At 50.3% G+C, this 224,595-nt stretch overlaps 5 protein-coding genes across 11 annotated transcripts; 4 read left to right on the plus strand and 1 right to left on the minus strand.

Moving 5' to 3' along the window:
* Positions 1-16,305: 16,305 nt before the first annotated feature.
* On the minus strand, positions 16,306-36,024 carry PIPOX (pipecolic acid and sarcosine oxidase). Of its 2 annotated transcripts, XM_056127998.1 has the most exons (8): positions 35,874-36,024; positions 30,860-31,008; positions 21,904-22,117; positions 20,839-21,021; positions 19,450-19,596; positions 18,818-18,976; positions 18,162-18,237; positions 16,306-17,454 (listed from the first exon to the last, which is right to left on the minus strand). In XM_056127998.1, exons 1-8 carry the CDS (start codon positions 35,985-35,987, stop codon positions 17,324-17,326), a joined length of 1,173 nt encoding a protein of 390 aa, XP_055983973.1. In that variant the 5' UTR covers positions 35,988-36,024; the 3' UTR covers positions 16,306-17,323. The 2 variants fall into 2 exon arrangements, with proteins under 2 accessions (XP_055983973.1, XP_055983974.1); XM_056127999.1 differs by lacking the exon at positions 18,818-18,976.
* A 44,333-nt stretch (positions 36,025-80,357) lies between these two features.
* Positions 80,358-128,855, plus strand: SEZ6 (seizure related 6 homolog). 5 transcript variants are annotated; one of them, XM_056127986.1, is made up of 17 exons: positions 80,359-80,601; positions 102,621-103,277; positions 103,658-103,791; positions 115,091-115,286; positions 120,429-120,614; positions 122,998-123,166; positions 123,282-123,448; positions 124,030-124,224; positions 124,433-124,571; positions 124,700-124,896; positions 125,811-126,005; positions 126,357-126,548; positions 126,649-126,846; positions 127,110-127,148; positions 127,387-127,504; positions 127,587-127,689; positions 127,802-128,855. In XM_056127986.1, exons 1-17 carry the CDS (start codon positions 80,547-80,549, stop codon positions 127,880-127,882), a joined length of 3,021 nt encoding a protein of 1,006 aa, XP_055983961.1. In that variant the 5' UTR covers positions 80,359-80,546; the 3' UTR covers positions 127,883-128,855. The 5 variants fall into 5 exon arrangements, with proteins under 5 accessions (XP_055983962.1, XP_055983966.1, XP_055983961.1 ...); XM_056127988.1 differs by having other exon boundaries at positions 127,850-128,855; XM_056127990.1 differs by having other exon boundaries at positions 127,866-128,855.
* Positions 128,856-133,146: 4,291 nt separating this feature from the next.
* On the plus strand, positions 133,147-186,663 carry PHF12 (PHD finger protein 12). Its single transcript, XM_056127992.1, has 15 exons — positions 133,147-133,792; positions 134,440-134,621; positions 157,109-157,181; positions 160,723-161,116; positions 163,652-163,772; positions 168,266-168,398; positions 171,598-171,762; positions 175,713-175,871; positions 176,481-177,276; positions 178,484-178,609; positions 180,443-180,586; positions 183,166-183,264; positions 184,292-184,374; positions 184,897-185,035; positions 185,369-186,663. The coding sequence occupies exons 1-15, from the start codon at positions 133,727-133,729 to the stop codon at positions 185,701-185,703; spliced, it is 3,015 nt and encodes a 1,004-aa protein (XP_055983967.1). The 5' UTR covers positions 133,147-133,726; the 3' UTR covers positions 185,704-186,663.
* Positions 186,664-189,061: 2,398 nt separating this feature from the next.
* Positions 189,062-198,233, plus strand: DHRS13 (dehydrogenase/reductase 13). Its single transcript, XM_056128000.1, has 5 exons — positions 189,062-189,311; positions 189,406-189,524; positions 190,299-190,422; positions 190,590-190,901; positions 197,530-198,233. Exons 1-5 carry the CDS (start codon positions 189,185-189,187, stop codon positions 197,967-197,969), a joined length of 1,122 nt encoding a protein of 373 aa, XP_055983975.1. The 5' UTR covers positions 189,062-189,184; the 3' UTR covers positions 197,970-198,233.
* A 335-nt stretch (positions 198,234-198,568) lies between these two features.
* Positions 198,569-220,101, plus strand: FLOT2 (flotillin 2). 2 transcript variants are annotated; one of them, XM_056127996.1, is made up of 11 exons: positions 198,569-198,728; positions 208,037-208,118; positions 212,859-212,949; positions 213,938-214,061; positions 216,455-216,573; positions 216,667-216,780; positions 216,881-217,000; positions 217,092-217,306; positions 217,804-217,987; positions 218,783-218,932; positions 219,031-220,101. In XM_056127996.1, the coding sequence occupies exons 1-11, from the start codon at positions 198,680-198,682 to the stop codon at positions 219,067-219,069; spliced, it is 1,287 nt and encodes a 428-aa protein (XP_055983971.1). In that variant the 5' UTR covers positions 198,569-198,679; the 3' UTR covers positions 219,070-220,101. The 2 variants fall into 2 exon arrangements, with proteins under 2 accessions (XP_055983971.1, XP_055983972.1); XM_056127997.1 differs by lacking the exons at positions 198,569-198,728; positions 208,037-208,118 and adding an exon at positions 210,582-210,664 and having other exon boundaries at positions 219,031-219,680.
* The last annotated feature ends 4,494 nt before the right edge of the window (positions 220,102-224,595 follow it).

Raw genomic sequence — 224,595 nt, forward strand, 5'->3', positions numbered from 1 at the left:
TACCACTGAACCATATCCAAGTCCTAAGATGACTTTCTGATCAAAACTTGGGAGTTTCGAGGGGCCAGAGCTATAGTAAAACTGGTACTCTTGGGCATTTGCCTTACACACAGCCAGTTCAGGTTCAATCCCTGGCATCCCATATGGTCCCCTGAGCATTTCCAGGAGTAATTCCTGAGTGCAGAGCCAGGAGCAACCCCTGAACATCACCGGGTGTTACTCAACAAGAAGAAAAACAAAAACAACTTGGGAGTTTTGGGTGAGAGAGATAGCTCAAAGGACTGGGCACATACTTTACACAGGAGAGGCCCATGTTCAATCCCTGGCCCATGTTGTCCCCTGAGTTCACCAGGAGCAGTCCCTGAGCACCAAGCTGGGAATAACTCCAAAGCACCACTGGATGTAACCTAGCCCTCTTCCCCAAAACAGCTTGGCCTTTTAATCAGACTCTCCCTAGATGCCCTCTTTCCTCAGTCATAGGGCAACTTGCAGAAACTATCCTTCTGGGTCTTGCTCCAGTGGTGGCTGGATCCCTCTGGAGCCCTGAGAGGCTGCTTAAATAGAAAAAAGAGCAAGAAACTGAGGGACCCCCACCGCCTCTAGTGTGAGCACTTAGAACCCCTTGTCCAGGGAAGTCTTTGCACCTCCCAGCTTTGAGCAGGCAGAAAGGGGCTATCGGCCAGCCCTGGTGCTCCAGTGATGATGCCACCTAGAAAGTCAAGAAGTTGGAGACCAGAGTGATAGTACAGTGGGTAGGGTGTTTGCCCTGCACATGACCAACCCAGGTTCTGTCCCCAGCATCCCATATGGTCCCCCAAGCACTGCCAGGAATAATTTCTGAGTGCAGAGCCAGGAGTAACCCCTGAGCATCACTGGTTGTGACCCAAATAACAAAAACAAAAGAAATTCAAGAAGGGAGGGAAGAAAGTGCAAGATGAAGCCATGTTGAATGGAGGGTACTGGCCTCTGGGGGAATCAAAAGGGAATTGTAGTGAAAGAGAAGTTATTATTATGGTTTCTGGGCCACACCTAGCCATGCTCAGGGCTTCTGGTTCTGCACTCGGGTCACTCCCGGTGGGACTCAGGGAATTTTATGGGTGTTAAGGATTGTCCTCTCTGCTGTACTATCACTCCAGCCCCAGAGAAATTACTTTTTATTTTTATTTATTATTTTTTTTCTTTTTGGGTCACACCCGGCGATGCACAGGGGTTACTCCTGGCTCTGCACTCAGGAATTACTCCTGGTGGTGCTCAGGGAACCATATGGGATGCTGGGAATCAAACCCGGGTCGGCCGCGTGCAAGGCAAACGCCCTACCCACTGTGCTATCTCTCCAGCCCTGAGAAGTTACTTTTTAAAACTTTATTTTAATTTTTAGTTTTGGGGGGGGCCAGATTCAGAAGTGCTCAAGAGCTGTTCCTGCTTGTTGCTTGGGGGACCTTGTGGTACCCAGGATAGAAACTGGATTTCCTGCATAAAAGCCTTCACTCAGTCTATTGAGCCGTCTCTCTAATCCCAACTACTGAATCCACACTCAGTTATTAATCCTATCATTAACCCCTGCTCTCAAATATCTTGGTGCATTTTCTGTGCCCCAACCCCCACGCCTCAGCCCTGATCTAAGTGATTCAGACCGTGTCACCTGCAGATGAATTCCTGATTCTGTTCACATGAACTCTAGCTTCTGGTTAACTAGAAAGTTCAAAATCAACCTCCATAGCCTGGCAGAAAGAATGAGCAGAGTCCAAATAAAAGTTCAAAGTTCTTGATTTCTTTATCCACTCAACTTTTATTCTTTTATCCTTTCGTTTGACTCGAATGTTCCTTGAAGAGGATGAAGGTGCTGGAACCGAGGTCCCAATTGGGTTCGAACTGTGGTGATGGTAAAAGAATTTACCAGGAGAGTGAGATGGCCAGGGTGAGAGCAAAGTGAGTTTGTTGAGAGCTGACTGGTCCCACAGACACAGCGGAGGCCGAGAGAGAGAGAGAGAGAGAGAGAGAGAGAGAGAGAGAGAGAGAGAGAGAGAGAGAGACAGACAGATCTGCTTAGTCCAATTACAGGAAGTCTTTTATTGCGTTTGTGTCTGGGCTCTCTAAGCTTTCTGCGGAGTTAATTCTGGGCGGTGGGTGAGTAGGGGTGTGTGTAGCCAGTTCTAGGATTGAGCAACAGCACTGAGTGACAGGAGGGCCTCTAGACTCTCCTGGGCACAGCTGATGATGTGAGCAGGGATGGTCTCAGCCTTTCATTCAGGCATAGGGGACTCAAACTAGGCATCTCAGAGGACTTTCACTAGACCACTCCTGCCTTCTATGATCTGGGCTCCATGCTAGGGGCTGGGGCTGAATGAGGTTCCCTTTCCTGTAAAGGAAATGTTCCAGTGGAGAAGTTAGATACACCGGCTGTGGATTACTGATGTGGGTAAGGAGAGAGGAGTAAATCATAATGCTTTTCCTGCAGGATCTAACTGGTGAGCTAGGGCTAAGAGAGGCCCAGTGGGAATAATTACCCCAAATGTATCAGGACAAAGCTCCTGTGAGTCTACTAGGGAGGAAGACACTGGGGGACGGGGGGGAGTGTTGGACTGGGAAGGGGTTCTGAAAGAAACTAGTGTTTGGAGCTGGGCCTTGTCAGTTCTTCCATAGGTCAGTCTTGTTGGGACAGGCATGTGGGGAAGAAAGAAGAGTTGAAACAAAGGCCTTGAGGCAGAGAAGATGGTGATAGGGAGCTCTCTGGGCTATCTGGAGAAGCCAGAATTCACCGTATTCTTCAAGCTACAGCAACCCCCCAACCAAACTGGGGAAAACCCTATACCGACTGCCCTGGAGATTCCAGAGGCTCACGTTGCCATCGGTTCTCACTGCTCTTCATTCGGGGTGTGCCTTCAGAGCTCTGTAAACTGCCCTCACCTAGACATCCCTCCCGGAAGCTCTGCTCCCTAAGACAGAGGTGATTCCTGAAAAACAGGCAGCAGATCTGTCCTTGTACCTGGCTTGAAACTGCCTCTCTAGATCCTCCTTGCTATTTCCAACCCTCAGGATTGTTTTGACTCTGGATAGGCAGCATGGGAAAGGATCAAGCTTTGCAGGGCTCCCTGGAGTGTCCCGTCTGTGCCCAGAGATGAAGAGGGCACACAGTGACTCCTCAACTGTGTTTTGTCCCTGTGTCCTCTTGGCAGAAGATCCCAGTGTCCCTCCTCCTCCTCCTCCTCCTCGGGCCCCACCCCCTTGCCTGGTGGCACAGACACTTAACGATTTGCTCCTTAATTGTCCCCCAGCTAGGCTGTGCAGATGCCGCTCTTTAATCTCTCCTGATAAATGAATCGCGCTGCTCCTTTAATCATATGTTCATATCCAAGCCAATTTGAATCAATTTGGCAGGGAGCGTGTTGCAAGAGATGCCATAACTGCAGCTTCTCCCCCCAGGGCCCGGAACCAACCGTCTGTTGTCCGCACCCTCAGCAGAGAGCCTGGGAGGCCCAGGCAAAGCCTCACTCTTCCGTGAATGGTGGGGACTTTTCAAAGTCAATCAATCATTCATTCCTAGCCTCCAAGCAGTCCCTGGTGGGACCTGAGAAAGATGGATTTCAGAAGGCCTCAGAAGTGGGAGGCAGAGGGGTGAGTCCACCCTCTCTTTAGTCATTGAATAAAGGGCCCCATTATCGTCCCCCTGAGAAAGTGCTGCCTTAAATCTAGCCCTAATCCTTTCTGTTCCCTTTTCATTTCCTCTGAGAGGGATCTCTGGGAAGCTGGAACACTTTATCACCTTTTACATAGCAACACATTGCACACCAGCCCATGGTAATTTGTCCTTGCCTGCTCCCACTCCTGGCTGCCACCCCAACTCTTTCATCTTTCCCCAGAAAATGTTCTTTTATAACCCTCCACCCTGGTGAGCAGTCCCAGGATATGCTTGGGAATGTACCTAATTTTGCCTTCATTCACAGGGAGATATGCCCTAGTCAAAAAAACAAAACAAAACACACACAACAAAACAAAACAAAAAAACTAGCAAACATTGACAAATAAAATCTGCCCAACAGGGTTGGAAAGATAGTACAGCAGGAAGGCATTTGCCTTGTACACAGCTGGCCTGGATTTGGTGGTCCCTGGCACAACATAAGGGTCCAAGCACCTCAGTAGTGTTCCCTCAGCACAGAGCCAGGAGCACTGCCCAGTGTGGGGCCCCCACCAAAAAAAATCTAAATGGCACCTCTGGGGGCTGATGCTGGAATGCTGGCTTAGCCTTTTAAACCTCAGTTTTCCCATCTGTAAGATAAGGTGACAAGAACATTTTGGTTTCTAACTTGGGGTGATCTTCCTTACTGCTGTAGAACCTGCCACCGTTTCCTGGGTGATGGGGGCTGACAAGTGCGGCCACTAGATCTCCACACAGGGGTGGGATGGCTTTCCTTTGTGAGTGACCCCTCTCCTGCTCTGCCAGGCCCCCTAGCTTGCCTTAACTTATAGGTAGTCTCTTGCTCCGCCCCTAACTGATGGGTCACCACGCCCCTTTAAAGGGCACTGTTAGGAGTTTTGAATTCTTCCATATTGTCCTTTAAGGATTACAGAGCCATGAGGACCAGACTCTCCCAAATACTGTTTTCTGCCCTATTGAGGGCTCTCCTGAGGTTTTTTTGTTTTGTTTTGTTTTGTTTTAATTGAATTACTGTGGGATACACAGTTACAAAGTTACTCATAATTGGATTTCTGTCATACAATGTTTCAACACCCATCTCTTTACCAGTGTACATTTCCCACCACCATTGTCCTCAGTATCCTTCCTGCCAACCCCCACAGAATGGCAAACACTTTTCTTCTCTTTTCTCTCTTTCTCTCTCTTGTTTTTCTCTTTCTCTCTGTCTCTGTCTCTCTTTCATTTTGGCATCGTGATTTGTAATATTGTTACTAAAAGGTTACCATGTATCCTTTCACCTCTCCATGCTCAGTTCTTTCCCAGAGCAATCATTTCCAATTACCACTATCATCATGGTCATAGTGGTTCTTGGGAGTCTTTGTAGGATCTGAGGCTGATGCACCATCTGACACTAAGAAGACCTATTTCCCCATGTTGGTGGTGATCTATGGATTGATGAGGCTGGTAAACAACATATAAAGTCAATAATCATTCTCAGGTGGTGGTGCACCTGTTGGCCACTTAGCAAGTCCCCAGTGTGTATGCACTTCGCCTAATAATCTCATTCAACCTGGCCCAGTACTCTCCCAAGTGTCCTGGGGACTGAGGCTCAGGGAAGTGAAGCCTTGTCCTTGTAGGGTACTTAGCTTTGTTCCAGCAACTGGACAGGTGTCTCTGTGATCTTGTGAGAGGATGAGGGAGGGAAGCAGAGAATAGCCGTTTTTATCTCACATGGCTCGATGCCTGCTAGCCACTGAGGCTGCCCTAAGGAAGGAAATGCTTCTTGGCAATTGGAGAAGAAAATGTCTACCCTGCTGGCATTCTTCACCCCCATTTTTAGAGCCCCCCCGTCTGATTTTACACTTGTGCTTCAAGCACACTGTGCCAGCCATGTGAGTCACAGTTCCTGGGATCCCGCCTCAAAGCTATATTCACCTCAGTCTAATTTCATTATGGCACAGCAGGACCATCTAGATCACTTGAGATTTGATCTGGGAGGAGTGATTTCCAGAGCTGTAGCCATTTTGGAGTTAACAAGGGTGCTAGATTTGCTTAGAAAGAATTTACAGAGAAATTGAGTCTTCTGTAGTGTAAACCCCCGTAATGGGTCATATACATGAGGGAGATTCCAGAAAGGATGTGTGCTTTGCGATTGAAGTCAGTGACATAGATCTCCCAGAGGAATACTTAAATGTGCAGATAGAATTTGCTTTAGATATCAAAAGGGAGCTATGACAGTTTTGCCAAAAAAAGGAGAGAGAAAAAAACCTCATAGAGGATATTAAGTTTTGACACCATCCAGACAAATTATATTTGAGGTGGCTTAAGAGTCAAAGAGTTTCCACATTTTAATAAATTTTTATATGTTTTGTGCCACATCTGTGATCTGACTAGATTAGGAAAAGAAGCAAATGGATTTATGGAAGAGAAGACGCTAGGGAATTTGAAAGTGAGAATAAAATAAAATTTAAAAAAAAAAGGAGTTTAAAAAAAAATCATGGTTGAGGAAAGATCCAGCCAATAGCTTCAGAAACATTAGGCCTTTGAAAGACATGTTAGTGACAAGGAACCAGGCTAGAATAAAACTGACGTGAAATAGGCTCCAAAGCTCACATTTAATCCTGGGGCCTGGCATCCATCACGGGCTGGCACCCTGGCTTCAGGGCTGCTCTGGCTCCCATGGGACTATTGCCTCTGGCTAGCAAGGGATGCAGAACCCAAGCAAGTGGCACTGCTCTGGGAATTTCCACATGAGCAATTGTGCAGGCCTCCTGGCCTAGCTCTGAGAGTCCTGGAGCTCATCTGTAAGGGCCGCTCTCTGGCAAACCACACATTAAACCACTGGGCAGATTTTATGGTGGATAAATAGATTTTGCTCCCAGGAACTGGGAGAACCAACTAGAAAGTAAGGCAGTCGAACGGAGAGATAGTACAGCGGGCTAGGTGCTTGCCTTGTGCATGGTTGACCTGGGTTTGATCTTCAGCACCCCAAGCATCATGAGGGGTGATCCCTGAGCAAAGAGCCAGCAATAAATGCTGAGGACTTCTGGGTGTGGATCCCAAACAAACAGACAACAACAAAAAAGAAAAACATAAATGCTGAGGTGGGCTGGAGCAATAGTACAGCAGGTAGGGCGTTTGCCTTGCATGAAGCGGACCCAAGTTCAATCCCTGGCATCCCATATGGTCCCCCAAGCACTGCCAGGAGTAATTCTTGAGTGCAGAGCCAGGAGTAACCCCTGAGCATCGCTGGATGTGACCCAAAAAGCAAAAAAGAAAAAAGAAGAAACTCTGGGGTTCTGCATGCAAAGCATTAACCTTGTTAATGGATCCTTAACTACATGTGAGAACAGAGAAACATTTAAAAGTTTATAGGGGGTTGGAGCAATAGCACAGCGGGTAGGGCATTTGCCTTGCATGCGGCCGACCCAGGTTCAAATCCCAGCATCCCATATGGTCCCCTGAGCACCGCCAGGAGTAATTCCTGAGTGCAGAGCCAGGAGTAACCCCTGAGCATCGCCGGGAGTGACCCAAAAAGCAAAAAAAAAAAAGTTTATAAGGAATCTGTTCCTGTTAGAAATTGTTTTATAATCAGATGGGCTGGACACATAATGAGATTTGGAGATGACCGCTGGACTTGAGCCATTACCAACTGGATTCCACGGGACATCAAAAGATTGCGTGGCCGCCCACCTACAAGATGGTCAGACTTCTTTGTCAAGACCCTGAATGATTGGTTTGAGGCTCTTCATGTTCCTAGAACGAGCAGACACCATTGGGCTACACTAGCACATGAGAGGGACGAATGGAGATGTTACTGGTGCCCGCTCGAGCAAATTGATGAGTAATGAGATGTCAAGTGACCAAGTGATGGAGTTACAGGTGACAATATCTGTGCTAACATAAAGTTTTCAAACAATTTTTTTAAGTCAATGCAGGAACTGGAGAGATAGTACAATTGTTAAAGTGCTTGCCTTGCATGCAGCTTAACTCAGGTTCAAATCCCAGCACCCCATATGGTCCCCTGAGCTACGCCGGGAGTAAGAGTGATCCCGGAGTGTAGAGCCAGAATAAGCCCTGAGCACTGCTGGGTGTGGCCCAAAATCTAAAAAAAAAAAAAAAAAAATTACTCAACACAGATACGCGACTGTGCCAAAAACCAAAGGCAGCCCCCAAGTCATCTTATTAGTGTGATTCCAAGAGAAGCTTCTTTTTGGACATTTCATATATAGAAATAGCAGTCGTGGGGGGAAGCCGTGTGGTTGCACTGCTTGGGGTCCGCTTAGGTCCCTTGCTCAGGGAAAGCCATTCTTAAAGCTGCAGGCGTCTCTTGGCAGGGCTGAGAATGGAAGCTGGGAGAGGAACAGATGGAAGGGTGGAACTTGAAGACGGTATTTAGGGAATGGGGAGGGGAGGGAACATCTAGGCAGCCTTCTCCTGCAGGCTTAAGCCAGGTAACTGGACTTTTTAAAGGTATAGGTGAGGGTGAAGTGCAGAAGGTCACTGAGGTCACCTGCTTATGATCAGATTTTTTTTTCCTCAAGCTCTGTAATCATGGACATGGCTTGCTGGCCAGACTTCTTGCCAGGTTGATGGATTTGTGCGGTTCATACTTGGCTTCCTCAAAGGTTTTGACCCTTAAGGAAAAGTCTTGGCACTATTTCTAAGAATCGAATGATCAGTGAGCTTCTCCAAAAATGAGGCAAAAGCCTCATTTGGAGAGGAAAGCCTAGGACTTTTGAAATCACGGGTCTAGGAGGAATAAGTCTCTGGGGCTGGGGGTGATCGTCGTCTCCCTCCCCACCCCCATTCCTTGCTCCCCAGTCGAAATCAACTACAAATCTCAGCTTGTTGGGAACAGATGGCCTTGGCTGACGAATAAGCCACCGCAGGCTGCTCCACCTGTTCTCGGGCTGGAATAATCAGCTCGAGACAAACATCGGCGCTGAAATAACTCATGGCAGCGGGTGATGCGCAGACACAGATTCCAAAACTCTCTTCAACAGCCCCCCAAACCCCGCCCCACCCCAGCCCCTAGAGGGGAAGGTAATGGGGCAGAGAAGACAAATTGAGTCAGTCACAGAGCTGAGGAGGACCTGATGGTGCTGGGGGCCAGGGGGAAGGTGGGGAACCATTCACCTCCGTGGGCAGGAAGTTCTTTCTCAGAAGCACGTCCACATGCTCTCCAGAGCATGGACGGCGCAGGCAGGGATGAGGGCACCCAACATGGAAGGGACAGTAGAGGAGTGAGTGGACCGTCATTTGCATGTGTACTTAAAGTGGTGGAATGTAGAGACACCCCAGATCTCAGCCACTCACACAGTTTCTCCAGCAGGCCTCGGGGGGTGCTGGGTGCCCCTACTTCTGGCAGAATCTCATCCACTCACTCCCTGATGGAGACAGCTCAGTTGATGTCCCCTGGCAGAGACTCGGAGAGTGATTACCCAGGAAAGCAGTGGTGGTGGCTGAACTGGGGGTGTGGGCTGAGATGGGTACGGCTCCTGGGGAGCTCGTCAGGAGAGGACAGCGGCTAAGAACGAGACTGAGGGCTGGCTCTGGGTGCCCCTGGGCTAAGCATTCTGCCTGCTACACAGCGTGGGGACTCTGCACCCCTCAGAGATAGTGCTATCCAGGAGAAGACACCCCTACATACATACTCTAACTCCCCTCACACACAACTTCCAGATGTTTGTCTCAGCGGCCTCAGCACCATCACCTGATGGCCCAGGGGTTCCCTTAGCTCCTGCAAGCAAGTCCTTGAAGGTAGAGGTGCCCACAGAGGTGCCTCGTGCTTCCTGCCCTGGAAAGTTCCCACCTTGTGGGTCTTACCCTGGTTGTCTTACCCTGGTTGCATACTGGAAATGTTCTAGGAGCTGGTTTGGCTTGGCTTTATCTACAGCAAGTAAAAAAGAGAGAATATAAAGAATTTCTCCATCCATCAAGTAGCTTCAACAATGATCAACAGAGTGCTTCCTCTCCAGCCCGCCCACTTCCAATTCTCCTTCCTGGATTTTCTTGAAGCAGACCTCAGATACCTTATCACTTCATTACGAAATACTTTAGTGGCAGGAATGCGGCTCAGCGGTAGAGCTATGCCAGGTGCTGCAAAAAAAAAACAAAAACAAAACAAAAAGCCAGGAGATGCTCCAAGGACTGGAGCACATGCTTGTTATGTGGGAATCCTGGTTTGTCGTGGACACCATATGGTACTCTGAGCACAAAGCAGAAAGTAGCCCTGGAACACTGCCCCACCCCACTTTAATCACTATGTTTTGTTTGTTAGTTTTAGAGCCACACCCAGCACCACTCAGAGCTTACTCCTGGCTCTGGGCTCAGGAATCACACCTGGCAGTCTCAGAGGACCATATTGCATGCCAGGGATTGAGCCCAGGGGGCTACGTGCAAGGCAAAGGCCTACCCACTGTACTATGGCTCCGGCCCCTATAATCACAGTATCTTACGATACCTAGAAAAACTGATCCTGTCAAATTTCTAATATAAAATGTCACCTATATGAGAATACATATATAACATGTATATATTATGCATGTATATAATATGTATATAATATATGTATATTGTATGGATATAATATGTATATATTATGCACATGTAATATAGATATAGATACCTATAGATAGATATCTTCTCAGATATCTATTCAGTTTGTTCAAATCAGAATCCAAACAACTTTAAGAAGCTTTTTCACAAACACAAGGCCTTCTCCCTCGGGAATTCTGATTTAATTGTTCTTGGATGAGGCCCAAGCATTTGATTTTTTAAAGCTCCCTGGGTGGTTTTAATACCACCAGGGTTAAGAAATTAGCTCTAACTTTTCCACTACCAGTTTCTTGTCAACTCTGCTTGTCCGGGCTAGTCCATCTCTCTCCTGCCAGTGGATGGGCAGTGGCACCCACATCCGGCTCCCCGATCCACAAAGGGGGTTCCAGCCCTCTGTGGCAGGGAGCAGTCTTGTCCTACAAATTCCCATCCCTCCTGCCTTCCCCCTCTTCCTCTCTCTTTCCCCTGATATACTTGGTGCTTGTTCTTAGTCTTAAAAGTCTGAAGAGAGGTGTTTTTTTTTTTAATTTTCATGAAAATGTAAAATTTCTGCATGGGTTGGGGGAAGCCAGAATCCCTCTGAGGGTTGTAATCATTTGCTCCAAAGACTGTGCTGAGCTCAATCAGGGGCCTTCAGGGTTGAGGGGTATTCAAGGAAAGCAACAGGTAGAAGGAAAACTGGGGTTTGGATGAAGACTGGAACCCAGCGCATTTGGGAAGCATTCCAGTTTCCTTGAGTCCCAGGAGCATTTGGGAGGATGCTGCCGGTCCCTGGCTCACAGCCTCCCACTCGCTTCCCAGAGCTGCTGCTTCTCTCCCTCTGCAGCCCTCCTCTCCGCCCGCCTTTTGGATTTCTTCCTCCCTCCCGTGTGCCCCACTCCATGCCTCACTGAATGTTGGTGAAACAAATCTAGTCAAAAATAATGAGCAATCAACTACCCTGATGCTTGGGGCAGGCTGGGCAGGGGATGGGGGGAAGGGGTAGAGAGCTGAATCATTTATAAAGCTTAATAAAGATGCAGATGAGCATGCTGACTTGGAGCCCCAGCGCTGGGCTTATTCATTATTCAAAGTTATGTAAATGCCACGGGTCCTGAGTGTTAGAATCCTGCCCCTGTCCCTGTGGCTTTTCCCAGCCTGGCAGATCTGCCAGAGGGTGCCTCCCCACCCCCCAACCCCCACTGATTACAGTAGCTCTGCCCAGATACCCACCTCAGACCCTCCCTCCAGGGGACTGAAGCTCCTAGATCTCCCCTAAAACTGGAAGTCTTCCCAAGGTTTGTGGGGAGGTCCCCCCCAGCCTTCAAATGAGCCTACACAGCTCAAGAGATGGGCTTCTTCTGTTGTTGTTTTTTAAAGATTTTCAATAAAAGAGTACCAAAAGAGTGTTTATATACATGTCTTAATATCTCACAAATCTACTTATAGGGATGGATTTCCTGAGGTCTGGCGGAAATCCCTCTGGCTGTGCTGGTGGAAATAGAATATTCGAACATCAAGTTTTCTTTAATCACTCTTTGGAAAAACTCACATGTCACTTTCCTGCTCCAGATGAACTACTCATCGCCTTCAGTTACCTTCCTCTTTTGAGGGGTGGGAAGGATTGGGCTTCAGCTTGCAGTGCTCAGAGACTACTTTTGGTCCTGTGCTCAACGGTCATCGTTGGCGGTGCTCAGGGGACCATGTGTGATGAAATCCAGGCCGGGTGCACGCACAAAGCATTTGTTCTAGCTCGTTCTGAACCATCTCTCCAGCACTCCGTACGCTTTTCTGCCCCTTAGCAAGCCGAGCAGGGTTTCCCTAGTACCTGCATCTCTTTCCTTCTTTCCCTCCTCTTCCATATCATGACGCCTGATTTGGATCCCACCCTCACCCTGGCCTTTGTTCCCTTCCCCTGAGTTTCATTTCATGCTTCTTTCTTTTTCTTCATCACTGTCTAAATTTTCTGTTTGCTGCAGCGGAGAGATGAAGAATTGGGTCAGAGGCGCAGCGCCATTGATCGCCTCCACTTTCCCTTCTTTTCTGGACAGGCTCTCTCCTCCTCCCCACCCCCAACCTATTTTTAGCCTGCCTCTGTTTTCCTGCTTCTGGTTGGCAAGCTCAAGTCCTCTTTCTCTTTGCGGCCCTTATCTCTCCCCCACAGCCGGTGCAGATCCTGGCGGCCCTGCCAGAGATCTCCTCGTGCCTAGTTTATTCTGATTTTCTCCCATCTTGAAGATATGGATGGAGGGTCGGCCTGAACGGGGCTGCCAGGCCACCTCGGGCAGGTGGGAAGCAGGAGAGAAAGCTGAGGAGTTTGTCCAAAAGAGATCCTTCCCTGCTCCTGAAACTGTCCTCCATGTCAGAGCCCCCCACCCCAGTGAATTCTCCACCCTCTCACCCAAAGAAACCATCCCAGCCTCTCCTCTCCCCGCTTTCTCCTGTCCCCAGAAACACATGCTCAGTTCTTGGCCATTCTAGATGTTTCCTCTGACACTGGGGGGTGTGGGGCATTCTTAGAGTGCTGTGCCTACCTTCTTGGCCTGCACATTACCAAGCTCTCTTTTGGAGGGTGGGGGTACACAGGGGATATTCCTGGCTTTGTGCTCAGGAGTGTCCCCTGGGGTGCTCAGGAAACCGAGAGTGGTGCCCAGAACTCAAACCAAGGTCAGTGCATGCAGACAAGTGCTTCATCTCCATACTATCTTCCTGCCCATTCCTCCCCTTCCCCCCTCCCCCAATCTCAGGGGACCATGCATGTGGTACCAGGGATCTAACCTGGGCCTCCTACATGTAACAAGAGAGATGGGTCCTGCCATTCTTCTCTTCACTCTCCCGGATCTCACGTGTCCCCCTACCCCCAACACACACCTCAGCCTCCCCCACCCCTTCCTTGTACTATTTCTGGAATAAACGGACTCACTGGAAAGGGTCTTTGCCAACACGCAGAGGTCTTCTCACCACCCCCGCTGGTCCTTCCTTGGCCTCCCCTAAACATCAGTGTCCCCCTTCAGCTGTCACTGGCTCACTGAATGGGCTGGTCCTTAGGGAGGGGAGCTGTACTGACTGGAAGAGAAGGCGGCACTGAGAGAAGAGGCAGGCTTCACGTCCATCCCTCCACACCCCCTTCTGTGTCTCCATATAATCACAGGATTCTTTCTCCTACCACTTTCCCCATTTCCTTACCTCACCCCCAATACAGAAGCCTCCTCCCCTGTTAGCCCTACCCTGACGACCATCTAAAGGGGACTCCCTAGATTAAGTCATGCAATTTTCTGCCACATGAGTGGATCTGGAGAGTATCATGTCGAATAAAGTTAGAAGGAGAGAGACAGACACGGAATGATCTCTCTCATATGTGGGATATAAAGAAACTTTGAGGGAATAATGAAGCCCAAACAGCAATAGAAATGAAAAGCAGACGAAGTGTTCTTCAGTAGGAAGCTTGACACTAGATTGGAGGGTGGTGGCGGGGAGCGGGGTGGGGGGCCAGTGCAGGTGATACATTAGGGAAGGGAACACTAGGAAAATTGCAGAGAGTAAAAGTGCCTGTTCCGGAGGCAGCTGGGAGCCAGAAGGGATGCTGAGGACACTAGTAGAGGGAAGTGACATCGGTGAATAGATTGGTGTAAGAATATTGTATGCCTGAAACTTAATAACAAATAACTTTGTAACTCTGTAATTCACAGTGATTAAAAAAATAATAAAGGGCATCTCCCTGGTATTTTCTAGCTTCCCCACGCATCTGTTTTTTTCCCCAGATTGCCGCTCACTTTGTAACTTACTCATTTGTAAGTACTGCTCACCTGTTGTCTCACTGGACTGTAAATGCCACAGGAGTAGAGCAGAGATTTTGTCTTTTGTTTGCAAATATACCCACGATACCAAAGAGACTGGTACTTAGCAGAGGTTCAACAGCATATTGAATAACTGAATGAGCAGGTAATCTGCAGGGGGTGGTGGTGCTCAGGGATCACTGAGTGCTCTGTTCAGGGATCATTCCAGGTGGTGCTGGGCAGACTATGTATGATGCGGGGGATTGATTCAGGGTTAGCCACATGCAAAGCCAGCACTTTATCCCTGCTCTATCTCTTCAGCTCCTAAGCAAGTGACCTCTATTTTTTTCCTTTTGGCTTTTGAGTCACACCCAGCAGTTCTCAAAGATCACTCCTGGTGGGCTCAGAAAACCACTGGGAGTTATCTCTCCAGCCTCTCTTACTTGATTCTTATATATCATTGTAGAAGTGTTCCCCCCACCCCTCCCAGGCTACACTCAGCAATACTTAGGGTTGATTCCTGAGTCTGTGCTCAGGAATCGTTCCCTGTGGGCTTGGGGGACCATATGGGATGCCGGGGATCAAACCGGTTAGTTGCATGCAAAATAAGCACTCTGATAGCTCTCTAGCCCTATCATTATAGAGTTGATCAATATTATTAGTCCCTTTTGCCCCTCTCTGTGGTAAAACACACTATTTGAATCTTTTTTTTTTTAATTTTCTAGTATTGAGGATCAAACACTGGTTTCTTCTTCCCAAACCTAAACCCGTGCCCATTCATCACTAACTCCCCTGGCCTGGAGCAGGCTCAGTGCCTCAAGCTCCTGCCATACAAGTGTGAGGCTGTGACCCAATCCCCAGATTCCTGCAGTCCCCGCACCATGAATGACTCCACTGCATCACAGCCAGGCCAACAGAGGCACCCTTGGCCATAGAGCACCATAACTGAAAAGATGCCCCAATGCTGAGAGCATGATCACAGCCCCATGGAGAGCACATGTGAACACCACAGTGACCCCTGGGAGTCACTCCAAACTGAATGTATGTGAATATGACTGAGGGGCAGACCCACGGTGAGCACTATGGGGCGTGTGGGCACCAAAATCAAGCAGTATGTGACACCTGATCTTTGCAACACCCACATTAACAGAAGGATAGGAAAAGGCAAAACTGGTTTAGGGATTTTTTTTGGGGGGGAGGAGGGAGCTACTCAGTGCTCAGGCTTCTGATTCAGTGCTCAGAGATCACTCCTGGTGGGGCTCAGAGGACCATATGAAGTGCCAGGGATCGAACCCAGGCCTGCCATGCGCAAGATAAGCACCTTACCCATTGTACTATGGCTGTGGACCCAGGAAAACTGCTTTTGGATGAGTGAAATAAACTCCCTAGTTCCCTGCCCGCAGCCACCATTCTACCTCCTTCCTGTACAAACATAACATCATTATGTGCCTCCCGTAAGTGGAATTTGGCTTATTTCAGGTGACAGAATAACTACAAGGCTCACCCAGGTTGGGTTATTTCCCCCATTTTACAGAGTTGAGGTTCAGGGAGCCAGTGGAAAATTCCCCCCAAAGCTGGCTTGGCCTGGGGGGATGGGTGGGGTGGAGTGAGCTTGGCTTGTTATGATAATTCCCTGGAGTCAGTGTTAGCTCCTCTCTAGGGCAGTTGAAGAGTAATTTCCTCTGTGTTGGATTTCCTCTGGGAACATTCCCACTCTTTTCCCATTCCTCACTCTTCTCAGCCCAGTGGCTTCTCCTAGCATCCCTCCCCATTGTACCTCCCAGTCTAGGTTTTTCTCCCCCCAGACCACTTTCTCTCCTGTCTTCTCACACCACACTACCCACTCTCAACACCCTCCTGAGTGGGTCCCCTGTGCACCCACACTCCTCGCCCCCCTAACCCCCACCCCCAGGGCACTTGTGAGCCGGTTCCCTTCCAAAGCAATTAGTGCAAGGAGGCCAGCCGCCTCGGTGCTAATGCCGTTTCATTAAGTGAGAGCAATCCTAATGATAATAAAATGGCACATTTAACATTCAAACATTGAGCGGGGTTTCTAAGCGAGTGTGTCTCTCGCTTTCTTTCTGGTATAACAGCTCCATCTTCATAAGGACCTGACAATACACCTTAATGAGAGACAGGGGAGCTGAGTATCTTTACAGAACCAGAGAAGGGAGGCGACGCAGATGAGAAACCCTGAGAAAGAAGTTGAGGGCAGGAAGGGGATCCAGATCCCCAGAATTCTCAGGGTAATGGGTTCTGGGAAACTGATTAAGACACTTGAGTCTGTGAAAAAACAAGGTCACATGGAAAATAAAACTCACCACAGACTTTAATGCCATCTTGCTATTTCTCTGTTTATTGCTCATTTATCCCCTTCCCCTTGTTATTGTGTGGTGGTGGTGGTGAGTCTGGTTCATGACCTCCTGCCTGAAGGCCAGGTGTTTTCCTGCTGAGCTTCATTCATTCATTCATTCATTCATTACTTGTTATTCCTCAACAAACACATTTTGTGTAAGATCAGCCAGATATGATGGGAATTGTAATAGAAGGTGGGTCTCATTGTAAGACCAGGAGACTCTAAGGTTAGACTATCCCTCACTCTCCCCTGCATGGTCAAAACTGTTCCAGCTTATCAAATGTCCCCCTTAAAAGAAGTCTGTGTTTTCCACTTCTCTTTGTGGTTGCCATTCACCAAGGGGGTACAGACTTGGTTTTAGAACTGAGGGTTAGATGGGCCAAGCCAAGAATGGCACCCGACAGAACTAAGGAGATCCTGGCTTCAAGCATACAAGGCAGGTACTCTACCCTGAGCCACAGCCCTGCCCCAGAGACCACTCAGATCACTGCTCTGGTCTCCTGGCCACTCCTTATGCCCCTTCTTATTAAGAGATTCACCTCAGGGTCAGGGAGATAGTTCAAAGGACTAGACTGCATGTTTTGCACACAGGGGCTCCCAGTCTGATGCTCTGATAGCAAATCCCAAGCACTAAGCTGGAACTGCTGATGTGATCCCCACCACATATACACAGAGAGAGGAGAGGAGAGGAGAGGAGAGAGGAGAGAGAGAGAGAGAGAGAGAGAGAGAGAGAGAGAGAGAGAGAGAGAGAGAGAGAGAGAAGGAGCTTCATCGCCATCTCTAAGGGCTTCATTACTCTATGATTATGGAATATCTGATAGACCTTCTGAAAGCAAAGTGTGGGACCGAGGAGCTGACAAGGGAGGGAAGAGAGATTCAATCATTCCTATTTGCAGGGAGCTCGGGAGAAGCAGAAAGAGCGTGTTGTCACTCTGCTTCATCTGAGACTCTCTCTCCACTTCTTTCCTCTGCGATTCCTTCTCAGCTCAGGGGCACAGAAGAGGCTGCTGCCCAGGATCAAAGGCTGGCTCTTCCCAGGCTAGGGAAGCGGCTGATTCGAAAAGGTGTCAAGTCATAGGAAGGCGTTAGTTTCATGCTTAATTCATACAGGATCTTCCCCACCACAGGGGACAGCTTGAATCCGTGCCCTGGGAAAGGAAGCAGACGATCAGGCATGCTCAGAGAAGGGATGGGCTCTCTGGGCTCCCCTCAGGACCCACAGAGAGTGGGGCTTCCTCTCCTCTCAGTAGCATCCCCAAACCTGGACATTGCCTTACAGCAACACCCTTCTCAGATTGCTCCTCCCTGCCCCCTGACACATACAGCAGCTGCACTTTGACACCCCTCCCCTCCTGCCTGGCCAGTTAAAAGTGTGACAAACCACCTTTGCTTGGCATTAAAGTGAGTCAGCTTTTTTTTTTGGGGGGGGGGAGGCCTGCTGAGGGTAACAGCCAGCAGTGCTTAGGATTTACTACTGGCTCTGTGCTCAGGAGTCACCCTGGTGGTGCTTGGGATCAAGCTTGGTTCAAATTTGGGAGACCATGCATGGTGCAGGGGATGGAATCAGGGTTGATTAAATGCAAGGCAAGCAATCTTCTCCTGCACTTTGGTCAGCATTTTGTTGTTCTTTTGTTCAGTTTGGGGGGGGGTCACACTTGGCGTTACTCAGGGCTTACTCCTGACTCTGTACCGAGGGATCACTCCTGGTAGGGCTCAGGGCAACATAAGGGATGCTGTGGATCAAACTCAGGTGAGTTGCATGCAGAGCAAGATTCCTATCCTCTGCACTCTCTCTAGCCCCAAGAGACATGACTGATCAGCTTCCAGAGACACAGCTCCCCTTCCTCATGCTCACCAGAGAATCCAGCACCAATGATAATGTTGTCGTACTTTGGGTGTCGGTCAAGAACAAAATGCTCATCAGGAGTGTTCTAGAAAGAAATAGTCACAACAATGTCTCCTGAAGATAGAGTGGGGAAGGAGCACTTCAGGCCCAGAAGGGAGGGGATAGGGCTGCATTTGTTCACAAGAAGAAGGGGAACAGGGCATAGGAATGAGGTCTGTGTGCCAGTGTGCTCCTTTGGGCAATGCCAGGCTTTCTTCTCTCTCTGTCCATCTGCCTCTTCCCCCACAGAGCTATGAACACAGTAGGTGCTCAGCTAATGCATGTAAACTATCTTCAGCTGCCTCCGGCCCTGGTGACATCTGTCTCTTCTCCTCTTTCTCCCGAAGGCCTGCTCAACTAAAACATCTTGCCAAAAAATCTTTTAGAGCTCTTCTGGGAAACATCGTGAAGGACTGCCAGGCATAAGCCTAGTTTCTTAATGAAAAGGAATATGAATAACCGCTCCAGGCGCCTCTCGGGGAGCAGTAAGCTGTCTGCCTGTGTGAGCTTGTTTGTATCAAGGCACATTCCATGCCAGAGGGTCAACTAGACGAGAGACCCAAGCTGGGCATGCCTGGTCCCTTCCCCAGGGTCCAGAGCTCTGCGGCACCGGGACCAGCCCCTACCGTGTACATGCAGCGTTCTACAATGGCAGGTTCCGACTCAAGGTCTGGTAAGTGTTTGCTGACAAAGTCGCGCAGGATCTGGACATCCGGGATGTCAGAGGGGCACTCCGGGCAGTCCCGCTCCTCTGGATCCGCCTTGTTGCCGTGGTGATAGCAGACCTGGCTTCCAATCAGAGCAGAGTCAGCTGCTAGGGCCAGCCCAGGGGAAGCTTTGGGTTTTTTTTTTTTATTTGGGGACCACTCCTGACTCTGTGCTCAGGGCTCAGACCTGGTGCGTTTGGGGGACTATATGCCTGGGATCAAAATGAGGTCAGCTGTGCCACCTGACCTGGGTACTATCTCTCCAACTCTCTGCCCCTCACCCAGGGCAAGCCCATCATTTCCCAGCCTGTCCTAGTTTCCACAGAGACTAGACAAGGTTACCTAGAATGGTGCGTGGACCCCTGCAAGTCCTATTTGCAAAGGAAGGATTCCCTTCGCTGGAGGCTCTGGGGGTGCATGTAGCCCCTGGTGCTGTTGGTTCCTGCAGGTACCCACAAGCTCTAAGGGAGTCTGTTGGGGAACATGAGCGCAGCTGCCCCATATCCACATGGCTTCCTTCCCACTCACTTTCTCGAGGCCTTTATACTCACCTTCATCATCCCTGGGTACTCTCGAGAGGGCAGCCCATACACGTGGTGGGGACCCAGGCTGCGTTCCAGGCTCAGGAAGCACGGAAAGGCTGCACCATAGCTCCCAGGAACTTTCTCTCGCCAGTAACATACATTGATCCGCAGTGTCTGGGCAGGGAGAGGGAGTGGGAGTGAAGGGAGAAATTCTTGGAACTCTAAGGACATGTAGAACATCTTCTGGGATCTGTGACCCTTTAATATAAGCCTGGTTGGCTGCTGATCTCATCACCCTTGCTTTACCCATTCCCAGGTCATTTACATGCCATATTTTCTTGCATACACAAAAATCAATCTGCCTCACTCCCCCTTTTTTTGTGGAAAGGGGAGTTTTGGGACCCCACCTGGTGGTACCTGGGGCTCCCTCCTGGCTCAGTGCTTGGGAGTTTCTCCTGGCAGTACTTTGGAGCTATGTGGTGCTGGGGAGCAAACCCAGGCCTCCTGCATGCAAAGTATTACTCAACCTATCGAGCTAAATCTCTGGCCCTTCACCTTCCCTTCCTTCTTTTTTTGCTTCTTCCCTTCCTTCCTTCCTTCCTTCCTTCCTTCCTTCCTTCCTTCCTTCCTTCCTTCCATCCGTCCTCCCTTCCCTTCCCTTCCCCTTCCTTCCTTCCTTCCTTCCTTCCTTCCTTCTTTCTTTCTTTCTTTCTTTCTTTCTTTCTTTCTTTCTTTCTATCGCACTCAGCAGTGCACAGGGTTACTCCTGGCTCTGCATTTAGGAATCTCTCCTCGTGTTGTATCCCTAGCAGCTGGGGATTGAACTGAGGTTGGCCACTTGCAAGACAAGTGCCTTACCCGCTGTATGATCTCTCTGATCCTTCATTGTCCTTCTATATATATCTTCTCTTATAACTGTTCTCAGCCCTTCTCTCTCCAGGAGTTAACATTACATATATGCTTACTAGGGCTGGAGCGATAGCAATAGCACAGTGGGTAGGGCGTTTACCTTGCACGCAGCCAACATGGCCAACCCAAGTTCAATTCTTCCATCCCTCTTGGAGAGCCCAGCAAGCTACCGAGATTATCTCGCCCACATGGCAAAGCCTGGCAACCTTCCCGTGACGTATTCAATATGCCAAACACAGTAACAAGTCTCACAATGTTACTGGGTCCGCTCGAGCAAATCGATGAACAATGGGAGAACAGTGACAGTGACATGCTTACTAAAACCCAGGCTATCTCGTATAAGTACCCTATAATTTAATTCTCCACTAGTCCTATATTTCATTTTACAGAGTATAAAGCAGAGGCTCACTGAGACGAACTAATTTGCCCCAGATCACCCAAAAGCAAACAGCAGATTCAGGATCCAAATGGGCTCCAAGGCTTCTCTTAATACCCACTGCCACTCACCTGGAGAGGCAGCTCAGCTCCCAGGGGCCGGAGGAGCCTGTTGGTCCAAGGGCCTGCAGTGATGATCAAGCTCTTGCCTTGGTAGCTCCCAGAAGGTGTTGTCACTGTGACTGGTTGTCCTGGTTTGATCTCCAGCACCTTCTCTCCATCACGCACTATCCCTCCTAGCTGTTGAATTGCATTCTGAAGGGAAAGAGGCGGAGAATGGTGAATTTGTTCTATATGAGATTCATCCTGGTGGACAAAGTCATTCACTTAATGCAGAAAAGAGAGCACAGAATCATAAAATTGGGACTGGGGTGATAGTACAGCGGATAGGGAGTTTGCCTTGCACACGGCCAACCCATTTCAATCTCCTGCTTCCCAGATGGTCCCCTGAGCACCTCTAGGAATAATTCCTGAATGCAGCACAAAAAACAAACAAACAAACAAACAAAAAACTTGAGCACTGTTGTGTGTGGTCCAAAATGAAAAAAAAAGAAAAGAAAGAGGGGCTAGAGCAATAGTGGGTAGAGTATTTGCCGTGATGCAGCTGACCCGGGTTTGATTCCCGGCATCCTATATGGTTCCCCGAATACCGCCAGGAGTAACTCCTGAGTGCGTGAGCCAGGAGTAACCTCTGTACATCACAGGGTGTGACCCAAAAAGCAAAAACTAAATAAAAAAGAAATAAAGAAATTATAAAACTGCCCTGCCCTAGAGCTGGAGCGCTAGCACAGCGGGTAGGGCGTTTGCCTTGCAAGTGGCCAACATGGCCGACCCAAGTTCGATTCCTCCGCCCCTCTCAGAGAGCCTGGCAAGCTACCGAGAGTATCTCGCCTGCACAGCAAAGCCTGGCAAGCTACCTGTGACGTATTTGATATGCCAAACACACTAACAATTGTCACAATGGAGACATTACTGGGCCTGCTCAAGCAAATCGATGAACAACGGGAGGACAGTGACAGTGCCCTGTCCTGCAGGTTAACAGCAAAGCAGATGGGACAAAGGCTCTTACATGGGGTGGAGAGGAGAGAGGGCTGATGGGACAGGAGCTGCACTGCCCCTAAGGTTGCACAGTATCACCTGGAGGGCTCTGAGTGCCTTGTCAGCATAGAGGATCCCTCCAGACTCATCCAAGAGGCCCGTCTCTCCACTTGCTGGCCGCATGTTGGGAAAATGCTGCTTCAGCTCTTCAGGTTGGAGCCACTGGTGCTCCACCCCGTGCCTAGCCAGAGTAGCCTTGATGGTCTTCAACTCTGGATTCTCCTTCATTCCCAGCAGCAGGAACCCCGTCTGCCTGTGAATAAGAAACAACACACCTGGGTGAAGGGGCAAGGGAGCATTAGTACTTTGGCTGTTTGCTCTCACTCATCAACACCGCTGGTCCAGGCAGAGAAAGGAGAGTCTGGGCCTCAGCTTCATGCGCACAGGATAGGCTTTGGGACTAGAGAGATGGTGCAGCAGGTGAGGTGCTTGTCTTGCACGCAGCCCACCTGGGTTCAATCCTTGCCACTGTATATGGTGTCCAGAGCCCTGTCAAGAGTGATCCCTGAGCACAGAGCAAGGTGTCAACCCTGAGAGCACTGCAGTATGGTTCCCCCAAACAATAACAACAACAGCCGCAACTCCCCCACCCCCAGCATGCATTGCATATAGGAGGCCCAGATTAGATCCTGGATATTGAATGGTTCCCTAAGCACTGTCAAGAGTGACCCTGAACAGAGTTGAGTTGAGAGTAGCTCCCAAGCATTGCCAAGTGTGGCCCCAAAATTCAAAATAATAACAATAATAATACAGAAAAAACCAAGACAAAAGAATGAAAGAAGGGCTGGAGCGATAGCACAGCAGGAAGGGAGTTTTCCTTGCATTCGACCAACCCAGGTTCAATTTCCAGCATCCCATATGGTCCCCCAAGCACCACCAGGAGTAATTCCTGAGTGCATGAGCCAGGAGTAACCCCTGTGCATTGCCGAGTGTGACACAAAAAGGAAAAAAAAAAGAATGAAAGAAGGGAGGGAGAAAGGGAGGAAGGATTCAACAGGGGTGGTCACTTGCTCACTGGAGTCTGTTCCAAGACCCTTGGCTTTCCATGTGGATTGCCTGATCCCTCCATCCTCTCTCCTCAGGACTCAGCCTGTCCTGGAGATTCTAATCACGTTTATCCCCATTCCCAGAAGGGTGTCCAGTAAGACTTCTTCCCTGGTGCTTACTCAGGTCTCCTGAGCACATTCATAATTTTGATTTCCCTGTGCTTTTATGTTTTTGTGTTTGACTCTTAGCGGGCAGTGCTGGGGGACCCATGTGGTGCTGGGGATGGAGCCCTGACCTCCTGCTGCACAGGTGCACTCAGCCCAATTGACGATTTTGAGTTCTTTAATCTTCATCCCTCTCCCCCACTGGAGCTGCTTCTACCCAGCCCCTCCCTTTTGCCTTTTAATAAATGCACTCCTGCTTCCAGCCTGGCTCTCTCCATCACCTCTCAGAGGTAGCCCCTTTGGGAAAGGGTCTAAGCTGGGAGCTGGAGAGTCATCACCTGGCTCTGTCTGCTCCACCCCCACCCCCCTGAGTGTCCCACCTTCCTCCTAACATGTCTCTTGGACTCTCAGTGGTTCCACACCTTAGGGGGTACTGCCCCCCACCCCACCCAGGGGCATGTGGATAGGTCATGCCTCATTTTTCAGTTGTCACCATGTGAACTGCCACTGTTACCCAGTGACAGGCGCTAGGGATCCCAAGAGCCCATACCAAGGCGGGCAGAAAGCAGGGAGGGAGTGGGGTGTCTCTCCGGCCCCCAACAGTGAATTCGGCATGCTAAGCTTTTGTTTCTCCCTGGACTGACTCTGCTTCTGATTCCCTCCGGAACGAAAGCTGTTTCTCTTTCACGCCTTCTGTCTCAGTGGCACAAGAGACCAGAGCTGGTGTCTTACAGCAACGGATCGAAACAATGAAAGAGTCACTGTGGCCCTGGGGGCCGGTCCTGTGGTCCCTTCTTTATGTCAGGCGCCCGGTGACCAGCGTCAGTCTGGTACATCCCCCAGGTACTGCATATAAAGCTCGTAATAGCCCATAATGGAGTCTCATGGATATTACATGCTTCCAAATCCCACATTATCTGGTCGGAGGGATTAAAGAGAAGATTGGGAGGGGGCAGGGACACGGCGGGCCCTAGGGCCGGTGTCAGTACACAGAGCCGCGCAGCGCGCCGAATCCATTCGCCACGGCCCCCGCCTACCCGGCGTTTCGCCCGCAGCGGGCGCGGGGCGGCTCCAGCGCTTAGGAGCTCAGCCTGAGCCAAGGGGCCGCGGATGCCTCAGTAGTCAAGCAGCATCTTTCCTGGGCCCCTAAAGAACTTCAGCTTGGTTTTCGGGTCATGAAAAGTTGCCTAGCAAACGTCTTGGTCACTGATGAGGTTTGGCTGGGTAGAATTCTGGGCAACTCTTGGCTTAATCCCCCCCTCAGCAGGGATGATACCAGATCCCTGGCCCTAAAATTTCAGAGCAACATATTTTCTCCCCTTGCCTGTGAAACATCAGCCTTGGTCTAATAGAGTCTGGAATTTCATTACTTGTTGTTTTTCTTTTGTCCTTCCCTGCCTCCTTCCCACCATCCCTGTCTCTCTCTCTCTCCTTCCTTCCTTCCTTCCTTCCTTCCTTCCTTCCTTCCTTCCTTCCTTCCTTCCTCCCTCCCTCCCTCCCTCCCTCCCTCCCTCCCTCCCTCCCTTTCTCCCTTCTGCCCTCCCTCCTTCCTTCCTTCTTTCCAACACTTCTTACAGGAAAGGGCCATTCACAGGGAAAGTGAACTCAGACCAAGACAACAGGCAAATCTGCGGAATTATGAAATGCTGAGTGATGTTCTAATTCCCATGCTGTCCCGTGGTGGATGAAGCGGGAGCTCCCCATCCCGAGGAGTAATCAGTGCCTTGATGCCGGTGAATGTAATTGTGCCGATTGTAATCATTTTGCTCCAGCTCTCTGCCCCTGTGGCATTTATTTCTTAGCCCAGATATTGATCTAACAGTGGGAAATTTTCCATCTGAATTTGTGATGCTGGACCCTCCCTTGGTCCGAAGATGCGTACGGGAAATTCTCATTTTCCGTGGATCACAGCTGAGCTATTTGGCCTGAGGGAAACCGTCACTGCTGGAGAAATGCCTTGGATTGGAGAGAGATTTTTGACCATTATGAGCAAATCGGAAATAAATGTAAAACACTGCCTGGAAATGCAAAGGCCTGTCATTATGGGAGATAGGTGAGAGGCTCCTGTGGGAAATGCTTAGAGAATTGGAAATCAGTCAATCAAAACCAGGATCGGAGAATGGGCCTTTCCCCCCCAGAATGAAGATAGATGACTTCCATGGGCAGATTGAAAATCATTTAAGTGCTTATTTTCTTAATGGCTTTTCCTAGATCCCAATAAACAGCCTGTTCATTCTGCATCAATTTTGCACCCCTGTGCTCAGAGCCTCCTCTCCTCTTTTTCTTCTGCTGAGACCTCGACTAGAAAGTTTGAGGAGAAGGGCGAGAAGAGATAGGCCTACCCTAGGAGTAGGGAAATTACCAGGTTATGACCAGTCTGGGCTGTTACCTGGACTAGGGAACCCTGGAAACAGCTCCCAACCCCCAGAAAGTCATCAGCTGAGAGCAGAACATTTGGTAGGAACAGACCTTCCTCCTGCCCCTGGCTGTATCCAGCATCGAGGCCAGTGGAAGATTTCTTCCGTGAGCCTTGTTGACATCTCTGTGGCCTGAATAAAGCCTCAGACATGATGGAGGGAGCTGGTGATCTGGGATTTCTACCAGTTACCACAACAGGAGGGCTGGAACGATAGCACAGCGGGCAAGGCATTTGCTTTGCATGTGGCCCACATGGCCGACATAGCCGACCCTGGTTTCGATTCCTCCATCCCTCTCGGAGAGCCTGGCAAGCTACCGAGAGTAACTCACCCGCATGGCAAAGGTGAGATGCCTTGCTTGGCAAGCCCCCCCCCCCCCCGTGACATATTTAATATGCTAAAAACAGTAACAATACGTCTCACAATTTGTTGTGAGACGTTACTGGTGCCCACTCGAGCAAATCGATGAACAACGGGAGGACAGTGCTACGGTGCAGTGCTACCACAACAGGACCGGGGGCAGGAAGGAGTGGGGAGGCTCGTGACGAGAAGACAGCACCAGTGCCCTCAGCCCAGGTTCTGGGTTTCTTTCCTTTTCCTGGGTTAGAAACGCCAGGCAGTCTTCTTTCAGAGTCACCTTGGGGAAGGGACATGAATTGGGATTTGGCAATGGCTGCGGTCTTTGTTGGGTTTGGAGGCGCGCTCGCGTTTCATCTTCCGCTCAGTGGGCCGAGGTGGAATTGGTTAACAAAGACTGCTCCAGGGAGGGGATGTGGCTGACAAGCCAGACACTTCACAGGCACGGGAAGCAGCAGCTGCGGAGGGGGCCACCAGGTTCTGCCAGCAGCTGTACTGCCTACGGCTGTGATCTTGTCTGATATTGTCAGCTAAGCAGGGGCAGCCGGGGTCAGGAGCTAGATAGTAGGATTCAAAGGGAGAAGGCGGGGCAGGGGACACACGGGCCACAGAGCTGGGATTTGCTGTTGGTATCAGCGTCCTGACTGTACGCATCACACAAGATTCAGACCTTGTGATCTGACACATGTGTCATTGCCTGTTCCCAAAATATATGCAAATATTCTGAGCCCACTGTGTTTAGTATGCCACTGTCACAGGAAGAGGCAGAACCGAATAAAGAGTTGGACAGTCCTCTTCACTACCGATTCCTAAAGGTTTGTGCATTGAAAAAATAAAATAAAAATCAAACAGCATTGAGGAAATGCTCTTGTATCTATCATTTAGATGAGGATATTGTGCTGGTTCTTGCAGAAGAACCTTAGAGAATAAGAATCACAAAGATGATGAATCCTGGAGAAAATCAGAATTAGTTGCTGAAGCTAAAGGAACGGGAATGGACAGTATTTGTTCTCATGTCACTACTAAGTAAAAGAATGAAGTAAATTGGTGTGCTTGAGTCCGTTAGATTATCCCTTAAAAAGGAATTGTTTGTAATAATATAATAACACCTAACATTCTACAGAACTTTAGGGGTTTTTCAAAGCACATTCTCTTTTATTTTGGGGGGTTTGGGGTCACACATGGTAGTACTTGGGGGGACCATGTGATGCAGGAAATAGAAATGAGATTGGCCGCATACAAGGCAAGCATCCTAAACCCTGTACAATCACTTGAGTCAAAAAGGTTTTTGTCTTTTTTTGTTTGTTTTGGGGCCATACCCAGTAGTGCTTGGGGCTTAGTTATTCCTGGCTCTGTGCTCAGTAATCACTCCTAGCGATGCTCAAGGGAACCCACTGTGCTTTCTCTCTGCCCCCCCATGAGTGGTCTTTTAAGAAGGTCTCTCTGCTATTTGTCCTCTTCAAATGCAGATTAGCCATCCTTTGGTCTGGGAGAATTTAAGTATGGACTTACTTGGAGACAGGGGAATGGTCCAGGAATAAACTAGTTTATTAACCTTTGAAACCAAATATTGAAACATGGACCTTAGGTCTACACCTGTTATTTTGCTTATTTGGTTTTTATGTTTTTGTTTCTGGGCACACCCAGCAGTGCTCAGGGCGTACTTCTCACTCTCCACTCAGGGACCATTCCTGGAAGTGCTCAGGGGATTACATGGGGTGACAGAATGGCCATGTGCAAGGCAAGCAAGCATCTTATATATAAATTTTGTTGTTTTTTCATTCTCTACCTCTGTCTCTTTCTGTCTCTCTTTCTCTCTGGGGAGGGGGTGCACTCAGTGGGTGGTGCTCAGGGCTAACTCCTGGTTCTGTGCACAAGGATAACTCCTGGGATCATGCCAGGGATTGAATCCAGGATGGCTGTGTGCAAGGCAAGCACCTTACCAGCTGTGCTATCTTGCTGACCCTTTGTTTGTTTGTTTGTTTGTTTGTTTGTTTTTTGAGCCACACCTGGCAGTACTCAGGGATCATATCTAGGTTTGTGCCCAGGGATCACTGCTGGTGGTGCCTGGTGGTGCTTGGGGACAATATGTGGTACTGGAATTAAAATCAGGGCTGCTATTGCAGCTGCATTCTGGGCAAGTGCATTAACCTTTATACTATCTCTCCTGCCTTGTTTATTCTTTTAAATTTTAAACCGTTGACAAAAAGTAAAGAAAGGTTACTATTTTAAGCATGATAATTTTATGAAATTTCAGCACCCATAAATAAACTTTTATTGGAACACAGCCATGCTCATTTGTTTACATATTATCTATGCCTGCTTTCACACTACAGTGGCAGGGCTGAATAATTGGCAGAGTTGTATAGTTGCAACAGAGACCATATGGCCTGCAAAGCCTAAAATACTTACTATGTGCCCATTTACAGAAAAGGTTTGCCAACTTTAGGTCTAATCTAAAAGTATATGGGGAGGGTTGGGGTTGTAACTCAGTGGTAGAATACTTGCTTGCCTTGCTTCTTATGTGAGGACCTGTGGTTTGATTTCCAAAACCATGATGGAAGCAAGGAAGGAAGGAAGGAAGGAAGGAAGGAAGGAAGGAAGGAAGGAAGGAAGGAAGGAAGGAAGAAATGAAGGGAGGGAGAAGAAATTGAAAAGCCAGGAGATGGCTCAGTGGTTAGTGTCCACCTTGCAAGCTTGAAGTCACAAATTTAATCCCTGGTATTACCCACACACACAGATGACATCCTGGAAGCTCTGCAGTCTGGGATCCCAGAACCACAATTTCTAGGTCCACTGCAGCCAGTTGTGTGGAAGCCTCGCAACTAAATAATGTGACTCATGGAAAGCACCATAACTCCAAAATGATGCTTGAGCATTTGAGCCAAGTGCAGCCCCTCAGAGCATTAGAAGAATAAGTGGACCGGAGAGATTATACAGTGGGTAAGTCACTTGCCTTGCACACAGTCAACCTGGGTTCAATCCCTAGCAACACCACAAGTGACCCCTGAGTAGGGAGTCAGGAGCAAGCTCTGAGCATCTCCAGGTGTGGCCCAATGCCCCCAGCCCCCAAATAACAATAAGAATGAGAAAAAATAAGGATGAGGATGATTCTACCAGGTACTGTTCCATACCTGGCACATGCTTATGCTCACAACAGCCGCACAAAGCAGATATTATCAGTCCTACTCTATAGATGAGAAAACTGAGTCTTCTGGAAGTGAGATGGCTTGTTTGTGATCTCACCACTATGCATATCTGAGCTGAGAGGTGGCTCAGGCCTGGCTGGTGTGGGAGTCTTCAATCCCTGTCCTTTAGCAAAGAGGAGCATTGTGAGGGCAAAAGACCACCGATAATGTGGAGTCTTCTTCCCCGCTCTGGATCCCTGTGAGGCCCCTCTGGGTCCCTTCATCCTCCTACCATTCTCACTTCATTGATGGGTTGAGTCATGGCCTAGGTCTAGCTGCCCTTCTCAGAAAGAAGCAAGGCCCTGTGACAAGGATCTTGTTTGGTCACAACAAACCGCTGAGAAAACGTGAGGCCCAGAACCAGGCAGAACTTTCCCAAGCTCATAGAGGTAAGAATCAGGACAGAGACTCTGTTAGCATAGTTTGGTGGTTGGTTGTTTGGTTTGGGGTTTTATTGTTGTTTTGTTTGGGTTCTGGTATCGAGCCACACCCAGAGATGCTCAAGAGTTACTCCTGGTGGTGCTCAGAGGGCCACATGGGATGCTGAAGATCAAACCCAGTTTAGCTGCATGCAAGGTAAGCACCCTACCTACTATACTATTTCTTTTGCTCCTGGTTTGTGTTTTTTTGTTTGTTTGTTTGTTTTTTTGCTTTTTGGGTCACACCCAGCAATGCACAGGGGTTACTCCTGGCTCTTCACTCAGGAATTACTCCTGGCGGTGCTCGGGGGACCATACGGGGTGCTGGGAATCGAACCCGGCTCAGCCACGTGCAAGGCAAACACCATACCCGCTGTGCTATCGCTCCAGCCCCCTGGTTTGTGTTTCAAGTGATGCCAGGGATTGAACTCTGGGCCTCGCACATACAAGACAAGTGCTCTAGCAGAACAGAGAGCCTATCTCTGTTCTGAAGTCAAGCCTATCTGACTTCAGAATCACCTTCCTGTTTAAAAATTCCAGAAAATCTCCTAACAGTCCTTAGTTATCTCCTGGGAAGAAGCAGACAGACCTCCAAGGCCTTAGCAGCACAAGACACTCAGCAGTATTCACAGATGGCTGACAGAGAGAGGTCCCTTTGCCAGTCATCCCCCAGTCCCCTCAGCAAGACACACTCCTTTATTTGGGTGCTGGGTGCATTAGCAGCCTCTGGAATAAATCTCTAATTAGCTGCCCTAGCTGTATTTGCATAATGGATTTCACTTTGTTCTTAAGTTAATGGTGTTTTTGCAACAGAACAGTAACCTCTTAGTTCCTGGCCATTAAAATAACTGCCACCCTGTAGGCAGAGCTGGGGGGTTGTGAGAAGTTCAGTTAGGAACCACTGAGAGAGGGGTGGGTAGCTGGAGCAGAGGGTTAAAGTTCTCCAGGCATCTGTGCCTTCTTCCCCAGGAGTGTTTGAAGGGTGAAGGGTCTGATCCTCAAGACAGGAGTTGCAAGGGTTAGAGAGAGCCTCAAGGTGAACTGAAAAATAGCTGCAGGTTTATTCTGCCAGAGCAAACAATGTGACTGGAGGAGCATCCCGAAGGGAGGAGGGAATAACTGGTTTTACAAGGTCACTCTGGGATGAGGATAAGATACTTTTAAGGTTAAGATGCTAGTGGTAACACAGCAGGTAGGGCGTTTGTCTTGCACGCGGCCAACTGGGTTCGATTCCCAGCATCCTATATAGTCCCCAAGCACCCCCAAGCCCAGGAACTCAGGCTGGTGCTTACCAACCAGACCTGCAGGGCTTCCATGAGAGTGCAGCACAACCCTGGCTTGACATTTCCTTGGGTCCTTTGTCCCCTTCTCCCCTGTCTTCATGCCACCACCATCTCATGCTCTGAAAACACCTCCAGCTGCTGAGAGCCCCTGAGTGCATAAACTGCCCCCCACCCCCTCACCTGTGTAGCTGGGTCCCGGTCTCGTGCTCCAGCTGGGCCCACATCTTGTAGCACTCGTCCATCATGTTGGTGTAAAAGTCTTCAGGGTACGCCCTGCGGATGATCCGGCTCTGCCCATGAGAGCTGCCTCGGGAGTGCGGTAGGAAAAACTGAAAGGGAAAGTAAGAGACAACTGAGGCTGTTTCCCCGGCTGGGATCCCCTTTAAAAGTCATCTCAGGGGCCGGTGCAATAGTACAGGGGGTAGAGCATTTGCCTTGCACGCAGCCGACCCGAGTTCAAGCACCGGCATTCCGTATTGTTCCCCAAGCACCTCCAGGAGTAATTCCTGAGTGCAGAGCCAGGAGTAACCCCTGAGCATAGCTGGGTGTAACCCAAAAGGCAAAAAAAAAAAAAGCCATCTCAGTGGGTGCTAGAGTTATGTTACAGCAAGTAGCATGCTTGCCCTGTAGACAGCTGATCTGGGGTTTGATCCCCAACTTCACATATGGTCTCAGAGATTCGCCAGGTGTAATCCCGGAGTGCAGATCCAAGAGTAAGCCCAGAGCACTGCCAGGTGTAGCCCAAAAACAAACTATATATATATATATATATATATATCATAAAAATCATCTCAGAGCAGAGAGATTGTGCAAAGGCTAAGATCGGGGCGATAGTAAGGTGCTGACCAATCCCCAGTGCTGTATATGGTCCTTTGAGCACCAAGCATGACCCCTGAGTACAGAGCTAGAAATAGCCCCCTGGACACCAGTGGGTGTGTCCCCCCAAAAGAAATTTCCCCATAAATAAATAAAAATCATCTCAGGACCAGAGATATTTCAATGAGAACATGTGTTTTACATGCAGAAGGCCTGTATTTGTTTTTGTTTCAGAGCGGTGCTTAGGGCTTACTGCTGGCTCTGTGCTCAGAAATTAGTCATGGTGGGGCTTGGGGGACCAAATGGAGTGCTGGCGATTGAACCTGGGTCGGCTGCCTGCAAGGCAAATGCCCTACCCACTGTACTATTGTTTTGGCCCCCAAGAAGGCTATGTTTGATCTGCGGAACTGCATGAGGTGTAGCTCTTCCCTGAGAACTACTAGTCATGTCCCCAAACCATAGAAAGTGAAAATAAAGAAAATTAAAAATCATCTTTCCACCAAGGGCTGGAGCAATAGCACAGCGGGTAGGGCGTTCGCCTTACACGCGGCCAACATGGCCGACCCGAGTTCGATTCCTCCGCCCCTCTCGGAGAGCCCGGCAAGCTACCAAGAGTATTCGATATGCCAAACACAGTAACAACAAAGTCTCCAATGGAGACGTTACTGGGCCCGCTCGAGCAAATCGACGATCAACGGGAGGGCCTTTACCTTTACCTTTACCATCTTTCCACCAGGAGCCATTTGTTCTTCAAATATTTCCATTCAAACTGTCTCTCCCTTTTTGCCCGATTACTGATTAAACTATCAGGACAGTTCTTTAGGAACATGAACTCAGTCTTCCTTTTTGCTAACAACTTTCCCATTCCTTATTGATTCTCCAAAAGTCAGCCTACTGCAATTTCACCCCACCCGTAGAAAAGCAGAATTAGGAAAAAAATCTTAGATGGGGCCAGAGAGATAGAACAGCAGCTAAGACACCTGCCTTCCCTGAATTTGATTCTTAGAACCACATGTAGCTTCCTAGGTACTACCAACAGTGATCCTAGAGTGCAGAGCCAGGAGTAAGCCCTGAGCACAGCTGATTGTGGCCCCAAAACCAAAAGATAGGGAGAAAGAGGGGGAAGGGAGGGGAGGGAGGGAGGGAAAGAGAAAGGAAGGAAGGAGGAAGGAAGGAAGGAAGGAAGGAAGGAAGGAAGGAAGGAAGGAAGGGAGGGAGGAAGAATTTTCTAGATCCCTCTAGTCTAGTCTTCTCATTTTATGGACAAGGAAATTGATGCTGACTATTTTTTCTGTGGTTTCAGACCATTCAGGACAAACGGGAGCCCTTAGGACTTAGCAAAAGATGAAGAGTTTCCTCCAAGTTTGGACCAGGACTTTCTCGAGCTTTGAGAAAACTGATAGAGAATGAAAATGGCTTCTAACCAATCTAGCCCATGAGCAAGAAGACTAATACAAAACTAGCCTCCAGGGTTGCAGACAGAAGGGTAGAACACGCAGATGGACGTGTCCTCAGAAGAATCTGTAACTAGCTGAGGTCCACCCACAGGGCAAGGGCTCACTGAGACCTGCACTGTATGAGGTCACCTTTCCAGGAAGAAAAAATCAGACCTAAATTTTATTTTTTGTATTTCTTAAAAGGAGGATGCTATTATCTGGAGTGGGGCAGAAAACAAAAACAAAAACAAAATCAAAACAGAAACAGACGTTCCAGAATGTGCTGGGAAGAATCCTGCCTCAGAGCCTGGCAAATCAGCCTTGACATGGGAGCAATATGATATTTTTAAGCAATGTAATTAAGATCACCCTAGGCAGGTGCCAGGGAGATGGGTCAAAGGTTGAAGTGCTGGTATCACTGTGGCACCCCAGATAGAGCGGGCAGTCTCCCCACCTACTCCAGATGGAATCCTGGTGACCAAGAGCTTCCACAAGCAAGGCCCAGGCATGCTGGTTCAGGACTAAATCTCCAGGTCACACGGTGGCAGAGGACCTGGGCTGTCCCTTCCCGGGTCCCTGCCCACCCAGAAGACTGGCTGTCACGCCCACTATTTGCCTGCAGGCGCCATCTTAAGGAACCAACAGCCCTGGCCCAGAGACTCCCAACTGAATCCCAAAATGGATTAGTGCCATACAGAGATGTCTCTGGAACCCAACCATTTGCAATCTAGAAATTTACATTTACAATCACAGCCACACGAGTTCTCATGATATTGAAAACGAGCAATGGAAAATAAATTATCTAGCGTCTCCCCTGGCAGGTAGGCTTGAATGGTGGTAGGGAAATTTGAGCGAAACTTAATGCCCCAAATTAGAGAGTATTGGGGAAATTGTCTGCCAAGAAGGCAGGGATGTGAGGACTGGGATGAGTGTATTTGTGTTGGGGGGAGGGGGCATACTGGGGACATCGGTGGTGGAAAATGTGCTCTGGTGGAGGGATGGGTGTTCCATCATTGTACGGCTGAATCTCAAACATGAAAGCTTTATAGCTCTATCTCACAGTGATACAATAAATAAAAAGCAATGTGGAGTTCATGCCCAATTCAATCAGCTTAATCAATGGCCAATAGCTGAACAAATAGCAGTATTCCTACATTATTAAAAAAAAAAAAAGGTTGGAGTGCTGCTCTGCATGCAGGAGCCCCTGGTTTGATGCCCAGAGTTACATGACATGCTCCCCTGAGCTCCACTGCAAGTGGCCCTCTGAGCCAGAGGTGAGTGTGACCTCCAAACCAGAAACAAGAAAGATTACCCATCCGGAGCTGATTCCTTTTCGTGAGCCAAACCAACCTATTCTGGTCCAGAAGAGACCTGGGTAGCAAGAAGGAAGAAAAGGGCCTTGGATGCTGCTTTGTTAAGATTAGGTCATGGCAGTAGAAACAGGGGCCAGGAAGGGAAGGGCAGTTGGGACAGAGAAGGGACCACCATGACAGTGATAGTTGGAAACGATCACTCTGGAGAAGAACTGAGTATTGAAAGGAGGTAACCCTTTCAGTAACAGTATCGCAAACCACAGTGCCTAAAAGGAAAATGAGAGAGAGAGAGAGAGAGAGAGAGAGAGAGAGAGAGAGAGAGAGAGAGAGAGGAGAAAAATGTTAAAGAGGCTAGGTGAAGGGAACAGGAGGGAACTACAGACATTGGAGACCGGAAATGTTACACTGATGAAGGGACCACAGGTGTTGAAACATTGTATGACTGAAACTCAATCATGAAAAACTTTGTAACTGTGTATCTCAGGTGATTCAATTAAAAAAATTTACACGCGGCCAACATGGCCGACCCGAGTTCGATTCCTCCGCCCCTCTCGGAGAGCCCGGCAAGCTACCGAGAGTATTCGATATGCCAGACACAGTAACAACAAAAGTCTCCAATGGAGACGTTACTGGGCCCGCTCGAGCAAATCGACGATCAACGGGAGGGCCTTTACCTTTACCTTTACCTTTTTTTAATTTTAAAAAAGGAATAGGTCATTGGAGCTGGAGAGATAGGCCAGTGGGTAGGGCGCTTGCCTTGCACACAGCTGACCAGGGTTTGATTCCCCCGCATCCCATATGGTTTTTTGTGCAGTGCCAGGAGTAATTCGTGAGTACAGAGCCAGGAGTAGTATCTGAGCACTGCTGGGTGTGACCCCAAAAGCAAAACAAACAAAGAACAACAACAACAATAAAAGGATTGATCATGGAGACTGAAGAGATAGTACAGTGGGTAGGGCACTTGTCTTGCACTTGGTCAACCTGGGTTCAATCCCCAGCACCCCATATGGTTCCCTGAGCTCCTCAAGGAATGATCCCTGAACGCAGAGCCAGGAGCAAACTTTGAACACTGCAGGGTGTGGCTCAGAGGCAGCCTGGGGGACATCGGTGGAGGGAAGTGGACACTGGTGAAGAGATTGGTATTGAAGCACTATATGCCTGAAACTCAATCATAAAAAAAACTTTGTAAATCATGGTACCTCAATGGAAAAAAAAAAGAAGAAGAAGAGGCTAAGAATGAGGCTGGAGAGCTAGTATAGTCTGCAAGGCACTTGCTTTGCACAGGACAGACAGAGCCGGGTTTGATCCCCGCCAATGTATATGGTGCCCTGAGCACCGCCAGAAGTGATCCATAAGCACCACCAGGTATAGTTCAAGAACCAAAACAAAACAGGAATAGGTCAAGGAAGCAGCAAAGGGAGAAAATGTACCTAGAAACCTAACAAGGGTGTTATGGGAAGGAGAACTTGCTTTGCATTGTCACGGAACACACCGGCAGCCAAGCTCCAAACTGTACAGAATTTGATAATTCTGGTTCTTTGGCCTTTACCCGACAGCCTTCCGGCTCGAGAAACCCCTCTGTAGGGGAGGGGATGGGGACAGTCCCTGGGCTCAGAGGGGACACAGTACCTGCTCCAGCAAGAGGACCTTCTTCTTGTGTTTGGCCAGGTGGTATGCAGTGAAGCAGCCCTGGATGCCAGCCCCGATCACAACGGCATCATAGAGATGGTGCTGTGCTGCCATGGTGCCCTACGTTACCCGCAGCCGCCGAGCCCGCATAGAAGACAAACAATGGCAGGCTCCGGGCTGGAGGGGAGGAGCAAGGCAAAGTCCAGCATGGCCAGTTCCCCACAATCCCCTGGAGCCATGACCTCTACCCTGAGGTTCCCTCCCTGGAGCCTTGCTTCAGGTTCTGCTCCCGCCTCTTCCTCCTCGCCTGCAGAGCAGAGCTAGGGAATCTGATCAGGAGGTTTCACCCAGCTCAGCTGCCAGCCTCACCCTTGCATCCCTCTAGCTTTCTATTCTTGGCTCAATTATTGTCATGCAAATGGCCTCCTTCCTATGCCACCTTCCTGTCTCATTATGATCTTTGTCTTGGGACTTCGGCCCAGGAATTTCAATGCTTCCCAGACCAAGCTGGGCACCAGGAATACTGCCTCCCCCTGCTGGCTTCCCGCTCCAGCCTGATTTTCTTCTTCGGAGACTCAGGAGGGCTGAGCTAAGAACTTGGCACCGGGCCCAGGGTAAGGCCCACTTCCCTGGTGTGTGGTGAGGTCAGGGGGTAAACAGAGGGGCCAATTAAGAGATCAGTTTCGTGATTATGAAATGATTCTCAGCATGTTTTGCTTTTCTCTCTTTTTTTTTTTCAAAAAAAAAGGAGAAAAAAAGATCCTGAATAAATGGAGAGGGAAGAGAAGGAGCCTTCGGGGGCACAGCCAGGGGACCCCAGGCTGGCATGGAGGCACAAATACTCCAGGTACTCGGTCCTCTTACATGCATTCAGGATGAATCTGTGATTTGCAGGACCTGGGCTTTTTTTTTTTCAATTTGAGGGGTACTTTTTTAAGAAAGGGAAGAGAAAAATTATGAGTACAAAATTATGTGCCAGGACTGGGAGAAGGTGGTGCAATTAAGGGTTCCCGCAGCTGACGTTTCATTAGCTTCGCAGTGAATTTGCCTGTGCAGGCATCACCTCATTTAATCCTCAGATCCTGAGGAGTAAGGATTTTTTTATTCCACCTTGAACATATTAAAGATGCTCCCTTTTGGGCCAGAGTGATAGTACAGTGGGTAGAGCATTTGCCTTGCATGAAATGAACTTGGGTTTGATCCCTGGCAACCCACGTGGTCCCCAGAGCACTGCCAGGAGTAATTCCTGAGTGCAGAGCCAGGAATAACCCCTGAGCATCGCTGAGTGTGGCCCTAAAACAAACAAAATGTGCTCCTTCTTTGTCATTCCTTTATCTCAGGTTCTGTGGCTGGCTGAACCTCACAGGGTACTCGGACATCTAACAGGTTAGACAGCCAGAGAGAGAGCACCAGGGTTAAGGTACTTACCTTGCACAAAATTAACCCCAGTTATATCCCCAGCACCACGTAGGGTCTGCCAAGTACCACCAGGGATGATCCCTGAGCCAGGAGTAATGGAGCCCATTGTTTTGGAACCAGAGGAAGCTACCCATCACCTTCCCCCAGCAAGGCCCCGCAGCCAGCCTTCCACTCCCAGGAAAACGGGCCCACGGAGGGCTGCCAGAGGATTGGCTTTTTTCCCTTCTGGAAAAAAAGAAAATCATTTAAGAATTCAGAAATCATTCCAACCCCTCCCGGCCCTCAGCCACTTGGGACAAGATGACATCTGCTTCCCATAGGATGACTCCCCTAGAGTGAAAAATGACAAACGTAATGCAGAAAAATGTACTGCTTGAGTATGTAAAGGCTTGGTATAAATATCGAAGGTCAGCCCCTGGATTTCTCTTGATAAGATGTCAGAGGAGATGAACAGTTTACACACAAGGAAGAACAGGCCATAAGTCCTTGCACGGGAGCCTGCCCAGACTCGCTAGCAATGAAAACAACGGGAATTAAATAACTGCAAGGTGCGATTATGTGCCCATTAAATAAGCAAAAATAAATTAAAATGCTTTTAAAAGCCTTACATTGTCAGTGCTCTGGGGCCGAGAGAAGAGCAGGGAACAACTGAGATTGTCCTCACTTTCCAGAGAGTGCTGGGCCGTGAACAAGAAGAGCAAAAATGTTCAAACCGTCAGACCTAGAAATTCGACTTGGGTAACGATACCCCCGGGGAAATAGCTAAGACAATAAAAAGTCATTTAAAGGAAGACATAGCTATACTTTAATTTTTTATTTATTTTTATTTTATTTTTTTGGCATTGGGGTACTTGGGAGTGCTCAGGCCTTACTCCTGGCTCTGCATTCAGGGATCATTCCTGGTGGGCTTTGGGGACTATATGGGATGCCAGGGATCAAACCTGGATCAACCAGGAGTGAAGCAAATACCCTACCTACTGTACTCTTGTTCCAGCCCAAACATTACAATATAAAAAAAATAAAAGGCGGGCTGGAGCAATAGCACAGCAGGTAGGGCATTTGCCTTGCACGTGGCTGACCCGGGTTCAATTCCCAGCATCCCATATGGCTCTCCAAAAACTTCCAGGAGTAATTCTTGAGTGCATGAGCCAGGAGTAACCCCTCTGCATCGCTGGGTGTGACCCAAAAGGCCTCTCTCCGAAAAAAAAATCAAAGGGTTCTGGAGTAATAGTATAGTGGGTAGAAGACTTGGCCTGCAGAGCCGACCCAGAGTTCTGTCCCTGGCACCAAATATGGTTTCCTAAAGTGATCCCTGAGCACAGAATCAAGAGTAAACCCTGAGAGCCACAAGGTGTGACCCCCAAAGTAAAATAATAATAATAATTTTTTTTTCCCCTCCCGTTGATCATCGATTTGCTCGAGCGGGCCCAGTCTCCATTGGAGACTTTGTTGTTACTGTGTTTGGCATATCGAATACGTCACGGGGAGCTTGCCAGGCTCTGCCGAATAATAATAATAATAATAATAATAATAATAATAATAATAATAATTGGACACAGCCCCTTCACAGGGACTCACTGAACAAATTAGCAGGTTGATACAATGAAAAACTAGGTAGAGATTCAAAGGGAGGCGAGAGGACCATTGGTTGAACAGTAAAGTGAATCGGAGCTAATTCTGGAAAGGGGGGCGGAACACAAAACTCACCCGTCTCACCCGTGAGTTATGTCCGTGCACACGTTAGAGAAGAACTAAAGAGAATTTGGCCAGGTAATTGAGCTTAACGCTCATTAGTTTCCACATTCTATAAAAATTGCACTTCATTCACCATTTATAAAAGAAGGAGAAATCCCCCGGGGAAGCAGATGGCTCAGATCTCACTAGCCACCAGCTCCTGGGCCCAGGGAAGTTCTGTCTTTGTTCTAATCTCCATTGCTCCAGCTGCCCCCGACATTTCTTATTGTTCGTCCCCCAGGGAAGCTACAAAGCAGGGCTGCAATCCCCCCCTCTCCTTTGTTTAATATAATGTCCCTTTCGGAATAAAATGTCAATTCGTTTCTCCATCCCTACTTCACAAGCGGCCCTGGGTTTCTGGACTCAAGCATTCTGCTGCTTATGAAGAATTTCAAACGGCTCCTCCGAAAATGAACACGTTGACCACAGCCAACCTGGAAATGAAAAGCAAATCAACTTCTGAGGGCTTCTCCTCTTCTCAGGTTTGCCCATCCTTGGGGCTGTCCTGACAGGGACAGGCAGAGAGAAGTGATCCCCTCAAATCCCATTTTAACTCCATTCTGGAAGGGAAGACTATTAAACGGAAAGCCTGCCTGCGACTCCGCGCCACTGGTGTGTGTCAGCAATAGCGGCTGTGTCCTGGGGCAAAGCCACCGAGGATGTGAGACTGCCGTGCTCCTCTGATGGCTTGATTGACACTTTGCAGACGAGGGTGGAGGGTGGGAGAGCAGAGCCAGGGAAGCAGCAAACGGTACAGCTCAGAAATAATTGAGGACCCGGGTTGGCGAGAGAGAGAGAGAGAGAGAGAGAGAGAGAGAGAGAGAGAGAGAGAGAGAGAGAGAGAGAGAAGAAGAAGAAGAAGAAGAAACCTTAGAGTTGCTTAGCCAGAGAGGCTACTGGCCACACCCACACCCTTCCTGTCCCTCCCCCCGCCCCCAGAACCTGGAGCAAAGAAACAGACAGACCTACCAGGATGATGACTCTCCAGCCAGATGCCAGGGGTATGTGGGCACACCCTCATCCCCAGTGTGCAGAGGACGTGCCCTGAGAAAATAGAAAAAAAAGAGCTGCAGGGCTGTATCCACTAGTTTCCATCTATGAGAAGAGTCACTAGGTTTCATCTCCTTTTCCATCCAGCTCCCTTTGCCCCCCACCCCAGTAGCTTTCTCACCCAGATTCTTGCATTAATCTTACGACTTGTCGGCCCCCCATGACCCCTTCATCCATCCATCCTTGCCCCTCTTTATTCTATGCCATCTGTCTTCTCTCTGCCTAGCACATCTGACCAGGTCACTCCCCTGCTGAAAATTCTTTCAGAGCTGCCCATTTCCCATTAGAATAAATTGCAACTCCTTAGCTTGGCACACAAGGCAGTCCCTGTCCTGGGCTCTGCCTGCTCCTGCAGCTCCACTACCCTGTCCCTTCTCACTTGTGCTCTTCAGATTCTGACAACTCTGAGCTGAGAGGGGTTCCAGCATTTGCTGCAATGATTGCCAATTGCCAGAAACCCCGAGCAGGTTGGGAAGTGCGCTCTCCCATCCTAGTTTGCTGCTGACTACCAGGCAGTGATAACAATGAGCCTAGGGCCGGAGAGAGATGGCTCACTGGGCTGGAACACAGGAATTCAATCTTGGCATAGCATGGTCCCCCAAGCACGGCCAAGAGAGCAACACCCCTCCCCCTGCCCAGGATAGAGTCAGGAATAGCCCCTGAGCACCTGTAAGCCCCACCTTTTGTCAAAAAAAAAGAAAAAAGTCCTATCATCACTTTTATTACAGTATTGAGATCATTGTTCTATCTCATTAGTTGTTGTTAATCTCTTATTATGCCTAATTTATAAATTAGGAAAAGTTTTCATAAGAACGCATAGGACAGAACATAGTACATGAAGGATTTGATATCATCCCCAGTTTCAGGATCCACAGGGATGTGCCCCCACAGAGAAGGTGGGAACTACTATAGCTATAGTAGTCTACAGTATTTACACATTTTATTTCCTATGCTTGGTTTCCAAATGAGTCCTGGCTGCCATATTTTCCTAATGACTTGTAGAATCCTATGGCATCAGAAGGCATTTGATGTGGACAAGGCATCGTTCATACAGTGAAATCAGAGATCAGACTTGGGTGGCCATGCAACTGACCTGAGTTTTTCTTGATACCCCATGTGGTCCACCAGCTCCACTGATCCCTGAGTGTAGTAAATCCTGACAACTGCCCGATGTGGCCCTAAACCAAAATAAAACAAAACAAAACAAGAAGTCTTCCTTTCTCTGGAGAGACTTGCATTCATGCCTTTCCCAGGCTTCCTACTTTCCTCTCTCAGGCTATTCTAAAACAGAGAACTATGGAGAGAAACGAGAATGGGGGAAAGAAGAATTACAATCGCTTTTACACAACTAGGACTGGCTTGACAAATGACAAATTGCAACCACAATTGAGCAGCATGTAAGAGAATCACTTGAAGGATTCAGTTCCCAGAATTCTCCAGATCTCTGGTGGCTCTGGGCTTCCCCTCCTCTGCCTCTGCTTGCTGACCTCCCTACAGCTCCGGGTTAAGGAGTGAGAGATGGGAGCTCAGGCCCTCTCCACACTCAGAGGCTGGCTCTCCTGAGCTGTATTCTCGAAGGACTCACCTCTTTCTCTGTCTTCTCAATGCTTCTTATTCTTCAGTTCCCTTTCCTGGTTCTGCCTCAGGCTCCTCTTTTTCACTTTGAGGTCAAGAAAGATTCTCTTTCTTAGTGGCTTGAAGGACGGCCTTTGTGCGTAGATGGCAGGATTACTGGCCTGGCTCAGGGAGAGGCCTCTAGGAAGAACCTCCAGGAGAACCAGTAACTTCAGGCACCAAATCTGCAAGGCTCTGCTTCTTGGTGGGAAGCTGGGTGCTCTTTCCCCTAATTCAGTACTTTGTACATTTGTTTAGTTTTGTTTTGGGGGGTGGTTTTCTTTGTTTTTTTTGCTTGGTTTTGGGGGTCACAAAAACACTTAAATCACTCCTGACGGTGTTGGGGGACCAGAGGGGATACCAGGGATCGAGGGATCACATCTAGGTGGACCACATGCAAGGTAACCACCCTATCTGCTGTTCTATCTCTCCAGTCCCAGGCCCCTACATAATTTCTTATTCTCTGCATGCATTTTTTTTTGGGGGGGGAGGAGGCCACACCCAGCAGTGCTTACTTCTGGCTCTGCACTCTTGGATCACTCTTGATGGACTCAGGGAACCACATGGGGTACCAGGGATCAAACCCAGGTCAGTCATGTGCAAGAAAAGTACCCTACTCTCTATACTATCTCTCTGACCCTGTGTTTTCATTTTTTGAAAGGACCACCCCCTGTGGAGCTCAGGGAGTCTGGGGCCATTCCTAGAGAGGCCCATTGGAGGTCAGGGGCCAATAGGACCACAGCTGGCAGTGCTTGGGAGTGATGCTCAGGGGGTCATGTGGCTTCAGAAATTGAATTCAGGGCCTCCCACATGTTACCATTTGAACTCTCTCCCCAGCACAGTCTGGTTGCTTTATAGTCAAGTCAGATTCCAATATCAGGTCTTAGCTGTTTTCCATTTGTCTCATTTCTATAATTCTCATTCATAGAGCCTTCTTTTCTTCTAAGCGTGGCTATTTTTAACCCTGTTCTGCTAACTGCACTTGACCGAAGAACATGCAGGAACAGTGTGAGTTTGAAGGGGCCTCCCTCTGGAGACGGCTGTGCTTATTTAAGTCAAGCCCCAGCGGCCTCACTGGTCCTGAGCTACCTAAACTGAAGCCGAGGTTCAGGCCCCCTGCCTGGATCACACAGTAATGAAACTGCCTGGGATAGCCCGTGGGGCCTCAGCATGTGGAGAGGGGGATCTAGGGTTCCCAGTGCACTGCCAAGAGCAACCCCTAAGCACAAAGCTGGGTGTTGCCCCTGGCACTGCTGAGAGTCACTGCAAAACAGACAAAGCATAAAAAGATACAGAGAAATAACTCAACGGAGTGAGGATATGCTTTGGTGATAGGGGACAGGCTCCATATCGACCCACAGAGTCCCCCCACACACCGAGAAGGAAGGCGGCCATGAGCCCTGCTACAGGTGACCTCAAATCCAACAGGAAGATTTTTCTTTTTTTGTTTCATTTTGGGGATCATACTCGGTGGTGTTCCTGGCTCTGTGTTCAGGGGTCACTCCATATGTGGGATGGGTTGAGCCAGGGTTGGTCAGCAGTGTGCAAGGAAAGCACTTTACTCAATATACCATCCTTCTGGCCTCAGGATCTTTCTATTAGACCTGCCATCATATGTGGATACTGACCTTGGGGGTTTTTTTCTTAATTTTTTTTTTACAGTATTGCTAAAGGTATCTGTCCCATCTCTCCCTGTGACCTTGGGCTTCTTGTCCCCCTTCCTTCTGGTGATGAGAAGGAAAGGTCAGACTAGGACTAACAAAAGTTCTTTCAAGGAAAGGTGATTTTGGGGTTGGAGTGATAACACAGTGGTTAGGGTGTTTGCCTTGCACGCGGCTGACCCAGGTTCGATTCCCAGCATTCCATATGATCCCACGAGCACTGCCAGGAGTAATTCCTGAGTGCAGAGTGAGGAGTAAGCCCTGAGCATCACCAGGTGTGACCCAAAAAGAAAAAAAAATTTAAAAAATGGTGATTTCTAGCCTCTGATTTTTGTCCACATTGACCTATTTTTTCATTTCATTTCATTTCATCATCCTGTTATTTGTCGATTGCCTCGAGCAGGCCCCAGTAACGTCTCTTTCATCCTAGCCCTGAGATTATATTCAAGACTCTTTAGGAGAATGAGACCCATCATTGTTACTGGTATTTGGCATATTTGGTACGCCACGGGGAGTTTGCCAGACTCTGCCCTGTGGGCAGGCTACATTCGATAGCCTGCAAGTTTGTCCAAAGTAGGAATGAGATAATAAGATGTCATAAAAAGATGTTTTGATAAGGTTCCGGGAGCTGGATTTTATAGCCTCTGAGTCTTGGCCTTTGATGGGATTACACGGCGCCAGGGGGCCAGGTGGTGGGTGTGACCCCCGCCTACTGGAATTTGGAGGATCTGGGTGGAGGATGCTCGACTCCAATCCGAGTAGGCTTGGAGATCTCGGCCCCGGAACCCACGTGGCTTTGTCCCTCTGCCAGTACCTTCATGTGTGCGGAGAGTGGTCTCAGCATGCTGGTGGCTGGTCCTGGAGGTCTTCGGCTGTCGGAGCCCTAGTCGGGGCGGGGAGGAAAGCTCAACCTGCTCCCCTCCAAGGGGCTCCGGCGAGGAACAGCCAGGCGCGGGGCAGAAGACGGCACTGGTCTCATTGACCTATTATTTCTTCATTATTGGAAATTTTTAAGACATTTTCGATTTGTTTGCTTTGTTTTATGTTTTAGGGTCACATCTGGCAATGCTCAGGGCCCGCACCAGGCTTGATGCTTGGGAGTTACACATAGCAGTGCTTGGGGCTCACAGATAACTCCTAGCAGTATTTGGGGGGACCCTATGCAGTGATGAGGATCAAATCCACATCAGCTTCAGACAAAACAAATGCTCTACCCGAGCACTGTACTGTCTTTCCCACCTTTATTTTTGCTATTTTCTCTAACACTGAGTTGTTTTTACTGAAATAATTGGCCCAAATAACTCAGCGTACCATTACTTTGGTAGCTATCAGATAAGTAGCACTCAAAAAACATTAGGTCTCCAGTACATTTATCCATTTACAGCCTCCACAAACTGATAAAAATGGCAGTTATTGGGGCCAGACAGATACTACAGTGGGTAAGGTGCTTGCCTTGCACACAGTTGACTTGGGTTCTAGTCCCCAGTCCAGCGTATGATTGATCCCCTCCAGGAGTGAGTCCTGAACAGAGCAGAAATAAATCCTAAACACAGCTGGGTGTGGTGTCAAGCCCCCCTCCTCCCAAAAATAAAAAACCTCAAGAAATGGTCATTGTCAACAAGGATCACCACCCCCTCAGAGAGCAACAAGAGTGGAAATCTCATGGGTCTTGAATGCAGTTGAGCGGGGTTTGGTCCTCAGCACCAAATAGAGTTCTTTGAGCCTCATCCAGGAGTAAGCCCTGAGCATAGCAAGGTGTGGCCCCAAAGTAAAAACAAAACAGAAATTTAAAAAAATGATTCAAGTAGTGCTTTTGCTTACAAGACCCTGGCCTCAGTCCCAGACACCACATGAGCATTGCTGGTAGTGGTCCTGGAAGGCCCCTGAATACCACTTGTATATGGCTCCCACACCTAATAAAATTAATTAAATTTAAAAGATGAAAGGGGGCTAGAGGGATAGTACAGTGGGGAGGGCATTTGCACACGGCCAACTGGGTTTAATCCCCATCATCCCATATGGTCCCCTGAGCACCGCCAGGAGTGGTTCTTTAGTGCGGAGCCACTAAGGAATAACCCTTGAACAATGGCAGGCATGGCCCCAAAAGAAAACAAAACAAAACAATAGAAAAGGGGGCCAAAGAGATAGTATACCAGGGATAAGGTACTTGCCTTACATGTAGCAAATCAATTGCTGCCACCGCGTATGGTCCTCTTAAGCACTGCCAGGATTTTTTCTGAGCACAGAGCCAGTAAAGGTCCCTGGATACTGTTGGATGTGCCCCACTCCCCAAAAAAGATAAAAGGGAGAGATAGTACCAGGGTTCAGATCTTTGCTTTGCATTTCACAGGTCCTGGTTTGTTCCCTGGCACCACATATGGTCCCCCAAGCATCCTCAGGGGTCACTCCTAAGTACAGAGCCAGAAATAGGTCCTGAGCACTGCTGGCTGTGGTTCAGCACACACACACCCTCAACAGAAAGGAGAGAATTTTGCCTTTTTGGAATCACTGTTCTTTTGTTTTTGTTTTTGGGCCATACGCAGGGTTTACTCCTGACTCTGCACTCAGGGTCACTGCTGATAGAGTTCAAGGGCCATACGAGGTGCTGAGGATTGAACCCAGATCCAGGTGTGCAAGACAAGGGTCCTACCCACTGTGTGATCTCTGACCCCCCCACAGTGTTCTTTTTAAGAGGAGGACTGTGAGGTTATGGCATTTGCCTTGTACTCAGCTGATCCCAGTTTAGTCCTAGGGGGACCTTATGTAGTGTCAGGGTTTGAAAAGTCGTCAGCTGCACATAAGTCAAATGCCTTAACTCCTGTATATCTCACTGGTCCCAGAGGACTATTTTACTAAGAAGCTACACAGATGGAAAGTGCAGGCTGTGACCCCCCAAGGTTAATTGCCTTTGTGGAGCTTGGGTATGGTTTACTACGGAGATTTTGTTTTATTTACTGCAGGGGGGGTGGGGGGAGTTGTTTGAGTCACACCTGTTGGTGCTCAGGGGCTGGTCCTGGCTCAGTGCTCAGGGGTGGCTCCTGACAGTGCTCAGGGAACTATATGGTCCTGAGGATGGACTCCAGGCCTCCTGAATATAAAACATGCACTCAGTCCTTTGAGCATTCTGGCCCAAGCTTTTATTTGAATGAATGGCATGTGCAATTGCCCACCAGAACAATAGAAAGTTAGGTTCCTCTGTTCATCTTCCCTCAGTCCAACATCTAACCTCTTTAAACAAATACTTACAGAAAAATCAGTTTTCTCTTTATAAGGGTAGCAAGAAACTGGCAACAAAAGTTGCCTCTGGGGAATGAAACTGGGTGGAATCTTGTTATACCAAGGAAAGGGCTTTGAAGAAAAATGCTATGTAGATCACTGCTGTCTTGATGGGGCTCACGGATGGGCTCTGGGCATCACATCACCCTGTTTGCACCTAAGCTCCCAATCAGAGCTGCGGCTTCACCTGGGTAGATGGAAATTCAGAGGCCAATAAGCAGGTGAGAGGGGGCCTGCAGCAGCTGGAAACCTGGAGGATGGAACTGCAGCACCCTACCAGGTCTCCTCTCACTGGCAGGGTCCTTCTGAGCTGTGAAAGGATCAGCATGGAGTACACAGAAGCTGGTATGAGCCGAGGGCTATGGCTTCCTGCCTGGTCCTTGGTGACTTATCTCTCCTTCCCTCGCCTCCTTTCTTCTTTTTTCTTCTCTTTTGCCCATCTCTTCTCTTCTCTTCTTCCTCTCTCCCTCTTGTACCTGTCCACCTTTATCCTGTTTGTTTTTGTTTTGGGGTCACACCCAGTAATGCTCTAGGGTTACCCCTGGCTCTGCACTCAGGAATCACTCCTGGCATTGCTTGGGGAAATATATGGGGCACTGGGGATCCAGCCTGGGTCCACCACGTGCAAGACAAATGCCCTAAACTGCTCTACCATTGCTCCAGCCCCTGGACCTTGTATTCTTTACTTGATATTTAGAGGGACTGAAGAACAGGCTCTGGAAAGACATTGGGGAAAGTCCAGCTGTGTTTGGAATGAGCTACTAGTGCTCCTTGCCCAGAATTAAATTAGCAAAGGAGAAAATTCAGGTTTCTGAAATGGACTGCAGGAGGTCTTCCTGGAGCCAGTCCAAAAAGCTCTCTGGACACTCGGGGATCGGACAGTCCTGGTCTCATCACTGCTCTCTAACAGGCCTCCTCCCAGGCAGCATCATAAGCTTATTCTAGGCCTCCAGCTATTCGCCTTAGAGGTAGCACTGTAGCACTGCCCTCCCATTGTTCATCGATTTGCTTAAGCGGGCACTAGTAACGTCTCCATTGTGAGACTTGTTGTTATTGTTTTTGGCATATCAAATATGCCACAGGGAGCTTGCCAGGCTCTGCTGTGTGGGCGGGATACTCTCAGTAGCTTGCCAGTTCTTCGAAAGGGATGAAAGAATCGAACCCAGGTCGACTGAGTACAAGGCAAAAGCCCTACCCGCTGTGCTATTGCTCCAGCCTGAGAGGTACTTCATGCAATCTCACAAGTGCCCAGGAAAGTGAGAGGGGTGGGTGGGGAAACTGACAGCAAGTGGTAAAGCCAACAGGAGTTCTCCTTCCAGAGAATCCTGGGTCCCAGGTTCTGCGTTTTTGGAGAGAGAAAGGATGAGAATGAAATTCAGTTCAAGTTGCAGATAACAGCATTCTCCACCCCCTGCTCCTGCAAAGAAAGGAGGGGAGGTGAGCACCCCCATGAGAAGAAATTCTAACACTGCCCCCGGGGACCTTTGGAAATGCTGTTTGATTGATTCCAGTCCCTCCTGGTATTCTGCGCCCCATTTATAAACGTCAGCGCCTGAGATGCCGTTCCCGCTGCCCTGGCAGCTGCCGTTCGATGCTGTCACACACAGAGGGGTCAGAGAAAGTGTTTCCCCGCCCCATGATTGATAGAGATCTGCGAATAAAAGAGAAAGAAAAGCCCCCTGGAGCCCTGATGGAAGAGAGTGGGGAACTTCCTGGGGAGAAAGAGAATAATCTAGAAAAGGTTGATATTAATAGAGCAGAGTGTGTGTGTGTGTGTGTGTGTGTGTGTGTGTGTGTGTGTGTGTGTATAAGAAATAGTTTTGTTTGGTTGTTTTTTTGTCCTGGCTGTGCTCTGGACTTACTTCTGGCTCTGTGCTCAGGAGTCACCCCTAGCAGTGCTCAGAGAACTATATGAGATGGCAAGGATTGTACCCAGGTCAGCGGCATGCCAGGCAAGTGTCATATCTGCTGTACTGTCTTTCCAGCCCAGAGGACTAGTTTTGTTCTGTTTTGCCTTGGTTAGGTTTTGGACCCCTCCTGGTGGTGCTTAGGGATTACTCCTGGCTCAATGCTCTGGAGTCACTCCTGGAGGCATTGGAGGGATCATGTGATGCCAGAGATCATATTTAGGGCTCCTGCCAGCAAAGCACATAGTCAGTTCATTGTGCTGTTTCCCCCACACCAGGACCAGCTTTTTATAACCTGTGGAAAACAAATAGCTTCTGCACGTATAAGGAGAAAAACGATAGTTAAAAAAAAAATCTGTAGAATTCATTTCAGGGACTCCAGGCTTACTCCTGGCTCTGTGCTCAGAGATCACTATTGGTGGTACTCTGGAGGCTTATGTGGCAAGGGGGCATTGATCCCAGGTCAGATAAAGTAAGTGCCCTACCCACTGTACTGTCTCTCTGCCCCAATTTATTTTCTTTAAAATTGTCCCTTGAGGTGGTTGGTTAAAAAGGGGAGCATAGCCAGAGCATTGCCCTGGCTTGATTCCCAGCTCTGTATGGTTCCTCGGGTACTGCCAGAATGAACATTGAGCTGGGGGTAGCCCTGAGCACTATGAGTGTGACCCCAAAAATCAAGGAAAGAAAGAGTTGCCCCTTGAGAAGTTCTATAATATATTCTCTCATTGTGTGACCTAAGGTACCTTGGAGGGCACATTGTGAAATATCTGGGGGCCAATTTAAAGCCTAGGCAATAAGATGCCTTGTTACTGGATAGGGGAAACTTTATTTTCCTTAATTGATTTATCCTACCTGTTTCCCGGTCACTTTTAGCCCTTTCCAAACACTGAGTTCCCTGCCCAGCTGCATTCTCAGAGCGGTTTGGAATAGCCCATGGAGGACAAAATTGCTCAATGAGGAGGCATAATTACCAGCAAAAGAGAAACACACACAAAAAGGAGAATTGTAAAATTAATGTGCTGAGAACTTGGGTGGGCTTTCTCCTCACTTTCCCTAAGTGTATAGAAATGTTTCTGCTTTTAAAGAGTAAACAAAATGTGATATATTCAAGGCCAGAGAAATAGTATGACAGGGAAGGGCTTCCCTCACACACTGCTGACCTGGGTTCAACCCACAGCACCATGTGTGGTTCCCTGAGCTCCACCAGGAGTGACTCCCTGAGCACAGAGCCAGGAGTAAGCCCTGAGTGCCACCAAAAGCAAACAATAATAACGAGAGTGATATATTCATACAAAGAAATATTACTCAACCTTTCTAAAAGGAAGGAATTTCATTTGGGTGGTGGGGGGAATACTTGGTAATGCTGTTTACTCCTGGATCTATGGAATCATTCCTCAGGAATCATTCCTAGTGGGGTTCAGGAGACATATGGTGTTAGAGATCAAACTCAGGTTGACCACATGCAAAGCAAGCACCCTATCCACTGTGCTATTCTTCAGCCCCATAAAAGGAAGGAAGATCTGCTATGCTATAAACGGATAAATCTTAAAGACATTGGACTATCTGAAGCAAGGCAGTTACCAAAAAGGCAAATCCTACAAGATAACACTTCTCTGAGGTTTTAAGAGCAGCCAAAGTCATTAATAGGGACAAGAGAGACAGTGAGAAATAGTGCAGAGAGTAAGGCACTTGCTTTCCATGTTGGGTAGCTGGGTTCATTCCCAGAACTGAACTGCCACGGATCACTCCTGCACACAAAGTTGGGAATAGCCCCTGAGCACCTCTGGGTGTGACCCCAAACCAAACATACACACACACACATACACACACACACACTAACACTCACAGACCAAAAGTAGAATTGGCGTGTCAAGTAGCTAGGGATGGGGAAGGAATTGGAGAGCGATTGTTTAGTGGCTACTGAGTTCAGTTTTGTAAGATGATAAAGTTAGCAATGAAGGTACTCCAATATGAATGTATCTAATAACACTTAGCTCCATACTGAAATATGATTTAAAAGGTATTTTTCTGGGTTGGAATAATAGTACAGCCAGGTAAGGCACTTACCTTGCATGCAACCAAGTTGGGTTCGATTCTTAGCATCCCATATCGTTTTCCAAGTCACACCAGGAGTGATCCTTGTGTGCAGAGCCAGGAGTAAGCCTTGAGTACAACCAGGCATGGTCCCAAAATAGCAACAGAAAGATAAATTTCATGCTATATGAATTTTACCACCATTAAAAACAAAAATTGTGGCTAGCAAACTCAAGTCTACTCTAAAAACATAAAGACTTGACATCACTTGACTTATGCAGAAGAATGTGCCACAGGGGAATGGGGAGATAGCTCACATGCCTAGCATGTGTAAAGCCCTGAGTTTAATCCCTGCCTCTTCTTGCACCGTTCCCCATGCACTGCCAGGTATAACCTGGGTGGTTCCTACCCCTGGCCGTGGTTCTATTAAAAAAAAAAAAAGGAATTGTGTGAGATCAGGGAAACTCAATGGTCCTTCTCTGGCAGAGAGAGAGAGAGAGAGAGAGAGAGAGAGAGAGAGAGAGAGGGAGAATATACTATGGAGTGAGCCAAGATCCAAAAAAGAAAGGCCCAATTATTCTTTGCTCTGAAGCAGAACCTGGAGTTTGGGGTCAGCAGTGCACCCACCCTCTCTAAAACACTCCAGGGAGTGGCCACTTCTCAAGTCTTCTGTCCTCACATCTCCAATAACATTGTGCCATATTGTTGCTCCCACACTTGGAACGTTCCACAGCACTGCCTAATGTGGCCAGCAGGGCTGGCCAGCCCCTTTGGCATGTGGATGAGGCGACAGCAAGTCACAACTCTGCTGGCCAGGAGGCTGCTGAGGTGGCTTTTTAATCCTCCAGTCGTGCCATCCTAGTGATTGCTTTTATTAGGAAATGTAATGAAAAAGACTATATGAAGACCCTGCCAGAAAAAAAAAAAAGCTAATAAGATTTTGCACCAAGTGTGGCGAGAAAAGAAAGGGGGAAAAAGCACATTAGGAGTCAGATAATGAGATAAATGAAAGACCGCGGGGAAGATCATTTTTGCAGACTTGCTGGATGGTTGTAAAATTTTTAATTTGCTGAATTCTCTTTTTTTGTTGTCTCGTGTGCTCCCCAGCTCTCTTTCACTTTTCACTGTCATCTATTTCTCTGAACCTTGTCTCTGTCTTTCTTTGCCTCCCCTGCTCTTTTGTTCATTTCTCTCCTTTTCTGTTTCATTCTTGCTTTTTTGCACGCATGTGCGCATGCGTGCATGCATGCATACTGTGTGTGTGTGTGTGTGTGTGTGTGTGTGTGTGTCCTTGCACCAAGGCCAGAAGCTGCCTCTCAAAACTTGACTGGAAGACCAGTTCCTTGGGCAGCGAGGACCCACCCAGTGCAGGGACAGGAGGACAAAGGACCACCTTCAGCCCAGCCCTCTGGCCCAGAGCAGACTGTGATTGTGCTGAAGGGAAAGAAAGACAGGGGATGGAGAGAAATAGGAGGAGGAAATGGGATTCCAAAGGCAGGACTAGAGATCAAAGACCAAGGAAGGAAGAAGGAAGAGAAAGCCCCCGCTGGTCCTGCAAATCGATTCTCAGCCAAGCCCGCCCTCCTGTCTGTGTCTGCACGGCTAAGCCCACTACTACCTCCCTGGATGCCAAGCCTGAACAGAAGGGCTCTGGGGCGCTGGGTAGGCACCAAGCCGGGCTGCTGGAATAATGGGTGTGCGTTGCCCTGGAGAGAGAGAGGCTCCAGATCACACCTGCCCACACCCCCACAAACACACACTTTAAGGTTTAGGAGGTTCTTCCTCAAATCTGCGCACTCCCTTCACCCCGCCCCGCCTGGTTCCTGCTTTGGCTGACTCTGTCTTCAGGGCCACTTTGAGAAGGGCTGAGGTGCTCAGGCTCCTGTGACTCAGTCTCAGTTCCCAGCTGCAGTTGGAGGGATTGTGCTCAGAGCACACGTAAAGCTTCCCTACGGGGCCAGAGAGAAGCCGGTGCAGCCCGGGAATGAATGACTCAGGATGGAGAAACGCTAGGAGTTATTAGGAGCCCCACTCCCCTTCCTCCATCCCTTTTTCCTTCCCCAGCGGAAACTCTCTGCTCTGTTTAGTGCCTGGGGAAGTCTTTTTCCCAGCTCAGACTCCTGCAGAAATGAAGCTGCTGCTTTCCTAGTGAATGGGCGTGGACTGTATCCACCTCCACCAAGGCAAAAGCCACGGGAAGCTGTAAGGTCCCTGCAAGGAGTGAGGGGACCTGACCCGGGAAAGGCCGAGCAAAATGTGGTCTGTGTGCGGGAAGCTCTGAGAAGTACAGGGGCGCCTCCAGGAACCGGAGGAGCCTGACAGTGAGAACCCTACCCAGGACAGGCAGACAGGGGAGGAAAAGGGCTCTCAAGGAAAATTAGGACAGAGATAGATCGACCGGGTCAGGTGGGTGGGTGGCAACTTGGTTGTAGAGTCACGGTCACGGTCACGGTCCTCCCGTTGTTCATCGATTTGCTCGAGCGGGCCCAGTAACATCTCCATCATGAGACTTGTTGTTACTGTGTTTGGCATATCGAATACATCACGGGGAGCTTGCCAGGCTCTGCCGTGTGGGCGAGATACTCTCGGTAGCTTGCCAGGCTCTCCGAGAGGGGCAGAGGAATCGAACTTGGGTCAGCCATGTTGGCCGCTTGTAAGGCAAACGCCCTACCACTGTGTGAAAGGAGTAAATACAGTAAGAGCCAAGATCCTGAGCATAGTTGCTCATTGTTCCGTGTTGGTGGAATCCTTTCCCCCATCATCTCTGTTTTACAAGTGAGGAAACTGGGGCCCAGTGAGAGGTGAAGTGGAGGAACCAGGACTGCAAAACCCAGAGTCTGACTTCAACCACTTCTCTCCACCTATAGGACAGAAAAACTCAGCTCCGGAGAGCCAGGACAGCGGGTAAGGTGATCCCACTTAAAGTGGGGTAAGGTGATCCCACTTAAAGTGATCACGCTTTGATCCTGGCACTTTCTGAGAAGTGATCCCTGAGTACAACTGGGTGTGGCCCAAAAACAAAACCAAAAACAAAGGAAAGGGGATAGGCTCAGCCAAGCTTCAGAGACTCAGGAAGAGGGGAAACAGCCCCATGATCATGGTGAACTAGCCTGACTAGCAGTGACCATGGGTCAGAACCTTAGAACTTAAGGTTTGCGTCAGAGTCACAAGTGACTGAATGCATGTAACTTAAGACAGTGTGGGGTCCTGCAGAGAGCCCAGCACCCCACAGCCTTCCTCCTCCTGCTCAGACCCGTGACCCCACAGGTTCGCAGTCTGGGGATCACCCCCGACCTTCCGTGGCTCACTGCATCATGAGTGTCAGAGAGTTTGTGTTGCTGTCTCCTTCCCTCCCGCCTTCCCTCCCTCCCACCCCCAGTCTCTGCTTTTCTCTTGATAGAGAAGACACAAATTAGGCAGAAAGGAAAATGTTGACAGTTCCCAGCCTTCCCTCGCTGAGGATAAAGAGAACTACGCTAACGGTTGAAGCTTTAGGCGGATCAAACACAGTTTGTGAGATGCTTCAAATGTATTATTCATCTCACCAATGAGATGCAATCTTGGGTCTCCTCTTTCGCCCCTTCAAGAAGAAACCTCAGCTCCTGTGGATTTCTGGGCCCCAGAGAAAGGGGGATGCGTGGTGCTTTCAGAACACCATCTTTTCAGTATTAAATGACCAAGTCTGTCTCCTATCTCTCTTGAGTGATTGCCCTGGAACTTTCAAGATGGGTTGTATCAAGAGATGGAAGGGGTTGGGGCCAGAACAATAGTACAGTGGATAGGGTGCTTACCTAGCATGTCATTGACTTGGGTTCAATCCCCAGCACCCCATATGACTTACTAGGCCCTACCAGGAGTAACCCCTGAATATAGAGCCAGGAGTAGGCCCTGAGTATGGCCAAAAACAAGAACAAAACAACCAAGAGGTGGGAGTGGTCTCTTGCCAGAGAAGTTAAGGGTGCAAAGGCTGCACGTGAGCTTTATAAAAACTGGGCAGAAGGGCAAGAGAGACAGCACAGTGGGTAAGGTGCTTGCCTTGCCTTGCACACAACAAACTCGGGTTCAATCCCCAGCACTCCATATGGTCCCCCAAGTTTGTCAGGAGAGATCCCTGAGTGCAGAGCCAGGAGTAAGCCCTGAGCACTGCCAGTGGGACCCCCTCGAAAAAGAGATGGGAAAGGCTAGGCAGAGGTGAGTACTTGGGATCAGAAAGAAGACTTCTACACTTAGAAGGGGCAGGGACTGGAGATATCTTTTGTATCCCTGGAAAGCCTTTTGATGCCCCGTGAATGTAAAGGCAATGTCTCATGGACTGGAAGAGTGCTAAGAAGTGCCATCTTCAGCTCAGATAGAGAAGGGAGCACCGAATAAAGGGTGTTGGAAGGATCCTTCCAAGATGGGAGATGTGAATTCTGAAAGTAGACTATAGACTGAACATGATTGTCATTCAATGCCTCTTTTGCAAACCACAGCACCCAAAAGGAGAGAGAGAACAAAAGGGAATGCCCTGCCACGGGGGGGGGGGGGGGGGGGGGGGGGGGGGGGGAGGGCAGATGGGGATTGGGAGGGATACTGGGATCAGTGGTGGTGGAAAATTGGCACTGGTGGAGGGATGGGTACTCGATCATTGTATAATTGAAACTCAAGCACAAAAATTTGTAAGTCTACAACTGTAACTCATGGTCTTTCACTAATAAAAAATTTTTTTAAAAAAAGTGTCATCTTGGTTGTGCCTTGAACACGCCATACCTACTGCACAACCTGGAGCAGAGATTAAACCAAAGGCAGGACATCCCTGCACAGACCTTGTGATTTGGACTTGGGGATGCCCCTGCTGCACCCATCTGAAGGTTTTCTACTCCCTCTGTTCCTCCCTTTGGTCACTAAAGTCCCTCCCAGGTTCCTGCCAGTATTCCAGACCTGAGACACCGGGACCAGAGTCCCAAGGTACACTGTGCTTTTTCTGGAGCTTCCCCTGAGAAGCAAGTACTCCACTTTCCCGTGGTTTTGCCTCACTGTCTTGCAAACCTCCCCAGGGGTCTGTGTCAAACAAAAGAAGTTGGGGTGGAGAGCCTGGACTTTGGTGCAATAAGAAACTGCCCAGAAGGAAGGAAATTTGATATGATGGATCAACAAACCTTAAACCCTTTGACCCAGCAATTCCATTTCTTTAAAATTGCCCCCAGGAAGCCTTGGATAAGTGTGCAAAAATGCACAAAAATGTCCATCCTGGGATAACAGCAAAACTTGCAAATGTTTTAAATACACACGCGCACACACACATGCATAGAATTGGTTAAATAATGGTCTATTTATTGAGTCTTAAAGTCAGATTCTGGGATATTGGAAGAAAGTAATATACAATATATTTTAATTCTAAAAATGTGTTCAAATAATAAAGCATATTTCTCCTTAATTCTAACCCAAGGCTATTCCTTTCTCATTATAGTCGTTTAGCATACTTCCCATCAGACCTTTATTTCTGAAGAATCATTTAATGTAAACAAATAATAAAAGCAGGTTCTGCATGCTTAAAAGTATAGATGTGTGTCTTTACAAAGAGAAAAGGCTGTTTATATACCAAAATGTTCACAGTATTGAGCTTAAATGGTGGGCTTGGATGTGATGTTTATTTCCTCCTGCAGAAATGACTACATTTTCTACATGAACAGAAAAGAAAACAATGTTATTCTTAAATAGTAAAAGCACAAGAAATTGATAACATGGACTGCCTCTGTGGAGTGAAGAGACTGTTCACCATATACTCTTTTATGTCTTTTGAATTTTGTAGCTTGGGCATGGATTACCGATTCACAAAAAGGAATAAAAATGTTTAAATTTAATATGGCAATAAAATAAAATGAGGGCACGGTGGAGAAGACGTCCAGAGGACGCGGAGCCGGGTTACTCTGGGATTCTAAAATCCCTCCAGCTTAGTTACAGTCTCAGGATTCACACCATCTGTGTGCATTTCTTTGTCTCGCCAAGCAAGGAATTAGAACCTATAACCTGGGAGAAATGAGGTAGGGTCTAAAACCAGGCTGGCAGCCAGAAATAACGTTATAATAATTTACAGCCCAGCAACAGTAATGGCTCCATTGGGCTCATTTTCTAACTCTTTCAAGGACTTTTCATTTCCCTTTTACTGTTTTGTTTTGGGGCCACACCCTGCAATGCTCAGGATTTTCTCCTGACTTGTGCTCAGGGATCATTCCTGGCATACCTAGGGGACCATATGGGATGCCAGGGATTGAATCCAGGCCAGCCTGATATAAGTGAGATCCCCACCCACTGTACAATCTCTGTGACCCCACATTTTTTCATTTCCTTTTGTTTCTCCAAATTCTCCTGAGTCGGCCTGCTGCTGTCAAGTTCCTGGACAGGAAAGGATGGACCGAAGATTACGGAATGGTTCTTTGTTTGTTTGAAGACAGCCAGAAAGACCCAGACTCTCATGATTGGGAATTAGGTCTTAGACAATAGTCCCCTCTCTCCCCTTCCCTGGCCCCATCTCCTCCATTAGCACCTAATTCCTGTTGCCCATCTCTGAGCCTCACGTTCCTAAGTTAGGAAATGAGCGTCCTAAGCCTTGCTCCAGTTGCAGAGATCAGTTGTTGGACGATACACCATGGACACTGCCCTGTCAGAACAAAGTCCTGAAAGTGAAGATACTTGAGGTCAGAGAGAGTAGGTACAGTGGGTAGGGCATTTGCTTTGCACACTGCCAACCCAGGTTCAATTCTTGGCATCCCATCTGATCCCCCTTAACTCACCAGGATTGATTCTTGAGTGCAGAGCCATGAGTAAGCCGAGAGCACCACTGGATATAGCCCAACACCTACCCCCAAATAAATTTAAAAACTATAAAGTTAGGGTCTGGAGCAATATTGCAGCCTGTAGAGTGTTTGCCTTGCACATGACTGACCTAGCTTCAATTCCTAGCATCCCAAATGGTCCCCAAGCATTGCCAGGAGTAATTCCTGAGTGCATGAGCCAGGAGTAACCCTTGTGCATCGCTGGGTGTGACCCAAAAGGCAAAAACAAACAAACAAACAAAAAAAAAAACTATAAAGTTAGAGAAGCTTCCAGACGTCTACCCTGGAGGGAGGAGGGATAGATTAGACATTGGGTAGGGGGCCGCTGAAGCCTGGAATAATGACTATTTATCAACTGATATGCAATATGTTCAGCTTGCCATGCTGTGAGAATCAACTATGATGTGCGTCTGTCTGTGTCTGAGATGAAGGCAGCCCACCCTCATTAGAATATGTTCCACAGAATACCAGTTTCCTCCCTCTAGAAAGCTCCTTTCCAGTCCCCTTGGGTCCTATTGGTCACTTCAACATCAGTCCCTGGAAAGTTTCTTCCACTGTTGTAATCAAATTCTCCCATTTCAAAACACACTTAGCAGAGCCGGGGGAGATGGTACAGGAGCTAAAGAGCTTGCCTGGCATGTTCATGAGGCTGGCACCACGTATGGTTCTCCCCAACTCCACCCCAGCACTGAGCATGGCCACAGTTACTCCCACAGGACCAGGAAGGAGCATTGTTGGCTATAGCCCCCAAACTCAATTGTCAAAAGAAAATAAAAAAAAATCAATACACTTATCAAGCCAAGTTCCTAGGCTATAGTATTTGTGGTCAAATAATTTTATATGTCACATAGTAGGTCCTCAGAAGCTATTTTCTGGCTAAATTTTATGCATAGAGACAGGATCCATCTGCAACCTCCTCTCCTTCCTGACCCAGAGGCTTCCTGGAGACTGAGCTCCCTGTCAAACGTCTCTCAAAGTCAAATCCAGAGGAGGTGGGGGCAGAAGATTTAGAACAAAGCATGGCATGGAGTGGGGAATGGTGATCCCCTGAGCACCACCAGGAGTGATTTCTGAGCTCAGAGCCAGGAATAACTCCTGAGCATCACCAGGGGTGGCCCAAAAACTAACAAAAGAGTTAAAAATTAAAATGTTGGACAGAAAGATAATATAGGAGGTAAGACCCTTACCTTACATGACACCTTTCAGGGTTCTAGTCTTGGCACTGCATATACCCACCCCCACCAACAATCCCTGTCCCCCCACCCCCCATGATCACTGAGCACTAGCCAGGAGTTGCTGAGCACTGCTGGGTGTGGCTCCTAAACAGAAGACAAATAAAAAAAATTAAATGCCTTCAGAAACCCAGAAAATAATACAGAGATGTAACCAAAAGGGAAGGATGCCCCAAAGTCATGGAGCAGGCATGTCCCTAGAGTGGCAAGGCCCTTCCGTTGAAAGAATCCACATTAGGGCATCAAATTTTTGTGTACTTTAGCTAACTTGCAACATTGCTTTCTGTAAAACTGCTTGGCTGCTTTGCACCTGGGGGAGAGGGGACTTGCAAAGTGAACAGGGCATAACTTCTTTCTACAAGATTCAGGTGTATTTACTGTCCCTGAAATGTATTGTCTCAGTAAAGCACCCTGCAGATTTGGGTAAAGGCTAACTCAGGATGCTGGTGGTTGGGGGAAATTGCCCTTTCCTGGAATGTATTGTCTCACTAAAGCACCCTGCAGACTTGGGTAACACAAAAAGAGGATGGTCAAGGGAGATTACCTAAGGCTTAATGATTCCAGCTATAACCTTGCTTGTGCTGACAATCGATGTACGTAAATGCTGATCTTTGAATCTATAGGCTAAGGAGTGAGGTACTTTTAAATGGATTGGTTAAGAAAGTATATGTTGTTACAAATCTATTGGCTATGAAATGCGCGGGCTTTGCTGTAACGGCCAGTGAAGGCCTATATAAGATCCCCTTTGAAGAAGTTCGGGGCTCTCAGCCACTGCCCGTTTTTGGGGTATGCTGCGGAGCCCCAGCATGCTGGTCTAAATAAACCCCGTTTTTACTCCTGCAGGAATTGTGTCTATCTGGTCTCTCCGCGCCTCCCCGGGCCAGGGAACTCCCGATCCCAACACCGTGTCAGCTGATCACTGGTAACTGAAATGAAACAAGACTGTGGGTGAAGAGTGGTAAGAGCTTCTGAGTTTCAAGAGAAGTCTGAATCTAGATTTTTATTTTTACTTTTTATGTGCAGTCCCCAGAACGGGTCCAACTCAAATCCATAGGCCATTAATAGCCCGGAGGCCCAGGTGTATGATCTGAACATCAGCTGACCACTCGCCTCCCTTCCAGCTGTTCAAGTCTGTGAGTTCAAGAAAGGCGGCCCTGAGGCTTACTTTCTTGGGGTAGCCTTTTAAGGACAAGACAGGCTCCTGCGGACTCCCAGGCTCCTGGTGTTCAAACAGCAACTTTAAGCGAGAACTCTCTCGCCTGCCTCCTCCTGCCCGCCCCCTGCGGGTCAGCAGGCAGAAATGCAGAGGGTGGGTGTGGGGTGGTGTTTGTGGCGAGGGGGGGAAGGAAGGAAAAGGTGGAGAGGGGCGGGGAGCTGGGGGAGGAGGAGCCAGTGGTCCAAATTCTGGGTGGTTCAGAGGGCGAGAACCCTCCTCTCCTGCTCCACTCAGAGTCCACGGTCCAAGGAGCAAACCTCCCACCTTCCCGCTGCCCGCCCAGGGGCGGCAACCGTGATACCGTCTCACCTAATAAATTCCCGTCAGAGGAGCTGTCAGGGCCTGGGAAATAAATAATGATATTTAACATTTTGTAATAACAACAATTAACCAGTAAATAATGTCCTTTAAACTGCAAACGCTGGAGTAAATTAATTCTTCTAATGAGCTGTCAGCCACGGAAGAAAAAACGTGCCCGTTTCTTTGGTGCCACGCGGCTGGCGTGTGAGCAGCCTGGAAGCTCACCTCGGCCGGGTGCTCATTACCAGGATGCACGAACTGCGGATTTCCCGGGGACTCGGCGGCTCCCGCCGGCTCCCACCCTGTCAGTTCACGCGCCATTCCCCCCACCACCACCACCACCCCCGCAACGCTCCCCTCCCCCACTACTCCTTGCCTGGTCGAACTGCCCCACGCCTCCCCCCCCCCCACCCCAGCGCCCGACCTCCCTCCCCCCAAATGTAGATTGCAACCAGTATTTCCATTCCAAACACCCCTCCCAGGTGGCCCCGGCCACCCTCAGCTTCCAGGGGGACTGGGGCAGGGCATCCTAGAGGGGATGTAGAGGGGGAGACGGCCATTCCCCAGTCCTTGCTGCGTGACCTTGGAGCGCTTTCCTGCCCTCTCTGGGCGGGGATGTTGTAAATGAAAATGTGAAGCTAATCAAACCCGATGTGATTACTTCTGAGCTCCCGAGAAGCCTGTGCCCATAAAAAGACACCTTAGAGGAAGGCAGCTCTTTATGTACTGATTCGGAGTAATCTCCAAGATATATTGTCAGGTGACAAAAGCAAGGCACAGAAGAGCATGCCGGGGACGCTGTATCTAGTGTATTAAAAATAGGACTGAGAAAAAGCAAGTGTGCGCTCTGATTTGCTGTGTGTGTCTAGACAGGAAAATGAATACCACAGGTCCTCTCTGGGGAGGGGACCCTGGACGGGTAGGAGGGAGACTGCATGGAACAAGCTTCCTTCCCTTGCTTCTGGACCCTTATTCAGGAATCAACTAGTGGATAAGGAAAAGGCAGAGCCACACACAACTGAGCCAAAGTAGACCCTCAGGAGCCTTCGGCCAGGAGTTCTGCTCGGAGACCCCACCCCAGCCGACTCCAGAGAGCAGCCTCTCCAGGAAACTATTTAGAACCAGAGCCCTGAAGACCTTCCCTGATGTTGATTTGAATCTCACAAACTCCTTCGTTGATTTCTCTCTTCAGGCTCTGGATGTGGTGAGTGAAGAGTTTGATAGTTCTGCAAGAACGGGGAGCCGGGAAGGACACTGGAAGGAGAAGAGAGCTCCATGGGCCGCCCCAACCTTCTGGAACCCTGGAAGAGGAGGAAGCAGCTGCTAAACCTATAGAACAGACACCCACTTCCCATAAAAAAACAGCCAAGTCATTGCTCCCCAAGGACAGAAAGTTCCTATCCCAACCCAAAGCTATGCCTTCCCAGACAAAGTCCAACCCCACTTCCCAGAGGAGAAGAAGATGGAGCCTTCCTATGACCAGGGAGGCGATTGCCCCATTTAGCCCTTAAATTGTCCTGCTTGAGGAGCTAAGGAATTAGTACAGCAGTGAAGGTGTTTGTCTTGCATGTGACCAACCCTACTTTGATCCCCAGCACGGCATATGATCCTCCAAGCTCTGCCAGCAGTGATCCCTGAGCACAGAGCCAGGAGTAAGCCCTGAGCACCGCAGGATGTGCCTCAAGAACCAACATACCAACCAACCAACCAACCAACCAACCAACCAACCAATAAGTTGTCATGCTTGAAAGTCAGAACAGGCTTAAGGTGGCTGCTCACTGAGAAATGAGGCGGGGAGCTAGAGACTCAGCTGGGCCAGGGGTTTTGCTATGAAGACTGGGGGAGTGGGAGAGGAGCTTGTGATGGGTTGCGGGGGAGAGACAAAGCTGAGCCTGTTACCATCTAACCAGCTCCTGTTCCTCTCTTTATACCTTTGTCCTCGCACGTGTTCGCATGATAATTTCTTAGCCTGGCTGGACATATAGTACAAGGGCTAAAGTTTGGTTCCCACTGACCCTGGCTCCATCCCCGACACCACAAATGGTTGCATGAGTTCCGCCACAAGTCACACTTGAGCACAGAGTCAGAAGAAGACCCATTGTCAGGTATAGCCAATACCCATCCCCCAGCCCCCCCAAAAAAGTTTCTCAGCTAAAATATATTTGATAAGTTCTGATCCTGACCTTTCAGAACTTTGTGCCCAAGACATGGGATTTCAGAAAAACAGGGACCCAAGAGAAGGAAAGGAAACCCCCCTACACACACACACACACACACACACACACACACACACACACCAGCTGCAGCTTCCACCCAGCACTAACCTAAGCACAAGCACATTCAGTGGTTCATTTTGATGTGCCCCTTCTGCGGTTTAAGGGGATCCCCACAGCCTAGAGCAGAGAAGCGATGTTCTAAGAGGTGAGGATAATTGCCTGGGGTACTCAATTGGGCTAGAAGCTGGGCTAGCCCTTACGCAATTGAGCTAGAAGCTGGACCGGATCAGCTGACTCCGAAGGCCCTTCAAGATTAGCTGGGCAGGGGCTGGAGTGATAGAACATCAGGTAGGGCATTTGCCTTGCATGCGCTCGACCCGGGTTCAATTCCCAGTATCCCATATGATCCCCTGAGCACTGCTAGGAGCGATTCCTGAGAGCATGAGCCAGGAGTAACCCCTATGCATCACCAGGTGTGATCCAAAAAGAAAAAAAAAAAGATTAACTAGGGAAGGTGGCTCCTCACCTGCCCCTCTCATCACCCTCACTTCAGTCCCTGGATCATGGAGGCAAAAGTTCAGGGAATAGCAGTAGCTTGTGAGATTCCTGAGTGGGCGCCTCTTCCCTTGCAGCCTGGAGAAGCAAAGCAAAGACTTCATCAAGCGGTCAAGAGTCAGGTAAGGGGAATGAGGACAGCTCTGCTCTTGCCTCCTGGTCAGGTGATCACTGAAGGTTAGGGACAGGCCTCTAATAGACATGAGTTCAAATCTAGTCTATCATATACAAGATGAGTCGTGGACAAAAGATTTAACTTCTCTAAGCTACGGTTCTGCAAACCGTGGGTTGTAAAAGCTATCTATTGTGGCCACAGAGATAATATAGCAGATGGGGTGCTTGCCTTGCACAAGGCTGACCTGGCGATCTGGGTTTGATCCCCTGAGCCCACCAGGAGTAACTACTGAGCTTATAGCCAGGAGTAATCCCAGAGCACTATCAAGTGTGGCCCAAAAAACAAAAAGGAAAAAAAAAATAGGTACCTATCTCTCCAGGATAAGGATTATGATGAGGTGAGTACTTAGCATAAACCCTGGACCCAAAAAAGCACCCATAAATCTGTCTTAGTGAGTTTTTTTTTTTTTTTTTTACTGCCTTGCAAGATAAACACCATCTCTAAGACAGAAAAGGGCTGTTGTCGCCTTGCCTGAGGTAGGCAGACTACCTCTATCTCTGCGGCTCCCTGATCTGGGAGGCAGCCCAGAAAAACCTCCCAGGCTTGGTTTTTGCAGAGGGCAGCGGAAAAATAAATCAGAGCTGAAGCCAGCAAAACAGAGCTCCCAACAGCCGGTCAGAATCATCTGCGCCTGGGTCTGGGGGTTTAAGAGCCTTCCTTAAAATCCCACCAAGCCTCTCCCAACACCCCATCCTCCACGAGAGTGCACGTTGGCCTGAGCCCTCCAAGAGCCCTGGGCACCTGTGAGCTGAGAAGACCCGCCAGGAAATAAGGTATTTCACCAGTCAGTGAGCAGAGGAAGCTGGGTCTCAGCCACACGGAAATTAAAACCAGCTTGCCCAGCGCTGAGTTACCATGTCGCTTGAAATCAGATTGATTTCTTGGGCTTGTTGTGACGGCGGTGTTGCAATTGATTCGTCTGGATGGCGGGGAGTTTATCTATTCGGAGCTGTCTGTCATTGATCTGAATAAGCTTCTAAAATAGCCCAAATACCTGATGAGGGCAAGGTTGCCACCAACCCTGGCTCGATATTAATTATAATAATGAACAGGCATGAGGAGGGTTGGTTCATTGCCTGCCCTGCAGGGCTGGCCTCTGTGAGGTTTGGTGTTTAATATTCATTGCTGGTCAACCCATAAAAAAAGAAAGGGTGGGGGGTAGAGGGGTGGGTGCTCCTCTGGTGAGGAGCTGGACTGCTGTGCCCTGCTTTCATGGGACAGAAAAGGAATTGGTATTGCTGAACTGCAGCAGGGATATAGATCATCTTATGCTCTTAATAGCTTGAACAAAGAAGATAATTCAGTAAGTATTGCTATTCAGAGGAGGAGGAGGAGGAGGGGCAGAAGGAGGAGGAAGAGAGGAGGTGGGGGAGAAAAGACTGGAAGTGATTTTTTTATTTTCAGTCTTGGGACCACACTCAAGGCTTCTTCCTCCTAATTCAGGGATCATTCATTCCTGGTGGGGCTCAGGCTCAGGAGAACGTGTGGGTTGCTGGGAATTAAACCCAGATCAGGTGTGTGCAAGGCAAGTGCCCTACCCGCTGTGCTATCTCTCTGGCCCCCAAAAAGACTTCTTCTGGAGACGTCTTATGGGCTGTCATTCAATTCAAGGAGAAATAGAGGGGCTCTATTTGGATAATGCACAAAGTGAGCATTCAATCAATGAAGCTGTTATTACTATAATAATTATTGATTTAATGAATATTTATGGAGTATCTGCTACATGCCTGGCCCAGATGAAAAAAAGAATGAACAAGCCATGATCCTCTGCCTATGAGATGACATCTATGTTCCTATGGAGGGGGCGTCCTCTTAGTGGATGATTAGTGGAGACGCAAGAATAAGGGAGAGCCTTGTCACCACAACTCAGCAGCTGGCTAAAGGACACCAGGTCTTCAGCAAATGGCTGCATGTCCCAGGCAGTGTTACCCAGTGGATGACACGCTGACTAGAAATTAACCATAAAAACCCTCCAGAATAGCTGCTCTTGTTTTTTGGGGGGCTACCTGATAGCAGTCCTTAGGGACAATTTAGGGGTCACCTCTGGTAGAGATAAGGGGACTGTATGATGCTGGGGGTTGAACATAGGCCACCTGCATGCAAAGCATATATTCAGCCCACTGAGCCATCTTTCTGGCTCGAGAATAACTTTTTTTGCAGGACAAAGAGGATTTTTGCTTTTAATTTTCCCAAGATACTTCTCATTATTTTTTGGTTTTGGCTTTTGGGTCACACCCAGTGATGCTCAGGGTTTACTACTGGCTCTGCTCTCAGGAGTTATTCCTGGCAGAGCTCAGAGTTCCATATGGGGTGTCAGGGATTGAACCTGGGTCAGTCGCGTGTAAGGCAAGTGCCCTACCCACTGTACAACTACTCCAGCCCCGAAAAAGAGGATTTTATTCTTAAAAGAACTAGCAAAAGTATGATCAGATTTAGGCTTCAGGTATGCAAAGAAAAAGAGAGACCAGCTCCTGCCCAAGGTGCCTGAGGAGGAGCCAGTGTGACAGTACAGCAGGCAAGGTGCTTGCCTGGCACAAGTCCAACCCAGTTTAATCCCCAGCATCCCATATGGTTCCCCAAGCACTACTAGGAGTGATTCCTGACTTCAGAGCAAGGAGTAAACCCTGAGCACCGCCCAGTGTGGCCCAAACCCAAACCAAAAAAAACCAAGGGCCCTGAAGATACCAAATGAAATTGTAGCATGAAACATAGAGGTTAAACCATCATCAGGACTTCTTGGCTGAGGTTTGGAAAGCCATGAAAGAGATACAGCCATGGCTAGAGAGACTCCCATGTTAGCCTGGGTGGCCAATCTGCTCCCTCCCCAACATTTCCTCCTCTGTTCCCACAGCTCTTCCCTCTCCCTTCCAGCTCAACAATGGCAGAGACCCCCATGGCCAGCCTTAAGAGAAACATCAGAGGAAAGCTAATAGCAAAACGCTGTGGCGGATCTAATTGATTTCTTTCCTATTGGTTCCCTAATATAGGCAACACTGTTCCTGCCGCTTTTCTGGGCTGGAGATTATGTCATAAATAAAGAGATTTGCTCCCTATTTCCATGTGCTTATCTTTAATAAGTTAAGAACTCAACAAGCTTTTGGAGGAGTTGAAATAAGCAAGTGATCTAGTGGTGGCTTTGGCTGTGGAGGTGGCGGCTGCAGCTTTATTTCTGCAAAGGGAGAGGTGACTGGCAAGGGGGGGTGAGGGGGTGGAAATTTGCATTTGGGCTGCATTGGGTCCAGGTTCAGCTGAAAGAATGATGAGTGGGAGAGCAGAGGGAGGAAATTAAGGTGGGGGTAAATATGGTAAAAAGTAAAAGGCTGTGCTCAGGGCTTACTCCTGGCTCTGCACTCAGGGATCACTCCTGGTGGGGCTCTGGGGATCATGAGACACGAGAAGCTACTTTTTTTTAACACTGTCAGCAGATGCTGGAGAAGGGGAGTTATCCTTTTTCTTGACAGACATCTTGATGACTTTCCCCATTAATAGGAGGAGAGGGGAGGGTTCCCTTTGAGGTCCCATTCTACATTTCTCTCTCTCTCTCTCTCTCTCTCTCTCTCTCTCTCTCTCTCTCTCTCTCTCTCTCTTCCTTCCAGGTCACTGCCTGGTCCCCTGGATTCAGTTGCTTTAAGGGATGATGACCACACAATCAGTTGACATGGGAACCAGTGTGATGTCACATGTAGAGGAGAAGTAGTTCAAGGAGGTGTGGAGGGTGGGGAATGCAGAACTAGAATGGAGTGACTTGAGGGATTTCTGTCCTATTTTCAGGACTAGAAAAAAAAAAGCTTCTGGAGTGGGATTGGTGAATCTGAAGCACCCTGACCAAGTTTCCTTGTAGACTCCTGAGACTGAGGCCTTTGAGACCCCACAGAAGGTTCATTGAAACAAAACCAGAAACTCTTCCCTCCTGGGAAGCTTTAGGGAAAGAAAGGAATGAGAGCAGATGCCAGAATGAACCATGTGCAGCTTCCCTTAGTTTCCCTGGAGAGGCTATCACCACCTTGCTTCAGGAAAGAAAGAATAATAGGAAGGAGAGACCAGAGAGATAGAATAGCGGGCAAGACTATTGCCTCGCACACCGCCAACCTAGGTCCAGTCCCCATAAGGTCCCTAGAGTGATCCCTGAGCACAGAGACAGGAGTGAGCCCTGAGGACTGCCAGGTGTGGCCCCAAACCCAACCTTCCCCTCAAAAGAACCAGGAATCACTTTCCCTCGAAGGCTTGGTGCGCCTCTCTTAAGCACCTGGTTGAGCTAGTAGGACTCTCTCATCCTGCACAGGGCACCCTCGGGCTCTGCCTCTCCAGTAGCCAGCTCAGGTCCTGGTACACACAAGGTGCTCAATAAATGCTTCCTTGCCCAATAAACAAATGAGTGAGTGTAAGGCACACACAGGTAACAGGGAGGAGAAGGAAGGCATGGACAGATGAATGCCATTGTGGATGGGCAAGTGCGAGGCATGTAGAGTCCCCTAAGTTTTTAACTCTATACCTGTCTTCTCTCTCCAGCTGCATCCCAACCCCAACTTCTTTCTCCCATCCATCTTCCTTATTGTCTGGGACCCAGAGTTATCACATATGCTGATACTTCTTTATTTATTTATATCAGCTTTGTGGCTATACCTGACTGTGCACAGGACTTAATCCTGGTTCTGTGCTCAGGGATCACGTTTGGTCATGCTCAGGGACCCATATGGGGTGCCAGGGATTAAACCCCGATTGACTGTGTGCAAAGCTAACTTTAACTACTGTACTATCACTTCTGCCCTCCTGAAGGAGTGCAAGTCCCTTTCCTCTTCCATCAAACAATTCCTTGGTTTTTCACTCACTCAACGTCTCCTCCACAGAGAAGCTTTTAATACCAGCGACTTCAAGCAATCCCCAATATAGCCCCACAGCCTGCAAGCCTCTTCCCCCACACACCTATGTTTCTGTTATTTTTTTAGTTTTTATTTTTACAAAGTTGTTCATGATAATTCATTACATTTAATATTCAAACAATCAAACACCAATCCCACCACCATTGCACCTTCCTACCAGCATCACGATCACGATCATGACCATCCTGTTGTTCGTCGATTGCCTCGAGCAGGCCCCAGTAACGTCTCCTTCGTCCTAGCCCTGAGATTTTTTTTTAAAAAGTGCCATATTCAAGGTTCTTTCAGGATTAGGAGAATGAGACCCATCATTGTTACTGGTATTTGGCATATTGGGTATGCCACGGGGAGTTTGCCAGACTCTGCCGTGTGGGCAGGTTACATTTGGTAGCCTGCCAGTTTGTCCAAAGTAAGAATGAGATAATAAGATGCTTCCAGGAGTTGGGTTTTATAGTCTCTGGGTCTTGACCGTTGATGGGATTACACGGCGCCAGGGGGCCAGTTGGTGGGTGTGACCCCTGCCTACTGGAATTTGGAGGATCTGGGTGGAGGATGCTCAGCCCCGATCCGAGCAGGCTTGGAAAGCTCAGCCCCGGGACCCGCATGCATTTGTTCCTTGGCCAGTACCTTCATGCGCGTGGAGAGTGGTCTCAGCATGGTGGTGGCTGGTTGTGGAGGTACAACCGCCGAAGCCCTGGTACAACCACCGGAGCAGGTACAACTGCCGGAGCCCTGGTCGGGGCGGGGAGGGAAACTCAACCCGCTCCCTCCAAGGGGCCCTGATGAGAACAACCACCATATTTTGTTATTTATTTGTTTTGGGTCACACCCGGAGATGCTCAGGGATTACTCCTGGCTTTGCACTCAGGAATTAGTCCTGGCGGTACTCAGGGGACCACATGGGATGCTGGGAATCGAACCCGGGTCGGCCGCATGCAAGGCAAATGCCCTACTTGTACTAGAGCTCTAGCCTCACCACCACCATATTTTGAATGTTTCCACCCCAAATCCCAAACCATGTCCCCCAAAGCAGAACCAAAACAATTAATTTTGTATTGCTTGTTATGAATAATCTGCTAAAAATGATTCAATAAAGTTTCCTTAGAGGAAAGTGTGTGAAGATTACTGTATTTCATCCTGGAGCCATTAAGCCCTTGTATAAGAGATTAGTAACATGTTTGTTAAACTTCATCAAATGTCATGTGCTATTCTTGGTACATCAGTGGTATAGACTATGAGAAGTCTCCAAGGAATTCTAAAATTTAAAATACTATTATACAGCAGATTCTCTCATGGGTGAGGCCATTGATGAGATTATATGGCGCCAGGGGTAGTTTGTGGGTGTGACTGTCAAGCTACTGGTAAACTAGGGAGATGGGAGGAGGCCCAGTACTGTTCCAAGCAAGCATAGAGATTTTGGTCACAAGACCCACCTACCTGTTTTTTTTTCTGCAGATTCATACAAAGGATGAGGCTCATCTGAGCCTGTGGAGAGTGACTGTGAGTATGGTGGGAATTGAGTTCTGGAGGTTTTTCTGTTTTTTTTTTTTTAATTTTCCTTTTGCATTATTACTATTTTGGCTTTTTAGGGTCACAGCCAGTGACACACAGGGTTTACTCCTTTCCTGGATTTACGGCATTCCTGGCTTTGCAATCAAGAATCACTCCTGGCAGTGCTAAGGGACCATATGGGATGCCAGGGATCGACCCCATGTCAGCCGCATGCAAGGCAAATGCTCTACCCGCTGTACTATTGCTCCGGCCCCTCTTTTGTATTATTTTTGAGACTAAACCCAGTGCTGCTCAGTGATCACTCCTGGTGGGTTCAGGGAACTATACTAAGTGCGGAGATCAAACCTGGGTCAGCTGCACGCAAGGCATATGCCCTATCTGCTGTACTATCGTTCCAGCCCTTCCACTCATTTTTAAATATCCTCAGCAAGGCTGGAGAGAGAGAACAGGAGGTAAAGGGCTTACCTTGCATGTGACTAAGCTCAGTCAGTCCCCAATAAATATGGTCCCTTGAGTACTTCCAGGAGTGATTCCCCGAGTAAAGAGCTGGGAGTAAGCTCTGAGCACTGCTGAGCATAGCCCCAAAAATAAATATTTAAAAATGAATATTGAGGACCAGAAAGTGTACAATGGATAGGGTGTTTGTCTTGAATGCAGCTAACCCAGGCTCAATTCCTGGCCCCCCATATAGTCCCCTAAGTCCCTCCAGGAGTGGTTCTCTGAGCACAGAGCCAGGAGTAAGCTTGAGCATTGCAGGGTGTAACTCCCTCAAAAAAAGGCCTAGGAATGTTCTAAAATTTTGTAATCCTGCTTTTGTTTTTTGTTTGTTTGTTTGTTTGTTTGTTTTTTTGCTTTTTGGGTCACACCCAGTGATGCTCAGGGATTACTCCTGGCTCTGCACTCAGGAATAACCCCTGGAAGTGCTTGGGGAACCATATGGGATGCCAGGAACAAACCCGGGTCAGCCGTGTGCTAGGCAAACACCCTACCCACTGTACTATCTCTCTGGCCCCCTGCTTTGTTTTCTTCTTGTTTTGTTTTGTTTTATTTTTAAGTGCTGGGGAATTGAACTTAGGGTCTCATATATGCAAGATCAGTGTTCTACTGCTGAGCCATATCCCCAGTTCCTTGGGTCTGCTTTAAATGCATATGGTAATCTTTAAAGAGGAATTATGTAAAGCTCTTTCTGTAAAATATGACCCATCTGTGAGTCCATCTTTTATGTAATTCCAAAGCTTCATGCCCGGGTTTGCGCAAAGGAGAAAACTCAATTAGCCTCTCACCTTATTCGGGGTAAACCTCCAATCTTGTGTTGAGCAAAAAAAAAACTGTGGACCTGGGGGCTGGGGAGGCAGTACAAAGGGCTAGAGCAATGTTTTGCATGCGGGAGCCCTGGACAGCACTGCAGTCTCCTGAGCACTGAGCTTGAAATAGTCTTTGAGCACTGGGAAAGGATTCTTTTTTACTCCATCATGACTTTTTCCCCCACTTTATTTAAACACCATGATTTTCAAAGTCATTCATGATACATTTATTACAGGATTCAGTATCCCAATCTAAATCCCACCACCACTATAACCTTCCCTCTACCATTGTCCCCATTTTTCCAACCATCCCTCAAGCTTACCCTCATAGCAGAGCCAAAATAGCACTGATAGCACTGTAGCATTGTCCTTCCATTGTTCATTGATTTGCTCAAGCAGGCACCAGTAACATCTCCATTGTGAAACTTGTTGTTACTGTTTTTGGCATATCAAATACACCATGGGGAGCTTGCCAGGCTCTGCCGAGTGGACGGGATATTCTTGGTAGCTTTCCGGGCTCTCCGAGAGGGACCGAGGAATCAAACCTGGGTTGGCCGTGTGCAATGCAAACACCCTGCCCGCTGTGTTATCACTCTAGCCCAGAACCAAAATAATATATTTAAATTGCTTGTGACCACTAAATGGCTAATGTAATTATTAAAAATACTTTAGTAGGGGCTGGAGCGATAATACTGCGGGTAGGGCGTTTGCCTTGCATGCAGCTAACATGACCGACACAGGTTCGATTCCCAGCACCCCATATGGTCCCCTGAGCACCGCCAGGAGCAATTCCTGAATGCATGAGCCAGGAGTAACCCCTGAGCATTGCCGGGTATGACCCAAAAAGCAAAAAAAAAAAAACTTTAGTAAAAGAAATTTTGTAGAAGAAATTTTGTGAAAATTATTATATATCACCACAGGGTTGTTAAGTCTTTGTCCAAGGGTTTACTAAGCTATTATTGCTGGATGAGTCTTCTGTGTTGATATTTTTGTTAGTTAAGCTTAGCTGGCTTCTATATGTCACATTCCCATCCACTCTGGTGTGCTCCTGCTGGGATGTTAGTATTATAGAGTTTGGAGATGTCACACGCCAGATACTCCAGAATGTTTAACTGGACAGTGAGCTTACATGGTGGTAATTATGGGATGTGAGTGTGGCTGCTGGGGCTTCCAGAAGCATGGGGGACTGTGGGGAGGTCACCCACCCCCATTCCTAGTAGGCTTGGAGTTATAAGCAAAAAACAAAACAAACAAACAAAACATCACTAAAGTAGTTCTCAGCCAAAAAAAATCAGGTAAGGGGCTGGAGCAATAGCATAGCAGGTAGGGCGTTTGCCTTGCACGCGGCCAACCTGGGTTTGATTCCCAGCATCCCATATGGTCCACAGAGCACCACCAGGGTAATTCTTGAGTGTAGAACCAGGGGTAACCCCCTATGCATTGCTGGGTGTGACCCAAAAAGCCCCCAAAAAATTCAGGTGAAATTTTTGGCAGTTTGGTGTCTCTGTGGAGTTCAGTTGTGAGGTGGTGGAGTTTGTCTGTAGGCATGGTGGCAGCTGTTGGGGTGTGAGTGCGGCTGTCAGGGCTTCAAAAAGATGGGACTAGGCCCACCCCACTCCCAAGATCATCCTGGAGATTTTAGCTTTGATCCAACATGTACACATCACAAGAGAAAGCATGAGGCCACTTGAGCTGAGATGTTTGTTTTATTTTTGCCAGGGATCAAATCCAGAAATACCCCATGCAAGGTAAATGCTCTACTGCTGAGTTATAGCCTCCCCCGTGCTGCCCTAGTTCCCATAGGTGGATGGAGCTGGCCTTAGGATTCTGTAGTGGGGAGGGACTCTCCCTGACAAAAAGAAAGATCTTGGGGCTGGAGCAATAGCACAGCGAGTAGGGCGTTTGCCTTGCACGCAGCTGATCTAGGTTCGATTCCCAGCATCCCATATGGTCTCCTGAGCACTGCCAGGGGTAATTCCTGAGTGCAGAACCAGGAGTAACCCCTGTGCATCGCCGGGTGTGACCCAAAAAGAAAAAAAAAAGGATCTTGGCCCTGGCACTCCCACTTTGTCACAGAAATTCTCCCAGGTCTATTGACCAAGATTCCAGGTCAGACCACCCAAGCAAAAAACTTGGATGTCCCATCTGGCTCCATATAGGAAAGAATGAAAGCCAGGAATGTAGCACAGTAGAGGTCATACTTCCCATGCTTAAGGTCCTGGGTTTGATCCCCAGCATCTCAGAAAAAAAAAGGGAAGAAAATAAAAACATTTTTAGGGGGTCTCCCAGAGAGCTGGGAAACTTTGTTCCTCCTTTTTTTTTTTGCCTTTTGGGTCACACCTAGCGATGCACAGGGGTTACTTCTGGCTCATGCACTCAGGAATTCCTCCTGGCGGTGCTCAGGGGACCATATGGGATGCTGGGAATTGAACACAGTTTGGCTGCGTGCAAGGCAAATGCCCTACCTGCTGTGCTATCGCTCCAGTCCCCTGTTCCTCCCTTCCTGACCCCCACTTCACTGTGGTCCTTGAGGTGTTCCAACCAGAGGCAGCCATAGAATTCACCTGGGACTGTCTTTCCCTTTCTCAGGAGCTCAGTCCTCCTGAGAACTCACTCCTTGTTACCTGCCTATCATCCTGGTACCAGGTGTCTAGCCCAAGAAGTGCTTCCTGTAAATCAAATGTCTCTGGACAGATGTATTTTATGTAAGTTCAAGCACTAGAAATAGTGAGTTCAGAGAATTTTATTTCTTAAGTCCTCTATATTTCTCCAGGATTATCACCTGTCTTTGTTCCCTCCCTCTCCTGGTTATTATCTTTGGACCCTTTCCAAGCCAAGCCGCCTTGATTGCTTAGAGAGAAGGCTGCCAGCATCCTCCCATGGTCTGCTGAGTGACCTTGGGGGACCCTTTCTTCTTCCTTCAGTACCATCCTGCAGATGGCCACACAGCCTCAGCAGCCTGGGCTTTTAGGAGCTAGCTTCATCAAGGGATTCTACAAGTGCCAGGGAACATTGAGGGGGTAGTAGAAGTGGAGGTCTCATACCCCAAAGAGGGGGGACTGCACTGACTAAGCCTCAGGGTAGAGAAGAGAAGGAGAAGACCAGCTGTTCTCTTTCCGACACCATGCCAACCTAGCCTGACACCAAATTAATAGCATTCAAATGAGATGCAAAGCATTATGCAAATCTAGAGGAGAAGGCCATGTCTCTAGACCTTTGGGCTGTTAGAAGGCCAGCACCTCGAGCCTTTTCCTGGAGGGTACCCAGGGTCTCCCTTCATCTCCCCCTGCCCCTCTTAAACACCAGCTGCACAAAGGGTCTAGTGAGACTGATGTGACCCCTCAAGGTCCTCTCATCCAAGTGTCTATTTGGACCTCACCTCCCAGGCACTCAGAGCCTCTTCCACTCTGAAATGATGCAGTGGTCGCAGCCACAGGAGGTGGCATAGCCCCCCTCTCGATGCCATGAGTCCAGATCCCACACTCATTAGCAGTATATGCAAAGTGGATGTAGGGGGGTTTTGCATCTATTTAACTGTCCATTAAAATGGCCCTGTGCCCATCACCTCTACGCATACCCAAGCTTTCAAATTGCCAACCCCTGCTGCCTGCAAGCACCATGTGGTTCCTGCGTCTGGTAATTGCACTAGTGTTTGTTGAGCTGTATTTGCATTTGATTGTCATTTAACTTTCCATCTTTCTCCTTCAGTCAAAATGAGGGGACTGGGGTTTTGTAATTATTCATTTTATTTTTAGCCCCTCAGTGGGTATTCAAAGCATTCCCTTTAGTAATGTCACGACTTGATCCCTATGACCCCTGCCATGGAATGGGAACAGGCTTCCTCCCACCAGTCCCAGGGTTCCTACATGAAAACCATCAGCCAACATGGTGGGCTGAAGTTCTCACCCATCTCTCTGCTCCAACACCTGCTGCATTTCTGCACAGCCGGTGGCATTAAACATTTATGGTGCTGTGAAGGATCAAAGGCTTTGGCTGGGGCTGGTGGGCAGGCTGAAGTCCTTGGTTTGAAACTGGAAAGCAGCTCACATCAAACCTCATTTGCTGGCATCTCCATTCACCTGCACTCATGTCTATATAGTTCATGAGTCCAGCTGCTGGAGCCACAGCCAGTGTCCAAGAACCAGGACTCCCCGTATACCACAGCAAGATTCTCCTCCTGGCCCTAAAAAACAAAAGCAGAGGCTGGAGCGATAGCACAGCGGATAGGGCATTTGCCTTGAACGCGGCTGATCCAGGTTTGATTTCCAAGCAACCCATCTGGTCCCTCAAGCACCGCCAGGAGTAATTCCTGAGTGCATAAGCCAGGAGTAACCCCTGTGCAATGCTGGGTGCGACCCAAAAAGAAAAAAAAAGCATTGACTTGGGGTACTCCAGGAAGTCTGACTGACGAGGTGGCATCCCAGAATGTTCCATATTCTGCTGGGTCTGAGGAATCGTTTGAGGTAAAGGGCAATTTTGTGTCCCTGGGAGTCTCTGGTGAAGATGGGGAGCCCCTGTTTCCTCAAACCCCCTAAATCCTCTTGGCTCTATAGAAGACAGAGCTGCGATTTTGAAAGCTGTTTTGGAGGAGACTAATTTTCTTCTCTTGCTCAGAAAGCAAGAGTCATCTGGCAGAGACTTCAAAATAAGCCACCAATGCGCCTGTGATCCAGCAGACTGCAAGGCTGTTTGGAAGTAGGGGGTGAGGCTCGTGTCTAGGGATGTGAGTTGGACGTCTGGCACTGTCTGGGCAGAAAAGCCCCTACTTGCTTCTCTGGATATCAGCCCAAAAGAGGTCCTACTAACTCAAACCCTGCCTCTTCTTGAGTCTGCCATGTGTCTCTCCATTCCTGATGCTTGCCAGGGTGCTTGAAAACCCACACTGAGAATCCCATTTTTTATAGAACACACACATACACACAAACACACACATGCACACGTGCACATACACACATGCAAAAAAAATGTGAAAGGATCAGTAGTTACCAGGACATCTGTGGCTCAGATGTCCACAAAACCTGGACCATGCCTACTCCAACCCTTTCTCCAGGTCTCTGTGGGGTTCTATACTGTTCTCCAAACTGCTGGTCTTCAAAGCAAAAAAAAAAAGGATAGGATGGGTGGGGGGGGGCAGCAGAAAGTGTCCTGGTGTCCCTTTGTCTCTTTTTATAATATCACTAATCCTCTCATTGGCACCTCTCCAGTCCTCATGTAACCCTAATTACCTCCCAAGAGCCCTTCCTTAATTCTCATCACACTGGGAGTTCAGATTTCGACATAACAATCAGAGCTGAGGCTGGAAGGATAGCACACAGAGTAGGACACTTGCCTTGTACGCAGCTGACACAGGTTCAATTCCTGATATCATATAAGGTTTCCCCAAGACCCCTCAGGGATTGATCCCTGGTACATTAATTCCCCAGAACAGTATATAGTCCCCAAGCACTGCCAGGGGTGGTGTACTGCCTGACCACAGAGCCCTGAGCACCACCAGGGGTGATCCAACACTCCCAAACCCAACCCCTCAAAAATATGAATTTGAAAGACAGGCCAGACAGTACAAGGGTTAAGGCACATGTATTGCATGTGACCAACTCCAGTTCATCACATGGTCCCTGCAATATTACTAGGAGTGACCCCAGGAGTAGCTTTCTAGCACCACTAAATGTGGTCAAAACCCCTGCCCCCCCCAACAAAATAACTTAGGAGGGGAAGAAGTTTAGAAAAAAAGTAAAAAACAGTTCTTCTCACTACCCTAGACAGTCATGTATTTTTCACCAGTGTTCCTTGCATAATAAGACACTCACCCAAGTTTGCATGTCCTTCTTCTTCCTCTCCAATGACTAAAACTTCAAGCACGCCTAAGACAGTTTCAGATCACCCATCTGCTGCATTAAGTCTTTAATCACCTCCCTTAGCCCCTGAAGAAGCAATTGTCCCTTTCTCCCTGGATCATCACAGAACTCATTTCGTACCAGTGGGATACTTGGGTTTTAGGCAGTCCTCCACCTACCCCCTACCCCATGCCATTATATATTCAAATATTTATTAAGCATCTACCATGCGGGGCTGGAGTATAGTGTGTAGGGCACTTACCTTGTATATGGCCAACCTGGGTTCAATCCCTGGTATTCCATATAGTCCCCTGAGCACTGCCAGGAATAACTCCTAAGTATCATTGGGTGTGATGCTCAAAAATGAAAAACAAACCAAAAAAAAAAAAACCATTTCCCATATATCCCATGTGCTGGGCACTGGATGATTTTGAAAGTAGAAGAGATATACATGGGGTGAGGTCTGTCTTCACAGAGCCCACAATGGATAGAAAAAGACAGACAATTCAGCAAGCAATAACAAGGCAGGGGACACCCAGGCCTCTGGATGTAGAGCCAGTTGGGGACACAAAAAGAATGAGAGAAATGAGACCGATGAAGGGACCCTCACGCATCTCCATAGTCTGCTACTAGATGTGGATATGACTTGAGTCTATGATGAACCTACAGGCACACCTCAAGTGTGGCCCCAAGGGCAATTTAATGTTCCAGTTTGTGGCTAATACTGAGGTCTGGATAGGGTGGGTCTCTTGGAGGTGGAGACAGAGTGACAGAAACCCTATAGTTTCCCACTTGGGAACAGGCTCTCCACAACCTAACTAGAAACCCACTGCTTGGAGGCCACATTGACCATCTGTGGGAGGGAGGGACAATGCAGGTACGTGATTCTTCCCCTCATGCACTACAAACATTCTCAGAGCTCAGGGCAGAGTGCTGTGTTTTGAGATTTGCAGTCTCTAGGTGCCACCCCCCCCATGGTAAGTTAGAGAAGAAGGGAGGATGATGTGACAACTTCGGGGCGGGGAGGGGAGCAGTATTTGTCACCTTCATCCTTGTGAGTAGTACCCAGCCAATCAAGGAACCCAGATGCCAGGAGCCAGACAAGCCTGCCCCCAGCCTCCAAATCCGCATGAATCATCCTGGCATGCAAGGTTCATCCTTGGGTCATGACTCACCTACCTCTGCCCACACTACTTGGTCTATGGGGTGGGGGTGGGGGGCCAGAAGCAAGGTGATGCTTGGGAACCTTTTTAGGGATGGATACTTTTTCATGTCGGGTACCAGCGTTTCCCTCCAATTTCCCTCAGCTATAGAACCTCTTTGCTCTTCCCTCCCTTGCACCTTCTTTTTGCTTCCTCTTCTTGCTTTTGATCCTTTTGTCAACTCCCCACTTAGCTGTCATCCTTCTGCCTGCTGCCCTCTTTTCTGCTCAGCTTCCCGGAACGGCTGTCCAGAAATCCTCTCTAAAATCCTCTCCCTTATCCCTCAGTTAATTCCATGTGCCACTTGCCTGCTGCCTTGGTCTTGGACTTTTTATTTTTCAAACAGGGGTCACCCCTAGAGAAGTTTGTCTCGGGCACTGCAGGGTTCTAGGACCTTGAGGACAACACCCACTGTGTTAGAGGGGGGGATATTCTAGGGATTGAACTCAAGGGCTCAAACATGCTAGGTACGTGCACATCTGCCAGCTGACCCACCACCCCAGTGTTGCCTGGGATTCTATTTTGGAGAGAGGAGGCAGTTTGGAGGCACACACTGTGGTGGCTGTTTCTGGATCTTCTTAGAGTGACCCCTCGCAGTGCTTAGGGGGCCTTAAGTGGTGCCAGGCATTAAACTGGATCAGTCGCATACAAAGCAAGCACTTTACCTTCTATACAGTCTAGGATTTTTGGGGGCCGATTTTTTTGTTGAGAGAATATTGGGGGGCTACACTCAGTTGTGCTGCTCAGGGCTTACTTCTTGACTCAGATCACTTCTGGTGAGGTTCAACGGACTTTATGTGGTACGAGGAATTGAACCCAAATAGGGCACGAGCAAGGCAAGCACCTTACTTTCTATACTATCTCTCTAGTCTCTGCTTGGAATTGTTTTGCTTTGTTTGGGCCACAACTGGTGGTGTTCAGGGCTTACTCCTGGCTCTGCACTAAGGAATCACTCCTGGTGGGCTTGGGGGACTATATGGGATGTCAGTGATTGAACCCAAGTCAGCCATGTGCATAGCAACCATTTTACCCACTGTACTATCACTCAGGCCCTGCCTCGAATTCTTTATAGCAGAAGAAATGGCTCCCTAGAATGCACAGGAAGGGTTCTAGAGCAAATCAGATGAGCAGAGCTAGAAGAATGTGGTGGTGAAAAGGACCAAAAGATTCTATGAGGAAAGACAATTAAGAGCAGAATGCCTGCAACTGCTTCCCAGCATGAGGTTAGGAAGGGCACTGGATAATGACTGTGATGTGGAAGCTTTGGGGAGGAGCCACATTCGTGTGGAAGGAGTTCATTAGAAAACTGTCCTGCTCCCTGGACCCAAGAAGTTCAGCTCTCCTTCATCCAACATGGGCCATGTCCCACTGTGTCTGCGGAGGCTCTTTTCTAGTTTCCACTAAACCAAAAACTACTGAATCTGGACGTTAGTTTTGAAGACAGTGCAGCTGTAACTCCTCTCTTTGCTGTCCTGTAACTCACTGGAGTTCCTCAGCCTCGGTAGAGTCTTGCAGGATTATTATGCCACATACAAGCTCTCTTGCTAGTTCAGCTGGGTCCCCCTCTCCAAAAGTCTGTCTAAAATAGTCCTGGGCAGGGACTGGGGAAATGGTTCAATGGGTTGAGCACAGGCTTTGCATTCAGAAGCCCCAGGTTTGATCCTCCCATTCCCTCCCAACACCCCCCCCCCCAGCAATGATTGCCTGAGGACCGCTGGGAGCAACCCCTAGTCACCACCAGGTGTGGCTCCAAAATTAATAACAAAATAGTAATGAACAGTAATGATGAAAAAATAAAGTAGTGCTCAGGAAATACCCACATTCCCTATGCCTGTTCCATTTTTTCCACCAATACAACAAGGCAGGGGACACCCAGCCTGGCACTGTGGCTTCTCTGGCTCTGTAGCAGGGCTAAGGGATGGTCCTGGGCATCCAGGACCACCTGGGAACTCAGGATATTACCTTCAGCTGCCCACAGCTTGGCCCAGGTTGCCTCCTGCCAAGTGAAGAATGTCTTCCCAGGACAAGAGTACCACTAGCTTTTAACTATAATAGCAGGATAATTAAGCTTTTCTGTGAGCACAGTTTGCTGCTGATGCAGCTGCCTGGAGCCCTGGCATTTATTGAGCGCAAAGTAATAATTTATTGTCCTTTGTACGCTCAAAAGCCATCTTCATTATTGGCCCAGGACGGAGCTACCACAAGGGCACACGGGCCTCGCCAGCTGTCTCGCTCACAGACGTCTTCCCAGATCACCCTTGGAGCCCTCAGGTACCAGAATGGAGTGGGGAGAGGTGGGTAAGGCACTACTCTGGCAAGGAGCGTCGGGTTAGAACTCCACCTCCTTGGCGGGCTGTTAATGGGAGAGAAGGTGGCGGGCTGGGATGGGCGTGGGCAACGCGGAAGGGCGGGGGCTGCGTGCCCACATTAGCAGGTCAGTCCTTCCCGGGAACTGGCGGTGGCGCGGGGCCCGTCCTCCTGCCGCTGGGTCTTCTGCGCCTTTGCTTGAGACTTTACGGTAAGCCGCTCCTCCCGCGCCCCCGCCCCCAGCCCCGCGCGGCGATCCCGGGCGCCGACGCCAGGCGCTGGCCGTGGTGCTGATTCTGCCAGGCGCTGGCGGCGGCAGCGGCCGCGCTCCCTCTCCCCGGCCGGACCCAGCTCCGTGCCCCGCGTCCACGCCCCGTCGAGCCTCCTGCCCTCCCGCCGCGGCCCCCGCCGGGGCGCGGCCACCACCAGCACCATGCGCCCGGCAGCCCTGCTGCTCCTGCCCTCGCTGCTGGCGCTCCTGGCTCACGGTAAGGGACCCCGGCGTCTGGCGGCAGCAGGACAGGGGCGGGGGCAGGGTCCCGGGGGTCCGAGACGGTGGGACCGTCCCGGCGCCCAGCTCCGCGCATCCGGCTGCCCAGCCCAGGCTCCGCGCTCCGCCGGCTCCGCTGTGCCCCACGCCGGCCGGGCCGGGCGGGGCGCAGGCTCGGCGGGCGGGAAGCTGCCGAGGCTCCCGCCATTCGCGCCCGGCGGAGACCTCGCCTTTAATCATCTCCCCGGATCTAATGGGATTTCTCTGCTGCAATTCATCACGCCACCCCCTCCCCGCACACACTCACGCGCTCACCCGCGCGCTGCCTCGCCACACTCCACGCGTCTCGGAGCGCCGGGGCGCGTGCGGGGTCGGGGCCAGGGCTCGGGGCTGCTTGCGGGGCCCGGCCGGGTCCAGGGCCCGCCGTCCCGTCTCCCCAGCCGCCCGCCAAACTTCCCTCCACTTTGCCGCGGGATCCCGGGCCTCTCGCGTCCTCTCCCGCCTGAGACGCGGTCAGCGGCCGGCCGGACCCGTGGTGGGCACGTCGTTCACCTCGTTCCGTCTGGGTGCTGCCACGCCGGAGTCGGAACTTAGGATTCAATTCGAGCGAGAAACTCCCGGGGCTGCGGGGTGCTGGGGAAGAGGGGAACGCTACCGGCTCCTCTCTCGACCCTGAGCTGCAGCAGCTGAGGTGCTGTGATGACCACGCCGGCCGCCCCAAGTCCTTCCCTCCACCCCCGCACCCCGCCCCTCCGCACACCCCAGCAGCTCTTCCTTCCTCCCCGTGGGCTGCAGTCCTGGTGGGTCCCTGTCCACCCGACGTATGGCCGGCTACTTCACCGGAACCGGGTTCCCAACCCTGAGCCCCGCTCAGGCTCTATGCCGGTCTGAAGCTTCATTGTCCCGGGGCGGAGGGAAGCTTAGCCAAGGGAGTGCTGAGAAAAGGGGGGTTCTGTGCCTAGGGAGAGAGGATTTCCGAGTGCCTGCGGAACTCACCGACCTCCGTTCAAACAAGCACTAACCAAAACCACCTAGCCGAGGTCCTTCCACTGGAGTCGCTGGCTGGTTGGGTTCCCTGGATCCTACTCCCAGTGCTCCGTGACCGTATGATTCACAGCGCCTGATGTGAAAGGGGGATAGGTGGGAACGTCAGCCCTGCTGGCTCCATCTTTCCAGGCTGCATCAGTGATCAGGGCAATTGGTTGGGGCCCAGAACGTCAGTTTTCTTGGCTCTGGGGCCGAGGAAGCCCCATTCTGAGCTTCCAGCTCATCCTACACGCCATCAGGTCCTCTCTCAGTCGTCTGGCTGGTCACGCCAGATCTTCAGGATGGCACCAAGAACTCAGAACTGGTGTTCTTTGGGGAGCTGGGGAGAGTAAGTGGGAGCCACGCAGTCTCATCTTAGGCAGGGGAGGGAAGGCCAGGGAGGGAATGCCTGCATCTGAGCCTGCTAGCCTTGCCGGTCCCTCCCTGCAAAGTGGGGCATTGTCCTGGGGTGGCTCCACCCCTGTGCACTGGACAGGTCCGTGGGGTGCATTTGGGTGTGTAACCCCAGCTTCCTGAAGCCTGGCATTGTGGGTGATCATAAGCAAGGTTTAGTGTATCTGGAGTAGCTGTTCAAGTGTATCTGTAAACCAACGACTCAGGGCGAGCAGGTGTGAGAAGCGTGAAAGCCACCAATGGGCAATGCAGCTTCTACCAGAGGGCACCCAAGGGGCCCCGTGGGACTGCACATCTCCCAGGGGATGGCTGGTGGGACCCACAGAGCCTGCTGGGGTGCAAGTATGAGTGTTGGGAGGACTCTGTCTACTCTGAGATCAAGACCCTGTGTGTCTCCTACCAATGTTCCTCCCAGGTCCACCCAGACATCTCTGATCCGCCAAAAGGGTCTGTGGGGTCAGGTATTCGCTCATCCCAGAGGAGAAGCAAGTAGCTATCCTGCAGTGTCAGACTCAGGGATAGGGAATCTGGATCTGGGCTTGCCTAGGTGTGTTACAGTATCCCAGGCATTGGGGTGCTTCCTTTGTGAGCTTGGGCTGCGGGGCTTTTACCTTGAGAGGTAGAGGGCTCAGTCTGTCAGCTTCAGCATCTCAGGCTATGCATTCCTGAATGCTGTGGCTTTGTCATGGAAAATCTTTGCACACACAGGCCTAGGTGCCTGGATGTGGCCCTAGGATGCAGCCAGGAGCAGCCCAAAGGGAGGAGGAGATGGGAGAGGTAGAGAACACCTGCAGGACCAGATCCTGCTGGATCTCGTGCAGACCCTCCACCCTGTTCCTATGCTCAGCGGTCAGGGGAGCCAGGGATGGGGGAGAGACGTGGGGGGGAGGGTTGCTGTTGATCTCCAACTGAGCTCGGCTCCAAAAGGCCACCTAGGGATCCTCCCTACCAGAGGGTGTGAGCCTGCCACAAGAGGGTAGTAAAGCAGTGTGGGAGGGGTAGCTCCAGCGGGGCCTGCTGTGTCAGTTTAATGATTTTTAATGAGCAATTACCTTTAGTCATTCTCCTAATTTCTGAATATCAATAAAGTTAATTAAACTCTGCATGTGTGAACATGGCCTGGGGAGATTGTGAAGGTAAAAGCAGCAGAGACTGGGGTGGGGTTGGGTCTGAGAGGAGACTGCTTCGGTGTCTGGGTGACCTTGGACCCTAGAATCCCCAGCTTTGAACTCAGTGTGAATTTACAATGGGAATGGGGAGGGTGAGGACAGCAAATGGGTGGTTCACTCTGCAGAGAGCTGAGGGTTAGTGACTTGGAAGGCCAGGCCCAGAGGAGGAAGGAAAGAAGGCCTTGGGTTCTGGTTTCTGGGAGTCCCCACTCACATGCTACCACCAGTTAACAAACAGGGGCCCTTGACAAGCAACAGTCACTGTCCTGTGGATCGTGCCTTAGCTGACTGGCTAGTTTTAAGTGGGGTGTGTGTGTGTGTTTGTGTATTTTACAGCTGGACAGGCCCTACTTCCTGTCCCCAAGCCTGGCACTTTGGGTCAGGGAGTAGATACTGGGGACAAGGAGACAGTCTGGATTCTCCTCAGAGCCCCAGAGGTTGACTTGGTGGGGTAGGTAGGAGGCTTCCCTAGGCTTCTGGAGAAGCTAGAGAGCCTACCATGAACTGCATGGGAAGCTGACTTGGCTTCTTGCCCCTCGCTGGCCCCAGCTCTTGAGGCTTGGCCGCCCTGGCAGCAGTCCCAGCCTCCTCAGCAGGGTGGCAGCTTAAAAATGCCTTAGGGACACTGTGGGGTGCTTCAGGGAGCAAGGAGACAGGCACTGGGCTTAATTAGAACTTTTGTGTTCTTCACACCACACCACAGATTCTAGAATGGTGGGGGGTAGGGGGACTGGTATCTAAAAGCCCTTTCTTTAGCCTCTACTTCCCATTTCAGGTTCCAAGCTCTCCAGCCTCTTCCCACCCTCCTTGTCCCACCTCCCTTTCAAGGCTCCATTTGCAAGGCAGGGCTCAACTCATAGATTCTACACCCACACTTCCAGCCTGGAGGAACTCTCAGAGCTTGGTACTCCCAAACAAACCAAAAGAGAACAGGAGTAGAGAGCCAGAGAGAGGCCTCTCAAAGGCCTGGAATGCATACTTTGCGTGCAGGTGTACCAGGCTCAATTCCTAGCACCTCATGTCCCCCCAAGCACAGCATAGGAAACAGCCCCAACTCCGTGTAAACCCCCCCAAAAAGGAGGCAGAAAGAGCCTGTATGTGGAATTAGTTTAGTGAGCAAACCTCTCAGCCTAAGTGAGAGGTTTTAGAACCTAGGTGGTTTTAGAACCCGGGCTCAGAAGCAGAGATAGGACAGTGGGTAAGGCTCCTGCTTTGTATGCAACCAACCCTGTTTTGATCCCTGATATCACATATTGTACTCTCTACACCCTCTACTCACAGTCAGAGGTGACCCCTGAGCATAGAGCTGGGAGTAGCCCAACCCTCAAAACAGAAAAAAATTGAGGGCCTGGAGACATAGTACAGTGGGTAGGGTACTTGCCTTGCACGTGGCTGACCTGCTTTGATATCTGGCACCCCTATGGTCCTCCAAGCCCATGAGGAGTGATCTCTGAGTGAAGAGCCAGGAGTAAGCCCTGAGCACCAAGGGGATTACCACCCCCAGCCCTGCCCCCAAGCAAAAAAAAAAAAAATCCAGCTCCTAAGTGTATGCTCACCTTTGCCCTCTCTGGGTCTTCATTATATGGAACGTTCAATGTCAAGTTGTACTGAGCTGGCAGTTGGTGGTTGCTAAGCATGGGAACACATCCAGGCCTCCCAGAGCTGATCAAGTCATACAGATATCTGGGTGCACAGATTACGGGCATGCTCTCAGGGAGGAAGAAACAGTACCTGCATGGAGCAGGCAAGTAAGAGAAGAGGTGTAGACACGGCAGCTGGCTGCTGGGAGGTAAGGAACAGGCACCTGGGAGTCTCCAAGGCTCCTTCCAGGCTAATTGCATCAGGAAATCAACTCACGAGGCCAATCAGTTCCCCCAACGAACCATGTTCTCAACATCTGGGCTACACTCCTCCCTGAAATTATATTCCCCCTTTTTGCTTTTTGGGCCACACCCAGAAATGCTTAGGGCTTACTCTGGGCTTTGCATTCACGAATCACTCCTGGCAGTGCTCAGGGGACTATATGCAGAGTCGGATTAAACCAGGGACAGCCATATGCAAGGCAAGCACCTTCACCCCCTATACAATCTCTCCAGTCCCTGAAATTCTTTTCTTCCTTCCTGGGCCAACCTTGCTCAATCCACCTCATGCTCCAGGTTTTGGCTTAGCTGGCACCTCAGGCAAATCTTCACATCTATGTGGGGCATTAACTTCGCCTGACTTCCAGCTTACGTTGGAATCTCTGCTGTGTTCCCACCATCCACCTGGCTTCTGCCATTGAGGTACCCATCTGGGGGGGTGGTCCTGAGCACCTGAGCACTTGATGTTCCTCTCCAGAAGCAAGACTGACCCCTGAAAAGAGGCCAGGAAGTCTGTTTGCCTCAGTCCCTCTATTTTGGGCCAACGCCAGTCTTCTTATTTGGAGGAAGTTTAGGGTCAGCTGCCTGTTTCAAAAGGAGAGGTGGGTGCACTGGCAGCTGGGACTGCTTCTTGAAGCTGAGTTTGCGTAGCAAGCACACTATTTTTACATAGATTGTATGTTAGGATTTTTCCCTTCTTCTAACGGTTGGCCAATTATCCCAACTGTAAATTATAGCCTTTACTTAGTTTTTTCCTTCCACAAATTAAGCTGTCATGCCGTCAGCCTGGGGTGGCTTGGGGGTTGGTTGTGATGGCCATTCTGAGAGGGCGAGAGCCTGTCCAGTCACCCCTTAGCACCACCAATTCTTCTCTCCCAAGTGGTACAGAGTCTGGGGCAGGGTAGATATTAAAGACATGTGGAGGGGAGAGGGGAGATGACTCAAAGGACTGTGAACATGCTTTGCCCATATGGGCTTGATCCCCCAAATGTCCTGGTCCCCCTGTACCCATACAGAATTAAGCATACCATTAGGAATGACCACCAGCATCACTGGGCGTGCTCCCTAAATGAAGCAAAACAAGCACAGGTGTAGATTCACAAAAGTAACACAGGTGAATGGATGAACAGTGGAAAAGTGAGGCCTAGATCTCAGGTATCTTAATTCCTTGACCTCTGCTGGGGGTAGGAGTGCCCTCAAGGACAGGTAATGCAGGGGCAACCCCAGATCATCTGGCTTCATAACTACCTTCTTCTGTGGAGGCTTCAGACATACCCACCGAGCTTGGAGGGATCAACATGAAACTTTAGGGGAAACCCAAGCCTGATATGAATGGAAATGTGGAGGCTGGGGTGTGGTCCAGAAACAGAAAATTCATGCCCATGAGCTTTCTACAGCTCCTAAAGAAGAGGTGCTGGAGTACAGTCATCTACTGTTTATTCATTCATTTCATCAATGTCTGAGGTATGAGGGCAGGGGACATAGTTCACTCAGAGAGCATTTTTCTTGCATCTACCTTTAGTAACCACAGAAAACAAACAATAAAATTTATATCAAGGTGTAAAATCTGGCCCAGAATTCTCAGGAACTAAGTCTTTCACATGTTTTTCTATCCCAAACTAACAGAGATTGCGAGAGATTAGCAGTTACTCCTATTTCACAGATGGGAAGACTGAGTCTCAGAGACTCGAATCACTTACTGTGGTCTTCATGGCTAGTAATGATGCCACTCCAAGAACTTGCACATTTTGCAAAACTAGACTATAGCCAGCAGTGTGTCCCCCTGAGCTGAGTCATAAAGCTTTAGTATAGGGAGATGGAGACCCAGGAGAATGTCATTGGTTTAATAATAATAGCAAATATTTGGGCGATAATACAGTAAGTAGGAAGTTTGCCAGGTGCTGTAAGACTCAAGCCATAAATAGTCCCTTCTAGCATATTTCAGATTGCTGGGGGGGGGGGGGTGGATATTGTTTGTTTGGGGGCACACCAGATTGTATTCAGGATTTAGTCTTAGCTCTGCACTCAAGGGACACTCTTCGTGGTACTTGAGGTGCTGGGGATTGAACCCTGGTCAGCTGCACATAAGGCAAGTCTCTTGCCCACTGTACTATCTCTCTGGCTCCTCTAACCATTTCTGATGCTTCCTGGTATATGACTAGTTCTTGACTACTGAAAACTAAGGACTCAGAGAGGGGATAAGGTGTTTGCCTTATTAGCAACTGACCCCAGTTTGATTCCTGGCATTGCATATGCTCCCCCAAGCACGGCCTGAAGTGATCCCTAAGCACAGAGCCAGAAATAGCTCCTGAATGCCAGCGAGTATACCCCCATTCCCAAAAAAAGACATTTTGTCTTGCTTAGTTCTTTGTGGCAAATGAATAAACCCTGTCTGACCCCGGGAAGCCAGGAAAGATTGTGGGCCTGGGAGTCAGGTGAATGTCTGAAGTCCGGGTCAGTAACCTCCCCTGGTTCTTATTCCCCCCTCATCCTTTGGAAACTTTGGTGAATGAGACGATTAGTCCTCCAGGCCTGCTACCCTGAGCTGCCCCCATCCTCCCCTCTACCCACCCCACTCAACCCTAGTCTCCAGGTGGGATGACCTACTTGAGGCTTGTGGGCAGGGCTGGACCCCAAGCCTGGGGCACCCACTCAAGCTTCCCCCACCTGCCTACCTGCTGCCCAGCTGCCAGGCCCGGCTGGTGAGGATCGATGCCGCAGCCGCTGGCAGTGTTGTTGGCCATTGATTGTTGCGATTTCTCGAGGGCTCTGGCGCAAACAAACCTGCTGCTTCTCCAACAACAAGCAGGGTTTATAGCTGCAGACTTTGCAGCCTTGCCGGATGATAGGCTGGAGGGAAGGGGTGGGTGGGGGGTCCTAGCTGAGCCCAGGGACAAGGACTGCAGGAAATGTGAAGGCGCTGAGTGGGCTGGGTGAGGGAAGGCGAGGGTGGGGGTGGGGGAGCAGCTTGCCTTGTTGGCTCCAACTTCTGCACTGTGGCTCAGCCATTCTGCTTCCTCTGGACCCAGAAAGCCAGCCAGGGTCCTTCTGCTTGTTTCTGTCACCCCGCCCTCTTCCTGATCATCCAACCCAGTGGGCTCTGTCTCCTTTAAACACCAGCATCCATCAGCAGCTCAACCTGCCCGTCCTTCAGCCACCCATCCGTTCTCCAACGGCTTCTATTCAGCCCCTATCAGGCGCTTTGATAGGCATGAATACAACAAAATCCCGGCCACTCAGGATCCCAGCTCAGAGGGGGAGCCACTGCCTTCTTAATAAACTCAGCGGTGACAGCCTTCCAGCTAGACCCGGGCCCTCTGATATTAATTGTATGAGATACAAATGAGATGTCAAACAGCACCCACATAATTCAGCCACTCACGCCTTTTCTAGGACATGAGGGACTACAGAGATGGCTCTGGGGCCTGGTGTGCATGCTTTGCATACAGGAGGGTCAGGTTCAATTCTCAGCACTGCTGGGTCCTCTGCACTGCTGGGAGTGACCCCTGAGCACTGCCACGGGTGGCCTCCAAAACAAACAGACCAAATGACAGGAAACCAGTTGAGCACTGCCCCGAGGTTCCTGGAGCACAGCCAGGTGTGGCCTTGGTGGCCCCCAGCACTGCAGGGCCTAAGCAGCACCACGTAGCCGAGGCCCTTGCATTGAGTCTGGGTGACCGGATATCACCAGGAGTAGCCCCAGGGTCACCCGAGCATGCTTGGGGAGTCAAAAAAGAAAAAAAAAGGGGGGGGGGGAAGGACAGAAGACTCCTAACTGAAAACTTCTTGGGACCCCAGTCTCTCTTCCATATTATGGGGTTCACTTTTCAGATCTTCGAGTCAATATGCAGGACCAGCCAAGGCCAGCTGCCTGCCATCAAGACTCCTCCCATTTCTCCAGGCCCCCCAAAAGGCAGAGAACAGTCAGGGCCCCTCCTGGTACCCAACCACATGGACTGTAGAATCCAGCAGGGGGGCTCTCCCCTCCCCTAGTTTAGTCCCTAGAGTCCCGACATCCTGACTCCAATTTTTGTACCTCCTTCAGCCCCCCCATATACACATGCACACACACACACACACACACACACACACACACACACACATGCACACACACTCTTCTCCACCTCTCTCCACCCTCAGAACCCTCCTTCCAGCTGTCATCATTGGGCTGAGGAGGGCAGAACTGCAGGGCTCCTGTGAAAAGTATCTGAACCACTGAGCACCCCCTCCCAGATGCTCATTTGAATGCCAACTACCCCCCTTTGCCTGCTGGCTCCCTATTAAAGGCATAGAAGCAGGCCCTGCCCCTTCCTCCTCCCAGCCCAGATCCCTCCACAAGCCCCCAGCTTCGCCCTCCCTCACCGCCTCCCTCCCAGCCCAGCAGCTGAGCGCTAGCTCCTTTGTGCCCCAAGCAGCCACCTGCTGAATGTCTGGCCTGGGTCCCACCAGCCAGCAGGTGCCTAGGGAGGACCAGAGCCTGGGAGGGAGGGAGTATGAGGCATCGGGGAGCTAAGAAGGGCCTCAAGAAGGAGGAAGAACATGAGCAGAAGAGTGTGACCAGGGAGCCGGGACCCCGGGTTTAAATCCAATATCATCTAATATCGGCTTAAAGCTCTGTGACCTCGGGCAAGTGGCAGCTTCTGCAAATTCCTGGTGCCTGTCCTTCATCTTGTGCTGAGTGATGTGGGGTGAAAGGGAATATGGGGGAGTGACCAGAAAACCCAGAAGCCCTCTGAGCAAAGGGGCTAGCTCGCAGGCAGTGGCGCGGGGCTGATGGGAAGCTGGTTTCCGGGGCTGGACACTCAACACGGGGGAGGAGTAAGCACAGCAAGCCCAGTTCCGGAAGGGGAGACCCGGGGCTCAGAAGGATGAAGGGCTTAGGGTACTGCTCAAGCCCCCTGCTCTGACAGACCCCCATCTTAGACCTCATTTATATCCAGCAAGGGAAGCATTGGTGATTTGAAACATCTGGCCTGACAGCTGGCCGGCCCCCTCCTGTGAGAGCACTTCTTTTCTGCTGGTTGGAGGAAGTGGGAGATGGAGGCACCTTCTCTCTCTCTCTCTCTCTCTCTCTCTCTCTCTCTCTCTCTCTCGCGCTCTCTCTCGCTCTCTGTCTCTCTCTCTCTCACTTGCTTTCGTGTGTGGTGCTGAGAATCAAACCCAGAACACGTTCAAGGCAGCACGCTCACCAGCCCAGAGGCACCTTTTCTGGGGCATGTCCAGGCCACAGTGGGATCACGCAAGAGCGGTCACTTGTGCATCTGATTCTCCCCCTCCTGCCTCTACCTCTCAGCTCTTGCCCATCTCCTGGCAGAGCCTCGTCCTAGTCTCCTGGGTATGTCCCTCCTGCCTGTCTTTGTCTCTGTCTGAGACACCTGCATGATGCCCTCAGCCTGGTCCACGGTACCTCATGCCCCTGATGCTGCCTGTGGTATGGCGTGGGCCTTCTCTGCTCAGGCCTCAGCAGAGGCAGCCTCTCAGCTGAAGGCGAGCACGGTGCCCGCCCACCCTGTAGGACCCTGGGAGGTCCAGACCAGGCTGGGGCAAGGGAGAGGCCCGAGATTTGGGAACGTCACAGCGGGGTCCATCTGGTGCTCCTGGGGGTCTCGGGGAGAAGCAGATCACACGGAAAGTAGCATCATCTGTGGGCCTCTGGGACAGCTTTGTCCCTGTGTCCCTGGGCCCTTCTCTCATTTCCTCCTGAGCTGGGTCCAGGGAGGAGGTCCAGCTCCCTCTGGTCTCCCCAATCCCTGCAGGCAGCCCCCTCCACTTTCTTCCCCACCAATCTTGGGCTCCACTGACCCCTCAAGGAGACTCAGAGCTGGCGCTGCTGCTGCTATTTTTAGCATCTCTGCACCCCTCCCCTCCCCCACTCAGGCTTGCTGGGAAAGTAGGGAGAATGTGGGGGAGCAGAAAGGGGAGGGCCTCACAGGCTGGGGTGCTGGGCAGGTCAGACCATTTCCCCTCAGTTCCCACAGGTTGTGCAGGCCCCTTGAGGTAGGTGAAGTTCCATCAACCTGCAGGGCAGGGAGAAAGACTGGGATGCCTGTCCCCCATCCTTCAAGGCAGAGCCCTGCATCCAATTCTCTTCCAGAAACTCTAGCTCCTAGGTCTCTGTTTTGTTTTTTTTTGGGGGGTGCCACACATCTCATGATACTTAGGGGTTACTCTTGGCTCTGTGCCTGGGATCACCCCTGGCAGAGCTCAGAGGACCAAATGGGATACTGGAGATCAAATCCAGGTCGGCCACATGCAGGGCAAATGCCCTACTCATGGCACTGTTGCTCTGGCCCTCTCCCCAGGAGGCAGAGGTGTCATGGAAGGGAGGCACACCTCGGTGAGGTCCCCTCCATCCCAACATCTGCCACTTCCTGGATGGTCCCCGCTGGAGCTCAACTCTGCAGCTAAGTGTCCACAGCCCTTTCCCTCTTGGCCTCCAGCCCCGTGGCGTCCCTTACCCTGCTCTGCGCTTGGAAACTGTCCTCGCAGGGAGGGAGAGGGTGGAAGGTTCAGAGGACTAAATGCTGGGACCAGGAGGAGGAGGGTACTTGCTCTCAGCTCACTATGCCTTGCTCCGCGCCCCCTGCTTCTGTGCTCAGCAGGGCAGGGACAGCCCAGGTGACATCAGTTTGCTGCGCCCCAAATGTTAACAGTCTCTCCGCGTCCTTGCACCTCTGGCCCCCTATGCCCATTGTGCTCCCACACAGGTTTACAACAGCCTCCTGTGTACCCACACACAGCCTAAGTCACAAATGCTGAACAAATGTTGACCAGGACACAAGGAGATGGGCCCAGGGCAAGTCAACAGAGCATGGATCCCTATCCACCAGGAGACACCATCAGTTCTTAGGGTGGGGCACCAAGAATGATGCCGCCATCCACTTCAAGACTCTGGAAAAGGAAAAAACCACAAAGGACCCAAGCATTGTACTATGCAGACGGCCCCTGGGGACAAGGCCAGACCTTGGCAGCCCAGAGCCACCTCCAGGCTGGCGTCCTTCTTGTGACCCTCAACTTTGGCCCCTAAAACAGACACTCCGGGGTCCTTCGGGAGAGAAGTCCAGCTCATCTCAGCACTAAGGGCCAAGGAAGCCTGGGGGTCTGGGCTGGGGACCCCTCCACCCCCCTCTATTCCTAGCCAACACCCCCATCATCTCTCCTACTCCCAGCTGTCAGAAGCGGCCACTGGGCAGAAGTCACACCAGGACTTGGGGGGTCCTGCTGCCTGAACTAGTCCTTCAATAGGCTTCAAGGGGCCTCCAGGCTACCTGGACATGGGGCTGGAACTGGAGCTTTAGGACAAGGGCTGGAGAGGGGGCAGCACCCCAAGATGTGGGTCTGGGATCCTGGAAGGCAGCTGCTCTGTGGTCCTGGGGCCCCAGGGCCCTGTCTTGCTGGGCTCAGACTCAGAGGAACTGTCCTTGGCAAGTGCCTGGAGTAGGGTAGGGGGCACAGGGACTGACTCCTCCTCCTTAGTTCTGTCCCTCGCCCCAGATTCACCTGTGGTCTGGGCTGAGCTGGCCCTAGTACTTGCCCCAGGAGCTGTCTGTCCCAGCCGACACTTCTAGGGTTCCCGTTTCCAGAAACGGTCCCTGCAGTTCACAGGAACAGTTGCCCCCGGCAAGGGAGCGGGTCTCAGCACCTAGCTCGGACTGCGTCTCACCCGTGACAGCCCTCCCAGAAGCGGGGGTCAGTTCTACAGCCTCACCTCAGCCGCCATGGTCAGCTCCCGGCCCCCGCCCCCACTCACCCCGCCCTGTGCCACCTGCCTAGACCAGGGGACCAACTGAGGACACTACAGGCAGGGCCCCAGGCACAGGTCCTGAGGCCAACAGTCCGGCAGGAGGGGGAAAGGGCCTCGGGAAGGTGATGCTGCAGCAGAGCTTCATTAATCACCTCTCCAGCCCCCAGCGCTGCAGCAGTGAGACCATATTAGATTTTAAATTGGAAAGCAGAGAACGTGGCACTTAGCCGCTAGCTCCCTCTGGCCTGACCACAGTCTCCAGGGAGCAGAGGGTCAGCCAAGCCACCACCCAGAGCACTGGCCTGCTCCCCCTCACTCAGGCCTTGAGCTGCTCTCCAGGCTACCCGACCCCAGGAAGGATCAGAGCAGAGGGCAAAAGGGCTGGAGTGGTAGTACAACAGGAAGGGTGTTTGCCTTGAATGCAGCCAACCCCAGTTCAATCTCCGGAGTCCTATATGGTCCCCCAAGCACTGAGAGGAATAATCACTCAGTGCAGAGCCAGGAGTAACCCCTGGGCATTGCCGGGTGTCACCCAAAAAGTACAACAGAAAAAGATGGAGACAGAGTGAAAAAGAGGAGCACAGGCTCCACCTCAGGGAGAAATGCACCCTCTTCAGGGAGTAGGAAGCCAGGGCCCAGTGTGTGGTATCCACGGACAATGTCAAAGGTCATGGAGTCAAAGCCTCTGATAGGACCTGGACGTGACAGAGGTGTGTGTGTGTCCAGTTGCTTTGTGCTGCAGAAATTTGGATCCCAGACTGTACAACAGGCAAACCCACCTCAGACCCCTTTTGTGGCCCCTTTCCTTCTAACTGGGATGATTCTCCTTGCTTCTCACCCTCAGTTTCCTCCTACATACAGGGTCAAAAAACTGGTTTTCAATTACCGTAGACTCTGGTCACATGGCCCATATTGGCCAGTCCCTGTGAGGACTTGCTGTGGCCCCATGCCAAGCAGCTCTACTCTGAACCCCCACCCCCACCTCACCCCTTGCTCGAAGCTAGGCGGTAGGTGTGGACATGTCAACAGAGCACCCTAGGCACGTCCAGGGGACAGTCCCCATGCCCTGGTCCCTCCCTAACTAAACCCCAGGAGCTTCCATCTCATGTCCCAATTTCCGGGACCCAGCATCTCTAGGGGTGCTGCCGCATGAGACTCAGAGACTCAGCTAGAACATGTTTTCAGAATCATAGAAAATTCTACTCCATGCCCTTGCCTTGGGACTAACCCATCTTCTGGGTCTGAATTAAACTCACCAAGCTGGCAGCCTGGGGTGGGGGTGGGGGTGGGGGTGTTGGGGTGTACTTTTTCTGAGGACCATGGCCTCATCTATCAAATAGATAAGACAAGTTTTTGGTTTGGGTTTTTATGGGGGGTGGGGTGGGGAGTCACACCCAATGATGCTCAGGGCTTACTCCTGGCTCTGTCCTCAGGAATTATTCCTGGCGGTGCTTGGGGGACCATATGGGATGCTGGGGATAGAACCTGGGTCGGTCACATACAAGGCAAGTGCCCTACCAACTATACTATCTCCGGCTCCCAGATAAGTTTCTATCCCACAGAGCTCTTCAAGGGCTACGTGGGTTCATTTGGAAATGCACTTAGAATAGTGCTGCCAGGTGGTAAGTTCTCAGTCTACAGTGGCCTCTAAGGGCTGAAATAATAGTACAGTGGGTAGGACATTTACCTTGCACATGGTTAATCTGGGTTCACTTTCCAGCACCACATATGGTCCTCTCAACCTGGCAGGAATGATCTCTGAGTGCAGAGCCACAAGTAAGTCTTAGGCACTGTCAGGTGTGGTCCAAAAAACAAAACCAAAACAGGGGCCGGAATAAAAGATAGTACAGCAGGTAGGGTGTTTGCTTTGCACACGGCCAAACCAGGTTTGATCTCCAGCATGTCATAAGGTCCTCTGAGGACCTCCAGGAGTAATTCCTGAATGCAGAGTCAGGAGTAACCCCTGAGCATTGCCAGGTGTGACTCCAAAACAATAAAACAAACAAACAAACAAACAGTAAGACTCCTTCACACTCAGGGTGCTCTGGGTCTGGCCTGACCTATCCTGGTCCTGAGATTCTTTTGCCAATTTGCTGATGGAGAGGATGGAGACTCGGCTTGGGGAATGGTCTGGGGAAGGGGCTCAGCCTGCTAGGGGTAGGACCAACATCAGGTGGGCAACTCTTGGCCAGTGTCCATTCTGCCCACTTAGGCTCCCTTTCTCTGACAAAAGAGATAATGAAGTGGGTAAGCAGGCTCTTGTTTTGTACCCAGCCAACCCTGGTTCCATGTCTAGTGCAGCATATGGTTCCCTGAGCCTGACCAGGAGTGACCCTGAACCAGGAGTAATCCCTGAGCAACACCGGATGTGGCCCCCAAAAGAAAAAAGGGAGGATCCTAACCCTCAGGAACCCCAAGCCCCTCTTTTACACCAGGGATGGTGAGAAAGATTTCTACCCTGAAGGTACACTCCACTTGGTAGCCCCGAAGCAGTGGCAGGCTCGTTCTTCAGAAGAATCCAGACTGATGTTTCTGATCCTCAATATTTAGCATCTGAGCCTAGCCCAAAATTTGCTGCATGATCTAGGAGGCCCCTGGCTCTGTTTTCCTTTGCATGTATACTACCTTACCTGAACCCTGATCTGTCCAAGAGGAGGTCCCTCCGACACAGTTGTGTCCCCAGTTCAGCTGTCTTGCCTGGGGTTGAGCAAGAGAGAGTGGTGAGGAAGTGGGAGGTGGGATACTTGGTGACAAGGAAGATGCATGGTCTGGGGCTAGGAGACCCTGCAGCTTGTACAGGCGCATACTCAAAGTGCCAGTTGGGGCAGGACTGAGGCACTGCTGAGGGTGAGCATCCAATATCCTCCCTGTAGGACCTGCCACTCCTCTGTCCTGTCTACCCTGCCACTGGCCTCAGACTCTGGAGAGCAGAAACCTCTCAAAGTTTGCAGAAGGCAGAATCCCAGCTTGGAAACTGCCCAGAGCACCCCCTGCACCCGGCTCAGTGTGTGGACAGAGAGCTCCATCCCTCTGGGTCTTTGTTCCCAGACACATTATTGAGGACTCACTGGGAAGTGCCCCCAGAGGCTAGCAAGGGGTTACTGTGCCAGGCAGGGATAACCTCTGTGTCCTCTGTAGTGGGGATAGGGCCCCAGAGGGTCTGATAGGATGTGGGGTCTGGAAAGAACACATAGGGAGAAGGGGAAGGCAGAAAAGGACCCTTTGTGGGCATCTCTGCACATCCTCCAAACCATTCTCTGGGACCCTACCAGCACTGGGGTCCTTGGGTAGTGGGTCCATGTGTGGAAGACAGGAACCCAGCACTTCAGTGAAAGGCTACTGGAGCAGTGGATGGAGCTGAGCGGCGGGGTTCATCCTAGGCTTGCCCCTTGCAAGCTGTGTGACAACGGACAAGTTACTTAACCACTCAGGGTCCCAGTTTTTTATCTTTCAGGATCGTAATGAGTCAAACTTGCCTAGAGTAAGGTGAGGTTAAGAGATTCTATGTGTGGGGCTGAAGCAATGGTACAGCAGATAGGGCATCACCAGATGTGCCCCCCACCCCCAAAAGAGAGATTTTTCTGTGTGGGCCAGCAAGAGAGTTCAAAGGAGCAAATGCATTAGCCAGACCCTCAACTATGATCCCCAGTGCCACATGGTCCCCCAAGCACTGCCAGGAGCAGCCCCAACACCAAACCCTAACACAAAGCGCTGATGATTCCAACAACAAAAATCTCAAAGACCAAAAAAAAAAAAAAAAAAGAAATAAGACGTGAAGGTGCTGAGGGCCTGGCTGCTGAGGGTGTGCACTGAGCATAGCCGCTATTTCTGGCCCCAGAGCCCAGCCTCCTGTGGGGCTTCTACAGCCTTCCCTGTTGGGATAAGTAGGTGGAGGAACTGCAGCAAACTTAGCTGAGAAGCAGGACATGCTAGGGTCATTGCTTCCTCAACACATGGCTTGGAAGCCTCTAGAACTGGCCCTCAGGCATTCAGTGTGGCCAGCCGCCGACTAGCTGGGGTCCCTGGTTCAGGGGACACATCTGGGTCCAGTGAAACTGTCACTGTGAAGACCAGGCTCTGACTCGGGGAGGGGGGGGCCATTCTCACTCCCTGGACCCCCTTCCCTCCCTGGGGACCTAGAATAATGGGGGTCTGTTAGGGGCCAGGCCCTCACTAATCCCCTATTAAAACTTGAAAGGGGCCAGGGAACCTCCAGAATAAACTCATTAACTTTTATGGGATAATAAATGGATCCCATTAAATTCTCATTCTCCCTATGCGGGGTGAGCTTAACCTCTGCCACCCCCAATGGGCTCCCTGCTCACTGGATCACCCCCATGTACCTGTACCCAACCAATGTCACCCCCTCCCCAGGAGACCTTCTCCTGTAGCAGGTGGGGATCAAGCCTGATCTCATCTCAGGATTAGGGACCCCAACCGCTCCCTCCACTGTCCTGCCCTGTCCTGTGCCAGCCTGCCAGGACCCCGGGGCTGAGGTCTAGGGTGTCAGCTCTCTGCCATGTTACAAGGGGACAAGCGGACCCTCCCACCCCTGCAGAGAGCAGGGGTGGGGGAAGCAGAGGCTTGTTTATCTGAACGGGCCCCTTCAAATTTAGGATTCCCTCCTCCCTTAAAGAACCAGGCAGGCGGGCAGCCATCCGCTGGGCATGGAGACACGTGGGAGTCGCTGTAACAGCAGCACCGCAATGGGCAGGTGGGCTGGTGGGCTGGGACCAGTATACCCAGTCTAATGGCTGCCCCTCCACAAAGCGTGGGGCCTCCATACACACCAGGACCCGCGCCTCCTCCCATCCAGCGGCCCTGGACCCCAGCCGACTCCGGGCCTCACCAAACCTCAGTTTCCCCATCTGTAAGAGACGCAACCAGAACTAAATGGTATGCAGAACACCCGGGAATCAGGTTGCTCCTAAAAAGCGAGCTGGACACCCTTCCCCCACGGAGGTTTGGGGCAGGCTAGGGGAGTACAGGGCGGGGAGGAGAGGGTGGGTCGGGCGGGCGTTCCCGGGGAGACCCGGGCTGCCGCTGGGGGAGGGGGGCTCCAAAGGGGGGATGGCACAGGGGGGTTGCGCGGGCCGGGAGGCGGACTGGAGAGAATCCACCGGGGAGGCATCCTGAATGGCTCATTAGTGCCGATGAAAGCCTTTTTTCATTTCGTCTAAATACTTTAAACAGGGCTCCCTCCGATGTCTATTTGCATAGCTTAAGAGCTAATGCGGGGGGAGGGCCCGGGAGCCGGGGCCACGCAGGGGGTTGGGGGGCTGGCGGGAAGCTCCGGGCTGCCTCCGTGCCGGGGACCGCCGTGGGGGAGGGGAGGGGTGTTTCCCGGCGGGAGGAGGCGGGAAAGCAGCCGTGGGGGCCGGAGGCCGCTTGCACGCAGACCTGCGAGGTCTTTGCGAGGGGCTGAAGTCCAGGTAGTGCTTGTTTTACGAAGCAGTGCTTCCCAGCGGGGTGCAGAGGCGCCCTGGAAGGAAACGCTTCACCCCAGGCCTCCCCTGACTCCAGCGGCAGCTTCTCGCCCAGGCCCCAGGAAGCCGGATTTAGAACATTCAGATTCTCTTGAGAACACTCAGGAAGGCCTGGTATTGTTTTGTTTTTCTGGGGGGCAGGCCACATCCGGTGTTTGAGGAGCTGCTTCGGTAGGTGTCACAGGAGGCTGTGATGACCCGGGATCAAAGCTGGGGTTTGTGCATGTGTAGCATGCACCAGAAAGGCCCACTGTACTGCTGAGAACACACACAGGAGGATTTGTTCATGCTCGCATAAAGATAATAATCATTCTTACCAGGATTATTATTGGGGCCCGGGGCCTCGCCCTGTGCGCTTCATTTTTTTTCCACCCTGTGCTCTTGAGGAATACTCCCAGCACCGTTCTGCCCATGCAGAGCTGGGCCTGGAATTGGGGCCTCCTGCAGCAAAAACCGCTGCTCCGTCCTTTGAGCTATGGCCCCTCACTGTGACCTTTAACTGGTAGAACAGATCATTGAATTCAGGGACGTGGGATTTTTACTGGGGCTTTTGTTTGTGTTGCCTTGGTTTGGTTTTGCAGTGTCAGGGACTCACACATTCAAGGCTTGTGCACGGCCACGCCACTGACCCAGGACCCCAGTCAGGCGCCCCTTTCCTGTAGAGCAATGTTGTTGGGGTTCTCTGGACCCCCACAGAGTGTTTCCTGAGGGCCCAGTGCAGGCTCAACTTGAGTTGTTCAGGTCAGAAACTTTGGTCCCAGCTCTGCCTCCCCTTCTGCATGAGAACTAGGATAAGGCCATTCCTCTCTCTGTCTTGGTTTCTGCAATAGGCTGAGGTTCCCTGCCAGTAGCTCCATTCCCAACCCTCAGTGAGAAGGGCCTGTGTGGAATGACAAAGGTTTTTTCTTTTTCTTGTCTTCTCTTTGTTCCAGGGAGGCATTTTGCAGTGAAGAGCACAATGGCAGGGACCAAACCCAACACCTTACACACACAAGGCATGTGCTTTACCCCTTGACCATAGACTGCACCCAGAGTGAAGGCTTCCATGCCAGACCATCAGAGGTTGCAAGCCCCACTCCCGCACCGTGAGAAGGGGTTGATCCGCTAGTCACCTCGGGCTTTCCTGGGAAAGAGTCATGTGGGAAAAAAGATTCCATCTTACAGAGTTCAGTGCCAATGAGATCATAAAAATCCTGGACATGGCCTGATGTGGTGGCAGGCAGACAGTAGATATCTGATCAGAGTAGGCATCTGGGTCTCCCCATGCACCCCTGCTTTGCTCCTGCCCCTGCTCCTCTGTCAGTCTCGTACTCTGTCACCCTGAGGAATGGGGATGGGGAGGGAGGTCCTAAGGCCTCCACAATTCACCCCAGGGATCTAGAGACCCCCTCTGCCCAGAAAGGGCTTGTCTCCTGGAGATTACCTCGCCTCCCTGTCTGTGGGTGGCACCCTCCGGGGCCAAGTGGCAGCTGATTGCAGAATCAATTTGCTCCTTTGATATGCTATCTCGATCCCATTTAACCAAGTGCTCAGTGCCCCCAGATAACACAATCAGTGCAATCGACAGTGACAGGAGGTGCCCATTAGCTCTGCTCCATTGCCCAGCACCCACCTGGCAGCCAGTGGGAGGAACTGTGCCCGCTGTGGTCCCTTCCCAAGAAAGAGAAGCTCTGAAGGCCTCTCCCGGTGCAGAAGCCCCGTGTTGCCAACTCTAGCAGTCCTGACTCAGGGTTCTCTCGGGAAAGCCTGGCAAAGATTGGCCGTGGGAAGGGAAAGGTCCTTCCAGGGCCAGCCTCTGCTCACCTGGTCTGTGCCTCTGGGGCATGAGCAGATTCTGCCTCCCCATCAGGCCTGTGGTGAGCACTGCCCGGACGTGCCATCGCTGACTCAGATCCTGGCTGGCCATCTGCTGGGGTGGGGGGAGCATGGGTTTGGCTGGGTGTCTCGTTTGGGCACTGTGTATGTTGTCACTCTCTGGCATGGAATGCCAAGGCACAGATGGGTGTTTTTAGTTGGCATCTCGGGAGACAGGGCTTGTTCCTGCTTCTTGGGACCGTAGGGCTTCAAGGTCCCTCTGACCCAGAGGAATGGTGAGTCCTCTGACCCCTGCCCACCCCCTCTACCCCAAATTCCTCCCTCCTCCTCTTTGTCTGACACATCAGCGCTCCCTTGGTCTCTTGAACAGAATGTAGCCCATCTGCCGCATCCTCACACATGCCAATCCTTGGGGTGGGTGTGAGGCTGAGGAATGACAGCCCCATCACCAGACATGCCGAGGAGCCGACCTTCTCCTGGTGAATGCTGCTGCCTCGTTACGTTTCCCTCCAAGTCCTCGGCAGCCATTTTGAGAGCTGTCAGGACCAGAATATCCTCTTGGGCTTCTCGGAGTTGGCAAAATTCTGTGTGAGCAGATCTTGGAGACAGGATCCATTGACCTTTTTTCCTGGCAGTGAAGGATCTGGCGAGCCTAGTGGACCACAGGCGGAAGATGCATCATCTCCCTGGCTATGTGCTTGAATAAGAACATAATCAATAGCAGAGGCACCTCAGACCAGCATCAACAAATAACTGTCATCCTTCATAGCTTATCTCATCAATTGGCAGAGGTTGCTAGCCTAACTGTTGAAAAAGAGTCTAAAGCTCCAATGAGAGAAATAAATGAAATGTGTTAACAATGTGTGCCATGGACTGGGAAGTAGAAGGGTTGTGTGCTGAACTGATAACCTTTCTTTTTTTCTTATTTTGGTTTTGGGGGCACACCCAGCGATGCTCAGGGGTTACTCCAATCTTTATACTGAGAAATTACTCCTGGTGGTGCTTGGGGGGGCACATATGGGATGCCAGGAATGGAACTCTGGTTGGCTGCGTGCAAGACAAGTGCCCTACCAACAGGACTATCTCTTTATTAGCCCCTGATGACCTCTCTATCCCAGCTTTAGACCCTGCCCTGACTAGGGTTAGAAGGAAGGAATAAGAAATTCAAAGAGACCTACTACATAGGGAAGGGAGATAATTCTCTCTTTCTCTCTCCCTCCTTCCAATCTCTCTCTCTCACTAATCCTAAAAAAGAACCCCGTTTTACATACAAGAAAACTAAGATTTAAAGAGTTTATGTTCTTTGTCAAAGTCATACAATCCCAAAATGACGGATTTGAGATTTGATTCCCTCCATCTGCCTTACTCCAAAGCTTGGCTTTTTCCCCATTGTGCTCATATTACAATTGTAGAAGGGTCAAAAAAAATACAAGAGTCCAAAGAAATCATTTCTGAGATGGATTGAGGGCCCAAAGGGCTGGAGCAGATGCTTCGCATGTCAGAGCCTATTCAATCCCTGGCACCACGTGGTTCCCCAGAATAGCAGGGACTAACCCCCAATCATTGGGAGGTGAGTATATCCCAAGTACCATCAATTATGGTTTTTCCATCCCCACACAAAAAAGAAAGAAGGGAAAAAGAAATGGGGCTTAACGGAACCCTAGGAAAGATGTCATGTACCCAGGAGGGGAGATAGAATAAAATCCCAAGCAGGAAGCATTTCCTGGGACTAATGGCGAAGCAGTTTCCTCTTCAGTGAGACAAAGCCTTTTGGCTACATGAGGGATGGTCATATTGATGGGTCATCTCAGTCAGAGAAATCAGGCTTATTCACCTGGAATGCTGTGTTGGGAAGGATTCTAAAGTCAAATCTGAGATTAGCAGGAAATATAATAGGAGAGAGTCACGTTCACCTCTGCTGTCGGAAGGAAAGGGCTAATTCAGGGGCCATCCTGGAAAACCATGTCACAGTCTCTCTCTTCAACTCTAAACTCCTCTGGGTTCAGGCTAGAGAAACAGTACAGGGGGTAGGGTACTTGCCTTCCACGCAGCAGACCCAGGTTCAATCCCCAACACCATCTATGGTTTCTTGAGCCTTTTCAGGAGTGATTCCTGAGCAAAGAGCCAGAAGTCCTGAGCACCACTGGGTATAGCTTTAAAACCAAAAACATTAAAAAAATAAAATAAAATTTCTGGAGTTTTTTTTTCTTTTTGGTTCACACCCAGTGATGTATAGGGGTTACTCCTGGCTCATGCACTCAGGAATTGCTCCTGGAGGTGCTCAGGGGACCATATGGGATGCTGGGAATCAAACCCGGGTCAGCCGCATTGCAAGACAAACGCCCTACCCACTGTGCACTCGCTCCAGTTCCAAAATTTCTGGAGTTTTGATGACCTCCACCCCACAAGGCTCTCTGTTTAAGAAAGATGGGGTTCACACGGCCTGCACTGGGCATGCAGTCATGCATGGGCCTAGGGAGAGCCTCTGACCCTTATTATTTCAGGACTCTTCTCTGAGGCCCCAACCCTGGGAGAAGGGCAGGTCCCAGGCATCGAGGAGGTGGACATGGAGCTGACCGCAGCCCCCACACCAGAGCAGCCCCAGCACGGCGTCCACTTCATCACAACGGCCCCAACCCTGAAGCTGCTCAACCACCACCCGCTGCTTGAGGAATTTCTACAAGAGGGGCTAGAGAGGAGCCAGGAGGAGCTGAGGCCAGCACTGCCCTTCCAGCCTGACCCTTCTACACCATTTACCCCAAGTCCCCTCCCACGCTTGGCCAACCAGGACAGCCGCCCCGTCTTCACCAGCCCCACTCCAGCCATGGCTGCAGTGCCCACCCGGGAGGGACCCTGGAGCCCCAGATCAGAGCCCCCTATGCTTCATCTCACAGCCCCCTTCCCTCCAGGGCCCAGCATGGCAGTGCCCACCCTGGGCCCCGGGGAGAGGCCCAATACTGCCCCCACTAGCAGAGCATGGACACCAACCCAGGAGGGTCCTGGAGACATGGGCAGACCCTGGGCACCAGCGGTCATGCCCCAGACCACAGGGCTGCGGATTGAGGGCACCATTGCCACTTCAACGGCTTCGGGGGATGATGAGGAGACCACCACCACCACCACCATCATCACCACGACGATTACCACTGTCCAGCCACCCGGTCAGCTGCTTACTGGTTTACAGATCTGGAAATGGGAATGGGGGAAGCTCTGGGGCCCCCTAACCTCCTTTCATGTCCATGTGCCAGTCTGTCTTGTCCTTTGGTAGCAAGTGTCAGGCTGTAGGAGGGAGGTGGGCTGGAACCAGATAGACCCGGGTTCAAATCCCAAATGAATGCAATTCTGGGAATTCTAGTTCACCTCTTCTGAAAAATAGTGCTACAAAAACCTGCTCCATTGAGCAGCTGTGAGAACTGAGAGAAGACTGCACACCGTAGGTGCTCAGGGATAAACCTCCCCCACCCACACGCACACACTCTCCAGCCCGCGTTGGACATTTTCACTGAGCTGGTTTACCTTCATGTTTTCTCCTGTCTCCCAGGCCCTTGCAGTTGGAATTTCTCAGGCCCCGAGGGCTCCCTGGACTCCCCCACTGCTCTCAATGTGCCCCCTGATGTTGGCCTGGACTGTTTCTACTACATCTCCGTCTACCCTGGCTATGGTGTGGAAATCAAGGTGAGTGACCTGGTTCTGATCAGGACAGCACTGCGGCCTTCTTTTTCTCAGAAAGGCTCCATGGAAGGGGATCCCCAGGCGCACCAATTAGAGGCAGGCCTACAGGGCTGAGCATAGACCTAAGACATTGTATGCTCTGGGGGCGGAATGTGTCTGGGTTGCCCACACCGCGGTGCCCTGGGCTGTTGCGACTATAGGAAGGGGCCAGTCTGCCCATCCTCCCTCCCCAGGGCTCTGAGCAGGGTCTCTGGAGATCACGAGGGGCTCAAAATACAGGGAATGGGGTCAAAGTCCTTATCTCTGTGCTTAAACAGAGAGAACTCAGGGCTGCCCGCCTGCTGGGGCTGAGTCCAGGCGCCTCATCACTGAGTCACTCATTCACTGTTTCAACAAATGCTTCCTGAGCCCGTGCTGGACCCTGAGAGGCCAAGGGAAGACAGACAGCACATCTTCAGAGAGGTGACCTTCAATGCCAGCCTCCCTGGCCATTACATCTCTCTTTATCCCCCTCTCTCTTTTTGGTTTTGGGGTCCCACATGGCAAAGGGGAGGTCTCCAAAATCTTTGATCCCAGCCTTGGAGGTTGCACCCAGCCCTGTAATCAGAACGGCTCTCAACAGTCTTCAGGGGTCCATGTGATACCAGCCATCAGACCTGGGGACCCAGCATGCAAAGCAAGTACTTGGCCCATTGAGATGAAGGGGAGAGCCAGCCCCTTCAGCCATCTATTCATCCCTGCCCTGAGCCTGCAGGTCCTCAGGGCTGATCCCCACACTCTCCTACTCCACATGGTTCAAATCTATTTCTTCCTTTGCATCCCATAGAAATGGATCACAGCGAGCCAGAAACATGGAGCAGGGCCACCACTACCCATGAGCTCTGAGGTCAACTCTCCCTTCCTCTCCCTCTTCCCCCAGGCCTGCCAACACGTGCACATTATGACATCTCGATAGTCCCCCAAACTCAGACCCACCCACTTCTTTCTTGTCCCCACAAACACAGTAAGCATCTGTCATGGGACCTGCACCCTCACCTCACACAGGGCCCACTCTTTCTCCATTCACACTGCAGCATGCATTTTTTTTTCCTCAGATGATGCGCTCGTCCTCCCATACTTCCCCAGCAGGCTCTGGATCAATGCCTGTCCCTCGGGGCCCATCCCCAGCCTCCTCCCCCCAGTTCTCTGCTCCCCTTTGCCTGCAAAGGCTTGAGCTCAGGAAATGGGCCAAGTCCACTGCTCCGTCTGAAGCTGTGCACCTCCTAGCTGACCGGGGAGCTTCTTGAGGGATGCCTTGGAACAGGGGCCCAGAAAGGTTCTGATGGAATGAGGAGACCAGGGAATGGAGGAAGGAAGAGAAAGATATTGGGCCTGGATTTGGTGACTGGTTGGAGGGTGGGGGATGAGATGGGTTCGGGGTGCTTGAGGGAATCAGGCAGGTAATTCAGAGGAAAGGGGGCAGGGAATTCCTGGGTCATAGGACACCTGAGGCTTCCCATTCCCAGCCTGCCCTACCCTCCCAGTAGCCCTAAATATGGACTTGCAGCCGGCGTCACCGATATCTGGGCAGCATGTCCTGAAACTCAGGGGGGGTCAGGTCCAGGTATCTGAGCCAGACTCTGCGAGAGGGGACCATCTCCCAACATGGGTGGACCCTTCCATTTCTTTCTGCAACGATTTGCTCCCGCTCTGCCAGGCCCTATGCCCGTCACTTGGGGCTGACTGGGAGGGTAATTAGGAACAGCCACCACCACCCCCCATAAGCCATTAGCACTCAGTGCCGCTTAATTAAAGTAATTAATGTAAAATCATCACCTAATGAGAGGTGGCACCCGCTGTGGCTCACCGGGTGCAAGGCGTCAGCTGCAGGTGTGGAGAAGGAGGGGGCAGGGGCAGATGCTGGGCTGGGGGCCCCCGACTCCTGGCCCGCTGGCTCTGCCTAACACCCCATCCCCATTCTATCATTCCCCCTTGAAGCCCACAAGCCAGGCTGGTCCCAACCCTGGTACCCGGGATGAGATGCTGGCTTAGCTCTGCCAGCTCAGCACAAGCCCGCCTTGGATTCCGACCCCTCCCAGCCTGCCCAAGCCCTGAGTCTATTGTCTGGTGCCGCCAGTTTTTCATCAGAATGTGATCGCTGTTACCAGGCAACCTTAAGATGAAACCCTACCACAGTCCTGGGTGCTATCAGGGGCCGAGGCCGGCAGATACTCGCCCGCTCTGCAGTGCCATGGGGACATAAGTCCTTGCAGGACACTGTCAACCTTGTGGGTCTGACTTTGAGGGTGAAAGGCCATGGCAGGGAGAAAAGAGGAGACACAGAATGAACAGGGGGTAGGTGGGCTGAAGGTTCTTCCCTGGCTGTTCTGCAAGCTCTACTTTCTCCCATGCTCCTGGCCACATCTCATAGGCCACACAGAACCCGAGGGGTCAGTGACACTGCGCACCCAGCCCTCTGGCATGCATAGGGAGACCAAAGCCAGGCAAGAAAAGAAGAGAGTGGTCCAAGGCCACTCATAAATGGTTTGTTTTTGTTTTGGGGGCATACTTGGCAATACTGAGGGGTTACTTCTGACTCTGTGCTCAGGGATCACTCGTGGTGGTACTGCGGGACCATATGCAGTGCTGGGGATCAAATCAGGGTCAGCCACGTGCAGGGCAAATGCCTTACACTATACAATCTCTGCTGTCCCTAACGGGGTTTTTGGTTTGGTTTGGGTTTGGTTTGGTGGCCGTACCTGGTGGTCCTGAAGGCTTACTCCTGGCTCTGCAACCAGGGATCACTCCTAAGACTGATACAGAGGGACCATGTGAAATGCTGGGGATTGAATCCAGGTTAGCTGTGTGCAAGGCAAGTGCCCTACCTGCTGTACTGTCATTCTAGCCAAGATTTTGGATGAGCTGATCAATATAAGAGCAATTCCCCAGCGCCAGGCTCTGTAGGGTGGAATGATGTCTGTAGAGACAGGAATGATCTGCGTTGAGCAGTCAAGGCTTAGTGCTGTCAGGAATGGTCTGGAAGCACCCGAAGCTGGGTTGATTCCCAGCTGGGCCCCTCCTCCAGTCCAGGCTCAGATGAAGCTTCCTGGAGGTGAGGCTGATGGATGGAGGCTGGCAGCCAAGGCAGACTGGTTTGTGGCCAGGTGACCCGGGGCATAGGAGCAGGAGGGGGAATCCTGGGGGACTCTGGCTAATAGTCAGGCCTGAGAGTAGCACCATCCTGCCCTATCTGAGCCTGATCTGTGCTGGGCAATGGGGCAGGGGAGAAGGGGCAGCTAGAATGCCTAAAAGCTGCCCATTGCTCCTGTGAGCTTATGGAAAGGCTTGTGGCCTCTCCCTGTTGCAAGTAAGTCCCTGCTTATCCTTCCCCAAATGCACAGGAATGGATCTGGACATGGGGAAGAGGAAGAAAGGACTTTATTTTGGGTGCCACTCCTGGCAGTACTTAGGGGTTACTCCTGACTCTGTACTCAGGGATCAGTTCTGGTGATGTTTGGGGATCATATAGAATGTTGGGGATTGAACCCAGGTCATTGTGCAAGGCAAATGCCCTCCATACAGTATCTCTCCAGCCCCAGAGAGGACCCAGGAGCCCAGACACACTGGTCATGATGGCCTGCTGAGCCACGACCATGCCACTGCCTGGAAGTGTAACTTAAAGGAGCTGAGAGGGGGCTGGAGCTATAGCACAGCGGGTAGGGTGTTTGCCTTGCAAGCGGCCAACCCCAGTTCAATCCCTGGCATCCCATATGGTTCCCCGAACACTGCCAGGAGCAATTCCTCAGTGCAGAGCCAGAAGTCACCCCTGAGCATTGCTGGGTGTGACCCAAAAAGTAAAACAAATAAATCTTTTTTTTTTTTAAAGAGTTGAGAGTCTGAGGCCTAGTCGAGATACTCACTGTTTCCGTTTTTGTAGGGAACAACCTCAGGGGATCCCAAATTCCTAAGAGTCTAGCTTTCCCCACTGCATTTCACAGCCTGCTTCTTCATCTCCTTCCTCCCACCTCCCCTAAGGCTAAGGGTCTACACTGTCTTCAGGGACCTTTTCTGATCAGAGGGGGCTTGGCCACTGGATAGGCTGGCTCTTTCTGGAAAGATCTAGAGAAGTACCTTCAAGCTGGGTGGGCCTGAGCCTCAGGGCATACCAGAGCTTCCTCCCCTCCCCTCTGTAGGCAGCTGGCATCCCCTGAGAGTTCCAAGCCTTCCTGGGCCTGGCGCTTGCCTCTCACTGTGCCTGGCATTCCAAGAGCCTTTCCCCTGCCAGCCTCCATCTTGGCTTGCTTTCACTCTACCGTCAGGAGTCTGGGCACAGATGCCCAGCAGTGTGCCCTAGAGCTGCACGTGGCCCCACTGGCACACGGCTCTGCCATGCCAGGCCAACTGCCAGCTTGCAAATCAGAACACCCTGCCCTTCCAGGTTGGGTCAGAATCAGGCTGGAGGGGAGCACCAGGAGAGGAGGTGGGGTGGGGGTTCCGAGGGGTGAGTTTCCTGGCAGCCTCCTCTCCACTGTCTCCTAGAGGTGCCTCCATCTGAGGGTGTGGGCGGTTCTAGGGCCATAAGCCATAAGGTTGTGCCCCACTTCCCAGCTCTCCAGCAGACCCCAACCCTTCATGGCTTATGGGTGAGGACCATCCCAGTCAAGAGCCAAGACTGTTGCTGAAAAGTGGGGTTCCACTTCTTGCTCTGCAGGTTACTTCTTGGTGCCTGGGCAAAATGCCTACCCTTCTCCGGGCCTAGTCTTTCCTCTCTGAGGGTGGATTGAACCAGAAGATGTCGAAGGCCCCTTCTTGATTCCAGCATCAGCAAAACATGAGCCAGGTTGAGCCAGGAGGAAGAGCTGGGTCCACAGGCAGCTGTCACTGTGTCAAATGCCAGGGATTTTATTCACTCGTTTTGGGTGGTTGGTGACACACTGAGTGGTACCCAGGTTCTGTGCTGAGGAGAGATCCCTGTCTGTGCTCAGGGGACCTCAGGACCTCATACCTCAGGACAGGTGGATGGTCCCATTTCCCTGACAATGGGGTTGGAGGGGTATGAAGATAGAGCCCAGGGAATTGCTGTCTGTTGACTTCCATGCCCAAGATGGCCAGGCATTTCTACTAGTGGAAGATTGAGCTGGTTCTTTAAAAACAGAAAATTATTAAATACCAGTATGAGTAATCACCTCACTTGATTATTTTGGTGGGGGTCCATATCTGACAATGCTCAGGGGTTAATCCTAGCTCTGCACTCAGGAATTACTTCTGGTGGTGCTCAGGGAACCATATGGGATGGTTCATATGGTTGAACCCGAGTCAGTCTTGCATAAGGAAAGTGCCCTACCTGCTATAGCATCTCTTCAGTCCCTACCTTACCGATTCTTAAAGGGCTTCCCCAGCAGTGCTTGGTGGGCTAAGTGCAGCCCATGGTGATGTTCAACCCAGCAATGCTGGGCCCTCTGGAGCCACTCTGACAGTGTTTGGAGGCTACTAGGGCTATGCCCCATGATGCTCAGCGGGTCATGAAATGCAACTCAGATGGAACTCCAGGCCTTGTGCACTACAGGCCTGTGCACCATACTTTTAGTTGTCTCCCCAGCCCCTTATTTACTTTTACTCCTGTGGACCAGATACTCAGAGTGTCAGGGATCAAACTATCCACAACCACCACCCCCCTCTTCGTACAAAATTTACTCCAGCCCTTTAAGCCAGCTCCCAATCCCTAATTTACTTTTTAAAAAAAGATACTCTGCAGCAGTGCTCAGATGCCATGCAGTGCTAGACAGGTGCTTTATCAGCTTGAACTATCTTCCGGGGGCCCTGGAGCAGGTATTTGATCAAATTCAAGAGTCTATATTCTTGAGGCCAGAGATAGTACAACAGGTAAGGTGCTTGCCTTGCGTGGAGCTGACCTGGGTTCAATCTTCACACTTCATCCACACTCCATATGGTCCCTTGTGTACTGCCTGGAGTAATCCCTGAGCACAGAGCCAGGAATAAGCCCTGAGCATGGAGAGGCATGGCAAAACAAAAGAAAATAACAATAACAAAAAAGAGTTTATGTTCTACGTTCTTTCCCTGACCCAGGAGCTTGGCCTGGGTGTGGCACAGAACAAATCCAGGGGAGAACTCCAGCTGGAGACATGTACCCCCAAACTCTTTGCTCAGCCCTGCCTGCATCTGTAGGATACCCCTTAGGATTGCAGTTTGGGGGCAGGACCCCGGGAGGCTGTGCATGAATCAGAGCTCCAAACCAGAACCAGAAGTGAATTCTTGGCTGGAGTCATGGCCTGACCTTGGACACATTCCGAGGCCTCAAAAGAAGCACTCACCTCCAATTACAATCTGTCTTTACCTGGAGCATGGATGATAGGTATGAAAGAGCTTGGAAAACTAGCAAGTTTCTTTTGGGGGAAAAAGCATCACTAGATGATTGTTGTCATGAGGAAGCGCATGGCCAAGCACATGAGTGTGAGGACAGGGCAGGACCCAGTTTGAGGGGGCTGTGTACATGCAGTGGACCAGGCGGAGGTTGCTTGTGGATGGTGGAGCAGGAGCAGGGGTTCAAGCACTGGGTGTGGGGCTCACACATCATCCCTGGATGGGGTTATACTCAGTAACTGTGCGAAAACTTATAGCATCATCTGTCTATGAGTCAGATCACTAGGACATGTTCCAGAGGCTTCCCTGGGGACAGTCAAGTTGGCAGAGGGTGCTTGACTCCTCACTTTCAGGAAGAAGTCATCCCTGCCCCATGACCCTGTTTCCTTCCTTGGACTGACCCTACGGTTTGCTGGAAGCAAGGATGTGTGAGCCAGCCCTAGTCCTGTGGGAATTATCCTTCTCACTCCCTCTGCCTCCCCCTGCCTGGCCCCGGGGCCCCCTTGTCACTGGCTATGGGTGTGGGAAGACAGCCCTCATGAGCAGAGCTGACATTTCAATCTGTCTCCCAAGCTCTTCAGATGCCTGCAAATTGCATCAAGACTTCATCACCCCCCTTGTCTAACACCCAGCCCTGTCTGGCCCCTGTCAGCCCTGGTCCTCAAACAAGTGACAAATTGCATTCCAGCCACTGCTGTAAGCCTGCAAGTGGGTGCTTGAAACCCTGGGGACCAGAGCTGTGCAGACAGCCTCTGGCTGAGAAGGAGGTGCTGGGGTGACTTCTGAACATGAACCCGGGGCTCCCTGGGTCCATTCCACCACCACACTTGTCCCAACCCCCCCTACCCGACTGGGCGGGTACAGACCAATTTGAGGGGGCCACAGCTTTCCCAAATCTGAGGGGACCAAGGGCCTCAGCTTTGTTTCTCCAGCTTTCCAGGATTTCTGAGGGGAAAAATGGCTGTTGGGAACTGAATCTCAGTACTTGGAAAAAGCCAAGATCTACCTCCCAGATAAACCTGGGGGGCTGGGGACCTGCGAATACAAAAGTCTATTTCTGCAGGTGACACCCCCATGAGGATGGAGGAGAAGGAGCTGCCTTGGCCTTCAGCCAGTCACAACTGCCAGTTTAACCCCTGTGTGACCTTTTGCAAGTTCCAGAGCCTCTCTGAGTCTGTTTGCTTATGGGACTTTACCACCTTCCTCATGGAACTGTGGTGAGAATGAAATCATGCCCATAAATGGTACAGGACTTGACACACTGTGGGGCTCTGCAAATAGAATTGTTATTGCTGCCACTGCCGCTGAGCCACTGCTGCCGAGCGGCAGGGTCAGGAACCGGAAACAAGAGGTCAAAAGGGTGTTTATGGGAACGGCTAAGTTCTTTCCACTTCCCGGCCTTGGCTTTCTGGAGAATTTCCCTGCTGCACCGGCCTCCCTTCCTCCTGCCAGTCGGGGCCCCCCTTCACCACACTCGCTTGCTCACTCGCTCACATACCCACCTGCTCGTTCATTCCCTGAGCCCGCAGCGCCGCCGCTCCCCCCTTGAGGATTCCTGCTGTACGCATTCAGTGCCACTTAAGGCAGAATTACATGCTGCCTGGCATCTCTCGATAATTACAGATTCCACGTGTGTGAGTCTTGTTTGCCCAACTCTAGAATCACAGAATCTCCGAGTTTGAAGGGACCTCATCCAGCCTCTGCCTGCTGCAGGATTCCCCAAGGGACTGTCCCCGGCAGATGGTCAGGCGGCCTCCACCCAAAATGCCCCCGCAGGAAGCTCCTCGGGGAGAGGTGCCACTTCTGCCCCAGCCCACTGCCTCATGTCTTCTCTTGGCTCTCAAGGACCTGCATGTCTTTTCTCCCAGGCAGAGGAAGACACAAGCAGAGCTGTTCTCAGCAGGGCCCCAAGCTTAGCCTGGCTGTGTCATTGGGTTTGACTGTGCTCAGTATCCTCTGTGCTTTTTATTTCTTGGTTTGGGGGGTGACACAAGGTGGTATACAGGGGTTGCTAGGGGTTGCTTGCTATGTGTTAGGGGTTGATTCTAGATATGCTTGGGGGACTGTATGTGGTGACAGGAATTGAACTAGGATTGACAGCGTGCAATAAGAGCCCTTACCATTGTACTATCTCTCTGACCCCCCACTGTGCTGAACTCACAGGGGTTAAGTGAGGAATGTCCGCCCAGGAGCTGACACGTTGAATCTCCATGTGTTTTTATTGGCCAGCATTCATCACCCAAAAGGCAACTCTGGGCTCTACTTGGAGAGACAGAGGGAGGACTGGGGTGTGCGTGGCCATGAGACTGGAAAACAGGAAGGAGGAAGGGAAAGCATTCTTGGGGCAGGGTCCCCTGTGCCAAGAGTGGGAGTGAGAGGTCCCTGGGGCTGCAGTTAAGCTAGCCAGCAACTGGCATCAGCTACAAACTGGCCAGTCTGAACTTTGACCTCTGGACAATCATTTATTTTATTTTTTTTCTTTTTGCATCATACTGGGTGATGCTCAGGGGTTACTCCTAGCTTTGCACTCAGGAATCACTCCTGGCAGTGTTCCAGGGACCATATGGGATGCTGGGAATTGAACCCGGGTCAGCCGTGTGCAAGGCAAACACCCTACCCACTGTACTATCGCTCCATCCCCGCCTCTGGACAATCTAGTCACCAACTGGGACTGGGTAAGAGAGCGACATGATCTGATCTGAGATGGCAGGGTCTGGGGAAGACTTGGCAATGGGAGGCGTGAAGGCAATTTTCCAGGTGAGAAACAATGTGAAGGTCTCTTCAGAGCCAAAGGGACAAAGGGACAGAGAGAAGTGGCCATGTGCAGAATCTGGGAGAGCAGATGAATAAAAATGTTGCTTGTTGGAGCCAGAATGATAGTACAGTGGGTATGGTGCTTCCCTTTGAATGTGGCCAACCTGGATTCAATCCCTAACATCCCATATGCCATTTCCCCCCTTCAGCACTGCTGGGAGTAAGCTTTGAGCACAGAGTCAGGAGCAAGCCCTCAGCATCACTGAGTGTGGCACAAAAAACAAAAGGTGGGGGGAGGGGGAGTAGTGCTCACTGCATACCACTTACTAGGGCAAGAGTTAACCCTTAAAGACCTTTCTCAGGACTGGATAGTTGGGACTCCGACCAGATAGATGAGTGTGTTTGAACCACCCAGAGTGATTGTTAAAGTGCAGCGCTCAGGACCAAAGAGATAGTACAGCGGATTGGGCACTTGCCTTGCATACAGTCAGCTACATTTGATCCCCAGCACCCAAGAACAACAGGAATGATCCCTGAGCACTGAGCCACGAGTAAGCCCTGAGCACTGCCGTGTCTAGCTCAAAAACCAAAAAAAAAAAAATAAAGCAGCACCTGGGATTGGAGAAATAGATAGTACAGTGGGTAAGGTGCTGGTCTTGCAGGCGTTCAACAGGTTCAAACCTGGTACCCAATATGGTCCCCTGATCATCACCCCCATCACCCCCATAGTCCCCATCGCCACCACTCTATCCTCAAAAAGGGCAGCATACAAGTCAGGAGATCCAAGGTGGGCTCTGTGTTCTGTGTTGCCAGGCTCATGCGATGGGTCCAGGGACCAGGTTTTGAGTAACAGAGATGTGCACCAGGCCACTTGAAACACAGAAAAAAAAAAACCCTCAAATTAACTACTTGGCCCTAGTAATGTGGTTAGGATGAGGTCCTAAATCTCAGGGCTCTTGGGGCTGGAGCGATAGCACAGTGGGTAAGGCATTTGCCTTGCATGCGACTGACCCCAGTTCTATTCCCAGCATCCCATATGGTCCTCCGAGCACCAACAGGAGTAATTCCTGAGTGCATGAGCCAGGAGTAACCCCTGTGCAATGCTGGGTGTGACCCAAAAAGAAAAAAAAATCTCAGGGCTCTTAATCCAGCACTCCTTCCCCCAGGCCACGCTGTTACTTCCCCTGTGGGCAGAGTCTGTCCTGTTCTGTCCAGCTTAGTGAAAGGAGGCTCAGGGCCCAAAGCATGCTCCAGGGCGGAGGGCCAGGATGGGCAGGCCAGGCCCCAAGGGCCACAGCAAAGGCTCAGACTGGAAATTCTGGGTTTTGTGGGCTCCTGGGGAGCTGCGGGGGATTGAAACAAGGAAGCACCAAGAGCAGCAATAGGTTGGTTGGGGTTCTCCACTGGTCATAGTTCTGAGACTATTTTTGTCTAAGCGAGGAGGGGGTGCTGCCTGCAGACCAAGGGCTGCCCAGGGCTGCCTCTCAGATCCTTCTAGGTGAGTGACACTGGTGAGGAGCTGGGGAAGTGACAGTGGTGGCCAAAAACAGCTGGTAGACTTGTCCCTATGACAGACCCGAGGGACTGCTGGATGTGAAGTCTGAGGGAGGAAGCCAAAGGCCAGAGTCTGAATAGGGCATGCAGATGAGTGGAGGGGTCACTCCCAGAGATGGGGAGGGCTGGCCACTGGGAAAGAAGGTGTCAGACTGAGTATGTGATGCCCGTGAACCCTCTGACCAGGACTCACGGGTGCACTAATGGTTAAGACCCCAACACTGCTGCCCAGCCCCGCCCCACCCCATCTAGTTCCATACAACCATTCCATCCCTACTTTATAGACAAGAAAACTGAGCCCAGGGAATGGCAAGGGCCAGGAGCAGCTGGTAGATGAAGGGCTTTGGAGACAGACCGTGCTTACAAATCTCAGCTCTGTGAATAATCTCCGTGTGCCCTTGGATAATTTACATAATATTTCTGAATTTTAGTGGGTTATAGGAAGGAAACCATCTCCTCCTGCACTCAAGTTCCTAGCACAGCGCCTGGGGGCGCCCGTGTCTAGGAGACCCTGAAAACTGGCTGGGCCTAGAGCTGGCAAGAGCCTTGAGTAACAGGGCTCAGTCAGCAAAAAGCCGGAGTGTCTGCTTTGCTCTGAATCTCTGCTTTGCTCTCTCTCACTATCCACCGGCAGGTCCAGAATATCAGTCTCCGTGAGGGGGAGACAGTGACTGTGGAGGGCCTGGGGGGGCCTGATCCTCTGCCCCTGGCCAACCAGTCTTTCCTGCTAAGGGGCCAGGTTATCCGCAGCCCCACCCACCAAGCAGCCCTGAGGTTCCAGAGTCTTCCACCTCCTGCTGGGCCCGGCACCTTCCATTTCCACTATCAAGGTAGGCCTGGGCAGCTGAGGGAAAAAAACAGTGCAGGCTGGCTATCCTCCTGGCGAGTCTCCTGGGGGATACTGGAATCTGTGGGGGTACTCGGAGGGACTAGTCGCATATGGCACAGCAGTGCCGGGAAGCTCTGTACAACTGGAGGTGAGTCTGGGACATTTGACATCTCTGGGACTTCCCCTTCTTCTCCTACCAACTGCAGTGTCCAGGTCCTGAAGGGGGCAACAGTCAGGAGTCCCCTATACAGTGTCCACTGTCACTCATTCATTCATAAACTCTCACCGTATCTCTGCTTCTTGCCAAGCCTGTGCTAGACACCGGCAAAATGAAGATGAAACAGCCAAGTCCTGGGCTAGAGTGACAGTACAGTGGGTAGGGCACTTACCTTGCATGTGGCCAACCTGGACCCAATTCCCATCACTCCATATGGCTCTCTGAGCCTGCCAAGAGTGATCCCTGAGTGCAGAGCCAGGAGTGGGACCAAAGCACACAGCAATAGAAGCCCTCTCCCCAGCGGGGGTCAAGGTCAAAGGGGCTAGACAGAGAGCATCGAGAGGGCCCTCACTATCAGCCTGGCCTTCTCGAACTGTCTCACCCAAAGTCCCAGTGAGCTGACAATACCACTGGATATTGAGGAGTGGGGTGTGATAGTGTGGAAACCCACAGATTCAGAAGGAGAGTAGATTTCTGCTTAAATCTGCTTCCCACGGTTTATTGACCTTGGAGGGGTCACTGGACCACTCTAATTCCCCTCTTCCAATACTCTAAGATGAGACCCAAAAACCTACTCCCCGAAGCCAAAGTGGGAAGTAAATAAAACATGCATATTAAGTGCTTAGCACCCACTTCTGTAAGGAAACGGGAACAAAATCAAAGAGCTGGCAGGTGGGGACGGGAGAGCTGGGGCTCGGGTTCTGCCCTCTCTCCTTGGCTTCCTCCTCACCCTTCCTACCCCTGGGTAAGTCTTCTTGATCCTGTGAGCTGCTGCAACAGGGTAACCAGTTCAGAGGGGAGTGTTAATGGGGAAATAATTGGTGTGAACAGTGATCGCTTTGCTGTGTATTGTCACGGGCTGCTTCCTCGGCCCTGCGGGTGGCCACAGCCCGGAGGACAGCGGCCACTCTGGAGATGGGGATGCTTGGAACCCCACCTCGGGAGCACTGGCTCCCTCCTGACCTCTTCACCCAGTGCTGGGGAGACAGCTAGTGTGGCAGCAGGGAGCCTTGGTGGTGGGCAGGGGCTCAGCATGGACATGGGCCAGCGGAGACAAGGGTGAGTATTTAGGCGGCCTGGCCAGCCTCCCTAATGGCTCATCAATCCTCCGTAGCAGCCGCATAATTTCACGCCAGGGTAACCTCCTCTCTTGTGGCGAATTCCTTTGCACAAAACTCCTGGACCTCCTTTCTGCTGGGTCAGACAAAAATGGCTGCAAGGCAGCGAGTTGGAGGCTGGCTGAGGGGTGGAGACCCCCAGGTGGGATTGGGGAGCGCACCCATCATGCCGCCTGCTCAGCCTCAGAAGCCATCCCTCCTCGGCCCAGTTTTTGTCAATGATCAGCTCTTTCCTTAATGAGTGTAATTCCCCTAATTATAGACTGTAATTAGTCCTGATCCCAGAGATGGGAACGAGAGAAGCGTGTGCTCACATGCGCGTCTCCCTGTGCTGGAGAAAGAGGGTGCCAGGAGAGGAGGAGAAGCGCCTCAGTGTTCTCCACTGCTGTAGCCGCCCAGTTTACTGCTGGAGGTCACAGGGCTGAATTCCGCTCCCCCCCAATAAGGGCCCCACAGGCACGAGTAAGGTCCAACTCCCCCCAACACACACACGTGGCCTCAGGCAGGGAGAGGGGGGCTTGAGCCCGCCAGGCATCGCCTTCCTCCCCCACGAGTATTCCTGGCACCGAACTTGGCCCGGGAAACAGACGCCAGTGAGAAAATAGTGAGAAAATAGCTTGACAGATTGCAGTGGTGCAGGCTCCTCAGAACTGTCGTCATGGCAACGGGAGGAAGCGCGTCCTAGGAAGTGGCACTTTACCCACTATGGATTCTGGGGGCTTTGTCATCTGCCCCCAGCCTCCTGCTTTCCCCTCATCCCGGCCTAATTTCAGATTCTACAAAATGGGGGAAGGGAGTGGGGAGTGCTCCCTCTCCAGTTCCATGGAGAATTCCCAGTCAAGATGTGTCAGTGCCGGGCTTGGCATTTGGCCCTGTTCCGTTCTACACCTTCCTGGGTGTCACCATCCCTCCATTGTGGGGAGAGTACCCCCACCTTTTTCTATACCCCCTCTGGGCCTGGAATCTCTATCCAGGTCATTTGGAGTGGCTGCCCTGGACTGAAGCGATAGCACAGTGGGTAGGGCGTTTGCCTTGCACATGGCCGACCCGGGTTCGATTCCTCCATCCCTCTCGAAGAGCCCGGCAAGCTACCGAGAGTATCCCGCCCGCATGGCAGAGCCTGGCAAGCTACCGTGGCGTATTCAATATGCCAAAAACAGTAACAACTAGTCTCACCATGGAGACATTACTGGTGCCCACTCGAGCAAATTGATGAACAACAGGAGGATAGTGCTACAGTGCCCTGGGCAGCCAGTGACCATTACTCTCTATTCTCCTGGTTCCTGACCTCACTTTATGCTTTCCAAGGGCATCAGGTGGTGAAGGGGAAATGGCCAGTAAGTGGGTAGAACTAGGAGCTTCAGGACACCTCCCGCCTCCCGAATTGCTGGACTGCTATATCAGAATAGTTCCCTCCACCTCTCTAAACCTTAGGCTTCCTCATCCTTAAATGATTGCTGACTCCCCACTCCCCAACCTGTGGGACATCAGGTAGGAAGAGTATAGTGGCCCCATACATGCTGGGCCCCTCATGCTTCGAGGGTCCTTCATCCCCAAGATCACAAACAACAGCAGCTGGGATGTTCCTTGTCTGTTCTGTGTCAGGCGCACACACATGGCCTTGTACATCACAATATTCTCTACCATACATTAAATGGGTGGGTTAAGGAGGAAATGGAGGCCCAGAGAAGTTAGCTGACTTGACCGGGAAAGCACAGGAGGTTGAGGAACCTGTGTTCAAACCCAGGCAATATGACCCCGGATGTCCCCTCCTGCCTGGTGCTCTCTGCCATCCACAGTGAGCTGTGCCTTGGCCATTCCCACAGGGCTCCTGGGAGAGGGAAAGCAGGCTCGATCGTCACTGATGGAGGGACAGGAGAAAATCACAAAATTGTTTCCAGATCCAGGTCAGCCTCCTTGTCTACTGACCCCATGGTATACCAAGTCCAGCACAGTCCCTGCTCTCTTTGTGTCCTCACTTTGTAGCCTACCCCGCCCCCCAACACACACATCGCCCCAAAACCAAGAACTTGTTCCTCCACCTGTAAAATTTATCCTTCCTACCATCCCCAGAGGCTCTCAGGTCCTGTAGCTTAAACCTTCCAACTTTTCTTAGCCTTTCTCCTTTCTTATTCAGATCATATCCCCCATCCCTCTCAGACCAAGCAATCCCTAACCCCCATTTTTAATAATTTTTAGCATTTTCAGTACGCGGATGGGATTTATCCAATTGTTTTGTAGGATTTGCTGCCACCATTTGGCCATATTTGGTATGACAATTTCAAAAACCACGTTTCCCAAAGCAATTTCCACGAGGTCCTGCGTCCCCATCCGCGCCCCTTCCTCTTCTAATTTTTATTTTATCTTCCTTGGTTCTTGGGCCACACCCAGATGTACTCAGGATTTATTCCTGGCAGTCCTAAGGGGCCCATAGATGATGCTGAGAATCAAATCCTGGTCAGCCATGTGTAAGGCAAATGCCCTACCTGCTATAATCTCTCAGGTCCTGATTTGTACATAAAAATGGAGAAAGTGTGTACTGGTCCCCTGCCATTTTATTTTTTTGCAGTGCCAAGAATTAAACTCGGGGTCTCAAAAGCAAGACACCGATTAGCCACCTCTCTCCGGCCCTGTATTTCCTGACTTCAGTCTTTCCCACTGTAATTACCATATATGACCTATTGGGGAAACAGTGCTTTAGAGATACACTGCTCCATTTCAAGTGCTTTCCCACTGCAAGTCACTCAATAAATATTTCTTGGAGCCTGAATGATAGTACAGAGGGTAGGGTGCTTGTCTAACATGCACCTGAGCTGGATCTGATCCCCAACACCAAATATGAGCCAGAAGTAACCACCCAAGTACCACTGGACATAGCAAAATAAAGAATAAATGCGGGGGAAGAATAAATGGTGGGGCTCAGGGCTGACTTCTGGCTTTGTGTTCAGGGATCACTCCTAGCAGGACTTGGGGGACCATATGTGGTGTCGGGGTCAAGCCTGAGTTGGCCACATGCAAGGCAGGTGCCTACCACTCTACTATCTCTCTGACCCCAATTAATTAAGTTCTTGGGGGCTTTTGGATCATCCTGGTGGTATCACTGCCAGTTTTATCCCCAGGGTCACAACAAGTATATGACCTCAGACATAACAGTAGTGACAACAAAATGGAAGTGGGTGGGGGCAGGAAAGAATCTTTTGTTGGGGGGGAGGGGTCACACCTGGCTGTGCTCAGGGTTAACTTCTGACTCTGCACTCAAGGTTCATTCCTGGTGGACTTGGGGAACCTTATGGGGTGCCAGGGATCAAACCTTGGTTGGCAATATGCAAGGCAAGTGCTGTGTTATCTCTTCAGCCCATGGGCCGGCATTATGAACCTCACTTAAAAAATATGAAAATGTGGGCTGGAGTGATAGTACAGCAGGTAGGGCGTTTGCCTTGCACGTGGCCAACCCAGGTTCGGTTCCCAGCATCCCGTATCGTCCCTCGAGCACCACCAGGAGTAATTCCTGAGTGCAAAGCCAGGAGTAACCCCTGAGCATTGCTGAGTGTGACCCAAAAAAGCAAAAAACAAACAAACAAACAACAACAACAAAATGAAAATGAATATGCAGCGAGGTGAAGTCAATTGTCTGACATATCCCAAACCTGGGGCCAGAACTCAAGCCTCCTGCTTGGTGCCTGTTCTACTAACTACGCTGCAGAAGTGTTCTGGGCACTATCTGGAGGTGGGAAGTCATTCTGCTACAACTCCTCAGCACACACACGCCCACACATGCCCACACACATCACCCTTTCTCTCTCTGCAGCCTATCTCCTGAGCTGCCGCTTTCCCCGACGTCCTGCTTATGGAGTTGTGACTGTCACCAGCCTCCATCCAGGAGGCAGTGCCCGTTTCAACTGTGTCACTGGCTATCAGCTGAAAGGGGCCAGGTTCCTTACCTGTCTGAATGCCACCCAGCCCTTCTGGGATTCCCAGGAGCCTGTCTGCATTGGTGAGTAGCCCCAGGGGACTCATCTCAGCTCTCGGCTGCTGTTGGACATTGTCGTTTGCTCTCCTTAAGGAAGTCAGGAAATGGGTGTGAGCTTCACTAGCTCCCCGTCCTGCCATACTTCGAACACCTATGCTCTGGAGGCACCTTGGGTATACAGAGCTGAATTAAACGGGGACTGTGTCCTCAAAGAATCTGCAGCTCCAGGAAATAACAGAGCATCGGGGGAAACACAGGGGTCATCAACCTCCAGAGCAGGAAGTAAAGAACTAATGAGGAGACCTGTGAGACCTGGGAGGGGCGGAAGCCACTGGTTCTCTTCTGGGTATTGACGGGGCTTCCTGGGGAAGCAGCTCTAATGCTTTGGCACAGTCTGGGCAGTGACGCAGAAGTAAGGAGAGGGAGTGTGTTGGCACCCAAAAGAGCCAGATTTGGCTGCAGCCTGCGGAATGCTGGGTGGGCAGAGGGGGACCTTGAAGGACAAGTAACAGGGTGGGGAGCCATTGAAACTTTTGGAGAAAGAGAATTCAGAACTGTTTCTTTGGTGGGAGGTGGGTAACATCTGGCGGTTCTCAGTAGACCATATGGGATGCAGGAGATCGAACCTGGGTTAACCACATGCAAAGCAAGTGCCCTTCTTGCTGCGAGCTCAGAACTCTTGCTCAGAGAAGCCAACCAGGTTTCTGCCAGTTGGGAGAACAGCCAATGGAGAGGGTCTGAAGTAGGGGAAGAAGAGGAGAGGGAGGTTCCAGGGGCACAGAGGAAGGAGGAAGGGAAAAGAGATTCAGAGCCTCCGTTCCCAGGTGGAGAGGGTCCTGCTGGTGGAAGGAAGATGCAGGGCTGAAGCAAGCTGGACTATTGCACCTCACTTCATCCTATAACCCTTCCGGTGGCAAGCACATTGGGGAGTGAGCCAGATGTGAGCTCTGACTTAAAGGAACTGTCTGACAAGAAGCTCAGCAAGTTCAGTGCTGACAGCAGTGTGAAGAGGTGGACTCTGGGCACAGCGGGGGTCTGGGGGGAAGAGCTGCTTCAGCAGGATGGAATGAGGTTGTTGGCATAGTGAAATTCAGAGGCCTCCTGGAACCACCACAGGGGGCACTGGAGTGAGCACAGGGTGAGGGGTTCCTTGGGGGAGGCTGTGGGCAAAGCAGGGACATAGTGCAGCAAATTGGGTTCATAAAGCAACAGGCTGCTCTCTTGCACATTATCCTGGCAGTCATGTGGAGTCACCAAGTTATCCAAACAAAAGCTGGGGCCTCATCAGATCGGAAGGGCAGTTCCAGTCTGAGACCCAGCAGATAACGGTGCCTGAGAAGAAACTCCCCTCCACTCCCCTCTGGGAACTAAGTTCAAAAAGTCTGCTGGGGGGTGTGGAGACAGAGGCATACACTAGCCAGAGAATCCAGAGCTGGATCTCCAGGAGAGGTTGGTGTGTTAGGAATTCCTCCTACCTGGGATCCCTTCTCTGCCCCACCTACCTACCCAGAGCTATGGCCAAGTCCACCTGTGTCCTCACCCATACAGAGGGACTCAGAGAGAAAAAAGAGAGAAAAGATAGTCCAGCCTGCAGGAGTCAGGGCGCAGAAGCGACAGGTGAGCCTTAGAGCAGGAAGGGTAGGCCAGTTTTGGGTTGTGTGTCTACCCATCTAGGGCATAAGACGTGGGTGTGGATGGGACACACATCTGCTATTTGTCATCCCTACCCTCCTCTTCCTTTCTGACATTCATTCATATTAGCAGCAAAGCAAAACACTGACTACCAACTCTAAGCTCACCCAGAGAAAACCCCCTGCACCAAGGCATTCTGTTAGAGACCTTGTCACTTAATAACTGGTTTTAAGATAGTGTCATTCATAGAGATAATAGATATACTCAAGAAGGTTGCAGGGTCAGAAATAGTACAGTGGCTAGGGTGTTTGTATTGCACACGGCCAACTTGGGTTCAATCCTTGGCATCAGATATGGTCCCCTCAAGCCCCACCAGGCATCATCCCTGAACTTAAAAAAAAAAAAAAAGAAGAAAAGAAAAAGGAAAAAAGGAAAAAGAAAGGTTGGAACCAAGGTAAGGGGACTTAATAGTCTCCCCAGAGTCAGGGTCACCCAGATGAGCCAAGAGAGGGCAGTGGCCAGGGCAATAGACACTAGCAGACCTGCTGCAATTCTGGGAGAGGCTGTGAGTCATCCCCCGGGCAGGAAAGGAGAGGAGGTGGGATTTTGCAAGTCCAAGCTACCCAGAGCCTTTGGGTACAGAGGCACTGAGGTACCCTTTGGACCATGAAGCCTAAGGAACCAAAGGAGAGCCTGGGTGGCTGGAAGATCTGTTGGTTGTGATGTCTGGGATGGAGTGAGGGGCCCAGTCTGCAGTCCTGCTCCTGTCCCACAGCTGCCTGTGGTGGAGTGATCCGCAATGCAACCACGGGTCGCATCGTCTCTCCTGGATTCCCCGGCAACTACAGCAACAACCTCACCTGCCACTGGCTGCTCGAGGCTCCTGAGGGCCAGCGGTTGCACCTGCACTTTGAGAAGGTCTCCCTGGCTGAGGATGATGACAGGTGAGGGGATGGAGATGACGCAGGGGATGGCACAGGGTAGACTGGTGATCAGGTTAGAAGGCCACCTCCCACCCAGGTAGGTGACCTGCCATGCAACTACTGTCTCCTGGGCCAGGCTCATCATCCGCAATGGTGACAACGTGGAGGCCCCACCCGTGTACGATTCCTACGAGGTGGAGTACCTGCCCATTGAAGGCCTGCTCAGCTCCGCCAGACACTTCTTTGTGGAGCTCAGTACTGACAGCAGTGGGGCAGCAGCAGGCATGGCCCTGCGCTATGAGGGTGAGTCTGTGGGGCCTGCCCAGGGCCTGAGTCTCTCCTCTCACACCTTCCCTCTCTCTGCATTCACTTTGTTCCTTCCAACTTGGCCCTGGCTTGCCTGGTGCTTGGGCCTCCTTGCCCTGCCCCTCCCATAAGTCCAGGATTCCAATCCAAATTTTTCAGGGGACACCCACCTGGACCCATGCCCTCTGGCCCAAAAGAATGACTTCTCTAGAGTTCAAAGAGCAAAACAGGCCCAACTCGTAAGGACAAATGACTGTGAACGGCATTCTAGAACCACTCCTCCATGCATGCATGTACTGCCTCATTCAGCAAAGCATTTATTGAGCTCCTCATTAAAAAAATTCTTTTTATTGAGCCTCTTCTATGTACTGAGAACAGAACTAGGCACCAGGAACATGATGGTGTCGCAAGAGCGAGCAGGCAGGAGTGGATCCTGGCATGTCTGTCTCTGTGCTCACTCCAAGCCTGAACACACCTCTGTAGTCAGGAAGAGCGAGATCCTGGGAGGCAGAGAGAAGGCTCTGCTCCCGTGTTTGCCCAAGTCAGGGCTGAGCTGGGCTGGGCCCTGTGGTTTGCAGCCTTCCAGCAAGGCCATTGCTATGAGCCCTTTGTCAAATACGGCAACTTCAGCAGTAGCGCACCCTCCTACCCCGTGGGTACCACCGTGGAGTTCAGCTGTGACCCAGGCTACACCCTGGAGCAGGGCTCCATCATCATTGAGTGCGTTGACCCCCACGACCCGCAGTGGAACGAGACAGAGCCGGCCTGCCGAGGTCAGTAGGTCCCCATGGATGGGTCTGCCAGGAGCGGGGTGGGAGGGGACACCAGAAAACCAGCCACATGGACCTGCTGGCCCGTGTGGTTCAGGCTGCCCCTAGAGAAGATGGGGGTAGGTACTCCTGGCAGGTGGCAGCCCCCCAGGTCACAGCACTGAGGGGGACGTGGAGGGGACGTGCCTCCCGGGCCTCCCCTGCCTTCCAGCTGTGTGCAGCGGGGAGATCACCGACTCGGCAGGGGTTGTGCTCTCCCCCAACTGGCCGGAGCCCTATGGCCGCGGGCAGGATTGCATCTGGGGCGTGCATGTGGAGGAGGACAAGCGCATCATGCTGGACGTCCGAGTGTGAGTGCCCGCTGGACGTGGCCCAGTCAACTCTCTGACCAGCTCTTGATCTCTGTCTGGAGCTGTTTCTTGCCCAGCATGCTGTGGGGCAGCTGGCCTGCCATTTTACTGACAGTCTTCCTCCACAGGCTGCGCATAGGCCCTGGTGACGTCCTCACCTTCTATGATGGGGACGACCTCACAGCCCGGGTCCTCGGCCAATACTCAGGGCCCCGGGGCCACTTTAAGCTCTTTACCTCCATGGCGGACGTCACCATCCAGTTTCAGTCGGACCCTGGGGCCTCAGTGCTGGGTTACCAGCAGGGGTTTGTCATCCACTTCTTTGGTAAGCTTGCCTCTGCCCCATTTGGCTTCTTGGGGTGGTGGTGGGGAGGCTTAAGGCTGCCCCAGTGCAGATTCCATAACACAGCCCATCAGAATGGCCATAGGACGGAGCCCAAATGTCTGAATACTCTTACCCGGTGAAGGAAAGCCCAGGAGTGCCAGGTCTTACCTGAAGGCAGTCGGTCTGGCCTGGTTCTCATCTTCCCTGATGAAGCAAGTGCTTGGGCTGATGGCAAGAACATTGTATAGAAAAATAAAGGAAATGAAGCTGGAGAGACAGTGCTAAGGATAAGGCACCTGCTTTGCATGCCCTGATTTGATCCCCAGCACAGCACATGGTCCCCTGAGCCCCACCAAGAGGCTCCCTCAGCACAGAGCCAGAAGTAAGCTCTGAACACTGCTGGGTGTGGATTAGCTTCCCCACCTCCCTCTGCCCCCCAGAAAAAGAAAGGTCTTCATTTCTACCTTTTAATCTTCAATATAACTCTCCCTGGACCCTCTCTTAGTACTAAATAACTGGCCAACATGTTTTTGAGGGATTTTTTTTGTTGGGGGGGGGATTTGAATTTTTGTGTTTGGGAGCCACACCTGGCAGTACTGGGGGCTATGCAGTGTTGGGGACTGTACAGGGGGCTTCTGCATGCAAAGTGTGCTCTAGTCCTTTAAGTCATCTCCCTGACCCCAGCATGCTTTTGGAAGGAAGATCAAAGCCAGTCTGGTAGGTAGCCCTACAATCCAGGAGACAGAACAGTGTCAGGGACAGGTTGCCGAGCAACAAGGAATGCCTAAGCCTTCCCAGGCCAGGCATGGCTCAGCAGCAAGTGACAGGAACCTGAGCGCCCCCTGAGTATAGGAGGCATGCACAGGCACTTAGGTGCTGGCTCAGAGTTGCATCTTGCTGCTCTGTGTCCCCAGAGGTGCCCCGCAATGACACGTGTCCAGAGCTGCCTGAGATCCCCAATGGCTGGAAGAGTCCGTCGCAGCCTGAGCTGGTGCATGGCACTGTGGTCACCTATCAGTGCTACCCAGGCTACCAGGTGGTGGGACCCAGTGTCCTCATGTGCCAGTGGGACCTAACCTGGAGCGAGGACCTGCCCTCCTGCCAGAAGGGTGAGTGTGTCCTTCCCAGCACAACCTACAGGCCTCTCCTGGATTACAAGCCAGACTCAGGTTGCTTCTGGCAGATATCTTCGGCACACCTTCCCTGTTGTTTCCTCACCCGTAAAACAGGATGCTGCCTTTTAACATGGTTACCCACCATGTACTCAAATGTATTTGGGTTCAAGCAGGTGGCCGGTTAGTGAGTGTTGACCATGATGGATGGAACCAAGGAAGGGTCACCCTGCCCAATGGAAACAGGATAGCGCCAATAACCCCAAAGATGCTGGCTGATGGGGAACAGAGGATGGGCCTTGGCCGAGCTCTCCCTGGGTTATTTTCCCTATCACCTCCTGCCCCTAGTGACTTCCTGCCATGATCCTGGGGACGTGGAACATAGCCGCCGCCTCATATCCAGCCCCAAATTTCCTGTGGGGACCACCGTGCAATATATCTGCGACCAGGGGTTTGTGCTGACGGGCAGTGCCACCCTCACCTGCCACGACCGCCATGCCAGCAGCCCCAAGTGGAGTGACCGGGCCCCCAAGTGTCTCCGTAAGTGTCCATTGGATAGGAAGGGAGGTTTCTGGAGAGATCCAAAACTGTCTCTGGAGGCGAAGGGCCTAGCATACTTCTGGGACCACCTGTTTTGCAGTGGAACAGTTCAAGCCGTGCCATGGCCTCAGCGCTCCAGATAATGGTGCCCGCAGTCCTGAGAAGAGGCTACACCCAGCAGGGGCAACTGTCCACTTTTCGTGTGCCCCTGGCTATGTGCTGAAGGGTCAGGCCAACCTCAAGTGTGTGCCCGGGCACCCTTCACACTGGAGCGACCCTCCACCCATCTGCAGGGCTGGTGAGTGCACTGCCTGGTTGGGGACTGTTGTGGCAAAGATGTCCCATGTTGAGAAACAGAGGCCCCCTGCCTATGCCCCCTTCACGTGTCTCTGGGTCTGCTCAGTCTCATCAGGTCCTTCTGACTTGGTGGCAGCAAGTCCTTCTGACTTGGTGGCTGGGGTGGGCTCAGCTGGGACAGACCCTGCCCTTTAGTCCACTCCCTGCTCCAGCAGTTTGGCTCGTTGGGCTCACCCAATGCCCTTGGCCCCCCTCTTGTTCCAGCCTCTCTGGATGGGTTCTACAATGGCCGCAGCCTGGACGGTGAGCCCCCATGCCAAGGGCCAGGGATATACTCTCCTAGTCCCCGGTTCTCATAGCTCACAGGCTCTGGGCTTCCTAAGGAGGGAGGGCAGAGAGCACAAAGGGTGGGGGGAGGCCCAGGACATACAGGGAAAGAGGCTTTTTTCCTGTCCCCAGAGCCCTGGCAGGCAATGGGGAGGGAGACGTGGGCTCCCAGAAACAGGGACCCCTGCCCAAGTGCCACCTTCTGTGTTTTCAGTTGCCAAGGCACCTGCTGCCTCCAGCACCCTGGATGCGGCCCACATTGCTGCTGCCATCTTCCTGCCACTGGTGGCAATGACGCTCTTGGTGGGAGGTTTGTACCTCTACTTCTCCAGGTGAGTCCAGCTCCCTCACACCGTCCCACCCCACAGACCTGCCTCACCTCAGCCCCATACCCCTAATGCCTCTGCTCCACAGGCTCCAAGGGAAAAGCCCCCTGCAGCTGCCCCACGCACACCCACGCCCTTACGACCGCATCACCGTGGAGTCAGCATTTGACAATCCGACTTATGAGTCTGGAGTAAGTCCCCAGGCCGACTTGAAAACCTTCACTGGAACCAGTTCTGTGGCTCCCTGGGCAGGAACCCCAAGAGTTCTGCCCAGCTCACTCACTCTCTCTTCTCCTTGGGCAGGTGGATGACAGGCTAGCAGACCTTCTACAAGTTTCCAACTCCCAGCAGTCTCTTTCCTTTGCAGGAGACGAGAGAATATGAAGTCTCCATCTAGCTGGGGTGGCCGGAGTGGCCGGAGCTCCCAGCCTCCTGCTCTCCCGCCGCCTCCTGTACATACCACTGGGGAAGAGATGCCACCAACCCCCCATGGAGCCATGCCCGACCACATCTGCAGTGCCCTCCAGGGCCTTGGTACCACTGCCCATTGGAGCCCTTTCTTGGGGCCCAGGGCTCGGGAGCAAAACACAGCTGGAAGGTGCACATCCACAACCAGCACCTTCCTGCCTCTCCACCACACCTGCCCTGCAACCTGGAATTCATGGCGGAGGGGGAGCACCTCTCCCTGCAACCCCGTCCTAGCCTATGGCACCCTGTGGCAGGGTTAACTTGATCTTGGTGGGAACTGTGCCACGGTGCTCATGGACCATCGCTAGCAGCCACCACTGCTCTCAACAGTGACCTGGGAACACCGGCGTGCACCCCCATTTTTCCCCAAATGTCTCTGCTCCTCACTCCCATTCGAGGGCTCTAGGAATGGACAGTTCTGCCTCCTGACCCTTCAAGTAGAGGCAAAAATTCTATGGGACTCTCAGGGGCTTAGGCGCCCTACATAGAGCTCAGGTTGGGTTTCCCTGGGCACGCATCTGCCACACTAAAGCAGGATGCCCCCTGCTCTGCTGGCAGCCCTCTGCCCCCAGATGTGGGCCACCTTCCCAGTGTCAGTGGGGCTGCTACAAACATTCTCTTTCCCATGAGTCCCTCCACCCATCCCAGGTATTGCCAGGTTCCACTCCTGGCCACTATGTTTTGGGATACGAGCCTACAATCTAGAGAGGAGCAAAAGTCCAAGGAATTTGGCACTGGGGGTCCAAAAGCACCCCAGAATGGTCCAGGAACTAGCTGCAGGCCACTGGGAGCCTATATTGTAGTATATTGGGTGTGGGCTCCAATCAGAGAACAATCTTCTATTTCTGTTGTTTCCTTATTAAAGAGGTGTTTTTGAAAAAACCACAAATTAGCCCATGGGATGATGCTTTCTTGGAGGGAAGGGAGGTGGGAGATAAACTGAATATGAACTTCAGGTCGAAGGGCATGCTAGATGTACTGATTCCCCCAAATATTATCAAAAAGAAATTACATGCACATGATGGGACCACTGTCTCAACAATGTCAGTGTAATAGGGCATGAGAGATCACTCAGTGGGCCAGGAGTCAGGCTTTGTATGTAGGAAGTCCAAGTTCTATCCTCAGAACCTCATAGTCCTCTAGGCACTGCGAAGAGTGACCTCTGAAGGGATTGGAGAGGTAGCACAGTATATAAAACGCTTGCCTTGCATGCAGCCGACCCCAGTTCAATCCCCAGCATCCCATATGGTCCCCGGAGCACTATCAGGAGTAATTCCTGAGTGCAGAGCCAGGAGTAATCCCTAAGCACCCCGACCTATGACAAAACAGAAAAGAGTGAATTCTTCTGAGGACCAACCTGGGCTTTTTTTTTCCTTTTTGGGTCCACCCAGCGATGCACAGGGGTTACTCCTGGCTCTGCACTCAGGAATTCCTCCTGGCGGTGCTTAGGGGGCCATATGGGATGTTGGGAATCAAACCCAGGTCGGACGCCTGCAAGGCAAACGCCCTGCCCACTGTGCTATTGCTCCAGCCCCTGAGGACCAAGCTGGGAATAGACCTTGAGCACTGCCAAAGTCTCCCCTAGAAAAAATCCCTACTAATGAGGCCAGAGAGATAGTATAGGGCTGCATTGCTAGGTACAGTTCTGGACATCCCTGAGCACCACAGGGCTCAGACATCTTTGAACTCTCGTCTTGAACCACCAGTCCCACTGGCCAAAGACCCCAAACCAAAACAAACAGGACCAATGAGAGTGCAACAAGGAGCTTGCTTTCATGCAGCTGAACACTGATCCTCAGCTCCACATATGATCCCTGAGCCCTACCACTCACTCCACCTCACCCAGGAGTAATCCTGGAGCACAGTACCAAGAGCGATCCCTGAGAACAGAATCAGGAGTTAAGTCCTGGGCACAACGGATATGACCCAACAAACAAATTTAGTGCAACAGATGGCAGAAGAAAAGAGAAGCCCAATGACAATGTACCTTGGCTGGTGCAGGAGCCCAGGAACCCAACTGTTCATCCTACTTAAGTGCCTCATCTCCTCTAACTAGCTCCAGGCCCTTCTCAGTGCCCCTGTAATGCTACCACAGCCCAGTAAGCATGCAAGGCCTCCTTTCCTCTTTCCCAGCCAGTAAGACTAAGAACATTAGGATACAAATCAGAGACAGAACCTTTGATCTGATGCCTAGTCTGTCTTGGCCTCAGAGAACAGACTTCCCAGCACAGGGACAGTACAACCTAAGAGCTTAGCTCCTCCCCTAGTAAAATCCCTACTAATGAAGCCAGAGAGATAGTATAGGGCTGCATTGCTAAGTACAGTTCTGGACATCCCTGAGCACCGCAGGGCCCAGGCATCCTTGAACTCTCGCCTTGAACCATCAGTCCCACTGGCCAAGAACTGCCACAGTGGCCCCCAGGTATCCTGAGTACCACCTGAGAGACCCCTCTCCCCCCGCAAAAAAAAGTTCACATCCATGAGCTCCAGAAAGAGGTGGCTGAAGAGTACCTATCTACTTATTCGCAGCACTTATTCCCCTGATCTCTGGCACACAGCATCTCCTAAGTTTGCCTAGCACTGGCCCACAGCACACTTTTTTTTGGTGTGTGTCGTGCCGGGGATTAAATCCAGGATCTCACATACGCAAGACAAGGGCTCTACTGCTGAGCTACATCCTAAACCTTACACATATCAAATCAGAAAGATGGCTTAGGGGTCAGAGAGTACAGCGCATAAGGCCAGCCAGGGTTTGATCCCCGGCATCCCACATGCTCTCCTGAGCACCTCTAGGAGTAATTCCTGAGTGCAGAGCCAGGAGTAACCTCTGAATATGGCAGGGTGTGGTTCCCAAACAAACAAAAGGTGGCATTGCTGCTTTCTAGCTAAAAGCAACAGAAAAATTATGGAACTCAGAAGCCAGCAGACACATCCCTGGTGAAAATCATAGCCACAACTGGGATATCTGCATTGTTAGTCTTCCAGTGGAGAGGTGCTGACCAACGCTCATGACTGTCCACCTTCAACCACCGGCACACACATCCGCCAACCTGAAGGATGGAGAGAACTCCCGCCTCTTACAGAGTGTAGTGCCTACATTAACCACAAGAGGTCACTTCCAAAGGCATAGTATCTCACCTATTTTCCTTTATCTGCCTTGAATATCCAGGGAGTTGCAAAGGTGACAACCAACTCCTGGTCCCTCTAAGCTGACCACACCCCTTAAATTCCAAGAGGAGGGTGTCTGGAGTGATTAGTTTCCTCGGTTCTTGTCAACAGAGCCATGTGTTATTTCCCTCCTAAACCCACTGTCTGCTCTTGTCAGCTGGCAGAGGACAAAGAGCAGAAGCCTAACAGACATTTCTTTTCCCCGCCCCCTATCCAGAACAATACTGTCCATGACCTTAATCATTCTTATCAGGCACTAAAAGAATCAGCAGAAAAGCCAGTGCGGAATAAAACAGAAACTGAAGACCACACACTAACATCACTATCCTAATTGCTCCTCCAAAGGAGCAGAAACGACTCACAGGCAATGTCCTGGGAACCAACAAATCTGTTCTCTTAGATCTGCCATAAATTCACTATTAGCACCAGGCAGATTACTGCTCTTTTCTGCTTATCAGAAATCTGACATTGGGGGCTGTATGGCGGGCAGGGCATTTTCCTTGAACGCCGCCAACCTGGGTTCGATCCCCGGCATCCCATATGGTTCCCCAAGAACCACCAGGAGTGATCCTGAATGACAAGACAGAAGTAACCACTGAGCATCGCGGGGTGTGGCCCCAAAAAATAAGGAAAAAGGAAAGAGAGAGAGAGAGAGAGAGAGAGAGAGAGAGAGAGAGAGAGAGAAGAAATCTGAACATTAATACAGAAAGTCTCTAAGCCCTTTGCAGTTTTATGCCTTCGAGAATACCTTAACATCGAAAGTGAGCCAGACACAGCTACCTGGCAACAATCAAAACTAAACACTCAGTTTTGGGCATTCCCTTCACTACCTCATCTACAGTCAGACAAACAAAACAAAACAAAACAAAAAACGGGCATCTCTGCATACAAAATACCAGAGAGAAGCGTCAGGAGCTGAGGCGGGACTCTGATGCCCCTCCCAGAACGCGAGGTGACACCTTCAAACTACAAATCCCAGCATACAGTTCTGCTGCTCTCAAAAGTATGCTTTCCGGACAGGCAAATCTCCCCGCCCGAGTCCGTCCTACCGTACAGCCCATCGTACTAAGGAATAACTACTACTCCCATAATCCATCATACTCATCGCGATTCTTGCTCCCAGGATGCACCGTGCTCCCGTTAGCCTTTGCACAGCCCACCCATCTCCCCGCCTCACCCCCCACCCCACACACACACTATGGGCATTGCAAACTGGGAATTGAAGTCCACTGTAGGCAGTTAGCTGGGCGTTGTCAGCGTTACAAACTTCTCTTTGGCTACTTCGTATTCAGCAGTTCTCGGGAACACTGAGCTAGAGAGGGCAGTCTAGAGCAGGTGGACCTCTCTGGTGCCATTGACATCGTAAAGCAGGGATGCTCAGGCTGAGGTTGTCGGGAAAGGAAGGGAAGTAGGTACAGCAGCCACCATCAAAACCATCGTTTTTACCGTCGCAATGGCTTTTCTTTTCTCTTTACTAATATGGCGGCTGGACCAGCCACACCTATCTCTGGAACTAAACAGTGCGGTACAGCATCCCTTTGAGAACTGCTGTCACCGACAGCCTACCAGATCCAGTCAACACCACACCTTGCTCCTTCGTGTTCAGGCCTGAGGACTCCAAGGACACGGTAGCCTTTCTCCCATTACCAAAATGGCGAAAAGAGAAGCATTCTTGTGAGGGCCTGCAGATGTCAATACGCCTGCGCGAGACTCGGCTCTGTTCTTGCGGGGCGGGAGCGGAGCAACCCCACCACGCCTGCGCGGGGACAGAATCCTCCCGGTCTCCTCACAAACACCAATGGATGAAGCGGCCCTAGGCTACTGCGGCTGCGCCGTGACCTTTGCGCGCTTCCCCAGGCGCCTGCGTGAGCCCGCAGGTCCCGCCTTTTTGTTTCAGTACGCAGGTGCACGGTAGGAAGGCGGGGCTTCGGCGCTCCAGACGAATGCCAGCGCGGCTGCGCGCTGGGGGGTACAGCCTCACTGCGACTGCGCGAGAGCCCCGCCGCCGGCTGTCACTGCGGTTGCGCGCGGCGAGCGGCAATCCCGGGGCGCCTGCGCGGGTGGCTTTGCGGGCGCTCGCGGTAAGTTTGCGCCAAGTGCGCGGCAGCCGGGACGCAGACGGCAGCGGCGGCGAGAGGCGGAGCCCGGGGACCACCCCCCATCACCCTCCCCCCAGTCACCTCACGTACCACAACCTCACCTAACCTCTCACCCCCCCCTCCGGTCCCCCCAGCCCCGGGATGGCAGCGCCCACCAGCCTTCCCGGCCGGACCAGCGGTCGCCAGCGCCGGCTTTAGCCTGTGGGACTAGGCCCCGCCGAGGCCTGACCCCCCGGAGCCGGGACCCACCGTGCAGTCAGCCGCCGGGTGGGGACTGAGGGGCTGCTCCCCCCTCACGGCCCGTGGAGAGGACGCTGCCGTCCCGGGGACTGGGGGCCGGGGGGTGGGGGGGAGCCAGGGCGAGGAAGTCGGAACCCGTGCTGGGAAAAAAGAAGGGGGAGCGGGGTCAGGAGCGCCCCCTCCCCCCGCCACCCCCCTCCCTCTGGGGTTGGGGGGGCCGGAGCAGAGAGCGCCCAGCCCGGGAGGTGGATGAATGTGGGAGAAAATGGAGACCAAGACGATCGTGTACGACTTGGACACGTCGGGGGGGCTGATGGAGGTAAGAGTGGCCCTCCTTGTCCCCTTCCCCCAGCGCCGGGAGGGTTCCACCCTCCGCCCCACAAAGCCGGTCAGGAGCTGGTAGCGCATGAGAGCCGCGGGAGGGGGGCTCATCTTCACCCGGACTCTGCCTCCCATCTTTGCAATCCAAGGGGCCGAGCTCAACCTCGGAGGACGTTTGCAGCACTTTCACCTACCCGCTGCCTTCGATTCGCCCTGCCGAGGCGCTAGCCCACTCCGGCTCCTTTGCACCGGCGGGCCTCCCCACCCCCTTCTCGCCGGCCCCTTTGTGCTTCCCCCAGCACGTCCGGGTACCCAGCTCCAGGCCTCTCCCGAGCCTGCCTCTGGAGTCCCCCACTGTCCATACAAGGAAGTGGTGAGAAGGGAACCGCGCACCCTCTCCCCATCCCCCTAGCCCGAGCCTCCCCCTTGGAGGGAGCTGCTCTCGTGGTGGTGCTGCAGGAACGCGGTTAGGGTGGGCTTCCCCAGGCCCCGGGGGCTTAAGAGATTCAGGCCACAGCCTGGATGGGAGGAAGAAGGACAAAAGCGGGGAGAGGGGTGTGTGAGGGCGAAGCCCCGCCGGAGGGACGACGACCCGCCGGGGTGCTCCCTGGGTGCACACACGCCGCCGTTTGTATGTGTGTGCAGCAAATCCAAGCTCTGCTGGCTCCCCCCAAGACTGATGAAGCGGAGAAGCGGAGTCGGAAGCCGGAGAAGGAGCCCCGGAGAAGCGGCAGGGCCACCAACCACGACAGCTGCGATAGCTGCAAAGAAGGTGGGGATCTCCTGTGCTGTGACCACTGCCCGGCCGCCTTCCACCTCCAGTGCTGGTAAGGTCAGGGGAGCTCCCCGGGCAGCCCCTTCTCGGCACATTCCTTCACCCGGCCTACTCCGGGCCAGCCGAAATAACGGGCGCTTGCAGCCGCTAGCTGACTTTCTGCAGCCGCTGGGGCGAGCGCCTCCCCGCCCCCAGGTGTCTGCCGAGATCTGGCCGTTTGGAGGGGGGAGGAGCGGCGGTGGGTCTGGACCCCGCGGTGGGGGTGGGGAGGAGTGAGGCGAGCCCCATCTGGGATTGGAAGTCGCCGGGGAGACTGACCGAGCCGACAGGGCACGGCGGCCAGCGGTGGCGGGGGAGGAAGGGGAGGAGCTCCGGGCCCTGTGCCGCGCGCGCCCGCCGCCCTCGGGCTCCTGCCTGGCTGGGCTCCCCTGCGGTGGGTACGCGGGGAGCCCTCGGCCGCCCGGGCGGCCAGCTCCAGACCGGGGGAGGGAGGGACGGGCGGGCCCGGGGGCCCGGGCGCCCGGTGGCTCTGGGCTGTGGAGGAGCTCCTGGAGGGTGTCTCTCCAGTCCGCCGCTCCTCTGCCGCTCTGTTTACAATATGGCGACCTGCCTTTAAATTATATTTTTATTCTCAGCGCCATTTTGGCTGCATATATGATTTGCAAACGTCCCCCGGGGAACAGTGGGGTAGCCCCGGAGCCCTCGCTGCAGGAGCTCGTCGGATGCCCGGGCTGGATCTCGCCGCGCTTGGGTCCCTTTCTCTGCCTCCGCTTGCCCCCTGTTGCCTCTCGCCGCTGCCTCCCGCTTCCCTCCCCTCCCCGCGCTGCCGCCTCTTAGGAAATCGGGTTAGACAATTAAAATTGCCCTTGGGCGCTGATTTCCCTTCTTCGCCCCGGCTCGGCGAGCCCTTCGCTGCAGAATTGTTTGCTGCTGGGCCCTGGATTGTGTGGCGTGGCTCCGCGTGGACATTTTTAAGGAGTGGAGGGCTGGAAGGCTGTGCGCTTTTTTTTCTCCCCGCTTGCTCGCTCAATGCGAGGGGAGGGGAGAGATTGGAGAGGGAGGGAGGGACCTGGGTTGATCGCCCGCTGCTTGATCCTCCTCGGCTGCTCTACCCAGAACAATCCGGTCAGGAAGAGTTTAAACTCCAGCTTCTGCTTGGGGAATTCACCTCTCCCCTCCACAAAAACCCCCCTCTTGGGCTCAGAGAGCCCCGGTTGCGTTTTGTCCTGATGGGTCTTCGTAGTTCAGCAACAGTTGACGTAGGCAGGCCTTTCTGAAAGGAGAAGGCATGGGTTGGTGAGTGTGAGACGCTCCGGTTTGCTCCCACCCAGTTTTTTGGCCCTCTGTTGTAGAGAAAAATGAGATTTTCCTGAAACTCGACACAGTTCCACACACATTCCATCTCTCAGTTTATGGAATAGTGCCTACTATGTATTTGTACTAATTGTAGGTTTTGGAACACTTAGAAGACAAATGACTGATACTGGACAAATTAAATCTGTGGTCAGAAGTTATGTAGGAAGCTCCCATTACTGTTCCCAAGACACTTTTGTCCCAGAGGGCTGCCCATCTTGGCTTGTAATGTTGCAGGACAAAAATTATTATCCTGAAGGAAGCTTCTCTGCAAGCTTTAAAAGTTTTATTAAAAGGTGACTAACTGGCAGGACCTTTGGTTTCAGACTTGCTTCCTAAAAGGTGTAATCCACCTGGAGACAGTTTCTTTGCCTAAATTTCCTGTGCATTCTTGAGTGAGGAAGAGAGTGTTGATAACCAGTCACTCCTAGTAGCTTATATTCTTCATGTTGTTCGATACATGTACCAGCTTCAAATTGGAAGCACCTTGATTTTTAAATGTGGGTTAATATTTTATCTCTAGGATGAATTTAGTGTTAAACAAGAATTCTCACTTTAATGTTGAGAGCGAATTTTTGGGAGCTCTTTGTTATCTTTAGTCTCATTTGTTTAATGAGACAAACTGTTTATTGGAAACTTCAGGCAAAGATTGGGCTTTTAAAAACTCCAAAACCCAACCTCTGTATCTTTTAATTGGGTAAGTCTATGACTTGTCAAGTTGTAACAATTAACAGTTTCCACTTTAGTTGGAAGGAGAAAGGGAGGGGTGGGACTTTTAGCTGTTGGTGCATTTTAGACTTGCCCTGAGATGAGATGCGTTTCACGAATACTTTTTTTTTTTGTCCATGAATGGGAACTGGTAATCAGAGATTAAAGAATTCTAGTAAACTAGGCAAGGCTGTTTCACATTTCCAGTGTCTTCTTTGAAGATGCCAGTACTGAATGTACCATTGACTTAGGCCAGTTCCTATAAATCACACAACATTCTAGATATTGTTATTAGGCAGAAAGCCTACTTTCTAGTGATGTGCATCCCGCTTTTTCTCCCTCCTACACTCACATTTTCCTGCACAAATGAAGTACTTCATTAACCAGCTCAACCAGGCTAGATAGGACTAACAGTTAATGTCTCAGGAATGTTTGATTCCCGAGTGTTTCTATGTTTATTTACCCCGTTACTGCTTGTTTGTGCTGTGTAGGAGCTAGGTTAGGAGGTACAGCCCCATTTTCTTTTACTTCCTTTGGATTTTTTTTTAAACAAAAACTGGATCCTTTAATAAGCCTAGTAGTGGTAATTTTTCTCGTGTATGAAGTATACAAGAGATGAGATGGATTTGCTATGCTGTGGGTCCTCCAGAGCTCTGAGAGACAAGTTCTTTTTCCGTCTCTAGTGTGTCTTGTCAGCTTTCCTCGCAGTGAACAGGATTTAGTAAAATGTTCCAGAAGTGATTCTATGCAAACTTTACCTCCTGGGCTTAGTGACATAGCCATAACCACAGGGGATCTTCTAAGATAAACTACTGAAGGAAATGACTGGTCAAATAAGCTGTTTTAATTGTCTTGTCTTTTCTCAGGGGCCAGTCCTCTGTAGGAGGAACAGCCATTTCTTCCCAATTAAACTGGAAACCCTATTTCTGGGTTTCTATAATGATCCTTGGGATGAGGGCATGAATTGTTCCATGCTCAGTACTGTGATCTCATTGATGGATTAAATGTGAGGTGCTGCTGTCTTTGTATTTATTCGTGAGGGAGTAATCATTTTATCCAATTTAAACTAGTGTATCAATTATTTAGAGTGGTGGTAGAGTTTACTAAACCTACCCTTGGAGAATTGGAAAGAGATAGGTTGTAAGTGTTCCCCGGTGAACCTGACCTTATAATTGTCATGCCATAAGCCAAGTTGAGCTTTCTGAAAATGCTGCTCTCCATGAGCTGCTCCTTAAAAATTGATTTTTGGGGCCACACCAGTGGTGTTGAGGGCCACTCTCAAGCTGGGGAATTGCTCCTGGTGATACACGGGGGATCATACAGTGCCAGGGAATAAAACTGGAACTCGATCCAAAGCTGGAGAATGCAAAGCATGCATTGAGTCCGAAAAATTGGTTCTAAAAAATTATAACTGGTGGAGGAACTCTAGCTGACAGTAACTCAGCTTTCCGTTTAAGGTAGATAGGATTGTACTTACTGAAAGTGAAGAGGCTAGGGCATCAGTGAGGAACCTGGCTGGCGACTGAAGGGTTTCCTCTGATTGCTTTCTCGTGGCATTTTGTTCCAGACTGAGGGACCAAAATGGTATGACTGAGAAGTGAATCTACCTCAGCAGACCTCAGCATGGTCGCTTCCCGTCAGACAGATTTCTGTAGCATTTGCCTCCGCATGTTATATTTGGAATTGTTGGCCGGCTTTCCTCTCTGGTGTTGGCAGCAAGATCCAAAATGGGGTTTTCGAAGAATGAGAGTAAAAAGGTCTCTGAGCATAGGCAAAAACTAAGCTCAGCTTGCAGTTTTGCATATTTAATTTACAATGAGTCATAACAATAAAGGTTCCACACATAGAGGAGAACTCTTACAGACAATCTTTGTCATTTGAACTTTGAAGGAGTTGATTTGTCTTATTTCATTTGGTTTAACTAAGCTTTAGAATAATATTGGGCAAATGATTCAAAAAAGTGGTTTATTTTGGCCCTCAAATCTGTTCTATTTGACATAAGAATTGGAAGACTGGTGCTGAAGAATTAAAGGTGACAGCACCTGGACTCCCTCTCTTTGCCATACCTCCTCAATAGTAAAGTGACTCTCAACAATAAACAAGCCAAGGAGGCCAAAGAGGTAGTACAGAGGGCCGGGTGCTTACCTTGCACATGGCTGACCCGTGTTCAGTTCTTGGCACCCTGTATGGTCCCCTGAGATCTGCCAGGAGTGATCTCTGTGCACTGAGTCAGGAGTAAACCCTCAGCGTACCTCCCAAATAAACGGGCCTAATTTGATTTTATGTGAGTTTTATTTATTTTGTGTGTGTTGTGTTACGTTGGAATCTGGGTGTGATATTATTTTTAAATGGTTCATTCAAAGAGGAAGGATTCATATATGCGTGCTCAATTCATGTGCATGCATGCTTTGTAAATTTGTGTGGAACCAAGGGGCCAATTCTTTCTCTTTTTTTTTGAGGTTTTGCTGGGAAAAATCACTCCCTACAGTCTGCCCTGCAGTGTGGGAGACCTGTAGTGCCAGGGATTGATTCAAGAAAAAATGATGATATTTGGTGCGAGTTCTTACCTACAAAACAGTTTTGACCCAAATGGCTTTGCTTAAGAAAAGAGGCTTCAAAAATATTAAGGGTTGGAGGAGGAGGTAACATAGTACTCTTGAGGGAAATGTTTTTTTGGGTTTTTTTTAATGTAGGAGTATGGCTATTTATTCAGCCATTGATTAGGCTGATTGAATTGGGCATGAACTCCACCTTACTTTTTTTTTCTTTTTATAAATTTACTTATTGAGTCACCGTGAGAGCAATTACAAAGCTTTCGGGTTTAAGACTCAGTCATAAAATGATAAAACACCCCTACCTTCACCAGTGCCCATTCTCCACCACCAAAAACCCCAGTATAACCCCCATCCCATACCCTCCCCCTACCTGTGAGGCAGATGATTTGCACATTACTCTCTCTCTACTTCAATTACATTCAATATTTCGACCAGACCCACCATTATTATTTGGGATTTTACCCCAATACTCAGATCTGCCAAGAAAGGCAACGCCGTAGACAATTTGTTTTCTATTCTGATTATGAATGACATATGATGTCACGTGACTGTGATTTTGGAATTCCGAAATTTTAACAATTGTCTGAAGGGATTTCTGCCTAAACCTGCTGGGTCCCGAAATTTGCTCCTGAGTCTCTGGGATCATGGCCGTTAAGCAGCTTGATCAGGAGCCAGAGAGGCCATTCATGGGTGGCGACCTGGGGTCTCGTTGGGGCGGGGAGGAAAGGGCCGGTTCCACCCCCATCCCTTGAGGCCCCCGCCTGTCTCATCACTGCGGGCCCAAACCTGAGGGAAATGTTTTATTTTGGGTTTGTCCAAAAAAAAAAAACTCAATGAAAGGTAGGATGGAATTATAATCTAATCAATTTTCTGCTGTTTTTGAAGACTTTGAAAACTATTTTACAGGTTCCGCTAGTACTTTAGAAACATTTCTGGCCTTTTAAATACTGTGTGTGGATCAGAGAGGGATAAGATGCTTGCCTTCCATGCATCTAGGCCAGATTCAGTCCCCGACACTGCATGTGGTAGTTGTGCTCTGAGGGCAGAGCCAGGAATGATTCCTGAGCACTGCCAGGTATGGCCCCCCAAACCCAAAAATATATATAATTGGGGAACAAGAGAGATAATGCAAAGGTTAAGGCACTTGCCTTTATGAAGCTGCATATGGTACCCAAAGCACAGCCAGGAGTGATGCATGAACACAGAGCCAGGAATAAGTCTTGAACACAGCCAAGTGTGACCTTTGAAGACTGCTCTTTTCCCAAAATGACTGCATCATTTTACATTTCCATCAGCAATGTATAAGGGTCCCCATTTCTGTAGATCTTCACCAATGCTTTTTGCTACTTGTCTTGGCTTAAAACTTTCTAATAGGGCCTGGGAATGTTGCTCAGTACTAGTATACTTAATAGGTATATGTGAGGCCCAAAGTTTGAGCCTTGAAACTATACCTCACCTGGCGATTTCTTGTTTTGTTTTGGGACCATACCCAATGGTGTTCAGGACTTTCTCCTGCTCTGGGCTCACGGATCACTCCTGGCAGGACTTAAAGGAAGTTAGTGGTACTGGATGTCAAACCCAAAAGGCTGTGCAAGGCAAGTGCCTTACCTCCTCTTGCTCTGTCTTTTTACTGTGCCCCCTCACCCCATTTTTACGTGTGTGTGTGTGTGTGTGTGTGTTTCACCCTGATTGGGCCACAACCTGCAGCGTTCAAGGATTACTCCTGGTTTTGTACTCAGGAATCACTCCTGGCAGTGCTCCAGGTCCATATGGGATGCCAGGGATTGAACTTGGGTCTGCTGCATGCAAACACCTGACCTACTATAGCTCCGGTCCCCTCACCCCACTTTTTAAAAATAAGTCCTTCCTAATAGACATGAAGAAGCATACCAGAACAATAGCACAGCGGGTAGGGTACTTGCCTGACATGTGGCCAGCCTGGGTTCAATCCCCTGCACCCCATGTGGTTCCCCCACGTCATCCAGGAGTGATCTCTGAGCACCTCCAGGAGTGGCTCAAAAAACAACAGCAACAACAAAATTGACATGCAGCACTATCTTCCTTGAAGTTTTGATTTGCAGCAACCTGATGACTGATGATACCCAGACACTTTTTATGTGTATTTGACTATTTGTTGGCTTAAATTTTTGTTTTACCTAGAAAAAGACTGTTGATTTAAACATACTTGTATGTCTGTGCATATATTTTCTTTGTAGTAGCAGTGAATTAAAGGTTGCCACTGAATTCTAGTGAGGATGGTGCATCTCAGTGGAGAAAGTCTTACAGTGGGATTTTTACTATGTTGACTCCTCAACTTCTGTATGACATTTTCCAGCCAGGATATCACAAGCTGGATGTTACCCTACAAGATATTTTAAAATTCCACTACTTTCCTTTAGGCAGTGTTTCCATCCAGCACTGACCAGCCACAGCAAAATTTCTGTGAGTTCACACTTAGACCTAAAGGCCCCTAGTTTAAGAAGGCAGATTTTAATTGCCTCAGTTTGATTGCTAACCACAGCTTGGGGTGGAAACAACTCGAGTTCAATTTTGAAGCCATTAATAATAATAAGAGGTTGTCTGTACGTGACAGTGAACTCACCTGTTCATGTGTTTATGTAAACTCGGATAGCAGTAATAAGAAGACAGCATGCTGAGAATAGTTGCCTGCAGGTTTTATATCACTCATAAAAAAGAAACAGTCTGCTTTGATGCTCCCAAGAACCTAAAAATGCAGGTGTCCTGCTTAATAAATATGGGTGCATCTTTTCTTCTACAGGTGACAAAGCAATGGAAAATAGATGAAGTTAAATGTTATGTGCTCTTGGTTAGGAATAAGAGTGTTATTCTGAACTTTCTTGTCATAGTCCTAACACATACACATTTCCTTGGCTATTGAGTAAAACCTGGTAGAAAATTCTGGTTAGGATCATCAAGGCACTCACTACATTAATATATTGTAGACTCCTAGAAATGCAGTATTATTTTAGGATGCCAGTGTTTAAGTCATCAAAGCAGGAAAAAAAAGAAAAAGTTTGTTTCCCATCATTCCACTGTGCTGTGCTCTTCCTTTGACTTAAGAGTCTCAAGAAGTTCAGCATGGTCAGCTGCATTGCCATTTTATGAGTGACACTTAAAAGACACCTCTGCATAATACTAGCCTCCCAAGAGACAGGGCAGGAGTATAGCTGTCCACTTGCCAGTTTCCTGATAGAGGAGGACATTGTATTCCGTGCAAGTCCTAGACCAAATTTCAGAAAGGCTCTTTGGTATTGCAGCTCTGTCACGGTGCCCAGGACACATGCACAGGTCACTAGATAGCTGCTTTTTCTATGACTCGAGACCAGTAAAGAATAAGAAGGTGACTCCATTTCCTGCCTGCCACTTTCAGATGTCGGAATCCTTGTCCTTAAAGCCTAAATATACTTCCCTTTTTTTTTTTTTTTTTTGGTTTTGTTTTGTTTTGTTTTGGCCCACACCTGATGTGCTTAGGGCTTACTCCTGAATCTGCTCAGGGATTACAACTGTCAGGGCTTGGGGGATCATATGGGGTGCCAGGCATCGAACTGAGGTCAGCCACATGCAAGATAAGCACTCTACACTATTGCCCTGGCCTCTAAAGATCTTTCTAAATCTAGACCTTAGCCAAGAAGAAAATAAAGAAGTTTTAACATTCACGTAGAAGAAATGACACTGAGTATAGTAGACTCTGGTAAAAGGATAAAACATTGATTTTACTCATCAGGGGCGGAAAAAATTGAATTACATTGAGCTGTTGAATTCATAACAAGAAAATTCCACACTGTACCTTGTAGATAGATGAGGTGTTTCTTGGTGTTAGAAAATGACTAACTCATCAAAAAGCTACTTTTTCCCTTTTGCAGTCATGTACTAAATGCTCACTGAGCTACTTAAAAGCAGGAGACTGATCCATTTCCTCTGCTCACTGTTATGTAATACCTAGTGGTATTACAAATGAGAGATGTGCAAAGATAAACACTGGTTGTGGAACAGAAATAATGTCTGGGTTCTTCCAAGTGGATGGTCCTTTTGTTAGCACAAATACAGTTCCTATTCCTTTCCCTTAATTACATTTGCTCTTCTGTATGTTAATAGTTTTTGGTCTTTAATCTTTATCCTTTCCCTGTTTTCTGACAAATTGTACAGAATATCTCCCAGAAAACCTTTCTCAGACTCAGAACAAAAGATATATAGAGTAACAGCAGGGCAGGGAGAAACTCTTTGCCTGAACCTCGCATCTGCCTTTCCCACTGCTCTGGGCTCTGCATGAGGCTCTTTGTGAAATAAGCTTGAGTGAACAAGAGCGGACTCTCCACGGGGTTTGAATTTAACCACAACCCAAAGTCATTCCTTTACCTTCAGGCCAGCCAAAGGTGAGGGAACCTCTCGGAATTACTAGTAAACTTGAGTTCCAAGATAGAACCCTGATCATGGCATCACAGGAACGTTTATAGGCTTGTATCCAGCTGTGATCCTTAGAGGAATGTTGAATATTATTTCCCCCCCCTTTCTGTTTTTGTGCAGAGAAGCAAATGAAATGCATAAAGCTTCAAAGGACTTTAGCTTAGACTCAGCATTACAAAACTGGGCAATGCGGGGCCACTCTTGTTCTTTCCATCAACCCTAGACTCCTGTGAACTGGAAGCTGCTTAATTCCCACATTCATTGAACTGTCATTAACAAAGCTCTGGAAACATTCAAAGGGAAACTACAGTTAATTGATGATTTCAATTAATAGTCATTGACTACTGGTCAAATAGAGTTGTGAAAAATTATACTCGGGTATACTGGTTGGCTGTTTCACTTTCCTTGATCTTATTTTTTTCAAAAAGCATCTTGAATGTCAGGAGTACTCTGTCACTAATGTTCGCCTTTTGATAAACATTTTGCTTTATTCCACCTTTGTGGTCCTTGTGGTTTTGTCTGTCAGAAATGGCACTTAGCCATTCTAACTTCATCCTAGCACCTAATTCTGTGATAGCAGACATCTTTTGAGTTGTAGGCCGTAGGCTGCAGTTCCTTGTTGATACTTACAATAAGAAAGTTTGTGCAGTTCATTTAAATTAGGGGTAAACTAGTGTCCAAGACTTACTGTTTTGCAGTCTTACTATTTGTGTGCAACGCTTAAGGCCTTAAGAACCATCATTCTTTGGTTAGGAACCGTCTGAAGGGAAAAAATGGGCCAAAGTGGGGGATTCATAGCATTCTGTCACCGAGAAGTATGTTCAACTCCTAAATAGGTCACTGGGGGTATAACTGGAAGCTTCAGAAGCCCAAGTCAGCACTTAGCTGTGGCATCAAACCACGACAGCACAGTTTGACAGCATGCCCAGGAGATTACTTCAGTCATGTAGGACAGGGAGCTTTGAGGTTTATGAGTAAAATTGGGGGATGGGGGAGTGGGAGGAGGGTAAAGGTAAAATAGGCAGCCCTGTGATTTTTACATATATCAGAATATTATTCTCCCTTATTGTTTATCTAATTTGTTAAAAGACCGACAGAGGAGGGTAAATGAAGCAGAAGTCCTTCTAAGTGAAAAGCAGCTGGATCTTAAGTTATAAAATCTTCTTTCTGTGTTGTGTTGGATTTCATTTAAAGACATAGAGCACTTTTAGTTTCCCAAGTTTTTACAGAATTCTTAGGTCCAGTGTTTCTCAGATACAAATTGGCCCCAATTGCCTGGACTATCTGCCCCCACCGCCCCAAAAAAAGGTGGTCTGGCTTTGTTCTTGATAGTCACTAAATTGGTGGTGGTGGTGGTGGTGGTGGTGGTAGTGATAGTGGTGAGAGCTGTCTGTTTTTTGTTGTTGTTTTATTGGCTTTTTGGGTCCCATTCAGCAGTGCTCAGGCCTTAGTACCTCTCTCTGCGCAGAATCACTTCTGACAGTGTTCAGGAGTCCTTATAGGGTGCCGGGAATTGAACCCAGATTGGTGGGTACAAGGCAAGCATTCTACCTGTTCTAGCTGCCCCAAGTAGATTGGGCAAGTAAATTTTGGCCCTGGAAAAGTTTTCCATACCTGGGTGGAGCCGGCCCTTTCCTCCCCATCCCAAAAAGACCCCGAGTCGCCGCCCATGAACAGCCTTTCTGGCTCCTGATCAAGCTGCTTAATGGCCATGATCCCAGAGACTCAGGAACAAATCTCAGAGCCCAGCAGGTTTTGGCAGAAATCCCTCCAGATTTAAGTGTTAAAATTTCGGAATTTCAAAATCGCGCAGCCACTACTGCAGGCATGCGACATCATTTGTTATTCTTAACCAGCAATAGAAAACTGTTGCCTTTTCAGCAGATCTGAGTGTTGGGGTAAAATCCCAAATAATAATGGTGGGTCTGGTGTCAAAATATTGAGTGTGATCAAAGTAGAGAGAGAGTAATGTGGAATTCATCTGCCCCACAGGTAGGAGAAGGGTGTGGGAGGGGGGTACACTGGGGTTTTTGGTGGTGGAGAATGGGCATTGGTGAAGGTACAGGTGTTTCATTGTATGACCTAGACTTAAACCCGAAAGCTTTGTAACTGCTCTCATGGCGATTCAATAAAATTATAAAAAAGTGAAAAAAAAAAGTAAGGTGGAGTTTATGCCCAATTCAATTAGCTAATCAGTGGCTGAATAAATAGCAGTACTCCTAAATAAAAAAAAAAGAAAGAAAGGAAAGTTTTCCATACCTCTGAAACTTACCTGGATTACTCAAGAAGGGCCCCAAACAGTGACAGGTCAGGTCCTGTTGTCACCGAACGCAGCTTGTAGAGAAGTTAGCATAGGCAAACACCAGGTATAACCATGGTGCTCTGCTTTTCTGTACCCCGCTTTCCCAGCACTGATTTTGTGGGGCCAGAATGAGGGCACACTCACCAGTGCCTAGAGCTAACTCCTGGCTCTGTTCTCAGGGATCAGGGATCACTCCTTGGTGGGCTCTAAGGACCATATAGGGTTACTGGGATCGATCCTGGGTCAGTCACATGCATGGCAAGTGCGCTATTCATTGTCACTGTCACTTTGACCCCATCTAACTATGACTTAAAACCTTCTCCAGTTGTTCCTCAAGCTAGCTCCACATACAAGGTGATAAAACTTGGGGGCACAGTCAGCTAGTTTGAAAGAAATGAATGTCTGTGGAAGTGACACAGCTCAGTTTTCCAATGGGGCATTTGTAATGGGTAATTGTAATTTGTAACCTGGCTCTTCATTGGTTTTCTTGCTAACATTGCCACTACTAGGGCCTTGCATTAAAAACAGAACAAAACAAAAAAACAGCAGTACTTGTACTTTCTATGTACTTTATGACATTAGCTGGATTAAGAGTTTGTAGTGGGGCTGGAGCAATAGCACAGCGGGTAGGGAGGGCCTTTGCCTTGCACGCAGCCAACCCAGGTTTGATTCCCAGCATCCCATATGGTCCCCTGAGCACCGCCAGGGGTGGTTCCTGAGTGCAGAGCCAGGAGTAACCCCTGTGCATTGCCAGGTGTGACCCAAAAAACAAACAAAAGAGTTTGTAGCAGCGGGGCTGGAATGATAGTACAGTGGGTAGGGTGTTTGCCTTGCACGCGGCCGACCCTGGTTCGATTCCCAGCATTCCATATGGTCCGCTGAGCACCGCCAGGAGTAATTCCTGTGCGCAGAGCCAGGAGTAACTCCTGTGCATTGCCAGGTGTGACCCAAGGGGGAAAAATAGAGTTTGTAGCAGGGCTAGGGGCCAGAGCGATAGTACAGTGAGTAGGGCATTTACCTTGCAAATAGCTGACTCAAGCTTTATCCCTGGCATTCCATACTGCATCCCAAGCACCTGAGTGCAGATTCCGAAGTAACCCCTGAGCATCACTGGTTGTGAATCAAGAAAGAAAGAGAGAGAAAGAGAGAAAAGAAAAGAATCTTTTTAAATTACCTGTCATCTCTTAACTTCATCTCTTAACTTTTGCAGGGCAAAAGTTCATTTCAATGTGTAAAGACCTAGTGTTGCTCCGACGCCCTTTTGTAGATCAAAATGGCTGCTGGGAGGCTGAGACACAATTGTGGTCCTGCCAGCAGTCACCTTTGCTCCCATTTTGGCTAGTACCAACACATTTCCTGGGCTGGCTGAAGGCAGCAAAACCGTCCTAACAGAAAGAGCAGCCTGGTCAGAGCACACATTATCTTTTACAGTAGGTTTTACACAATGCTGCTAAATTTAATTGCAGGATTTTTATCTGGTAGTGGACCTCAGATGGATGGATGAGACCCATGAACTGTGAAATTAAAAATCAAAACTGCTCAGTGCTATTGTTTGCTTGCCGATCACCTCCCCCACCAGCACCAAAAGCGGGGGAGGGGCATACAACTGATGGTGGGCGACTGTGAAATCTTTCTTGGTCTGATATTCTCTTTCAACTGAAACTGCCATAAATGGCTAGAGAGCTTCTGGTTCTTGGGAAATAATGGGTTCTGACAACAGGGACTATACCAGTTCATGCGCCTGACCTCTTTTCTAAAAGAAACAAAGTGGAAGTCTGTTGGTTTATTGTGTACAGACACGCTGTTTGCATAGCGGTCCTGTTAAATGTTTATGTTAAATAGGATATTTTTCTCAGTTCAACAGGAGAAAATGGAGAGTGTTCTTTCTTAAGTAGTCCCCCCCCCCCCTTGCTTCCTTTTGTCCTAAGACCTAGACCAAAGCGTTTAATTTCATTAACTGAGATTTTGTCTCTCAGTCTGCCTTTGACTCAAGTCACTGTCACTTAAGTGGATGGACAGTTGCAAGCTATACATCAGTAACCTATTTTTTTTTTAAAGTCCAGAACCCAACACCATTTTTATCTGCTTGTCGTGGTGCAAAAAAATAGGTCTCTGAAATGAAAGCCAGTCTTTCTGCTTCCCTGTCTCCCTGTCTCCCTCCACCTCTCCCCTCCTCCCTTTGTTCTCTTGTTCCCCTCCCCCTTCTCTCTTCCACTTCCATATTGAAAAACTGCTTGTGCTGGGTGGATAATTAACGCTGAGCTATGGAGCAACAGGTCCCACTGGTGAGGCCTAAATCTGAAGTAAATGTTAATGTTGTGCCGGTTCACGTGTATTAATAGGCAAAGGAGATGAGTGAGGTTAAAACTCAGATCAACCACACTGGTATATGACTTGAAATAGATCCTCATAATTAGTGAGCCAGGAACCATGACAACTACCAACATCTTCCACCTGCAGTGGTGAGCTGCAGCCTCGTTAGTGAATGAAGGAGACATTCTAAATGAAACTGGACTCTGTCATTTGGCTGAGTTGGGAATCTTCAGGCTCCAGGCTTTAATCTTTGGCACTGACAAGAAGTCTGTCAGTGCAGGCATCACAGTTAGCTGAGAGATGTGTTTGTGGGTTTCTTTGGAGGCTCCAGAAATAAGCCAAAATAGATACCCATCAGCAATAGAGATTGGTTATTTGAATTTATTTATGGGAATCTAGATGCTGGAGTCCTGCTGGAAAGATTGGCTTTTAGAAGTTTTAGGATTTTAGTGCTAAAACCTTAGACCAGCTTTCTGTTTGATATATATGCAAACATAGCTGTTAATAGTTAACAAACTCCTCCTTGCAGCAGACTTGAGACCAGAGAAATAGTACAGTGGGTAAGATGCTTGCTTGCACGTGCCCAGCCAGGGATGATCCCTGGCATCCCATATGGTCCCCCCAAGCACTTCCAGGAGTAATTCCTGAGTGCAGAGCCAGATGCCACCTCTGAGCATCACCAGGTGTGACCCCCAAAAGATAAACAATCAAAGAATGAGAGGAAGAAAAAGGAAGAGAGAAAGAATATATTAAACTCTTGATGTATATCCTACAATTGTGTAATCTCTGTAAAGATTTAGAGCTCTGGGGCCAGAGAGATAGTACAGAGATTAAGGTGCTTGCCTAGCAGTGCTGCAGACTCAGGTTTGATCTGGCACCTCATGTGTGGCCCAACCCCCCATTCTCCACCCCCCCCCAAAAATATTTAGACCTCTAATGTGAGCTGTTTTATAGTTCACAGATGTCTCTTAGACTAGGTCGTGGTTAAAATAAATAGTGGATGGAAAACAGCACAATCACTTTCTGCTAAGAGTTATAGGGCAAAATTGGTCAGTTTGGTTGTTTTTCCATCCTCTTCTTTCTCTCTTCCCCCAACCCCTGCCATGCCAGAATCAGGCTCAGAGTTTTGAATGTGTGAAGCAAGGGCAGGGTTTTGTTTGGAGTGGGGAGAGTTTGGAGTGTTCCAGTGGTACTTAGGAATATCACTGGGAACCACCAGGGCTATACCCATTGGTGCTTAAAGATTCATACGGTACCTAGGATATAAGTAGGGGGCCTCACGCATACAAGGATTGCAGTCCAATTCTTTGAACTATGTCTCAGCCCCAACAGTAGAGGTTTTTTGGGGCTTTTTTTGTGTGTGTGTTTTGAGGCCACCTCTGTTTCAGGAGAGGTGGGGGCGGCTCCTGACTTAGTGCTTTGGGACTCACTTCCAGCAAGCACCTGAAATTGAGATTGAATCCAGGGTTCCAGTTTGTAAAATATGTTCTCCAGCCCTTTGGACTATTTCCCTGGCCCCAAGGGCAGGACTTTTTCACCAATGATGTGGAAGGGAACATCCACTGCATTGAAGATGTGAAAATACACCTGTAGGAGATTCATCATCACAAAATACTTTCTCTTCCCATAAAAAGGAGTTCCTGGGGCCTGACAGGTAGTTCGGTGTGCTGAGTTTATGGGCTAAATGCAGACTTGACATGCAGGATGTCTGAGTTTGCTCCCTGCCACTGCAAGGGGGGTCTGGCCCAAAACACCTACTCCACCCCACCCCAAAATAGATAGAAGAAAGAATATTGCAAGCTATATTCTTTTTGGTGGGGGAGGGGGGTGCTTTTTGGGTCACACCCAGCAATACACAGGGGTTACTCCTGGCTCATGCAATCAGGAATTACTCCTGGCGATGCTCGGGGAACCATATGGGATGCTGGGAATCGAACCTGGGTCGGCCGCATGCAAGGCAAATGCCCTACCCACTGTGCTGTCGCTCCAGCCCCTGAGCTATAGTCTTTTGAAGCTAGAAAATAAAAAAAGAAATTCTTTACCTCTTTAGAGAAGGGATACCAGTTTTCCAAGTCACATACAGAAGATGATTATTCCAGGGATCACCTTCCCAGAATTTTGACAGTTCTCAAAAGGATTCTAAATTTCTCGTACTGGCCTGGAGAGATAGCTCAGAGGGCCTGGCCAGATTCAGTCCCCAGTACCACCTAGCCCCCTGAATGCAGCTCTGCTGACCCCAAGCAACACAGGGTCTGAGCACTAAGTCGGGCCCTCACATGTGGATCAAGTAGCACCAAGAGTGGCTCCCAGCACTCCTGGGGAGGCCCAAATAAATATTCAAATACTATTGTGCTTGAGAATAAATTCAATAAATCTCTTCCCGGGAAATTTTCTGCACTCTCAGAATCTTCATTTCATCAGGTGTTGGTTTTTGTTGTTGTTTGTTTGTTTGTTTGTTTGTTTTTTAACCTCCAGATAGACCTATATACCTACTGCTGATGCTACAGTTTCCTCTGGAACTCTTTTAAGACCTTAACTTTACCATCTTCATTTATTTTTTGTTTTTGGGCCACACCTGGTGTTGTTCAGGGGCTAACTCCTGGCTCTGCACTTAGGAATTACTCCTGGTAGTGCTCAGGGGACCATATGGGTGCAGGGAACCGAACCCAGCTCGAACCCAGCTCAGCAGTATGAAGGCAAGCACCCTATCTGCAATGCTATCTCTCGAGCCCTTTGACTGTACCATTTTTAAAGAATCACCTGCGGAATAGCTCTAAAGTGTGGAACAAGAATTGGGAAAATATCATTGTCATCTTCTATACCAAATGACCATATTTTATGGAATATGACATCATGAGCAAATACATAGTTTTGTATGTCAGAAATTAGTTGTAGCTGATTCTGTGTGGGTTCATTGCAAACTTCCCTTGTTTGTTTATTTGGAGTCACACTGGGCAATGCTCTGCTTGGGTTGCTCTTGACTTTTCTCTCAGGAATCACTGGTGGTGATGCTTGTGGGACCTTATGGGATGCTGAGGATTGAACCTAGGTCGAGCATGTGCAAGGCAAGCACCCTCCCCACTGTATTATCTCTCCAGCCCCTCCCTCGAATTCTCCTTTTTACCCTGTCTCTAATCTGTTTCCTAGGCAAGGACCTTGTTTAAAATCTCACAACTTAGTACAATGCCTCGTACAAAGGAGGTGCCTGATAAATGCTTGAGTGTAGTAATGACTTTGGTCCTCTCTACCGAAAGGCTATGTAATATTTTGGAGGGATAGATCCATAAATTACACACCTGTGTCCTTCCTTCAGTGTGATACCTTTGGGATAAGCATTAGTGAGCGGTTGCGAATTCAATAAATAATGACTGATTCAGAACAAAATGTTAAACTCTAAGGATAGCTTGATGGATGTGCTGCTGTGTCTTCTTAGAAGTAAGGAATCTACCAAAGGTTCTTTAAAAGCAGCTTGGTTTTAAGATTTGGAAGAGCCAGAAATCTTACATTGATTAGCGATAGCACAGCGGGTAGGGCGTCTGCCTTGCACGCAGCCAACATGGCCGACCCGAGTTCAATTCCTCCGCCCCTCTCAGAGAGCCCGGCAAGCTACCGAGAGTATTTGATATGCCAGACACAGTAATAACAAAGTCTCCAATGGAGACGTTACTGGGCCCGCTCGAGCAAATCGATGATCAACGGGAGGGCCTTTACTTCTTACTTACTTAGTATCATGGCTTTAGATAAGTTAGTTTCCTCACCTATCTGATGGGAATGAGAATTAATTACCTCATTGTAATGGTGATTAAATAAGAGCATCTGTGAAGACACTTTGTGAACCGTAATACACTAAGATGAGATTGTATCACTCTGTGATTTAGTAATTAGGAAGCATTTGGATATCTTTGCAGAGTAGCATTTCTTCTTTTGTTTTTCTTAGTTTTGGTTTTTGGACAACACCCAGCGGTGCTCAGGGCTTACTCATGGCTTTATGCATAGGGGTCACTTCTGGTGGGGCTCCGGGACTGGGACCATGTTCAGTGCTAGAGATTCAACCTCACTCAGCCATAAAGCAGTTGCCTTACATGCAGTTGTGCTCACTCCCCCTCCCCCCTTTTCTTCTCCCCCTCCCTCTCTCTCTCTCTCTGCCCCCCCCATCTCCATCTCTCTCTCTCCCCCCCAGCACTGGTTTTTTTAATAGTGTTTTCCACTATTAAACCATGGAAATTTAGAGTAATTTAATCATTCTCTGACTTTAAAAAGAGGGGGGTGACTATACCCAGAGATGTTTAGGGGTTACTCCTGGTTCTGCACTCAAAAATTAGTCGTGGTTGACACTCAGAGCATTAGAACATTGGGAAGGGTGTTTGCCTGGCATGTGGTTGACCTGGATTCATCCCCAGCACCCCTAGAATTCTCCAAGCCCTGCCAGGAGTGATTCCAGAGTGCAGAGCCAAGAGCACAATTACTCCTGGCGGTGCTGGGAATTAAACCTGGGTCAGTCGTGTGCAAGGCAAGCACCCTGCCTGCTGTACTGCCCTCCAGCCCCATTGTCTGACTTTAGCTTTTAATGATTTTCTTTTCTAAACAATGACCTGCGACGGATGATCTTCATTGATAAATGGATGCAACAGCCTGGGCAGAGCCTTATTTCTCCTGGCAGGCCTGTCATGATTTAGAGACTGACCTGAGCCAGAGAGATAGCTCAGTGAGCTCAGGTTTGCTTGCAGGGGGCCTGACTTCAGTCTCTAGTACCACATGATCCTCAAAGCACAGCCCCGCAGCACCACCGGGTATGATCCAAAAATAAAACAAAAGGGTGATCTGTATACATAGTTGTTCAGAATTGCCTTCTAAATTTAAGGGAACACTATACTGGTGAGATTAGAATTAAACTGGCAACTGGTGGAGGGGCTTAAGCTTGTTGGTGAAGTTGTGGGAATCTGAATATGTACATTAATTCCCTGAGGGTACACTCTCCTTTCTACCTGGAATCTTTTCACTGTTGGCAGTACTTCTAACATGGACCAAAACTAGTCTGTGTGCAAAATAGTCTCTTTTGAAATTGGTTTCTGAGCATATTACTTCAATACCAGTCTGTCTTTCCTGCAGTCATTTCATGAATCCGTTTCCCCTAGGTATTTGAGTTGAAAAGCCACCTTCTAAATAGTATGAAAGGAATTGCTAGAAGCAAAGAGGAAGCATGAGAAAACTCTGATGCAAGGTTCCTGTGTTGCACCTATACTATGATGACCATTTTCCAGAAACTTAGACTGCCCTTTCCTGACCATCCTTCCTTAGATGTACCTTCTCTCACACCACCACATTATCAGATTTGTTTCAGGGTGCACAATGCCAGGATTGTAGCTCAGTGGTAGAAACCTGCCCTACTGTATGAGTGCTGGTTCGATCTCCAGCAATGCAGGAAGGAGAGAGATGTATGTTTTTGTTGTTTTGGGACCACACCTGACAGTGCTCTTGGCTTACTACTGGTTCTGAGCTCAGGGATCCTTTCTGGTGGGACTTAAGGGACTTTGTATGGTGCTGGGGATCAAATCGGGTCTACATATGTCCTTTTTTATGTGGTGCTGGGGATCAAATCGAGTCTACATGTGTCCTTTTATATGTGATGCTGGGGATCAAATGGAGTCTACATATATCCTTAATCTCTGCATTATCTCTTTAGCTCCAGGCTAGAGGAGTCTTTAACTGAAATACCAATATTGAAAGACTTGAACTTTATCCAGTACTGGATGGTATAAGGGAAATACTGAAAGACTTAAATTGGAGAGTGACAGTGATTAGGCTGTTTAAATTATTCTGGGGTCAGGGATATGACTCAAGTGGTACAGCACATGTCTAGCATTCCTGAAACCAAGAGTCTGATCCCTGGACCCACATTGCTTCCTCCCTTTTTGCCCCAAAGTACTGTAGCACCACTGGGTGTTGCTCCTTGTTAAGAAAAAAATAAAAGAGGGGCCAGAGCAATAGTAAGCGGGTAAGGTGTTTGCCTTGCATGCAGCCCAACCCAAGTTTCATTCCCAGCATCCCATATGTCTCCCTGAGCACTGCCAGATGTGGCCAAGAAAGCAAAAAAAAAAAAAAAGAATAAAATCATTCTGCCAGTAGGTTTGGGAAAAGAGGGAGAAAATCATTAAGGGTGACCAGGAGACTGTTCACATCTTGGTAAAGATGTGAGCGCATATCACTTTGCTTTTGTCTTTCTGTGCTTTACACATTCGATGTATGGTATCTTGGTTCAAAACCAGTGGGCAGATGAAAAGAAATAATGAAAACCAGAATCAGAAGTGACAGCCTTTTCAGGATTAATTTTAATATGACAGTTGTTGAAGCATAGCAGAGTCATAGGCCTTTGCAAATCACATGCACGTGTTTCATTAGTTTGGCTGTGGCCAATGCAGAAATACATTGGAAAGAAGGAGCTAGGAAAGACTATAATTCCCCTGTGGTGCTTCAGAGCTTGAAGACATGGCCCGAATATGCCACAGTGCCTTTAGTTTTTTTGCCTCTTGGTAAGGGTCTTGCCGAGAGGAATGATGGGTATCCTAATGCATGTATTCCGCGGCTCCAAGGAAGCATGAGCTGGGAAAATTGGCTGAGCTAGCTGGAGTTTAGAGTAGAATAAAACAAGCAGAAAAAAAAAAGTAGAATAAAACAGCATAGCATTAAGTCCTGGAACTTAATCTTACATATTCAATCCTCGAGACTTTAAAAAAAAAATATTTTCCACATTTCTTTCATTGGGGGGCGGGGGCAAGGGGAGCTCCAACCTAGTGGTATTCAGGGACCATTATTTACTGAGGCTTATTACAGTAGTATTACTGTTTTATGCTTGCAGTGCTACTGTAGTACTACCCCTACCACCAGAGTGTCAGTATCCCTCCCCATTATCCCGAGATCATTTCTCATTAACCTGGCAAGCTACCGAGAGTATTCGATATGCCAGACACAGTAACAACAAAGTCTCCAATGGAGACGTTACTGGGCCCGCTTGAGCAAATCAACGATCAACGGGAGGACCTTGCTGTTCCTAGTATCTAAGTAGGTTTCAATTGAGACCTAATTTAGGGGTTTCTTTTATTTTTTTTCTCCTCCTCGTCTTTTATTTTGGGGCTACAACAGAACTCCAGTGACTTGCTCACAGGTAGTTCTTGGTAGTGCTCTGAGGACCATGTGATGCTAGGAATCTAACCCAGGACTCCCTCATGCTATACACTCCAGCATTTTGAGCAGTCTCCCAGCTATCTAGGGAATTTTTAAGCACAAATAAGGTATCATCTCTATAGCATTAGTTTTCACTTGTTTGTGTTGAACAGAATCAGAACCCCCCTGAGTTTCCTGGAAATTGCATTTCTGATTCCCAGATAATGCTGATGTAGCTGGGTTGGGGACTACACTTTGGGAATCACTACTGTATAGACATAATTAAAGTGACCCTCTCAAGGATTTAATGGTCTCATGTGGCTCTTGAACTGACCTTAATGGAAATCAGTGATCTAGGAGATAAGTCCTACACAGCTCAAATTTTCATTTAGAATTGACTTGTTGGGTGACAACATGTGTATAACTTTCATATTCTAAAAAGGCAAAAAAAGGAAGCGATTATCTTAATCCTCTAATGAAAGAAGAAAGAGAACTGTTACACAGAGAAACCATAAGAAATGCCAAAAGAGACCTGTGTAGCAAGAGATGCCGGATATCTGAGTAATCTGGAAAGAGTGCAGGGGCTCTGGTCACTCATCTGTGTAGACACAACAGACTGCTCCAAAATTCAAAGAATTAAAACTAGGTGTTTTTTTAATCTCTCACGTGCCTGAGAATTGACTTGCCCCATCTGGGTGGTTATTCTGTTTGGTACGTTGCTTGGTACATTTCAGTCATTTGGAATTCATCCAAGCTGACATGGTCCACGATGGCTCAGTTGCCTCTCAGTAGCTGGTGCTGATCTTTGTTTTCCTAGTTCTAGGGATCAAACCTAGGGCAGATTCTTAGAGAAGGAACATTCTAAGCTCACTAAAGTGGAATCTGCAGGTATCTTAAAGGCCCTGCCCTTGGAAATTATAACGTTGTCACCTCAATTGTGTCTCATTGGTCAAAACAAATCACAGGACAAGTTCCAACTCAAGGGAAAGAAAATGGGAGCTGTGGAGATAGTGCAGTGGGTAAGGCACTTGCCTTGCACACAGCTGACCCAGGTTTCATCCCCAGCATTCCATATGGTCCCCTGAGTACCTCCAGGACTGATTTCTGAGTGCAGAGCTAGGGATAATTCTTGAGTACTGCCAGGTATGGCCAAAAAGCGAAGGGGCGGGGGGGGGGGGGAGAGAAAGAGAGAGAGAGCGCGCACATCTGGATGAGAAAAGTAGCACAGAGTTTACAACCATCTTTAATTTGTCACAGGGAGGGGCTGGAGAAATAGCACAGCGGGTAGGGCATTTGCCTTGCACGCGGCCGACCCGGATTCGATTCCCAGCATCCCATATGGTCCCCTGAGCACTGCCAGGAGTAACCCCTGTGCATCGCCAGGTGTGACCCAAAAAGCCAAAAAAAAAATTGTCACAGGGAGTGTGTGTGGAGTATCTATCCGTGATTTTATTAGCATGGTGCTATAAAATAAAAATGGGAATGATTCTTAATATCCCAAACTTGTTTAATATTTGTAAACCCAGTATTAATAGCTCAGGGTTTGGCTTCTCTTTCTAAGATGTGGGAAGGGAAATGATGCCAAATAAGCATCTTGGTGGATTTCCTAGAAATGCAGGAGTGGTCAAAATAGTAGTTGGAGGATATGTGCTCTAGCTAACCTTTTTCCTGCTGCTTTGAAGGGTTGGTTGCTTAGTCTTGCCCTTGTCTTTTTCCCTGCAGTAACCCTCCACTAAGTGAAGAGATGTTGCCTCCTGGGGAGTGGATGTGTCACCGGTGCACTGTCCGCCGAAAGGTAATGATGCTGCTTTCTGCAGATTGCGTTGCGTGCCAGGTGCATAGCACTGTTACTCGAGGATTACGGTGGCCCTAAGAGCATTGTATGCTTTACTTCCATCTCCAGAGATAGACCCTACTTCCACCCCTAGTCCTCCATAGTTACTTGGAATGGGTCAGGGTCCAAATTCCACACAGGAGCTACTGAAATGGGTAAAAATAATGATTTACTGAGCCATATTTGTTTACTAGTAGCAGAAATCGTCTGGTCTCCATATAGGCCTCTTGAGAAGTAGCCTGAATGTGGCACTATAGTATGACTTAAAAGAGGCTAAAAAAAAAAGAAAGAAAGAAAGAAAGAAAGGAAACTGCTTCTCTAGCTGATAGAAAAAGGATCTTCACTCCAGGATAAATAAATAAGTCAATGGTATTTAGGAGCTTGGAGGTAATGTTGGGGAGACGGCCCACTCGTATCGCAGGATGCCTGATCTGCTCTTTAGCGCCTTTCCCATCAGCTTTGATAATTCAGTCTTGGCTTTGAAGTTATGGTTTGGTTTGGTTTTCAGTGAAGTAGATAGTTTTATTTAAAAGAAATCCGCTTAAGAGAAATGTGAAGAGAGGAGAAGAGAGAAAATTAGAGAGATATGTGTGCACGAGAGTACAGGCTTCTCTAGATGGGGAAAAGCCTGGTTCATAATTTTTTGAGAACTTCTGTGGGGTGTAAAAGCTAAATTTTTTCTTCCTTATCAGAAAAGGAAGTGGGTGTGTTTCTACCCAGATTATGCGTTATCCAATACTCAAATTATAGGCTATAGATTGGAATTTGTGTGTGAATTCTAAATCACCCCCTACCCTCCCCCCACACAAAATAATGCACCAACTTTTCCTCTTCTGTGACATCACCTCTTGTTTTTCCTAGCCCCCAAACATGATGTCATAATGAATGATGACTTCCTTGGTTGCAGAAACAGGATGTGATGATTCAGAGATTGTGGTTTATGTGTGTAACAGTTTTCAGCCTTAAGAAAAGGGTAAACAGGTAGACATTTTCACTGGGGTTCCTATTAAAAAGCCAAAGTCCAGGAGAGGCGGCTCAAAGGACTGGAGTGCATACTTTGCATGCAGGGGCCCTGGGTTCAATCCCCCACATGATCCCCTGAACACTGTGTGGGGATTGACACTGAGCACCACTGGGTGTGACCCAAAAAAATAAATAGAAAGCCAAGACCAAGTCACCTAGCCACAGTTGTCTTTTTGATTATTCTCCTAAAGTTCACACGCTAGGCTGTCCTCCAGCCTTTGCACTTCCCAGAATGTTTTCTTATGTGTACCAGCTATTTTACTTATGTGTTCCCGTTGATTTATTTTGCCGTGCCGGCACTCAAATCCAGGGCCTCTACATGTAAGGCAAATGCTCTAGAGCTGAGGCACAACCCTGGCCTGTGCCATACCGTTTATAATCCATATGTTACCATTGGTAAAAACTACATTTTAGAACCTAAAGTGTGGGGTGGAGCAATATAGTCCAGCAGGTAGAACACTTGCTGAATGCGGCCAAGCGAGATTTGATTCCTAGCACTCCACCAGGAGTGGCCCCCAAGCCCAAAGCCAGGAGTAAACCCTGAGCAGAGCTGGCTATGGACCAAACCTCCCCGCACCCTACTCCTCCCCCCAGCCAAAAAAGGAAGGAAGAAATTGAAACTCACAAGTAATTGCAGAATAACCTTATTAAGGAATCTAAGGAATTGACAGATGACAGAAAGTTTTGAACCAAATTGTTTCAAAATTTGAATCAAATTGTTTCATTACAAAATTGTTTATCTCTTTTCCACTTTCTAGGAGTTTGCTAGAAATTCCACTTGCTAGGAGTTATACCTTTCCTAACAGTAAGCTTCTCCTGTGCTCTCACATGAACCTCTTTAAGATTGTGTCCAGCCTGTCTTTTTCATTGCTACCACCTTTACACTCATTTACCCTTCCTTAGTTACAATGAAGTGGTTGGAATGATACATCCTTGCACTAGGGGAGCTGGCCCAAAGAACTGGAGCACAGACTGTCAGTCTATGCATGGAACTCTGGGTTTGAGCCCCAAAACCGCATTATCGCCCAAGCACCAAGCCAAATGTGGCCCAAAAAAGAGCAAAGAAAACTGAAAGAACATCCTCTGGGTCTCAGCAACTACTGTTTAGGTCCTATTCCTAGTGTAAGCTAGATCTTCTTCCCACACAGAGCCATTCCTTTCATTTATATGACCCTCTTTCTCTTCACCATATTCTGAAAGGAAGAGTTTTTCTCTCACTTCTCAGAGAAATTTTTGCCCCTCCAGCCTAAGTCACCCTATAAGGAATCATAGGCAGAACTGGGGCAAGATCTGGTCTTCTAACTGGATACCAATGTTAAATCTTTATTTGATCACTATTTGGAGTCCTGAAAGAAAGTACCGTGTCAGGGACCGGAGCCATAGTACAGTGGATAGGGTGCTTGCCTTGCATGGCCGACCTGGGTTAGATCCCCAGCATTCTATATGGTCCCCAAGCACCATCAGAAGCAATTCCTGAGTGCAGAGCCAGTAATAACCCCTGAGCACCACTGGGTGTACCCCAAAAAGGGAAAAAAAGAAAATGCAGTATCAGTCATTCACTTAGTCTTTTTCCCTTTGTAAAAGTGTTAATTTGAGAGGCAGTTAATTTTGATGCATTGAAAGGCACTGTTCTTTGAGCTAGAGAGATAGCACATTGGGTAGTGCTTGTCTTGTATGCAGCTGACCCTGGCATCACACACGGTTCCCCAACCATCACCAGGAGTAAGTGTTGAGCACCACCAGGTAGAGTATGACCCAAAAAACACACACAAAAAGAAAAAAAGGCACTGTTCTTGGATACAACAGTATCCTGAGTGACTGTCCTTCGCATTCTACCTTTCCTCCCTAAATTGGGGTTTGCTTTCTAAACCTGTACCCAACCTCCTTAGCCAGGGAGGAGTAGTAGTTGGCTGTTTCACTTTTCCCCTTTACTTCTGTGGGCTTTATTTTAAATAGAATTCTTAAGCCATTCAGAAGGTCACAATTCTCCAAATTGCAATGATTTCATCAATTCTCACTGTTACAACATCACTTTGCCCCTATAGAACTGTTGTGTACCATAGGGTGACGGTAAGTTATATGAAATTTATATCACTGTTTATAACTGTGCTTTTCATGATTCCCTGCTGCAGTCATTTTTGCCAACTTCATTTCAGGTCCAGTTTTGTATAGCAGTGTTCTGGATCCCCAGTGGATGAGTGATGGCAGAAACTTCTGGGATTTCATTTAGTGATCTAGAAGGACTTTTTTTTTTTCTCTTTTTATAAGGGGCCACAACTGATGGTGCTCAGGGACCCTGGTCCATTCTTGGCCATGTGTGGGCAGGAGATGCCATGCAGTGCCAGGGATTGAATTGAGGGCCTCACTCATGCTAGGCCATGTGCGCTACCCTTTGCCTCAACCCCAGAATCTTGTAGCATTCATTTCTTTCTATTTTTGTGGTACTTTATGTGATGGGTCCACCTGTTCACTTCCACAGAAACGAGAGCAGAAAAAGGAGCTGGGACATGTCAATGGACTGGTGGACAAATCTGGCAAACGGACTACATCCCCCAGCAGTGACACTGACTTGTTGGACAGACCACCTAGCAAAACTGAACTCAAGGCCATTGCTCATGCCCGGATCCTGGAGAGGAGAGCCAGCCGGCCTGGCACACCCACATCCAATGCCAGCACGGAGACCCCCACATCTGAGCAGAACGACGTTGATGAGGACATCATTGACGTGGATGAGGAGCCAGTGGCGGCAGAGCCGGACTATGTGCAGCCCCAACTAAAGCGGCCCTTTGAGCTGCTGATTGCTGCCGCCATGGAGCGGAACCCCACCCAATTTCAGTTGCCCAATGAACTGACATGTACCACTGCACTACCAGGTTAGCCAAACTATCATTCCCTCCCACCTGGCTTTCCCAAAGGATTATTGCCCAGCCAAAGGGCAGTGCCACGTGTGGAACCCTCGTTCGTGTGGCCACTGTCTCGGGTTCTTACTCTTGGTTCTTCCTGGAGACATCTCCAAAGGTTCTGATTGTGTTGTGGGCTTTTGATTGTTTTTTCTTTTGATGGGCGGTGAGGGCAAAGTTGATGGTGCTGGGATTAAACCCAGGTTTCATGCTTGCAGGGCGTGTGTTTCACTATTGATCCACATCCTCAACAGTTCCTTGAGATTTTTGCTATTACATTGCTTACTCAGTTTTCCACTTTCCACTCTTCGCAGCATAACTTCTTTTTTAATTGGCAATATCACATAGTTCAAAAATCAAGTGTTACAAAAGACTAACAGTAAAAAATCTCCCTTCCACCCCTGCCTGCCGTTTGCCTGGTTTTACCCTCCAGTTTTAACCCTTCACAGATATAATCACTGTTTGGTTCTTATGTATTCCTTCTAGAAATTTTTCTGCGTATATAAGCCAGTGTAGATATACTCCTTATTTTTCTTAGAAGTAGCTTGATTCATATACAGAAGTCTTCTTCCCACCCTCATCCTACCGTCCTTTTTCCTTACTGGTGTGTTTTTGTTCTGGAAGGTAGGGGCTCCATAATGTGGTCCCTTGAGATACCTGGCCAGCAGTGATAAGCTTGCTGTGCGAGTGTTCAGCCCAGCAGTGCTGGGGCAGGGAGGTGGGGTGACATGTAGTGCCGGAATCCGCCTCAGCACCCTTGAGCATACCAGGCACATGCTTTAACCTTTTGGCTCTCTTCCTGACCCCCAATTGCCACCGTTTTATTTTCAATGCTTTTACTTACCCACAGTAAACTACAGTTGAAAATACTATGTACAGTCAAGTTATTTTGAGAGATCACAGTTGAATAACAATAGTATTTTGTCATGGTTATTGTAATTAGTTGTTAACTGTTAATCGTTTATTGTTCCTAATTAATAAATTACATTTTATCGTGGGTGTGTATGTCTAGGATAAAAAAAAAGTATTGGGCTCAGTACTCTCCGACGTATTGAGCATAAACTGGGAAGCTTGGTACATAACCCATACAGATAAGGAGAACCTACTACGGTCTTCTACACCTTGCTATATCACTTCACAGTGTGCTAGAGAATTTCCCATATTAATGCAGACATTGTGGTTTTTAATGGTTCGTAATATACTTCATTATATAAATATACCATAATTAATTTAACCAGTTGTCTATTAATGGACATTTAGATTCTTAATCTTTTGTTAATATAGGTAATACTTCAAATAATAACTTTATAACTTTGTCGTTATGTGTAGAACTGTATATGAGAGGTAAATTCCTAGTATTAGAATTTTAGGATTAAAAAAAATACTTAAGTTTTTATAAATATCACCAAATTAACCTTTTTGTTTGTTTTGCTTGTTTTTTTTTTTAATCAGTTTTTTGTGTGTATATGTGTTTTGTGGGTTGTTGGAGGGCAGGGTAGTGTGGGGGGCCATACCCAGCTCTGCTCAGGGATCACTCCTGCCAAAACTCAGGGGAACAATATGGTTACCGGGGATCAAACCCAGTCCGGATGCATGCAAGGCAAACGCTGTAACACTTGCTGTACTACCTCTCTGCCCCCTGCTTGTTTTTTTAAAATTAATTTATGGTTTCTGCTTGATACTATTAAGGCTTTTAAATCTTACTTGACCTTATGTTTTTCGAGAAAAAAGTGAAATTAGCAGGCTTGAGAAGCCTTGTCACTACTGGTCTATCAGCTACATATGGAATCAAAACTTTTTTGGTTTGTTTTGGTTTTAGGTACCACACCCAGCGATGCTCAGGGGTTTCTCCTGGTGGTAGTCAGGGGACCATATGGGATGCTGGGGATCAAACTTGGGTCAGCCACAAGCAAGGCAAGCGCCCTACAGACGGTACTATCACTTCAGCCCAGAATCAAAACTTTTTTTTTTTTATAAGAATACTAAAACATCTTTTTCTCCACCACCTCTGGAGTAATCTGTTTATCTTTTAATCTGGGTGTTTATATTTTTCAGTTTGTCCAGTATTTAAAATCGGTTTCTAAACATTTTGTTTACAGGACTTTTTTAGTGTTTCTACCATAGGTCATGGTTCTACCTTATGTCTTAGTATCCCTTTTCCTCCCTTCTCATTCCTCTTCACACATGCAGTTAGCCCAGGCAGCCTCATCAAAATATTCATGTTGAGTCCAGAGGGAACACAGCAGGTAGGGCGCTCACCTTATGTGTGGCCAGCCCAGGTCCCTGTACCACGTGTTCCCACAAGCCCTGCCAGGAGTGATCCCTGAGCATCCACAGGTGTGGCCCAAAAAACTGGAAAGAAAAAATTAATCCCTATTTAACAGGGTCTATATATTTTTTTTTATTATTATTATTAAGATCTGTTTCTTTTGTTTGACTATTTTCCATATCCCAGACTAAAAACTCCTGCATCTGGGACTAGTTCAATACCATAAATTTCTCTTCTAGGTTCTAGCAAGAGGAGAAGAAAGGAGGAAACAACAGGGAAAAATGTTAAGAAGACACAGCATGAATTAGATCACAATGGTCTCGTTCCCTTACCGGTCAAAGTCTGCTTCACATGTAACAGGTATATTTCTCCTATGTTGTGAGATTCTTCTTAAACTCCCCCTTTGTCTTAACACCATCCCAGACTATATGTTAATTGTGATAATCCATATCCTGACAAGTCCAACTGAGTGACTAATTGGGCAGTCTTAAATCTCCTTGTGGGGGAGGTTGGGTGTTGAATCCACCCCTATCCATGGTCAGGGCTTACTTCTCTGTGCTTAGAGATTATTCCTAGAAGGGTTCTGGAACCACATGGGGTACTGGGAATCAAACACAGGATAATTGTGTGCAAGGCCAGTGCCCTAGTCTAAAAAATTCCCCCAGGAATTCCAATATAGAAGTAGTTTAAGCTTTCTGTTTGCTTTTATTTTGATTTGGGGGACCACACCCTGTAATAGAACGCAAGGGTTACTGCTGGCTCTGTGCTGGGGGCTGGCTGGGGTCACTTCCACTGGTGGGAGTTACCATGCAGTGCCAGGAATGAACCCCTGACCACGTACATGCAAGGCATCTGCTCAGCTCTTAAGCTGTCTCTCTGGCACTATAAGCTATGTGTTTAGAAGTTGAAACAATGAGAACTGGACTTAAAAAGTATAAATTATTTAGGGGCTGGAGAAATAGCACAGCAGGTAGGGCATTTGTTTGCCTTGCATGCAGCCGACCCAGGTTCGATTCCCAGCATCCCATATGGTCCCCTGAGCACCACCAGGAATAACTCCTGAGTGCAGAGCCAGGAGTGACCCAAAAAGCAAAAAAAAAAAAAAAAAAATTTAGACCGGCAGGTCTGAAGAACTCTTGTTAGCAGAGAGACACCTTCATGGTAAAGGTAGATCTTGATTTACTTTTAATTTTATTTTTATAAAGCTGTTTGCAGTGATCTCAACACTAATCCCACCACCATTACACTTTATCACCACCCAAGCCTGCCCCAATAGCATGTCCTAAATAATTTATTTTTTGTTGCTTGTTATGAATAATTCGCTAAAAATGATCAAAAAATATTTCCTCAGAAGAAAGTGTGTGAAAACTGTTGTATCTCACTCTGGAGCCATTAAACCCATATATAAGAGATTAATATTTTCTTCTCTGGCTTTTTGGCTCACACCCGGCAATGCTTGGGGGTTACTTCTGGCTCTGTACTCAGGAATTACTGCTAGCAGTTCTCAGGGGACCATATGGGATGCCGGGGATCAAACCCGAATTGGGTACGTGCAAGGCAAACACCCTACCCACTGTACTATCACTCCAGCCCCTGTTAATATTTTTTTAATCGATTGGTTGCCTCCTACTTTCTGTCCCATCCAGTGTGGTATGCTACTCCTGGTATATCAGTGTGTAGAGTTTGAGATGTCATAACTGTGTACTCCAGGAATTCTAAAATTTTGAATTAGTGATACAGCTAGAGTTGAAATTTTTTCTCATTTTGGGGGGGGTCACACCTGGCTCTGCACTCAGGAACTACTACTGGCAGTGCTGGAGGACCATATGGGATGCTGGGGATCGAACCCCGGTTGGCCGCTTGCAAGGCTAATGCCCTACCCACTGTACTGTCACTCCAGCCCCCCAACCTCTCTTTAACTGTGGTCTCCAATCCCCTGCAACACACATACCCCAACTCACTTGTTTGGATCACTTCCACTGTTGTGTTAGGTTTGAATCTTTGTTGCTACTTTGTTATTTTTAAATCCCACTTATGAGAGAGAGGTCTGTTTTCATTTTGACTTCACTCAGCAGATTAGTTATACATGTTCCTGCTAAGACTTTATCTCTTTTTGTTTGTTTTGTTTTTATTTTGGGGTCACCTGGTGATGCTTAAGAGTTACTCCTGGCTCTGCACTCAGGAATCACTCTTGATGTGGTGCTCAGAAGACCATATGGGATGCCCAGGATCAAACTCAGGTTGGCCCTGTGCAAGGCAAGTGCCTTACCTGCTAAACTATCTCTCCAGTCCCTTAGACTTTGTTTCTTAAAGCAAACACTCTATCCATAAGAAATTTAAAATCGGGGCCAGAGAAATAGTACAGTGGGAAAGATGCTTGCCTTGCACATGTCCTACCTGGGTTCAATCCCCTGTGTCACATCAAGCCTGTCAGGAGTAAGTCTTGAGTCCTACTGGCTGTGGCCCCCAAAACCAAAAATAATTTTAAAATATCTATGATAGCTAGTGTGTATTAGATGGGATGATTTCTTGACACCTCTAGGCTGCCACAGTGACTTTTCCTTCAGATAGAATCTCCTCAGTGACAGTAACCAGCTGTTTCACTCACTGAAGCTGGATTTCTGGCTTAGACTTTAGAGGGCAGGTTAGTAGGATAAAAAGTCTGTCCAAAAATTATGTTCCAGGGACCAGAGAGCTAGTACAGCAGATAGAGCACTTGCCTTACACATAGTTGACCCAGGTTCAATTCCCGATACCCCATGTGGTTCCCCAAACCCTCCAAGAGTGATCCCTACGCTCAGAGCCAGGAGTAACCCCTAGGTACTGCCGGATGTGGCCAAAAATCAAAGCAAAAATCAAAGCAAAACAGTATTCCAGTCCTGTGGACTGGCGTGCATACTGTGCATACAGGAACCCTGGGTTCTCTCCTCAGTACCACATGGTCCCCTGAGCGCCAAGCTGGATATAGCCCCTGAACACTGCTGAGGCTATTCGGGGGAAAAAATGGATCAGAAAGATAGTCCAGTAGGTAAGGTGCTTACCTTGCAAAGAGCTACTTCAATTTTTGACACAACCACAAAACATTGATGTGCTGATAATTGGTGTATTGCCAATATACCAGTACCGCTGGATATTGTCCAACCCCCAGCCAACACCACTCCCAAATGTTTCACAGCAAGAGCTATAGAGAAGTAGATGGTAGAGCAGCAGAATTCTGGGTCAGGGTCTGACTGGCTCACAGAGCATCTCAAGGACCCAAGTACCCAAAGAGTATAGTTAGGAATTCTGATTTGCACTTACTTCTGCTGCCTCCCTCAAATTGCACGTCTTGAGTATCTTACAAAAAGTTTTCTAGCACACCTCTCTCTGGTTGTTTGCTGTGTGCTTCAGTAAAGGACATCTTTTCTTGACACTGGAGAGATAGTACAAGTGGGAGGACATTTGCCTTGCAAGAGACCACCCCAAATTCTACTATCGGATATAGTCCCAAAGGCCAACCAGGAGTGATCTTTGAATACAGAGGCAGGCATAAGCCCTGAGCACCGCCAGGTGTAGCCCAAAAACAAGAAAGATTCTTGATGTAGTGTAGTCTCCAGAAAGAGATGATTTTTGTTTTAGGGCTACACCCAGTAGTGCTCAGGGCTTACTCCTTGTTCTGGTCAGAGGTCACTTCTGGTGAGGACTGGGGGACCATGTGGGGTGCTGGGGATCAAACCTGGATCTGCTATATGCAAGGCAAACACCCTCCATTGTACTATCTCTCCAGCCCACTAGTGTTCTTTTGCTTTAAATAAGGTACTTTTCCTTTCAGGAACAGAAAGATTAGTACAGTGTTGGCTGTCTTATTCCCCTGGTTGGCATTAATCATTATTACTCTTGACAGCCACTTTAGCTATTTTCCAAATAAACTTTAACTTCTGCTATAAGACCCACTCCTCTTAGAAGACAATAATAGAAAACAAGATGCAGCTCTGAGCACTAGAGTGCCTGCCTTGCATATTTGAGACATTGGGTTCAATCCCTAGCACTGCTTCCTCCACCAAAAAGAAATAATAGAGGAGTCATCGCAGGGTGTTTCCATTGCATGTGGCCAACCCAGATTTGATCCCCAACATCATATATGGCTCGAGCGGGCCCAGTAACGTCTCCATTGGAGACTTTGTTGTTACTGTGTCTGGCATATCGAATACTCTCGGTAGCTTGCCGGGCTCTCCGAGAGGGGCGGAGGAATCGAACTCGGGTCGGCCATGTTGGCCGCGTGTAAGGCGAACGCCCTATCCGCTGTGCTGGGCTGGAGCGATAGCACAGCGGGTAGGGCGTTCGCCTTACACGCGGCCAACATGGCCGACCCGAGTTCGATTCCTCCGCCCCTCTCGGAGAGCCCGGCAAGCTACCTGGCCGACCCGAGTTCGATTCCTCCGCCCCTCTCGGAGAGCCCGGCAAGCTACCGAGAGTATTGGATATGCCAGACACAGTAACAACAAAGTCTCCAATGGAGACGTTACTGGGCCCGCTCGAGCAAATCGACGATCAACGGGAGGGCCTTTACCTTACCTTTACCTTTATCATATATGGCCCCCAAGTACTGCCAGGAGCATTTCCTGAGTGCAGAGCCAGAAGTAACCTCTGAGCATCGCTGGGTGTGTCCCAGGAGACAAAAAAATAACGAAGGGCCTGGTGGTAATCCCCAACTTGATCCATCTTCTTAATCTGAATGTTGACTGAATCTTTACAGGAGGAAGATGTGGAAGAAGATTGTTGTTAGGCTCCAAGAGGGGAGGCTGTTCCACAGTGCAGGGTTAGTTGAAACTTCCCATCTTGTGACACAAATAACCTGCGTTTCTTTTTCTCAGGAGTTGCCGTGTTGCCCCTCTCATCCAGTGTGACTATTGCCCCCTCCTGTTCCACATGGACTGCCTCGAGCCACCGCTCACTGCCATGCCCCTGGGCAGATGGATGTGTCCGAATCACATCGAACACGTGGTGGTACGTACAGCGGCATTCCTTCAGTGGGTACAGCCAGGGTGTGGACTGAGGGGGCAGAACACACTCGTTTCTCAGATGTTGCTTTCTGCAGGCCACCCTCTTTGATTCCAAGAGTTTGGTCGTACCTCAGCTGCTTTTTCCCCCTTCACAATGCCCTGTTGTGGCTATATGAGCAGAGTTAAAACCGTTGGCACTTGATTATAAATTTCTGTCACAGTGAGTTAAACAAATTATGTTACATTATAGCCCTTAAAGGGGAGTTGATTGGACCCAAGTTATAAGGAAATAAACTGCCGCCCTCATAATTGCTTCCATATTTTCCTGCCTATTATTTTTGAGGGGATACTGAGAAAATTCTGAAATGTTTATTCTCATATCTCAGGTATTAGTACTGGCAGTTAGAGAACCATAACCTTGGAGAATTGAAAATTTGACATAAATAACAGTATTTTGGATGCTCAATTATTTGTTGAACCTGAGTATCTTAGTTACATTTTCCACATTGCTTCCTGGGGCTAGAACAGAGATGCCGTTTGCTCTCTCCTTTCAAAAGGATTTAAGGACATTTCCTTATTGGCAACAAGACAGTCACTCATAAGGTTCCATATGAAGGTACTTTCTTCGAGTGACCTTACCAAGTTTAAAAGGTTATTTAGGGGCCAGGAAGATAGTACAAAAGGTACTTGCTTTATATACTGTGAACTCCAGTTCATATCTACACATATGTTCCCCTGAGCACTGCCAGGTATCACCAGAGATTAAAAATAAAGAAATTTAAGGGGTGGAGCGATAGCACAGCGGGTATGGCATTTGCCTTGCACGCAGCCAACGCAACGCAGATTCAGTTCCCAGCATCCCGTATGGTCCTTTGAGCACTGCCAGGAGTGATTCCTGAGTACATGAACCAGGAGTAATCCCTGTGCGTCGCTGGGTGTAACCCAAAAAGCAAAAAAAAAAAAAAAAAAAGAAAAGAAAAGAAATTTAGGTTATTTTTAAAAAACACATTTTAAAAGATAGTAGAGGCCTGGATTCTATCCTAGTTCTCTGAGCTCTGCAGGTGAGACTTTAAAAATAAAACAAACAAGGGGCCAGGGAGGTCATTCAAAGGCCTATAGCACATGTTTTGCATGCTGCAGCTCCAGGTTTAATTCCTAGCATCACATTGTCCTTTACGTGTCACCGCGGATTGCATACCCCACCCCTTCCCCTAAGTTGCCAGGTATGTACCAAAAACAAAACATACAGATTAAAAAGGTTATTTCTGGGGCCAGAGTGATAGTACAGTGAACAGGGTGCTTGCTTTGCACGTGACCATTCTGGGTTTGATCCCCAGCACCCCATATTGTTCCTCTAGCCCTCCCAGGAGTGATCCCCGAGTGCAGAGCCAAGAGTAAGACCTGAGCATTGCTGAGTGTGGCCCACAAAAACTAAAACAAAACTATAAAAATAGAAAGGCTATTGCTAGGATCAGACAGTTCAAAGAGCTGAGCACTTTGCACATAGAGGCCCAAGTTCAATCCCTGGTACCACATGATCTCCTGAGAGCCACCAAGTGTGGCTCAGCAGTAGAACATATGCCTTGCCTGTATGATATCCTGGATTCAATTCTTGGCACTGGGGAAAGAAAAAGAAGTTACAGCTTTTAGCTCCAGGGTTATTGAGTATCAAATGCTGATCACCATAAACTATCGGCCCTGTGACAGTGTTCTCTACCATATGCAGATCTGGGCTTCTATAGCCTTGTGCATGTGAAATAGATGAATTACTTTGCCCTCTTTGTTGACTAACTCCATGCAGAAAGATTTATCTAGGAGGAAGTGTCTCTCCTGTCTTGGTTTGCCTTCTGAAACAGAAGAAAAGCAAACAGGAGGTGCTGGAGCAATAGCATAGCGGATAGAGCATTTGCCTTGCACGCGTCCGACCCCGGTTTCATTCCCAGCATCCCATATGGTCCCCCTGAGCACTGCCAGGAGTAATTCCTGAGTGCATGAGCAAGGATGTGCATCGCCGGGTGTAACTCAAAAAGCAAAAACAGGGAGGGAGAAGGAGGGAGGGAGGGAGGGAGGGAGGGAGGGAGGGAGGAAGGAAGGAAGGAAGGAAGGAAGGAAGGAAGGAAGGAAGGAAGGAAGGAAGGAAAGCAAACAGGAGCAGTCTACTCGGGTATTGTTACTTTGGGGCAGAGGGGAGGAGGTGGGAGCACACCAAGCAGTGCTCAGAGGACTAAGGGAACTATGTGGTGCTGGAGATTGAAGCAGGGTGCAAAGCATGCACTCAGCTCATTGAGCTTTCTCTCTAGCCCCCTGATAAGAATAAAGAGCAGTGTACCAGCAGGTGAAAATTTACTAATTAAGTATATTTAAATTAGCCACTTAGGGGTTTGCCTAGTATAATAATCAGAAAGCATTCCATCACCCTTTTCTTTGGAATTAAAGTATAGGGATATAGAAAAGTGCCATTGTCTTCTGTGTGCTGCTGCAGAAACTGCTTTCTCTAAGAGCAGTCCAAGATGGGGTCAGAGCCATAGCACAGCGAGTAAGGCACTTACCTTTCACACAGTTGACCTGGGTTTGATCCACAGCACCTCATATGGTCCTCTGAGCTTGCCAACAGTGATCTCTGAGCACAGAGCCAGGAGTAAGCTCTCAACACCTCCAGGTGTGGCCCCAAAACAAAAACAAAAAAAGCCCAAAAAGAACAGTCCAGGACTTTCTGGCTCCGCTAAAGGAAGTGATATGCAGATGGTCTCACTAGCAGTCCCTGTTATTAGGAAGAATAGTGCAGAGTACGCAGGAGTCTGGTTCTGATCCTAGATCACAGGCAATCATTCCTGCTTCCTTAGGAGACCCCCTCACTAGAGAGAGAGTCCAGGTCTCCTCTGAACCTGTACTCTGAGCTGGACAGAAAAAAGGCTAAGGCTGGATTTTAAGGGCACTTTTAGACTCATTCCCTATTTCCAGTCCCCCCCCTCAAGCTCTCTAGGAATTGGGAACACACTGGTTTTCTCCCATTTGCTGCATTGGACTGGGCTGAGGGGAAAAAGTGTCATCCACTTTGGCCTGCTGACAGAAGTGTTGAAATAGTCACCCCTGACAGAGGGAAAAGGTTTGACCAGAGCCTCCTGTTTTTTTCAGTGAAGAGATTAGTTGAGGGTGGGGGGACTTTTGAAGCTCACTACAAAAGCACATCTGTTTTTCCCCAGCTGAACCAGAAGAATATGACGTTGAGCAACCGGTGCCAGGTGTTTGACCGGTTTCAGGACGCTATTTCCCAGCATGTGGTTAAAGTGGACTTTCTGAACCGAATCCACAAGAAACATCCTCCTAACCGCCGAGTGCTCCAGTCAGTCAAAAGAAGAAGCTTGAAGGTAAGTCACAGTAAAATAGAGTCTCTCGATTGACTTCCAGGAACAGATTAAGGTCATGCTCTCAGTTAAGATTAAGGGGTCAGAAACCTGAGAGTTGTCTGTGGTGCTTCAGCAAGTGATGAATATGACCCGTCCATTTTAATACTTGAGGATGTACATCAAGATTATCAGGTCAAACCCCAACTCTGCATGGCTCCAGTTCTCCTGGGGATAAGTCTGTTTAGAGTTAGTTCTACCAAACATAGATGTGCTCTGGTATTGCCTCCTGTCCTTCTACCCATGCTGTCTGTTCTCTTAGATGGCTTCATCCCAAAGCTGACTGGTGAGGTGAATATGGGGGTTAGTTAAGCAGAGGGCCCGGGTGGTAATTGAAAAGCTGTCTCAGCTGAGTCTCTTAGGAAAATGTCTAAAGGATCATCACATCTGTTTTTCCAGGGTCAGACAGAGCTTATTCAATAGATACGACACTTGTTTCACACACGGCCAACCCAAGTTTAATCCCCCACAGTAAATGGAATGATCCCTGAGGGCCACTGGTTGTGGTCCAGAAACAAAACCAAATGAAACATCTACTCTTCCAGGCTGTTACTGTATCACCAACACCCTAAAGTGTGGCATTGCTATAATTATACTTGTTTGTGTGCCCTTGACATTTGCTAAAGTGTGTTCATGGAGATTGACAACAGTTTCTTTAACAGAAATCATTTGGTGGATTATTTCCTTCATGAAAAAGCATTTGGGGAGAGGGGGGTAGTAAGGCTGGAGAGGGAATACAGTGGATAGGGCACTTGCCTTGCACTTAGACATGGGTTCAATCCCAGCATCCCAAATGGTCCCCCAAACACTGCCAGGAGTAATTCCTGAGCACAGAGCCAGGAGTTACTTATGTATCGTCAGTTGCAGCTCAAACAACAAAAATAAAAGCATTTGATGGAGTTGAGGTTGTTTTCCATAAACCATTTCCCCTTTCAGTTAACATGTAGTTAACCTGTAGCCGGGTACTAATACCCATATGATTTTTCTCATAAAATAATCTCACAGGTCTTGGTGTTAAATAGAAATCAACAGTTCTCAGATATGGCCACTGGGTGGCAGCCACACTTTAAAATCACTCACTGCTCATCACTTCAGTGGGTGTCAGCTCTAGCAAGATGTTAACTGTAGAAAATTGTATAACAAACTCTTAACTGTGTAAATATTTATACTTCGGTGGGAACACCAGTTTTCCAAAATTAAACTAAGGTGTTTTCAGTGGCGGGTAGGATACGTTAGAGGTGGCATGCCTCGTTTCTTAATTAAACAGATCTAAAAATAGATAAGCCATTGTCGATTTGCAAGAGAGCCTGACTGCTGAAGTGAGCAGGCCTGGATGCCTTGACAAATCATGTTTTGTTTTGTTTTTTTGATGAGTGCACCCCTTTATATATTTTTTGACGGGGACATGCCCATTAGTGCTCGAGCTGTTCCTGACTTCGTGCTCAAGGATCACTCTTGGAGGTACTTGTAGTACCACATATGGTCTAGGAATAGAATTCAAACACTCTGCATGCAAAGCAGTCCACTGAAGTGTCCCTCTGACTCCTCCCCCTCTCTCGTTTCCTCTACTCCTGAGGAAAATCCAAGGGTATAAGTCACCTGGATTTTGTCCTTGGAGAGGGGCCAGGAAGATAGTATGGGAGTTAAGGCACTTGCCTTGTATATTACATGGCCAACTCTGGTTTGATTCTCAGCACTGCATGTTGCCCCCTGAGTAATGCTGGGTGTAGCACAAAATTTTTAAAAATAAGTAAAACCAAATAAGGACTTTATCATCAGAGAGCAGTGATGGAAAATTGCTCTAACTCTCCTGTAACTTTGGCCTTTGATATATAGCAGTGCAAATAGAATCTGTCAAGAGCTTTGTATCTTCCTTGCTGGATCCTCTTCTCCCTACTCCTTCCCTCTCCCATAGGGGGCCCCCTAGAAACTAAACTACCACTCCATTCCTCCCCCTCCATTTCTAGGTGACCTCAGAGAAGCCCATAGCACTGGCGAGCATTAAAAATGGTGACACTTCCTTTCCTCCCTCCTTATACCCACTTTCCTCTTGCAGACTCCCACCCATCTTGCAGACTCCTTTGTCTCCACCTGCCTGGTACCAGAATCCTCTGTCTCCAGGTCTTTTCTTTCTCTTGTACTTCTAGTTTCAGGGAATGACAGCTATCTTCATGGTCTCCCAGGCAAAGTTATAGGACCTATTTTCAGCCTTTCTCTAGAGGCTTTGTTACCAAATCTCTTTGTTCTATAGATATTTTCTAAACCCACCGAGTGTTTGCATAGGTCCCCGCCTCACATGACATTTTCACCCATTCTTGCTGTACCTTTGCCTTGAAGTTCCTTGTTAACATCTGAGTTTTGGTTTTGGTTTTGGTTTGTTTGTTTTTGTGGGGGTTTTGTTTTTTGCTTTTTGCTTTTTGGGTCACACCCGGCATTGTTCAGGGGTTACTCCTGGCTCTGCACTCAGGAATTACTCCTGGCAGTGCTCGGGGACCTTATGTAATGCTGGGCAATGAACCTGGGTCAACCACGTACAAGGCAAACACCCTACCTGCTGTACTGTCACTCCATCCCCTCAGCATAGATTATCCCTAGGAAATCTTCTCTAACCCCAGGTTACTTTCCCCAGAAAGAAATGTCTTGTGTTTCTTTTTGTGTGTTTCTGGTTTGGTCTTGGTTGGGGGCGGGGGGGTGGGGAGGGTGAGCTGTTGGGGGTTGGCAATTTTGGCTACACTGAGCAGTGCTCAGGGTCTCCGCATGGCTTGTTGCTGGAGAGTTGCTCCAGGTGGTAGTCAGGGGACTTACAGTGCTGACAACAGAACCTTTGAAATGGTCTTTGATCTCCCCTCTAGACTATGTTCTCCTTAATGGCAAGGCTTAAGCTGAAGTTCCCCGAACCTCTAGGATTTGACACAGTGCCCCACCTCAGGAAGCACTCAGTAAAGGTGCATTAGTGTCTTTGCTTGTGTGGCTCCTTCCTTCTTACATGGTGTGAATCAGAGTATATCTCCTGTTCTTATGTATCAAGGACAGAATTTAATTCATAAATCACGAATGGATAAGGAAAACTGATAATGATTGTTTTTCCTGAGCCTGACTACATCCAAGCATTCCTATCATGAATCTGACCTCCTTTTTCTTGATTTGTTTGTGGGGGTCTACACTCGGTGGTGTTCCGAGGCTAGTCCTGCCTGAATGACTGCTGAGGACACTCCTGGCAGTGTTTGCAGAAACATACAGTACTGAAAATCAAACTCGGGGCTCCTGCATGCAGCGCAGGCACTCAGCCTGTTGAGCACTCGCTCCAACCTGAATATGAATTCTATTATCATTGTGTTTTTTAGACACATCCATCTCCCAAACTTGATGCAAAGCAACAAGTGCCTAGATTTCCATTCTCAAACCCTGTGTAGTAATCAGTCTTATACTTTGTTTGGTTTTGGTTTGGGGGCCACACCCTGCAATGCTCAGGGGTTACTCTCTTGGCTCCGTGCTCAGGACTCTGCTCAGGGGACCCTATGGGATGCTGAGGCTCGATCCCAGGTTGGCCACATGTGAGACAAGCTCTCTACCTACTCTACCATCTTTGTCCCCTCAGTCTTAACACTTTGTAAGCTGGAGCCAAAAGCAGCACGCAGTGGTTTCTGGGTCCTGCAGAACTGGGTCCCCAGCCTGGGTGAAGAATGTGCCTGCTCTTAGAATTACTTTGTCTTTTGGGACCCGTGTGTGGGTCAGGAAGATGAGAGCACAGAACTGACATAGCCCACTGAGCTTCCTTGCCTACGGTTGATCCCAGAGTGGATATGGTCCCTTGACATCAGCACCATGGACAGAAGAGCGTGGCCAGGACAGAATCCGCTTGCCATGTTGGTACTATCTCCCTCTTTTCCCTCTTTTTTCTCTGTCCTGAACAGGTTCCTGATGCTATCAAATCTCAGTACCAGTTTCCACCCCCTCTCATTGCACCTGCGGCCATTCGGGATGGGGAGCTGATCTGCAATGGGATCCCCGAGGAATCACAGACGCACCTTTTGAACTCTGAGCACTTAGCCACCCAGGCCGAGCAGCAAGAGGTGAGTGAAGGCAGGGCTCGGCTTCCAAACCCCATTGTCCTTCCATCTCGCCACAGATGTGACTGGAAGTGATCTCAGTCATTCCCATCCTGGTCTTGTACAACCCCATCCACCCTTCGTCTCACCCCTTCCCCCAGACCCAGGACTTGAACATTTCAAAAAGAACCCGTCTCAGATCCTGAGGTAAATGAGAGAGAACTACACAGTCAATCAACCTGCTTCTCTCCACAGTTCCCCACTGTGCTGTGAGTTTGTCTTACAGAAAGACCAGCAAACCCCTAGAGAGGTTAGGAGATTGTGCTGGACACACAGCAGGTATTTGGAGTACTTGCTGCATTTTTGGTCACAAGGTGAGCCTTATAGCAGAACCAGAACAGGAATCCCAAGCTCAGCTGACTAGGGTGTTGCCTGCTGAGTATAACAAGTCTTATTTGGGAATGGAAATGAAATCCTATCAAGAGTCAAGCACTTTCTTTCTCTGGGCATTTGCAGTAGGACCTTGGAGACAGTGCTTGTCAGCTCTACTGTAGCCCTGGCCGCTGTGACAGGAAGGACCTGCAGCCTCCCAGGCCTCTCACCCTCCTCTCCTCTCCTCTCCTTCCGTTGCAGTGGCTCTGTAGTGTTGTTGCGCTCCAGTGCAGCATATTGAAACATTTATCTGCTAAGCAGATGCCTTCGCATTGGGACTCTGAACAGACAGAGAAGGCTGATATTAAGCCTGTTATTGTGACTGACAGCTCAATCACCACCTCCTTGCAAACAACTGACAAGGCACCTATACCTTCCCACTACCCCTTGTCCTGCCCCTCAGGGATTAGCTCCCAAAACTCCCTGAGCTGCTCTCCACCCCACCAGCCCCCAGCCCTAGAGGACATCAGCTGCAGTTCTTGTTCGGAAAAATCCAAGAGAACCCCCTGTGGGACTGCCAACGGGCCAGTGAACACAGAGGTCAAAGCCAATGGCCCACACCTCTACAGCAGCCCCACTGATTCCACGGACCCCCGGCGACTTCCAGGCGCCAGCAACCCCCTTCCAAGCTTCTCACACCGGCAAGGCTGGCCTCGGCCCCTCACGCCACCAGCGGCTGGGGTGATTCAGAACCACACCGTCGGCATCATTGTGAAGACAGAGAATGTCACTGGTCCGAGCTCTTGCCCCCAGAGGAGTTTGGTTCCGGTCCCAAGCCTGCCCCCTTCCATTCCCAGCTCTTGTGCCAGCATCGAGAACACCAGCACTTTGCAAAGAAAGACTGTCCAATCACAGATAGGACCTCCGTTGACAGATTCAAGGCCATTGGGCTCACCCCCAAATGCCACCCGGGTGCTTACTCCCCCCCAAGCAGCAGGAGACGGTATCTTGGCCACTGGAGCCAACCAACGATTCTGCTCACCAGCGCCATCATCAGGTGAGTGTTTCTCAGACTTAGTGTGATTTGTAATAATTCTGTGTTCTTCCTTGGCATATAATGCAAGATTCAAAAAAGAAAACACATATCCCATAAAAATTGCAGGGGGCTTTGATTTCTATATTTCTGTACCCCATTTCTGTGATAGAAGAAAAAGGACATGACAGCTTGTCCCTCTCTTTCCACTGAGACTGCTTCAGCTCTGGAAGCTTAAGGGATTTTTTCTTAAGCTACTGACTGGGTCAGTAGCAGGATTAGAACTACAGTCAAGATCTCGTGACTCTCACCACACCTGCAGGCCTAGTCTTGTGCCTGTTTTGTTTCATGACCGTGAAGTAGTGTTCTCTCGGGAGCTACTGATGGCAGTCTACAGTTCTAGAAGGTGACCTCTGTGTTCCATGATACATCCCAGAGATTAGAATCACATGTGATCTGAACTTGAGAGCCAGTTCATTTGAAAGGACTTCCAAGTCAGGGGAAACAGGCTACCGAACAACATTGCCTTTCAAAATAGCTGGGTGTGGGATGCCCACAAAGGTTGGTCTAGCCCCGAAGCTTGTCTTCAGGCCATGTGCTAGAAGAATGGCCCTTACGGCCATGCGTGGCCTGGTAAGGGCGTGCTCTCAGCTGCCCTCATTCGGCACTCGGGGCCTCAGTTGCTGAACTTAGCATCTGAACCAGGTTTCAGGTGCTGCTGGAACCCACTGTGAGTGCTCAGCTGAAGCTGGCCTCCTAGTCAGGCAGCTGGGAGTCCAGGTACCCAGGTGACTGACTTCTCTGCATGGGGCTTCCCGGTCCCAGGATGGACCCTCCTCTCAGACACTTTTCCTTTCTTTTTTTCACAGTACCAGTGTGGGTAGATTTTAGACCCTGTGAGGGAAATTGTTGTAGACAGACATACTGAGCAGAGGCTGCAGGGAAGTAGTCATGGTCCTGAGAAAGAAGTGACCCCTCTTTGTTCCCAGAGCAATAATGTCACTGCTTCTTGCTCTGGAGACTACTGCATGCCCCCAGAGAGAATTTTCCTTCATCCACCCTTCCTCACCACACGTTTTTAGCTCTAGGAGTTCCAGAACCTATGGGGTGAGAATCAAGAAGGGAACATCACTTTGGGTCCGAAATCCAGACCTGTCTCAGCAGTGGGGGATTGAACCAGTGGGTTTCCCCTCAGGTGACGTAAGTAACTGTCTTCCTACTCCGTCCCCAGATGGCAAGGTCAGCCCCGGCACGTTATCCATAGGAAGCGCTTTAACCGTACCCTCTTTCCCAGCCAACTCTACTGCCATGGTGGACCTCACCAATTCACTTCGAGCATTTATGGATGTCAATGGAGGTGAGTGAGTAAGCAAGTGCTTGTGCATCTGCTTCTGTGGTTGTGCTGCCTCTACACAGCATTTAGCTTCTTTCAAAAAGAGATCTTGATGCAGCGGGTAAGGAGTTTGCCTTAGGATCATCCCAGATTCGATTCCCAGCAACTCATGGTCCCCTGAGCACCGCCAGGAGTAATTCCTGAGTGTAGAGCCAGGAGTAACCCCTGTGCATCACCGGGTATGAAACAAAAAGCAAAAGAAAAAGAAAAAAATTCAAAATGAGATCATGGAGCTGGAGCCATAGCACAGCGGATAGGGCGTTTGCTTTGCACGCGGCCGACCCGGGTTCAATTCCTCCGTGCCTCTCAGAGAGTCCGGCATGCTTCCGAGAGTATCCCGCCTGCACAGCAGAGCCTGGCAAGTTCCCCATGGTGTATTTGATATGTCAAAAACAGTAACAACAAGTCTCACAATGGAGACGTTACTGGTGCCCACTTGAGCAACAGGAGGACAGTGCTACAGTGCTACTATTTCTTAATCCCCAGCACCCCATATGGTCTCCTGAGTAACATCAGGAGTGATTCCTGAGCACAGCGCCAGGATAAATCCCTGAGCGCCTCCAGGTGTGGCCCAAAAAACAAAAGTTAAAAAAAAATAAAATAAAAAACAGATCAGAGACTGGAGATAAAGCACTTGTCCCTTACATGTGGCTGCACTGTAGCACTGTCCTCCTGTTGTTCATCGATTTGCACGGGCGGGCACCAGTAACGTCTCCATTGTGAGACTTGCTGTTACTGTTTTTGGTGTATTGAATACATCACGGGGAGCTTGCTGGACTCTCCAAGAGGGACAGAGGATTCGAACCCAGGTTGGCCACATGCAAGACAAACACCCTACTCGCTGGCTATTGCTCCAGCCTGTATGTGGCTACAGGGTCCAAAACCCTTCTTTAAATCCCCAGCACCAGATACGGTCCCCAGCACTGCCAGAAGTAAAGCCTAATCACTGCTGGATGTGGCCCAAAAGCAACATAAAAAGACATAGTTTAGGGATTCCTGAGCTCAGAAGGTTGGGGAAATGAGTGGGGTGCCTAGTTTTGCCTTGTACAGTTGCATGTGTACATAATCTAGAGATGAAGGAAGAACAGCTACGGGGAGTCAGTGAGAGAACAGAACCACTGTACATAGAGCACTGGACTTACTGGGGAAACCAGGAGGAGCCTTACTCTCAAAGAAGGATGGAGGCACCCAAAAGAGCACATTGGGTCTATAGAAAATGATGTGGAGAGTCCTCAAAATATTAAATGTCTACATACTGTGTGATCCCAAAAAGAGAGAGAGTGTGTGTTAGAGTTCAGTGGGTAGGGCATTTGCCTTGCACAGAGCTGACTTGGGTTCGATCCCCTCATCAGGCGTGATTCCCTGAGCACCACAGTGTGTACCTAAGAAGAAATCAACCAAAGGAGGGATGGCATCAGTGGGAATCCCCCAAAATCAAGAAATAGGGTGAACCATGATCTCTTTGAAGAAGGAGTTTAGAAATCCAAATCTCAATGATCAACATGTGGGCCCTCCCTCAAAGACTGGCTCTACTTCTCTAGGACCACTTTCCCAAAAATCAGGTGTCTGTGCAGCCTGGGCTGAATGCTGGTGGGTGACACCTCTCACTGCATCTCTCACTGTATCACTTCGTTCTCTGCAGTTTGAGAAAATTGCATGGCTGGATTTTAGGAAATTCAAACTATTTGCTCTGTAAAACACACCACAATCTATTTCCATTGTTACATTTCCTCCTCCTCCTCCTCCTAAGATTAAAAATTAAAGCTACTTTTCTTAAATCTTTTCTTTAACTAATAGAAATCGAGATAAATATGCTGGATGAGAAGCTGATCAAGTTTCTGGCCTTGCAGAGAATACATCAGCTTTTCCCCTCCCGGGTCCAAGTGTCACCGGGCAGTGTTGGGGCACATCCGTTGTCTTCTGGAGGGCACCACACAGAAGGTATGCATTGACACTGCCCCTGTATCACACCCCCAGCAGGTCTCCATTCTCTGTGGGTCAGCAGCTAGCTCCCTTCCATGGAGAACCTCGGCTTTCAGTATTTTAGTTGTCTGTGTGAATTCCATAAAGCATTTGGTCTTTTTTTTTTTTTCTCAAAAAGCAGGAACAATATGGCAAATACAGCTTTCAGATCAGACTCCAGGAAGTCTGCTTGAATCTTCTGTGTGCATTCACTTTGAAAACTGTTCTGAGTACCTTGGGTGTACATGGTATGCTTTCTGCTCAGTTGCTTTAAATATTTGAGTTAAAAAAAAAAGAACTTTAATTCTTCTAAAGGCGCTATTTCAAGTTTAAGATGAAAAACAGAATTGAACACTGCACTAGTACAGTGGTTTAGCACTTGCCTGGCACGCAACAACAGATTCAGGTTCTAGCCCTAGTACACCATGTGGTTACCAGAGTCCACCAGGAGCAAATCTTGATCACAGCAGGGTGTAGCCCAAAAAGCAGGAGAAAAGTAAAAGATGAAACAGAAAAATAGTAAGACTAGCCTTCTAGAAATTCTTCCCAGGAAGTAAACTGTGCCAGGAGTACCGCTTTGAGCATCAGTCATTAAGAGCTATGCTACTTTTAAAGGTGTTGTCCCAATACAGCAACATTGGCACCATCTGAAAACTCTTTATTAGAAATGGAGGGTTTGGGGGTGGAGTGATAGTACAGCAGGTTGGGTGTTTGCCTTGCACATTATCAACCTGGATTTGATCCCCAGCATTCCATATGGTACCCTGAGCACCAACAGGAGTGATTTCTGAGTGCAGAGCCAGGAGTAACCTCTGAGCATCACCAAGTGTTACCCCCCCACAAAAAAAAAAAACAGAATAAATGGAGAGTTTAGGGGCCATTTAATAGTACAGAGGGTAGGGCATTTTTGCCTTGCACATGGCCAACCTGAGTTCAATTCTTGGCATCCCGTATGGTTCCCCAAGCACCACCAAGAATAATTCCTGAGTGCAGAGCCTGGAATAACCCCTGAGCATCACCAGGTATGGCCCAAAAAGAAATGGCCCAATCGATAGTACAGCATATATAGCACCTGCTTTGCACGCAGCCAACCCAGTTTTAATCCCCAGCATCCCATATGTCCCCTGACTGGCCAGAAGTAATTCCTGAGTGCAGAGCCAGGAATAACTGAGCATCACCAGCTGTGGACCCCTCCCCCCAAAAAAACCCAAAAGATGGGGCTGGAGCAATAGCACAGCAGGTAGGGTGTTTGCCTTGCACGGGGCCAACCCGGGTTCGATTCCCAGCATCCCATATGGTCCCCCGAGCACCACTAGGAGTAATTCCTGAGTGCAGAGCCAGGAGTAACCCCTGTGCATAGCCGGGTGTGACCCAAAAAGAAAAAAAAAAGACCCAAAGAATTACATAATTTGTGCTAGAGTGATAGTCAGTGCATTTGTTTTGCATTTGCCTCGCTTCAGTTCCATCCTCAGCACTGCATATGAACCCCCAAACACCTCTAGGAGTTGTCCCTGAGCAAAGAAGCAGAATAAGCTCTGAGCACTACTAGGTATGGCCCCAAGTTGCAGAGTTTCAAGGCAGAGAAATAGTACAGGGGTTAAGGCAGTTGCTCACAGCCAGCCCTAGTTCTATCCCCAGCACCGCATAATACTGAGCACCTCTGGATGTGGCCCAGCCCCATCATCTCAGTCCCCACTCCTATCCTCACCCAAAAAAAGAAGCTTCTCCTTGTACCTACAGAATCAGAATCTTGGGCCACAGAGCTAGTAGTGCAGAAGGTCAGATACCTGCCTTTAATGCAACTGTGATCCTGATTCAAATCCCAGCACACATAGAGTCCCCTGAGCACCTCCAGGTAATGTCCCAAAATCTACAGTGGAAAAGTATCAGAATCTAGGGGCCAGAGATAGTACCGTGGACAGGGTACTTCCCTTGCTTGTGGCTGACTCAGGTATCATACCCAACGTCCTATATGGATGCCGAAGTACCCCCAGTAGTGATTCCTGAGCACTACTGGGTGTGGCCCCACACACACACACACACAAAAAAGAAAGAAACAGGATCTGCATTTTACCAAGATCCCAGGTAACCTCTGTCCATCACTTACCAGCTCCTACCAGCAGGTGGCCCAGAAGCTTGAAGTACTTTCATCTTTGAATTCCATGATCATCTTCAAAGATAGTCCATCTTGGTGGAGGGAATGGACACTGGTGAAGGGATTGGTGTTGGACCGTTGTGGCCTGAAACTTAGTAATAAATAACTTTGTGACTATAATTTATGGTGATTAAAAGATTCAAAAATTTTAGGGGCCAGAGAGATAATACAGTGGGTAAGGTGCTTGCCTGGCATGCATTCAACCCAAGTTCAATCCCCAGCATCCCATATGGTCCCCCAAGTACCACCAGGAGGGATCCCTGAGTACAGAGCTAGGAGCAAACCCTGAGCATCACCAAGTATGATCCCTGTTTACCAAATACTCACCAGATGCCAGTTTGGAAAGGATAACTCATGCACAGGTTCTTACTTTCTGAATGATCCTGTTCCATTTGTTTTGTAGTGCAGAGAAAGGAGGTACAGGCCCGAGCTGTGTTCTACCCGCTCCTGGGATTGGGAGGAGCTGTGAATATGTGCTATCGAACCCTCTACATCGGGACAGGTGAGTGACCAGAGTCTGCTCCACCCACCAGACAACCCAGCAGATATCCGGACAAGAATGATAAGAAAGGTCACTATAGCTTTGTGTCATGTCGGAAGAGAAGAAAAGTCAGCTTTGCTGCCCACTAGGCATTCTGTTTCATTTGATTCAGTGCTGGGTATTCAAACCCAGGGCCTCATACATGGGAAGCATGAGCAGCTGTCTTCCCAGTGAGATATTTAAAACATTATAGGGAATGTTGTCAGGGGAAAGGGCAAATTCTAGCAAAAAAGGGGGTGGGGGCTGGAGCAGTAGCACAGTGGGTAGGGTGTTTGCACATGGCTGACCCGGATTCGATTCCCAGCATCCCATATGGTCCCCCAAGCATGAGCCAGGAGTAACCCCTGTGCATCACTAGGTGGGACCTAAAAAGGAAAAAAAGAGGGGGGGAATTCTTTGTCTTCGGGGGTCATACCTAGCTGCTTTTTCATTGACCCTGCCTTGTACAGAGACAGAAGGCTTAGCTCTCTGCCTAGATATTTCCCTCTCTGTCAGGTGATTTGCTTTGTCCATCCCATACCCCATGTTGTACACTCCTGGAAATAACCCATCCTTTTCAGAAGCTTTCTCTTTCCCTTTGAGCAGCAGCCGCATGTTTTCAAACAGGACAGCTGTCATGTCAATTGTTCTTTAGTAAGGCATTGGAAAAGGCACCAGCTTTGTTCACAAGTAAGGGGCAGACAAGGAGAGAGCTCGGAGGGCTCAAGCTCTTGGTCTGCATGCAGGAGCTTGGTTCCAATCCCTCTGCCCCTCCCTCTCACCTCACACAGAGCGTGATCCCCTCCCCCCACCCCCAACACTCTAGGATCACTCCCAGAGCACCACAGGATATGCTCCTACGCCAAAAAATGGGACTCGGAGCTATCCCCGTTGCTTGAGGTTTCTACTAGTACCCACTCAGGAGCTAACTCCCTCTGCTCTTCCCACACGCAGACAGACGGCTTACCATCTGTTCTTTGCCTGTCTTTCTATTCCTGCCGCCCTGCAGGAGCTGACATGGATGTGTGCCTTACAAACTATGGTCACTGTAACTACGTGTCCGGGAAGCATGCCTGCATATTCTATGATGAGGTGAGGGTCTGCACAGGTTTGTTCGTTGTGTCCTGGAGGGAACGGGAGGCGGTGAAGGATCCTTTTCCTCCCTTCCCGTCAGTCCTGGAGAAGAGGCTTAGTGGGATAGGGTTGCCTGCCCCTGGCCAGCTGTTCCCCAGGTGCAGGGCTAGTGTTTCTCTTAAGGTGGATCACAGGCATAACGGGCTGTCGGTCCTGAATCAGGGGAAAGGATCACCATAGAACAGAGTTCAAGCCAGTGAGAGGCATCATCCCGATGTGCCGGTGAAAACGATTCCACAGGAGCCAGCCGAGGAGGCAAAGTAAAGAAGTGGGTAGGGGTGGGGCTAGCAAGGCAGGCAGACTTCCCTGAGGAGGTGAATCTTGGGCCCCATTCTGAAGGGATGGGGAAGGAGGAGCATGACGGGGAGGCGGGGAGCAGCCCCAGGTAGAGCAGCACGGCCTTCTCCAAATGTCCTCTCTCCCCTTAGCCCAGGCCCCACGCAGCAGACCACACATCTTATCTTCCCTCCTCCTCCTCAGAATACCAAACATTATGAGCTGTTAAACTACAGTGAGCACGGGACAACGGTGGACAATGTGCTGTATTCATGTGACTTCTCTGAGAAGACCCCGCCAACCCCCCCCAGCAGTATTGTTGCCAAAGTGCAGAGTGTCATCAGTAAGTTGTAGCGGAGGCCCACGGCCGCCCAGCCCCCATTTCCAGACCCATTCTCCAAGGCACCGTCAGGGCCGCCCTGGCGTGCTGACCTGGCCGCCCGGCCCCTCTTACTCGCCGGGTCCTATTGGCCATGCCCTCCTTGCTCATGAGTCCAGGGAAAGTACAGTGCACCCCGAGGGGCATGTACACCTTCTTGGGGACTTCAGACTCTGCTGATCCTTTCTGAGCATCCATCACCCCTCGTGATGCAGCAATTAGAATGGGGGAAATGCAGGGAACCCGCCACGGCAATCCTTCCTGTTCCTCTCCAGTGACCATCCCCTCTTTTCCCAGGGCGCCGCAGGCACCAGAAACAAGATGAAGAGCCAAGCGAGGAGGCCGCCATGATGAGCTCCCAGGCCCAGGGGCCACAGCGGAGACCCTGCAATTGCAAAGCCAGCAGCTCGAGCTTGATCGGGGGCAGTGGGGCCGGCTGGGAAGGCACAGCCTTACTGCACCATGGCAGCTACATCAAGCTGGGGTGCCTGCAGTTTGTCTTCAGCATCACTGAGTTTGCGACCAAACAGCCCAAGGGCGATGCTGGCCTGCTGCAGGACGGGGTCTTGGCCGAGAAGCTCTCACTCAAGCCCCACCAGGGCCCTGTGCTGCGCTCCAACTCCGTTCCCTAGGACTGGTGGCCAACCCGTTGCCTGCTGTCCACCCAACCCAAGACTCCTGCAATGCAAAAATGTACACAAACTAAGCCCGGGTTTTTTTCTATACTCCACCAGAAACCCTTCGACTACAATCTTTGCATGAAATGAAGAAAAACCTTTTGACTTTTTTTTAATCCTTTTTTTTTTCTTTTCTCAAGTTCTAGGGGGCATTTGCACATATATTTGTACTCAACATTTCATGGGAAAGCGGCAGACCCGAGCTGTTCTGCGGAACAGAGTGGGCAGGGAGGGGAAGGCCGATGGTCTGGACACTTCCTCCGATACAAATCCCTAACCCCACCCACCTCCCGCTCCCGCCTCCTCGCCCGCCCGCCGTTGTAAATAATCAGAAACTTGTTCTATTTTGTGGCAGTGACAATAGTTTTATATTAAAAGAAATACAGTTTTCATACAGCAAAATCTATACAATATCATTGTTTTATTTAATATAAAGACGCTTCCCACCCTCCTTCCATAGTTCCCACCCTCCAAGTTATTTTCCCTTCTGCAGCGGTTGCACTACAGGTAGCTACTGTGTATTATGGACAAATGAGAAATGAATTCTTTTTCTGGCTGTCCATCTATTTTATTTCAAATAAGGAAAAGTGTATTTGGATTTTGTGTAAATACATCTAGTGATGACATTTTTTCAATGTTTTTAAAAACTGTGTACAGTACTACATGTGGTAGAGCGTTTTATTCAAATTGTCTATTGTAGCAAAAATGTTTTTGTCGTAAACCTGTTTTGTCTCCTTTTTTGTTCTCTTGCCACTTCTTTCCTCTCCTCCCACCCCTGACTCCCTTCTCTCTTCCCACCCCAACAACTAGTACCAATGTACATAGTAATTGTAATGTTTTAGACTTTACAGAAACTTTCCTGTATTCTGTATATAAAAAACAAAAAATACTTCAAATTATGTTTTCTGCCTGTCTGTCCTACCTGTCACACCCTTCGAGGGGTCCCTCCCTGAGTTCCTGTTCCCACAATTTCATTGAACAAGTCTTAGTCCCCCAGAGAGGTCAGAAGAAGGAGAAATTTGAGAGGAAACCAAAGGTGGGTAAAAGAACATGGAAGGGTGCAGGGGCATCCGCAGGGGAAGCTGTGGTATAGCTTTGTGCAACTTGAGTCAGAGCCGTGGTTTTCAACCTTTGAACACCTGCTGAGTGGCAGTTGAAAACCACTAATACAAAGGGCTTGACTTGACACTCCGATTCTGTGAAAATCCAAGACTGCAAGTCCCTGCTCCCAAACAAAAGCTCTTGGTTGCTGGCATCAGATCTATCTTTTGATCTAGGAAGCTTAACCTGAGGAGCTGGTTGTTGCCTTTCTTTGTTAACATATTTTAGTCATTGATTCTGGGAAAATTCATAATACCTAGTTTTGTCCTTTGCCCATCACCCTTAACTGAGCAGGAGTTTCATTTGGGTTTCTCCTCTGTCCAGCATTTGCTGGAGCTTGAGGGTAAGTCATTTGAGCAGGCAGTCAACACTGGATATGACTGGACCCTTACTCTTAGGGATTAGAATCTAATGTGGAGGAGCCAGAGTGATACTACAGCGGGTTGGGCATTTACCTTGCACGCAGCTGATCCAGGTTCAATCCCTGGCATCCCATATGGTCCCCCAAGCACCGCCTGGAGTAATTTCTCGGTGCAGAGCCAGAAATAATCTCTAAGCATCACCCCGTATGACCCAGAAAGCAAAAGAAAAAAATGTGGGGCAATTTGTTAATTAAAATATCTGGGTCTAGAAAGATAGTATTACACACAGTTGACCCAGGTTCGATCCCCAGCATCCCTAGCCAGCAGGGGTGACGTTTGTGTGCAGAGCCAGGAGTAAAACTTAAAGTAAGCCCTGGGAGGGAAAAAGCTGATCTCATTGTTTGGTTTTTAGACCACACCCAGCAGTGCTTAAAGGACAGTATGGTGCTGGAGATCAGTTTGGGGGCCCTAACATGCAAAGTGTGCACTCTAGCCCTTAGAGCCATCTCCCCAGTCCAAGAAAATTAATCTAGACCGTGCCATTGCATAAAACAAGATTATCTTGAAGTCAATTTGCACAGCTGCAATTCCATCCCCTGTCAGAAGATGAGTTTATTATTTTCTAAAATCCTGAGAACTTTATTAAACCAAATTTCTTTCTTCTCAGATGGGAGGAGCTTCACAGGTTTTTCTTAAAGAGAGACTCAGTCAGTCTCCTGTTCTTTAGCACCTGTGTCACTCTTAGCATTGCTCAAGTGGTACCTGTTGCATACCAGGATTTTTTGCTTTGTAGGTAGAAACGCATCCATTTATTACATTCATTACAGGAATCTGGCCTGCCTACTCACCTAGCCTTGTCTCCACCTTTCTGCTCCCATGCCCTAGCAGGCCTCTTGAACTCCCTCGGGGCAGAAACATACTGTTCTGCTCTGTGTTTTCATGCTAACCACACTGTCTGCACGCCTAAGTGCCAAACAATGGGTGCTGATTTGCCTTGGATGTCTCAGGCAAGACTTTCTCTTTTATTAAGGCATCTGGCAGTTTACCCTTACTCCTGCCTCCTGGCTCTCCCCACCCACCCTTGTCCTCCATTCCTTTTGCTGCCACTTGTGAGTCATTCCAGACACATTTCTTCCTGTAGCTCAGATGACAGGTTTTGCTTTCTGCTGCTTTCCAGAGATGGAGGAGGTGAGGTCAGAGGCAGAAAAAGGAGCAGTTAATGAAAGTGAATCCTGGCAGCCCCTTTCCTCATGGCTCTAGGGAAAGAACAGGGAAGAATCCTAGAAGCTGAGAGCTGGAGAATAAGCAATTGCGGGTCTTTATATTGAACAAAGCACCCCCAAACTCTAAGGGGCATTCAAGTATGCCTCTCGGGAAGGTAAGGTGTTAGATGCTGATACTCAGGGGCTTCAACCTCAACCTGCAAGCCCCCCATATGCGCAACGGCCTGGAACACAAAAGATGTTCGTTCAAACACGTGGAGGGACTTGGTCCACCTTGGGCACGAACAAAGGGTGCTTACACAGGCACGCCCACTGGAGCCAGAGGTACGCCTAGAAGAAAAGCCATCCCAGGGCCCCCAGGCACCTCACCCGGCCAAGAGTCACACACCGAGTACAGTGGAGTACAGAAGCTGCGAGGACCCGCCCAGGCCGCGCACGCAGGCGGGCATCTACGAGTTGACACAAGCCCCGACCTAGAGGGCGCTCCCGGGTCGCGAGCGCACACCCCCCTAAACCAGGCTCGGCCCGCGGACCCAGACGCACGCCTAGAGGGCGCTCGCCGGGCCCCGCGCACACGCACGCACACGCCCCCCTCCGGGCCGGGCGCCCGCCTCCGCCTCCGCGAGGCCGGGGCGCGCTCTCGGCCTGCTTCCAGGTCAGTGCGGAGTGGATCCCGAGCGGATCCCGAGCGGATCCCGAGCGGTCCCGGGCGGCGCGGGGCCTGGGCCGCAGCCCCGCCGCGCAGGCAGCATGGAAGCGCTGCTGCTGGGCGCGGGGCTGCTGCTGGGCGCCTACGTGCTCATCTACTACAACCTGGTGAAGGCCCCGCCGTGCGGCGGCCTCGCCAGCCTGCGGGGCCGCACGGCCGTAGTGACGGGTGAGTGCGGGCGGGCGGGCGCGGGCGGGCGGGCGCGGGGGCGCGGGGTGGCCGGCCCGCCCGGCTCAGCTCGGCTCCCGCCCGCCGCCCGCAGGCGCCAACAGCGGCATCGGGAAGATGACGGCGCTGGAGCTGGCGCGCCGCGGCGCGCGCGTGGTGCTGGCCTGCCGGAGCCGCGAGCGCGGGGAGGCGGCGGCCTTCGATCTCCGCCAGGTGAGAGGGGACCGGGAGGGCGGGCGCGGTGGCCGGACACACCCGGGCACCGAGGGTGAACAGGGAGGCGCCAGCCCCGGCCCAGCAGGGAGTGGTGATGAAGAGCGGAGCAGCACGGAGGCAGGAACAGCATGTGCTAAGGTCCTGAGGCAGGAGAGCTGGTCTGATTTATGAAGCAGCAAGGAAAACAATGGTTTCAGGAGACCGGACTAGAATAGGAGGGAACGCGCCAAATGAAAGGGGCGGAGATACAGAGGCAAGGTCACGTTCTGGAGAACCTAACAGACCCGGCAGATTTCATAGGTTGGTCAGTGAAGAGCCAATGAAAAGGTAGCGTTTGGGAAGGAACCCGAGGTGGCAGTTTGGTGCCCGCACAGAGGGGCCAAGAGTGGATGAGACGAGACTAGAGATTGTCATAGGATTTAGGCTAGCATTCATTAGCAAAGGCATCGATGTCCGTGCAGGGCATTAGGTAACTTACAAAGAGTGACTTATTTATTCTCACTACAGATCTGTGAGTCTGCTATTGTTACAGTTTTTCCTGTTTCATAGTGAGAGGATGAGTCCCAGAGAGATCAAGTATCTTGCTTACAGTCACCCCGTACTACAGAGGCCAAGTCAATATTTGTGTCCCAGCCCTATTGTATCTAGCCACTCATTACAGTGCGTTCGGGTGATCCTGGCAAGAGCAGAATATGGGCTCTTAGAATGTGATGCCTGGGGAGAGGGAGGAGGTGGCGCCAGGTGATAAGCCCAGCCCTTGCCACTCCACAGGAGAGTGGGAACAATGAGGTCATCTTCATGGCCTTGGATTTGGCCAGTCTGGCCTCCGTGCGGGCCTTTGCCACTGCCTTCCTGAGCTCTGAGCCACGGCTGGACATCCTCATCCACAATGCCGGTGAGGGGGTTGGCGGGTGGCCAGGGGCAGCCATCCCTTCCTGCCAGGCTTCGCGGGGGCCAGTGGACATGTGGGAAGGATGTCCCCTACTGCCATCTCACAGATGGACACACACAGGCCTGTGGGGATCCCTCCGGAGCAGTACTGACACCTGGCCCCTGCCCCAGGGATCAGCTCCTGTGGCCGGACCCGGGAGCCCTTTAACCTGCTGCTGCGCGTCAACCACGTCGGCCCCTTCCTGCTCACACACCTGCTGCTGCCGCGGCTGAAGGCCTGTACCCCGAGCCGAGTGGTGGTGGTATCCTCAGCGGCCCATCGGCGCGGGCGCCTTGACTTCACACGCCTGGACCGCCCGGTGGTGGGTTGGCAGCAGGAGCTGCGGGCATATGCCGACAGCAAGCTGGCCAACGTATTGTTTGCACGGGAGCTCTCCACCCAGCTTGAAGGCACCGGTGTCACCTGCTATGCAGCCCACCCAGGTAAGGCCTGGCTCCTTGACTGCTCTGCTTTGCTTGCACTCCCCTTCCCGCCTCCCTGTCCCCATTCTGACAACCCAACCCTCTCACTGACCCTCACGGTCTCAGTAGAAGGCAGCCTGGTTCTCCTGGGGAGATCTGTCCCTTGCTGATACTGGAATCTTTTTGTCCTGGAGGGGCACCTTTGTGGTTCTGGAGTCCACTTGGGCTACCCCACAGTGCTTCCAGTACCAGAGATCAAAGCAGGGCCTTGTGGGGCCAGAGAGATGGTGCAGTGGGTACTATCTTGCACGCGGCGGACACAGGTTTGATCCCCGCGTCCCATATGGTCCCGCAAGCCAATCAGGAGAGATTCATGAGTGCAGAGCAGAAGTAACCCCTGAGCATTGGTGGTTGTAGCCCAAAAAGCAAACAAAAAAGCAGGGCCTTGTGCGTGCCAGGCTCTGGCCACACCTATCTCTAGTCCTGGAGAACTTTGAGCTATCTTTCTGTTTCCCTTTGCTATTGTTCATGGATCCAGAATGTCTATCTGGGCTATTCCTCTCTCGCACAAGGTTGGGGTGGCTGTAGCAGTGAATAAGACTCAGGTTCTCACCTCAAGGAGGAGCCGTTCATGTGACTGAATGGACTATAATGTAATGATGAAAGCTAATAGTCAGCTCTTCATTCAAGAAGATTTACAGGTTGGAGAGAGTCCAGCAGTTAGGGTGCTGACCCAGCTCAATCACTGGCACCACATATAGTCCCCCTGAGGTCTTAAGGTCCCTGAGCCAGGAGCAAGCCCTAAGCACTGCTGGGTATGCCCCCCACTAAAAAAATACAAAAAAAAAAAAAATGAGGGACTGGAGCAGTAGCAGGTAGGGCGTTTGCCTTGCACGCAGCCAAACCAGGTTTGATTCCCAGCATCCTATATGGTCCCCCGAGCACTGCCAGGAGTAATTCCTGAGTGTATGAACCAGGAGTAACCCCTGTGCAGTGCCAGGTGTGACCGAAAAAGCAGATAATAAAGAAAGTCAATTAGCAGGGTCTGGTGATTGGTAATGCTTAGCAGTAGAGCACTTGCCTTGAAAATGTGAGACCCGGGGCTGGAGAGATAGCACAGCAGGTAGGGCATTTGCCTTGCACGCGGCCAACCTGGGTTCGATTCCCAGCATCCCATATGGGGTCCCCTGAGCACCACCAGGAGTAACTCCTGGGTGCAGTGAATCACCGGGTGTGACCCACCAAAAAAAAAAAAAGAAAATGTGAGACCCTGGGTTCCAGCTCCAGCATCACAAAAAATGAAGGGACTAGAGAGATAGTACAGCAGGTAGGGAGGGCACTTGCCTTGCATGCAGCCAACCAGGATTTGATCCCCAGCATTCTGTATGGTCTCCCGAGCACCACCAGGAGTAATTTCTGAGTGCAGAGCCAGGAGTAACCCCTGAGTACCGATGGGTGTGGGTGTCCCCCCCACCCCCATCCAAAAAAAAGAAGAAGAAGAAGAAACAAAACAAGGATCCTATCCTTGTAGAGTTCACACTCTTAAGAGGAGGAAAGAGCTAATAGACATGACAAGTGGAGGTCAGGGGCGACAGGGACAGAAGAAGCAAGGGGAATATGAAATGATGAAATGACAGGACATGCTGTTTTGTTAAGTCAATGAAAGAAGACATTCCCTGAAGGTGATGGATGGGTCAGCCAGGATGCTTTCTGTGGAGAATAGTGTAAAGAACAGAGTAAATGGCAGATACAAAGGCCCTAAGTATCTGATGTGCTGGAGAAAGAACAGGGAACCTGCAATAGAGTAGTGAGAGTGGAGCAGCCAGAGATTCGGCAGACTTGTTTGGGCCTTTAGTCTGAATACACTGACTAATGAATGAGATCTACCGCTAGTGTTTCGAGAACAGGTTACGGGGTAACAAGGCCATTCCTTCCCTTAACATACTTCATTTTAGGTCATTATTGCCTAACTCATTAGTAATGTTAGTAATAATGATAATCTAATAATGATAATAATGACTTAATAGTTTTTTTTGGAGGAGACGGGGTGGATTTTTTTTTATATTTATAATATATTTTTATTTTATTTTATTTTTAATTTTATTAGTGAAAAACCATGAGGTACAGTTGTAGACTTACAAATTTTTTTTTTTTTGCTTTTTGGGTCACACCTGGCAATGCTCAGGGGTTACTCCTGGCTCATGCACTCAGGAGTTACTCCTGGTGGTGCTCAGGGGACCATATGGGATGCTGGGAATCGAACCTGTATCGGCCATCTTGGCTGCGGCTGCGTGCAAGGCAAACGCCCTACCCGCTGTGCTATCGCTCCAGCCCCGACTTACAAATTTTTGTGCTTGGGTTTCAGTTATACAATGATCAAGTACCCATCCCTCCACCAGTGCCCATTTTCCACCACCACGGATCCCAGTATCCCTCCCACCCCCCATCCCCCCATCCCACCCTGCCTCAGTGTCAGGGCATTCCCTTTTGTTCTCTCTCTCTCTCCTTTTGGGTGTTGTGGTTTGCAAAAGAGGCATTGAGTGGCAATCATGTTTGGTCTATAGTCTACTTTCAGCATGCTTCTCCCATCCTGGGAGGATCCTCCCAACACCCTTTATTTGGTGCTCCCTTCTCTATCTGAGCTCCCTTTTCTCCCAGCATGTGTGGCTGGCCTCCAAACCATGGAGCAAAACTCCTGGTACTAATCTCGGCCACTCTTGGGTGTTAGTCTCCTATTTTGTTACTCTATGTTCCCCAGATGAATGCAGTCTTTATGTCTATCCCTCTCTTTCTGACTCATTTCGCTTAACATGATACTTTCCATGTAGTACCACTTGTATGTAAATTTCATGACTTCATCTTTTCTAACAGCTACATAGTACTCCATTGTGTAAATGTACCAAAGTTTCTTTAACCAGTCATCTGTTCTCGGGCACTTAGGTTTTTTCCAAATTCTGGCTATTATAGAGTGCTGCAATGAGCAAACAAGTGCAGGTGTCACTTCAACTGTACTTTTTTGCCTCTCTGGGATATATTCTCAGAAGTGGTATTGCTGGGTCAAATGGGAGCTCAATTTCTAATTTTTTGAAAATCGTCCATACTGTTTTCCAAAAGGGCTGAACCAGTCGGCATTCCCACCAGAAGTGAAGAAGGGTCCTTTTCCTGCCACATCCGCGCCAGCACCGGTTGCTTTTGTTTTTTTGGATGTGGGCCAGTCTCTGTGGTGTGAAATGATATCTCATTGTTGTTTTGATCTGCATCTCCCTGATGATTAATGATGTAGAGCATTTTCTCATGTGCCTTTTAGCCATTCGGATTTCTTCTTGGAGAAAGTTTCTGTTAATTTCCTCGCCCCATTTTTTGATGGGTTTGGATGTTTTCTTCTTGTGGAGTTCAACCAGTACCTTGTATATCCTTGATATCAACCCCTTGTCCCCCTTGTCGGATGTGTGTTCAGCGAATATCCTTTCCCATTCTGTAGACTGTCTTTGTATTTTGGTCACTGTTTCTTTTGAGGTGCAGAAGCTTCTTAGTTTAAGATAGTCCCATTTGTCTATCTCTGTTTTCACTTGCTTGGCCAGTGGTGTGACATCTTTGAAGATACCATTAGCTTCAATATCATGGAGGGTTTTGCCAACTTTGTCTTCAATGAACTTTATGGATTCCAGCCTGATGTTGAGGTCTTTAATCCATTTGATCTTACTTTTGTACATGGCGTTAGGCAGAGATCTGAGCCCACATTTTTGCATGTAGCCATCCAGTTTTGCCAGCACAATTTGTTAAAGAGGCTTTCCCTGCTCCACTTCACTTTTCTTGTCCCCTTATCAAAAATTAGATGATCATATGCTTGGGGAGAGATGTCAGTATATTCAACCCTGTTCCATTGGTCTACAGCTCTGCCTTTGTGTCAGTACCATGCTGTTTTAATTATTACTGCTTTGTAGTAGAGTTTGAAGTTAGAAAGGTTGATTCCTCCCATTTTCTTTTTCCCAAGAATTGCTTTAGCTATTCATGGGGGCTTATTGTTCCAATAAATTTCAGGAGTGTTTGCTCCATTTCTTTGAAGAATGTCGTGGGTATCGTAATAGGGATCGCATTGAATTTGTATAGTGCTTTGGGAAGTATTGCCGTTTTGACAATGTTAATTCTCCCGATCCATGAACAGGGGATTATTTTTAGGCAACATCCAGTGGGGCTTACTGTTTACTCCTGGCTCTGAGCTCAGGGATCACTCCTGGTGCTTCTCAGAAAACCATATAGGGTGTCAGAGATTAAACCCAAGTAGACTGTGCAAGGCAAGTGCCCTACCCACTATACTACCTCTCTGGCCTCTCAAATTTTTATTACACTTTATATTTTTTTCTTTTTTTGGGTCACACCCAGTGATGTATAGGGGTTACTCCGGCTCTGCACTCAGGAGTTACTCCTGGCAGTACTCAGGGGACCATATGGGATGCTGGGAATCAAACCTGGGCTGGCCACATGCAAGGCAAACGCCCTACCCGCTGTGCTATCTCTCCAGCCCCCTACACTTATTTTTTATTACATTTTATCCATTCTCTTAACATCCAGAACAGTAGTTAGCCAGGCAGGGCATATAGCCCTCAGGAGAGCACTTGTGTGAGTGAAGACTTGAATTTGATTCCTTGTACTCACAAAAAAAAGTCGTATTTTTTTTAGGTGCGTTGGGGTCACACCTAGCGATGCTCAGGGGTCACTCCTGGCCCTTTACTCAGGAATTACTCCTCGCAGTGAATGGGTAGACCATATGGGATGCCAGGGATTGAACCCGGGTCCGCCACATGCAAGGCAAACATCCTACCCACTGTCCTATCACTCTGGCCTGTAGTCACAAAAAAGTAAAAAGAAAGACAAACCAGTGGTTGGTCTACCACAGATACATTGATATTCTTTATTTTGTTTTGTCAGGGGGAGGAGAATTAGGCCACACCTATCAGTGCTCGGAGGCTTCTCCTGGTTCAGTGCTTAGGAACAACCCCTGACAGTGCTTGGGGGACAGTCTGAGGTGCTAGAGATTGAACCTAGGTTGGCTGCATGCTCTGCATGTGCCTTACCTCCTATACCGTGGATGTTAACAGATGTTTGCTGGGGATGAGATGTCTTATGAGAACTGTGCACGCAAGTTGGACGCACAGTGCAGCTGAGCCCTACGTTGGATCAGCAGCTCCTCATCCTCCTACTCGTGGCTGGGAGTTGCTCCCAGCACTGCTAGGTATGACCCCAAAAGCAAAAATAATATAATAATAAGTGTTTGCTTGTTAGACAAAGGAAGCAGACTTGAGCTAGAAAAAAAATCAGAGAAGCTGGGGCCGGAGCAATAGCATAGCGGGTAGGGCATTTGCCTTGCATATGGCCGACCTGGGTTCATCCCCGGCGTCCCATATGGTCCCCCAAGCAATGCCAGGAGTAATTCCTGAGTGCAGAGCCAGGAATAACCCCTGAGCATCGCTGAGTGTGACCCAAAAAGCAAAAAAAAAAAAAATCAGAGAGGTTGGAGTGATAGTACAGCGGGTAGGACACTTCCCTTGCACGCAGTCAACCTGAGTTCAATCCTCGGTATCCCATATGGTCCCCCAAGCACTGCCAGGAGTGATTCTGGAGTCCAGAGCCAGGAGTAACCCCTGAGCATTGCCAGGTGTGGTCACCCCTCAAAAAAAATTGGAGAGAGCATTGTTTCAGGCAGGAACACAGCCTGAGTAAAACTAGAGGTGGGGCCACAGGTGGTTTGGCTGGAGAGACCCAGGTTTGCTACTGGTAATGAGTGAGGTCACTTGCTAAATACCACCCTGGCTTCCCTGGAACCGGCTTGTGTTCCCTAAACCTTCTAGCCCTGTTGGGTTTTTTTTGTTTGGTTGGTTTGGGGTTTATTTTTTGTTTTTGTTTTTGTTTTTTTAATTGAATCACCCTGAGATATAACCACAAAGTTGTTCATGACTTTCAGTCATACAGTGTTTCAACAGCCATCCCTTCACCAGTGCACATTTCCTGCCACTAATGTCCCTGGTTTTCCTCCAGCCCCCACTTTCACCCCACCCTCATCCCCGCCCAGCCCTGCCCCTGCAGCCTGCCTCATTGGCAGACATTTTTCTTCTCTGTCTCTCCTGTTTGTTTTGGTGATCAAACCGGTGGTGCTCAGGGGCTCACCCTGCTCTGTGCTTAGGGATCACTCCTAGTGAGAGTAAGGGAAACCCAGGAGGTGCTCAGGGGACCAGGTTCAAACCCTGCTTGGCTATGCACTCCGGCCCACCGAGGTTGCTGTGCTATCTCTCCTTTCCTTAGCCCTGTTCTTTTGAGTTTTATTAGATTTTGGTTTTGAGGACACACCTGGCCATGCTATTCCCCTCTCAGTGTTTGGGGGAGCATGCAGTGCTCCTTAATGCACTTTTTTTTTAAGCTTTTTGCAGGTCACACCCAGCGATGCACAGGGATTACTCCTGGCTTTGCACACTCAGGAATCACACCTGGCGGTGCTCAAGGGACCATATGGGATGCTGGGAATCAAACCTGGGTCGGCTGTGTGCAAGGCAAACGCCTACCTGCTGTGCTATCGCTCCAGCCCCTGTTCTTGTCACTTTTACCTTGAGACCTCACATACTGCCCTCCCACTTTCTTTTCTTCCTGTCCACAGGGCCTGTGAATTCGGAACTATTCCTGCGCCACGTTCCTGGATGGCTGCGCCCACTGTTGTGTCCACTGGCGTGGCTGGTGCTGCGGGCACCCAGAGGGGGAGCCCAGACACCCTTGTACTGTGCTCTCCAGGAAGGCATTGAGCCCCTCAGCGGGAGATACTTTGCCAACTGCCATGTAGAGGAAGTGACCCCAGCTGCCAGAGATGACCGGGCAGCCCGCCGGCTGTGGGAGGCCAGCAAAAGGCTGGCAGGGCTTGGGACTGGGGAAGAGGCTGAACCTAATGAAGACCTGGAACCCGAGGACCCAGGGACCCCTTCTCCTCCCAACAGCCCCCATCCTGAGGAGCCCACGGTTTCTGAATCCCACCACAGCCCAGACTTGTGTAAACTCACACACCGACTTGTGGTTAAAGCTGAACCTGAGCCCCAAACCTCCTAGTGCCCCGTGGCACTTGGTAGCACTTAAAAACCATAGGTGTGTGCCAGCCTGGGTGGTTGACATTTTTTGACTTCCGTGGTTCCTGCCTGGGGCTTGAAGGTATACCCTGGAGCCCTGTTCTCTGGGTCGAAGGAACTAACGGGTAATTATTTCTTCCCCAGAAAATCAGCCACCCCAGACTGAGAGGTGGGGAGTCAAGTGCCAGGCGCTGCTTCTCTTTAGCTGTCCTATTCTTAGGCCCGCCTTGCCCTCGGTGGTGCCGCTCAGCTGCAGAGCAAGGGCCTGGGAATGAGTCACTTGATGCCCTGCCAACACTGGGGGTGCCCCAACCGGCCCGTTAGTGACCAGGTAGTTAATCAGTAGGTGAACGTGCCGGATTTCCTCGTGGCCGGAGGGGAGTGCGGGGGGGGGGGGGGGGGGGGGGGGATCAGGGCCGGGCTGCGCTGGTGGGGGGTGGGAGGGAAGTTCGCGACGGGCAACGGCCCGCGGCGGCGGGGGCGCGGCGGGAGACCCTAATAAAGCGTGCGGACTGGCCGGCTGGGCTCGTTCCTGCCGCGGCGCGGCCCCGCCCTCCGCCGCACACTTCCGGCGGGGCTGCGGCGGCCCAGGGGGGCGAGCGGGCGGCGCGGGGGGCGGCGGGATCGCTGGGCGCGGCCGGCTGCTGCTGTCCGGCTCTGCGCGCTGCCCCAGGAGCCACGGCCCGCGGCGCCATGGGGAACTGCCACACCGTGGGGCCCAACGAGGCGCTGGTGGTCTCAGGTGAGCGGGCGGCGGGGGCGGGAGCGCGGGGTGCTCGGCGTCCGCTCCCCAGGCCCCCCATTCCAGAAGGGCCCCTGCGTTGCGTGCCCCTCGCCCGCGAGCGCGCCCCGCGGGGGTTCCCCAATCCCCCCCCCACCACCACCACCCTGCGCTGCGGCTCGGCCGCTGTTTACTCCCTTTCCCTCGCCCCCTCCCGAGCCCACCGTGGTTCTGGGGGGTCCCGACAAGAAGCCGGGGGGTCCCCGGAGGGAGGGGCCCGGCGGTGCTGGGAACCGACACAGCGGTCTGGCGGGGTGCCAGCGCCCGGGGCTGGAGAGGGGTCGCGCCGCCCGCGAGCGCAGGTGCCCAGGGCGGGGCGCGGGGCGGCCCTGGCACCCGGCTCTAGTCCCGACGTGCGCTCGGACCCGTTTATTCCGGCCAGGCGGGGCTTTCCAGGGCGCCGGCCGCCCGGGAAGGCGCGGGCGCGGCCTCTACAGGTTGGGAAACCGGCCTTGGGGCTATGCATCTCGGCAGCAGGACGCTGCAGGCTCCGAGAATGCCCCTGCGCTTAAGGCGGGGCTGGGGAGGGCCGAGGGACCGCGACCCTCACGCTTCCTGTTGACCCTTCGGATTTGGGGCGCCCTGGAAAATGGCTGCAGCCTTTCCAGCCTGGCGCACAGGTGCTGGGGAGGGGCGGCACTGCCCACCCGCCCGCGTCCCTGCTGTCTGGCTTCCCAGGAGCCGCGCTGCACACGGTGCCCAGTAGCACGGGGCTGGCCACCGAGCCGGGAGGTGGCAGTGGGCGAGGCCGGGCCCGGTAGCTGTCCTCTACACGAGGGGTGGGGGGTGGGGGGAACAGCCTCATTGGAAAGTTTCACCCAGAATCTTAACTGCTGATCCAGGTTGCATCGCAAAATCAATGCCTCCCTCATCTCCTCCCCTGGACAGGAAATCCCCGCTCTCTCCCAGACCTGGACGCCTTTGAGGGAAATTGGATACTTCACTTCTCCGTAGACTAGAGAGAGCCTTGAAGTCAGGAGAGAGGCCCTGAGAGCACTACCTGGACAGATTTTCCTTCCTTCATAAAACCAGGGATTGTCCCCGGCCCTGCACCTAGCACTGGCTCTGAGAACACCCAATCTGCACTTTTGCTTGCTTGTTTGTCTTTTGTTTTGTGCCACACCCAACAGTGCTCAGGGCCTACTCCTGCCTCCACACTCAGGAATCACTCCTGGTGGTCTCTGAGATCATACCAGATGCCGGGTATCAAACCTGGGTGGGCCAAGTGCAAGACAAGTGCCCTACCCGCTATACCATAGCTCTGGCCTCTACACTTTCTTTTTCTTACAGAGTGTTTTGGCCTTTCCTCCCCCTGGTAGTAGCCCAGGCTGAACTGAGGCGGAAAAAAGATCCAATTTTGTCTTACTGGAGAGCCTTGAGACTGGGGCATAAAAGGGAGCCCTTGAGATGAGCTTTCGGTTGCCCAGAACCTGGTCTTCTAATCAGAGGCCAGTGCCGGGCTCACTGTGAAGCAGTTTCAGGGGTGGGGAGAGGAGGCCTGCTGAGGATGGAAGGTACTGGAGTCAAGAGAGAGAGAATTGACTGGAGTTATGTTTGATTTATAGTGTGTTGGGAGTGGGGGTAATGGAGCTGAGATACGGCTCTCTCTGACTTGTAAAATCCCAGCCTGCCCTCTCTTGGTTACCTTGCCAGCATTTAAGTCCAGAGGCTTCTCAGCCCAATTTTAGGGGAGTGCTAACGCATTGATGCTCATCTTTTCCACCTGAAAAGTCTAGTTATCCTTTTCAATTCAGTCTCCCTCCTTAAGTCTGTAATATAAACGCTTTTCAGGGCTGGGGCAATAGTACAACAGGTAGGGTACTTGTCTTGCCATGGCCCTCCAAGTGTTTGATCCCATGTTATCTCTAGAGCCTCAGTGGGAGTGATCTTGAGTGTGGAACCAGAAGTGAGCACCATGGGTGTGGCCAAACAGATAGAAAAGATTTTTTTTTTTATGGGCGTCTAGAAATTTCAAAAGGACATCTAAATATCACATGCCTCTCTCTACAGTAGATCCAGAGGTTCTCAAACTGGAGTTTGTGGGTAACATTTTGGTTTTGGTTTTGGTGGGGGACAGAACTGTGCTCAGGGCTTCCTTACGGTTCTGCGGTCAGAAATCATTGCTGGTGGTGCTCAGGACTGACCACATGTGGTGTCAGGGTTGGCTATGTGCAAGGCAGACTTACCTACTGTACTATTTCTCCAGCCTCTTGTGGGTAATATTTTTGTTTGGTTGGTTTTTGGGAGTTTGATTTTTGATTTGTTTGCTTTAAGGCCACACCCAGCAGCGCTCAGGGCCTACTCCTGGCTCACTCCTGGTGCAGCTCAGGGACCTTATGTGGTGCCAAGGGATCCAGCCGTCTTCATTCAGCTGAATGCAAGGCAAGGGCCCTACCAGGGATACAGTCGCTCCAGCCTCTTATTTGTTTTTTGGACCACACCCAGCTCTCTGCCCTGGGAACTCTTAAGATGGATGGACCTTCGCTTCCGCCTGCAAAGCATGCATCCACTCTGCCCTTTGAGCTGTCTCTCTAGCTCCCAATTTTTTTTTTCCACTCAGTACCAGAGACCAACCCAGTGCCTCACTCATACTTGAAAGGCAAGTGCTCTATTGGTGAACTATGTCCTGAGCACCTGTGGTTAGAATTTAGAGATCTGAATTTAGATGGCGGAAGTACTTTTTTTTTTAATTTTCACCAACCTTAACGAAAATTCATTTTCTATGATTGTGAGTGTGGGCAACAATATTTTTCCCCTCTAATTTTTTTTAATTAAGTCATTGCAAATTATACAGTTATCCATGATTTGGTTTCAGGTGTACAATGCTCCAACATCAATCCCCTCACCAGTGTCTACTCCCTTCCACCAGTGTTCCCAGGTTTCCCTCTGTCCCCATCAGTAACTCTTAATAGTATTAGCAAATACTCTTTCCTTCCCTCCTGGAGAGTTTTGTTTGTTTGCTTGTTTATTTCGGTTGGAGGCCACCCCCAGCACAGTGCTTGGATCAGGCTGGGCCTCCCACGTACAAAGCATGGGCTTTTGCCCATTGAACTGCCCCAGCTCTACCATGCTGCACTTTTGCAGGTACCCAAAAATCATCCATATTCTTCACTATTTTAAGATTATGTTTATGGCCATACCTTCCTGAACATGCCTATCTTCTCTGAAATTAAGGCATTTATTATATCTTACTTGACATGTTAATAAAAAGCATACATTACTATTTGACATGTTTAGTGATTTTATTATTAATAGCTTTTGAACCTGGGGTGTAACTCAGTGCTAGAGTACATGCTTCATATGTAAGGGCTAGGTTTGATCGCTGGCACCACTACAAAAAAAAATAATAATAATAATATTTTATGTTTACTGTTCATTTACCAACCCTCTAGAGAGGGTTCCTTAAGCTCTGCTGGACTCCCACAGACTGACGCCCAGCCAGGGCTGAAGATCAGTGTACAATACCCGCCTCCCCCACAGGAGATATGTTTCAATACTCCTTATTCCTTCCCCAAATAAAAGGGCTAAATCCCCCTTGTAGACTATGAAAGGGTTGTGTGGAGAAGCTAAGAGTAGGGTGGAAAGAAGTTCCTGTGCTGCTTCTGCTTGAGCATGGAGGGGAAAGGCAATATTGGTAAAAAAAAAAAAAAACCCTGAACATCACCTGATAGGTTGGAAACCTCACCCTGATGCAGACAGAGGGACAGAGGCGAATAAAGTGGGCAGACCCTACTGGCCCCTGATGAGAATGGGGTAGAGGCGCACCCTGAGAAAGACTAAGCAGGATTTTAAGTTGTCTTGGGCGGGAAAAGGGAACAGAGACCAGGAGGACGAAGTGGTTGGTCTGGCCTTATTATCTGTAGGGGGTTGGTGTGAGGAAGCATGAAATGCAGCCTGGTGGCCTCCTGGGGCCAGGTGGATCATAAAATTGATCTTTGATTCTGGGATGTATTTTCTCATCAGCCGGTCACCATTTTCACCATTTGGTCCTGAGCAAACCTTATCCTGATGTGGCCCCCAAAATAAACCCTTGGGCCAGAGCAATAGCACAGCAGGAGGGTGCTTGCTTGCATGCAGCTGACAAGGGTTCGATCCCCCAGCCCCCCGCCAGGAGTGATTCCTGAGTACAGTCAGAAGTAAGTTCTGAGCACCACTGGGTGTGGCACAAAAAACAGTCACCCCCCCCCAAAAAAAATGGAAAAGTCAGATTTAAGAAATAGGAGAAACTTGTGGGCCTCAAAGCAGAGCATGGAAGGTCAAGGAAGAGGCAGCGAAGTGTCCCCACTAGGAATGGTGACCAGGAAGTCTTGACGCAATGCCTTTCGGGGAAGAAGCTGCTGGGGGCGGGGCAGACTGGCAGGCCCAGCTTCCTGTTGTTGCTGCCCTGGAACCTGGCCATTTTGTCCAGCTTGAACTGTGACAGCCTGCTCCAGAGGTCAAAGTGTAGTGAAAGTTGAAAAATGGACGCCCACCTCAGGTCCCCTACTGCCACCCCCTGCCCAGCCTTGAGAAGTCAGCCAGTCCCCAACCCCTGGCATGTGACAAGTGAACGCACCATGCTTTTTGACCCTCTTCCAGTTTCACTAGATCCTGAGGTGGCTTAGGTTTCAGAGTGACTGCTTTGACCTCAGCAGCCTCCTCACTGCACTCCGGGCCAGCGAAGCCTGCAGTGGCGTCTCGCCAGCTCCAGCCTCCTGCACAGGGATTTCTGCCCCAGAGAAACTAGGAGACACCTAAGACTGCCTCCCGCCCCTCTTCACTCTGGGTCTCTCCCTCTCTGCCCGCTCCCCTGCATCTGCACAGCAGTGGACCCAGGACTCTGGCTTGGCCTCCCAGTGAGCAGTCTCGGACACCAGTCTCTAACCCCGTGGCCCTCCACGCTCATGGGGTCTTACTTCCTTTCTTCCTCCTACCTGGGACTTGTCTGGTTTGCTTTTCCTTCTGTGAACTGTTCCAGCTATTGCCCTCACATCCCACCAAACCCGGAGCAGCCTTGTACACTGCGGGGGGCCCACAAAACCACTCTCCGGCCCGCAGAGGTGGCCCTAGGATCCGTAGGTTCAGGGAAGAACCGACCGAATGAACACAAGAGACAGGATGCAGTTCAGAAACAGAGAGAAAAAGGGACAGACTTTACTGGGGGCAATCAGGGTATATATCCATTAGTGAGGCAGCTACACTAAAGGTCGTGCCCATATATGGTTAGGAAGGTTTGTTTTCACCTATCATGCATTACAAGGTTTATGTGTATCTGGTACCAGACACGAGGTGATTACACAAAGGGCCATGTCCATATCATTTACAAAATTTATATGCATCACATACCAGACACGAGATAGTTACTTCTTGTTATTACTGACAGCCATGACAGATGTTCTCTCAGGATAACCAAACATCAAGATAACCATACATAGCACTGGTTTTGCCCATTGCGGGGTCACGTAGGTCAAGATGACCATACATAGCACAGGCTGTGCCTGCTGTGGGGTCGTAGATCAGGATGACCATACCTAGCACAGGCACTTAGGCCTTGGTCAGTTAAAGGGCCAGCTTCCCACAGTACACTAATAAAGTAGCCACTAACCACAGATTAGGGGCAGGGGGACAAGAGCAGCAGCACAATGCTTAGAGAGCCAGGAGGGGCTGGAAGTTCAACTTGGCCTTGTGCGTGCAAGGCTTGCATTCCAGCCCCCAGCATGTGACTATTTAAATTCAAGATGATCACATTCAAAATCGCAGTCATGGGGCCAGGGGGATAGAACAGCAGGGTTCTTGCCTTGCTTGCTGCTAACCCAGATTCGATCCCTGTACCACATCTGGTTCCTGAGCACCTCTGAGAGACCCTTGAGCACAGTCAGCAATAGACCCTTTTTTTGCATAGTGAAGTTTTGTCTCTTTGGGGCTGGTTTGGTCCATGCCCATCAGTGCTCAGGGCTTACTCGTGACTCTGCTCACAGATGATCCCTGATAGTACTCAGGGCATCTTATGTCATGACCAGGATCAATCCTGGGTCAGCTGCAGGCAAGATGAAGTGCTGTTTTTAAAATGCATACATACGAGGGGCTGGAGCAATAACACAGCGGATAGGGCATTTGCCTTGCACGCAGCCGACCCAGGTTCAATTCCAGCATCCCATATGGTCCCCTGAGCACCACCAGGGGTAATTCCTGAGTGCAAAACCAAGAGTAACCCCTGTGCATAGCCGGGTGTGACCCAAAAAGCAAACAATTAATTAAATAAAATGCATACGAGGAGCTGGAGCAATAGAATCGCTGGTAGGGTGCTTGCCTTCCGGGCATCCAACCCTGGTTACATCCTTCGCATCTCATATGGTCTCCCAAGCACCTCCTAGAGTAACCCCTGAGCATCGCCAGGTGTGACCACAAAACAAGAAATAAATAAAAATTCAAATGAAGCTTGATTCTTCCCACCTTAAAATCTGGTATGATCACACTCCCATCATATACACACATAGCTCTTCTAACAAGGAGTCACCCTCAGCCCCTTCCCCTGCTTTGTACTTAGGGATAGTAAAGCCACTGAGCTCTGGGGCTGGAGCGATAGTACAGCGGGTAGAGCGTTTGCACACGGCCAACCCAGGTTCAATTCCCAGCATCCCATATGGTTCCCTGAGCACCGCCAGGAGTAATTCCTGAGTGCATGAGACAGGAGTGACCCCTGTGCATCTCCAGGTGCGACCCAAAAAGAAAAAGAAAAAAACACTGAGCTCCAAGAAACTGCTACTGACCTATGACCTTAAAGACACCATCGAATGCTTTCCTGAGTTCGCCCAAGTTTGTGAACATGGGAGTGACGGCACCAATTAGCTTTATTCCAAATCTTCTTTCCTCTGAGTCATGGGCATTCTGTTTCTGTGCTGAATACTGACTGCCTGTTCAGCGTCTACTAAAATTTTCTTTTGGGGCCAAGATGGTAATATAGTAGGTGGGGCACTTGCCTTGCATACAGACAACCAGGGTTTTATCCCCAACACCCCATATGATTTCCCGAACCCCACCTATAGTGATCCCTGAGTGCAGAGCTAGGAGTAAGGTATGGTGTTCATACCCTGAACACCACTGGGTATGGTCCCCAAACCAAAAACAATTATAAATAAAATTTTCTTGAACTTGAATGGTAATTTGGCATTCACAAGAGGGTTTGCTAACAAGAATTTCAGGAATTGGGCAATGAAATAGTACAGGGGTTAAGTTGAATTCCAGTCACCACATATGGTTCCCTGAGCTCTGCCAGGAGTTAGCCTGGGGCACAGCAGGTATGGACCCCTGCCCCCAACCTCCCCGCCCCCAAAAAAAAAATGGAGTTTCAAGAATGAATGTTTCTCTTTCTGTGGATAAAGAGCATGCTGGACATGTCTGCAGCATAAGCCTAAGTCATTACCAGATGCAGAATTCTGCTTTGTTCACAGTTTACAGGAACCACTTCCTCTTTAGGCCCTTTCCCTTTCTGTTCCGTTTTCCCATTAATACTGTGATTTGGGCTTTGTTTTTTGTTTGTTTGGGTGGGGAGGGCACAGGCCACACCTAGCTATCCTCAGGGCTTACTCCTGGCTCTGTGCTCAGGGATCACACCTTTTTTGTTTTGTTTTGTTACTGGGACCATACCTAGCAGTGCCTAGGGGTTACTCCTGGCGCTGCTTGGGGGACCGTAAGGGATGCTGAGGATCAACCTTGGTCAGAGCTTGCAGAGCAAACACTCAGGGATCACTTCTGGTATGGCTTAGGGGACCATAGAAGGTGCCAGATCATGCAAGGCAAGTGCCCTCCCTGCTGTACTTAGGCTTGGTCTGGAAGCATTTCCTTCCCCCGCCCCTCACAAGATGAAGTCATTCCAGAACCTTGAACACAGAGCAGTAGCCTCACCTGTGCACCGCGCCTGAGCAGCGCTTTGACCCTGGTTGCCTCCCCACGTCAGCCTGCCAGCATCTGCCCCCTGCACTCCCTCTCTGCTTAGCTCTAACAGATGAACCACAAAGAGTGCACAAGTCTCAGGAAAAGGCCCCTCCTAATCTCATCCCCTTCAGAGCGGAAACTGAATCACTGTGTCCTGAACAGAAATACTCAGAAGTGGTGGGAGGGACAGCCATACCCAACAGTGCTGGGGTGCAGGAGTAGGTGCGTGGGGAGCCATATGTGGTGCCAGGGCTCAAACTAGAGTCAGCCACATGCAAGACTTAAACCCTGTATGATCTCTCAGAGCCAAAACAATGCGCTTTTTTTTTCTCCCTGTTTTAATGAATGGTTGAGGGCTGGAGAGATCGTACAGTGAATAAAGAAAGCACTTTCTTTGAATGAGGCTGACCCAGGTTCAGTCCCTGGAACCCTACATTATCCCTGAGCCCTACCAGTATCCTGACCCCTAAGACCCCCCACCCCTTCAAATCCCTGAGCACAGAGCCAGAAGTAAGCCTCAAGTACTGCTGGGTGTGACCCAAAAAGCAGGAAAAAAAAAAAGATGGGGGTGGGGCTAGAGCAATAGTACAGCAGGTAGGGCATTTTCCTTACATGCAGCTAACCTGGGTTTGATCCTAGCATCCCATATGGTCCCCCAAGCACCGCCAGGAGTAACTCCTGAGTGAAGAGCCAGGAGAGACCTCTGAGCATTGCTGAGTATGGCCCAAAAACAAAACAAAACAAAAAAAAATGGGGGAAGGGGGCTGCAGTGATAGCACAGGAGGTTGTGCATTTGCCTTGCACGCAGCCAACCCGGGTTCAATTCCCAGCATCCCATATGATCCCCTGAGCACCGCCAGGAGTAATTCCTGAGTGCATGAGCCAGGAGTAAAACCTGTGCACCACCAGGTGTGACCCAAACGCAAAAAAAAATTGGGGGTAGGTTTGATGAACAGTGGAAGCTTTTTCCCTACCCATTCTGCACACTGAGAATAGCTCTAGAAACATTTCTATATTGAACCACTCACCAGAGAGCCTTTTCATGAAATTGCCTATCTATCCGCCTATACTTCAGGTCCTTTAAAGGGGATGTTGTCCACTTACATATAACCTCAGTGTTTGAACCCGAGCAGTGAGAGTTGTCAAGCATCAGAACACATAAAAAAGGGGGCCGGAGCAATAGAGCAGAGGGTAGGGTGCTTAACTTGCACATGGCCAGCCTGGATTCCATCCCCAGCATCCCTTCTGGTCCCCTGAGCACCAAGTCAGGAGTCAGCCCTGATCACCGCTGGCTGTGGCCCACCCCCCAGAATTAAAGAACCTTCTGACCAGAAGTGGTTTGCTTTGCTCTCCAGGGGGCTGTTGCGGTTCCGACTATAAACAATATGTCTTTGGCGGCTGGGCCTGGGCCTGGTGGTGCATCTCTGACACACAGAGGTAAGACTCTGGGGATTCAAGACCCGGGGTGGGGTTCCGGGTTCCCCCCCTTCGCCCCACAGGTCAGCAAGAGCAGCCCCCATTGGCCACACTCCACCTGGGGAGGGACTCCAAGGAAGCCGGGAAATGGGTGCGGCCTGGCTCCTCTGTGGCCACGTGTCTCCCAGGGAATTCAGAGCCCAAGCTCAGCTTGGAGCCTCACCTGCCAGCCCCACATGGAGGCTCCAAGGAGCAAGGACACGCTGTGTGCGCTCGGCCTACCTGGCAGAACACAGCTGTACACTCCTTGGTGACTCTGGAGCCGCAGCCATCAGAGGTTACAGGTGGGAGCTGAGGAAGTGCGGGGATCAGACCAGACAGGGCTCCACCTCCTCAGCCAGTCTGGGCAGACTTCACGGAGAAAGGGAGCTGGGGGCTTCCTCAGAGTCAGGTCCCTCCACACACACACACACACACACACACACACGAAGTGAGGTACACCCACAGTTGTCCCACCAGCACCCCTCCTGGTAGCAGGAAAGCAGGGCAAGTGGGTTGCACCCCGCCAGCCGAGGCACAGAAGTGGGCAATGCAGGTGGGGGACAGGGGCACAGGGGTCCTGAAGGGAGAGTGATGGCAACCCCCCCCACACACACACCCCGCACTCCGCAGAGAGCAGCCCCTTGGCTGCACTGAGCATTGAGGACCAGAGGGTCGAGTGAGCTAAGGGTGCAGGGAGAGTATGGGGCCCGCCACAGCCCCCTCACCTCCCTGAGAGCCCCCCCCAGTGACTGCGGTGTGGGGGCTCCCTGTGGTGGGAGTAGGCTTGCTGCCCTCTCAAGACATGGCCACCCCAGTCCCACACGGTCCAGAACAGAGCGTCGCGTGCGAGCCAGCTCGTGTCTTGCCCAGAGACCTGTCCTCAGCGCCTCTTGCTGCCTTGGTTTCCCTCACACAGTGTGCCCCTGGGAGCAGTGCCCCCATCTACACCCCCAGGCCAGGCCAGGTGGGGCTTCTCCAACAGCATTTTTGGGACAGACAATCGACCTTGACCTGTAGGAAGCCAATCTCCCCCCTCCTCTCCCTGGCCCCCAGCCTGCTTGGGGAAGGGGACCCCACACCGGGCAGTCCTGGAGGTTGCCCCCTCGGAGTCAGCCCTCTCACTGCAGGCTCCTAAACTCCCTCCTGCCGGGCCCTGTCCCTTCCCTGGGCAGTTCCGCCCCCTCTGGCATCTGAGCTGCAGCCTCCCACCTCCCCTTCCCCTTCCTGTCCTCCCTCACTCCTTCCCCATGAGTCTGGTGGTTCCTGCCTGAGCCAGGGCAAGAGTCCTCTCCAGCCCAGGGCGCTAGTGACAGGGCCGTAGTGAAGGCAGCCTCTGTCCATCTGCAGGACCCAGAGCCTGGGGGTGGAAGGGGGGGCACGTTTTCCACTGATTCCCGCCCCCAGCCCCCCTGCTTCCACCTCCTCCAGCTTCAGCCTCTGTGCTTTCCTCTGATGCAGGGAAGCTGCCTCCAGTGCCGGCGGCCTCCTCCTGACCTCCAGCCCGTCCACATGCAGGCAGGCTTGCTTGGGTGGACCAACCGGCTTTGCTCACATCACTACTTTTTTTTCTGCCTGTGCCTGACTTTGAAAATTCCAGGGTGGACTCTGTCATCTTTTCCCCACCCCCCATCCCACCCCCATGTCCCTGTGACTATTCAGGCAGAGACCCACCACCACCTCACCCAAATCAGCAAATTCAGACGGTCCTTTGGGCTTTGCTAGCCCTAAAATGCCTTTTTGTTTTGTGTTTGTGCTTGGGCCACATCTGGCAATGCTCAGGGTTCACTCCTGGCTCTGCACTCAGGGATCACTCCCAGCGGTGCTCTGGGGACTATATGTGGTGGCCAGGGATCGATCCCGGTCTGCTGTGTGCAAGATGAGGAGCGCCCTCCCCTTTGTACTATCACTTTGGCCCCGCGCAAATGCCTTTTCTTAGTGCTACGTAGCACAGTCAGTCCTCGGCTTGTGCCCTGCCAGCATTTGTGTCTTAGCTGGTAAATCCCCAGAGAGGCCTCCCCACCCCCACCCCACCCCCACTCTGCCCCCGAGTTTCAGCAGAACAGGCTTTGTGTGTGCTGGGAGAGCGGCGCTGAGCTGTCACCCAGATTCTGCCAAGACCCTCTGGGAAGAGCTGAGTGGTGGGCACAGGTCACAGCCCGGGACTTCTGCAGGCTTTTCCCTGGTCCACTCCTGAGAAGGGTTGGGGGGCGGGGCTCGAGAAGAGACCCAAAGATGTCAGGCCCACAGGAGGGGGTCTCTGTACCCTTCCAACTCTTGCCAAGCTGACAGCGGGGGGGAGTCCTGAGCACTGAGCATCCCCAACACACCCCAGGCATCAAGCCTCCGAGCTGGTCTGGTAACCACTGTGTGTGTTTGCTGTGTCCCCTCCTCCCCCTTCCCGTCCCCCCCTCCCTGCCCTCTGGCTGCTCCTCAGACTGTCTCTGGAGGTTATGACCATCCTGTGTCGCTGTGAGAATATTGAGACGTCGGAGGGGGTCCCGCTATTCGTAACAGGGGTTGCACAGGTAATGCCCCACCTGCTTCCTCCTCCGTGTCTAACCTCCTCTCTTCCTGCCCTGCGGGGCCTGGCAGGCCGAAACCGAACTGATGCCCTCCCTCTCCTCCTCTGCTGCTCGGGGGGCCAGGATGGATCCCTTTGATCCCCAGCTTCCGTGTCTTCTCTGGTGGGCTGTCATTGTGGCAATAGTGAAGGATGCTGGGGCTGGGGAGACGGTTCAAAGGGCTGAAGCAGGGGCCTGGAGCAATAGCCCAGCGGGTAGGACATTTGCCTTGCACGCAGCTGACCCGAGTTCGATTCCCAGCATCCCATATGGTCCCCTGAGCACTGCCAGGAGTAATTCCTGAGGGCAGAGCCAGGAGGAACCCCTGTGCATCACCAGGTGTGACCCAAAAAGAAAAAAGATGGGAGGGGCTGAGGCATAGACCTTCTGTGCAGTCGCCCTGGGTTCCATCCTGGTCACCACAGAGTCGGTGTCTCCCCTACAAAAAAAAAAAAAAGAAAAAATCAACCCAAGTTGGTGGTCGGTTAGCAGGAGTCTTGGATACTGCTCTTGACCTGGGAATAAACCAAGAAGGCACAGACCTCTCTGTAACATCCTTCACAGTGCTGAACTGCAGTGAAGGGGAGCAGGGCCAGGCAGGTGGGGAGTTACTCCTAACACCTCTTGCTGAATCCCCGTTCCCCAGGCACCAGTGTTCTCGCAGCCGCTTTCCCAGCCTGACACTCTGAGTTCCGTCCCAGGCCCTCTTCCCACAAGGCCCCCAGATAGATTCCATGGAGGGTTCTGTTCGCATAGCCCCATAGCGCCCTCTGATCTCCTTCCAGGCCCTCAGCAGAGCCCTGCCGTTTCCTGTCCTCACTCTGTACCCATCACCTCTGGTCTCTGGGCTTCACTTTCTCCATCCCTGAGATAGAGTTGTGCCTTCTCTGTACCATGTAGAGAAAGAAAGTAGAAAGGCGAGGAAAGCAGTACGTTTGAGGTCTGGGGGGCAGTAGCTCAGCGCCCAGGCTTGCCTGTGAACACACACACAGCCCTCCTTCGAAGCACTAGTGGCCCCATGTGTCACTCACCAGTGCCACGCTACTGTCACTGGTGAAACCCAATCTTGAGCCGGGGCCTGTCGTCACTCCAGGGGCTTCCTCTACACCATGCAGGTTTCTGCCTTCATGTCTCCGTTCACCTGCTTGCTCGGAGTCCCTCTCACTCCCAGGCCCTGTGGGTGCCGCCGGGAGCCTCATGAATCCCTCAGAACTCGCGTACTGCCAGGTCTCTAGCCCAGGAGAAAGCTGAATGTCCATCCCCTTCCCTCGACATGCAAAGGCCCTGCAGCCTTCTTGGGCTGGCGGGCAGAAACCCAGCCTAGTCTCAAGCACACACACTGCCCTTGGTGACGGAGGAGTGGCCAACCCCATCGCACCTGCCCCAGGAGCCACAAGAGGGCAGGCATCAGGGCAGAGACCCGGGGAGAGCATGGAGCGCCTTGTGAATAGAGAGGGCCCTGCCTGCCTCCCTCTGCACTTCCTCAGAAGCCCCCCCATCTCCAGCCCCTGCATAGTCACTGCCTACACAGTCTCAGGCGTCCAGCTCCCGGTCACCTGTGTGACGTGGACTCGTGACCCCGTGCTTTCAGCGGGGAGTGCTCCTTGGCCAGGAAACTTTGGCTGCCTGCACCTCCCAACAGAAGGAAGCGTGGCCCAAGCCTGTGTTTTCCACAGGAGCTGCCGGGCCCGGTGGAGAGACAGGGCGGCGACTGCCCAGCAAGGAGCGGCTGCAGAGCTGCCTCCGGCTTGGTCCAGCGGGGCCCATCTGCCCAGCAGGGCCCAGCTTTCAGGCAGCAATTTCTGGGGAGCCTCCCTGGGCATTCTGGGAGCTCTGAGCTGGAAATGGGTGAGGCATCCCGAGGGCCCACCCTCACCTGCTCCCACGGGACCCCCCCCTGGCCTCCCACCTCCACCTCTTTCCTCCTCTTTCGCCTTCTGCAGGCCAGGCTGGCAGGGCAGTGGCCATGCACTTGGGAGTAGCCTCTGTACTTGCCCCCATCACCCCTCCCTCCCATCTCACAGCCCCTGCCATAGCCCCACCCAAAGTCAGCTGAACCCCTGACTCACCCCAGCCAAAGGAGTGAGGGACTCGACCCTCCCCACATTCGAGGCCCGGGGCCCCGAGACCCATGCCCCTGTTTTGCGTTTCTTGGCAGGATTTCCCTAGAGATTATGACGTTGCAGCCCCGCTGCGAGGACGTAGAGACGGCCGAGGGGGTAGCTTTAACTGTGACGGGTGTCGCCCAGGTATAGTAACTCAGCAGCCCCGCGCATGCCCATTGAGCTGCCCCGTCCCCAGGCTGGGCTTGGGGGGAGGAGAGGACGGCAGTCAGGGGCAGACCCTCTGCAGCGCCCCCATCCCACCTGCTTCCTCCAGGAGAGGCTTGTCATCACCATGGAACCGGAAATTGAACTGGCCCACCCTGGGCCATCCTGCCGCTCCCCCTCCGCCCCCCAACAGGACTAACTGACTGACACCCCTTCTCTCCTCAGAGCAGTCTTGCTAATTTCACCCCCATTCTTTGCAGGTGTCAGAAAGGCTGGTCCCTAGGCTTGGGTGAGGGAGGGGTGAGGAGCAGAGGGCCAGCCTACGTGAGCAGAGGCGTCCCGGACTGATGGTCACCCGGCTGTGTCATTGGCCCAACCCAGCGCCCAGGTTCCTGCCCTGTCCCCCCCAATCAGCATCACAGAGCAGCCACCTCGCAGGCCATCACCAGAGGCTGAGCCACCTTGTAGGCCCCTGGGGAAGGCCTGTTGGCTCCATCCCTCAGGGATGGCAGAAGGTTGCCCACCCACCATAGTGCCCCCCAACCCCCGCGCCCTTGCCGATCTGTCTCTGCTCGCTTTCCTAGTCTTGTCTGTGTCCCTCTCGCTCGTTTACTCTTCCGCTCTCTCTGCCCCTTGGCCTGCAGCCCTCCCTCCTGTGGGAGCCTGTAAGGAGGAACTGGCTGATGAGGGAACTGGGGGCGGGAGGGACGGGGGGTGAACCCCCTAAGGCCCAGGAGAGAGGCCACGTCACGAAGGCGACGTCTCCCGATGTAAGAATCCTGTGTGCCTCCCCCACCCCAGACCCCAAACGCTCCCCATCCACCCCCATGCCTCCAGGTCTGAGAAAGGTGCGAGGGGCACAGCACCCCTCCACGCTAGTGCGCGAGGCGTCCCTCTGCCCCCGCCCCCCGGTCGTCCCTCTGCCACCCCCCCAGCCTGGCTCAGTCACCCCTGTGACCACTGGCAGGTGAAGATCATGACGGAGATGGAGCTCCTGGCGGTGGCCTGCGAGCAGTTCCTGGGCAAGAACGTGCAGGACATCAAGAACGTCGTCCTGCAGACACTGGAGGGCCACCTGCGCTCCATCCTGGGTGAGGGCCACCGGGAGAGGCGGGAGGGCAGGGGCTGAAGAGCTGGAACTCCACTTCCTCGAGGTTTTTTTTTTTTTTTTTTTGGCTTTTTGGGTCACACCCAGTGATGCATGGGGCTTACTCCTGGCTCATGCACTCAGGAATTACTCCTGGCGGTGCTCAGGGGACCATCCGGGATGCTGGGAATCGAACCCGGGTTGACCTTGTACAAGGCAAACGCCCTCCCTACTGGACTATTGCTCCAGCTCCAGTCCTCGAGTATTTTCTTTGAAAACTCCTGGTGACTTGAGAGAAGGAGGGGGCGGGGGCAGTGAGCAGGGTCCTGTCGGGTGTGGTCTGACTGTGTTGAACACTCCCCCCCCACACACCCCGCCCCCCAAGCCTGCATTCTGCAGGAGGAGGCTCAGTGCCGAACACTGCTGAGAACAAACAGCACAGGGACAGGACCCTCAGCTAGAGCCCAAGCCTTCTCTGCCCCCGTACCCACCCCCACCCCACCCCCACTTTCAGTGCTGACCACTGAGCCCAGGTTTCACCGCCTGCAAGGCCTGTGCTAAACCCCAGCCCCAGTCCTGGAATATGCCTCATACCTGTGAGACCCTGGGTTCCGTCTGCAGCACCAAATGGACCCCCAGCACCTCTGTCCACGGCCTCCCTAACAGCAGGAAATGGTAGCAATGACATCAACAACAAAATGGGGGCTGGAGCAATAGTACGGGGGAAGGGCACTTGTCTTGCATGCAGCGGACCCAGGTTCGATCCCCGACATCCCATACAGTCCCCTGAGCATTGCCAAGTGTGGCCCAAAAAATGAAATATAAAATTCCAGGAAGAAAGCGTAGGGGCTCAGAGCACCGGCTCTGCAGACATCTCATCCTGAGCTCAGATCCCTGCTGCTGAGCTCCCGGCAGCTTTGCTGTCTGTGAACCTTGTAATTCCCTGAAGCCCCACAACCAGGTGCATGTGAACGCCGCAAAACAGGCTGTGACCCTCAGTGAGCGCCACAGCTAAAATCAGAAGTGAGGGGCCCGAGCGACAGTACAGCAGGTAGGACATTTGCCTTACATACTGCTGGCCTGGGTTCCGTCCCCAGCATCACATACCGAGCCACCAGGAATGATCTCTGAGCACTGCTGGGTGTGGCACACACCCCCCCACAAGAGAAAAAAGTATGTGGGGGAGATGTGACAGCGACATCTGTCACCCCATTGATTGACAGGATTGATAGGGCAGATTTGGCTGGCTAGGCAAATCTCTCTTACTCTCTTACCCCTCCATGTGTGTCCATCTCTCCCGAAGCTGTGCACTCGGTTGAAGAGGACCACGTTCCCCAAATAGAGACAGGCCTTTCTTGGGTCTGAGCTCCCCTGCTCAGAACTCCAGACAAGAGTTCAGGCCTTCTGTAGGAGAATGTAAGGTATCAGGCTCCCAAGATGCCAGACACTTCCAAGTCAGGCGCTGCGTGTGGCAGTCTGTTGTTCCTTAGAGAAGAAGCCAGTCATGGTCAGGGAGTGTGCCTCTGGGGGAGCATGCATGTGGGAGCCCCTGTGTCTCCAGCAAATACCACAGCCATCACTTGTGAGCCCCAACTAAAAAAACACAGCCCCCTGCAAGCGCCACATCCAGCAGAACACAAATCTCCGTGAGCACGGCAGCCTGATGTGCTACCCTAGCCAGGCGCGTGCCCTGCACTCCACCCAGTCGCTACAGCATCAACCAAGGAAAGTGCAGGAAGGGAATTTTTAAAAGAATAAAAACTAAATAGAGGGGCTGGAGCGATAGCATAGCTGGTAGGGCGTTTGCCTTGCACATGGCTGATCCGGGTTCGATTCCCAGCATCCCGTATGGTTCCCTGAGCACCGCCAGGAGTAATTCCTGAGTGCAGAGCCAGGAGTGACCCCTGTGTATTGCCGGGTATGACCCAAAAAGGAAAAAAAAAAAAACTAAATAGATCGCTGGACTGGGGCATAGCTCAGAGTGCACAAGCACATTCTTTGCAGGTTGTTGGTATTTGTTGTTGTTTTTTCTCTTGGTGGGGGGAGTGCTGGGGGACACACTGGCAGTGTTGAGAGCTGACTTCTGGCTCGCCCCTGATAGACTTAGGGGACCACATGGGGTGCCAGAGATCAAACCCAGGTTGACTGCATGCAGAGCAAGTGTATTACCTGCTTTGCTGTTGCTCCAGCCCAGGGGAGACCCAGGTTTGCTCCCCAGGTAAAACTGGGAATAAAGCCACTGTGCCTGGAGCCAGGAGTGACCCCCAAATCTAAACCAAACCAAGCGAAACCCAGGAAGACTCCACGCCAGCTACACAGCCCCTCCAGACCTCAGACCTCTCCTTGAGCACCTCTGCCTTCCTCAGGAGAAGCCAAACATGTTCCCCCTGTCCCCAGGAACTCTGACTGTGGAGCAGATTTATCAGGACCGGGACCAGTTTGCCAAGCTGGTGCGGGAGGTGGCAGCCCCTGATGTCGGCCGTATGGGCATTGAGATCCTCAGCTTCACCATCAAGGTACAGTAGGGGGTGTAGGGGTCTGCAGCCCAAGAGGGGGGCTCCTGGCAGGAGGGGAGCTCACTTCTTACGACCCTTCCCTGCCCTTTCCAGGACGTGTATGACAAAGTGGACTACCTGAGCTCCTTGGGCAAGACCCAAACTGCCGTGGTACAAAGAGATGCCGACATTGGGGTGGCCGAGGCCGAGCGGGACGCAGGCATCCGGGTACTTGGGGTTTCCTCCACCCCCAGGGTCTGGTCGCTCCAGGGTGAGGGGACTCTGGTGGCTCAGGGGACCCTCAGCACCGGCCCTTCCCTGCTCCTAGGAAGCCGAGTGCAAGAAGGAAATGTTGGACGTGAAATTCATGGCAGACACCAAGATCGCCGACTCCAAGCGGGCCTTCGAGCTGCAGAAGTCGGCCTTCAGCGAGGAGGTCAACATCAAGGTGAGGGGCGACGGGGGCACGGGGGCACCCGGCTCGGGGCTCGAGGGCCGGTGGGCAGCCTCTGACTGGTTCACACCCAATCCTGCCTCAGACAGCCGAGGCCCAGCTGGCTTACGAGCTGCAGGGGGCCCGCGAGCAGCAGAAGATCCGGCAGGAAGAGATCGAGATCGAGGTGGTGCAGCGCAAGAAGCAGATCGCCGTGGAGGCGCAGGAGATCCTGCGCACGGACAAGGAGCTCATCGCCACGGTGCGCCGCCCCGCCGAGGCCGAGGCCCACCGCATCCAGCAGATTGCCGAGGGGGAGAAGTGAGTGCCCCTCACACACACCTTTTGCTGTCCCTGCAATCCCACCAGGCTCCTGACCACAGCTTGGAAGCGACGTCTCCCCCAGGATAGCTCATTGTGGGGTGACTGGCCTGGCCAAGGGGTGAGGAGGAAGGATGGGGCCAGAGGGTAGGACAGCAGGTCAGGCATTCGCCTTGCACACAGCCTACCCAGATTTACACCACTAGGAATGATCCCTGAGCACAGAGTCAGGAGTAAGCCCTGAACTCAGGCAGGTGTGGCCCCCAAACAAAAACAGAAGGCTCCTGAGCCCCTTGTTGTGTTTGGCCTGGAACACATCCTCCCTAGCCCTTTATCCACATGCATCTGGGGGCGCCCCTGGCCAGAGCTGGAGCCAGGATAAGCCCCATGAGTCATCCCTACCACTGACACCTGCCAGAATAGAGGGCTTCCGGCTCGCTGGCCCCAAGGGAGCCCTGGCACGCCTCATTGACCCTCCTCGGCCTGGACTCCCCCAGGGTGAAGCAGGTCCTCTTGGCACAGGCAGAGGCTGAGAAGATCCGCAAAATCGGGGAGGCGGAGGCTGCTGTCATCGAGGCGATGGGCAAGGCCGAGGCTGAGCGGATGAAGCTCAAGGCTGAGGCCTACCAGAAATACGGAGAATCCGCCAAGATGGCCTTGGTGCTGGAGGCGCTGCCCCAGGTGAGCCCCACCGCACCTCGCCCCAGGCTGGACCAAGGACGCACCTGCCGTGATTTCTCTACACCTTGGTTGGTAAAACTAAGGCAAGGCTCCTGCCTTGTCCGCAGCGGACCCTGGTTCATCCTTGGCATCCCATAAGGGTGCCTGCCAGGAGTGACTCCTGAGCACGGGAGCCAGGACTAAGTCTGAGCACCGCTGAGTGTGACCAAAAAACAACTGAGGTCAGCTGTGAGCATTGAATGGGAGAGCTGAGCTCAGCCCAGGAGGAAGCTGAACAACAGAGCGCTTGCTTTTCATGTGAGAAGCCCTGAGTTTGAATCCTGACACCCCAAGGAATGAAAAAGGGCCAGAGAGATAGTGTAGCTGACTGAGCATGTGCCAGGAGCCTGAGCCCATTCCTGGCACCTTATGGTCCCCCAAGCACTGCTGGGAGTGACCCCTTCTCCCCAGCACAGAGGCTAGAGTAAGTGTGGCCCAAAATCTACATATATGTAAGAAGTGCTCTTGCTTGCACACGGCTGACCTGGGTTCGATCCGTGGGACCCCATATGGTCCCCCAGGTCTCGCCAGGAGTGATTTCTGAGTGCAGAAGTCAGAGTCAGCCCTGAGCATGGCTGAGTGTGGCCCAGAAACAAGTGGGAGAGTCCTTATCAGGGGCCTTGGAGCCCCACAGCAGGCACAGGCTCAGCCAGGGTTTGTGCAGAAGGGCCTCCAGGGCCGCTTGGGGCATTGGAGGGAGAGATGCTGGAGTGGGGGCATGACCAGGATCTCAGCTGAGTCTCCTCCCCCTCTCAGATTGCTGCCAAAGTGGCCGCTCCCCTGACCAAAGTTGATGAGATCGTGGTCCTCAGCGGGGACAACAGCAAGGTGACGTCCGAAGTGAACCGGCTGCTGGCTGAGCTGCCGGCCTCTGTGCACGCCCTCACCGGCGTTGACCTGTCCAAGGTGTGTGCTCGCAAGTTCTCGGGGGGCTTTCCCAGGCAGCCCAGCGGCCTGGGGAGGGGCCCCGGAGCCCAGCCTCATGGCCTCTCCTGTCCTTGCAGATCCCCCTGATCCAGAAGGCCACCGGTGCTCATGTGTGAGGCGCCCGCGCGAGGCCCCCTTCAGCAGCCGTGTCCATGCCACGGGGACAGCAGGCGCGCTGCTGGCTCTGGTGCCTTATTTTGTAGGGACCAGAAGTGCATGCGGAGGCCATATCTGACTGTCTCCCCGGCTCCCCTCCACCCCACGCCCTCTCTGTCACGGCTCATCTCGTTCGTCTCCTCCACCCTCCGCTCCCTGGGCTTCTTTCCCCTCTTCCCCTCTTCCTGTGTTTCTCTCGGACACTCCCCTGGAGTGATGCCGAGTGTGTTGCTCCTCATCACTGTCTGTCTCTGGGGGGATGGCGCTGCCGCTCCTCACAATCCTGGTGCCTTGAAGTTCTTTGTAGTCCTGGCCAGCGCCCAGCTTGGGTTGCAGGGGTTCTGGGGAAGGCGGGCACCCGCGCCCCTCCTGGCCTGGTCTTCCTGCAAGCCTGGCTTCCCCACTCTCAGCCCTGTAGGCCAGGTGGCTGCAGGCCCGCCGGTGTCCCCCGCCTCCTCGGCCCTCCTGCCCAGGCCTGCTCACGCCCTCCCTCTCCCCGTGGCACGGAGGCGAGGCTTCCTGACTTCAGCACTGCCTTACGAGGGCCCTGCGTGTGCTCAGGGAAGTCCCTTTCCTGGACGTATCCCTGCGGGGGGAGAGGGCCTGGTCCTAATTCTGCGGAGTCTTTCTGGAACGGGGGAGGGTACCCCTGTGGGGGACCCGGAAGTATGTGGACCCTTCTCCTGCTGGGGCGGCACTATCCTGAGTGTCCGGCCCTTCCCGCGGGCAAGGCTGTCCCGACACAGTGCTGTCAACAAGCCGGCAACAGGGCTCCAGCCATCAGGCCACAGGCCAGTCCTCTGTCTCCTTGTTGTAGTGGAGGCAGAAGAGCCCTGGGCCTGAGCCTCGAGGTTGGGTGCTGTGGGCCCAGCCCCCACACTCAGCCTCACCCCAGCCTATGTGGCTGCTCTGCATGTGGATGCTGCATGTCTGGTCTGGGGTTTGAATGCTGCACTGCCCCACTGCCTGACCCTTCTGGAAAAATAAATGTTATGCCCTCACCCTGCAGTGTGTCTTCTGTTGAGGGGAGAAGCTGATAACCCAGAACCAACCCAGAACCCCCCAGCGGTGGACCCACCCCAGCATCCTTAAGGCAACACCTTGCCTGTCCTTCCCATGCTTGCCACTAGAGGGCACCAGCGTACTTGCCTTGCCCCAAGTCGCGGGGTGAAGTAGGGTGGTGATGGTGGTGATGGGCCAAGATTGCTGAAGCCCAAGCAGCCCCGGCAGAAAACCAAAACCCAGGGCCTTTCCGGCACCACTGAGCGGTCAGTAATGAAGACCACTTCCCAAAAGTGGAAGCTTACATGCAGGTGCCCTTAGTATGAGTCCCACACCTCATCATCCCTTCAGCAATACCTGAGCAGTGACCCCCCAGCATCATCAGTGTGAACCTACCCCCCTCCAAAAAAAAAACACATTTCACATTATGGGGAGAGGGGATCATACCTGATGGTGCTCAGGGCTTAATCCTGGCTTTGCTCTCAGTGATCACACCTGGTGGGCTCAGGGACCATATGAGGTGTCAGAAATGAGAACAGGTTGCTGGTGTGGAAAGTAAACACCCTATTGCTCCAGCCTCAGCACATGCTTTACATGTAGGTGGTCTGGGTTCCATCAGTGGCAATGAGTGCTTCCTCTGAGAACACTGTCAGGAGCAACCCTGACCACCAGGAATGGGCCCCAAATCAAGAAAAATAAAAGAGGGGCTGAGAGAGTCCAGCCAGTACGATGCCTGCCCTGCAAGGAGCCGATCTGGGTTCCATCCCCAGAACTGCATGTGGGGTTGGTCTCCACTGCCAGGAGTGATCCCTGAGTAGAGCCAGAGGTAAAAAATTTAAGCTGCTTGGGGTTTTTTTTTTTTTTTTTGCTTTATTTTTGGGTCACACCTGGCAATGCACGGGTTACCCCTGACTCTGCACTCAGGAATTACTCCTGGCGGTGCCACAGAGTACAGTCCTAATGGTTGCCTGAGGATTGTACCTTCTGTCCCGTAGCTGTTCACCAGGGGTGTCCCCTTGTGTCCCTAGTGCATGGGAGGCCTCCCCCAAATACCGGGAGGGAGGAAATATATCTATATGTATGCAGAGTGCTGGGAATATGATTCAAGTATTTAGTTTTCTAATTTTGGGGCCACTCCTGGCTAAGTGCTGAGGCTCAAACCCAGGCTTAGGTGTGCAAAGTCTGTGCTCCAGCCTTTGAGTCATCTCCCCAACCCCAAATGATGTGATTCTAGTAGTGCAGCACTTTCCTATCATGTGTGAGGCCCTGGGTTCAATCCCTGGCACTGCATGAACCCTGAGCACTGTTTTTTGCCCCATAAGTTAAAAAATAAGTCCAGAGGGCTGGAGCGATAGCACAGCGGGTAGGGCATTTGCCTTGCACACGGTCAACCCGGGTTCATTCCCAGTATCCCATATGGTGCCCTGAGCACTGCCAGGAGTAATTCTTGAGTGCAGAGCCAAGAGCAACTCCTGTGCATTGCCGGGTGTGACCCCAAACAAGCAAAATATATATATACACATGTACATATATGTATACATATGTAGATCCAGGGTGATGGCTCAAAGGGAGGACATGATTGGCATGGGGAAACCCAAGGTTCAAGCCCCAGCACCATGTGGTTCCCCAAGCACCACATAGAGTGACCCCAAGCACCAAAAAATAAAAAACCAAAATATATCACATTATCCGGCCCAAGTGATAGAATCAGAGAAAGGCACCTTGCACACAGCTGATTCTCATTTGTGTTTTTGTTTGGTTTTGTTTGGGGGACCACACCCACGAGCGCGCAGGCCTTACTCCTGACTTTGCACTCACCTGTCACTGCTGACAGGGTTTGGGGACTATATGTGGGGTCAGGCATCAAACCAGGTTGGTGCAGACAGGGTAAGTACCTTATCTTGAGCATATGGACCACATCTAGTCCCTTGAGCATTATCAGAAATAATCCCAGAACATAGAACTGGGAATGTGTGTGTGTGGGGGGGGGAAGCGGGAGGGAGAATACACTTTTGAGGTCACACCTGGTGATGCTCAAGGATTACTCCTGGTTCTGCACTCAATAATTACTCCTGATAGAGGCTGGGGTGATAGCACAGCGGGTAGGGCGTTTGCCTTGCACGGGGCTGACCCAGGTTTGATTCCCAGCATCCCATATGGTCCCCTGAGCACCACCAGGGGTAATTCCTGAGTGCAGAACCAGGAGTAACCCCTGTGCATCTGTGCATCGCCGGGTATGACCCAAAAAGCAAAATATATATATATATATATATATATATATATATATATATATATTACTCCTGATGGTGCTCAGGGAAACATATGGCCCAACATAACCAGTATTGCTCACTCCAACCCCTGTATATATTTTTTAATATGCAATAGCCATATGTGTGTGACATATTAACTAATGGTGTATATAAAAGAAAAACTGGAAACTTTGTGTCTGGCTTATTTCATTTAGCATAGAGTCTTTTGGGGCCAGAGCCAGAGAGAGAGAGTACAGCAGGTAGGGCGCTTGCCTTGCACATGGCCAACCCAAGTTCGATCCTCCGCATCCCAGTTTGGTTCCCCAAGTCCATCAGGAGTGATTCCAGAGCTGGGAATGCAACCAGGAAAAAAAAAAGCAGAACCAAGAGTAACCCCTTGAACACTTCCAGGTGTGGCCCCCAAACAAAAAAAAAATAGCATAGTGTCCTCAAAATTCATCCAAGTTAAGGGGCCAGAGTGATACTACAGTGGGTAGTATATTTGCCTTGGATGTGGCCAACCAGAGTTCAATCCCAGGCATCCCATATGGTCCCCCAAACACAGAAATAATTCCTGTGTGCAGAGCCAGGAGTAACCCCTGAGCATCACCAGGTGTGGCCCAAAAAGCAAAAAACTAAAATAAAAAAAAAATTCACCCAGGTTGAAATGTGTCAGAATCTCCTTTTTGGGGGTGGTTTTTAATTTATTTTTTTTTCTGGTTGCATTTTTCAGTGGAGTGGACCACACTCAATAGCACTCAGTGGTTATTCCTGACTCTGGTGAAGGATCGTTCCTGGCGGTGCTTGGGGACTGAATTAAACCAGCGAGCAATTAAACCAGGGCTGCCAGCCACATGAAAGGCAAGCTCCTTACATCTATACTATCTCTGCAGTCTGAGAGGCTCTTTATTAAGGAAAAAAAAAGTGGGGCTGGAGAAATAGTACAGCAGGTAAGGTGTTTGCCTTGCACACAGCTGATCTAGGTTCGATCCCCGGCATCCCATATGGTCACCTGAGCACCACCAGGAGTAATTTCTGAGTGCAAAGCCAGGAGTAACCCCTCTGCATTGTCAGGTGTGGGCCCCCAAACATGGATTTTTTATTTGCTTGTTTTTTTGTTCTGGGGCCTCACACTGCTGTGCTCAGGGCTTAGCCCTGTCTCTGCTCAGATTACTCTTGGTGGGTCTTGGGGACCATATATGGTTCTGAGGATTGAACCTGGGTTGGCCAAGTGCAAGGCAAGTGTCTTGCCTGCTGTTCTAATCTCTCCGACTACTAAATTATTTTAAAAATTTTGGGGGGTATACTTAGAGTACACAGAGCTACTCATGGCTCAATTCTTGGGGGTAACCATTTGGAGCACCAAAGGGCTATGCAGTACTAGGGATGGAGCCCCAGAATCTCCTCCATAGCACATGCTCAGCCCACTGAGCCGCCTCATCGGCCCTGTCCATATTATCTCTTTTGACAGACATGAGTTGTTTTCATGTTTTAGCTATCATGAGTAATGTTACTATGAACACTGTTACATGAATATTTCTTCAGGACAAGGCTTTTAGTTCTTTTGGCTCTATTCCCAGAAGTGGAATAAGTGGGTCATATGGCAGTTCTATTTTTTAAAGCTTTCAGGATGCTGTTTTTCTCAATGGCTATACTGTTTCACAGTCCCATAAATAGTGTAAATGATTCCAATTTCCTCATATTTTTTACCAGTACGCCTTTTCTTTCTCTTGTAGTTACATCCTAATTAATAAGATTTATGTGACATTTTGAAATGACAGTAATTTTTTTGTTTCTTTGGGGGCCATACTCAAAACAGTGCTCAGTGCTTCCTCTTGGCTCTTCACTCAGGGATCACTCCTAGTAGTGTTCAGGGAACCGGGAACCATATGGGGTGCTAAGGATCAAATTCAGGTGGGCCACATGCAAGGAAAGCACACTATCTGCTATACTAGCTAGCCGCTAAATGACAGTATTTTTTATTTATTTATTTATTTTTTTTTCTTTTTGGGTCACACCCAGCGATGCACAGGGATTATTCCTGGCTCTGCGCTCAGGAATTACCCCTGGCGGTGCTCAGGGGACCATATGGGATGCTGGGAATCGAACCTGGGTTGGCCGCGTGCAAGGCAAATGTCCTACCCGCTGTGCTATTGCTCCAGCCCCAATGACAGTATTTTAGAAATGAAAAACAAATTAGTTGGAGAGGTGAGTATAATTATAAATATTGACCCT

This window comes from Sorex fumeus, unplaced genomic scaffold, assembly GCF_029834395.1.
Source record: "Sorex fumeus unplaced genomic scaffold, SorFum_2.1 ptg000063l, whole genome shotgun sequence".
Taxonomy (NCBI): Eukaryota; Metazoa; Chordata; class Mammalia; order Eulipotyphla; family Soricidae; genus Sorex; species Sorex fumeus.

Coding starts and splice junctions, on each gene's coding strand:
- PIPOX (XM_056127998.1), bottom strand. CDS start 35,987: ATGGCAGCACAGCACCATCTCTATGATGCCGTTGTGATCGGGGCTGGC. Junction 18,977..19,449: donor AGTACCCAGGGATGATGAAG/GTGAGTATAAAG, acceptor ATTGGAAGCCAG/GTCTGCTATCACCACGGCAA. Junction 18,238..18,817: donor TAGAACGCTGCATGTACACG/GTAGGGGCTGGT, acceptor ATTTCTTTCTAG/AACACTCCTGATGAGCATTT.
- SEZ6 (XM_056127986.1), top strand. CDS start 80,547: ATGCGCCCGGCAGCCCTGCTGCTCCTGCCCTCGCTGCTGGCGCTCCTG. Junction 123,167..123,281: donor CTGGCTGAGGATGATGACAG/GTGAGGGGATGG, acceptor CTCCTGGGCCAG/GCTCATCATCCGCAATGGTG. Junction 126,847..127,109: donor TCCACCCATCTGCAGGGCTG/GTGAGTGCACTG, acceptor CTCTTGTTCCAG/CCTCTCTGGATGGGTTCTAC.
- PHF12 (XM_056127992.1), top strand. CDS start 133,727: ATGTGGGAGAAAATGGAGACCAAGACGATCGTGTACGACTTGGACACG. Junction 133,793..134,439: donor CGTCGGGGGGGCTGATGGAG/GTAAGAGTGGCC, acceptor ATGTGTGTGCAG/CAAATCCAAGCTCTGCTGGC. Junction 168,399..171,597: donor ATCACATCGAACACGTGGTG/GTACGTACAGCG, acceptor GTTTTTCCCCAG/CTGAACCAGAAGAATATGAC.
- DHRS13 (XM_056128000.1), top strand. CDS start 189,185: ATGGAAGCGCTGCTGCTGGGCGCGGGGCTGCTGCTGGGCGCCTACGTG. Junction 190,423..190,589: donor CATCCTCATCCACAATGCCG/GTGAGGGGGTTG, acceptor CCCCTGCCCCAG/GGATCAGCTCCTGTGGCCGG. Junction 190,902..197,529: donor CTGCTATGCAGCCCACCCAG/GTAAGGCCTGGC, acceptor TCCTGTCCACAG/GGCCTGTGAATTCGGAACTA.
- FLOT2 (XM_056127996.1), top strand. CDS start 198,680: ATGGGGAACTGCCACACCGTGGGGCCCAACGAGGCGCTGGTGGTCTCA. Junction 214,062..216,454: donor CCACCTGCGCTCCATCCTGG/GTGAGGGCCACC, acceptor CCCTGTCCCCAG/GAACTCTGACTGTGGAGCAG. Junction 216,574..216,666: donor TCCTCAGCTTCACCATCAAG/GTACAGTAGGGG, acceptor TGCCCTTTCCAG/GACGTGTATGACAAAGTGGA.